General features: G+C 37.3%; 2 protein-coding genes across 5 annotated transcripts; one reads left to right on the top strand and one right to left on the bottom strand.

The window, feature by feature from the left end:
* Positions 1–106,299: 106,299 nt before the first annotated feature.
* On the bottom strand, positions 106,300–229,164 carry GAK (cyclin G associated kinase). Of its 2 annotated transcripts, XM_051966106.1 has the most exons (29): positions 229,005–229,164; positions 210,932–210,993; positions 209,577–209,636; positions 207,844–207,958; positions 199,649–199,791; positions 196,558–196,683; positions 192,772–192,861; positions 190,447–190,582; positions 185,612–185,724; positions 183,041–183,085; positions 175,909–176,020; positions 168,958–169,081; positions 161,323–161,372; positions 159,384–159,532; positions 156,291–156,413; positions 154,333–154,466; positions 147,881–148,075; positions 146,831–146,948; positions 142,892–142,971; positions 138,150–138,343; positions 136,253–136,405; positions 133,998–134,486; positions 130,958–131,131; positions 128,039–128,179; positions 127,519–127,638; positions 122,191–122,415; positions 120,526–120,674; positions 114,876–115,052; positions 106,300–113,152 (listed from the first exon to the last, which is right to left on the bottom strand). In XM_051966106.1, the coding sequence occupies exons 1-29, from the start codon at positions 229,147–229,149 to the stop codon at positions 113,051–113,053; spliced, it is 4,044 nt and encodes a 1,347-aa protein (XP_051822066.1). In that variant the 5' UTR covers positions 229,150–229,164; the 3' UTR covers positions 106,300–113,050. The 2 variants fall into 2 exon arrangements, with proteins under 2 accessions (XP_051822066.1, XP_051822067.1); XM_051966107.1 differs by lacking the exon at positions 183,041–183,085.
* Positions 229,165–229,448: 284 nt separating this feature from the next.
* On the top strand, positions 229,449–268,170 carry TMEM175 (transmembrane protein 175). Of its 3 annotated transcripts, none has more exons than XM_051966108.1 (11): positions 229,449–229,553; positions 235,443–235,711; positions 235,896–235,934; positions 240,025–240,122; positions 243,893–243,944; positions 245,722–245,757; positions 247,917–248,000; positions 252,890–253,054; positions 263,920–263,998; positions 265,607–265,745; positions 266,698–268,170. In XM_051966108.1, the coding sequence occupies exons 2-11, from the start codon at positions 235,559–235,561 to the stop codon at positions 267,359–267,361; spliced, it is 1,509 nt and encodes a 502-aa protein (XP_051822068.1). In that variant the 5' UTR covers positions 229,449–229,553; positions 235,443–235,558; the 3' UTR covers positions 267,362–268,170. The 3 variants fall into 3 exon arrangements, with proteins under 3 accessions (XP_051822068.1, XP_051822069.1, XP_051822070.1); XM_051966109.1 differs by having other exon boundaries at positions 229,461–229,553; positions 235,347–235,711; XM_051966110.1 differs by lacking the exons at positions 229,449–229,553; positions 235,443–235,711; positions 240,025–240,122 and having other exon boundaries at positions 235,899–235,934.
* The last annotated feature ends 20,188 nt before the right edge of the window (positions 268,171–288,358 follow it).

The raw sequence follows: 288,358 nt of genomic DNA, 5'->3' as shown, positions 1-288,358 counted from the left end.
GAAGCATGGCTGCTCTCCCCGCCTCCCTCCCTCCATCCTTTCCTGCTCTCTCCCTCCCTTCTTTCCTCCCTCCCTCTCTGGGTGACTCAGCTCCTCGGAGCTTCAGAACTGGCCCCTTCTGTTTGTTCTTAACCAGCCTATGTTTGTCAAACAGCAGTTGGGGAAGGAGCCCAGGCTGGGTCTACCCAGAGCCCCTGACTCACTGTTTTGCTGTTAAATGTCTTTGGCTCCCTCCTTGTTGATGAAAAGGATGTTTCCAGGGGGGTAAAGGAATGATTTGTAGCATCCAAGCCCAGAGCGAATTTACTGCTTCAGGTCTGAATGGAGCCTGGGGCCATATCCACTAAGGTCTGTCTCCCTTTTAGCTCTTCAGACTAATTCACTCTGGGGGCGTTAATTAATAACTGTGTTCCTCCTCTCAGGGGAATTTTCATTTCACCAGAGGAAACCTTAGCCTAAAGGAATTGCTTTAATCTTAAAGTTTCTGGTACTGTCATGTTTTGAGATGAAGAGGGAAGGTGAGGGGTTTTTTATGTTTTTAAAAAAATATATCATTGTCACTTCCCAGCAATTCCCCCTCCAGGAGAATACTCCTTTATAACAAATTAAGTGCAGTGAAGAAAAATAAATCAACACATTGACCCTGTCTAAAAACATGCCTCATTTTGCACCTCCAACCCACCTACTCTTTGCCAATAGGTGGGAGGAGAGCTTTTCCATGTTTTCTGAGATCATGGCTAGTCACTGCATGGATGAGACTTCTGCAGTCTTTCAATGTTGTTTTTTCCTTAATTTCCTTTGTCATTTCATTTGTCACCTGTCTTCTCAGTTCTGCTCACTTCACTCTGCACTGGTTCAATATGATTTTTGTTGGGGACCTTTCCAGGGCTCTTCAGATCACACATCACATCAGTCAGCACCAATGGATAGGACCAACTTTGAGCACAGCCTGTAAATTTGGCTAAAATTTTGGCACCTAATAGGCTGTGTATTCACTGACCTTTCAGGCTTCAGACAGGATTCGCGTCAGAAAAAACCAAGGCCTACAAACTTAGGGACTCAGGGTCATAGTGAGGTTGCTGTAGTGACTACATTTATTAAGCACCAGTTCCACAAGAGTGCTTCTTACTGGGACAAAACTTCCTTGGGGCCTCAGAAGAAATTCATTAAACAAGTAATAATTAAGCTCTTTCTGTGTTGAAATAACAGTATGATAGAGTAGGAACACTATTCACTTTGGAGTCAAAGGACTTGGATTCAAATCCTACCTTGGTTGTTTACCACACTGGGCAAACTCTGGTCTCCATTTCTCTATCCGTAATACAAGGAGGTTGAAGTGGGCACTCTCTAGATTTATGATCTTATGTGCAGGCCCTGGAGTTCATTTGTCCTGTGGATGATGCACAAAATGAAGGCCATTGTCAACGAACTCCAGGTCCTTCCAATCTATTGAGGGAGATGAGGCATGGAATTATGTAGAAATCAAGACAGGATGTGTCATAAAAGATACAAAAAAAGGGTAGTGAGGTTCAAAAGAAAATGAGTTCATGTCAGGAAAGGATTCACAGCTGTGATGAGACTTTGATTCTGAATTTTATCTTCTGGACCAGGGCTTTCAAACCTGGGATCCATGAATTTTAAATACACACACATACACATTATGTGTATATATGTATATGTATATATTTATATGAATAATTGTATTTCAATAGTTACTTTTTTTTAATAATCCTGTTTTTTGTTGTATGCATTGAAAAACATGTTTCAGAGACAAGGTTCAAAGGGCTTGCAAAGGTCTATGACTTACAAAAAGGTAAGGACCTTACAAAAAGGACCACTTGGTCCTGCCCATTTCAGTTTTTGGGTAGAGGAGTGATATTTAGAACTTTGCATCAAAGAAGTCTGACAGCCTGTGCAGCACAAATCAGAGGCAGAGAGCCTGGTTAGAAGACTGCTGAAAAAGTTCTTTAGAAGGGGTCAGGTAGATGGAGTAATGGATGGGACATCCATTCTGAAGTCAGGAGGCCCTGAGTTGAAATCCAGTCTCTGACATTTAATACTTACTATGTGACAGTGGGTAAGTCACTTAACCCCAATTGCGGAAGGAAGAAAGAAGGAAGGAAGGAAGGAAGGAAGGAAGGAAGGAAGGAAGGAAGGAAGGAAGGAAGGAAGGAAGGAAGGAAGGGAAGAGAAGGGAAGGGAAAGGAAAGGAGGGAGGGAGAAAAGGGAAGGGAAGGGAAAGGAAAGGAAAGAAGGAAAAGAGGGAGGGAGAAAAGGGAAGGAAAGGGAAGGGAAAGGAAGGGAAGGAAGAAAAAAATTCAGAGAAGAAAGGTGATGAGGGCCCAAATGAAGAAAGGATCCCTCGGGCTGGGTACCAGGGGATGAATGGTGAATACATTCACTGTTGGGTGTTCTAGAATGGAAAGTCTCAGCTCATGAACCCAGTGGAATGAAGTTCCAATGTAAGAATTACAGGTGTTGAGGTCAGTGAATAAGGTTCTTGGTATTTCCCACATATAGATATCCATCTATTTGGCCCATGTTGGGAAAACTCCCATTTCTATTTCTATTGACAAGTGGGTATCTTTTCAGCAGAGGTGTAAAGCGCTTGACTACTTTATATCTCTCTGTTGAAGAGTCACCTGGAGGAAGAATGGAAAGATCTGCATGCTATTAACAGGTTCTCCTGGACACTGTTGATCTGCCATTCAGTGGCGCGATCGATGATGTCTCTTATGTATGTGTGAACACTTTACATGGCATTTTTTCCACATCCTTTCAACACTGCAATGAAATAAATACATGGGTTTGTTTTTTGCCTTTTTTTTTTTAACAGAAGAAGAAATAGAGATTCAGAGAGGATTAGGGTCTTGGGATCACTACATAATAGAGCACAAAAGGACCCCAGAAATTATCCAGTTTAATTGAGACTCAGAGAGAAAACAACAGAGCCAGATATAGAACCCCGATTTCTGCTTCAGTCCTCCCTGGGCTACACTGCCCTTGACAACAATGATGGGAACGTGTCCTGCAGCACTCAGCCTGGGGTTCCTGGACGCTGGGGATTTAGATCTTTGGGATTGCTCAGTCCCCTGTGTCTTTCCCTCCACCCCCACCCCATACGGGAGAAAAATTCACCCAGAAAACCTTTTCATCACCAGGATAAGTAAATGATTTTAGTATGCACATCTTAATTACGCACTGCCTGCAGCAAACACAAAAATGATAATAAAAACGAAAAGCGTCCTGAGCAGCAGTGAGCAGGCACCGCCTCCCAACACAGAAATGTGTAATTAATGAATAAGCTTAAATGTCAGCTTCCCCCGACAGCAGCTCAGAGCAGCAACAAGCCAGAGCCCAAGCAGGAGCTGGCCGGATTGTCTAAAGTGAGCCTCTTACACTCACCCACCCCTCCTCCCAGAACCACAGAACTGTGGGTGCTCAGACTCAGGAGTATCTAAGAGACTATCTCTGCCTGTGCCTTCATTGTACAGGTAGGGAAACTGAGGTTCCGAGAAGGGAGCTGGCCCTCCCATGGTCACGCCATGAAACAGGGACAGAACTTAAAGAAGTGAGTCTCCTGGATCTGTGGCTCCTCTCACTTCCTGCTGATCAAGTTAATTAGTCTAAGACAGTTTGGAAAATCCCCCAATATCTGCAGAGTCTTCCCTAGTTACCCAAGCATTTTAACTTTGGCAATCTGGGAGAAATTCAGGCTCTGGTCAATCAATGTCCCCTCACCTGGGGAATGTTGCCCTCTGTTCTGGTACCCAGCTCCCTGAGGTACCACATATATTGAGGATTCAGGGGTCCAGACTCATCCTAATATATAATCCAGTTCTTTTTATGGGATGCAACTGTCTCTCTTGATCCATTGCCCAGGTGCCCAGATCCCTGGGGACACGATGGTGGTGGTGGTGATGGCAGGGATGTCCCAAGGCTGAGAAAAAGCTCCTGGCAATAGACTTTGCCATCAAAGTTTGGGCGTCAGGATGGGAATTAAAAGGATAGTAAGAATCAAGACAGGAGAAAGCCTGGGAAGAATCCATGAAAGTTGAGTCCTACTTAGAACGCTGTTCCAGGGGACTAGATTTAGAGGGCTCCTAGTCAGCAGCAAAGAAACTATCATTCTTGATACCAAATCAGCAAGAATAATTGGTTAAAATAGGGATCTAGCAGTTGAGGTTCTGGGATGAGCTTACCCCTACTGCCTTGTTCTCCTACTGCACAGGAGCCTTCCAGGAAGGCTGTTTTCCTTTCATGGAAACCAAGGACATGTTTCAAACTGCTTGCCCTAAGTGAAATTTGTGAGGGTTGCCTCAGCCTCCAAGATTCCCAATTATGACGTTACATGGAGAACAGCATTGCTCACATCAGCAGGAAGGGAGGTGAATGAAAAATTCTGGAGTGGCAGGGTCACTCTTAGGCTCATGTGGTCAAGAAAAAGGATGGGGTAACAAGATGGGCTGCATTAAGCCCTTCTATTATCACTTAGTCAGTTAGGAGGGAGAGTGGGAGAAGAAGAAATCTATCCTATTCTTGCTAACAGAAATTAAAGGGAAGAGAGAACCCATAGGGCTGCTAGAGCTGTTTGCAAAGAGGCAGAACCTAGAATTAGCCACAATTCTGTCCCAGATGCGCTGTTTGACCTTTGACTGCATGTGGCAAGATGAGAGTCTTGGGAACGGGCACTAAAGAGAATCTTCTGCTTATATGTCAGAGGGACCCTGATGAGCCCCTAGAACTAGAGGCTTGGTTATAGCACTGTTTATATTATGTATCACCCTCTCCTGCTGCTTAATTAATAAAGCAATGTCCTGCCTTTCTCTAGGCTTATAGAAGGCAACACACTCTCCTCTGCACACTGCATAGTGCCTCTAGTGTCGGATAGGATGCCCACTAAGTGTACATACAGTTTACATATGTGTCAAACTATATTACTCTAAAATTTACAAACTATTTTACTTGGATAAAACCTAACATTGTATAAATATTAACAATATTAATAGCAAAGTGCTTTTCACATGTTATCTCATTTGCTTCTCATAACAATCCTGTAAGGTAGACACTATTATTATCACCTCCATTTTACAAAGGAAGAAGCCTGAGAGTGAAGGAAAAAGTCTGAGGGAATATTTGAACTCAGGTCTTCCAGATTCCACCTCCAACACTCTATCCACTGTGCAACCGAGCTGTCCTCCTCATTCATATTTTCATTTTAAATCAGCAGCATGGTAAAAGAGCTAGCCTCAGAGCCAGGAAAACCTAAATACAAGTTCCCATTTTTGACATACACTAACTGCATGATCCTGAGTAAGGCAGTTTCCCTGTCAATTTTGCTAAGACTCATAGTTGCAAAACGGTTTGAAACCTGTATTGGTAGAAGGACTTTCCTAAATCAGGAATTTCCTATATTCAAGAAATCACCAATCCAAATCAAAAGCAAGTGAAGAAGAAGGAGGAAGAGGAAGAGGAGGAGGAAGAAGAAGAAAGAAGAGAGAAAAAGGAGGAGGAAGAAGAGGAGAGAGAAGGAAGAGAAGGCGGAGGAGGAGGATGAAGGGGAGAAGGAGGAAGATGAAGGGGAGGAGGAAGAGGAAGAGGAGGAGGAGGAAGAGGAGAAGGAAAAAGAAAGAGAAAGAGAAAGAAAGAATGAATGAAAGAAAGAAAGAGAGAAAGAAAAAAAGAAAAAGAAAGAGAGAGAGAGAGAGAGAGAGGAGAGAGAGAGAGAGAGAGAGAGAGAGAGAGAGAGAGAGAGAGAGAAACCCTCTTCACTTTACAAATGAGGGAACTGGAGATTTGTCAAAATTAAATGATTTGCTTCGGATCACATAAATAGCAAATGTCCAAACCAGGGCTGCATTCTGTCCCTGAGGCACATCGCCTCTCTGTTCGCCAGGAGAGATCGACCCGAGCCCATCCACTCTGGATGACCTGTAACATTTCTTTAATTGTATTTTTCCTCTGTGACTGGCACGTACAGATGGGACCTCTCCTGGCAGCTTGTAGCCGGAGGGGAGAGGGGGAGCTGGGGAGAGAAGGAAAGAGGGGCTGTTTGGTAGGAAGGGGCATCTCCAGGCTGGGGTAGGGACGAGAACTCGGGGCAAAGACCAAAGATCAGCAGCCTCCAGACTGAACGCGGGGATTTGGATGACTCAGCCGCACTGAGCTGGGGATTCAGGTATTTAAAGATTATGGAGATTAGACGGAGGAAAGCACTTTGGAGATTTTAAAGGCTACAGAAATGGGAGCTGAGCCGAGAAACCGCTCGAGTCGGTCCCTGCGGAAGGAGCATGTGTGGTTAAGACCCTGGGGCTGCTAAGCCCCGGAGACAGCCGGGGATTCTGAGCCACTGGAGGTTGTTGAGTGGGGGAAGGGAAAGGCTCAGATTCAGGCATTAGGAAGATGACAGGATCTGCAGGACCGGTGAGTGTGGGGGCGGGGCGGAGGCTGGCTAGTAAATCTAACTTCGCCTCCCTCCCTCCCCTGTCTGTCCATCCCCAGCCGGAATAACTCAATTCTGAGACACGATGGCTGGCTCTGCGGAGCTCCTGGGGCCCGAGTATCCTCTCTCTCTCCTCCCCAGCCCCCCTTTAAGGGAGAATGGAGGAAGCAATCCTTAACCTGAGAGAGGGAAGCTTCCCAATGCACAACCTGACACTACGTGGGCCGCGGGCTAATGCCGCAGGGATTTCGGAGAAAGGAGCCTTCCACTTTTTCCTGGAAGAACTCGTGAGGATCTTATAGTCCAGCCTTGATATTTGACAGGAGAGGAAACTGAGACCTGGAGAGGGGAGGGGACTCAATGAAGCTCCAAATTAGGGCATAGAAGTGAAACCAGCCTTTTTGAAACTCAGGTCCCTGGTCCTCCGGGGTGCTTTGCCCTTCTCTCTCATAGCTCCCTAGCCCCCATCTCTCCCTCCCTTCTGCACCCCTCCCTCCCCAATCTCCACACACTGATATCCTTCCCCCTCTTGGGATGCAAGAATAACAAGAATAATCAAGATTCATATCAGAGAACAGGAGTGAGATCCCAGGAGAGGTCAAGGGACTCAGCCTCTGCCAGGGACACAATGGGTTTTACACTTTAATTGGGGGAATCTGATCTAGGCTGAGCGCCGATCATTAGCATTGGGGCCAGGCCCCTTTCACAGTAATGCCCTGCTCTCTGGTGATAAAGCCTGAGCTTTGTGGGGTGAGTTATTCTCCTCAATTCTTTCCCAGGGGCACCTCCAACAGGCAGGCTCCCACTCCGCCAGGGCCATTGTCCCAGCTGTCTCCATGCTAACCCTCCTCCAAGCCACCATCTGAAAAAGTATGAAAAGGACTAGCTGGTGGGGCAGAGATTTCTGGGACCCTGAAATTCAGAGGTAGCATCTCTCCCTCATGAGACCACCGATCTTGAGAGCTAACCTGCATGACGGGGATCACAACCCCCCTGTCTTTGACAGATAAAGAAACTTGGTCCCAGAGAGGGCAGGTGGATCAATGAAAGCTACACAGCAAGGAAATATGAGAGCCCACCAGCCAGCACAATGGAGAGAGCACCTGGCTTGGATTCAGGAAAAACTGAATTCAAATTTTACCTGTGTGACCCCGGGATAAGTCAATTGAACTGTTTGCCTCAATTTCCCCCAAAATAGCTGCTTTTCAGCCATTTCCAACCCTTCATGACCCAAGGTGGGATTTTCTTGGCAAAGATGCTGGAGTAATTTGCCTTTCCTTCTCCAGCTTATTTTACAGATCAAGAAACTGAGGCAAATGGAGTAAAGTGACTGGTAAATGCTGAGGTAGGATTTAAACTTAGTTCTTCCTGACTCTAAGTCTGGCACTTTATCCATTGTGTCACCTCAATACACCAGATAAATATCAGTTAGTCTTATTATTATAACTTGAGCCCAGATCTCCTGATTGTGTGACTTGGTTTAGAGGGAGGCATATTGAAACTGAAATCAGTAAAAGTGAGGTTCAGATCCAGCCCCAACTACTTACAATGGGTGTGACCCTGGACAAGGCACTTCTCTCACTTGGTTTCCATTTTGTCATCTGTAAAATGAGGGGATTGGTAGAAATGATGCAAAGTACCATCCGAATCCAGAGAGAGAGAACTATGGACCAAAATAAAGTATTTTCACTTTTTTGTTGTTGTTTGTTTGCTTGTTTTTTTTTCTTTTTTTGTGTGTTTTTTTCCTCTTTTGATCTGATTTTTTTGGCAGCTTCACAAATACAGAAATATGTTTATAAGAACTGCATGTGTTTAACCTATAGTAGATTACTTGCTGTCTAGGGAGTGGGGAGGAAAAGGAGAAAAATTTGGAACACAAGGTTTTGCAAAGATGAATGATGAAAATTATCTTTGCATGTATTTGGAAAAATAAAATACTACTAAAATAAAAAAAATAAGGGAATTGGAATTGATGACCTCTAAGGTCTCTCTACAAAGTCTAAATCTAGGACCTTATGAGATCTGAAGATAGAGGATCTGATTTTCAAACCCAATTTAGCTATTTATTGTCTATGTAACTCTTCCCAGGCTAGGCCAGAGAGGACATATTTCATATGTTTAGAAGACTTTAGGAAGGAACCTTTTAGATCATCAGTCTGACATCTTGTCATTTTAGAGATGATGAAACTGGAACACAGAAAGGGGAAGAAACAGAATCACACAGGCAGCAGGGGATGGGGACTAGAATCCAGCACCTGGGCTTCCAGTTGAATGTTCTCTCACCAAATCATGGTTCCACCTTCCATGACCAGGGCTGGGATCCACATAAAAATAACCCCTGAATAAAGAATAACTGAACATGCATATTGGACATAGGTGCTACTTGAAGCCATCTCTCCTTTTTACTGTGTGAAACAAACTGACAGCCCCCGTTTCATCTCGGTTTTATTCCTGTCTAAAATGATGATTTTGAAAAGAAGACATATTGCTTTTACTGATATCCCATATAAACTAAGCCTGCCCTGAGTCCCTTTTAAGGACACATGAGCAGTGCAGTCCATCTTCTTCCCATCCCCCAATCTGCAGAGTCTCCCCTGATCTTACTGCTGTCCTTTCAGGTTAGATTGCCTACCTTCTACCCCATGCTTTCCTTTTCCACAGGGAGCCAGGAGCTGCCCATGCTTCCAAGCAAAGATTTGTGGGATGAATCATGGCCTTAATTTTTATTGACAACAATCTGTCATGATGTTCTCATGAAAGATCTGGGGTACTCTGTTATCCGAGTGTATATGTGTGGAAACCATACTCATTTCAGGATCCACGGCTATGGCCACACAAATAACCCAAATGCCGTGTGATCAATAAGCTCCCTTCAGTCTGTGCATTTGCAAGTACCCTTCAGATTCAGCTGATCAATCTTTTGTGGACTATGTCTACACTAGAGAAAGAAATGATTATTTTTCTCCTATATTAATAACCAATTATCAAATTAAGATTAGGTTTTTCCCTCCCTAATTCAGAAACCAACCCCTGTAGGTTATTTAGCCAGTCTCTGAAGTACATTGCTGATGAATAAGACTACCCAAATCCTCAGGGTACATGCTTTTTGAAGATTTCACAAATAGAATCCAGTCTAGGCAAGATCTTTCCCTTAGGAAATAAGGAAATAGGAGGGAAAGAGAAGGGAAGGGAGAAGAGGGGAGGGGAAAGGGAAATCCAGCCTCAGACACTTACTAGTTTTGCGATCTAGGCAAATGACTTAACTCTTAGTTTTCTGTAAAATCTTATCTGTAAAATGAACTAGAGAAGGAAATGGCAAAGCATTGCAGTATCTTTGTCTAGCAAACCCGGGGACCTTCCATTAGATTTTACAATGATACAGTTTATGAAGGAGAAAACCAGTCAGAATAGTCTGAGTAAAGATAGATTTTTTTGTACAGATTTCTGGAGGTGATTAAATCTCAAGAATATGTCTCAGTGGGAGATGCTGAAGGCTTTTTGACCACCTCCTCATTAATGATTGTTACCAATCAGTGATTTCCAGCCTTAAAAAAGGCTTTTTAAACACTGAATGTTCTCTGAGGCATCTTTAGTTTAGGAAAGAAAGCCAATGACCATCATTTTATTAATTATTTGTAAGCCATAATTAATAAAATTGATTATTAATTGCCTAGACATTATGTTTCTCAGACTTTTCATTAATTACACTAGGGAAAGAGATGGAGAGCAGCTCCAAAACGTGCCCTCAAGATGCCTACAGTCTAAAAAAAAATCTTGACCATGTCTTCAGGTTACTAATCGAATAATACATGGGAGAAACAGACCAAACTGCCAAGATAATGGGCTCACATATTGAATATGAGATCGTACACTATCTCCCCAAGATGCTAAATTCCCTGAGGGCAGGGCCTGAGTTAATTTCTTCTATTGTCTCTGGCCCAGTCTAGGACAGAATATACTACTGGTAATTAAACTGAACTGTTTGAAAATCCTACCTGAGAGTTATCATCATGTCAGGTTAAAAGCATTGGACTTTGAGTCAGATGCCTAAGTTTGAATCCTATCCTTATTGAAATGCAAAATCACTTAATCTTTCCCAACCATAGTTTTCTTATTTTTAAAATACAGAATAAAAGGAAGTAGACTTGATGACTAATAAGAATTATCATGTTGTTATTCAGTTGTGTTCGACTCTCTGTGACCCCATTTGGATTTTGTGTTTGTGTTTTTTGTTTTTTGGGGGGTTTTTGGCAAAGGTATGGGAGTGATTTGCCATTTCCTTCTCCAGATCATTTTACAGGTGAGGAAACTGAGGCAAACAGAATGAAGTGACTTGTCTAGTGACTTCACATAGTATCTGAGGTCGAATTTGAAGTCCTTTTGACTCCAGGCCTGATGCTCTATCCACTGTGCCAGCTAGCTAAACCATTTATTATAAGAATAGCTAGCATTTTATAGTCCTTTAAAGTTTTCCATGTGCTTTACAAATATCAACATTTTATTAATAAAAAACCTAAGGCACACTTGCCCAGGTCATATAGCTGATCAGCATCTGAGACGGGATTTGAACTTCCAGCTTCCTCACTCCTGGTCCAATATTCTATTCACTGCACCATAAAATCCTTCTCAACTCTATATCTAAAATTCTATGATCCTATGATTAGGACTTGTATCCAGGCTCTGCTATTTATCAATTATATGATTTGGGATAAGTCCTTTCTCTAGGTCTGTTTGCTCCCCTTCAAACAAGAAAAAGGTTAGGCTAAAAAAATAATAACAGCTAGCATTTGCAAAGCTCTTTACATGTATTACTATCCCTAAGGGCTCATTCCAGCTCTAAATCTCATAATTTTTCCAGGGAGTGGGGAGACAGGGAGGAGGAGAGCATCACATGGAACACTGGGTTTAGGATGGATTCCTAAGTTAACTGGGGGCTGGAAGCATCCTTAGCCATTGCTGAGCCCTTCTGCACTGCCTTTCATTTCCTCTGATCAGGCTGATTACTGAGGCAGAAACAGAAACATCTGCATCCTTTGCAATCAAGTTAAGGCTCTTTGTACAGTCAACAAGCATGTATTAAATAACTGTCAGGTGTCAGGCGCTATGCTAAGGTTACAAAGATAGACACAGACCAACAAAAAAACAAGGACCCCAAAAGACTCCTCCTCCAAATAACAAGCAAAGCTCTCTGAGTGTTGCTGTAAAGTGATGGTGTTGAATTCAATAACCTTCGAGATTCCATCCAAATCTATGATTCTGTGGATAAACTTTTTTTTTGCAAGGCAATTTGCCCAAGGTCACATAGTAAGTCTTGAAGGCTAAATTTGAACTCAGGTCCTGTGCTCTATCCACTGTGCTATCTGGCTTCCTCTTGTGAATAGACTTTCCAAAGTCAGGCTACAGAAATCTATTTTTATTTTTTTTAATAATAGTTTTTTATTTTCAAAATATATAAAAGATAGTTTTCAATATTCATCCTTGCAAACGTGCAATTCTTCTATACATATTTCCACAATTATTGTGTTGCACACACACAAAAAAAATAAGATCAAAAAAGGGAAAAATGAGAAAGAAAACAAAAATCAAGCAAACAACAAAAATGGTGAAAATACTATGTCATGATCCAGATTCAGTCCCCACAGTTTTTCCTCTGGGTACAAATGGCTCTCTCCATCATGTCTATAGGAATTGTACTGAATCACTTCATTGTTGAAAAGAGCCACATCCATCAGAATTGATTGTCGTATAATCTTATTATTGCTGTGTATAATGTTCTCTTGGTTCTGCTCATTTCACTCAGCATCAATTCATGTCAGTCTCTCCAGGCTTCTCTGAAATCATCCTGTTGATCATTTCTTAGAGAATAATAATATTTCATAACTTTCATATACCATAACTTATTCATACATTTTCCAATTCATGGACATTCATTCAGTTTCCAGTTCCTTGCTACTACAAAAAGGGCTGCCACAAATATTTTTGACATGTCAGTCTTTTTTTCCTTCCTTTATGATCTCTTTGGAGTACAGGTCCAATAGAGATACTGTTGGATCAAAGGCTATGCACAGTTTGGGCATAGTTCTAAATTGCTCTTCAGAATGGCTGAATCAGTTCACAACTCCACCAATAATGTATCAGTGTCCTACTTCTCCTGCTTCCCCTCCAACATTCATCATTATCTCTTCCTGTCATCTTAGCCAATCTGAGAAGTGTGCAGTAGTACCTCAGAGTTGTCTTAATTTGCATTTCTCTGATCAATACTGATTTAGAGCATTTTTTCATATAATTAGAAATAATTTTAATTTATTCATCTGAAAATAGAAGTCTATTTTTCAAGTCCAGAATATTATTGAAACTATTTATGATTGGATCATAGATTAAGGGGACCTTACAGATCAATCAGTCTAATCCCTCCATGTTACAGATGAGGAAACTTGTCCAGGGAGGCTGTGACTATTCCATGATCACACACAACTAGTGTCTGAGACAAAACTCAAAATCACATCTTCCCTAATCCAGCCCTAGTGCCCTAGCCACTATACCACACTGCTGTTCAAGCCCCCCATTGGCAATCTCAGAGGTGAGATTTAAACTTCAGGCTCTTGATTCCCTGTGGAAACGAGAGAGATTGCTGTCAATGACACGAGGTCTGAGGCATGGATCCTGCCTTAATCTCTGTAACAGATCTATTTGTCACAGTTTATAGGGTTCCTGCCACTGCTCTTTGCAAACACGAACCCAGCCTGTGTACTCCCTTTCCTCTGCCCAGCCACAATCAGAATCCTCACTGCACTGGATGTCAGGTGCTGTCCTATGGGGCATTTCTGTGCTCATTTGTCACCTGCACTCCACATGTGGTTTTGCACTGCATCTGGCTTTCATTTTGACAGGACCTTTTTGACACTGAGCAATGCACAACTCAAGCCCTACAGCTCTTGCTTATGTAGATTGTTAGCTATGGATTAAAGAGCCACTAATTGGCTGAACTTGGGTCTTTGTTTCAAAATAACATTCAGGGCTTTATTAACATCTCTGCTACAGTTTTGATATTTTTTTCTACAATCTGCATGAGCCCAGAAATAAGCCTTGTAAGAAAAGCTAAGCTATCAGGGAATATAGAAGTGGCTATAGGGGGAAAAAAAGAAGGAAAAGCTTTTTTTGTGTGTGACAAAACTGATAACAATGAGTGAGAAACAAACTTAGACTGGTTAGGTTTTAGAAGAATAAACAGTGATGAGCTGGAACAAATCTTTGCTTTGCCAGGAACATCACAGCCAAGCAGCCTTTCAGATCTAACAGCTGAAGAAAAATGGAGAAATAAAGATGTTTTTTGAAACTGACATTTCTGATTTTCAAGCTGAAATCCAAGAGTGACCTAATCGGGGGTTGCAAAAGGGAGAAAGATTTCTTTCACCATGTCCAGGGACCAGCCTCAGATGCCCAAAGCATCAGTTCCAAACACGTTTCCTCACTGAAAAGTAAATGGGGAATGAAGTCAGTAGACTGAATGTCTATCATCTGAGGACCAGTCTCCATGACAGCAGTACTTGAGAAGCATCTACAAAGGCATGGAGAGGTTACTCTCTGCATTGGTACAAAGAATAACCCCATTGAAGAACTCATGGATATTTTGAAGCTTTGATTTAAGTGCTTTCAAAAAAGCAATTTGTCAAGAATGCTCAGGGTTTTGTGTTGGTTTTTTTTTTTTTGGACTCTTCCTCTGATCGTGACTGGGGACTCTGGGGATAATGAAGAAGCAATGCAAGAGTCCTAGGTTATTTGATTTGGGAAGCCATGTTGGAAACTATGGTGTCGGATAATCCCAAATATTAGAGCTTCCTGATCCCAATCCAGATTACTTCATATACATTTTGTATTTATTTGTCTGTTTTTTTCCCATTATAAAATGTGAACTCATTGAAGACAAGGATTATTTTCATTAACTTTGTACACATTGTCTTAGGCACAGTGCCCAGATTTTGAATCTAACTAAATTTTTTTGGAAATTATTGATGTTTCATAAGGGAATCTCCTGGAATTTGGGGAAGGGAATTTGAGAGTGGGGGGGAAGGATTATGTTTGACATGGTGGATTACATGGAAAAGAAAAGAAATTCTACATTTTCTTGCCAAACATCCAAGTTTCTTGGAGGATCTCTAATGGAGTTTCAGATTATTGGCTATTTTCTGGGCAGTTTTTATCCCAATGCATTTAAGCTTCTCAGCTTTCAGCAAGACCCTTTCATTCTAGGGTTCCTGGACTCTATATCCTAGAAGAAATGTATAGGAACCCAAATTTGGATTAAAATTCATGCCTTCTTTGGATATATTCCAGAGTCCAATCACTCTCCTCTCACTGTATCCTCATTTTTAGTGTCTTCATCAGTTCCCATGGGTTCAATTATTTCCTCTGGCAGATAGCTCCCAGATCTATACATCCAGCCTCTATGTCTCCCTGAATCTGATTGCATATTGGTCTTTCAAACTGAATGTCCCATTTGTTATTGTTGAATCTTTTCAGTCACGGATGACTTTCTGCGGCCCCTTTTAGGGGTTTTCTTGGAAAAGATACTAGAGTAGTTCACCATTTCTTTCTGCAGCTAGAAAGGAAGAAAGAAGAAAGGCAATCAGCATTTATATAGCACCTGCTAAATGCTGCACTTAGAGCTTTTTTACAAATATTATCTCATTGGATCCTTACAACAACCCTTTGAGAGATGTGCCCAGACCAGAACCACAGTTCCCTAATAATTCCTCCCACCTTTATTTTTCCCACCCAATTTATCCTTTTATATTTTTGCCAGAATAACCTTAATTATCCACAGATCTGACCATGTCATTGCATTGTTCAAAAGGAGCAGATCATCAGTGGCTTTGCCATTCTTATCACATAAAGTTCAAACTTCTTTTTCCTTGTAGGAGGTTATAAGCTGATATGATTCTATTTTCCCAGACTTAACTTCTTATTCTGCTCCCCTACGAACTCTATACCACAGTTCACCTTGATTATTTCTTGCCCTCTCCCTCAGGCAAAGTTCCATGCATTGGATCACTATGGGTTTCCCCAAAAGAATTAATAAAAATTTTTTTCTAGAAAAGTAACTCAATGCATATATCAAGTATAGGATAAATATATTTTTTATTAAAGCCTTTTATTTTCAAAACATATGCATGGATAATTTTTCAACATTGACCCTTGCAAAACCTTGTGTTCCAATTTTCCCTCCCCTCCCCTTCACCCCCTCCCCTAAATGGCATGTAATCCAATATATGGATAACTATTTCTTACGTCACAAAAATGTTTAAAACACAAAAGAACATTTGGGCAAATATTTAAAACATGAAACAGAAACCTGTCACAAAGACTTCACAAGAGCCTAGAAACAGAAACAGAAATGACACTCAAAGGACTCAGAAGAGTCCATCACCCCTTTAAAATTATCAGAAGTCTCCCACTGCTCCAAAGATATGTGGGACTACACAATCCATTTTACTTTGGTCTCAGTCTCAGCTGTACTATCCAGATAGCCAAACAGAACCTTACTCAACATCCAGCTCTGCTAGTCATCTAGATGGGAGCATAACTTATCTTCTTAATGGATCATCTTCTTCAAGAAAGATGTGGTTTTTAGAAGCATCTCTCATTGAGCAATCAGCACCCAGACCTCTCAAGCTCACAAGCAAGATTCCAGGATGAGAAGGATCCATCTTGGGATTGTTCTTTGATCACCCACACTCAAGGAAAGGAAAAGAGAAGCAGTGAGGGACTCAAGATTTTATCTTAGGCACATCCAGGCAAGCATATGATTCTCACAGCCACTGAAGCTATTGATGGGAAGGGAAGAAGAGAAGGAAAAAAATCTTTCCCTGCCTTTCTAGAAGTCCAAGCTAGCAAAGACCCAAGTCCCAAATCCAAAGAGGAGAAGAGAGCTAGAGTAGAAGTTATTTCTCCTTTTAAGTTTACTTGATGATAGTTCTTTCTGCTCAGTTACCCATTATCTTCATATAGCATCCACCATCCAGTGATGGGAATCATGAAGAACAAATAGGCTCTCTTTCATATAATTTAACAAGGGATACACTTGAAAAGAGATAATTCATGGGATGGCCCTTATTATCCCCATTCCAGTAGATTTGGAGAGATGCCTCTGATTACCCTTATTATATTATGTTGTATTATGTTATATTACATTATATTATATTATAAATTATAGGTGTATATTTATGTCTCACCCTCATAAAAGCTCCATGAGAGCAAGGAGGCTTATCATGGCTAAACTTTGCATCTCTCCCAGTGCTGAACAGTGTTCTGCACATGGTGGGTGCTTATTAAATTGGTTGAATTGAATTCCTGTTATGGTACCTATTTATTGCCTTTATGTTTAATAGCAGAAATTGCATTTGCAAATTTCTAATGAAACAATATTTCTTGGCAAAGCAGGTGTGAAGAAATGGATGTATTTCCCAGCATGAAGTAGCTGCAGAGTGTGGAGTGAGGGTGGGGGGAAGGATGGAGGGAGACAGGGATGCCACAGAGAGAAATCCAAGAAACAGAGCTTTACACCTGATTAGCTCCTGCCTCCGCTGTGGCTCATGGGGAGTCACCGGCTTTGCTAATGAGTGATCTTGTTGTTGATGGATTTAGAAAGGTTTCTTCCTTTCCAGAATAAACCTAGAAATGATGCCTGAGCAATCACCATTCAGCTGTTGTTTGAAGAGTGTGATCTCAGTCCCACTTAGAGGACAGCTACTCTAAAAGCCTCCTCCCAGACCTTCCTGCCTCCACTCTTCACTCATCCAATCCACCCTGCGTGGGCAGCCAGATTCATCTTCTTAATGAATTGCTCTGACAATTCCCCTTCCTCCCTCCCAATTCATTTTGTGATACTATTAAATATGTGTGGAAATATTCATACTGGCAATCAAGCTTGCCATAATCTGATGTTATCTGACTTATCCCCACATCTTCTATATGAACCTTCTAAATCAGCAGGTTTTATCTTTTTGTTTCTGGGTCATGGATACCTATCCAATCTAATGGATTGGGAGCTCTTTGAGGGTAGGGACTGGCTTTTGTCTTTGTTGGTATTCCCAGCACAGAGCCTGACACATAGTAGGTACTTTATAAATGATTATTGACTAACGAAACCTGAGCCCTTTCTCAGACCTATGTTTTTAAGTAATGAAAGAAATGATCATTTCTATTAGAAATGAGTTACAATCAAGATACGATTTTTTCCCCTACAGAATTTCAGGAACTACCTGAAATCTATCCATGGACCCATTGGACATCCACGGACTATAGGCGAAGATTATCTGGTTTAGAGTCAAGTTTTTCTCTGCACTGTCCCTGGACCACAACAGATGGCTTTGGTTGTTCAGATGTTCATCCAGAACATACTTCCTCTTTTGCCCTGCTCTGCCACCAACCTATATTTTAAATTTTCAATCAAATTCAACCTATTTCCAGGAAGCTTTTCCCAATTAATCAGTCAATTAGCATTTATTATATACCAAGTACCTACTAAGTGTGAGGAACACACACACACACACACCCAAAAAAGGCAGCAAACAATATCTAGTCTCAAAGAGCTCATGACTTAATGGGGGAAACAAAATGCAAACAGTATACAAATAAGAGAGTTATTGGATAAATTTAAGGTAATCTCAGAAAGTAGACAATAGATTAGGAAGACTAAGAAAGGCTTCTAGCACAAGGTGGGACTTTAGGGGGGACTTGGAGGAAGCCAGGGAAACCAGGAGGTGAAGATAAGGAGAAAGAGAGCTTCAGGCATGGGGGATAGTCTGTGAAAGTGCATGAAGATAGGAGATGGAATGTCCTGAACAAGGAACAACAAAGAGAACAGTATCACTGACTCCCAGAGTACAAAAGGAATAAAATAGAGAAAAAGGCAGAAAGGGGGAGAAGAGGCAGGTTATGAAGAGCTTTAAAAGCCAATGAGAGAGTTTTATATTTTATCCTGGAAGTAAGATAATAGTAACTATTGGAGTTGATTGAATGGAAAGGGGAGGAGTGTGACAGGGTCTGAACTGTACTTTAAGAAGATTAATTTGACAGCTGGGTGGAGGTTGAAACAGAGTGAGAAGAGATTTGAGGTCCCAGAGAGTGGTGGGGAGCTAGAAAGAGATGTAAAGGAGCCCAAGTCAAAATTGGAGCAAGTCAAAGTTACTATGAAAATCAGCAATAGAATTAGCCTATGAATGGCTATTGTACTGTCAAACTAGTCAGTTTAAGGAGACTTGGTCTTAACCAAATATTAATAAAGAAGATGAAGATGAAGATGAAGAAAGGAAGAAAAAGAAAGAGATGAAAGAAAAAGAAAATAAAACAGGAAGGAAGGAAAGAAAGATAGATAGGAAGAGAAATAAAGAGATGAAAGAGAAAGAATGAAAAGAAAACAAGGGGTAAAGAAAGAAAGAAAAGGAGGAAAGAAGGAAGAGAAACAAAGAGATGAAAGAGAAAAGAAGAAAAGAAAACAGAAAGGAAAGAAAGAAAGATGAAAGGAAGGAAGAGAAGAAGGGAGAGAGGGAGGAGAGAGGGAGGAAGGGAGAAAGGGAGGGAGAGAAGGAGGGAGGAAAGGAGGAAAGAAGGAAGGGAGGGAGGGAGGAAGGAAGAGAGGAAGGAAGAGAGTGAGGAGGGATGGAAGAAGAGAGGGAGGAGGGAGGGAGCAAGGGAGGAAGGAAAGAAGAAGAAAAGAAGAAAGGAAAGAAAGAAGGAGGGAAAGAAGAGAAAGACAGAGATGGAAAAGAAAGGAAGAAAAGAAAACAAAGGAAGGAAAGAAGAAAAATAAGGAAAGAAAAAAGGAAGGGAAGAAGGAAGGAGAAAAAAGGAAAGAAAAGCAATTATTCTTAGTACTTTCTTAGTTGACCAGAGTCCCTGCTCTAGGGTCACTTTTCTCCCTTCTCTTCTTGACCTGTTCAATAGCTTTGTCCATTTCCCTAAAATCCCTTGTTGACCCCTAAAATCCTCCTATCATCTGCCTCCCCTTCTCCTACTTATAACCTTCTCAATGGAGCTTGAAGAAGTCATGCGACCAAACCAACTGGGTCACTACAAATTTTCGAATTGGTAGAATTCAGAATGCGTTGGTCCCTCAATGCTACACGGCAATGCTTTTATTCTTCCATATCCATGTCCCTCCCCCACAGACTCTCAGTTTTCTCCCAGTTCTACTCCTACAAGTCTAATTACTTCTGACCCTATTTGCCCCAAAGTTCTTTCCTGGGTCCCTTTCCCTCTATATTATCTCATTTGGTGATTTCATCATCTCTCACAGGTTTAATTAGCTTCTCTATATCAATGTCTCAGGCAGCTAAATGGCACCATAGTGCATAGAGCTGAGCCTATACTTGGGTAGACTCATCTTCCTAAGTTCAAATATGATCTCAGGCATTCACTAGCTGTGACCCTTGGCAAGTCACTTTACCTTATTTGCCTTATTTCCTGTCTGTAAAATGAGCTGGAGAAGAAAACGGCAAACCACTCCTGTATTTTTGCCAAGAAAACACCAAATGTGTCACAAAGAGTCAGACATGGCTGAAAAATAACTGATCAACATAGATGTCTCGAAAATCTGTATATCCAACCCCTTCTTTCTCCTGAGTTGTACATGCAGTCACACAAGTAGAACTGCCTATTAGACATGTCCCATAAGTTTATCAAATTAAATATATCTATTTAAAACTTAATTCAATATCTTTATCTTTAAACTTTCCTATTTTTTCAATTTTGTCTGTTTCAACAAAGACACTTAGCACAGTCATGGAACAAAGCAAGCACTTAATAAATGCTTTATCAAGGGTACCTCCATCTGTTCATCTATTCATGCAGTTGCCCAGTCTTACTGATTGTGCCTCCATGACATCTCTTGTATCTGTGCCTATTTTTCCAATCATATGGCAATCACTTTCATTCAGACCTTCATTACCTCTTACCTAGTCTATTCCTTTAGCCTCCAAATTGATCTTCTTATTTTAAATCTCTTCCTTCTCTGATCAGTTCCTCTATCCAGCTATAAAAAGAATTTTCCCAAAGTGCAGATCTGACCATATCATATTCCTGCTCAACAAGCCCTAAGGGCTCCCTAGTGAACCAAGGATAAAATAGAAACTTTTCTTGTTTAGCATTTAAAATCCTTCACAATCTGACCCCAATCTAGAGTATATGTACACTATGGTCTGGAAAAACTGGACTCTCCATTCTGCCAAGGCTCCCAACACTCTATCTTTCATTCTATGTCTTGGGATGCCAGAAATGCATTCTTCTCATCTCCACCTTTTAGAAACTTGTTTTCTTCAAAACTCAGCCCAAATACTAGCTTTATGTGGACCCTTTCCTGATCTCTCCCCTGCTGGTGCCCTCCTTCCCAAATTACCTTATATTTATTTCACATCTGATTTGTACAAGTATATTTATACGTATATGTGTTTCCACACAAACACATGTTGTTTCTCTCAGTGAAATGCAAGATCCATGAGGAAAGAAACTTTCATTGCTTTTCATTATATTCCTAGCACAGAACACAGGAGCTGTTCATAGTAGCCACTGAAGGAATGCTTATTCACTGGTTAATCAATCTTATTAGATTTGTTTCACTGTTGGGTCAATGGAGACCTTTTTGTCTTCTGACTTAGCCATCCAGTGTGTTAACTAACTAACCTATCTAGCTCTGAGTCACTTGCAAATGTGCCATCTCTGTCTTCTACGAAGTTATTGGTAGAAATATTGAACAACACCAAGACCAAGGACACATCCTGAGGCAGAAAATCTCCCTCTACATCAATATAGATGCATTAATTATTAGTCTTTAGTTTAAATCATTTTTACCAGTTTTTATTCATGTCAGTAGACAACAATTTAATCCATGTCTTCTATCTTGCCCACAAGATTGTTCAATGCCTAACTACAATCTATTTTTGCTTTGTATTTGCAAAATAGAAATAATAATGCTTGCATTAATTCTCTCATAGAGTTATTGTTATAAATAAGGCATTTTGCAAACCTTAAAGGGCTATACAAATGGGGGGTCATTACTCTGTAAAGGTGTTCATTAGTGTTGTGAGTGTTTTGATTTAACCAGATTTTCTAGCCAAACTGTCAGCCCACCCTATAGCAATGAATCAGGTTTATTTGAGAGAGAGAGACTTCTGAATGCAGTATTGGAGGACCAAGGGTATAATCCTAGCCTTCCCATTTACTATCAAGTCTCTGACTTCAGGGAAGTCACTTCTCATTTGGGAGACTGCAGTGTCCTTGTCAGTGAAATAAGAAATTATTTCTTGCTCAAAGATTGCATTTTGTATGACAAATGAAGACTTTAAGCTAAACCTTGTTTTAGATAATTTTGAATATTATCCCTCAAAATTTATTTGAAAATGCTCATTCAGAAAATGCCCTTTTCTGCAGGTTGATTCTGCACTTTGGTCTATTCTTTTTAGCTCTCCACAAATCAGAGGTGTCAAACTGAAAAAGAAATGGGGATGCTAAAGCCTAATTTCAAAAAATCCCTGTGCAAGTACATATTGACTTAGAAAATCATATGTTAACATTATTGATGTTTTATTGTATTTTTATTAATTTTGTTAAACATTTCTCATATACACTACAGGCTTGGTAAGGAAGAACCCAGGAGAGTTCTGAGCTAGTGTTTTTAGGTGTTTGATACTTCTGACAGTATATACAAGACACATACCTTTCCTTCAAAAGGGAAGGTAATCTCAAAGGTGAAAGTGCTAGAAGTTGGAGGAAGGAGGAAAGATTCCTGTAGCAAATTTTAACTGAATCTTGAAAGAAGTCAGGGAAATGAAGAGACAAAGGGGAGAAACAAGAGCATCCAGCACAGCCAATGCAGAAACAGAGCAGAGACAAGAAAAGGAGCACCATGCATAAGGAACAACAGCAAGTACTCCAGTGATATTAGACTGTAGGATACATGGAAGGGAGTAAAGTATAAGAAGACTGAAAAGCAGGAAGGAATCGGGGCATTAAAAGCTTCAAAAAGAGGACTTTGTGTTTGATCTTAGAGATAATAAGGAACTATTGAACAAGAAGATTATTGTAGTCAAACTTGTACTTAAGTAGATTCACTTGGCACCTGAGAGGAGGATGGATAACAGTGAAAAGAGTCTCAAAGCAGGGAGAATGATAAGGACTGAATTAGGGTAATGGTCATACAAGTGCAGAGAAAGGGATGCATAGGAGAGATATTCAAGATACGCTGAACAATGTATGTTCATTCTCTAAGAGGTATTGTGGTTTGGTGGGAAGTGTTTTAGATTGGGAACCAGGAGATGAGTGCCTGTATCTTGCCTGGTTCTGATACCACCTACTTATATGGTTGTTATTGTTTATCCTTCATTTTTGAAGAGGATGAATAATATCACAGGATATCTTTTTTAAAATAATAGCTTTTTATCTTCAAAATATATGCAAAGATAATTTTCAACATTCACCCTTACAAAATCTTGTGTTCCAAATTGTTCTCTTTCTTCCCTCCATCCTTCCCCTAGAAGCAAGTAAGCCAATATAATTTAAACATGCACAATTCTTCTAAATATATTTCCACATTTATCATGCTACATAAGAAAAATCATATCAAAAAAGGGGAAAATAAGAAAGAAAAAAAAAGCAAGCAAGCAAACAACAACAACAAAAAAAGAAAATACTACGTTGTGATCCAAACTCAGCCCTCTCTCTGGATGCAGATGGCTCTCCCCACCAAGACTATTGGAACTGGCCTGAATCACTTCATTGTTGAAAAGAGCCACGTCCATCACAGTTGATCATCACATTATCTTGTTGTTGCCGTGTACAATATTCTCTTGGTTCTACTCATTTCATTCAGCATTAGTTCATGGATGTCTTTCTAGACTTTTCTGAAATCACCCTACTATTCATTTCTTACAGAATAATAATATTCCATTACATTCACATATCATAACTTATTCAGCCATTCCCCAGCTGATGGGCATCCACTCAGGTTCCAGTTTCTAGCCAGGACAAAAAGAGCCGCTACAAACTTTTTTGCACATGTGGGTCATTTCACAGGATGATATCTTGACTTGTAAGGTGAGATGGATTTAAATGAGACAATTGTACAAAGTTGTCAGCCTTATTCTCTCTTCAGAGTTTTCAAAGTCCAGTGGCAAGACAAAAGTCAAGATGAGTGACGATGGCCCAGGATACAATGGATGATGACCTTGGTATCTTCCATGTTTGACCAAGCTCTAAGTTCTTCACAGCACTGGCTTCAGCCACAATGGCCATTGAAACAAACCGTTCTCATCTGATTATATAACTCCTCTCTCAGGCTCAGTTTCTTTATCCCTAAAATAGGGATGATCCCATTGTGCTACCTTCCTCAGGGACCCAGTAAAAAGAAAATATCACCACAGTGAGAAGGTAGAACAATTGATCTGTGAAGCAGGAAGCAACCCTGAGGCAGGTATGACCTTTCTCCCCTTCTAAGGCTGCTTGCAACCAATCTAAAAAAGGAGACAACATGAGTGTCCAGGACGGTATTTTTAACCGGTCCCTCCTAATAAATGCCTCCGTGTGTTGTGCTATCATGAAAGACAGTAAACGTGGCAGAATTGTGACCCTTTGGTTTTTCCTGTTTTGTTGTATTTGTGTTCCTTCCTCTGTGTGGGGCATTTGGCTGTACTATAAATTGCCTGAGCCTTTAAGGCACAGGAAAAAATCACAGAAGTGAGTAAAGATCATCCTGTGTCATAAGGTCATCAGCAACTGAATCATTAACAGCACCTTTCTTGCCCTTCTATATTTCCTTTTGGCAATCTTTGTCAGAGATTGCTAGACCCTGATAAGAGACTATTATATGGACTTTGAAGTGCTACAGAAATGTAGGCTTATTGTCTCTCTTCACAGAAGATCCCAGGGTCAACTTTTTCCTCTTTTTTTCTGGAAAAGGCACTAAGTATGAGTCTTCTCTCTGGTCATAGCTTTAAAAGATTCCCTCGTTAAGTCAATAGGTGGGATAGGTAGGTGATGCAATGGATAGAGTTCCAGCTGTGGAGTGAGGAGAATCTGAGTTCAAAACTGGTCCCAGACACTTGCTAACTATATGACCCTAGGCAAATCACTTAACTCCAATTGCCTCCCCCAAGTGAGTCAACAGTAAGAAAAACCCTTAAATCCAGGGTAACATTAGTAGTACGTGGACTGAATTTGTATATTCATTGTTTTGTCATTTTAATATGATGTTGTGACTAATCGAGCCAGCTTTAGAGCCACAAAAACCTGGGCTCAAGTTCTGCTTTTGACACATAATAGCTATGGGCAAAAGACCTTCAACTTCCAAAACTACAGACTTTGAAAAAGGTGGAGCAGACCCATATTAATAGGGGGACTTTTCTGGGAGTTTATCCCTTTAGTGAAATCACAGCTCTAGTCCTTTTAACTAATTTTAATATTGACTTTCTTGAAACAGAACAGTAGTTAAGGAAAGAAGAGAAAAATCTATAAATAATGATTACCTTTTGCAAATAGTTGCTAAAGGCTGGCCTGATTGGGCTGATGAGAACTTAAAAGTGAAAGATGTTAAGTGCTCCTGGAATGTCCTTCCCACTTGAGTGTGTGTGTGTTTGGGTGGGCTCTGCTTCCCTTCAGGGACAGTGAATGAGATCTGGTTACTACCTCCCCTACACACACACACACACACACACACACACACACACACACACACACACACACAAGCTGCTTTGTCAGCTAGCTTTGTTTTGCTATATTTATAGACAAATTTATCAGGAATTTGAAATTTCATTCTGACACTCTACTCAGCTGTGGGTTTACTCATTTAATCATCCTCCAGCATCCATTAAAAATAAAGTACTTTAATAATCTATTTTTATTAGGGAAAAAAAATCCAACCCTCTCCTTCTCCCCTCCTCTGAGTGGAACAGCGGTTTGGTACACAAGAGATTTGTATGGATCGGGGAGAATTTCTGGATTTGTTATTATTAGAATCTGTGCAGTGAAGAATGAAATGGATTTATACTGACTGGAAAGCAAGGAGAGACCAATCCAGTGTAAAATTCAGACTGAGGGATGTCTCTGACTTCTGTCTTCCTCCATAGAACCTCATCTCATCTTCTCAGATTTTTGTCTCTTTCCCCCAGGATGCCCTATATTTCTTTCCCCTCCTGCTCTTCACCTGCCCCTTGCCAAAAAACCTTTGATCAGAAGTGGGGGGAGGGGGTACTCTTCAACAACAAATTCTTTTCACTGGGGCAGGTGATTTGTTTCTCAACCCCAGGTGCCTCAATGGCTCAGCAGAAGGTTGAGCTATCAGCAGTTGTCCAGGCTTGGACCAAGCATCTTATATCCCAAAACTATACCTTTCTCATAAGCGTTTATTAAGTGCTATGGCCAGGCTCTGAGTATTAAGCTATGGAAATACAAAGAAAGGCGAACAAACAAACAAAAAACAGTCCCTGTTCTCTAGGAGATCACAGTCTGGTGGAGGAAAGCACATGTAAATAACCAGAACAAACAAGATACAGACAGGACAAATTGGGGACAGTCTCAGAAAGAATCTCTAAGATTAAGGAGTACTGGGGAAAGCTTCTTGGGGGAAGATAGGACTTTAGCTGTCAGATGAAGGAAGCCATAGAAGAGAGAGTTGAAGACAGACAGAATTTCCAGACATGGGAAAAGCCAGTAAAGAGGCACAAAGTCAGGAATGGAGCATCTTTTTGGGGAACAGAAAAGAAACCAGTATCATTAGATCCCAGAATATGTGGAAAAAATTAAGATGTAAAAAAGTCCGGGAAGGTAGGAAAGAATCAGGTTATAAAAGGTTTTAAAAAACCAAAAGGAGGATTTTGCTGTTCATCCTGGAGGTGATAGGGAACCACTGGAGTTTATCTAATAGAGAAGTGACATGGTCAGATCACACTTTAGGAAGATTGATTTGACAGCTGAATGAAGGATGAACAAGAGACAAGGAAGAGAGGGAGAGAGGCGCAGAGACCAAGCAGCATATTATTTCAAGAGTGCCAGAGCACTTGTTTTGGGGGCAGTTAGGAGATACAGGGGTTAGAGTGCCAGGTCTGGTGTCAGGAAGATCTGAGTTCAAATTCAGTCATAGATATTTACTATGTGACCCATGAGCAAATGACTTAACCCTGTTTGCCTCAGTTTCCTTATCTGTAAAATGACTTGGAGAAGAAAATGGTAAAACACTCTAGTATCTTTGCCAAGAAAATCCCAAATGGGGCCATGAAATAATTCACCAACAAAAAATAGGAGTGAAATGATGAGACTCTGGACCAGGATGATGGCAAGGTCAGAGAAGAGAAAGAAGGTATATGAGAGAGACCTTATGAAGAGAGAAATGAGTAGAAGTGGCAGTATATTGGCTATGGAGGGATGTGAGACAGGGGAGAATGAAGGATGCCCCTTAGGTTGGGAGCAGGGATCATTGGCTTCCTTGACATAACAGGAAAGTTAGAAAGAAGGAATGGCTTCGCGGAAAAGATGGCAAGTTCAGTTTTGAAGATATTGAATTTAAGATACCTAAGAGACATCCAGCATGAGACATCCAATAATTGGCAATTGGTGATAAGGGATAAGGCAGGAAAGACATTCAGGGCCAGATTTTTGGAGGACCTTGAATGCCAAGAATAGCCTGTACTTTAACCTATAGATAAAAGGCAAAACTTATAGACTATAGGCATTTGAGAAATATGCCTGAATATGACCCCAACAAATGGACTAAAGCTTTTTATTTTCAAAACACATGCATGGATAATTCTTCAACACTGATCCCTGCAAATCCTTGCGTTCCAAATTTTTCCCTCCTTCCCCCCCACCCCTTCCCCTAGATGGCAAGTAATCCAATATATGTTAAACATGTTTCAATATATGTTAAATCCAATATATGGATACACATTTTTACAATTATCTTGCTGCACAAGAAAAATAGGATCGAGAAGGAAAAAAAAAACTGAGAAAGAAAACAAAATGCAAGCAAACAACAATAAAAAGATGGAAATACTATGTTGTGATCCACACTCAGTTCCCACAGCCCTCTCTCTGGGTATAGAAGTCTCTCTCCATCACAAGATCATTGGAACTGGTCTGAATCATCTCATTGTTGGAAAGAGTCACGAAATGGACTACCTTTTGGTAGAGGAATGCATCAGCCTGAGGAATTTCGTTCTTTGGAAACCCAACAGGGGAGGTCTGGAGAAGCAAAGCAATAAATGTTAACTAAGACATGAACAAACACTGATTCTTTTGAGTTGCCCACTCTGCCTGTGTGCAAACCCAAACCCACATGCCTCTGAAGTATTCATGTTCAAACCTAAGCCGCCAGCCGGGGGCTGAAGTCTTAATTGCCAGAATGAATACATGTTACCTTTTTTATCTCTGAGCTGCAAAAACTTAACTAAACCCCCGAAAATCCTCGGTTTTTTTTTTCATGCTGAGTAAGACTTTGGTTGTTAAAAAACAAAAGCTTATAACAAAAAGTCCCAAAGGCGGAGAAGGAGGAAGGGGATATTTAAGAACGTGACTCACTTTCTATCATTGTAGAAGAGGAAAAATATTAGACCAGGCAGCCCTAGACACCTAACTAGGGACCCGGAAAGGCCTGAAAAGCCTCAGGCGGCAAAGGGGCTTTCTGCATAAAAATCTGACTGTGACTAATTGGGCTCAGTGAGAGTAACTGGAGAAACCAGACAGAGAAACAGAAAAACCAAAAAAGCAGCCTTTCACACAGATTTTAAAATTTCCAAGGGTGTGTGTGTGTGTGTGTCTGTGTGTGCGCTGGAGTGCAGGTGCTGTTGGTTTTGGTCTATCATAATGATTTGTATTGGCTTTGGAAGAATTTTCTATAAGGAAACTCCCTTTACAGATACAGATTTACACCTCATCTGTCGCCTGAGAGTCTTAAAATTTCCCAGAACAAGAGGTTAAGTGACTGTCACACAAATAATAATATTAATAGTTATCGTTAATAGCAATAGTAATTAATTAATTAATAATAGTAAATAGTAATAATTCATCAGAGACAGCACTTGAAGCCAGGTTTTCTGGACTCCAAGGCCAGCTCTCTAGCCACTGAGTCATGCTGCCTCTTACGATTAGGTGCTTAATGAATGATTTAAATTGATTTAAGCTGATTTAAGTTGGCTTCTAATGTTGCCACTTTCAGGCCAATGAGTTCTGGCTTGGAGACAAGACAGAAGGACGTCACATTCACCATTCAGTTTGCCCTCCTTTGGGCACATTCCACTTTATCTAGGATGTTGTTTATTTATTTTTCAGTCATTTTTAATTCTTTTTTAATTTTTGGCAAAAATACTAAAGTAGTTTACCATTTCCTTCTCCAGCTCATTTTACAGTTGAGGAAACTGAGGCAAATAGGATTAAATGACTTGAGTCATATAGCTAATAAGTGACTGAAGTCAGATTTGAACTTCACTACTTGATCCTTTCTTATACTTTATTCTTCTCCACATTCTCTGTATTCTATCCCTGTTGATGTCAGCCTTTAGTAGAAGGCTCTATTCTCTTAGAATGAAAGGGACCCCCTTAAGAAAGTTCCATTCCTGCAAAATAGAAGGGGCCCAATAGAAGGTCCATTCCTTTAGGTGATTGCAATAGTTGAGATAAGAGGTGATGAGAGTCTACATTAAGATAGAAGTTTTGTGAGTGGAGAGAAGAGGATGTATAAAAAAGATGTTGCAAAGGAAAAAAAAGTGGCAAGATCTGGCAACAGAGATTAGATGAGTGAAATGAGAATGAGGAATCAAGGATGATACTGAGGTTTCTAGACTGAGTGACTTGGGGGTTGATGTTGCCCTGAGAAGTAATAAGAAAGTTTGGAAGAAAGATGATAATTAGAAATTAATAACTGGAAGGAAATTTAGGGGTCATTTAACCCAAGCACATCATTCTAAGGTGAGAAAACTGAAGCCCAGAAAGGTTATATTAAACATGGCTAATACAATGATATCCAAATTCTTGGTAGAAGCAACAATTTTGACACGATTTCATTTTGTGAAAGTGATGGCCAGTCAAGTCCTGTGGGAATTTACTGGTACTATATTTACAAGTTCAAGACAGCTAAGTATTAAATTTGACCAAGTATATCTTTGAAATCAGCAAAGGGTAAAAATTGGAGTTTAATTCATTATTTTCTTGATGTAAGAAAATAATGAAAGATATGATAATAATACAGCTTAAGCTTAAAAGTGTCCTGCTTATGTTTTTTGGGGAAGAGAAGAGGTGATTATTAAGTATTTTCCACTACATCCTTGCATTCGGGATAATCTATATCCCTTCTGTGAGCTCCAGTTTCCTTTTCTGTTAAATTAAAGAGTTTGATTAAAGAAGCCATTTTTGTGTGTCCAACTCTTCATGACTCCATTTGGGTTTTGTTTTTGTTTTGTTTTGTGGCAAAGATATTGGAATGCTTTTCCATTTCTTTCTTCAACTCATTTCACATACCAGGCAACTAAAATAAACAGGATGAAGTGACTTGTCCAGACTCAGAACTAATAAGTGTCCTAGGGTGGATTTGAACTCAGGAAAATGAATTTTTTTAACTTCAGGCTCAGTACTCGACCCACTTTGCCACCTAGTGGCCAAATGATGCATGGTATAGTAGAAAGAAAACTTGGGACTTATAGAACCAGAAGAGCACATTCAAATTTTAGCTCTGCCACACTTATAATGATGTGCTAATTTGATTAACTAGGGCAAAATAAAATGATTAAATTTATTGACAATAAATTTTACAACTTTTTACATCTTAAAGAAACTTTTAATATGCAAAAATCTAATTTTTCTGCAATTATTTATTGAATACAATTGGCATGGAGTTCATAAGGTTTTGACATATCTTTTATTCTTCTCATGAAGTCACACTTTGATCATATTAACCATTCTTCTCCAAGCTGCCCCGATGACTAATTTCCACAGGATTTTGTCTATTAAATTATTTTGTCTGTCATACCTCTTCATCACCCTGGAAACTCACTCCATTCATAGACTTCTCAAATTTGAAGTAAATTCCCCACCTGCAGCTTCTCTGGGTACTTGGCTGGTTCCTCTCAAAACCTCCATCTTAAAGCCGAGACCCAGACCGCCATGAATTCATTCCTCTGCTAGGCTACTACTAACTCATCTTCCCCAGACTTTCTCTACAACATTCCTACAGACTAATATCTTCCCTTCTCTTTCCTTCTTTTCTTTTCCTATTTATGTGTTGTCTTTCCTTCTCAGAATGTAAGTTCCTTGAGGGTAAGAATTCTTTTCCTGCTTGTATTTGTAATTCAAGTTTAGCGCAGTGCCCAACACATAATATGAACTTAATAAATGCCTGTTGACTTAAGTTTCACCTACATTAGAAATATTTTTCCATCAAATCCTGTTTTGTAGTATTTGCCAATTTCTGAGTTGTGAAAACTCACATTGAAAATTTAACAATCAGCTAAATGAACTGGCTGTGGAGACCTGTCTGAGTTGGCTCAGCCCATGGCTGCCAGATGTGATCACTGCTCTCAGAAAGCAAAACCATATCAAAATCTCTGCTTCTCCCAAATAACTTGTGCACCTCTATCTTCATTATGTGATTCTATTTAAGTTGCATAACCTTCCTGGGCTTCAATTTTCTCATTTATAGGAAGAGATTATTGAACCAAATGACCCCTAAGGTTCCTTCCAACCTGTGATCTTGTAGCCAGCTATGGTCTCCCCGCCAACTCCTAAACACTTTGGCTTATGCTGTTTGAAACACACAATTTCTCCCACCTTCTCAACTACTCTCATAGCCTGATTTTGAGCTGAGAGAAGTCTCAAGTCTTGGTCTCTTCCGTCTCTCTCCAGCCTCCCCCAATGCCAGCCTAGGGGGAAAACTTTCCTAATTGAGGTTTCTGGACCAGCCCCAGAACCCCCAAACTCATCTAGATCCTTGTCTAACAAATGATTCTCTGAGGTTTTTCAAAATTTCCTTGGGGGCCCCCAGTGATGAATATGGCCATTCACAATGGGCAATGAGCATGGTGCTGCTCACTACAGTGAGCAATAGTTCTAATCAAGGCCAGGCTGCCCCGAGAGATGCCTACGGCACAGCTCAAGTGAAGTCATTTCTCTAGCACAGCTTTGAACATTTGTTTGGCAAACCCTCAGTTTCAAAGATCATCAGTTCAGAGCATTTGAATCTAAAGGACCCTTAGAGACCATCTGGTGCATCTAAATATACAGAGGGGGAAACTGAGATTCAGAGGGGGAAGAGATTGAGGATTAAAAAATCATAAGTTGGATTTTTTAGTCTTGTCTATTAAATTATTTTGTCTGTCATACCTCTTCATCACCCTGAAAACTCACTCCATCCATAGACTTCTCAAATTTGAAGTCTAATCTTTAATTAAGTAACTTTGTTATTAAGTTTTTTTTTTCACCCCTTCCTTCCCACTTTCACTCTTCTTAGGGTATTTATTGTTCAGTTGGCAGTCAAGTTCATGGACTCTTTTTTCACAACATGCAAAATTATCTTCTGACCACTTCCTGCTGGTCACTGTGACTCAGGGATTTGAGCTGTGTGACAGTAAAGCCTTTCATTCAGCTGCTAAGCTGGAGTTCTGTGGCTATACTAAAAGGGCTAAAACACCCATCAGTGTTCCTCTTGTTTCTGGATTTGAAATGTGAGAAAGAGTCTGGGTTGTCTGGAGAAGACTGTCTGATTTCCCACTCACCCACCTAACTCCAAGCTGTAAGCACCTGTTAATGTACCTACTAGGATGGGCTACTTCCCCCTTGTGTCTTTCCCTTCCCAAAAAGCAGCTGGCATCTAAGTCTTACTGTACATCAACAGTAGTGGACTGCCACTAGAATGTCAGCTACTAAAGCAATTATGGTGGTCAGGAAAAGACCAGAAAAGACACCAGGATATCACTCTCATCTGTTTGATGGGACAATGCCAGGGCAATTGTGACACGGTGAATTTAGCCTCGTGAATGTCATGTTTCAAGACTGTTTAAGGATTGATTTCTTAGCTTGTATTTGTAGAAATAGCACGTGTTACAGAATTCCGTTCTAATCATCTGTAATGAGTGCTGTGGTCTCTATGGCTATTTCGTTTCTAGAGGAGAAAGAAAGGGTTTGCTTTATGTCCCACCCATGTTTATATTGGATACTTTGTTTAATGCAGAAAGAGACAGAAAGAAACAGAGAAGCAAGGAGAGAGAGACAGAGAGACAGCAACAAAGAAGCAAATTTAAAGGACAAGGAGAGAGAGAGAGACAAAGAGAAACAGAGAGACAAGGAAAGAGACAGAGAGACAGCAACAAAGAGGCAAAGACAGAAGACAAAGAGAGAGAGACAGAGAGACAGAAACAGAGGAGTCAGAGAGACAGACACAGCAATAAAGAGGCAAAGAGAGGGGACAAGAGGAGAGAGACAGAGACACAGATACACACAGACAGACAAAAAGACAGAGAAGAAGAGAGAAACAGAGAGATAAGGATAGAGACAGAAAGAGAAACAGAGAGACAGCAACAAAGAGGTAAAGACAAGAGGACAAGGGGAGAGAGACAAAGACAGAGAGAAACAGAGAGACAAGGAAAGAGACAGAGATACAGCAACAAAGCGGCAAAGACAGAAGACAAGAGGAGAGAGACAGAGAGACAGCAACAAAGAGGCAGACAAAGACAGAGAGACAAGAAGAGAGACAGAGAAACATAGCAACAAAGAAGCAAAGACAAAGGACAAGGAGAGAGACAGAGACAGAGACAAAGAGACGGAGACAGAGAAAGAGAGAGACAGAGAGAGAGTGAGAGAGAGAGAGAAAGAGAGAGAGAGGAGAGAGAGAGAGAGAGAGAGAGAGAGAGAGAGAGAGAGAGAGAGAGAAGGAAAGAGTCAGAGAGACAGCAACAAAGCGGCAAAGACAGAAGACACGGGGAGAGAGACAGAGAGACAAGGAGAGACAGAAACAGAGAAGGAGTCAGAGAGACAAACAGTAACAAAAAGTCAAAGACACAGGACAAGAGGAAAGAGACAGAGACAGAGATACACAGAGACAGACGAAGAGAGAGAGAAGAAGAGAAAAACAGTGAGATAAAGACATAGAGAAAAATTCAAGGTAGGGGCAGAATGAGGCATTGAAGAGCCTAATTCCCCTATTAAGAAGTCAAGCAACCCCAGAGTAAGAAACCCAGGCAAACCACAGTGGCAGGTGAAGGTTCACCAGGTCCTGTGGCCTCAGCCATGCTTTATCTAGCTGGCTGCTATCTTAGATTTATCTCTTGGCTATCAGCCAAATTCACCTTATGGGCTTTTAAAGAGAAATGTCAGGTTCTAAATGACAAATGAGCAGAAATCTTTGGATAACTGAGGCTAATTCTCCAGCCCAAATTGGAGTGACTTCTCGGTCATCCTCCCTGTGTCTGAAATGGATGCTCAAAGGTCTTCAAAAATCTGTGTCCTGCTTCTATTTCCTAAATACCATAGTGGTATTTAGCCACTCCCCTTCACTTTACATTCCAGCCCAAATGAATTCCATTCTGTGGTCTCCTGTTAGCATCCTTTGCTGTCCCTGCACCTGGAATACTCTGCATCCTTATGTTGACTTCTTGAATTTCCCAGCTCCATGTACCACTTCCTATATAAGACCTTTCCAGATCTCCAAGCTCTCCCTACCTCAGGAACTGATGCTGAAGTGAGCAGAACCAAGAGAACATTGTACATAGCAGCAACAAGATTACATGATGATCAACTGTGATGGATGTTTCTAATGAAATGATTCAAAATAGTTCCAATAGAGTTTCAACTTAGAGCTACTCCTCCTGCTTCCAGCTCTAGAGAGACTTAGTGTTTAGGACTTGACAGGATATGGAATGCCCTTAATGGTTCCTTTATCCTCCTTACACCGGGTCACTACATTACTGGAATTGTTTTTCCAAATTCCCACGTGGTTGACAGGAAGGATAACTTCAGGCCCTTCATGAGACAGTCTCCATGACACTAAGCATCTCCAGTTCCTTAAACAGATCTCTTTGACTTAGTTACTAGTCCACCATCTTGGATGATCTTCTCTGAATATGCTACCCCTCATCAATGTCCTTTTTAAAATGCATTGCTCAGGACTGAACATAGTCCTCCATTTGTGGCCAATTCAACTAGCCTGACCTACTCACCATCCCTCTCCTGCTCCACCAAGGCCCTAAACTTCTCACTTAAGTTAATTTGAGTCCAGGACTTCTTAACCTTTTGTAATGTGGGCCCCCTTGACAATCTGAAACATGGATCTCTTCTCAGAATAATGGATTTTTTTTCATTTTTAACAGTATTTTAATTTTTCAAATACATGCAAAGATAGTTTTCAACATATATCTTTGTAAAATCTTATATTCCAAATTTTTCTGTCTCTTTCCCCTCCCCAAGACATCAAGCAATCCAATATAGATTAAACATGTACAATTCTTTTAAACATATTGCCATAATCATCATGCTGCACAGGAAAAATCAAATGAAAAAGGAAAAAACAAACTAACCAACAAAAAAGGTGAAAAAAACTATGTTTTTTTTAAAATTTTATTTTATTTAATAATAACTTTATGTTGACAGAATCCATGCCAGGGTAATTTTTTACAACATTATCCCTTGCACTCGCTTCTGAAAAAAACTATGTTTTGATCCACATTCAGTCTCCATAGTTCTCTCTGAATGCAGATGGCACTTCCATCACACCTCTATTGTAATTGCCTTGGATCACCTCATTGTTGAGAAAAGCCAAATCCATCCAGTTGATCATCACATAATCTTCTTGTTAGTGTGTGCAATATTCTCTTGCTTCTGCTCACTTCACTCAGCATCAGTTCATGTCTTTTCTGAAATCAACCTGCTCATCATTTCTTAGAGAACCATATTTCAGAATAATGTTTTTAAATACACAAAATAAAATACATAGGATTACTAAGGAAATCATTATATTGAAATAAAGATATAATATTTCTTTCACATCCAAGTTTAAATCGGTAGTCCATCTATAGTGCATAGGTTTCAGGTTAAGAACTCATGTTCTAGATGTACTTTATATACAAGGCAAAACCGATCAAGTCTGTCCTTGGTGCTCCCTCTTCAGAGAAACAATCAACCAAGACTAAGCTCAGGTAGATGGGACTCAGTCTGCATCCTGAACCTTTTTCCCATCAAGTCCCAAAGCACCTATTAGCCGATGGGAAAGAAACCTAAAGATGGCCAATCTCCAAGTCACTTCCTGCAAGGTGCACAGATGGGACCTCTTGCCAGAGAAATGAGGGAAGGGACAGTTAGAGCAAACAGTGGATAGAGCACTGGCCTGGTGTCAGGAGAACCTGAGTTCAAATCTAATCTCAGACACTTAACACTTACTAGCTTTGTAATCCGGAGCAGGTGACTTAACCCCAATAAAACAGACAAATAAATAAAGATCAGAGAAGTGAAAGAAGTTACCCACTAGGATCTATAGATGGGAGTCTACATGAGAGAAAAATGGAAGCTGCATCAAACATCTCCGACAGAGCTAGATCAAAGAAAAATCTACTGATGGGGGTGGGAGGGAAGTTCCTACCAGTGAGAAAGGGGCTCTTCTCCCACTGGGAGGCATTAGATTTTGTGTCTGTTACTAGAAAGGGCTTTGGAAGACATCTAGTTTGGCTTCCTTCTTTTATAGATGAGGGAACTGAGAGTTATAGAAGTTAAGTGACAGCTAGTAAATATGAAAAGGGAGTTTGAACCCAACATTTTCAGACTCGAGTCTAGAAGATAGAGTAGATGGAGAGAGATTTAGTATGTCTAACCTAGAGAGACAAAATGTTGAAGTGGAAAGAATAAGGTCTTAAGGTCAAAACCCCCCAAAACCTGGGTTCAAGTTCTGAAGTTGTACAATGCTGAGTAAACTCCCTTTCTGTTTCTGAGTCTTGTTTCTACATCTGTAAAAATGAGAATAACAAATACATTTCCCACTTCCCCTCACTGTTGTGAGGGAGGTGTTTGGTAAACTTCTAAGTGGGACCTGCTTTCTTCTCTGTTCCCACTTCCTTTGGGGTATAGATTAAAACAACCTACAAGTTGCCCAAGTTTTCTCAACTTTACGAATTGGGTTTAAATTATAGAGTGCTAAACACAAGTCTGTGCTTTCTAAAGGCTCCTGTAACAAAGCACTGCTAGTGTGAGCTTTCTGGGGTGATGAGGGAGTCGTCTATAAATACTGAGAGCCAGCAAAAGCCCTAATTAGAGAGAGACTTTGGACAGATGTGGTGGGAGCAGGATGATTTATAGCTAACTCATCACCAGGTTAAGTCTCAGAATGTCTGCAATCCATGGCCCATTCACTCCTACGGAGAATGAAGGCATCCTCCCTTAAGGGACACCAAAGCATGTTTGTACTTAGTCTGAAGGCAGCAGCTGGAACAGAGCCTGGGGCAAATGGAAGGAAAATGGGAGGGAAAGAGTGATGGGACAGTTAGTCCCATCTGAGGCAAGCCAAAGGATGGTATCCACCTGCATTCTGGAGAACTGTGAAATAATGGCTAGAGGCTGTAGTTGACATAGAGAATAAAGTGCCCCCCTATCTCGGATTGTTAGCACCCTGGGGCAAAGCCCTTTTCATGTCTTGCAATAGAGAAAATTGATTCGGTCAAGAAGTCTTTTAAGGAATTAGCCTGGCAGCTGTGCAAAGGATGGATTGATGGAACAGAGATGGGAATCAAGGAGACCAGTCAAGAGACTCTTACAATAGTCTAGGAGAAAGAAGGTAAGGATCTGAACCAGGGTGGAAGTAGAATGTAAACTCCTTAAGGATGGGATTGTCTCATTTTTGTGTTTCCATCCCCAATGTCTAGCACAGTGCTTGGTACAGAGTACGGATTCAGTAAATGTTTGGTGAGAAGCCACAGGAGTAAGAGAAGAGGACTGAAGTAAGTACGGGACTTGGTTAGGAGGAAGGGGAAGAAGATGGAAAAAAATCAGAAAAGACATCAAGGTTTTAACCATGTGGCCCAGTGGTTCCTTCAATGGAGAGACGAAGGAGTAGGAATTGGAATAAACTGATTTCAGAGAGAAAGTGATATGATTGAACTGGCTAGAGCAAGGTATATCTTGGTAGAGAGAAAACAATCAATAAACATTTTAAGCATCTACTGTGTGCCAGATACTGTGCTAAGCATTCAGAATACAAAAAGAGAAGCTTCGAGGGGTCAGTGGGTATCTGACCTTGAATTCCAGATTAAGGAGTTCCAATTTATAATCCTAATAGTTAAATTATGAGTTCAATGAGAGGTAGACAGCTTAGAACTGTCTTGACCAGCACCTTTTAGATTCTAAGCTTAGGACTCTTAGGGAATCCTGATGTGGGAGAAAGCCATCCCTCCCTATTCTACAGGAAGAAAACACAGCTGTTCTGTCTCTGCAGATGGTATTTAAAGGTCCAGGAAACCCCACCCCCTCACAAGGATGTGGGCCCAGAGGAACATAGACTCAGATCCAGTCTTTCCCTTCCCCCCACCCGCAGTTATATATTTAATCTTTGATTTACTTTGAACAAACCCTTCAAAAAGCTGTCATGTAGGAAAAAATTACACATTCTCCTTGGTCCCAGAAGGAAGAACTGGGAATAAGGGGGAAGTATGTGTGGTTTGGGGGGATGAGAGTATTTGGAGTGGGAACTGAAGAGAAGCTTATTTCAATTTAATGGAAGTGTAATGGGAATAGTAAAAATTATTTTCTTCTAGGAGAGCACTAGGTTTCCCATACCTCTACTCTGTAGTTTAAAGGAAGCAGATAATTTAATTAATCCAAACCATTTAGCCTCCAATGAATGGATAACCAAAAGGTATATGGGGCAAGGACTGGAGAATCTACTGAATCTTTAGATCCAAGGGATAGAGTTTCCCCGGGCATAAGGGAGATGTATCACCATGAGGACCTCAGACTGTGATTTTCACCCCGACCTAGTCTACTATTGGGAATCGTGAACTACTCAGAAAATAAAGAGCATGTCCTTGATCACTGAGAATACTTCTGAAGAGTCAGAAGTGGGCAAGGGAGAAATCCAGCCCTTACTTGGTAATGGGAGCTAAAATCTATTTGTAAGGAGTTTGATTCTTTCCTGCTAAGGTAAGAAAGTTTGGGGATGTCTGCCCTCCCCCAGCCTCATCCAGCTTTGGGACTGGCCTCTGACTAGAAAAACTCCAACAAAAAGTTGCAAAAGAGGCTGACCTCATCTGCTGGAGAATCCGGGGCAAAGTGATGCAGCGGAGGACAACAGAGGAAAAAAGGGAGCAAGTGGGCAGCGACAGAGCCCACCACCTCCGGGAGCTACAGAGGATTACAGGCAGAGCTATAAGCTGTGCCCCACAGAACACCAATGAGAAATGACCACAAAAGCTTTGGTAGAAGACAAGCTTGAAGGGCAGCCTCCCCTGGGTTCACTGCTGGCCCCTTAACCAGGGCGTGATTATAAGTGACTGAAGCTATACAGTCACTGAGAATTCCTCATAAGTAAGTCTGGTCATTTGCCAGAAGAACTATCTGAGCCCTATCCATTTTCATGGATTTTATTTCATTTCATTCTTTGAACCTTGTGAACTATACGCTTGCAAGGGGACTTGGTGGCAATGTTTAATCAGATGGTTCCAACTTGTCATTTCTCCTTTCTGTCCATGCTCGTAGTCTTCCTCTCATTCCAGTTCCTGCTTTTGTATATACACAGTCTTCTGCCTTTGCATTTCCTGATGTCCCTTAGATCTCCTACTTCCTTAATATCTTCAAACACAGTGAACTCCATTCCATTTTGCCATCTATTTCAGCTACTCCGAGTGATAGAAATACTTTTGATTTTACCATCACCCATAATTGTTATCTCTATGATCTTAAACATATCCTCTTAAAATCTTAAAATTCCTTTTACTGATCATAGTCTCACGTCCACTCCTAAACCCATCCTTTGTCTTTATTGCAGCCCCACTATTCCTCTTTCTTCTTTCCCATTTGACTTCCTCAGTCTGATCTTACTTTCCTCTGTTCACAATCCAGCACATCAGTCAATCAGTTCAACTATTCTAATCTTGAATCTCTTCCCTCTTTATTCTATTGCTTCACATACTTTCCCAAGCCCCAGCCTTAGGCTACCCAAGACAATATTTAATTTTTTCTGTATTCAAGCCTTCCACACCCAATTAACTGCTCATTAAATTTCCCCACCTGGAAGTTGCATCACTACCTCAAACTCATCACAGTCCCAAAAGAAATCATCATTTCTTCCCCAGAATCATTCCCTGTTTCAAATATGTTTCTACTGAAGGCACTATCATCCTTCTAGTGAATGCACCTCACCTCCCATACCCAATCAGTTACCAATCCTATTCATGTGTAGCAGACTACAGCTGCTTAACAATTGGGCCAAATGAGTCCTCTATAAACTTATATTAACTTATGTTTCTATGTGTATATATATGTAAATATAAACTTATGTATATGTATCTATATCTCCAACTGACTAGATAATATAAGTTTATATATATTAAGTTTATGTGTATATATGTGTGTGTATATATATATATATGTATATATATATATATATACACTCATTCACATACATATCTATATATATGTAAATAAAATCAATTGGAAATTCATATTCTTATACAGGACTTGGAGATAGAAATCCCAACTGATCCTTCTTCCCTGTGTAACAATTGATCCTTCTTAGCTATGCAACCATAAACACCCCACTTTTTTTCTTTCTGAGCCTCAAGCAATTCTCTAAAACTCTAAGTTATAGAAACGTTGCAATTTGTAGTTAGAGGGAGCTCCCACACAAATGAAACCACAGGTCCATAACCTAAGCTCAGCTGGGTCCCCGCTACTGCACAGCAATCCTTTTATTCTCCATTTATTGATTTTCTGCCGTGTTGCCTGCAGCAACTGTTCCAAATCTTCTCCTCTCTCCTCAAGGCTTATGTCACCTTCTACCCCCTCCCTCTCAGCAGGGGAACTCAAAGACAGCTAAGACAATTTGCCATGAATTCTCTTTTCTCCCCTACTCCATACCTCAAAACCCTTCTATATTCTTGCCCATTCTCTCCTTCCTTGTTTCAATCTCCAGAGAAGAGGCAAAACTATCTCCTCTATTTTTACTCTTCATCTTCTTCCCTCCCTTCTCCTCCAGGACTTTGCCCCTTCATTTCGGTCCCTTTCTGTCTCTCATCTTCTCACTCTCTTTATCTACTGACTCCTTCCTACTGCCTACAAACACATTTGGGCCTCTCTCATTCTTTAAAAAAGTTTTCACTTGATTTTCAAGTTACTATCCTATACAACTGAACACACACACGTGTGTGTGTGTGTGTGTGTGTGTGTGTGTGTGTGAGAGAGAGAGAGAGAGAGAGAGAGAGAGAGAGAGAGAGAGAGAGAGTGTGTGTGTGTGTGTGTGTGTGTGTGTGTGTATTTCTCAGACTAACTTTTAGGAAAATTATCTCTACTCATCATCTCCCCTTCCTCACCTCATATTCTCTTCTCAATCTCTTGTCATTTGACTTGAGATACCATCACCTGACTGAAATTATTTTATTCAAAGTTGTCAATGATCTCTTTTAAATCATATGCTTTCCCAATCTTCATCCTCCATGACTTCACAGTAGATTTGTGCACTCTACCATCCCCTTTATCAAGAACATGTTCTCCTTCCTTGGCTTTCATGACACTGTACTATGCTGGATCTTCCAACAGTCTCTTGAATTAGATGCACATCCATCTGCTGCCTTCCATTCTCTGTGCCCTCCAAGCCTTTATCCTGGGACTTCTTTCTCTCCGCTTTCTTTCTCTTGGTGATAACATTTGCTGTCATGGGTTCAATTATCATTTTTCTACATATTTCTCTTAAATCTATGTATCTAGCCCTAATCTTTTTTCCCCTGAATTCAAGTCTATGATAGCCAACTAATTGACCATCAAATTTCTCTATCTGCTTCACACTCAATCTCAAATCCTACAAATCCCCCAAAGAACTTAGCATTTCCCCTCTAAGTACAATCCCTCCTTCAAATATTAGTTTTCATTGAGGATACCACCACTCTTCTAATCATCCAGGTTTGCAACCTCAGAGTTGTCTTGGACTCTTCTGCTTTCATTACCCTCTACATCCAATTACTAAGTCTTATTCTACTTTCACATATCTTAGATTTGTCACTTTCTCTTTATTCTCATCCACCAACTTAATTCAGTCCCTCAATGCCTCTTATTTTATAGAAATAATCTCATAATTCTTCTGCTTATTTCTTTCTACCCCCTCCAAACCATCCTCTACATAGTCATCAGAATAATCTGCCTAACACTGAGATCTGATCATATTATTGCCTTGCTGAAAAATGTTCAATAGCTCCTTACTCCATCGAGGATAAAATATAAACTTCTAAGCATGGCATCTATAACTCTCTGCAATATGACCCTGACCAACTGTTTCAAATTTATTTCATGGTTTTTTCCTACAAACCTTTTATATTCCTACCAAAATGACCTATTGCTATTCCCTCAACTTTGTACTCCATCTTTTTTTCACATAGCAAACACTCAATAAAAATACTAGCTGAAAACTGGCAAAAATGACAAAGGTGAGAAAAGCTGCCATGGGAGGGACTTTGGAAGGACAGGCACACTAATATGCTGTTAGTAGAACCATGAATTGGTCTGACCATTTCAGAAAGCAATTTGGAGTTGTTTGAATAAAGTGTCTAAAATGTTCATACCTTTTGATCTAGATAATCTTCTGTTAAGTATAGTTATATCTCAAAAATAACAAAGAAACAAAGGTCCTATGTATACCAAGACATCCACAATAGTAAAGAACAGGAGATAAAGTAGATACCCATCAATTGAAGAAAGGCTAAACAAATTGTGGTGATTAAGGTAATTGAATACTAGTCAATCAATCAATCAACAGGCATTTATTAAGCACTTACTATTTTCCCTCAGCATTGAACTAAGTACTAGAAGTACAAAGAAAAGCAAAAACAAAATCCCTTCTGTCAGAGATTTTCATTCTAATGGGGAAAGACAACATGCAAATAACTATGCACATACAAGAGACATAGAATATAAATAGAAGATGCTCTCATAGGGATGCACTAGCAGATGAAAGCAAATTTGTTAATTAGGAAGCAGATATTTTGGCAACCTCAAAGGGAGGGGTGAGTAGATATGGAGTGGGACATATAGTGGGGGAAATGGAGTTGAGGGGGATAGGAGTAAGGGGTTGAGCATTTGGGAATGGGGAAGAGTTTTATAAGTGGAGGAAGGATGAGAATTACTGGGATGAAGAAAGTGTGAAGCAGTGGGAATATGTTAATCATTGAGGAATGAGTCTAGACAGAGTTTCAGTGTTTGGAGAAAGATCTGCTGAGGCAGGCAGGTGATTAGACTGTTTAAGGTCCTCCCTTAAGGTCCAACTTTGTGGCAGGTAATGATATCTGGTAGAGTCCAGGAGGTTTGCCTCAGAGCAGGCAGGAACAGGCAAAAACAAGGCTTGATGGAGGAGTTCCATCAGGGAGGAAGATGCAGTGGGAGATGTGTTTCCTCAAGGGGTGGTCTCCTGGTAACTGTGCTAGAAAAAGGTCCCAGGTCAAAGACAGTGGAAGGAAAGAATGAAGCCCTGAGTTAGAGGCAGGTGGAAGGGCAGGATCTGAGAGCAGGATTCTCTCAGAAAGCCTAAAACAAGGTCAGAAGGTTACTTGGATGGGAGTATGGAGGTAGAAAGTGAAGTGGGATGAGGTAGGGCTCACTGGGGCAAAAGTAAAGCCAGAAAGTGAGTGGCAGGAGGGGGAGAGAAAAGGATGGATCCAGAAAAGCTTCTTGAAGAAAGCATTTGATTTCTGGTTTTAAAGATGGCTAGAATTTCAATAGGCATCTAAGCCTATCAGAGTTCTCTGATCTAAGAGCACTCCTGAATCCAGCTTCTCCTGCTCCTGGCCTGCCTGACCTGATGCTACTCAAATCCCAAGTGACACATTCATGCCAGAAACATATATCCTGTGTTCTGCATCATCATTATCTGCCAAAGAACAAAACAAGCATGAAGTCAGTTCCTCTGGGAAATAATGATTGGATTGGAGCATTGATCGTTACTGCCAGAAATCAGCTGGGCTCATGACATTGTCCATCTTTGTGATGACTTACAGATTTCCTATAAAAGCAAATTACAGAAATGCTCCCATACCGAGTAACAGAGATGGTCCCAATGAGAGCTCTTCTGAGGAACTCACATATTCCCATGCAACTGGGGAATGAAAATGTTTTCTTTGGTTTGCAGCTCTTTCCTAATTTTCTGTGCCTTTCTTCATAGATGGCCAAACTTGTGCTAATGAGAATATTTGGGTTGGTTATGGGCTAGAGACACAGGCAGATATCACTGATTTTCCCCATCTCCATACTATTTTTGGGCTCTGTTTGCATTCCTAGAGCTTAGCCCATTGCCTAACACATAGTAGCCACTTAGTGAATGCTCGTGTGATTGCGAGACTAGCCTCATGCTGGGATGGTAGTCTTATTGTCAGCCATCATCCAAGGACTGTTGGTATTTTCCTCCCCAGCATCAACCTCTTCAAGTAATAGAATGCTTGAAAGGCCTCTTGATCTGGTTTCATTCATCCATCAACTCATTTCCTTTTCCCTCCAATCCATTAACAGATAAACTCAACCTTTTACAAAGCAATACAAGGACCTCATGTCCCAGAGACTCAGGGAAAGGCTATTTACACACTTACCCATTGCTTTCTCCATAACATACATGTAATTTAGATCTGGGATGCTCTTAGAGATAGCTACTTTATTGGGGATTGGGAGGAGAGCACCTGAACCCTTCTGAAAGTCAGGGAGAGACAGAGGGAAGGCAGGAGAAACTCAGAAACTAGCTGAGCCCCATGATTCAAGTGCTATCAAAGCAATCCAATTAGACGAGGTTTCACACTATAGGACCTACAAGCAAAAGAATCCTCAGATACATTACAGAGGAAAAAATTGAGGTTCAGATAACACATGCAAGATCACCCAGATAGTGATAAGTGGTAGAGATGGGAGCTGAAACCTGAATCCAAATCCATTATCCCTCCCAATATGGCACAGCTATAAAGAAACACTATTAACCCCAACATCAGCTCTAAGGAAAAAGCCGGGATCCTAATGGCTTACTACTTTTCTCTTGAGGGTGGAGTTGGTCATAATGGGTCAAGGAGACCTGAGGGTGTGTGTGTGTGTGTGTGTGTGTGTGTGTGTGTGTGTGTGTGTGTTGAGGTAGCCCTTCTAGGAGAAGATGTATAAATCACACTTAACACAGGCTGAATGAAGGGGAGGGGGAGCAGCTCTCCCCGTAGAGGGAAAAATCACTAGAGGAGTCATGAGTTTGAATCTTGGCTTTTTCTTTGGCCCTGAATAAGACACTCTCTCCCTGGACCTTAGTTTCTCTGATTGTGAAGGGAGTGGAGCAGAGAGAATCAAAGATTCCTTCTCATCTCTAACATTCTGTCCAAAAAAGTCAGGATAATTCAGGTCAAAGCTTTTCTCATTCCTCAGTAGTGGGTTGTTTTAGTCATGGTTATGCAGATAATTATGACTGTAAATCAGGTCTTTAAATCTGCAGGAATAGGTATTTTAGACCCTCCTATTCCCTGTGCATTTTATTAGATGTAGCAATCACTGTTAATAGTCCACCCACTCACGTGAGCTCTTTGGAAGGAGAGGGAGAAAGAGAGGAGGAGGGGGAAGAGGGAGTGGGAGAGAGAGACAGAGGAGAAGGGGACACAAAGAAGAGGGTGAGAAAAAGAAAAAGTGGGAAAGAGGGGCAGAGGAAAAGAGGAAGAGATGAGAGGGAAAAAGGACAGGAGAAGAGAAGGAAAGGGCAAGAGAGGACAGGAGAGGAGAGGGGGGTTGGAAAGGGGAGGATAAAGAAATAGAAGAAGGAGGAGGAAAGGAGAAGAGAAGGAATAAAGTGGGAGAGGAGAGGTAGGTAGAAGAAGAGGAGAGGAGAGATGAGAAGAGGAAGAGAGGCAAGGACAGGGAGCTGGAAGAGGAGAGGACAGGACTGGAGAGGACAGGGGAGGAGCAGGGATCTCAGAGATAAACTCTTCTGCAAAAGCACAGTACTGCGTGGGCTGGAAAACAAAAAGACCTTCAGCAGATTGCTTTGTGGAGCATTTAGGAGATGTTTGGAAATACCAGCCCAGCACTTCCGCCATGCCCCAGAAAGTTGAAATCCTCCCAATCTCCTCCTTTGGCAGTGGGCAGGAAAGGAGGGCATCCCTGCCTGCCCCCAAATCTAGGAAGCCCTCTGAGACGAGCCCCCTACTCCTCCTGTCTCAAGTTTGAACTGTCACTCTAACTAACAGAGCCTTTCTGGTTTCTGGGGTTAAATATGTAGTTAAGAATCATCCACATGTAAGAGACTATGCAATGTATGTAGAGGAAGCATAGAATAATGGGAGAGAGGGTCAGTCTGGAAGCCTTGAGTTCAGATAGTGATTAGGACACAAACTGGCAGTGCTATCAGATGTCACAGAATAATTGTCCTTCTGTGTCAGGAGATGGGATTTCCTCATCAGTGAAACTAGAGATCCAGGTCAAAAAGCAAATGTGATCTCTGAGTAAATAATCATGGGATCTATCTATAAATGACAGGCTCCATGGCTAGTATTCTCTGTCTGACCCACACTATCTCTGTAAATATCTTACATGTATAAATACTTTGCATTTTTCTAGATCCACCTTCAAGGACTGATCTTATCTTTCCCCACCTTATACATTCCAGGTTCCAGTCAAGCAGATCTTGCTGTTCCTTGTTGGGGAGATTCTAGTTCCCATCTCCATGTCCCCAGTTTGGAAGGCCCTCCCTTCTAACTTTCATCTCTTGGAATCCCTTGTTATTGTTATAACCCGCTATGGGGTTTTTCTTGGCAAAGCTATTGGAGTGGTTTGTCATTTCCTTCTCCGGCTATTTTACAGATAAGGAAACTGAAGCAAACAAGGTTAAGTAAATTGCCCAGGGTGGAAAAGCTAATAAGGGTGTGTAGCAAGATTTTAATTTTGGTCTTCCTGAATCTTTTAAGAATCCAGTGTGCCATCTTGGATCCTCCAAAGTTCAGAGACGCTTTCCTAATTCCCAATGAAAAATTACTTTCTTTATTCTGTATGCTCTTCATATATATGTCCATAGTTGTATGTATAATTTACTCCAGGGGAGTAAAAACTGTGCCGTAAAAAGTCAGATGAGGAAGATGAAATGGAGTATTGAGAGATTGGCAGAGATATTGGAGCGATTTACCATTTCCTTCTCCAGCTTATTTTACAGATGAAGAAATGGAGGCAAACAGGGTTATGTGACTTGCCTAGGAGCATACAATTAAGTGTCTAAAGCAGATTTGAACTTACAAAAATGAGTTTTCTTGAGTTCAGACTCAGTGCTCTGTGCACTATGGCATCCCCTAGTGGTCTAGATTGCACAATAATTCCCTCCATTCAGTCTATGATGAATGTGAACATCTCTAGAGGGGCAAGTACCATGATTGGAAATGCTCTTCTGCCTCACTCCTGACTCTTGTAGTCTCTGGTTTCCTTCAAGATTCAATGCAATTGTCACTTTCTATAGAAGGCCTTCTCTGGTTCATCCCTGATGTTATTGCTTCTTCCCCAAGGTTATCTTGTATCCATTTTGCATATATATGTCTTGCTATAAATATTCACATTATTTCCCCCTTTAGGATTTAAGTTCTAAGGGCAGGACACATAATAAATGCTTGTTAATTGGTTGATTAACTGATGTACAATTTAGTTAAATCATCTGGGTTGGGGACATGGAAGAAAAATTTAGATTGCTTGAGTTACCTGATTTCTTAGATTCCAGATTTATAAGGAATAACAACATAGGTTCCTATCTTCAGCCCTCAGAAAAGTTATCCCTACTGAATGTGGATCACAACATAGCATTTTCATTCTTTTTGTTTTTGTTTGCTTTCATTTTGTTTTCTTTACCATTTTTTTCCTTTTTGAGCTGACTTTTCTTGTGCAGCATGATATTTGTGGAAATATGTATAGAAGAATTGCACATGTTTTAACATATATTGGATTACTTGCTATGGGGGAGTAGGAGGAAAAAAATTAGAATACAAGATTTTGAAAGGGTGAATGTTGAAAATTATCCATGTATATATTTTGAAAATAAAAAGCTTTAATTAAAAAAAAGAAAAATTATCCCAGGTTCAAGGCACTGTGTGAGTCAGCACTCATCCCAAACCAAAGCTCAGGAGTTCCCACCATTAGATATTATTTATTTATTTATTTATTCATTTATTTATGCTGACGAAATTAGAGTTAAGTGACTTGCCTAGCGTCACACAGCTAGGAAGTATTAAGTGTCTGAGATCTGATTTGAACTCTGATCCTCCTGACTTCAGGCTGGTACTCTATCCACTGTGCCACCTAGCTGCCCCAAACTTTAGATATTATTACCTATCAGTCATAGGATACATTTGTTTAAATAAAAGACATTTAATCAAATAACATAAAAAATAAAATAACAAAGATCCTCCCAGGAAAATGAAATGTACACTTTTCCATGTTATCCCATGAAGCAGAGAAATTCAGAGCACAAAGGTGACCAAGAAATATATTTGAAGAGTAAACATATAGAGAAGACATGTGGCCAGGGAAAATGAATAAGGTCACATAAAAGGAACTCAAGCAGAAAGAGCTATGTTCAGGGACTCTGTGGGACCAAGGTACATGCAGAGATGGAACATGAATCAGCAATCCAAGAGCCCAGGACAAACATATAACTGGGGCAATGCATCCTGAACTCTGCAGAGCTGCCAGCACTTAGAGGCAGTTAGTGGATCAGTAGTGTTGGAAGTGGAGTAAGGAACATCTGAGTTCCAATTTAGCCTCAAAGACTTTCTAAACCGTGTGATCCCATTTGCCTCAGTTTCCTCAACTGTAAAATAGATTATAATTGCCTAACCATTTTCCAGAATTGTTATGAGGATCAAATGAGTTAATATTTGTAAAGTGCTTAGCACAATGCCTACTAAATAAATAGTAGATATTTAATAAATGTTTGCATACTTCCCTTCCCCCCTTCTGATGATCATTTCACTGTTGTCTTTTGATCCCACATTATCTCTGCCGGTCTCAAAGTCACTAAGCTTCCTCCTGCTATCATCACCTGGGTTCAGCTCTTCAGGGCCACCTGCTATTCTCTGCTCTCAACTTCTATGATGAAATAGAGAAAGGCTATCTTGGTCTGGAGCCCATGCCATCCCTTATTGTGTTTATCTGTCCTGTTCTCAAAAGAATTCCCACCAACAGGTATTCTGGGTTATCTAGTCCAGTGATGATTCTCCCTCAGATTCCTGTTTTCTTTCTCTCTTTCGCTCTCTCTGTTATAGGAAGAAAAAGACAGATGAGAAAGATGACGTAGGGTATTGAGAGGTTTTATAGTGCTAACTATTCTTTTCACTTCTGTATTCTCCACAACCCTGTAGGGCTAGTGAAGAGTCAGAAGCAGAGGCACAAGTGAGTTCCTGGTTTAGAGGAAAAAATGTGAGATGTCCTTGCTCATAGGAGACAATCACATGATTATTTGCAAAATGGCAAAGCCCCAAAGAAAGAGAGAACATCAGAGGGGTTTATTAACTATTCACTTGGATTTATCTAGAATTCAGATATTGGATCACAGAATGAAAACCCACCCAGCCCTCTTAGATTAGAGGCAACCACATGTCTCAGCTCCATGGTATTCTGGATTGACAAGCCAGATCTTCCATCTCTCTCTCTCTCTCTCTCTCTCTCTCTCTCTCTCCCTCTCCTTCTCTCCCTCTCCCTCTCTCTCCTCCCAAGCCCCAGGACTACCTATAATTACAGAAATTGCTGAGCTTTCTGTAATTGCCATGATTACAGGCATTGAAAGGTGCAGAATATGCCCACTTAAGGTAGCCTGATGGATTTGTTATTTTAGCAGAGGTTCACAGGACCATTAGGACTAGGAAGCTTTTAGGGATCATTCCACTGAATCCCCTAATCTTACAAAAGAGGGAACTGGGGTCTCAGACATGGCTAGGAGACAGAGAACAGATAGCCAAGGTAATCAGGCAAGAATCAGAATCCAACTGTTATGAATCCCAGTTTGTGTTCTTTCTGCACCAAACTCTTTCACACAGTCTGACTTGGGTCATTTGCTTTGCTCTTATGATATAGTTCCTTAAACCAGCCTCCTATAGTGCTATGACTAAGATCCCAATATCACAGTAAGAAATTCTCCCTAGGTTCACCTCCTACCACTGGTCCCATGACAGCATGGTGTAATAGAGAGTTAAAAGAAAGAAGGTCTGAGCTCAAGCTCTGTCTCTGGAACAAAGTGGTTGTGTGACCCTAGGCAAACAATATTATCCGGGCCCAAGGTACCTCTCAGGGCTCAAAGATGATAAACTGAAGACCATGTACTGACTTGCATAGTCAGAGGGAATTTCTCAAATGAGAGTTCTCTACAAAAATGAATCAGCATTTAATGAGCACTTAATTATAAACCAAGTTCTAAGTGCTGAAGGTACAACATACAAAAGCAAACACAGCCCATGGTCTCAAGGAGCTTATATTCTAATAGAGCGAGACAACATACACAGGGAGTAATGTCTGAGGAGAGGGACTTTGATGTGAAAAATTACAGTGATGGTGAATGGAGCTCTGGAGAGCAACTTGACATATCTCATCCAGGAACAATGACAAAGTTGATATGATCATGGTTCCAGAACTGGATGGGGATGGGATATGAATGGATGTAGAGTAAATATCTGTAGTGGCTTCTAGTGAATCTGTTGAGAAGATGGTTAGATATGTTTAACATATATTGGATTACTTGCCATCTAGGGGAAGGGGGGAGGAAATTTGAAACACAAGGTTTTGCAAGGGTTAATGTTGAAAACTTATCCATGCATATGTTTTGAAAATAAAAGGCTTTAATTAAAAAAAAAAAAGAAATAGGGATTAAAAAAGAAACGATGGTTAGAGAGTTGGGAGTGAAGTGAAGAATGACTGGAGTCTACCTAAAGTAGCAGTGCAAGTCAGGAAGTCACCATTAAGGATAGTGAACAAAAAGTTAAAACCACAAGAGCTTCACAGCCTGATTTCTAGCCTGATGGTGAGACAAATCAATGAAATCATAGACAAAACCATCACAGATTACATTTCTCTAGTATTTCTCTCACAAAGCAATTTCCTTGACCTGGCTCTGTAAAGGAGACATTGTTGCTCTGTCATTTTTCAGTCATATGATTCTCTGTGATCTCCATTTGAGGTTTTCATGGAAAAGATACTAAAGTGGATTTTCATTTGTTCCTCCAGCTCATTTTACAGATGAGAAAACTGAGGCAAATAGAATTCAGTGACTTGCCCAAGGTCACACAGCTAGTAAGTTTCTGAAGCCAGATTTGACATCAGGAAGATGAGTCTTCCTGACTCCACTCCCAGTGCTCCATATCCACTGCGACACAGAGCTATCCTTCCTCATTTCCATAAGATCAAACAATCAAAGAACTTCAGAAATGGAAAGGACCTTGGACAGCGCTTGGTGCAGCCAGCCGCAGGGCAGGAATACTCTGGATAACATCCCAACAAATAGTCTGGCAGCATCTGCTTGAAGACCTCCCTTCCAAGGCCGGCCACTCCATTCGGGACAGTTCTAATTGTCAGAAAGCTTTAAATAAGACAAAGCAGACTCAGAGATGGAGAGCCACGCACAGAGTCACACAACACACAGTTAAGGAAGTGCCCGAGTCAGGATTTGAACTGCGGTCTCCTGATTCCAACGCCAGCTTTCTCTCCAATGCATGAAGAAGAAAACCTATAGTTTAACTATAAATAACAGAATTGGGGGCTGGTAGTCAGAAGATGCCTAGCAATTATCACTGCCTTTGGAAGGTTAACTGACTGATTGCCTATAATTGCTCATCTATAAATAAGGATTTTACAAGTCAGGTTGAGCTCACTTGGAATCAATATACATGTGTATATGTGCACATATATATGCATACACATATTTGTGTATGTATATATACATATAGAGAGAGACAGAGACAGATGGAGATAGAGAGATAGAAAAAAGAGACAGAAAGGGGGAGGGGAAAGAGAGAGAGAGAGAGAGAGAGAGAGAGAGAGAAAGAGAGAGAGAGAGAGAGAGAGAGAGAAAGAGAGAGAGAGAGGAGAAGCAGAGGAGAGGCAGAGACACAAAGACAGAAAGAGAGAGAGTGAGAAAGAGAAGGAGGGAGGGAGGGAGGGAGGAAGAAAGAATGAGTGGGGGAGGGAGAGGGAGAGGAGATAAGAGACAGAAAAGAGACAAAAAAGAGAAAAAAGATAGACAGAGACAGTCAGAAATAGAGACAGAACGGGGGAGGGAGGAAGAGAGAGACAGAGAAATAGAGGGAGAGGAGAGAGGAGAGGCAGAGAAAGAGAGGGAGAAGAGAGAGGAGAGGCAGAGAAAAAGAGACAGAGAGACACACAGAGACATACAGAGAGACAGAAAGACAGAAACAGAGACAGAGAATCTCTTTTATTTTATCTCTTCTTTCCTTGAGTTCCTGGGGACTCATTATATTGCCAGACTTAGGGAAGATGCCCAATTGACTTTAGCTTTACTGTACGGTTCCTGAATTCCAGCAGTCTACCAATTTTAATCTCTCTGTAACAGGGGCTACATGTGTCAACATGCCCAGTTCACTTGGAATCCATCTTGAAATGCCTCTTTCCCCTTCATTTCTTGCCCAGGAAGGTTGCAGTTCTTTGCTTGGGCAAAGATCTTTCTCCCTAATTCCTTCTCCCACTTATCTGGACGATGGCCAACTCTGGAGACCTGAAGATCAGGAAGTAAACTTCCATCCAGTGAAGTCTAATAGCAAGGTCTAAGTGACTTGAGAGAAGTCAGGGCACAAAGGGCCTCTTGATTGAAGCATATTTCTAAGAATTTTCAAAGAATTTATAGTGAGAAAGTCACCTTAGAGTTTATATTAAAATTTAAAGATGGGAAAATTGAGGGCCAGAAAGGAGATAACATCCTTTACCACAAAGCCAACAAGGAGGTTGAATAGGAGGTGAAATGATACATTGCAAAGAACATAGTCTCTGAAGTCAGAGAACTTGCATTCAGACCCTGACTCTGAGGCTTACTTACTACTCATCGGACTTTGGTCTTTTCCTGGACCTCATTTTCCTTATTCATAAAATTAGGAGCTCTCTGAGGTCTCTTTCAGCTCCATCTCTTTGGTCTGTAATTGGAGCCCAGGTCCTCCAACCCCGTACTCCTTGCTCTGGTGAGACTGGGGGTCTGTAGAGACGCTGTCCTTTGGACATTCTCTCCTGGTTGAAGAGCCAGCATCGGGATCTTCAGAAACATGTGGAAGGATGTGTAAATCCCCCTCTCAGCATCACAGAGCCCCAGCCAGGACTTGCCTGAATTTGCTGGGAGCCCAATTGCCTTTCAACAGAGACCCGAGATCACTATGGCAACACAGTCCACACAGCCCTGGTGAATTTGACATTCTTAGCTGTGACCACTAGCCCAGCCTCAGCATTACCCTGCATTACCATTTGAGTCATTTTGATTGAAGTTTTCGCTTTGTTTTCTTTGACAGTTTAGGGCTTGCAGTACCAAGAAGGTAAAAGTAAAGGTTAGCACTCCAAAGGGATTGGCCACGGTCAGTTGAAAGCCCTTGGTTCCCCACATTTAAGAGGAGAGGTAGGGCACTAAGATAGGAAATGGCCGCTGTTAGAGTCCCTCCTGTTGGTTTTACTTAATCATTTTACTTTGTGGTACAAGGGAGGGTTCAGCGAGGAGACTATTGGAGGCACTGGATAGAATGTAAAAAGAGAAGATCAATAATACAAAGGAAAAAAGGATTTATACTGAGAGAGTCACCTTAGAATTTATATTCATTTGCATATGTTTAGCCTATTTAGTATATTGTCTTCCAAAGGGAGAAGGTGGTGTGGGGGAGAAAAAATTGGAACATAGCATTTTGCAGGAGTGAATGTTGAAAACTATCTTTGCATGTATTTTGAAAAATAAAAAGCTATCCTTATTTTTTATTATTATAACTTTTTATTGACAGAACATATGCATGGGTAATTGTTTTACAACATTATCCCTTGCATTCACTTCTGTTCCGACTTTTCCCTTCCCTCTCTACCCCCCCTCCCCTAGATGGCAAGCAGTCTTATACATGTTAAATATGTCACAGTATATCCTAGATGCAATATATGTGTGCAGAACCGAACAGTTCTCTTGTTGCACAGGAAAAACTGGACTCAGAAGGTAAAAATAACCTGGGAAGAAAAACAAAAATACAAACAGTTCACACTCATTTCCCAGTGTTCCTTCTCCAGGTGTAGCTGGTTCTGTCCATCATTGATCAATTTATCCTTATTTTTTAAGTTTAAAACTTTTACATGTAACTGGGAAAAAAATAAGATTTTTTTAAAGAAGAAAAGAATTTATATTAATATTTTAAAGATGGGAAAATTGAGGGTCAGAGAAAGAAAGTAATATCCTTTACCACACAATCAATAAGGAGGTTGAAAATGAGGTGGTTTGGATACCAGGTGAATTTTCAAAAACGAAAAGAAAAAAAAACCAGGAGAAGGGAGAGAGGGAAGAAAAGGAAAGAAAGACAAGGGGAGAGGAACAAAGAAAAGCAAAAAGCCACATAAAAATGGAGTCAGAGAAAGAAAGATAGGTATATGGGAGGTGGGGAGGGAACAAGCATGTATTAAGCATTTACTATATCTACTTCAGACATTCTGCTAAATCCTTTATAAATATCTCATTTAGTACTATTTTTTATTTTGTTTTCTACTATTGTGAAGTATATATTATATAATAGTATTATATACTATGCTATCCATTTTATACTATTGTTTATTATATACAGTTATTTTATAATTGAGAAAGCTGAGGCAGAATTTGAGTGATTTGCCCTCCAAGTGTCTAATGCTGAATTTTAGCCCAGTTTTTCATGGCTCCAGGCCCAATAATTTACCCACTAGTGCACTATGTGATGCACAGAAAGACAGAAAAAGAAACACAGAGACAAAATACAGAAAGAGACTAACTAGTAAGGAGGAAGGGAAGATGAATATAATAAAAGCACCTACTCTACAAACTTGCTGAATTTCAAATGCGATTACACATATAAAGGATTTTGCAAACCTTAAAGCATTATATAAATACTAGCTTTTACCAAGAAGGGGGGAATGCCTTCTGGAGAGGGTTAAGGTCGGCGGCCGGCCAGGATGTTGGGCTTCTGTTTCAGCAGCCAGAGCAGTAGGCTGAGTGGGCTCTCTGGAGGAGGAGGCGGTGACTGAGGGTCAGAATATTACCAGGATCTGGGCCAGGAGCACTAGGTGCCACTGCCCACACACTGGGAATGGACGTCCTCCGCCAGCATCTCCTCAATTGTCTAAAATTATAGCTTTCAGATTCAGCTACAAAGGAAGCCGGAGTTGCCAAGAGATAGGCTCGGGATTTGTTTTTCTGAAGGTTTTTTTTTTCCATTAAAAAAATTGTTCTGCTCTTAAAAGCTTGTACTGGATGCACTTTCTGCTCTGGCTTTGGAAACAACTTTGATTCATGGACTCTACAAAAACCACAGCACAGGCCTTTAACTTATTCTCTTCCTTCAGTGGATACACACCATTTGTGCCCATGGAAAGGTCACTGTATTCTGGGAAAAATAGCATTTCACTCTTACTCAGAAGACATGGGTTCAAGTCCTAGTGCTAACACTTACTAGCTGCGTGAAATTGTGCAGATTGTTTCCCTTCCAAGCTTCAGTTTCTTTACTGAAAAAATGTGAATGTAAAATGCTTGTACTATTTATCTTACTGGATTGTCGTAGGGAAGATGATTTAAAAGCCTTAAAGTGTTATTGCTGTTTTAGACTGAATTTCCCTGAATTAGCAGATATCTCTTCTGTTTTGCTCAAAATAGAACCCAAAGAGAAGGTTCTCTGACATACTTGAAGGACCTTCCTGGATCCCATAACTTTATTTTGTTAAGAATCTGGCAATGAATCCACACAATGCTTGTAAGTCTATTCACACTGCACTCTTCTACCCTGCGTAGTACATTCTATATTGCTGCTATAATCTATATTATACTATATTCTATAATGCTGCCATTGCTTGAGATCTCAAGGTCAGATTATGGAGGGCCTCCAATGTCAGGGGGAAGAATTAGGACTCAACCTTTTGTGAACATCTGGGAGCTACTGTAGGGTCTTGAGCAAAGGAGTGGCAAGATAAAAAGCAGTTTTTAGATTCTAGGTTGTACAGGAAAAAATTTTTGCACAGTCTCATGAAGTCCCCAACAACTTTTGGTCATAGATACACTTCACTGTCTGGATCTTGGATCTTGTAAGAGAGGACATCCCTATTGATATTCCCAGGTGGCTGTTGTTGGTGAGGGGTAGACCATTCCCCACTCAAGCATTACCAATCAAAAATGAGAGTCTGAAAATGAGTCAAAGTGATGGGATTGTTGCCCAAATATCTCCTTTGAAAGGATCCTTCAGGATGGCACCATGAAATCCAACTGGCCTTGTGAAATCCTTGAAGAAAAGTTCATGGAAAAGTCAATTATTACAGTAATTGCCAGTGAGGTGATTTGGGACTCTTTTCCTTTTAGAAACAGAAGTGGAAAGAAACTTCACGCTTCATAGAACAATGATGTTAATTAGAACATCCTTGGCTGGCCCATCATGGTCATCAAGTGTGGCTTCTCTGCTGAGCAAAATTGAAGGAGGTCAGTCCCTCCTCTACTAAATTTCAACTACCAAAGGAAAGGCTCTCTCTGGTGAAAATACCCTCCGGGTAACATCTCCTCTCAAATCATTGTTTTGATGCTTCTAATGTATGGTGTCAAGAATCTTTCATGGAGAGATAGGAGAGAGCTGTATTCAAATCCTGCTTCTGGCATTTATCAGTTACACATAATCATGGCCAGGTCACTTAGAATTTATATATCTGTTTCTTCATCTATAAATCTATAATAATATAATAATCTATAATACACAAACCAATCAGGGTTGTGGGGAAGATCAAATGACTTAAAATATATAAAACAGCCTGTCAACCTTGAAGCGCCATATGTCAGCAAAATAAGAGTGTTCATCAACAGAATCCCCAAGGAAAATCTTACATAGCATAAACTATAGGCAAGAGACTTTCCATTCCAGGGTCTCATTTTTTGCATCTGCAAAATGGAGATTTATTCATGCATGCATTAATTTAGCAAACATTGATTAAAGAATTTAAAATTATTTCTAATAATAAAACATTTATGTAGTGCCTAAAGGTTTTTAAAGTGTTTTGCATATGTTATCTAATTTGAGATCCCATGCTAGGTGCAAGGAAAGATGCTGAATGTATATGAGACCATTTCAGTCCTTGTGGACTTGATAATCTATGAGGTAGATGCAATATTGCATAATAAATATAACATTTTATTTCAGCAGATCCAGAATCTTATCCCTTCATCTCTATATAATACAACCTAAGCCTGACTTCTTGAGTTATTTTGGTCCATGCTTTTCTATAGATGCTCCACTAAGGTTCTACTGAGCATGCTGAAGGGCTTCCTGTGGATCATAACCTTTTTTGAATCATGGATTTTCCTGACAGTCTGGTGAACCCTGTGGACCCCTTTTTTTAAAATGCATAAAATTAAAGCTATTGTCTCCTATTCTCACAAAATCACCAATTTGCCCTGCCACAGGAGAGATTATGTGCCTCCTGAATGTCATCTACTGGATGTTGTTTTTTGCATGTAGGTCACCAGTGGAAATTTTTAGAGTCTATTTGAAGCCACCATATGCCTCTGTCTTGCCCATTAAGGTAATCAGAACTCTTATGTTTCAATAATTGCATTCTTCCAACATCACCAAGAATATATTGATGTTCTAAAGGTGGGTTTTTGGTGGTTGGGGAGAGCTTGAGATAATTAAAAGTAGTTCAATTCAACTTAATTCTGTAAGCTTTTTGTTTTTAAAACTATCTTAAAAATTCATTATTTATTTATAACATTTTTAAAATGTAGAGTTCCAAATTCTTGCCTTCCCTCCCAATCCTCCACTACCCACTGAGAAGGCAAGCAATATGATATTAATTATACATGCGAAATCATGCAAAAATACTTCCACATTAGCTATATTTCAAGAAAAAGCAAAGAAAATGAGAAAATTATATCTCATTTTGTACTCAGAATTCATCAGTTCTCTCTCTTGAGATAAATAGGATATTTTCATCATGAGTCCTTTGGATTGTCTCATTTTATTGATTAGAGTAGCTAAGTCTTTCACAATTGTTCATCATTGCAACATTGCTATTACTTTGCACAATGATCTCCCAGTTCTCACTTCACTTTGCATCAAATCATATAGATTTTGCCATGTTTTTCTGAAATCACTCCCCTCATCATTTCCCATAAGCACAATATACCTTTGGACCTTGTTCCAAATTGCTCTCCAGAATAGTTAGACCTGTTCACAAATCTACCAACGGTTCATTAGTGTATCTATTTTTCCTTCATCCCCTCCAGCATTTTTCATATCTCATAGATATAAGGGGATGCCTCAGAGTTGTATTAAATTGTCTTTTTCTAATCAATAGGCATTTAGAATATTTTTTATGTGACTACAAATAGTTTTGATTTCTTTTTCTGAAAACTTCCTGTTTATATAGCCTTTGAGCATTTATAGTTGGGGAATGGCTCTTATTTTTTATAAAAGTGACCCAGTTGTATACTCAGTATATATTTAAGAAATGTGGACTTTATCAGAGAGACTTGTCCTTAAAACTTTTTAATGTTGCTTCATTTTCCATGGTACCCTTTTGCAAAATGTAGTTTCTCTGATTATCCCTTTTTTATTTATTTTATTTAAAAAAATAGAATTAGAAAAAAGAAAACTAGAAAAGGAATACAAAGCAAAAAAAAAAAAAAAAAGCATTATCATGTGTCCAGCAGAACATTAGAGAAGATTCAAAATATATAACAACAAATTACCAGATCAAGAATGCATAAATATTAAGAGAAGAAATTATATTCATGTGTCCATCTTTTCTTTTCTTCCTTGTAAATTGTTCTTTTGTTCTCTGCTGCTGGCCTACTTTACTTTATTCTTTTTTCCCCTTTTATTCCCTCTACCACCTCCAAGCAGGCTATAGTTAAGAAAGGACATATTTATGTATATATACATATATACATACACCTACATAGACATATACACGTTGCCTCCCCCACATATACACACACATATCTTTCCTATCCCTGCTGACTCTTTGCTTTAACTCTGCTCCTAACTTGCCTTTCTATTACTTAACTCACATATTATTATTATAATTATAACATTATTTATTTATTATTGTTATAATTATAGCAATAATTATTGCTAACACCCGTTGCTATGACTTAACTTGTCTGCTTCCTACACTCTTTGCTTCTTAGTCCTCCTATCCCTCCCCCCTAATTTTTTAATAGATTTTGGAGGTGGTATATATATGTAGTGTTACCTATTTAACCCATTCCCAATTTGAGTAGCTTTTTTGGAACTACGAGGTCTCCTTCCTCTCTCATGCCTCTGTGTCTATTCTTCCTCTCTTCCTCATATTTTTTTTGAGCTGCCCTATTGTTGATGTCAATCTTAAACATATGCTATTTATTTCCCATTAAAAAAGACATAATTTGTTCATGTTGAGTTCTTTGAAATTGATCTTTGATATTGGCTCTTATAGTTAAATTTTCTATTAAGTTTGAGTTTGTTTAATAGAAAAGTCCTAAAAATCTGCAAGTTCATTTATTGTCCATTTTTTATTTTTGGCCTTTCATAGCTTTACTGGCTTCCTCTTCCCCAATTCTAATTTTCAAAGAGTTATTTTCACCTTTGAAACTCTATATCTCCTTTTCTAGCTGATTAACTTTTTTTCATAATCTGGTTTTCTTAGATAGTCATTTGTTTTTTAGTTTTTCCTCAATGTCTCTTATTTGATTTTTAAATTCTTTTTTTGAGTTCTTCTATAAATTCTCTCTAAACAGGGAGCCATTTCATGTTACTCTTTGAGGTAGAAGCTTTTTTTACTTCAGTGTACTTCTCTGAAGATGAACCCCGGTCTTTCCTGTTCCCATAGTATGTTTCTATGGTGAGGTTATTCTTTGATGTTCTTTTTTTTTTTTTTTTTTTTTTTTTTAAATAAGAGGTATTAGAGTAAGCACCTCTAATCATGGAGCACCATGGGGCATGGTGCTTCTAGCTTCACTTGAGCTCTCCCTTCTGACTTGGAACTGCTGCCCTCTCCAGCAAGTGCCAGCAGCCAGCAGTGTCCCTTCACCACTGCTGCATTGCACTCCTGGTATTCTGCTTCCTTCTCGCTCAGTACCATGTCTCTGCAGCACAGCTGGGCCTGGCATTCCTAATCAGCCAAGGTCTTCCCGCACTCAGACCCCCGATTCCACAAACAACCCAAGAAATGAAAGTTTCTGTGGTTTCTGCTGAGACTCCAGCCCAATCCGACTAACCCTAGGGCTCCCCACTTGGTATTTCTGTGGAGCTAACTTGGGGTTATTTGTTTGCACTTCACATGAATTAATCCCTAGTCCTGAGTTTTTAAGTTCAGATCATCTTGGGCTACACCAGAAGGACCCCTATTCTGCCCCAAGTCTTCTTGATTTTTCACCAATCTATGTTCTCCTGAGGCATAAATTTGTACTATCTGTAGGGAAATCTGGAGAGCTTGAAAGTTACCAACTTACTTCACCATCTTTCCAGAATCCAGAATTAGGTCTTTTTGAGATCATAATTGCTATATCTACCTTTTTTTTCTTTAGTTTAGATGAAGCATATTAGATTCTGCTCCAGCCCTTTATTTATTTATTTGTTTGTTTGTTTGTTTATTTTTTGGCTGAGGCAATTGGGGTTAAGTGACTTGTCCAGGGTCACACAGCTAGGAAGTATTACGTGTCTGAGACCAGATTTGAACTCAGGTTCTCCTGATTTCAGGGCTGATGCTCTATCCACTGTACCACCTAGCTGCCCCTCAGCCCTTTATTTTAACTGTGTGTGTTTTTCTGTTTCAAGGGTCTCTCTTGCAAACAACATATTTTTGTAATTTAGTTTCTAATCTCATTCTGCTCTCTGCTTCCAATTTTATAGATGAGCTCATCCCATTCACAGTCATAATTATGATTATTAACTATATATTTCCTTCCATCCTATGTTCTTCTGTTTCTTCTTCTCTTTTTTTATTGTGACCCACTTCAAAAAACTCAAAGTTTTTTGAAGAAAAATTTCTAACTACGGTCTCCTTTAATCTGTCCTCTCCTTTATCATTTTTATCTTCTCTTTTCTTCTTTCTCTCCTTGTCCTCTTGAGTAAGTTTCATTTCTATCTAACAGCTGAGTGTGTGAATGTGTGTCTGTGTGTATTCTTCCTTCTTTGAATCAATTCTCCATTTTCCTCTCTGTTGTAAAAACTCTTCCTTAACACACCTCTTTTATATGAGCAACTTTTCCCCATTCTACTTTTTCCAGTGCATCCCTCTTTCTACATCCTTCATTATTTTTGGAGATAATTTCAACAGAGTTGGCCTATACCCATGCCTTCTGTCTATGCAAACTCCTTTTAACTGACCTAATAATGATGAATTATATGTATCATCTTCCTATAAAGGCATGTAAATAGTTTAATTTTGAGTCCCTTAATGTTTATTCTTTAATGTTTACCTTTTTATACTTCTTTTGAGTCTTGTTTTTGAATATCAAAATTTTTATTCACCTCTAGTCTTGTCATCAAGAACACTTGAAAATCCTCTTTTCATTACATGTTAATTTTTTCTTCCAGAAGGGTTATACTCATTTTTGCTGATTCTTGGTTGTAATCTTGTCTCTTTTGCCTTCCTAGAATATCACATTCCAAGCCCTCTTCTCTTTTCACATGGAAAGTGCTAAATCTTGTGTGATCCTGACTGTGACTACATATTTGTTTGCACTATGTGTTTCTGGCTGCTTGAATTATTTTCCCTTTGACCTATGAGTTCTATAATTTTTCATTTGGGAATCTCTTTCAGGAGGTGATTAGTGTTTTCTTTCAATTTCTATTTTACCCTCTGGATCTAAGGTATTGAGACTGTTTTGTTCCATCATTTCTTGAAATATAACTAGGTTCTTTGTTTGATTATGGCTTTCAGGTAGCTTAATAATTTTAAAATTCTCTTTCCTTGATCTATTGTATAAGTCAGTTGTTTTTCCAGTGAGAGAGTTCACGTTTTCTTCTATTTTTAAAAAAATTCTTTCAATTGTATTTCCTGACATAGAAGCCAGTCTATACAAAGGCATTGAAAAGGCAGAGAAAATGCCCTGTGCACAGAAATCAAATAGACTCGTTTGGCCAAAATGTAAGGTGTCTGAGGGAGACAATGGGAAGATAGGTTGAAGTCACACTGGTGAAGGATTCCAAGTATTGAACAAAAGAATTTTTATTTTAACCTAAAGGCAAAAGCATTGCATGTTTTCCCAATTGCCACGGAGCCCACTTTTTCAACAATTCCCCTTTCCCCCCTTTTCAGCTCTCTTTTATATGCTATCTTCCATCATTAGGATTTAAATTCCCTAAAAATAATGCTATCTTTTTACTTCTATTTTGTATTCTCATAACATTTAGAATGAGCTGGGCACATAGTAAGCATTTAACAGATGTTTCTGGATTTGACTACTCAGTTACGGGTCCATTTTCAGTACCTGTCCGTGTATGTGCATAATTACACAAATACATGTGTACATGTGTATGAATATATCTAGAGGCAGCTAGATGACTCAGTAGATAGAGCCCTGATCTTGAAGTTAGGAAAACCTGAGTTCACTAATTAGACACTAAACCTGGGCAAGTCACCTAACCCCGTTTGTCTCAGTTTTCTCATTTGTAAAATAAACTGAAAAAGCAATGGCAAAAACAAACAATATCGGTCTGCTCCAGGAGGTGACAAACAGTTGGACACAGCCGAACAGCAACTTCAAATATATATATATATGTCTGAATATATTTACTTCAAAAAGCACAATCACAAATATACAAACCTATGCCCCAACTCATAGGAGATTTAACTACCCCTCTCCCTTCAACAAACTTCATACTCTGGGGAGGCGAAGAGAATTAGGTCCCTATAGAACACATCCTTTAACTTGAGTTCCAAGTTGAACGTTGGCTTCTCAGGGCTTTTCAGCTGGGTTGGCTAATTGCAACATCCCGTCTGCAATGATGGATCACCAAGACTTGAACTCCCAGAACTGGTGGGGCTCACTGAGAAAGTGAGAAGGACAAACAACACAGAACAGAAATAGAAACTCCCCCAGATTTAGAGAAATTTCAGAGGCTAAAGGTAAGAGGAAGAGCAGGGGGAGGAGGTTCTTCCTTCTTGGTTCATGACACCCAGGTTTTGGACCAGTTGTGATCTTCACCCTCTGGATTCGGCAGGAAAGAGTGTTTCAGACTGACAGTCTCAAAGACACAGCTTCTTCCAGCACTATAGACAGACAAAGGGGGCTATTTGGACCTACATAGAATGAAAATGCAGAATGCCTCCATGTTAAGTGCACAATCTGAGCCCACACTAGGTAAGCCTCTTACATTTCTTTTTCTTCTTTTTTTTTTTGTAATCAATAAAAAATAAACCTTATGAAATCTGGTATTCTCTGATCCTTTTAGTTAATCAGGAGACTATGAAGATATAGTCTTTTTTGATTGGGGATACTTCCTAGTTCCCTTCATATATTTTCATCAAAGATACCCTTGTTACACAGCAATCACTCTCATAAGAATTTTATAAAGATGAGAAAGTTTATATATAGGTAAGTAGTTATTGATAGCAGTCAAATTGCCTTTTAGGAGGTAGCTTTATCATCCATGATTTTTTCCCCAGGTTTTTTGTTATTCTCCCCTTCCCTGAGTTAATTAATAAAATGTTTCCTCAACACTTTTAGACTGAATCACCTCCAAAGCAGATTTCTTTTTCTGTATCTAGCTCTGTTTTCCTCAGATACATTCCAATAGCATTAAGTGTCCATATGTAGTAGCTCCACTGTCATTGATAATGAAAATATTTATCATCATCAAAGGCAATAAATAGCATTACATGGTCCTGCTCCCTGTCTCACACTGACCTCAGGCTATGGTGAGCCTTCAATGGGATAATGAAGACACTTCCAAACTATTGCACGTGGGTGAGGGATTACTCTTATTAAATGGGGACAGGCAGAGTAAAATGTATATCCTCCCTGGGGAAAATTCAGTCTGACTGGTCTCAAAGTCTAAAATTATTGACATAAAGATGGGCTTTACATGATCAAATGTTTGTTTTTTTTTTCTCAATGGGCCTCACTGTTCATCATTGGTTAAAATTTCTTTGTACCAAATCTTTCATACATCAGCACACTGATGTGGTCGGACTCTAGGGCTTGGGAACATCATTTATAACTATAGTCAGGGACAATTAAAAAAAAAAAAAGATTTTCAACTTTGTCCCTATCAGGATACACACACACACACACACACACACACACACACACACACATATATATTTTTTCCCTATAAAAACACATAATTTGAGTTGAAAAGGATTTCAGAAACCATCTCATTAAAGCTGTATTAAAACAAGAAAAAACTCTGCAATGGTCAATCAACAAGCATTTATTAAACACTTACTACATGCCAGTCAATGTGCTAAAACACTGGGAATGTAGAAATACAAACAAAAAGTTATTACCCTTGAAGAGCTTCCATTCTAATGGATATAGATAATACAAAAAAGAAAACTGGAAAGGGCTGAGAGAAGGCAGATACAGGCAGAGAAATAATGGAAAAACTAAGATTGCAATCTGGTGAGAAATGAAGAGATGATTGCTCTGGATTCCTTCCATCAATGGAGGTCCTGAGAGGACTCATTAAATCAAAGGAAGAGAAAACAATATAGCCAAAGCATGAAATACAGGACTAAAGTAATCTTCCAAGCCTGGTGGAGGAGTCTATATTGTAGCTTGAAAAGAAAACACCCCCTACAAGTGATCAGCCTCCACTTGCATATTCTAGTGATAGGGAACTCCCTAGCTTGAGATAATCCATTCCATTTTTAGATAATCTAATCATTTGGAGGTTTTTTTCTCTACATTGAGCCAAAATCTGCCTTCCTATAACCTCATTCCTAGTTCTACTTTCTGGGGCCAAGAAGAAAAAAAATTCATAACAATTCTTCGAATGCTTGAAGACAGTAATGATGTCCACCCGATATCTCCTCAAATCTTATCTTCTCTACCCCAAGTCTGTCTTCTACACCTCCATTTGGGATCATAGATTTGAACCTGAAAGGGACATCAACAACTGGCCCAATTCCTTAATTTCACTAAAAAGGAAATTGAAGAGAGCTAGGCTAAGTGACTTGACCAACACTATAGAATTGTAGACTTAGAGCTGGAAAAGACCTTATTGATTATGTAGTCAAGATGTCTTATTTTACAAATGAAGAAACTGAGGTCTCAGATATGTTAAGTGACTTGTCCCATGACAAATAGGCAGTAACAAAGACAGAACTTCAATCCAGATCTTCTGACTTCAAAGCCAGTGATCTTCACATTGCACCATATTGTTTCTCAAGAGTTTGGGACCCCCTAGGACAAATGCTTCATTCAGCATCTCCTGGTTTTTAAGGGCACTGGGACATACATTTCCTAAATAAGGTCCCTGAGGGCAAGCAAGGATTGTCTAACTTTCATGTTGTCCCCTAGAATTAGAACAGAACCTGGCATATAAAAGGTGCTTTAAAAATGTTTAATGGTTGATTGATTGATATGTTTGCTTTGATTAAACACTAGAGACATGTTAATATCAAAAAGAATTATAAGCTGAGTAGAAACAAGAAACTGAAGTGTCTCGTGATTGCAACAGCCATGGAATATTGCACAATCATAAAATATACACGGTAGATATCAAACCTAAATTGGATTCTTTCTCTCCATTATTCCTAGGTCCTTTACTCTGGGACCCAGTTGAACAACTCTAATCCCTCTCCCACATGATAAATGTAATAATACTTGCTAATACCCATCATTCCCCACCCCTGTCTTCATTCAAGTTTCTTCTCCAAATTAAACTGATTCCTGCAAGATCCTCTGAGACTCCTCACCATCTGGTTTACTGTTCCAGCTTTTCATTATTCTTAAAATGTGGCATCTAGAACTGAACACAGTACTTCAGCCGTAGCTTGATCCGGTTTGGAGAATGTCAAGATTCTCACTATTCTCATGGTGGACAATGGACCTCCATTAATACAGCCAGGGTTGTGCTGATTTGGTTGGTTCACATGTCACTGTCAACTTTCTCACTAAAACTACCAGATCTTTTTCTTTCTTGCTGAGACAGTTGGAGTTAAGTGACTTGCCCAGGGTCACACAGCTAAACCAGATCGTTTTCGCCAAAAAATTTTGTCTAGAAATATGTGTCCCACAATGATACTGGTGTAGTATACTCTTTTGAATCCAAATATAGGACTTATCTCTATATGAAATATTTATTAAAAATATACTTTGTGGGGGGATATTCTTAGTCTTTCAAACATCAACAAATGTTTGCATCTCTTTATTAAGGAGAAGGATAAACTTCATTATCAGTTTTCTGGACTCATGGATGATCATTACACTGATCAAAATTCTAAAATCTTCAAAAGTTGTTTTTCTTCCCAATGTTGTAATTATTGTATAAATTATTCTTCTGGTTCTGTTCACTTCCCTCTGCAGAAATTCACATAAGTTCTCAGAATTCTCTGAATTCATCCTTTTCACCATTTCTTATGGCACAATAATAATTCATTACAAGCAAATGTCATAATTATGGTCATTCTCCAATTGATGGTTCCCTCATTTGCTTCTAATTCTTTGTATAATAAAAAGTGTTGCTGCAAAATATATTTAGACACATCAGTTCTTTTCTTCTTTCTTTGATCTCTTTGAAGTGTAAACTTAATAGTGATACTTTGAAGTGTAAACTTAATAGTGATATAAGGCGGTCAGAGGGATATACAATTTAGTGAGTTTGGGGGGCATAGTTTTAACTTGTTTTCCAGAATGATCAGACCAATTTACAGCTTTAAGAACAATATATTAAGGTTCTTATTCAGATTCATCCTGTTAGATTTTGATAATCATTTTAACCTGCTAAGATCTTCTTTGGATTCTGACTAGTGTCCAAAATCTTAGTTAATCCTTTGAAGCTTTGTTTCCTCTGCAAATTCAAAAAAACATGCCATTTGTCTCTTACCCCAAGAAATTGTTTAAAATGTTGGTTGACTAGCACAAAACCAGAGATAGGACCCCTATCCGTATTGTTACAGGATGTCTGTGACAAAAGTATTTCCTACTTGTATCTGCCAGGGAAATTTGTACTATCTTAACATATTCACAAGAGGCATAATATAGCTTTGTTTCTTTACAATTTCTACCCATTACTCTTAGTTCCTTCCTTTTGGACAAAGCAGAACAAGTTTGCCCTTTTCAATGGCACTCAAAAGATCCTTAATAGCTGGGTAGATTATAAAGAGGGACACTAACAAAAGAGGGCCTGAATTACTACTCCCCGAGGCAACAAGATGATTAATTGAGATTATCTCTTTAAATGGACCTTTTGTTATACTAAGCAGGCCTTTATTACACTAGACCCTAGTTGGATTCTTTGTCAAATCCATTGACAAAATTATCATGACCCCATTGTATCCAATCAGAAAGCCAAGTGATGATGTCAACCACCTAGGTTATTTTTCTCCTATAAAAGAACCTACTAGTACCCCATTTCTTCACTAATTCCTTTTAGGGTTAGTCTGTTTGTTAAGCATCATAATGGCTAACTCTCTTTAGGGTTAGCCCATTTAGAAAGCATCACAGTGGCTAACTTCTTTAGGAATTTAGCCCACCTTATGGCAAGCCTACCTTATGTCTTCCCTCTTGTTATGTTGTCTTCCCCCTTATTAATCACTAAATCTCCTTTTTGGAAATTAGCTTGCTGATGGTAGCAAAATAAAATCTTTGCCTCTTGATTTGAAGATGGTCTAGTGTTCAAATTCTTTTGAGATATTTCATGATACCAACCCCAAACCTAATATATTTTGAGGGTTCAGCCCTTCTGTACTCCTGTACCTCAACCCTACCACTCAGTAACTATCTGCCTTTGAAACAAACCTGAATGAGTCATTTCTGTAATGACAGAACTCCTCAGAACAGTAAGAGTCTAAAAGAGTAAACTGCCAGGAACATCTGGGAGGAAGTCTGGCAGGGGCTTGTTGCCTGGGGCAGGAAGGAGGCTGGTACCTTGGGATGAAGCTGGGCACAGAGAGACACTGAGATGTCCATGGGAAGCAACACTATCCAGGTGGGAAGGAGAAAAAAATAGATTTTTGTTCATTAATACACACACACACACACACACACACACACACACACACACACAAAATTAACTTTTTTTTTTTAAACTGACATGATGTGATCTCCTTATTTACCATTAAGGAAATAGCAGCTCAGAAAAACAAATAAACAAAAAAAATCAAGTATTCTAGAACACCCAGACAAGTAAGTGGGTTAGCCAGAATTTGAACCAAGGTGTCCAGCTTCCAAATCTAGGACTCTTACCCTGCAGCATGCTGCTCTTTGCCGATGGTAAAATAAAAGTACTGAATGTACAGAAGCCCAGATGTCTACCCCAGGGGGAACCTGGGAGGGATAGACTCGGGGAGATATTTCCTTCCTACACTTGGTGAACAGCTGTGTGTGTTCAAGGAGTGTGAATAGCAGCTTTCACATTGTTTGTATATTTCAATTATTTTTTCCCTCCTACAGATGAAGTCCCTCAGGGTTCTTATTTCTCTGACCCAGCAGATGACTTCGAAACTACTGTATTACCAGGAAGCACAGCAGCTCACAATGTAGTCTGGCTAGCATCACTTTCCTGACATCCAAATGAATATTTTGTCTCTGTTTCCCTGGGGCTTGGAACTCTTGAAATAACTGTAGAAATATGCCTCGGGCTTCTCTCAGAACTCCGTGGATTCTATTGAGGGCTCTCTAGGTTCATCCAGCACAGCTAACCAAGACCAGCTTTGCCTGGCTCCCAGACCAGGCCAAAATTCTGGGAAATTTTAGGTCTTCTGGGAGATCCTGGGTCTTCAGGGGTAGCCAGTTACCACAAGATCAACCTCTTTGGATCACTGATTTAAATCTGGAAGGAACCTTTGAGATCCTCTAATCCAACCCCCTCACTTTGCAGAAGAGGAAATTTAATTCTTTATTTTTTCTTTTATAGTTATTTTATTTTTCCAAGTACAAAGATAGTTTTTAACAGTGATCTCTACAAAACTTTGTGTTCCAAATTTTTCTCCTTCTCTTCCTTCTTTCTTCCCCCCACAAGACAGCAAGCAATCTGATATAGGGCAAATATGTGCAATCCTTCTAAACATATTTCCAAATTCATCATGCTGCACAAGAAAAATCAGATAAAAAAAGAAAAAACCATGATAGAAAAAAGCAAATAAACAAACAATAACAACAGTTTCCATAGTTCTCTTTCAGGATGTGATGGCTCTTTCCATCACAAATCTATTGGAAATGCCTTGAATCACCTCATTGTTGAAAAGAACCAAGTCCATCACAGTTGATCATCACATAATCTTATTGTTATTGTATACAATATTCTCTTGATTCTGCTCACTTCACTTAGAATTAGTTTATGTAAGCCTTTCCAGGCTTCTCTGAAATTTCTCATCATTTCTTACAGAACAATGATATTCCATTATATTCATATACCATAACTTATTCAGCCATTCTCCAACTGATGAAACTGAATTCAAGAGGAAACTGAATTCTAAGGAGGTGAATGACTAGTCCAGGGTCACATAGCTAATAAGTGGAAGAGGTAGGATTTATTTTTTTTATTTTTTTTAAATTATAACTTTTTATTGACAGAACCCATGCCTGGGTTCTAAAACCCTGGGTTTTAAAACATTATCCCTTGCACTCACTTCTGTTCTGATTTTTCCCTTCCTTCTCTCCACCTCCTCCCCTAGATGTCAAGCAAATTCATCCAAATTCATCATGCTGCACAAGAAAAATCAGATCAAAAGGGAAAAAATCATGATAGAAAAAAGCAAGCAAACAACAATAACAACAATTTCCATAATTCTCTTTCAGGATGTAATGGCTCTTTCCATCACAAGTCTTGGAAATATGTCACAGTATATCCTAGACACAATATATGTGTGCAGAACCGAACAGTTGTCTTGATGCACAGGGAGAATTGGATTCAGAAGGTAAAAATAACCCGGGAAGAAAAAGAAAAATGCAAGCAGTTTATATTCATTTCCCAGTGTTCTTTCTTTGGGTGTAGCTGCTCCTGTCCATCATTGATCAATTGAAACTGAGTTAGATCTTCAAAGAGGTAAGATTTAAACTCAAGTCTTCCTGACTCAAAGTCTATCACTATCAATCCCATCCAATAAACACTGATTAAGCACCTAACGTCAGACACTGTATTAAACACGGGGAATAGAAGTGAAAAAAAGAAAAACAGTTTCAGTCTTCCAGGAGCTTAATATCTAAAGGAGGAAGACAACATACAAAAGGATACTGGAAAGGAGAAGAAGCATTTCATGGAATTAGGCTCATAGGATTCTAGATTTAAAGCTAGAAAGGGCCTTCACTGTTTCCTAGTTCAATTCATTCATTTTATACATGGGAGATTGGCGGCTCAGGGACATTAAAGGACTTTTCCATGATCACATTGCAGAGCCTGGGATTTGAACCCAAATCCTCAACCCCAAATCCAACAGTCTTTAAATTGCATTACCCTAATGTAGCCTGAATTGTATAAAATCACAGCATCTAGAGCTGGGATCGAGCCCAGAGATCACATAGCTTCTCATTCTACAGGAAAGTAATCTTAGACATAAAGAAACAAAATGATTTGCCCAGAGTTACTCAAGATAGATAGAACCAGAGCTGGGATTCCAGCTCATGCTCTTTCTACTATTTCACAGCAGCTCTCACACAGCCATTGCAATCTGGTGAAAGAGAAAGGTGCCTGGGAATCAAGAGGTCTATTTTCTAGTTCTGGTCTGCCACCAACTCAGTGTATGGTATGTTAACAATTACTTCTGCTTTTCATAAAAAGAGGAAGTTTCATCAATAAAATTTAAAGCTTAAGAAAATAAATGAAATAAATAAAATTTAGAGGCTGAACTATAATGGTCTGTAAGGTCCCTACCAGCTCTGACATTCTGTAGAATACATGCTACTTAAAGGCAGGAACTATTTCATTTTTGTTTTCTGGTACTTGCCACATAGTTGGTGCTTGATAAATATTTGTTAAATTAAATTCAACTCCAGGACTCACTGGCTTTGTCCTGGACTTGGACTGGGAAGTCAAGCAAAGTAACCCATTTCTAGACTCTTCTCTCAAGATGCTACAGGAGTAGCAGACAGATACCTCTTCCCTGATCCCACCAGATACTCCAGGAAGGTACAGTTGCATAAAACTAAACCATTAGTTGACTTCGTTGCAGAAACAGGACTGAGGCTCTTTCTGGAGCAGTACTAGGGATCTTTTAGAACAAAATGGGGAATTTCAGACTTGGAAAGGAGCCATCTAAACTAACTCAGATCATATACCCCTTACACAAGTCAAGTCAATGAACATTTATTTATTCACGGCTTCCATAAGAGGTCATTCATTTTGCATTCGAAGTTCTATAGCCAGAGAGAAACTACTCTTTCCAAAAGCAAGTTATTTTGCTTTGGGGCAGTTTTAGTTTTCCTTCCAATGAGCTGAAATATTCCTCCCTGCACATCATATATCTCAGCTTGGCTGCAGAGGACACAACCAGGACCCTAGTTGGAATATGCAAAGAGGCAGCCGAGACTTTAAGATGTTTATGTTTGCTACTCAGAATTTCCCAATCCCTAGCAATGTATCCTAAGTTACTTTTTATAGTATCATTTTTTCTTCATATATCATCAGAAGTAGTTAGTGGTCTTCAGGTCTGATAAGTCTTAGAAAACTCCATCAAGGCCCAGGAAGATAGCAAATGTCTCTATTTTTAATGTCAGATTGACAAATAGTTTCTTCCATATCCCTTTGTAGATAATCACCAATCACTGCTCTTCATCTTCTCTGCCGATTCCTACTGCATGATGTGCCTCTGCCACCATCTGCATTTCCATGTCATTGTTTCTTGCAGTACAATCAGGAGCTTTCTCCTCTGAGATCCTATCCTGTCATCTATGGAGAAAGACATCAAAGCATTATTAGGCTTGAGTGTTCATTGGTCCTTTATTTTTCTCTATCTTTTGGCATCAGAAATTTCCAACTTCTTGACACAGTTCAGGATTTCCTTTTTCCTCTTCATTTCTTTTTTCTTCTTTGTTTTTATCTTTAAGGTCTTTTCCCATTTCTTTCAAGGAGCACATGCTTCTCTATGATAACGTGAAGGATGATGGAGTGTTCCACTAGCCTTTTGATTTTTCTTCTAGAAGGAGACCAAACTGCCCTTCATGGTGGTAGTTGTTGTGATAGTGGATTTTGAGAGTGGGTCTTCTTATCTTGCCCAAGCTGGAAGTACAGTCTTTCTTGGTCTCAAACCCAATATTGATCAGCCCCAAACTTTAATGTATTTTCATTTTCCCAACCTGGGCTCCTCCTTAGTCAACCATCCTTGTGTTAATAATTGATATATTATCCCTACCCCAGCCCAACAATCTCAAATTCAAGCAATCTATCACAGCCTCAACCTCCCAGGATAAGGGATGATAGTTAAACACCACTACTCCTGCCAATTTTGTTTACAAATAACAGTTCCCTGTAAGACAGTGAGTGGATCTGGAGTCAGAAAGACCTAGATTTAAATCTCACCTCAGATACTTATTATTCCTTGTTCATAAAATGGCTATAACCATTCCTATGGTGCTTATCTCAAAGAATAGTGGTAATGATCAAATGATGTTTTACAAATCTTAAGCCCTATAGCTATGATGATGATGTAAAGCACCATATAAATATCAGTTATAATTATTGCTATTTGGTTAAGGCAAAAAAATGTACATTATTTTCAAATAATTGTTCTTGTCCTTCATACTTGCTGTAAATGAGAGCTTTATTCATTAGTTGTCAATACTTCAGTGATTCTTGTTAGTTTTTATGCCCAACTCTGACAAATAGACATTTTGAACCTTTTTTTCTCTCATTCTTTCTCTATGACCAGATCTTACAAGCCTCCTTTTATGTGCCAATTTCCTTACGTCTCAACTGTTCCCATAAATTGAAACATGGTACAGTAGAAAGAGCACTGTGGAGCAAGGATGTGCTAGTAAAATGTTTAACAGGTGGAGCAGAGGCTGTATATCTGATACATTTTTTCAACTTAATTTTCATTATTGACATTTTCTTCATTACTTTCTTAAATTTAGACAATCAAGAAAGTACTAAACTAAGTCTTGATTTGTAGTATTTGATGATTTCTGAGGTATAAATGTACACACTGAAAATTGAACAATCTGCTTTAGGGAGCCATTATGGACCGGCTCCAGCATACTCCTGATGTGTTATCAGTGGGTTAAAATCCTGAATCTATCACTTATTACTATCTGCCTATTTGAGAAAGTAGCTCGTCCTTCCTGGATCTTAGCATTTTCATATATAAAATTAAGGGACTACACTAAGTGACCCCTTAACATCCATTCCAGCTCTGAACTGCTGATCCATTGATCCAGGTATGAGGCAATCAAAAATAAGATGAACATTAAACAGCCTGGCAAAATGGGAAAACGCCACCAGATGATTCAATCTTCTATCATACAAATATTTGGAAAAATCTGGATGACTGATTTTTTTTTCACTTTCCATTCCAAAGTAGAGTGTGAACACAGCTGGAATCTAACAGTCCACAATCAATCTGGAGATGTGTGCTTTCCAGCAGTAGTAAAGACGAAAATAATGAGACTGAGGATACAGACTTGGAACAGAAGCATTTTAATGATTGGCAGGACTCAATATGACAGCCAACAAGTATCTATTGTGTGGATCCTACTTGTGCACAGCAGGATGTCACTACAAAGCACAAAACATTGCTACTGCCCAGAACTTTCTCATCTTGCTGGGGAATCAAGACCTTTCACCTCAACTACTGTAATAATATCTTAATTGGATACCCTGCTTCCAGTTTCTCCCCTCTCCAATTCCTTCTTTGTCATTGTTGAGTCATTTCAGTCGTGTCCCGACTCTCCATGACCTCATTTGGGGTTTTCTTGGCAGAGAGACTGGAATGGTTTTGCCATTTCCTTCACCAGTTCATTTGACAGATGAGGAAACTGAGGCAAGTAAGAATAAGTGATTTGCCCAGGGTGACACACCTAGTGTTCTGATCATGTTTTACACACACACACACACACACACACACACACACACACACACACACACACACCATGCTCAAAAACCTGCCATGATTCCCTACAAGCTTTAAGGGAAAAAAAGGAGCCATGTTTGCCTCATCTCAGAAATATCCAAATTCAACCAGAGATGTTGTTCACCCCAAGAGTTCACAAAGACACCCCTCTCTTTATAGGACTATGGATTCCTCTAATTTCATTACTCAGAAATAAATGTCGATCTAGAGCTAGAAGAGAGGTTAGATATTATTGGGTCTAAATCCCTCATTTTACAGATGAGAAAATCAAGACCTGGAGAAACTAATTGATTTGTCCATTATCACAAAGGAAGTGATTACTGAGCTAGAATTCAAATCAACACTTACACCAAATTCAGGACTCTTTTCTGCTGCATTATATTAACTAATTTTTTAAACTTTGTTTTCACCTCATAAGAGGGAAATCAGGAGATTCAGTCAGTCACTCATACTACCATTTCTGCCTTAGGAGCTAAATATGTATCTGGACAATTAGGAGCCCAGAATCAGTGACCTGCCTTGCCTCACTATCCATAATGGCTAAGGCAAAGGAAACACTATCTATTCAGAGAAAGTCCAAGATGTCAGAATTCAGTGAAACTAGAGCCTTCTGCTCAGGTTTTTAACTATAGGAATGGGTTCTTTGGAGGAGAGACTCACAAAAGAAGCATGGTAATGGCTATGAAACTTTCTTGCTATCTATGGAAAGAATTCTGAAGTGGAAGAGAGGCTTTGGTCAAGTGGCAAAAAAGGGATTAATGTGGATGAACTTGGAATGGGACCCCAAATCCAGGAGTTCCAGCAGAACTCTGATGCCAGATATGAAAATTACTGACTCAATAAAACATCAACAAATCTCTATTCTGACTATCCAAACAAGTGTTTCTAATTGTTATTACTATTTTTTTCTTTTTCACATTACCTTCATTTATGAATATCCTTCCCCTTTCTCTGACCAAAAAGTAATTCCTGTAATGAAGGACTTTAAAGTGGAAAAATAGGATAAAATAAGTAGTTTGGAAAATCTAATAAACATATCAATCAAATCTGACAATATATGAAGCAATCGATACCAAAGTCCTCTCACTTTTGCAAGGGAGGTACATTTTCTTGTCTTTTTTCCTGTGGATAAGCATGGGATTATATTTAGTTTCTAATTTCATTTTTGTTTTGTTGTTCATTTACATTGTTGCACTCATTGTGTATATTTTTTCTTGGTTCTGTTCATTTCATTTGAATCTTCACAGATATTTTCTCTGAATTCTTTATATTCACCATTTATTATTATGGGGTAATAATAGTTCATTACCTTCACGTACCACAATTTGTTTAGAACTTTCTCGATCAATGAGTATAAACATTGAAACAACTGACTTTTCTTTTCCCAGAATAGATTGTTTATACATATTCCCATCTGAGACTCCTGGTTGCTGTTTCCTCACTAACACCCATCTGTGTACAGGGAGGGAGCTGAGGTGGACAATTTTATTACTGGTCTGTGAATCGGTTTGCAACGTCTAAATCTTATAGTAACCTCATTAACTGCCTATTTGATAGATATTCATGTCTTGACTTCTGGTTTTCTGATTAGGTTTGGATTTCCCAAGAATTAGATTCTCTGAATTCATGGCTTTTCCTTCAGATATTGGGTGTACATTCACACACACACACACACACACACACACACACACACACACACACCCCACAGATCTGCCCCTCTCTCTCTCTCTCTCTCTCTCTCTCTCTCTCTCTCTCTCTCTCTCTCTCTTTCTCTCTCTCTCTCTCTCCCCTTCTCTCCTTCTCTCTCTCTGTCTCTCTCTCTCATCTCTCTCTGTGTGTCTCTCTGTCTCTCTATCTCTCCCTCTTCCTCTCTGTTTCCCTCCCTCCCTCTATCTATAATAGTTCCCTTAACTACTAATCTCCCCCCCACACACACACACAGCCTTTGCAGATGTCTTATTCAATCCCAGATAGAATATTTCATCTTGAAATAGTTATAAATTTCTGGTCTCAGCCATAGACTCAACTATACCCAGACATTCTATCCTTAGTGGAAAAATACCCAGCTGTCAGTACTTTTTCATCTAGCCCCTGAAGAGGATCAAACCTCAACCATGAAAGGTAATAGGCCAGTGATTCCCTAAGGGGCTAGAAGTGGTGATAGTTATTGACTTTGCTTGATCTCCATTGTTTATTGATGGGGACTGCCATTTCCTCAATTCTCAGGAACCCGTAGTTCAGGTGATCCAGGGTCCTTTGGGCTGCTAGTTAAAGGCCTGCAGTGAACTGCACTGGTTGACAAATGTTCCTATGTATTTCTGCAATAAACTTTACTTTATGACCATAATCACTCCTGTGTAACCATTTCTAGCACTTGGTAATTTAAACCCAGGCATCAAATGGCTTGTCCATCTGACCTACAAAGGAACTAAGAAATGATTCTGTTGCCTGCTTATTTTCCTGTATTTTCCTATTTAATTTTTAGTTCCTGCACAATCTGTGAACAGGGAATATGCACCAGAATGAGGACTCAAGCTGTATCTGCAAATTATTATTATTATCCCAAACACCATATTGAACATGACTTATCAAAAAATCTTATTTTTACGGAGAATCCATATTACACCTGAGAGAAGAGTGCAGCTATGAAACACTGACAAGGAGTAGGAGTGGGTGAGAAGGGAAAGTGAGAGCTCTGTCTAGAAATTGCCCCCAATGGTAGGAAGTGAAAGTGGTCCAAAAGTGCCTGTGCAATATGGAGGTCACAGCAGACAATGGGCACATTGTGACAAGGAAAGCACTCACAGTAACACATTCTGAATCTTCTGAAAGTAATGAAAGAGTTCATTACTGAGCAAATAGATTTCATAATTTGTTGACTGAATGGATGACTCTATATTATATATAGTATAATGACTATGTAGTATATATTCATATATATGGATGTCTCATGTATATTCATATATAGACCCATATACATGCTCACACACACACACTCCTCTCTTCCCCATTCCCAACAAGTGGATACCCAACCACTGTTTGAAGACCTCCATCGTTTTATTTATTTTTTTTATTTTAAATTTTTAATTTTTAAAAATTTTTATTATAATAACTTTTTATTGAGAGAACCCAGGCCAGTGTAATTTTTTACAACATTATCCCTTGCACTCACTTCTGTTCTGATTTTTCCCCTCTCTCCTTCTACCCCCTCTCCTAGATGTCAAGCAGTCCTATATATGTTAAATATGGGAGACCTCCATTGTTTAGGAGCTCATTCTCTTTTTTTTTTTAAATAGTATTTTATTCTTTTCCAATATATGTAAAGATAGCTTTCAACATTACTTTTTAAATAAAATTATGAGTCCCCAAATTTCTTCTCCTTTCTTCTCTTCTACCTTCCTCCCCTAAACAGCAAGCAATCTGACATAGGTTATACATGTGCAATCACATAAACATACTTCCACATTATTTATGTTGTAAAAGAAGAAATATTACAAAAGGGAAAAGCCTTAAAAACAAACAAAAAATTAAAAATAGTATGCTTTGATCTGCATTCAGATTTTAAAGTTCCTTTTTGGATATGGATAGCATTTTCCATCATAAGTCTTTTGAAATTGTTTTGGATCATTGTATTGCTGAGAAGAGCTAAGTCAATCATAGTTGTTCATTGCATAATATTGCTGTTATTGTGTACAATATTCTCGTCATTCTGCTCACTTCACTCAGCATCCATTCATGGAAGTTTTTCCAGATTTTTCTGAAATCTGCCTGCTCATCATTTCCTATAGTGCAAGAGTATTCCAGTACATTTCTATACCACAACTTATTCAGCCATTCCCCAATTGATGGGCATCCCCTCAATTTCCATTTTTTGTCAGCACATAAAGAGCTGCTATAAATATTTTTGTACATGTAGGTCCCTTTCCCTTTTTTATGATATCTTTGGGATACAGACCCAGTAGAGGTATTGCTGGATCAGAGGATATGCACAGTTTGATTGCCCTTTGGGTATAGGAACTTACTGTCTTAAAAGACAGTCTGTTCCACTTTTGAACAGTTTTAATCATTTTGTACCTGCATGGTAGAAAGGAAACCCAGCAAATATCCCATGATGCTTTCCAGATGGAACTGCCATCCCCACTTTCAAGAGGAAAAGCTCATTTCTCTTCCTAAGATACTTATCCAGACACCATTAGGAAGAGAGTTCCATATGTCAGAAACATTTATTCTAATTGACAAGATCATTCCAGGGGGTAGGGAGCTTTCATAGGGCAGCTGTGCATGCTGGGAAAGGGTGAAGGGAACAACATAAGAAGGGGGTGAGGAGGAAGGCAAGCAGGCAAATTCTAGCATAGAGTCAATTATAGATGAGAAGAGGATAGGCTGAAATAACTTGGGGAAGAGGAGATTCAGGGTAGACACTATTGATGTTGGGGTTTTTTTTTCAGGTATCTGAAGGTCTGTCAAAAAAGAAAAGGAATTAATCTTGTTCTGCTTAGCTCCAGAAAGCAGAGACAGAAACAAAAATTGGGTATTACAGAGAAGCATATTGGTACTTGCTGTATTGTCCCTTTAAGGTGCTGCTTTTCACATGAAACAGTTTATTGAAGAAAGGGACAGAAAATGCATTTTTGTCTAAAGAGAAAGAGCTAAATTAGCTCTGAGTTAATGCTTGAAATAAACAGGAAAACTGGTTAAATAAAAGCTGCTAAAATGGGTATGAAGAAATACACTTCTGAGATGAGATTTGAGCAGTTGGGAGAGAAAATGAACAATAGTATAAATATAAAAGCTTAAATCACCATATAAAAGATATAAGGTGGTGCGTTGTTTGACCTAAATAAGTATAGAAAAACCCAAATCTCCTGACTTTTAAATTTGGTGTTTTTTCTATTCTATCATAACTTCAGACAGTAGTGAGTTCCCAATTATTAAAGGTTTTCAAGTAGAGGTTCAAACATCAGTTAAGGAGATTATAGAGAAGGGATTCCAGTTCAGAAAAAAACCCAAACTTTTTATCCAAAGTGGAAGAGATTTTCTTTTTAGAAGAATCAATATTCCTCACTGGAGACTTTCAAGCATAGACAAGATGGCTACTTGATTTTGTAGAGAAGGTTTTTCTTTTTTCTTTTTTTTTTTTTTAAATAACTTTTAATTGATAGAACCCATGCCAGGGTAATTTTTTACAACATTATTCCTTGAACTCACTTCTATTCTGATTTTTCCCCTCCCTCCCTCCACCCCCTCCCCCAGATGGCAAGCAGTCCTATATATGTTAAATATGTCGCAGTATATCCTAGATAAAACATATGTGTGCAGAACTGAACTTGTTGCACAGGAAGAATTGGATTTAGAAGGTAGAAATAACCCAGGAAGAAAAACAAAAATGCAAACAGTTTACATTCATTTCCCAGTGTTCTGTCTTTGGGTGTAGCTGTTTCTGTCCAACATTGATCAGTTGGAACTGAGTTAGATCTCTATATCAAAGGAATCCACTTCCATCAGAATACATCCTCATACAGTATTGTTGTCGATGTATATAATGTATATGGTCCTGCTCATTTCACTAAGCATCAGTTCATGTAAGTCTCTCCAAGCCTCTCTGTATTCATCCTGCTGCTCATTTCTTACAGAACAATAATATTCCATAACATTCATATACCACAATTTACCCAGCCATTCTCCAATTGATGGGCATCCATTCAATTTCCAGTTTCTAGCCACTACAAACAGGGCTGCCACAAACGTTTTGGCACATACAGGTCCCTTTCCCTTCTTTAGTATCTCTTTGCGGTATAAGCCCAGTAGTAGTACTGCTGGATCAAAGGGTATGCACAGTTTGATAACTTTTTGGGCATAATTCCAGATTGCTCTCCAGAATGATTGGATTTGTTCACAACTCCACCAACAATGCATCAGTGTCCCAGTTTTCCCGCATACCCTCCAACATTCATCATTATTATTTTTTCCTGTCATCTTAGCCAATCTGACAGGTGTGTAGTGGTATCTCAGAGTTGTCTTAATTTGCATTTCTCTGATCAATAGTGATTTGGAACACTTTCATATGAGTGGTAATAGTTTCAATTTCATCATCTGAAAATTGTCTTTTCATATCCTTTGACCATTTATCAATTAGAGAATGGCTTGATTTCTTATAAATTAGTCAATTCTCTATATATTTTGGAAATGAGGCCTTTATCAGAATCTTTAACTGTAAAAATGTTTTCCCAGTTTGTTGCTTCCCTTCTAATCTTGTTTGCATTAGTTTTGATTGTACAAAGACTTTTTAATTTGATGTAATCAAAATTTTCTATTTTGTGATCAGTAATGGTCTCTAATTCATCTCTGGTCACAAATTTCTTCCTCCTCCACAAATCTGAGAGATAACCTATCCTATGTTCCTCTAATTTATTTATAATCTTGTTCTTTATGCCTAGGTCATGGACCCATTTTGATCTTATCTTGGTATATGGTGTTAAGTGTGGGTCCTTGCCTAATTTCTGCCATACTAATTTCCAGTTATCCCAGCAGTTTTTGTCAAATAATGAACTCTTATCCCAAAAGTTAGGATCTTTGGGTTTGTCAAACACTAGATTGCTATAGTTGACTATTTTGTCTTGTGAACTTAACCTATTCCACTGATCAACTAATCTATTTCTTAGCCAATACCAAATGGTTTTGGTGACTGCTGCTCTATAATATAGTTTTAGATCAGGTACAGCTAGGCCACCTTCATTTGATTTTTTTTTTTCATTAATTCCCTTGAGATACTCGATCTTTTGTTCTTTTGTTCTTCCATATGAATTTTGTTGTTATTTTTTCTAGATCATTAAAATATTTCTTGGAAGTCTGATTGGTATAGCACTAAATAAATAGATTAGTTTAGGAAGTATTGTCAACTTTATTATATTCGCTCGGCCTATCCAAGAGCACTTAATATTTTTCCAATTATTTAAGTCTGATTTTATTTGTGTGGAAAGTTTTTTGTAATTTTGCTCATATAATTCCTGACTTTCCTTTGGTAGATAGATCCCCAAATATTTTATGCTGTTGACAACTATTTTGAACGGAATTTTTGCTATCTCTTGCTATTGGATTTTGTTGGTGATGTATAAAAATGCTGAGGATTTATGGGGATTTATTTTGTATCCTGCAACTTTGCTAAAGTTATGAATTATTTCTAATAGCTTTTTAGTAGCATCTCTGGGGTTCTCTAAGTATACCATCATATCATCTGCAAAGAGTGATAGTTTGGTTTCCTCATTGCCTACTCTAATTCCTTTAATCTCTTTCTCGACTCTTATTGCTGAGGCTAGCGTTTCTAATACAATATTGAATAACAATGGTGATAGTGGGCAACCTTGCTTCACTCTGGATCTTACTGGGAAAGGTTCCAGTTTTTCTCCATTGAATATGATGCTTACTGATGGTTTTAAATATATGCTCCTGACTATTTAAAGGAAATGTCCATTTATTCCTATCCTCTCAAGAGTTTTTATTAGGAATGGATGTTGGATTTTATCAGATGCTTTTTCTGCATCTATTGAGATGATCATATGTTTTTTGTTTGTTTGATTATTGATATAGTCAATTATGCTAATAGTTTTCCTAATATTGAACCAGCCCTGCATTCCTGGTATAAATCCTACTTGGTCATAGTGTATTATCCTGGGGATGATTTTCTGTAATCTTTTTGCTAATATTTTATTTAAGATTTTAGCATCAATATTCACTAGAGAGATTGGTCTATAATTTTCTTTCTCTGTTTTCAGCCTACCTGGGTTAGGTATCAGTACCATGTCTGTGTCACAAAAGGAGTTTGGCAGGATTCCTTCAATCCCTATGTTTTTTGAAAAAATAGGGATATTGATCAGCACCAGTGAAGATTTCCTCATTGGAAACTCCTATAGTAATAGAATCACAGGCTTGAACCTGATTATGCTGCTCAATTATATTTCCATAGCATTTTACAGTTTACAAAATCAACGTACATGTATCAATATGGTAAAAATAGAAGCAAACAACTTTAAAATAATGCCAAAAAATCAAATTTTTGAAGTGAGAGAGCCAATAAAAGGTCAAGATGAGACATTTTTATAACTCAAGAAAGCAGTATAGTGGCAGGAAAAGTTTATGATACTTAAGTGGAAGCCCATCTGAAGCTCACACATGTGGTGGCAACAACAGTGGCCACAATAGCAATAGAAGTAGATGTCAGCCTAGAGAGAGTAAGGAGATCAGTCTGAAAGATTACAGCAGACCCTTTGCTAGGATTGGATATAGGTGACACTAATTAGCAGTTCTATTGCCTATAAGCAGTCCTGAGTCTGGTTCCAGAGCAGAGGGGAGTGATGGGGGTTGGTTACAAGGAAGTAGGGACCCCAGTTCCAAGGGAAAGAAAGCCCTGGCAACTTGTGGTTGCAGAGGAGCAGGGACCCTTCCTGGGTAAAGACCAGATTGAAGACCAGGAGAGCAGTGACCATACTTCTCTCAGACTCACACCACTTTCAAAGCACCAAAAACTTTTAGATACCTCCAGAAAGCCTCAAGCTTGGGATAGTGCCTCACCATCACCAACTTTAAACATAAAGTTCAAAGTCAAGAAAGAGGCTGAAAAAATGAGCAAACAACAATAAGAAAAAAAAGAACTTGACCATAAAAAGCTACCAAGATATAAAATCAGAAGAAAAACATAAAAACAGCTGCAAATAAAGCCTCAAACAAAAATAATTGTACCCAAATCCAATAAGAATGTCAAGAAAAGTTAAAGAAATAAATAAAATTGTTGGAAGGAAATTGGGAAAAGAAATGAAAGTGATGAAAAAAATTATGAAAAGAAAATTAACAAAAAAATTTTTTAATGTTATTATTTTTATTTTATAATAACTTTTTTATTGACAGAACCCATGCCAGGGTAATTTTTTACAACATTATCCCCTGTACTCACAACAAAAAAAATTTTTAAGAGAATTAATAGTTTGGTAAAAAGAGGCACAAAAATACTGATAACATACATCTTAAAAAACAGAACTGGCCGAATGGAAAATCTCACTGAAGAAAATAACTTCTTGAAAATCAGAATAGGATAAGTGAAAGCTAATGACTTCATGACACATTAAGAAATAATAAGACACAGCCAAAAGAATGAAAAAATAGAAGAAAATGTGAACTATCTCATTGGAAAAACAGGTCACCTATACAAACTCTATACAACAGATCAAGGAGAAATAACTGAAAAATTATTGAAATACCTGAAAACTATAATAAAAAAAGAGCCTAGGTATCATATTTTAAGAAGTTATCCAAGAAAACTGTCTCCAATATTTTAGATCCAGAGGTAAAATAGAAATGGAAAGAATGCACTAATCATCTTTTGAAAAAGATCCCATCCCAGATCAAAATGAAAATAATTCAAGCAGCCAGAAACTAACATTTTTAATATTGTAGAGTCATAGTCAAGCTCATGCAAGATTTAATAGCTTCCATGTTAAAGGAAAAGAAGGCTTGGAATATGATATTCTGGAAGGAAAAAAAGATAGGATTACAACCAAGAATCACATACCCAGAAAAACTGAATATAGCCTGTCTGGGGGGAATATGAACATTTAATGAAACAGATGAAAAGACTAGAGCTGAATAGAAAATTTGACATTCAAACACAAGACTCAAGAGAAACATAAAAAGGTGAACATGAAAGAGTTGTCATAAAAGCCTCAATAAAGTTAAACTATTTACATTCTTATATGGGAAATGATGCATGTAACCCTTAAGAATTTTATCATTATTGGGGTAATTAAAAGGAATATACATAGACAAAGAGAATGGCTATGATTTGACTGTGTTGGAATGATCTCCCAAAATAAGTATCACTCTAGCCATCAGCTCTGAAGTCAGGAGGACCTGAGTTCAGATCTGATCTCAGACATGTAACACTTCCTAGCTGTGTGATCCTAGGCAAGTCACTAAACCCCAATTGCCTCAGCCAAAAAAACTCACTATTGCTTACAAAAAGACAAATTAATGCAATTCTGAGGCATCTCTTCATATCTATGAGAAAATAACAAATACTAGAGAGAATGAGGGAATAATGGACACACAAATAAACTGACGAGGGACTAGTGAACTGGTCTAACTATTCTGGAGAACAATTTGGAACTAGGTCCAAAGGTCTATAAAACTGTGCACCCCTTTTAATTCAGCAATATCACTACTAGGTCTATATCCCAAAGAGAACAAAGAAAAATATTTATAGCAGCACTTTTTGTGGTGGCAAAGAATTGAAATTTGAAAGGTGGTCCATCAGTTGGAGAATGGCTGCATGAGTTGTGGTGCATGAGTGTGATGGAGTACTAATATGCTGTCAGAACTGATGAAGTGGGGGATTCAGAAAAACATGGCAAGTCCTATATGATTTGATGCCTTAAAGTGAAGTGAGAAGAAGTGGGAGATCATTGTGCATAGTAACAGCAATATTATAATGATGATCAACCAGAAAAACTTGGCTACTCTGATATATACCATGATCCAAGACAATTCTAAAGGACTCATGATGAAAAAATGCTGTCTGCCTCCAGAGAGAAAACTGATGAATTCTGAGTACAAATTGAAGTATAATTTTCTCATTTTCTTTATTTTTCTTGCTTTTTCTTGAAATATGGCTAATATGGAAATATGTTTTGCATGACTTTACATGTATAATTGATATCATATTGCTTGCTTTCTCAGTAGGTAGTAGAGAGGTGGGAGGGTAAGAATTTAGAACTCCAAATTAAAGAAAAAATGCTATAAATAATGAATTTTTAAATATATGTGCATACCTACACACACATAAAATATGCAAACATAAATATATATATATATAAATATATATGTATATAAACATTGTACCAAGAGACCCTGTGAGGTAAACAGTATGAATATCTCTATATCATCTCTAGATAACAGATGGTAAAACTGTAGGTTAAAGGGAGGAAGTGCCTTGCTCAGGTTCCCACAGTTGCAGAGATGGGGCTTGAACTCAGGTCTTTTGACCTTTTATTCCATCATGCTGTCTCTCCCACACAAACCTTGTTGACCTTGGTGGAAAGGATCCAAGGTCTCAGGAATGTGCTCTGTGGAACCTGCCCAGCTGGGAAGTAGTCTCACCATATTCCTATTACTACTCGTGCCCAGATGCCAAATTCCTCATGGCTTTGCTGCCTCATTTCTCCAGGCAGAGACAAAGGCAGTACCTGAAAGTTGACTCCACTTTCCCCCCAGAGATGTAGGCAGAGCTCTGGCTTTGTGACTGAAGGATGAGGTGTCCCCAGCCTCCTTTTAGCCTCACACACTCTGGTGCAGATTCAATCTCACTCTCTTAACACGACAGAGGCTTTTTTTTTTCAATTAAGTCATAAATCCACAAGTGCAGGGCTCCTTCTTTCAGAGCCATAGGCTGACAACAGCTCCTCCTGCTGTCCCTGGAACTGAAGCCTTCAACTGGAGACTCTCAATAGCACCTGGGCTGTGTCTGGGCTGTGGGCGCTGCTAGTGAAGGGAGGGGGGGGTCCGGTCCAGCTGCACAGTTACAGTCAACAAACACAGGCAGAAGGAAGCCGTCAGATTTACTCCCTCCACAGCTGGGCTTGCTTTCTTGCCGAGGTTCAAGTCAACAAGCATTTACTACACAAGCACCTACTATGTGCCAGATATTATGTTACATGGTGAAGATACATAGAAAAGCAAAAATAGTCCCTAGTCTCAAGAAGTTTACAACCTAAAGGGGAAGGGACTCTCTGTGGCCTCAGACCAATATTTCCTTTCTCTGGACTTCAGTTTCCTCATCTGTAAAATGAGGGAATTAGATGAAAGGATCTCTCACTTGGCTCTTAGGCACTCTTCCTCTTAAAGCCCCATCAGGGAAGCATGCCTTCAATCCCCCTGCTCTTGACTCTCACTGCTTTCTATATTTCCAGAGCCCTGAGTCAGCTCAGAAATCAGCAACCCAGGATCCCAAATTACTTTTATTCTTTCCCTGCTAGTGACAAATGGTTTCTTAGGGCCAGGATCCATCACTTGTTTCCTTTTCCCCTTCTCCCCCATCTCTAAATATCCTAGATCCAGAGGATACATTTTCTAGGGTTTCTTCACATTGAAAAAAGAAATATACAACTTTAGAAACTATATACCAGGGAGCAGTTCATAAGCTCCTAGATGTAAGAGCTGGAAAGGACCTCAGAAGGTATTTAGTACAACCCCACCATTTTACAGATGAGGAAACAGGTTTATTGAATAGGAGAGACAGGATGACAATGGAAAGAGACAAGATTTGGAGTCTGAGATCCTGAACTCCAAATTTTGACTTTGTCACACTCCACTTACGTAATCTTGGACAAGTTCTTTTCCAAATCTGGGTCTATAGCCAGAAAACATTGTTAAGCACCTCCTCTGTCCCAGGCATTGTGATAAGTGCTAGCGACAGAAAGAAAGGCATAAAACAGTCCCTGCCCTCAAAGAGATTACAATCTAATGGGAGAAGACAACACAGAAGAAGAAACTGAAAAGCCAGGATCAGGAGGTGGGGAGAGTCCTATAGCTAGGGTGAGAAGTGATCTGAGGAAGTGTGAGTTACAGGGTTGATTTTACTCTGCAGAATGATGAGCTTCTGGAGATTGTGAAATCCAGGTGGTCAGCCATTTGGAAAATGAGGTGAATTCTCTGCTTGCTCTCCTTAAATAGTAGAGTATTAGGGAGGAGCTCTCCAAGGTCCTACCTATACCCTCTCTAATTAGAGGAAATTGTTGTCTGTCCTTTGTTCTTGAAGAGGACCGTGACATTAGGGAGATGATGCCATGACATGCAAGTGAATTGGATTTAAGGGAGGAAAACCTGTGCAAGGTCACCTGCCTCACTTTTCCCTCCAGAGTTATCTGGGTTCATTGGCCAAGTATAGATCGAGACAACTAGAGATGGCCCTAGATGAATTAGAAGGAGGGGGCCCTGAGGGAAGGATGTGAGCTTCAGAGTTGATTTCATCTTGCATCTAGATTCTGAAAAGTGAAGGGCTGGATCAGGTAATCTCTCTTAGAAATCTAAATGGGGAAGGGAGGAAGGGAGAGAATCTGGAACTCAAAGTTTTAAAAACAAATGTTAATTGTTTTACAAGTAACTGAGAAAAATAAAATATTAAATAAACAAAAAATCTAAGATGCATGCCAGATTATGTCAAACTAACTTTCTTATCCTTATTATAAATTCTAAAAGAGAATGAAAATCCTCCTTACCTCCCACCCCACTGAATCCCCACCTAGCATCCTATCATAATAATCTAGCAACCAGTTCTTCCTTGAGTGAAGGGGTTATTTGACATGTCTATATATCTTAGGTGCTAATACAATGATGGCATATACTTGGGCATGTAATATGTATCTGTTGTATGATTGATTTGCACAAGGTAAGAATCTGATCAAGAGCAAATATTTATTTCGTTGGTTTCTTCAGCTCCTGAATGATGAAATTCTCATCAAGGCAAGTCAAGAAATTATTAGCTGCTTTGCTTCAAGAAGAGAGGGAATGTATGGCCTTTGGAGCTAGGATTATAATCTGTTGCCTCTTTTGGTTCAGTATACACTAATCTGTTTCTACTTTGGTAGATCTTCACCTAAAATCTCTTTACCATATTTCTCCCCTCTAATTCCTGGATGTTCTCACATCAGCATATCTTCTTAATATATGGTGCTATTTCATCCCTAATGGTCTATTTTTAAAATAAATTATAACTTTCCATCACCATATTCCATCACCATATAAGTACCATTCCACCAGGGGCCAACTATGAGGTCCAGTTTGTTTCCACTTCGAATTAGGCTTTCTAGTCCCCTTTGTTAATTTGCCCTATGTTGTTCATGTTTTCATCGTCACATGAGTCTGCAGGTTTTATTACTGGATCCCCTTTTGCATTATTGTATATGTCTATTATTTTTTATTATATGATATTTGTCACTTCTTAAGATATTGAGTTTTGGTAGAGACATATGTAAGTTTTCTCCTTTTTCCTTTTTCAAATTAAAACTTTCTTAATCAGATTTGCAAGACTCCAGACAATCATATTCAACCCCCTTAGGCTACTGATTCAGGAACCAATTACTGCCTTTTTAAAGGGTCAGTTGTTTGAGAATACCAACAAGGGTTGAACCCAATTAAACTATTTAACACAAAACTATGTATTAAACACAAATACATTTCTAATAAACCCAATTAGGCTGCCCTCTAAAAGACACAGCTCAACTAAAATAGTTCTGCCAATTCAATTCAATATTCATTAAGTGCTTGCTATGTGCTGAGTTTTTGAGCTCAAAGATGAAAAAAAGGTCTTTGACCTTAAGGAACAAATAGCCTAGTACAGGAGATTAGTGTGAATAATGAATCCCCTTGAAGTGGTAGCATCAATAGAATTTGCACTGCACATTTCCTTTGTGTTGGAACCAATGTCCATATTTTACATAATTATAACTTCAAGTAGTATGAATTTGAATACAGAATACTTTAGTAGATTTACAATTCACAGTAAATCAGCACCCAAGGATACCCAAAAAAGGTGTGGCCTAAGATGGAAATAAAGTGATGAGATCAAAGAGAAATCCAAAGAGTTATGAGAAATTTGAGGAAGAGGTGGTCTATTTCAACTGTGAGAATAAAATTTCAGGGAGGAAGTGGTCCCTGAGTTGACCCTTAAAGAAAGAAAGGAGGACTTCAGCAGTTACAGATGGGGAGAAATTATTTAAACAATGGGGGTTCAATCATATTAGTAAAGAAGATAGGTTTGACTGGAATAGCATCTATAAAGGGGAAAGGGTTAGATAAGACTGGAAAGGTAGAATGAATATAGAATGAATGGCAGAGTCAAGGGTTTATATTTTATTCAATTAGCAACAGAGAGTCATTTAAGGTTTTTAAGAAAGACAGTGATGTAAATTTAGAGACCCATTGATTACTCAAGCACCTTGTGCAAGATGGATTTGAGAAGAGAGAGGCTGTGACAGAAAGAGCAGGTAGAAACCTACTGAAATAGTTAAGGAGAGAAGAATTGAAGGTTGGTACTAGGATAGTGGCAACACAAGTGAAGGAATGAATTATTGCCCTTGGCATTTGATTGGCTTGCCAGAGAGGAGGGGTTGGTCGCCCATGTTCTGCCAAATGAGAATTCTGTACCACTGAGTGATGCTGCAGCTGATGGAGAAGTCCCACAGAAAATACAGATAGAAGGAAGAGAAGTTCAGCAGACTGTGGAGTCACATGAATTATTAAAGAGTGACTGGCTCCCGCAGGAAGCCCAAAGGGACTCACTACCAAGGGGAAGCATCCAGAAGCTGCAGCAGCCCAAGTCTAGAGCCTGAAGCATTTAGCCCCATGCTGAAAGAGCCTACTTTGCTCAAGGCTTTTAAGGCATGAAGGAGTCTTCTCCAGGGTCTCCAAGGTTTGAATCCAGGACAGCTTCTAAATGGCCATTCTTCAGTCCGTGCTGGGTCCTCATTATTTTTTAAAAAGTGCTCAGTTCTATAAATAGCAAAGTAAAAAATGGGAAGCTGCTCTTTTCTGAAAAATACCCCCCTTATTCATCCTGCCAGGAATAATGGGAGCCGTGAAATGAAGATCATGTATTATTCAGGTATTCTAATATAACACAATCTTTTTTTAGACAACTGTAGGAAAGAGACAGGTGGGGTTTTAAACTTTTAATTCTGTCTTTAAAGAATGCTTTTTCAAAATCTAATTTTAGAATGTACTTAGATTCACAGAGCTTGGAAAGAGTTTTCACATATCTTTCAGCCTCACCACCACAATGTGCAGAGAAGGAAACTGAGGCTCAAAAAAAGGAAACTGACCAAGGTCATGCTGCTAGTCAATACAGAATTCAAGCTTCCTGAATCCCAAGCCCAGAGCTTTCCCCTCTATCTTTCTATTTCTCCTGAGCTACACCTACCTGCCTGCTGGACAGCTCCAATCTGCTGGACAGCTCCAATCTGCTGGACAGCTCCTTCTGACTCAATAATGCAGTAAATATTTATTAACCTCCTCCTATATGCCAGGCATTTTGCTAGGTGCTGAAAATAAAATAATAAAAACGAATGAGTCTGCTTTCAATGAGCTTACAGTCTATCTGGGATTCCTCATATCCAATATGTGCAAACAGAAATTTCCTCTTAAATTCATGTCTTCTAATGTTTTAATATTTTCAGTCAAGAATACCACTGTTCTTTCAGCTACCCAGGTTTATAACCTAGAACTCATTTCATAGCCTCCATATTCAACTAGATGACAAGTTTTGTCAGGTTTATCTATCTCTTCAGTATGTTTCACATTCTTCCTATTTTTCTCTACACCACAATCATCCCGCTTCTGGGTCTCCTCTGGACGGCTGCAACAACAGCTCCCTAATTGGCATTCTTGCATCCAGTCTCTTCGAACTCTAATCCATCATCCACCTAGCTGCCAAAATCTTATTACTAAAGTAGAGGTCTGATCATGTCATTCATCTGTTAAAGAAGATTCGATGTCTCCTCATTATCTTTAGATTAAAATACAAATTCCTCTCCTATTTGGCATTTAAAACCCAGCAAAAACTGGTTCTAATATATCTTTTTTTCAGGATGATTGATTATGCATTGTTTCCCATCATATATTCCATGGTCCTAATAAAGTGGCCTATTCTGTTACACATAAATGACCTTCAATCACTAGTCTCCACGTTGCATAGGTAGTATCCTCCATGAACAAAATGCCACCTTAAGTCTGCTTCTTAAAGCCATTAGCTCTCTTAAAGGCTCAGCTCAAATGTCAGCTTCCTCAAGCCACCGTGTCTGTTTCACCTAATTGTTATTGCCTCCCACAAAAAAAAAAAAAAAAGAAAAAAAATCATGGTGTATTTTGAATATAACTTGTATCTATCTTAAGAAGCAGTGAGGTAGCACAATGGATGGAGCATTGGGTTTTGAATCAGGAAGACCTGAGTGCAAATCCAACCTCAGACACAAGTTGTATAATGCTGGGGAAGTCACTTCATCTCTGCCTCAGTTTCCCCAATTGTTAAGTAGAATTAATAATACTTTTTATCTCCCAGGATTGATGTGAGGATTGAGTGAGATATTTGTAAGCTTCTTAGTACAGAATCTGATGCATAATAGGAACTTAATGCTTGTCCCCTTTCCATTGCTATGCCCCATCTATGGATATGTTGTATTCCCACAGTAAAATACAAACTCCATGAAGGACAGGACTGTCTTGCTTTTGAACTTGTCTCTTCATCACCTAGAACTGTGCCTTGCAGGTAGTAGGCATTTAATAAACCTGTGCTAATGGATTGAATGAATTCCCTTTTAATATCTTATCCAGTGTCAATGACAAAGCAATTTCCTATGAAAATTACACCAATACAAAGGTATCCTATTATTGTTCTAGTTCTGTTCAGCATCTTCCCAGGATATAATTAAGCCAGCATCAGGGCAGACACCCTAGAGTTATTTCTTCCCACCACACAGCCTATGCACATGACCTTTTTGGGACTCAATGACCTCTTTGGGATTCAATGAGCTCATGTTTAAAATCAGGAGGTTGGACTAGATGCCTTTCAGTCCTAAATCTGATTTATCCATAATGCACTCATAATACACAATGCCTGACATTCTATCATTACAGTTTTGTCCTTTTGTATTAAGTATTGGTTTCTCCCACCTGCTCCATTAAAATACAAACTAGAAAGGAGTTTTTCCCAAGACACTTTCTTTTTCTTCCTTAGAAGTATGGTCCTTTATATGTCTCCTACCAGAGGGGCTGATTGTATGAATGCATTAGCATTGACCCTCAGGATGGGTAGAATTAACCTGATCTTTAAGACAAGGGAAACCTTGTTTGCTTATTGGAGGCAAAGTTAGAATCTTAGAATCATAAATTTAGAGCTATATGAAATTTTGGAAATCCTAGCCACTCCCATTTTACAGATGAGAAAATTGAGGCATGAAGCCATTAAATTATTTGCTGAGGATTCTAAAACAAGTATCTATTGCAGCATTTCTACCCAGAACTTCCTGAAAGCCAGTGCTCTATTTGCTTTACTAGACTGTTTTTTTCTCAAGGCAAGGATTAGATCAGATGCAGGTGGAAGAATTCCCATATCTACCAGGGTATGAGGAGGCTTCTCTCAAATTCCCTGAGTTTAGGGATTTTTTTTGTTTGTATTTATATTTTTCAGTACTTAGCACAGTGCCTGGCGTGTAACAAATATTTAATAAATGCTTGTTGACTTGACTACTAATGTTCCTTGATAATTCTCAGCCAAGATGCCCATCTTGGAAAATCCCAAATCAGCTTGGGCAAGGAAAGATTTTCTGGGCAGGGGGAGATAGAATAGCATTTGGTGAACTTAGAATCAAAGAATTAAGAGATTAGAAGTTTCCATCTCTCTCATTTTACAGTTAAGGAAACTGAGGCAGAAATTGTTTTGTCCAAAATAGCATAAGCTGTTAGTAGAAGCACTAGAATTTGAATTCAAGGCTTCTGATTTCAAATCTGGTGCTCCCATTGTACCTTGAAAGATCCCAAAACTCTACTCTAGAAAGTTTTGGGGAACAAAAGACTGAAGAGAATAGCTTAGTATAACTACAATTTTGGCCACACCCAACACGTGACTAAAGGAACTTGGAATCTGGGCAGTTTATTCTTTTTTTTCTAAGTTTCTGCCCATTATGGGGGTAGAACAAGAGAGCTGGGCCACCCAACCCAATCACCTAGGGATTTGGTAGCAGAGTTAGGATTTGGATCCAAAGTCTTCTGTCTAGTCTAAGGCTTGACTGCAAGCTGGAGATTAAGCTACTACCTAATTCATCTTCGAAGACACTAACTCCTCTCTTCTTAACCAAGTCAGGATTGGGAGCAGCAGATGATATCTAAGCTCAAGAAGCCATATCTATTCAGGGTCCAAGACAGTATAGAAGGATAGGGGAGGAAGAGGGTCTCAAAATTAGTATAGAAGGTTCAGAAAGAAGAGAAAGGTGAAGGTCCCCTGAATTGGATATAAGAGGAAGAGATGGTGACCTAAGATGTTGATTGAAACCAGAGAAACCCAAGATCCAGCAGAGGAATATGGAAACATAACCTATACTTGGAATCAGAAGATAAGATATCATCTAATCTAGCCCTGGCTCTGTTATGCTCATTCTAAAATTCAACAACTGAAACATTTTATGATTCCATGCAGGGGTAAAGAGTGGCAAAGTAAATAATAATAGAGCAAAGTCAATAATAATAATTGGCATTTGTATAATGTATAATGCTTTAAGGTTTAAGGTTTGCAAAGAGCTTTGTAAAAAAGTATCTTATTTTATCCTCACGACCGCCCCAGCAAGTTGGTGCTATTATAATTATTCCCATTTTACAAGTGATTAAATTGAGGTATACAGAGATTCAGTGACTTATACAGGATCACCTATCTAGTAAGTATCTGAAGCTAGACTTACTGTCAGTCCTTCCTGACTTCAGATCTAATTCTCTCTCTACTGTGTTACTTCTTTGCCTCTAAAATTATGCAAACTCTATGCCAGCAATTCTCCAAGGGGGCAGGAAAAAAAGTGCTGAAATCAATGTCTTAATTATTTTATTAATTTATTAAGCACCTACGATCTGCCAGGCACTGTGCTAAGTGCGGGGAATAAAGACAAAAACGAAATTTTAGACTTCAGCGTCAAGGATCTCACATGTGACAGAGGGAGACAATATGTACATCTCCAGGCATATGGAAGTTATATACAGAATAAATGTTAAGGTTTAAAAAAATCGAGTGGGGAAGGGAAAGGAAAATACTAGTAGTTTGGGGGGGAATCTGGTAAAATCTTATGTAGAAGGCAGCATTTGAGCTGAGCTTTCATGAAAACTAGGGATTCTGATGTGTATTTCTTGCAAGGAGAAGGGGAAAAAAAGCCAGTGCATGCTATTGAGAGGAGGTCAGCAAGGAGGTCAGTTTATGTGAAATGCAAAGATCACTAGATCAGGTTCTGATTATATACTTAGGATGCAGTGGTGTTAGTCTTTTAGTTCCTGAAATTCTATGAGAAAATTTGAACCCACTGAGACTTCAGAACAATGGACACATTGGCTTACTGGGGAAAATAACTTTTGGATTCCATCTCCCAGTGGAGACCCTTCTACCTATGGTTTGCTTGGATTTGGTTTTCTGAGGATACCAACAAGGGAGAAGAGGTAGGGCAAAGATATTCTGCCCCTCCCAGAATTCACCGTGCCTTGCAGGTTCTACCACTGCCTTCTCCCCATTTTAGGCAAAGAAACTCTCCTTTGTATTAGAGTTCACTCATAGACCCACATGAAATAGTCCAGACTACAGTCAAATTAGTTTAAGGGATGTCAAATCACATTCACATCAAAGTTTTTCACAAGGGCTAATGTTTGGTCATGCCTTCCCTATCACCATTTGTAGAGTTGAGTTATTAAATTCAAAGGATGATTTATTTACGATTTAATAGAGATTTGTCCCTATTACATTTAACCTTATTGGCTCATGGGGCTGCTCTGTCAAGACATTTGGATCTTAATTCTATTGTGCAATACAGTAATTATCCTTCCAAGCTTTGTTTCATCCCCAAATTTTATAAGCATACCATCAGTCTTCATCTGAAAATTATATCATGATGAACTTCCTTACCTGCTAACTCTAGACTCTACAAACCCTGAAGCACTTCCTAAGAACTAATTTGAGTAAAAAACTCCCCAAGTTGTACAAGGCAGTGAATGCTTAAATAGAAATCCTCCTCCTCCACCACCTTCTCTACACTCACCCTTACCTTATTATTCTCACATATTAGAGTCTTTTTAGTACCCAGCTTGCTTCTCACCCATTCATTTACATACTCCTTTCTGTTAGGGGCTATTTTTTCCCCTTCATCAATTGGCCCAATCACTACTGAGGGTCCTGTTAATGGTTTTTGTCTCAAGGGGCAATCATTTCGCAGATTGAGCTGAAAAGACAGTTTCACTTTCAGACTGAAAAAGGATTGATGAAGGCAATGTCCCTACTAAAAGATGCATGACTGGAAAATTAAACACATTTACATTCGCGCTTCCAGGCACTATAAAGGCCCTAATCAAGGTAGGAGTGCCTCGTTCAGACTAAAGCTCATAATAAATTTACATTTCTTTAGGGCTTTAAATTTTACGAAGTATTTTCCTCACAAGAAATCTGTGAGGTTCACAGTGTATCAGTTTGTTTTGCCACTGAAGGGATATGTTCAAATACACACTAGTAAAAGTCAAGGGCTAGTATTTGAACTTAGTTCTCCTAATTCCAAACTCTTTCTGATGCTGTCCTTTATTAACAATACGTGTGGAAACCTAATAAGTAATTCCTTCTTCTCTGCAAGAGACCCAATCCTTAGTGTGACCTCGGACAAGTGATTTCTTATGATTCGGTTTCCTCATTTACGGAATAAGAGAATTGGACTAAAAAAAATCACTAATCTCCCCTCCAGTTCTAAATCCTTTTATCATATGAAGTAATTCCCATAATTGTCAGCAAATTAGTCAACTAAACTCGTGGCCATATTTTGGCTGTCAAATAAATGGATAATTTAACTGACGGCTGCTGTCATCCTTAAGGAAGCCGCAAACTGAAAGGAGGACTGAAGAACACTAGGTTTTGTGGATAAAATGGAATACTGTATAAAAACAGTTTATCACTTTATGGGTCTCAAGCTATGAGATTTTGAAGTGCTAAATGATGATAAAAGTTCTAATAATTTAAGAAAATCAGTTAAGCACAAAAGGACATTAATGATAGTGAATTTCAGTGAATATCCAGATGTAGCCAGAGAGATCAAAGAATCACTAAATCTCATTAAGGAGCAGTATGGTCTTGTGAATAGAGCACTAATCTTAGCACTAGGAAGATTTGGTTCTGACATACACTAGCTGATTGATTTGGGGACAAACTATTTAAGGTCCCCCAAAACTCAAGGCAATTCTGCAATATAGAGAGAATTTCCAGAGAGAGTATATTGAACTGCATAGGTAGAAGGAATTGTTTACCAAGTCCACTCTTTATACCTTACCCCAAATTTTTCAGAGCATTGTCCCATGCATCTTTGGGGAAATTGATAGGTCACAGCTCCACCTTGTGGTCAATAGTTTCCTAATTTCAATTTTTTTTTTCTCTGTGATCCCCATCTTTTTATTATGAATTTCCTGATTTTCTCCAGATTACAAGACTAAAGAAAACAGGTCCAACTTAAGTAACTGTCCATGGTAGTGGTGATACTTGTGACCCTCTACTACCAAACATCAGGCTAAACGTATGTATATAAAAGAAAAGCAACAGTAACAGTGGATTTAATACAATTTGGTATATAGATCTTGGCTTTGCAATTTCCTATTTCTTTGACCCTATACAATAACATTCCCAGACCTCAATTTCCTCATCTATCAAATGAGAGAATTTGAGGAGGCAACCTTTAAGGGTTCTTAATTCTAAAAAAGCTCACTTCTTTAAAGTGCTTTAAAGTTTATAAAGCTTGGGAATGGCTGCATAAGTTATGGTATCTGAATGTAATGGAATATTATTATTCTATAAAAATTGAGAAGCAGGTTGATTTCAGAAAAGCCTTCACACAAACTGTGAAGTGAGTAGAACCAAGGGAACATTGTACATAGGAACAACAAAATTATGATGATCAACTGTGATGAACCTGGCTCTTTACAACAATGAGATAATTCAAGATAATTTCAATAGACCTGTGATGGAGAGAGCCATCCACATCAGAGAGAGAGCTAGGGACACTGAATGTGGATCAAAGCATAGTAGTTTCGCCTTTGTTGTTTTTTTATGTGTTTTTTTCTCTTTTGAACAGATTTTTCTTGTGCAACATGACAAATATGGAAATATGTTTGAAAGAACATATTTAAGCATATATTTAGCCTATATTGGATTGCTTGCTGTCTTGGGGAGGAGGAAGGGAAAGAGAGGGGAAAAATTTGGAATATAAGGTTTGAAGAGGTAAATGTTGAAGATAATCTTTGTATGTATTTGGAAAAAATATTTTTAAAAATTAAAATAGAAAAAAAAAATACCATCTCCTACCTTGCCCACCTAAAAGGTGGGCAGAGGAAGTAGTACTATGAAGTTATTTTTGCAGTGGATACAGTGTCAGGCCTAGAGTCTGGAAGATTCATCTTCTAGAGTTCAAATTTGGCCTCAGACACTTCCTAGCTGTGTGACCTTGGGCAAACCACTTCACCCTGTTTGCCTCAGTTTCCTCTTCTGTAAAATGAGCTGGAGAAATGGCAACCACTTTAGCATCTTTACCAAGAAAAACCTCAAAGGAGATCATGAAGAGTTGGATGTGACTGAATAACTGAATCAAGTTAATAAATGTAGGATTCAAACTCAGATCTATTGACTGCAGGTCTATGGTTCTTTATACAATAGCATCTTGTGTCTGAATATATGAAAGGATGAAAAATGTATTCTAAGTAGACTAATAGCATCAACTCCGTGTGGTTCCCCTTTTCTCCATTTTCCCCATGCCTTTCCTACAATCTATTTCTCAGTTAACCCTATTTTCTTGCTCTCAGATCTGTTATTTTATCCATATTCACTCCCATACCTTGCTCAACCCTTTGGTCTTATTTTTGTCATTTTTCACGTGTGACTTTGAAGGTCTTCATAGTCTGGCTTCAAATTAACCTTTACCTTCATCACTCTGCTCCAGACTGGCCTTTTCACCAGTAGCTTCAAACAAGATGCCTCCAGACCTTATGGAACGGTGAACAATTAACAATAACAACAATAATTGACCAGAATTGTTGTGGCCAAAAAATTCCCTCTACTGTTGTTCGATCTGATGATGAGCCTCTCCACATTTAACTAGACTGACCTCATGTAACAAACAATATTTGTAAAGTGCTTTAAAAATCTGCAAAGCACTTTATAAATATTATCTCATTTGATCTTCACAACAACTTTACAAGGGGTGATTATTATGCCATTTTACAATTGAGGAAACTGAGGCTCGGGGAAGTTACATGATTTGCCCAAAATCATCTAGTATTTGAAATCAAATTTGAATACAGCTCTGCCTGACTCCAATACCTAAAATCTCAGAGCCTAGATTTGGAGTCAGGAAGAGTTGAGTCCTAATCTCACTTTGCAAGCTAAGTAACTCAGCCTCAGTTTACTCATCTGTAAAATGAGAAGATTGAGTTTATAGACTTCTAAAGTCCCTCTTAATTTCCAAATCAGTGATCGTTTGTTCAGGTTCTTCTGCTCAGGATTCCTCTACCTGAAATACTTTTCCTTTCACCTCTCTCCCAACCCCCACCCCCACATTCAAGGCATGGTTCAAGTGCCCCCTTTCCCAACTACTGGCCTGGAGATGCTGGGCAGGAGATGAGAGATCTTGAGATCATAGGCAGTTTTCTTCCCAACTCCCATTTGGAAGTAGGGTGCTGAGAGAAAGATTTCTATAGTGAGTTTCAATTATGACATTAGTGGCTTCCACGGGCAGCTAGAGTACCAGGCATGAAGTCAGGAAGCATCATCTTCATTAGTTCAAATTTGGGCTTAGATGCTAACCCTGAGCAAGTCCCTTAACTGTTTCCTCTGTAAAATGAGCTGGAGAAGGAAACGGCCAACCACTCCAGTAGTTTTGCCAAGAAAGAACTGAACAATAACCTATAAACTATGACTGCAGAACTTTTTTTTTTGTATAGGGAATTCCCACGAGAGGAAATTCCCTCTATCTATGCAGATCCCCACCTTCTCTGCTGTTATAATCTTAAACGAATTGCTCAAAGGAATTAAAAATTTAAGTGATTTGTTTCTATATACAACCAGTACATGTCAGAGCTAAGATTTGAACCCGTTTTCATAAGTCCTGTAATGAACTATGCCCAGTTGCTTTTCTCTAAAACACTTAGAATTTACAAAGAATTATAAGGAGCTTTCTTCACAACAAGGCTAGGAAGTAGGTAGGGCAATTATCTCCATTTTACTGGTAAAAAAAAACCCCAAGTAGCAAAAAGAAATTTGCTCAGGATCACAAAGGAAATTGACTCAAAACTAGAAACCAAACGCGGGCAGTTCCAAGAAAAGCCCTCTCTCTACTGCACCTCCACATGGTCACATATGATCTGTATTACACTATTTCTTTTCCTGAACAGCAAACATTTTTATCAGTGGCTTGGAGTGATGGTACAGAAGGCAGTCAGTGACAAAACTGGGAGTGATGTCTAATACCCAGGCCGATGGGATAAGGAACTAAAGAGATCTCAGCAAACTAAAAGAATGGATCAAAATTTAAAAGAAATTTAATAGGAATAGAAGGTGAATGTCATGCTCACTAGCTGGGAACTGTAGCCCCCTTAAGGACTCTCATTGTTTTGACAGGGCAGAGGAGTGTCAATCCCAGTGTAGAAGTGACTGGGGGGCTTCCCTCCCCAGCTTCTCAATGATCCTACAGCAGCCCCTGTGGTTGTCCATAGGCAAGATGTTGTAATAATGCCAGTGTACTGAGAAGGCACATCTCTCTTCTGCTTGAAAGGGAGAAATAATTTCAATTATTTCAACAGGAAGAGTGTTACTCTGGCTCTGAGCTGCAATTTAAACTTCTCTAGCGTGACAAGACATTAAAGCATTATCCTGTTAGTACTGAAAACAGATACTCCAAGAGTGTACTTTCCAGTCCCAAAATAGGGACTTATTTTTAATCACCACTGACTTCTCTAAAATAGCATTTCCAACGTGAATTCTGCTGCTTTATGGGATCAATGAACAGAATTTACTAATATACTTCAGGACCAGCCTTGGTGCTGTGGGGGGAAATATAAAAATAAGAGATTGGATTCTAGCCTCAGGAGCTCATTATCTCAGGGAGCCAGAGCTATATGCAAGCATATGCGATCATCTCTGTTCCTCACTCACAATGCTTCATTTCCTATCTCCAAGTCTTTGTATTGGAATGTACAACTTTGACTCCAAAAGTCCTTCTCTTCAAGATGTAGTTCAAAGGCACCATCTAGTACCTTTTTTAATCCTCCCAATTGCTAGTGTTCCTGCACTTATTATATGATATGGATCACATGTGATATATTGATATATAATATTATATAGTCTGTAATTAATTATATAACATATATTACATAACACATTTTATATGTATTGTATGTACACATTGAAATTTGCATGTAATATTGACTCCCCAATTAGAATATGAGTTTATTATAGGTGGGATTTTATTTTTTTTATCCTATATCCTTGATACCAAACACATATTTAACACATCTCTTTTCTATCTATTGAGAAAAAACAAACTTTATTCTGATGAAATCATTCCAGAAGCAGAATTACAGAGCCTTCAGAGGTTGTTCCTCCTCCCTAGGAGTCTCTAAGAGGAAGCCAGACCTATTCTCTGGAGCACTGCAGAAAGGATTCAGACTAAATGTCCTCTAAGGTCTCCTCCAGTGCTGAGATGCTAAGTTCCTGTGGTCCTGCAAGTCACTGGTTTCGTCACTTCCACCTCCATGGGAAGGTTAGGAGTGAATGGAATTTCCATTGTCAATACAACTACAGGAAATCTGGCATTGTCAACAGCTTCCCATAAACTCCTGCTGTGTTTACAATTAAAGCTGTAAGAAAAATATCAATTATAATAATTAGGAAGTTTATGAGGCAGGGCAGGGATTTGGGCAAATCACTTGGGACCTAGTCATCTTAAATGTAAAATGAGGGGCTTGGATATGATGTTCTCCATGGTCTCTTTTCTCTCTAAATTTATGATCTTCTGTGTGTGTGTGTGTGTTTGTGTGTGTGTGTATCTATTAAATATATCCTTGCTTAACTATTCTAGCCTGCTTTGGGGAGGTATATGTATGGGGGAAGGGGAGGTAGATGAAAGAGGAAAAAAATAAAGTAAAAGCATGCAACAGACAACAAAAGACCAATCTATAAGGAAGCAAAAAAAAAAAAAAATGGACACTCGTGAACATAATTTCTTCTACTATTATATATCCTTTCTTGAACTAGAAATTTATTCTTATATATTTTGAATTCTCCCTGGCATTCTGCTGGGCACATGGGAAGGCTCTGTTTTACTTTCTTTTTCTTTTTCTTTCTTTTTTTTTCTATTAAAAAAAAATAAACAGAAAACTAAAAATAAAAATAAAAAGGAAAAAAAACCTCTAATCCTAATAGGGAAGGTACTGGACTTGTAATTTCATTGGTATATGGAAGACCCAGACAAGATAATTAATCTATGAAAGTCAGCATCTTGTCTACAACTTAAGTCTTTTAAAGACTAAAACTGGGGGGAGAGGGGAAAGCTATAAAACTAGAGTTTTCTAGGGCATGAAATAGAATAAATCACTAATTATCAGAGACCCAATTTAATCTGGGTCTTACGCCAGAGTCAGCTCTCTATCATCAGCCTCAGAATGATCCTATTATTCTCATTTAACATATGGAGAAACTGAGCCTAAGAGGAGGTGATGAGAAGTTAGGGCCAGAGATAATGAACACGTCTCCAAGTTCTCGTCTGCCCTCATGTCACCTTTCAGAGGAAGACTTCAGAGACTGTCATCTTGTAACTCACCTCTTTTCCATGGACTCCTTACCTAAAAGCCAGGATTATGTATCACCTGACCACAATCACTAGGAAGCACTGGTCAATGCCTTAGGCCCAAGATCTACCCACACGCACTCTTTACATGCTCTTTCCATACCTCTTTCTTCGTCCCCAGCGTGGAGAAGTGATGCTGAAGGGACATAAAGTCCAACTAGCTTCATATTGTGGGAAATTGGTTCGTTTGGTGGTATTACAGGTTTGTGAATTTCACACCAGGAAGGAAGATCATGGCCTCCCCCCCCAAACTGTACTTTGGGGTCCCTGTCAGAGATAAAATCCTGGTCCAAGGTGAGCAGAGAGGGAAGGGGAAGGAAGTATACTTTCACATATGACGTTCTCATGCTTTTTATCTGGTCTTGAAGGTATACAAGGGCAGCAAGGTGGGCTAGGGCTCAGGAAATGTGAACATGAGTTTCTATTTTGTCACTGACTCAACTGAATTATTTCAGGCCAATCATTTTTCCTTTCTGGGAAAAAGTTTTACTTTTTAAAATAAAGTTGCATCAACAAACTGGGAAAACATCTTCAGTTAAAGGTTATGATAAAGGCCTCATTTCCAAAATATATAGAGAACTGACCCTAATTTATAAGAAATCAAGCCATTCTCTAATTGATAAATGGTCAAAGGATATGAACAGACAATTTTCAGATGATGAAATTGAAACTATTACCACTCATATGAGTGTCCCAAATCATTATTGATCAGAGAAATGCAAATTAAGACAACTCTGAGATACCACTACACACCTGTCAGATTGGCTAAGATGACAGGAAAAAATAATGATGAATGTTGGAGGGGATGCGGGAAAACTGGGACACTGATGCATTGTTGGTGGAATTGTGAACGAATCCAACCATTCTGGAGAGCAATCTGGAATTATGCCCAAAAAGTTATCAAACTGTGCATACCTTTTGATCCAGCAGTGTTTCTATTGGGCTTATACCCCAAAGAGATACTAAAGAAGGGAAAGGGACCTCTATGCGCCAAAATGTTTGTGGCAACCCTGTTTGTAGTAGCTAGAAGCTGGAAAATGAATGGATGCCCATCAATTGGAGAATGGCTGGGTAAATTGTGGTTTATGAATGTTATGGAATATTATTGTTCTGTAAGAAATGACCAGCAGGATGAATAAAGAGAGGCCTGGAGAGACCTACATAAACTGATGCTGAATGAAATGAGCAGAACCAGGAGATCATTATACACTTCAACAACAATACTGTATGAGGATGTATTCTGATGGAGGTGGATTTCTTTGACAAAAAGACCTGAGTTTCAATTGATAAATGACAGAAGCAGCTGCACCCAAAGAAAGAACACTGGGAAACGAATGTGAACTATTTGCATCTTTGTTTTTCTTCCCGGGTTATTTTTACCTTCTGAATCCAATTCTCCCTGTGCAACAAGAGAACTGTTCAGTTCTGCAAATATGTATTGTATCTAGGATATACTGCAACATATCTAACATATATAGGACTGCTTGCCATCTAGGGGAGGGGGTAGAGGGAGGAAGGGGAAAAATCAGAACAGAAACAAGTGCAAGGGATAATGTTGTAAAAAAATTACCCTGGCATGGATTCTGTCAATATAAAGTTATTATTAAATAAAATTTTTTTAAAAAGTTGCATCAAATTAAAATTGTAAGGATTTAGGTCATTTCATCTTTCTGGGCCTTAATAGCCTGGTCTGATATAAAGAACACTGGGTATGAAACCAGAAGAAACTCACATTTCCCATAGGGTGATCCACTTGACAAGTCACTTCCCCTCTTTATCCCAGCTTCTTTCTATATAAAATGGGGCTAACCCCATCTGCTACATGGGGCTGTTTTTTTTTTTTTTTTTCTGTAAGTCTCCTCCAAACTACTATAACTGACTATGCACCCACACACACCCACACACACACACACACACACACACACATCTGTCCCTTTGATCTTCCTTGACCCTTTTGGTTGGTAAAGGTCTTTTGCACAACATCATGTTGCACAACACGATGCATCATGGCTGTGTTTGTGTCTTTCCACTTTAGTAGAGCTCCATGAAAATAGGGGATTGTATCTTATTTATTGCTGCTGACACCTCCAGGGCCAGCATCATAGGATCCTCAGCAACATCAGAGAGGAGAAAGGTGAGGACCCAGAAAAGGTCATGAGAACTAGTCAGTAAGAGATCATTGTAACTCTGGGGAGGGAAGCTGTGGTTGAATAAGAAGGAATAGAAGGCTGATGGCCTTCTCAAGAAGTTTAGCCACAGCCCTCTTTGTAGTGGCCAAAAACTGGAAACTGAGTGGATGCCCATCAATTGGAGAATGGCTGAATAAATTGTGGTATATGAGTGTAATGGAATATTATTGTTCTGTAAGAAATGACCAGCAGGATGAATAGAGAGAGGCCTGGAGAGACTTACATGAACTGATGCTGAGTGGAATAAGCAGGACCAGGAGATCATTATATACTTCAACAATGATACTGTATGATGACCAATTCTGATGGACGTGGCCCTCTTCAACAATGAGATGAACCAAATCCGTTCCAATAGAGCAGTAATGAATTTTACCAGCTACACCCAGTGAAAGAATTCTGGGAGATGACTATGAACCATTACATAGAATTCCCAATCTCTCTATTTTTATCCGTCTTCATTTTTTATTTCCTTCTCAGGCTAATTGTACACTATTTCAAAGTCCAATTCTTCTTGTGCAGCAAAATAACTGTATGGACATGTAACATATATTGTATTTAACTTATACTTTGACATATTTAACATGTATTGGTCAACCTGCCATCTTGGGGAGGAGGGGGGGGGAAGGAGGGGAAAAATTGGAACAAAAGGTTTTGCAATTGTGAGTGCTGAAAAATTACCCATGCATATATCTTGTAAATAATAAAAAGCTATAATAATAAAAAAAGAAGAAAAAGAAGTTTAGCCAAGAGGAGGAGGAGAGATGATGATAGCTAGTGTAAATGAAGTGAGGTTTGGTTTTTAAAGGCCAGGAGAAACATGGGTCTGTGTATAGGTACTAGGGAAAGCAGCCAGCAGAGACTGAAGTAAAAGTGGCAATGGTTACAGGGGACCATCCTCTGGAGAAGGTAGGATGGAATGGGATCACTGATGCATGCTGAGGGGAGTTTTGTTTTGGCAAAGTGAAGGGCAAGGGTAGAGACGTGGCAGCAGGGAAGAGAGATGAGGAGAAGACCGAGTTTTTGGTGAAGGAAAGGGGAGGAGGAACACAAGGGAGTTTGGAGATGAAAAGTGTAAAAATGCTTGTGGTGAACGGGATAGTGAGTCACCTAGGAATTGCCTTGCCACGATGAGGACTTGGATGAGATTATGTAACAAATTCATAGCAGACCCCCAGTTCCATGTCTCTCTCCAGCTTTGTGCAGCAGCACGTAGCTAATGTTGGGTGAAATCCAAGGTTGAAGCTTGGCAAGTCAGATAATTTCGACAGATGTAATATAATGAACGAGACCCAAGACCCTTGGTTTTTTCATCTATAAAATGATGCTAATACTCCTTTCACAATCTATCTCACCAGGGGGTTGTAAAACCATGAACATCTTTAAAATAAATTTTTTTCTCCCAAAGCTGAAAGGCTGGCACACTTGGAATTAGTTACCCCACAAAGAACCACGAGAGGCAATATGGTAAAAGAGGTTGAGAGCCAGCAAAATCTGGGTTCACTTCTCACTTCTGACATACTGAAGTTTAGTCATGTTGTTAGCACTTTTCTGGAGTGGTTTAAGATCCAGTTCCAATTGTTCAGCAATAAAGAAAGCCATCTACACCCAGAGAGAGGCCTATGGGAACTGAGTGGACCACAACACAGCATTTTCAGGCTTTCTGTTGATGTTTGCTTGCATTTTTCTTTTCCTTCTTGGGTTTTTGTTTTTCTTTCTAGATCCAATTTTTCTTGGGTAGCAAGATAACTGTATAAATATGTCGGATTTAACATATATTTTAACATATTTAACATGTATTGGACTACCTGCCATTTAGGAGAGGGAAAAATTTGGAACCTAAAAGTTTTGCAAGGTTCAATGTTGAAAAATCACCCGTGCATATGTTTTGTAAATAAAAAACTTTAATAAAAGAAAAAATAAAAGTGGTTTAAGATGTTGCTAAAACAGGAAAACTTACTATAAATTCTCTTGGGGATGGCCATAAACCATGCTTTAAAAAAAAAAATCATTCATCAACAGTAGGTATATTTTGATGACCTTTCTTCTCCTTAGCAGTCTGAGATTTGTTTGATTCTCAGTATTTACCCTCCCCCATCACCAACTCAGCCTTCCTTCTCCATCCCAGGGCAACCACTGCCTCAGTGCTAACTTCTTCCTGATGTCCTCCCACCCTATCCTCTCCCCTTGACTGAGAAAGGCTTTGGTTTCAAGGTCAAACATCCCCATTATTGTCACCGGATGACACAGAGTATTTCCTAGTGGGAGGTTACACTTACCTAAAAAGCACTTTCGGTGGGTGGACATTTTTCAAGTGCTGCAGAGAAGTAAATTAAAGGTGGTAAAGAGAGATCGGAAGTTAGGGTTCTCCAAAAGTCCAGTTATTTTTCAGGAAAGTTTTAGAACTAAGTGTTTCAATTGATCAATCTGAAGACACTTCAAAGCAAAGTCTTTTATTTAAGGACATTTTATGCCAAGAATCCTAATAGACTGATTTATCTTTTGTTCATGTTTTTCATTTTTATATACACATACATATTTATACTTTTTTTTTGACAATAGCAAATTTAGTACAGAGCAATTCCTGATGAAAGATGATCAGACTATGAGACAAGCCCCCATCTTAATATCCACCCACCAAAAAAGTCACAGCTAGAGAAACTGGCCACCACATGAAACCATTATCACATTAATATTTCAACAGCATCAGCCCATACTCACTTACATAGACTGAGGTGTAACTATACATTCAATTGAATGTAAGTTTATCCAAAATGTCCATAATGCCTCTGGCTCCCATTTGAGATCACATTTAATATAAATAACTCACATTTTGAATAAAGAATGTATGTAAATTCCTTGACATTTTAAGAAGCTTATACACAAAAGCTATCTTTCATTACCCAAACACTGACTAACTGGCAGTGCTGGTTTTTAACAATAGGGACCTGGAAAGGCATATACTGGGTAGGACCTCTGTCCAAAACAGTGGTTTGGACCTATCAGCCCTGGTTGGAAGGTGGTTTGCAAAAGTATCAGGAAACACTGGAATGAACTTTGGATCTTTAAGACAGCATATGCCCATTAATCAATTTGGAATCACTAATTCAAGTAACTAATAATGGAAACTTAGCAGTAACACACTGGCCTGATTCATTCAGAAGAAATCACAGACAACAGAAGCAGCAGTCAGTATTTAGATTACAAGGTTCAAGACTCCTTGACTGGTTAGAACCAACTTCCTAGGAATGGTCACAAGTGGTTCCTAGAAAAATAAGTAAATGTTGATGCAGCAAAACCCTGAGCTGAAGTTAGTGAAATTGGCTGGAAAAGTATGGATTAAGCACAAAGACCAATATATCCCTCCCTTTCCCTTCAGTGGGAGGGAGTAAAGAAAATGCCCTTCTGCTTTGAATTTACATAACCACTTACAATTCTTAAAATTCAAGTATGTCTGAGCCAAGTTTCAGCTTCCTCAGGACTTCCCACCTGTTCCTTCAGTAAAACAAACACTATTCTTTGACCTCATCCCACAAGATGCTGCTCCTAATCCCAAGTCAATTCATACTCAAATCATTAATTGAGCAGTTCCAAAAGAGAGATAGGCATACAATAGCATCAAGCAGGATGCTCAGGGGACATATCAGTCCCATCCCCAACTTCTGGTTTGGGATATGAACTAGTCTATGTCTCAGAGGCCATTCCCTACCATACAAGTGACTTGGTGTCAACCCCCCCCCACCACCACCATTCCTGATTCTGATGACCAAGTCCCTTCCCCCTGCAACTGAAACATCTTCCTAGACTCCCATGGCCAGTGAAATCGGGGTTATCTACAGAACAGACAAATAAGTATATTTATTCTCCCTAACCCTGACCTGACCCAACTTAGCCCAACTCTTACCCTTGGAACATGGCTAGAGAAATGGGATATACTCTGCCCCATTGTTAACAAAAGCATAAAGGTAACTCTAGATCACTAAAATAAAAGACCAGGGTACCAAATTACCCTCACCATCACAGGGTACAAGCAGCTTCAGATTCTCTCACAAGGAAGGTAGTACTTTCTATGATTAACTTAATACTAGGAACATGACACATGCACATTATTCTGCCCCTTCCCTCCTGCCCCCCCCAAAAAAATTCACCTTCTTTTGGTCCTTAATAACAGGAATGGTTCTGAGACATATCTAGGAACATTTCTGAGATTTGTAAACATTTACCCTTGAAATCCTAAACAAACATAAATGTATGGATACTGAGGTATTTATGCTGAGCATGGAGTTCCCCTGGAAGAAGATCAACTTTTATGATTTGTCTCAGGCAGAATACACCAATTTCAACCTATGTTTCAAAAACAAATCTAGAAATAATGACAAAAGGCACTGTTCAAAATATAACTTTTTGTTGTTCTTAATGTATATAACATTCTTTTATTCAGACTTCTGTGGAAATCTGAATAAGCTTTTCCCATGCTTAGGATACAAAAACCAACACACCTTTAAAAAGGGACAGGCAAGAAAATCAGATGTAAAAAGGAATATGTACTCAACCATCTGAAATCCTGACTAGCATTTTGGTAACCAAATCCCCAATTCCAAGATTTATAACCAGAGTGGCCAGAAATAATGGGGCCCCCTTCCCTTACTGAGAGACTCAAGTGGGCTCCAGCTTTCAATTCTGTTACCAACCAATTTGCCTGTAGACAAGTAACTTCCTTTTCAGGCTTCAACTTTCTCTACACCCCACCTTCATCACATAGGTGTTCTCTAAAGCACTTAATGGAAAGGCATGATGTCATTCAAGTAGTTATTAATGAACAATACTAATCATTTTTAATATTAAGTTAACTGTTTTAGCTTTTCACATGGTAACAACATGTTTCAACACAGCATGGTGAATCATGTTAAAAACTGAGAAAAATAACTGTCCTAAAATCCCAATCTAAGTAAGATTTGTTGAACAGTTCATCAATTAACAGGCTTGTCAAAATGGCTGTGTGCCCAATGACACACCTGGTTGCCATGCAGAAAAGATTCTGCTCTCTAAATTGGAGACAAAGATGAGGATACAGCATAGATGGTGGGCATTTTTATGACTAACTTCATCATGTAAATTCCAATATTTGTTCTTCTTTGGGCTACTCTGCTACTAGCTCAAAAAAAAAAAAATTTACTAGTCACTTTAAATGCTCCTTTCCCAGTATCTGATAGCACTTTGAGAAATGTATTGGTGACTCAATTTCACCAGCTCTGGAACCTTTCCTCATTCAGAGTCTGGTTTTTACAGCTGTAAGTTATGAAGACTACATATTTCTCCATGATTCAAAGGATCTGTTCAATCAATGTACCTAATGCCTAAGATACCCATCTTCCACAGACTAGTGAATGATTCTCACTTGTGAATTAAAGATAACCAAAGTGGGAGAAGAGACAATCTCCTCTAGATTTTTTCTAGATCTCCAGGAGCTCAGAATATTTTCTCAGATTTTCCTTCAAATCCTTTTTCATACTTTGTTAAGAAAACTTTTGGCTCTGAAGTTTAAAATTTCCTCTGGGCTGAAATTCATTAATTCCCTAATATTTCTTCTTCATCTGTCTATGAATTGTCATCTGTCTACTGATTACCAGGGTCGTGCTATCCCTTTTCCAGTTAGTGATCTTAAATATGTATTCACTTGCTTAAAGATAAAAATTAGGTTTCAAAGCTTTTCAGCCCAACATAGGAATAATTTTGTTTCTATTTTCTGATCTCTCTCCAGAGTATTTACTTCTCTGCTATGAAAATAGAAAACAAGATGGGCTTCAGAATATTTCCTCTGCCTATCATTTCTCCCCCATTCAACAATGATTCATTCTCTCTTAGCTCCACCCCACCCCTATTTCTGTGATCACCCCTGTAGAAACCTATTCTCCTATGGTTGGGATAAATCATTACAATCTCTGATAAAATACTTATTTAAAGAAATCAAATGAAATCATCTACAATGATTTGGGCATTTCTGACAATTTAGTAAAACAAAATTCCCCTCTCATTCATTTACTTTTCAAAAATTCAATTCATTATTTAGCTTTTAAGTCCACTCAACAATACTGAAAGAAACCTCACCCCACTCCAGCCCCTGAAAAATCTGCTAGGGTCCACCATCCTGTGTCTTCCTGTAACTGAATCTTGCTGACCATGAATCTTGCTACCATGAACATATCAGTGTCCCTATATCACTTGGATCAAAAAAGACTCTCATTTCCTAATAAATAATAACTGATGGCAACAGGCCTTTTTATTTCAATTTTTTATAAAAAGTCTCTGTTTATTCTCCCATACCAATTTTATAACAACCTCACCCTCTCCTTCCAAATTCCTGTGTTGCCCTTTCCTGGAAGCCAAACATTGTGTCTTGGGGTGGGGAGAGGACTGGATCCAGGTGACTTCACCTAGCACCACAGAGTTTCAGACACTTTTGCCTTCTGCAGGCTCCACGAGACACCTCCTGGCAGCATTGACCTCCCTGAAGCAGAGAAAGCCCCAGATTAGAGACTTTCCTGTGGTGGATGGAGAAGGGACTAGACATTTTTTGCTGTGGCCCAATTAAAAAAAGTATTCTCCTCAGACCTAGATTAAATGCTGGTAAAATAAGCAGAAACATCCTATCTGCCCACCTGGGGATGACTTTTAGGCACTAGGGCAGGAAGGGAAATTTCCCTTCCTTGCACTGCAATGTTACCCCAACACAGGGATCAGTTACTGAGCAGGAAGAACTCAGAAACAGCACCAATGAATGACCACTGAATCATGATACCTACATGATTACAATTTCAGCCTACTTAGATTCATTCGCTCACTATTTTTATCACTAATTTTACTAAAACAAGTTAATGTTCTTTCTTTTTTTAAAAGAGAAGTCTTCTATCTACTTTTCAACAACTCTCCGCTATTTCCCAAAGTCCAAGTTCTTTGCGGAAATAAGTGCTAACAGTCCAAAAGTCACTGGTAACATTTTGAACAGTCCGCATTGAACATTTCAGCCTACCTCCTGCTTTGCATGGATAGAAAGCCAGCCCGTTCCCCTCCTACAAGGTGCCAGTGCAGCCTCCTTTTTGCTTTGTTCCCTTTGTTCTTTTCATTTAGCATCTATCCTGGCAGACTCCAAATGGCCTACTCAAGTATTCCTACACGCTGATCATTGTATTCCAGCTCCCTTACTGAGTATAGCTCTTAGAGCTCAGTGCCAGCTTCTTTCTAATATATTAGACTGCTTTGCTCGACCAGATTATGACACACTGAAGCCTCCCAACTTTGTAACTAAATTTGATGGATACTGTTCCTGAATACTATACTGGGGGTTCTTGTGGAGCTAAAAAAGGCTACATATATCCAGTAGAAAAAAATCTGACTTTTTCAAATGGGCTCTAGTGTGAAAAACAAGAGATTATCAAGGAGTCAAATCAGATTAGTATTCTGGGAAGATGAAGCAATTGTAATGTACTTGTCAGACTGCCCCACTTGACCACCCCCACCTCCATAATTGACAAATCAAAAATGTTTTCTTAACCATGCTTTTCTTCTCATGCTCCTGCTACTAATAGCAAGAGCCACTCTAGACAGGAACTAGCTTATATATGCCATTTGAGAGAAGAAAGTTAAAGGTCCCCCCCCCCTTTTTATTCAGGTGTTTAATTCTAGAATCTCTCACCCCAGACACAGCTAGCTACTGATATAGCTAGAATTGGCACTAATATCTCAAGCTGGAGGAGGTAGGGAATTGCAAGACTTCTCAAGAGGAAATCACTTCGGGTCATGCTATTCTGAAAAGGGTCACTATCCATTGCTTCTCTCTTTTTGCCCCGTTTTTCCTTTCTGCCATGTTTTCCTCCCCTCCTTTTTTTCAAAAAGAATGGAATATGTATGTGAAAATTCTCAACCAAACTCAGTAGCAACCCAGATTGTAAGGAATTCTTTGTCATTGTTAAAGTACCTCTTTGTTATGAAAGGACATGAATCTGGTCCTTGTACTTAAGATAGTGAATTACTTCTTATGTCTAAGGTGTGTGTACTCAAAGCCAACAGCCATTGCCTAGGTATATTATTAAGACATTCTGACAATAAAATGTATGGATCAGTCAATACAGTCAAGAGCTGACCAGACATACAATAAAAGAACAGTAAATTTTTCCAATAACAAATTGCAAATGAGATCACATTTGCTGACTTCAAAACAGAAATAAGCATGGTAAACAATACTGAGCTCACACTTCAAGATCAGATTCAGAAATAAGTAGAACAATCTTTTTTTTCTATCAGCATATTTATAAAACCAATGGAATGCACACTATTCCATTGGAGAGGACATGAGGAAGAGTGGAGAATCAGAAGTTACAGATGCCATGAGCTGGGAAAATAAACCCTGGCAATACAGTTTAATGTCCAAAAAGTTCTTCATAAATAACACAAAAGATTTTTAACATGCAATCACTTATATTAAAAATGCCAGTGTTTCTCCGTGTGACAAACAATCACTGTCCAGAATCATGAAATGTGATTTGCAAACAACTTGGTTCATTGCTTCCCATAACCAAGAATGCTGGCTTAGCGGCTGCCAATTCATTATAAGGAATGCAGGTTATCATCAGAAAACAGTTTAATTATATACAAAAGTGATTATCAGGATGATTACACAAAATACAGATGTAAATGTACACCTTCTATAGATTCAGGTAACAATGCTGTGCTTAGCAAATTCACTGTTTCTCATTGCACTAAAGAGCTTGGACTGAGGTGAGAGGCACTAAACATCAAACTCCAATCACAAACTAAGGAAACATAACAGAAGCACAAGTCAGAGTGGTCTTCCTTTTGGGCAAAAACCAACCAATATCAGTGGCTTTGGGATGAATGGCTCATTCTTCTTACCACTGCACCCCAAACGAGGACGTCATTACACTTATGTGTGTTTCATAATCAAGATGAGTGGGAAAACAGGTTCGTTCTGGGCTATGATTGTGACATGGCGAGAGGCCTTTGCTGATTTGCATCTTACAATACACCCCATCTACAAGAGTAGAATTTCAAACTTGAGGATGAGTTCATGAAACTCTCTCTCAGATTCTAGGAACGTTAAGTCCAACAAACAACACCTTCAGACGCCATTCTGCTGCCAATGCATTTTGAAAATCCCCAAAACTGAGGTTTTAAAAAAGGGATTTGGATCCCTGATTTTCAAACTCTGACCAGGCATCATTTAACTCCATGAAGATCATTTTGGCATACTGCTCATATGGCTGCCCGGCGGCCTGGGAAGAAAGAATAGACAGACATCAGAAACTGGCAGCCTCCTCTCCAGAGACTCAAGCAAGTCTTACCTGGCCTTCCCCCATCACCCCCACCCCCAAACTCCTACAGCATAACCAGAGCCACATGGCAAAAATTAGGAGTGGTCTGATGGTGGCCAAGTACCCCAGGCCATTTACAAAATGCCCACAAAGCCCAGCAAGAATTATAGCCAGGAGCTCATCTGGGCAAGAAGAGCTACAACCGGGTAGATATATAGATCATAGAAGCTTTGCCATCACTGACAAAGTAGCTCTGAATAGTCTATTCTTTTACCTCTTTCCCAAATCTCAGTTGATAAAAAATATCCCATCTGATTTTTCTGGAGGTGAATGGGCTTTCACAATGGCAAAGCTGAACCCTGGTTTGGGATTGTCAAGTTGAACATCAGAGTTAAATAGGTTCTTCAGGCACCTAAGTCAACTCTCAATCCTCCTACAGTTCAAAGGGCAGATAGTAAACTCAGCAGTACAGTTCACCAAGGCAAAGGCCCCGTAACACCTGCCAAGGTCCACAGGTGTGATTTAAATAAGAGTACCCCAGAGCTGTGGCTTCCCATCCTCAGCTCCAATAAGATGCGATTCTCTCATCAGATCCTCACAACAGCCCTGGGGAGCCAGTCCCTGAGACAGCATTCTGCCCCATCTGTCTTCAATAAACCTTTGGCTAAAGATCAAGCCTTTGCTTCATATAGCCTCATAACCTTAGAAGAGCTAACAGATTTCCAGTCTGCTCTGCAGTTAGATCACAAGAAAGGCTCTCTTCTCCCTACTCATTCAGCATAGGGACCTTCTCCTGACCGCAAACTTGAACAATACAAGAATGAGATAAACAACAAAAACAATAAGGATAATGACTGAACAATTAGTCTTGGCCAGTTATCTTTAAAAAAAAAAGGTATTAACAAACCCATATAAGGGCAACACATAAAAGTTTTCTTCATTATTTTCCCTTCCTTCCCCCACCCTTCCCCCCTCCCCCCATCCTGGTTACCCCAAAGACATCCAGACAGGAAATGTGTGTCCAACATCAAACACAACAGCAAGAAAGCATATATGAAAGTGAATGTTAAAAACTATTTTTACAGGTGCTTGGAAAAAATAAAATGAGGAGGGCGAAGTATACATGATTCTACATAACCAACTAGCAACGCTCTCTTTCCTCCCATCCATAGTTCTTCATTAATAACAGTGACATATCCAGGAAGTAACAGCAATCTTTTAAATTCAACTTCCTCCACTAGCACATGACAATTTGCTTGTAGATTAGAGCACACAAGAGGCTAAGACTTAAATCTTTCAACTAAATGATAATGTTGCACAGTAATACTGCATCTGATATAGTGCAATATCTAGTTACTAAGAAACCTTAAAAGAAAATGTAAGTTGTTCATCAGAGTTCAAGAATCCAAAATTAGATATTTTAAAATATTGAAAAAAAAGTTTATACTTTAATGTTGATAAAAATCAAAATTATTCAGCTTAGTGCTTGCAGTAGAGTCATCCACTTGTAGTTCAAAAATAAAAGTTGGGGGAGGTAGAGAAGAGGAAGTGAGGAACAGAAAGGGAAAGAGGAGGGAAAGAAATGAAATGAGAGGAAAGGAGAAAGGGAGAGGGAGATTGAGAATCAGGGAAGGGAGAGAAGAAAAGGGAGAGGCAAATCCCACAGGTATCCTGAACAGCTCACCTTGTCTGGATGAACCACCAGCACAGCTTTTCGATAGTATTTCTTCACCTGTTCAGGAGTCACCAGGTCTGCCATGCCAACTGGCTTCCACCTGCTTTCTCCTTCCCAGAGTACCATGTGCAGTGTGGAAATTAGTGCCCTTATATTTCTCTCTTTTCCTTCAATCCAATCAAGAAGCTGAAACGGTATGGAAAAAGAAACTTAATCTGTAAATTTGCAGATTCTAAAATTTTAGTTCATTCACAAAACACTCTATATGTCTTTCAGGAATGTCAGCTGTGGAAAAAAACTTTCCATCAATGAGAACACATTCCTCTTTTGTGACTTAGTCTTACATAAGACTTCTATCCATAATGCCATGTGCTGTTTTTCTTTTTAAAGAGAAAATAAAACATTAATTCCACTCACTGATCTAGATTTTAGAATTAGCTAAAATAAACAGGATTTACCATATTAATAAAATAAACAAGAGTTCCAGTTTCAATTCAAGTAATATTAAAGTTTTGTGAAAATAAAGATAATTTATATACAATTGATGATATAACTACTTTCTGAACATTAAAAGTAATGTTTTAAAAATATCAGACAATACTTGTTAGTTTGTTTGTATTAAAATATATCGGAATTCAGAATTTCCACTTACTCCAACTTACCTCCAGAAATGAATCAGTTCTAGGTTAGTGAGAATTTGACATTCCTTAAAGCCAAGAAGTAGCACTCTTCAAAATAAAGGACTCTAACATGAATATGGTTGAATTACAAAATATTGGAGCTAGCAGACTTGTAAAATCTCACACACACACACACACACACACACACACACACACACACACACACACCCCTTTTAATCAGATCATATTAACAAGTAGCACTAATTCTAGAATTCACGATCACAAAAGGTTGCTGAACCAAAAACTGTCCTTAGTTACCAACTGATCCTGAGAACAGTTATAGATTAAAATTAATAATCTTTTACAAGGGGTCAAAAACTCTAAATAAAACGGCCTGTCGGTTACCAGAAGTAGCATCTGCTCCTTTCTTCAAAACTCTTATGACCCTGTTCTGCTGACATTGCCCCTATCCTGAATCACAAAATGAGATGCTCAAGGGACCTAGAAGTTCAATAACAAATGATTGGGCTTTGTTTTATCACCAAGAAGTATCCACTCAGTGTTATTTAAATACAGCTAGTGATGGGGGATGTACTAACATCCATCATCTTTTTTATTTTATTAGAGCTTTTCACTTTCAAAACATATATGGATAATTTTTCAACACTGACCCTTACAAAACCCTGTGTTCCAAATTTTCCTCTTCCCCTCACCCCAACCCCTCTCCCCTAAATGGCAAGTAATCCAATATATGTTAAACATGGTAAAATATATGTTAAATCCAATATATGTATACAAATACAAGAATCTTGCTGCACAAGAAAAATCAGATGAAAAAAGAAAAAAATTGAGAAAGAAAACAAAATGCAAGGAAACAACAACAAAAAGAGTGAAAATATTATGTTGTGATCTACTCTCAGTTCTCACAATCCTCTCTTCATCACAAGATTATGGGAACTGATCTGAATCACCTCATTGTTGAGAAGAGCCAGATCCATCAGAATTGATCATCGTATAATCTTGTTGCCCTGTATGATGATCTCCTGGTTCTGCTCATGTCACTTAACATCAGTTTATGTCAGTCTCTCCAGGCCTTTCTGAAATCATCCTGCTGGTCATTTCTTACAGAACAATAATATTCCATAACATTCATATACCATAACTTATTTAGCCTTTCTCCAACTGATGGGCATCCACCAGTTTCCAGCTTCTTGACATTACAAAAAGGGCCACCACAAACATTTTTGCACATGTGGGTCCCTTTCCCTCTTTTAATATCTCGTTGGGATATAAGCCCAGCAGAAACACTGCTGGGTCAAAGGATATGCACAGTTTGATAACTTTTTGAGCATAATTCCAAACTGCTCTCTAGAATGATTGGATCTGTTCACAGTTCCACCAACAATGTATCAGTGTTCCCGTTTTCCCACATCCCCTCCAACATTTGTCATAATCTTTTCCTGTCATCTTAGCCAATCTGAGAGATGTGTAGTGGTATCTCAGAGTTAACATCCATCATCTTGACAAAGGAGTCCAGTCCATTTCTGGACCACTTAACTATTGAGGAAGGTTTTGTTCATACTGATCTGGATAAACTGCCTCTTGACAATTTGCACCCACTGTAGTCTGAGTTCTCCAATCCAGGACCAAATACAACAAATTTAAACTCTCTTCTACAAAGCAAATCATTAAACAGTGAAAGGAAAAAAAGGAAACTATTATGTTCCCACATATACCCAGTCTTTTTTTCCTCCAGGAGAAATAAACATTCTCAATTTATTCACTATAATCCTCGTATAGCATGGCTTCAGACATTTTCACTATCTGCATTATCATCCTTTGGATATACCTCAGTGTTTAATGATCCTTTTTAAAAAATGATATCCCAAATTTTAGATAACACTCCAGATGGAGTCTGAGAAATCTAGAGGCCAAAAGGACTATTGAATTCCTTCTCTGGACACCACACTTCTATTGATGCATCCCAATATCAAATTATTATTAGAGATTGTAGTCATACAATGTTAACTCATACCAAGTTTGCAGTTTCGTAAAATGTTCAGATTTTCCTCACATGAACTATTGGCTAGCCATACTTGCTCCATTTTGGTATTTATACAACTGACTTTTATTTTAAAATTGTTTCCCCTTTTTTACTATGAATTAAACACCAAATAAAGTATTTCCATAAACCAGAGTAGAAAAGATTATATATGATACTGCAAATCCCTTTCTATATAAAAGTGTACTTTTGTTTTAAAGTATATACTAAATTCAATGTGTTAACTTTCAGAGCTGCCTTACTTGTCTGTGGTTCCTTTTGGCCTTCAGTTCTCTTCTGTGCATTTAAAAAAAGTGCTTCAATGACCCTCTTTTCTTTTGGCAACTGTACTCCCAGTCCCTGAAAGGGAGGGAGGGAAAGAAGATCTTTGTAACAAATAATCAAGCAAAGGATTTCATCTGCACCTATTAAATTTGGATCTCTCCTTTGTCTTCTTTTCATAAAATGTCATTTATATTCCACCCCTCTTTATTTCAGACTTACTAACAAATTTAAGAAAAAGTAAGACTAAAATCCCCCACCCATAAGGAGCTTACATTCCAATGCAGGTAGCATCAGGTCAGAAGTGAGCATGGCTGACTTGGATACTTTCTGAAATGGAGATTTCAGGAAGGAAATCAATCAGAATAGGGGTTTATAGAGTTTTCCAGAGAGATGAAGTGGAGATAAAAAAAAAGTCCAGAGTCAAGGTAAGTGCTAAAAAAGAAGCAATCATGGCTTGCCTGGACAATTCTTTACATGGAATCTTTTAGACAGGAAAATCTATCTCCTGCCGACTTTGGCCTAGCTTTTCTTCCAAGTTCTTCACTCTCTGTCCCCCTCTCCTGTTCTACAGCACAGGGTGTGCTTCTTATTCAGTCTATCTCCTGGAATCTGCCGCTTCCTCCAAGGTTTCAGTCCAAAATCGAACTCTCTCTCGAGGCCTGCCTCTCTCCATCCTCTTAGTTGGTGTTCTCTCCTTCCCCAAAGTATTATGTATTCAGTAACAAAGTTAAATCGAATCCTCCCTCAGTGTAATGTAAACTTCTTGAAGGCAGGAACCATTTTCACTTTGGTTTTGGAAACTGGCAGAATTTCTACCCATACTAGATACTTAATAAAAAGTTACTGAACTCAAAGGAGGTAGTCAGTGGAAAAACTTCTTCCTAAAAACTCTGTCTCGTGCTCAATATCTAAACAGAAAACTCCTATGTAAAGTGACGTTGGCAAATCTGAAGAAGAATCATTTTATTAAAGAAGGAACCTTAGAAGGAAATAATATTCAGTAGGATAAAGGAATAAGACAAATCAGATCACATTTTAATAAGATGTAATATAATTGGTGCAGAAAAAAATCCTTTGATTATGTTACAAAGAAAGTTCCAGATAATTTACTGAGAATCCTTATTTTATAGAGCACGTCGTTGAGGGTTTGGTTCTCCATGACACCTCTGCATGATACCTCTCAATACCTACCCTCCTGTGGTCTCGGCACATTGTGCTTCTGTAGTTCCTGTCGCTTCCTAATCATTTCTCGGTCTGTTAGTACTCAGTAAAAATGGGTGTTAGTCTAACTCCTTTCCTAAACCATTTTTCTTTTCCTCTACATTCTTTTTAACTCTACCTTCTTTCCCTTAATGGTACCATTTACTCCTACCATTACCAAATCTATATTTCTATCCAATAACTTTTCAGAATTCTAGCCTAGTCACTAGACTTCATATCTGGGACCTGAGGTTCACCTCAATTTAATATAGCTAAAATAGTCACTGAAAATTCTGAGTATAAGAAACTTTGGTGGGACTTAGTCTTATTTCCCATTTGAAGCAAAAATCCAATCCTGGATTCCTTCCCCTTCCCCCCCAAAAAAAAGAAAAGAAAAAGAAAAGCAAGGGGAGAAAAAGGTTATCTCTGACAGATCAGCATTTATTTTCTACTTGACAGATACTTCCTGATAAGGCAGCATCTTCCACTGTGGGACTGCTTGGTCTAGTATATCTGAACTGAAACTTTCTTCTCTATATATCTTCAATCTATTAGGAGCTATTCTTTCCTCTTTTGCTCCCTCTCCATAGGGCAGAGATTGTCCTTTTTCATCTTTGTATGAACATCACTAGGTACAAGGCCTTGAATAAATACTGGATAGTTAATAACTATTTATTGAACTAAATTTTCCCCTTGTTCTTCTCCTGACTAAACATTCCCATCACCCTCAATCGTACCTAAAACGATGATTTCATTTTTCCCCTCACCATCCTAGTTTGACAGTTCCTTTCCACAAGTCTATAAGCATGGTCTGACCATGGCAGCAGATAATAAGGATAAATGATAATTAAGGGATTTTTCAACATCCCTACCATATTGGCATTTATTAGGTTCCAGGTAAAAGGCCTCACAGGATCTCTTCCCTCCATTTCCAATGCAAATGGCTATCTAAAACACTTGATTCTAAACTTACCACTCCCCAACACCCAAATAAAAACCACCATCAAGTAAGTTAAACATAAAGCTTTTTTCCCCGTTACACTTCATCACTTCTACCTGTTAAAATCTTGAGCCCATTTTCCAGCCATCTCAGCATCAAATTAACTACAGACCCATTACTGTAGACCCCTTCCAAGCCACAGCTAAAATAACCAATTTATTTTACCAATCACAAGACTTTAAAAACTATGACCAAGTTGTTCTTAGAAGATGCTGCTAGCTCCTGCAAATTTGGGTGGTCATCAATGCTTACATACTCTCCCAACGGAGCACTGTCTTTTTTTGGCCTCTGCAAGGTTCTGCCTAAGAAGAGCATCAGTTTTACCCTTTATGATAGCTACATGAGAAAAGCCATTCTGGCTTTTCATCCAGAAATAAAATCCTTTAAAAGCAATCTCATTATCTTACATATCTTACAGCATAGGGGCACCACTATAACAGAAATATCAAACACTTTTAAATACCATGCCCCTCCCCTTCTTTCACAGCCAACAATGGATTTAAATGATCAAACCTTTAGCCTGAGAGGATCCATATCTTTAGACATCTCTTGCTTCCTCATCTCGGCAATTGTCTTTGGTCCTTTTTTATCAGATTTCGATGAAAATCCCTGATTGGGTAACAGATCTTCAAAATCATTTTCTGAAACTTTTGGCTTTTGAGCTAGGACAAAAGATAATTTTAAAAATTTTTTGAAGCTGATCATAAGTAGCCTTTCATAAAACTATATTTTCCCCCATGTGAAAAATTACCTTTTTTTCAAAGAAACACATTACAAAAAGCAGCATATGTGGAGGGAAGGAATAGAAAAGTGGAGGAAGAGAGAAAGAAGGAGAAGGGTAGGAGGGGAAAAAAGAAAAGAAGCTCAAAGCAGTTACTTCTTAAACTCTGTGACAGTCAGCTATTTTTAAAGAATTTTGGAGTCAAAACGAAAATCATACACTGGTTTTGAAAAACAAGGTCCTTAAGAATGGGAAACTAGCTTAATCTGATGAAGTATATATTTATACTAAAGAAATGTGGCCCTAAACAATATGTTTGTTGCTCAGTAGTTCAACTGTGTCCAACTCTATGTGACAAGTCTGCCTTTTTCTTCTCTAGGCTATACCCATTTTACAGATAAGGAACTGAGGTAAATAAGGGTTAAATGACTTGCCTTCTAGCTAGTAAAATGTCTGCGGCTGGATTTTAATTTTCCTGATTCCAGGCCTGGTGCTGTATCCACTGCACCACCTAGATGTCCCTGAACAAGACACTAATAAGATATATAATTCTAATAAACATAACAATACTTAGCTTTTCCTAGTTGATATGGTTTAAGACTTAATCAAAAGTGCATGTAGCCACTATTCCAGTATAACAAGAAGACTTTCTAGCATCAATTTTTTTTCCAATGACTAAATATTTCCATTTGCGAAGTAGCATTATTCAACAGTATCCACACAGAGAGTTCATTATATGCCATTTAATCATTTAACATTTTAACTTTATTCAGCTTGTGCCCTCCTTTACCTCCCATGGATTCAGTAATGATTTCCAGCTCAATGATCCTTTAGGAATAATGGAATAAAAAAATCTGCCAATATGGCCTATTCAAAACCCCTACCTGTTACTCCAGGAAATGAACATACTTACCTGTCTCTCAGAATTAGAGAAAATATTAGAATACAAGACTAATTTTAATATCTAGCTTCTTAAAAATTATTTCCCAACCTTCCAGCTCCAATAACAAGCCCAAAGGATTTCCCTTCCATCCATAATGCAACAATACTATGCATCTGCCATTTGCTATCTAAGAAACAGCCAAGGGAAAAAAAGTAGCATTTGAGTTGGGAAATAATGCAGGCTACATACCTCGAGTCTCCCAGATCTATAACTCAGATTAGATTTTATTGACATATTGCAAATAAAAGACAATTTAGGGAACTATAGGCTTCCCTATCAATACATTAGCTCAGCAATCATGGCTGAATTCTGGGTTCCCAAGAAAAAATTCTAAGAGTATCTCCCTTACTGGAAAAAAGAACTACCACAAATAACTTTTGATTGAAAGTAGATCCTATGGCTAATTTGGATTTGTTTGCCCTCTAAATTCACACATAAATTGATCAAAATGGGAATCAAGTCACAAAACACAGATTTATCCAAAAATCATATACTAAAGACACCTACAACTTACCAAAACTGGGAGCTCTAATGCCCCTCTCTTCTCGTCCTCCAATAACACTGAAGTTCACAGAATAATTAGGTTTCGTCTGTGGACTCGATTTGGTTTGTTGTGATTTTGCCTGGGAAGGCCACGATGGACCATAGTTTGGAGGCTTTGTCTGCCATGGGCTTCCACTTTTTGAAGACTGAGTTGCTTTGGAGACAAATCCCCCAGGAGAAAAGCCACAAGAAGAACCTGAAAGAAATGAAAATTTTCATGGAAACAGATCATTTTCCAAAACTGCTCAAAACACTATCTTCTAACCTTATTAGTCTTCAAAATCATTGAAAACAATGGCGCAGCAATGAGAGGCTTAGAAAAATATTTTTTTCAGAATGAAAATCTATTTGGCTTTCAATATTCAATATACTCTGGATACAGAAAACAGAAATAACAGAACTCAAGAAGTCAAGAAGTCAAAAGACTTCAGCAGTCTCCATTCTTCCTTCAATCAGTCTTTTTTTTCCCCCTGAGGCAAGTGGAGTTAAGTGACTGGCCCAGGGTCACACAGCTAGGAAGTGTTAAATGTCTGAGGTCACATTTGAACTCAGATCCTCCTGACTTCAGGGCTGGTGCTCTATCCACTGCACCACCTAGCTGCCACCTAGCTGTCCCCTCCAATCAGTCTTTTAAAGAATTCCTAGAATTAAAGAATTCTTAGAAAACATGCTGTGTTAGTATTCAACAAAGATACTTATATTTGTAGGAAAATCAAAACTCTACTTGCCCACTCATTTTTAAGGGCTTCATATCCCCCTCTCCCCCATGATAATGAAAAAAGAATAAATCAAGTTCCCTATCCTTCCTCCTTCCCCCCAATCCTTTACTCTCTGTGAATTTACTTATCTTAGGCACAAAAATCACCAGCTATAATACCAAGTTTGAGCTCTGGATCATGAATAAATTCCTCTTTAGGAAATCAATGTTTAAGATCATGATTATACAAATGCATTTATGTCAAGATGAAAAAGAGGCAAAGCCCTCCTTTGAAACGTTTGTTGTGTGATTACATTACATTAGAATTCCCTCTTCTGGCCTAATTGGGCCAACAAGACTAGTGCTGGCCTCTATTTTCTCCTCTGTAAAGTGGAAATGATACCTCCCAGGATCATAATGAAAAAAAAAATGCTTAGCAATTCTTCAAGCACAAAAAATTAAGAATTATTATGTAATCAAGAATACAATGGCCAGCACTATTTTCCTGCAGAAGCAGTGTCAAGTACTAAAAAGTTTTAAAGTACTAGATATGCTACATTTATGAAACAGAAGATTACAAATATCTGTGCACTTCATTTTTATTTAAGTGGGGATTTCTTTTGCCTCACTTTTCTCATCTGTAAAATGGACTAGATGATTTCTGGGATCTTTTCTAGTTCTAAATTTATGAAAGTACACTGACTAAACTGATAAGTACAGAGAAGAAAAAGGTATAAAGGGTTTTAACTGTACCAGTGTTAAAATAAACCATATCCCAACATGCCTTCACCCAAGTCACTAATGAAAATGTTGAACACAGAAACTTTGGTTCTACAAGAGAGATATCTTGAAACTTACACTGATGCATCAGTCCTCAAATTCTGGATCCAGCCAATCAAATCAACTCACTTAACTGCTACTACCACCACTGCCTGTGTCTATCTAATCCACAAAGAGCTCATCAAAGACTTGTCAAATGACAAAGTAAAATCGATATACTCAGTATCCACTTAAAAATCTCCTGATCTAGTTTCTAGCAACTATGTCAAAAAACAAATTGGAGTTAATCTGGTATAATCTGTTGGTAATGAACCTAACTTGTCCCTACAGAGATAGCCACCTCTCTAAGCATAACCATTTCTATCCATCAGTCCTAAATCTGCCCCCTGGGGTCAAGCAGGACAACTTTAATCCCTATCCTATGGGGCAATCATTATTTTTCATCTCTCTCTTTCGGTTTCTCATTGTACAACAGAATTTATTAGTTTCTTCTTTCTTTTTCCATAAGTACTACAATGAAAATTAAAATGACAATTAAGGATGGAAAAGTAAGGAAGTTTAAAGGAAGAAGAGATCACATCAAACTATATAAAGTCTAGTTACCTAAGGCTACAATCTTTTCTCAAGGTTCATCCTTGATCTTCCCGCATCAGAGTGAGTATCAACTGGGAAATGCAACGCATTGTTTTTCAGCCTAAGTAGGCATAAAGAGACACGTAAGGAGACTAGGTATTGGATCTAGCCAAAAACAACCATACGGAATATTCCAAAACTGGGAAATATTTTGCAAGAGGGTAGGGATGCCAAAAATAGTATAGAGGAGGTAAAAATTTGTGACGAGTGAAGAACAGCAGCTCACTAAGCAGTTCTTTGTCAGAGATCCAGGGCAGACTCCAAAAGACACTGTGCCTGGAGTAATGCTTCAGTGAAGAATTGTCCAAGGCCCTTGGCTGAGTACTAAGCAAGGAACAAGTTCAGAAGCCAGCAGTGGCTGCCTGGCATTGATCCAAGGAGCAGATCTCAGTTCTAGCTTCTAGCCTTTCCTGAAGCCCCCATAAGAATAATCAGTTCAGGTTTAAAGGATCCAAGGGGAGCCTACAGTTCTGCTCTCTAAATTAGGAGAGTTTCCTAGTTAGCTGAAAGAAGCTCAGTCCAGCAGCATCTAATGTTACTCAGACCCAAACAAAGGTAAGGAACTTAAGAGAGCTCAGATGACAGGAGCAACTATCAGATTTTGCCCCAAACCAAATTACTCAAAACAATGAAAGACTGTAGTTCTCCAAGTCTGAGAATCTGAAATAACACAACATTCAATATTAAAAAAAAAAAAAAAAAAAAAGGCAGCTCCCCTAACTTTAATAACAAGTTAAAAGCCAGGAAGTAAGCTGAAGAATGAGCCTTCCAAAAAAAAAAATCCCAACATAGACCTATTAGGGCAAAAGGATGCTCAAGACAAATCCAGAAGAGAATGACTCCAAAACATCTACAAGCAAAACCTCAAAGAAAAAAACAGCTTGACTATAAGCTTTAGTATCCCTGGAAGAGATGAAGGAATTCAGGGGGGAAAAAGGTTTTTTATGAGTGGAATGGGAACACTAGAGTAAGAAAAGTAGAAAAGGAATGAGAGCTGTCTAAGAAAATATTGGAATGAAAATTAACAGCTTGTCATAAGAGGTTAAAAAAACCATGTTAAGCAACAAACTCCTTGAAATGCTAATTGAAAGTCAATAAATATTTATTAAGTGGCTAATATGTGCCAGGTACATAAGTGCTACAAGGGATATAAAAAAAGGCAAAAGACCCCAAAAGAACTTTTAATGATAAAGAATATTTCCAAAAATTCCTGATGAAAAGGCCAGTCACACAGAAATTTAAAGTGCAAACGCACAAGCCAAGAGAAATATAAAAGGTAAACATGAGTGAATAATTATAAGCGACTAAAATAATATACTGTTTATATTCTAATATAAAGTTTATTCATGTGCTCCCAGAGAACCATCATTTAAGGAATATAATTAGACAAGAGGGCATGGGAATAGTTGTTATGTTTTGATGAGCTTAAAAGAAGAATGGAAAAGAAAGCAAAGAGGAATACAAAGAGGGAAAGGGATAGAAGATGGATGAAGAAAATAATCTCATATAATCATGGTGCAAGTCTATATAAAGAAAGAAATGACAGCTGAAACTTGAATCTCAGTATCATTTGAACTGATCAAAGGAGGGGGAAAACACACACACACACACACACAAAATTAGGTACAGAAAAACATTCTAAACAAGAAAACAGGAGAGGAATAAATAATAAAATAAAGAGACATTCTTAATTAAGCAAAACAATCTCTAACTAAGGAGGCATGAAAATATCAGCTCTTTTTGTGATGGTAAAGAACTGGGAACTGAGGAGGTAGCCATCAATTAGGGGAAATTAGAACAAGTTATTACAGATGTGAATATGATGAAATTCCATTATGCTGTAAGAAATAATAAATGGAATGGTTTCAGAAGAGGGCAGAATTAAAAGAACAGTTTATAGATTAACAACAATATTGTAAAGACATACAACTTGGAAAGGCTTAGAAATTCTGATTAATGCAATCACTGTTTCAGAGGAATCAGGATGAACCATACTAACCACGTTCCTAATGAATGCATAATGCAAAATGAGACATACTTCTTTGGATATAATCAATCTAGGAATTTGTTTTGCTTAGACAGATGTCTGTAGCAGTTTTCTCCTTTCAAAACTGGTAGAATAGGGAGGGAGAGAAGGCAGATTATTATTGTTTGGGGGAAAAAAGGGGGGAGGGTAGTAACTCAAACACACCCAAAAATGCATGAATACAGAGGCAGAAAAAGGACAAAGCAACTTGAAAATAGGAAAAGAGAAGAAAGCCAAACAAGGAAGACAGAGGAAAAAAGAAAACAGTACATTTGACAAATTCCTATTTTCAGAATAAGAAATGTCCAAACCACAGAACATATACATAGTATGTCAGAAATCTACATAGTAGATTTCTCCCACATAGTAAATGCACAATTAATATCTTAAAATGATCAGAACACCAAAATTTAAAATAAGGCATTCTCATGAAAAGAACCATAAAGTATTATAGGGAATAAGAAATTAATTTTACATCCGAGCAGGGGGGGAAAAAAAACTAGCAGCTTAAGAAGTACACTAAGAAAAATGCAGCTCTGAACCAGATAAAAGATTACTACTCAAACATGTCATCGATATCAGAGTTTAGGACAAACAGATCCTAACCTAGAATTTTTTCCATATCAGATGTGGTCTCTGCTTAAAATCTGAGCCCTAAAAAATCATTAACAGTGGTTCAGCCTTTTTTTCAAATTCTGGAAACTTTCTGCTTCAAATTCAATTCTCTCAATTCTCTACCTGACTCTTTCAAGTGCAAGAAAAGTTCCTTTCTACACAATGCAGTCAGTGAAGAATTGCAAAGATGTCCAGGTACTGCCCCAACTCATCAGCTAAGTTTTAACCAAAGTTCCCAATGAAGTGGTGTATCAATTTTCATATATGCTGCTACTGAAGGAGATTCTAAGATCCACTAGAAAATTTATAGGAGTTTCAATTTTCAGAATGCCTGGATTTATTAGTCCATCAATGGCTAGAATAGAAAGGTTTTTTTGTTTTTTTTGTTTTTTAAACACAATAGTAATGAAAACACTTGGATTCATACATACTTAAATTAAATTTTATAAGCTTTTATAATCTAACACTTTGAAAAAGAAATCATTTCCATAAATACTAACATTTTAAACACAAATTTCTGTTTTATTGTTATAAATTTCACTCATTACCTTGAATACTTGAACTGAGGTTAGCAAGGTCAGCAAAGGGATCAAAGCTCTGAGGTTTAGCTTGGCTGACAGATGAGCCAGAGGTAACACCTGACTGGCTTCCTGAAGAAAAGGTTGAGCCTATGGAATGGAGAAAATATTTCATATTCAATAAAAAAAAGTCAACGGGTATTTAGTAAATGTCTTCTAGGAAGGAAGGAAAACAAGCATTTATTAAGTGCCCATTTTTGGCAGGGACTATACTAAGCTCTAGAAATTTAAAGAAATGCCAAAAGACAAATCCCTCTCCCCCTATTCCCCCAAACACATACATCCCTCCTAAATCTCTGTTCACGAAGTAGCTCACAATGTCATGGAAGAGACAACACACAAACCACTATATATAACTACTCAAAAGGAAATTAAACTGTCAACCTCTCAGTTCCTGGATGTAACTATACAATTATCCTCAAATAAATGCTGCCACACAAGAACTGCCTTCACTCTCTTCAGTAGTAGGATATCTGTTAATACTTTCTACCTTCACATGCAGGTTTGGCAGGCTGCGGTGATGGTATATTGCCAATCCCAGAGGAATCAGCCCAGGAGTCCCATCCTCCCAAGAGATCAGGGTGACTGGCAGAAGTTGTCATTTTGGTAGGCTGCTCTGTTGGCAAATTTCCTGGAAGAAAGTTCCAATGACAGAGGCTTATTATTTAAAGCAAGCATGATACATGAAGCACAAGCCTCTCTGGGCATGGTCACATGTAGGTACAGAATTATTAGACCTAATTTGGGTTTCTTCTCTTAGTACTTTTTCTATTCTCTGAGGATACTAGTTCCAGTCAGCTTCACTCTAGCATCCAATTCAGGGACCAAAGAGCTCTGATTTATCTCAATGTTCTGATATTTCAACAAAGAATAACTCATTTCTCAGCCCTTTCCTCTCAAACATCTCTGGCCTGAGAAGTCCTCTTAAGGGTCTTGCTCCTAGCCAAGTGTGACAAGCAGCTCTGTGGTTCCATTCTAGAGAATCTGTCTCTCGTTATGTTCTCAAAATCACTTCTGTCAACCAACGCCTTATGTTTAAACAAACAAGAATCTGTCTCTTTCTTGGTGAGAGCAATTGCCTCGCAATACTTTTTGGAACCTTTATCTACTGATGCAAAATTCCACATTAACCCATTATCTCATTAAATGGAAGATTAAAAAAAAAAGTGAGTCGAACAATATCAAAGAAATTTTCCTATTTTTTTAGGCCATAAACTTTACAAAGCACTCTTCTTATAACCCTGAGAGGAAGTTGTTTTTTATTATTATTTTTTATTTTTATTATTATTATTATTATCATTATTCCCTTTCTAAAGATAAGGACATTAAGAGTTGAAATGATCTACCCAGATCATTCATCTATTAATAACATGAAAAAGAGGCCCCACCTAGGCCTCCTCATCCAAGTCTAGTCCTCTTTCCATTGTACAGACAGAGTATGTTGACTGTGGGTCACCATTCACTCTTACCTTTCAACCTAACCTAAAAAGCCACCTTCTCCCTCAAACACAGAAACCAATCTACAGCACTGCAGGCCAAGCCCAACAAGCTGAGGTTCAAGGATAGAGATGGCTACTAGGAGATGATAGTAACAAAATGGCAAAACTCTGAAGAAGGAAATATTTAACAATTTTCCATAATTCTCTTACTAAAAGATATAGAACTTAAATCATCTGTCTCTTATACACATTAATGATAATATCCTATTTTGCACTGCAATTATTTTTGTTTATTTCCTCTCCCCAGATAGTATATTCCATAATGGGGAGAGCCATCTTTGCATCTCTAGGACCAAGTATAAGTAGGTTGCATATATCGGACAATTAATAAGTGTTTGTTTACTTGTGAGGACAAGGAGAAGCAATGTAGTCGCAGAACTTTTAGGGGGTCTGACAACCAGAAACAAAGCGATGGTCAGTAAGTCAAATATTTGTAGTATAGTCCTGATCATCATTTACTAGAACCAAGATTGTAAAAAGCTTTAAATACTAAATAGAACAGTTTGCATTTGATCTTAAAGGTAATAAGAATCTAATGGAGTTTATGCAAAGGAGTGATAGTCAAACTATCCTAAGCTCAAGGAATATCACTTTGGAAACTATGTGGAGGATGGACTGGAAAAGGAAGAGACCTAAGGTGCAGGGACTAGTGACTCAAGTGCAGCAGTTTAGGCAGGAGGTAATCACAATTGAATATACAGATTGGGAGTCATCTCCCAAATGTAGAAATGACCACATCACCAAATGCAGAGAAATGAAAGGACCTAGGACAGCACCATGGTGATATCACCACCAGGGGAAAAAGACGTATCATGATCTAGCAGAACAGAACAAGCAGCAATCAAGGAGTTAGGAGAATCAAGAGAGCAATTATAAAAGTTATTTAGGAAGGTCACAGTTTCAAATGAGAGAAAGAAAAGAAGAATAATGAAGTTTAATAAAGGTCCTTATGATCTAGCAATGAGATAACTGTGCATTTTGAACACTGAAATTTCAGACGAATGAAGAAGTGTGGAGCTAAAATACTTCAGGGCAAGAAGTTTTTTGGAGGAAAAAAAAAAAGATGAATGAGAATACCTGTTTCTTTTTGGCTCCTGAGCTCTTTAATAGGCACCAATAAAAAGAATTTGCAGTGGCAAGTTTCAGGTCAAGATAAGAACTTTCTAAAAGGGTTAAGTGGTAATAATAGAAGAAAAGAGTTGCAGTCAAGACAGCTGGTTCCTATCTGTAACAATTATTACCCACATGGCTATGAGCAAGGAATATAAACTATAATGTGGAGTGCCTATTCCATAGGCTGTTGTAAGAATCAAATAAAAAGTGTATGTCAAATGCTTTTTAAATTTTAAAATGTTATATAAATGTCAGTTTTTTCAAATAATCATCCTCAAAGAATCATGCTATAAAACTAGAGAATTGTATATATTAGATTGATTACCTATCAGGGATATTGTAGAAGAGATTCATGCTTCAAGTAAAAAAAGACAAGATGACTTCTAAGGTTTTTTCCAATGATAGCATATTGTGCTGCCTTAGAGGGGAGAAAGGAAGGAAGAAGCACCACTCTCCTGGATTAGGATAAAATGCAGTATTACTCTTAAGACTTAGGAACCTTTGAGCCAAAGGAGTTAATGAATAGACACTTTAAGACACCATTTTATTATTCTCAAAAAATTAGTAATACAAAATCTGTAGAGGTTGGTATACATTAAAGTTTTACAAATTATGGTAGTTTTCAGCAGACATTTTCACAAAAGATGTGCTTTCTATACCTACAATAGAGACTTCATTATAACAAATAGTACATGATAAGAAATTTAATCTAAATATCAGCTATATATCTTTTGATCAGTACACAACCTCCTACTACAGCAACATCAAAATTTACAAATTATCCATGGCTCACTTACCTAAATTTAAAAAGTCAGAGCTGGAAGAAGGAGGAGGTGCGCTATGTGTAGAAGGAAACACATTGGATGAGGCTGGTGCAGAACTGGGATTAAGAAAATCTTCAAACAGATCTGGATTGGAATGACTCTGAGTTTCTGAACTGGATGACATCGTGAATGGATCAAATGGATCAGCTAAACAAAACGGTAGTCAAAATAATGAGCTGTTAGAATTTACTAACAGGATAATTTTTACTTTAACCCACTCAATTAAAGGTAAAATGACATCTTATAAGAAATAATTTTAAGTATATGTCTCATCATTATGATAGTACTACTGACCTTCCTCCCAGAAGGCAAAGCTAAAAAAAGAAATTATTTCAAGTAATGATGAGGAATCTCAAAAAAAAAAAAAAAAAAAACCCACAATTATACGATTAAAAAAAAAATCTTTATTGACATCTACTTAATTCAAACTCATGTTTCTTTTCCCATGGAAACCACTTCCTTCATATTGATTCCCTGGCCACTTCATCCCTCTATTCTAGGGATCTTCCTAAGCCAGATTTGAGAAGCCTCAGAAATACTGTGTAGATTTTGCATATTGGTACAGGAAAATCTATATTCTAAAATTAATTAAATAAAATTAAGAGCATTGGTGTAGAGAGAAGACAAATGGCTTCTAGGAAGTTATAATTATAGCATTCAATTGTAAGTTAAACTACTACACCTAAGCATTTAGTCAGTTTATTTTGTAACTGCTGGGAACATCAGACTCTCTTATTTGATAGCAAATAAACAAGAGATAACTCTACACAGGTTATTCAGAACTCTTTCAATGTATTCAGTCAAGTCTACGTAATAATGGTGGTAAAATTAAAGCTCAGAAGATCGGAGATCTGAAAAATCTTAAAAGACTTATGTTCCATAAATTTACATGTCTGCAATATCAGGAATATCTTTTCATTAAGTTCTAGGATTGTATTAAATAAGAGAGTGAATCTTGGCATCCCTAAAAGTGAAACTACAAAAGTTTCTTGATATCGTCTATTTCCTGGATCTCTTCGATAAAGAGATCTAATTCAGTTTCAATTAATCAAGGATGGACAGAAGCAGCTACACCCAAAGAAAGAACACTGGGAAATGAATATAAACTGCTTGCATTTTTGTTTTTCTTCCCAGTTTATTTATACCTCCTGAATTCAATGCTCCCTGTGCAACAAGAGAATTGTTTGGTTCTGCACACATATATTGTATCTAAGATATACTGTAATCTATTTAACATGTATAGGACTGCTTGCCATCTGGGGGAGGAGGAGGAGAGAGGGAGGGGAAAAATCGGACCAGGAGTGAGTACAAGGGATAATGTTGTAAAAATTACCCTGGCATGGGTTCTATCAATAAAAAGTTATTTTAAAAAAAAATTAAAAACAAAAACAAAAACAAAAAGATATCATTTACTTCTCAATTTAAATTTACATATTTCCATAATTTCTATATTTTTATATCATCCCTTCATTTATAAATAAATGTAAAAATAATGATTTCAAAAGATAAAATTTCTATTTTAGTATTGTGGGGGAAAATCTACATATGCACGTCACTCACAATAAATGTCCTTGTTTTGAGGAAAATAATTTTATTTATTTCAATTAATGTGCAAAATTAGTTAAGTAGCATATTAAATCAATGGACAAAATGATGGCTCAAACATAAAGAATTTTTTGGTTAAGTATGTGTGTTAGATAACAATGCTTAAGTGTGATAATGTAGTCTTTAAGTGTTATTAGCTTTTGTAAACCTCTAGACAGAAAAAGGAGAGAGGTGAACAAAATTTTGCTGTGGAGGCTACAAATATGAAATTCAGACTGTTCCCCACACCTATGATTTCCTATTGCAGGGTATGGTGAAGCAATAACAGAGGGAAGAATGACATTGGCCAAGGAAAGATCATGATGTTGAGGAATGACAGAAACCATTTTAGCAAGCACACTTGAGATCTTAGCCAAAATTTAACATCTCAATTAAAGTTTTGAATTCAAATCTACTGGAGGATTCATTCCCTGAGGAAAAATTTCCTATACAATAAAAGTCCATAGGGGACAAAATTCATCTTATAGAAATTTACTTCCCAGCAAACTCTGCAATAGTGAAGATTCCACAAAATCAAGGCTAGCTCTCAGTCTGAAACTGCAATAGGATGTGATCAAGAAGTAGATTTCCAGAAAGGAGCATCTCAAATAGCACCAGTGATGTGGCTAATAACTTTTCAGATGAGGTCGATCAGATATCATTTCTCAAGTCTACCATATAGGACAACCTGAAAGTATGGCACAATCGGCCTCACCTCATTCGTCAATTAATCAGAAGCTAATTCTGAAACTTGCACGGATATTCAACCTCTATTCATCTCTTCCTTACCTTTCCAAAAAGGACTTTTCTTCTTTAGTGTCCTCTGGGACAGAAAGAAGGTGGAATACAAAACGATTTAGCTATTACAAGACACCTAGCTGCTGGTTGTCTCTAGGTGACTTGAGGTAACCTGCTTCACATTTCACCTAAAATAATTAGCATACTAGAACAGATGATTATTAGAACTCTTTAGCTCTATAGGATTCTAGAACTAAATGATCTATGAGATCCCTTGTAGTTCAGTAATTTTTCACCATATCATTCAAACCCTCAGATTTAACAGTTGTTTCTACCTCCAAGCTCTATTTCCTCCTCTCCTCTATTAATCTCCTAATCTTCCCGGCACAGATATCCTAGATTTCTTATCAAATCTTTCACATGTACATGATCAAAATCACTGACTTCCAGTAGAACTTCTTGAAACCTTCTCTATCAAATCTACAGTGAGAATATAATCCCATAATTATAAGATTCAGCCATCTACAAACCCTACTATTTCCTTCCTTTTTTCAAGTCTTAGATCCATGGACCCTTCGAAGCAGAAAGCAAAGCAGAGTAAGAAAAGCTAAAATTCACTTATCTTCTTCATATTTATTTTTTATCTTAATAAGAAATTCATAATTAGAATATTATTGGAAGAAGTACATACCAGCTGAAGAGTGTGCTACACTTTGTGAAGTACTCTGTGCATTATCTGAAGGAGGAGGAGGGTTGCTGAAAAAGAAATCTGTCCCTGCCCCAAGCAAGTCCCCAGTAGGTTCTTCTGAAATGGCTGCACTGGCAACAAACAGATTGCTTAACAGATCAGCATTACTAGAAGAGCTCTGAATTTCTTTGGTGGCATGGCTTTGCTCTGAACCATCTTCAGAGTCCAAACCTAGCAAATCAACACTGTCTTCTTGCTGTGACTCTTGCAGCTGGGCTGAGGATTCATAATCTGTATCGAAAAGTAAATTTTCATCTTCTACTTTTTCGGGGGCATTTGACGCTTCTTCTTCAACATTAATTACTTTGTTCTCACCAGGGAAAGTAGAAGGATCTTCATCAGACAACTCACTTCCATCCCTGTCTTCATTCAGGGCAAAATGGTTTTCTTTAAGAAAGTTATTTTCTACTCCAGATTCTGATACTTTTCCTTCTGAAAAATTAAGAGGGAGTAACAGGGGTGTGGAACAAGAGGGGGTGAGAGAAAACATAGATTCATAAACAAATTAAATTTCAAATGCTTAGAGAAATATTCTTCTAAGATTTTCATGATTAAAATAGGCTTTTTTTTTTGCACACACACATAGAGTCAATAAATAGATATTTATTGGGACAATATTACATGCTTGGCAAAAGTTACAATAGTAATGATCTTTGCTGTTACGAAGTTAGTGCTCTAGGTGGAAGAATAAGATTTGCCACCCATAATACAGCAAATATAAATGACACAAGAATTAACTGAAATACAATGAATAATGCTGACATGCACAGTGATAAAAGAAAAAAATTTTTTACAGAAACCTGGAAATCATAGTAAGGTTCATGAAGGAAAGGAAGCCTTGAAGAAATATATGTCAGAAGATGAAGCTATCTAGAGAACTGGAAGAAGGAAGGGATACATTCCAGGTGACAAAAATATTAGCCCGAGTACAGAAGTAAGAATGACTATGATTCAGCTCTAAGATAATGAAGAGATGAGCCTGATTTTCATACAGAAAGCAATGATACATGACCTTGACATAAAAATCACACCATAAACAAGTTAGGGGAACAAAGAAAAAATTACCTTTCAGATATACAAAAAGAAGAAAAATTCATGATCAAATAAGGGAAAGAGTGGATCAGAAAAGATAAAATGGACAATTTTTGATTATATAAAGTTAAAAGATTTTTACACAAACAAATCCAAATAAAACTAAGATTAGAAGGGAAATAGTTAACTGGGGGAAAAAATCTTTACAGCAAGTTTCACTGATAAATGTCTCATTTATAAGAATACATGCCATTCTTCAATTAGTAAAAGATATAAGCAGTCAATTCGGAAGGGAAGAAATTCCATTTTCTACAGCCATAAAAATGGTCCAAATCACTAATAATTAGAAAAATGCAAATTGAATCAATTCTGAGATTCCATTTCATATGCATTAGATTGGTTAAGTTGACAAAAGAGGAAAACTGCAAATTGTAAAAGGGCTGCACATAGTCACATTAATATATACTGCTGGTGACCTAATCTAGTTATTCTGGAAGCAATTTGGAACTAGGCTCCAGTAGTCACTGAACTGAACACCTTTTTTATCGAATGACACCACTACTAGGCTTAGACCACAAAGAGATCAGTGAAAGAGGAAAAGGTCCCATATGGAAAACATGCACAGCAGCTCTTGTTGTAATGGGAAAGAACTAGAAACTAAGGGGTTGCCCATCAACTGGAGGGTAAGTGGATAAATGATGGTGAGTGAAGGTGATGGCAAAATTGTGCTGAAAGAAATGAAGAAAGAAGGTTTCATAGAAACTTGAAAAGATTTGTGTGGATAAGAGAAGGGAGCAGAACTGCAATGTAAAAATGAGTTCTCAAGTACTTAAGAATTAGGATCAATACAATGATTAATCACGTGGGGACTGATGAAGTCCTACACATCTCCTACCCACAGAGAGGTGGTGCCATTTAATATGCAGCCAAATGAGGCACATTTTCAGACAAGGCCAACATGAAAATCTATTTTTGTTAGATGATGCTTCTAACAAGAAATCTATCTTGTTCCTCTAAGAGTTAGACAAAAACAAAAAGGGATACAATGCTTTAGTACCAGTGTCGGAGACAGACTGGTGATTTGACCAGGTATGTCAGTTATCAAAATTTTATAAAATCAGATCAGCCTAATGCATCCAAACTAAAGGTCTTCATCATTCCCATACCTTGCCAGTCCAATGTATGAAAAAAGTTGTTTGTGTCGGTGCTGTTACTCTGTGGAGAGTCTGACTCTGTAAGCACACTTTCAGGGGACTGCTGGGAAGCTTCTGCCTCATATTGGGCCGTGGATCCAGGCTGTCTAGGAAGTTCTGGTTTACCTATTATTTGTGAAATGGCAAACAAAGGCAAAGAGATAAATTAAGCTACATGTTCTCCAAAGATAGAGACTATTTATCATACTGTATGTATATGTATATCGTTTAGCAGAACCTATTTTGGCAGTATGTATCTATTATAGGCACCTAGGAAACAGCTTAGACTAACAAAATTTTATAGTTTTCATAAAACTTTCAATTCAACTAGGGTTCTCACAATAGGAAGCAACTGTTTTAAGTAAATCTAATAAATTAATATCTTATTTATTAGAAGAAATACATCAAGTGGCACTTTCTTTAAAATCAAATCAACCCTCTACTTTATAAACAAAATCATCACAGAATTCCTTTACCATAAGTTTCCTTTATGCATTTAAAATATGACTCAGTATAAAAACTTTTCAGGAATACCATTCCATAAAATAAGGAATCCTTTAGTTAAACATACACCTCTCTAAATAACATGTTACTTCACACAGTTATTGTTCATAAGAGAACTTTAAATACAGGTACCTTAATAAATGCTTACTGAATTGAAAAAAAAAATTTTTTATCAATATGGTTTAGTCAGAAAGCTCATTTAAATGCCTATTTTTTCCCTAATCTATCTGACAGTTGACTAATAACTTTTCTCCTTTAAAGGCTTTACACAAAGGAGATAACATTACCAATATTTTAACTTACTTCAATTAGCTTGAATGAACATAGCCACTCTCACTTTCTAGGAACTTGAGCAAGATTAATGCAAAATGGAAATAAAATCCAAATCACTTAGCACTGGAATGTTTTTGTAATAATTCAGAAGTAAATTCAAATAAAACAATGGAGGTCAACTGATCAGAAGCTGGAAAATTGCCTTCCTTTCCTTTTACTCTTTTCCCACATCCTAAGTCAACTCCCAACAAAGTGACCAATTTGAAAATAAGATAGAAATATTGATTTAATAACTGTTTTCTACTTATCTAAAACAAATGATGCCACTCTAGAGCTACATCAAAATATATATAAAAACATTATTTAATACTTATAATGTTCCAATTAGCTGGATATTATTTTCCCACTTTATTTACATCAAGACATAAGAGAATTTTTCTCAAACTAATCTTGAATATACCATGCATCTATTGTAAAAACAAAGGAGGGCCAATGGAACAAATGCACAAAAAGCTATTCATTCCTACCAGCCATAGTTATAGAAAAACCAGGCAGTGAAAAAAGTGGCAGCTCTAAACTCCATTGTGGCTGCTGCAGAGGAGGAGAGAATAAAATAGTCACACATAAAAGAGAATTCCTGACTATTTGCTGTCTTTTCTAGATCCAAGGCCTTGTAAGATGACTTGAGGACCTGTTCAGAAAATTGCTGGATTATTTAGAAACAGACTGCCAAGGGCCTATCCAGATTACTCCCAAAATGGCATAACATTCCCAAGATCCTTTGCTCTATATAGTATGTTGGCAGGTAGAGATTTGAGAGCCTAAATGGTCAACATTCCATAATATTTGCATGAGGTAAGCCAATAAGTGGAAGAGCGCAGTAAATTGATAAAGCCCAAATCACACTCAAGAAATTTTCTCATTAAAAATTTATAAAAATAAAAACCAATTGTTATGGAAAGTAGGATATTAATGTGCAAAGTTAACAAGCATGGTTACCTTTGTCAAGAAGATAAGCACTCAAAAATACAATTCCTTTGAGGATGTAAGAAAACAAAGTATGTGTTTCATCATTATAAATAATTAGTTTTACCAAATTTAGACAAAATGTCTTGCTGCTCCTCTCGGCTGGAGAACAGAATTTTTGGATTCAGTCCCTTCATATTTAAGTTATCCCATGGTGGCGTCTCAAGACTTGGCCTGTCTCTAGGTTCCACTTCTACTTCAAGATTCACTTGAAATAAATCAGGATATTTCTCTTGAATGTCACATGCATCCAGATCATACCTAAAGACATTAAGATAATAAGCATACAATCAGAATTTTTAACTTCAAGAAATTTACCAACCATCTTAGTATTACATTTACACTCAATAAATAATTTAAATCAAGAATGTGTGTTCTAAACAAGAGAGAAACACTTGTCCTGGCATCCCTTCTCTCCATTTAGATCAAGTATTCTTACCCTAGCTTTTATAAACTTAAAAAAAAAAACTGCAAGGTAAACCTACATATTTTATTTATGCATTCAAAAACATGACTCTGAGAAGGGATCTGTAGACAAAGGAGTAGAAGAGGTAATACATATTAAGAAATGAAAGTCATATAAAATCAAAATAAATCAATTAAAAAAATAATGGTGGTGATGACAACAATAACGTCATCCAAGTGTATATGGATCTAAAAGTGCTGGTTGCCTAAGTGTCTGATCAAGACTTCTCTTGTTTCCAATTATCAATGATAAGTTTGCACAAAGCTCAGGTTCCTGATACTTTTAAAATTCCTCAATGATCATGAATGTCTCATATCCAGGGGCTCTCCTTCCAGGAAGCTCTCCATCACCTAGAGGGTTGCAGAAAGAATCCCTATAAATCTGGGAACAAGGTCAGGGAATAAAGTTCATCCCTCAGAAAGTTGCCAGGGTGTCATGATACAGCCTCCTCCCTCAGAATGCAGTCTCAACTGCTCAGTCTCTCTGGCACTCTAAATTGCTGCACTTTTCTGGCTATAATTCCACTGAATTGCTTCAGTTATTTTTTTCTATTCGCTCCTATTTTTTCCTTCCTTCAGATGCTTTTCCTGCCTAATTCAAACATTCCCTAAGGAAATTTTAAGTTACTCTTAACAGGGGAGAACTCAAATCACTCACAGTATAGTATCTCCACAGCAGACATGTCTGGGAATATATGTGTATGTGTTTCAAAACCCCTACTGCTCTGGGTGAAGAGCATTAAAATAATAACAATGACTGACATTTATATGGTGCTTCATGTATTCTTATTTGATCCTCACAATATACCATGAAATTCATACTCCAACTATTATCACATGCATTTTACAAATATGGAAATTGAGGGCCTGACCTGCTTGTGGTTCTACCATGATGAACACAGCAAAGTCAGAATTCAAATGTGGATCTCCAGATTCCAAATCAAGTGCTCTGGAAGAACAATCTGAATATATTTGCAAGCCTGAACATTTCACCAACCACCTGGGGAGGATTTATCAATGTAACTAAAATGTCCTTTATTTTAGTTCTACAGTCCGCTTGTCAATTTCCAGGAACATGAGTAAGAGTACTACAAAACTGAAGTAACCCTCAATCACCTGACTTTGGAATGTTTTTATGAGAATTCAAAAGCTCAAACAAAACAAGGAAGATATCTAATAAACGTCTGAGCCAGGAAAATCTGGAAAGCCGCCCTACTGTTCCTTCTTCCCAGGCCTCCTGCTCAACTTTCCGTATGATGATGGAGCTAAAAGCATCGTCTCACTACCACAGCAAAGCACCTCTCTCATTTAAGAAGAGGTGTTCTCCCTCAATCTGCTGTCTGATTCCTACCTTCCCTGGAACAACAGAGCTACTTTAGTATGCTCATTTCAGAAGTCTCTCCTTCTAGCTCTTTCTGAGCAACATAACTTATGTGAAAGTGTGTTGGAAATTATGAAAATATAGGATATTATGTTAAAGGGTCAGAAATTGTAATTATGTCAATGAACTTGGGCAGAAACAGTGATAGGGACAACAGCAATTCCAAAGTGAGGATGCATATAAAATGTCAAAGCTAAAAGGGCCGGGGGGAAGCCCCTAACTTTCACCCTTCATTTTACACATGAAGAAATCAAGGTCCAAAAGTAGGTGATTCATAAGAGGAGAGTTGACAAATTTTCTGTATAAGGGTCAAAGACCCTATTATGAAATGCTTAAAGTTCATTTATAAATCTAGAGGAGAAGATAGATAGAAAAGGAAGAGAAAGAGACCAAACAAAAAGAGTGCAGGAAGGAAGAAAGTAGATTGACAGACAGATAGAAAGATACAGAAAGACAGACAGACACAAAATAAATAAGTCTGAAAATGGAGGGAGACTCAAATGAAATTAAAGAACCTCTGAATGTTGGGGTCCTGATGGACAAAGTTCCCAGGCAGCTCACTCAGCTGCAGCATGAAGGAAATCCCACATAAGTTCAGAGGCCAGTTCCAGAAGAAACTGGCATAAGACCTTCACCATCACTCATCCCAGGGGTGGAGACAGTCTTTCCCTTCCCTCCTACAGCCCCCATGAAGATTCCTTCCAGGACCAAGCCTCAGCCCCTGAACTGCAAAGCCTGTCCTAAACCCACAGAGATGATGAGGGAACAATGAAAGTCTTATGAGCAGGTTGTACTCATCAATGAGTCCCAACAGTACCCAGCACATTAACATATAACAATCCAGAGAGAGGTATTCACTCTTCCTTATATTCTGTCACTGACTGAAACAGAAATCAAAGCAGAGAATCAGGTATAGAATGGCAAAGCTAAAGGGACCTTTTAAATCACCAAGCCCAAATTCTTCATTTCACATGACAACCACAAAAACAACCACAAAGCTGTAACTACTATTAGCCAAGAGGCCGTATCCTGACAGCAGCAGCTTTTATCCCCCTGAGAATATTGTAATAAGATAAGGCAAAAGTTCAGTGTGTTGGAATCAAAATTACCCTAGCCTATGAGCATTGCCTTTTAAGGGGGGTGAGTACCTTTTGGAAGACAAGGATAGTGTATAGACAATACACAAGTCCTTAAATGAGCATTTGGCACAGAAACCCTCAATTGCAATTATACAAAATAAGAGCAAAAAACCTTAAGACAACTTAAGAGACATATTAGTTACAACAGAAAGGCGGCAAGTAGATCTTTATTAACTAAAGTAAATACATTCTCTACATAAATGATAACAGTGGTGGAAAAGAATAAACTTTACATCACTGTAAATGCCAGCCAAGCATCTTCTGAATTTAGGGCACAAAGGAAAGGTATTCAGCAACAAATAATAGAATGTTAAGTCCAACAGCAACCATGCATCGTGCTTATATACAGAACTTCATTTAAGTCTCCTAACTATATCAAGTAGATATCATAGCTATTATCTCCATTTTAGTAATGAGGAAAATGAGATCCAGAAGTTGTAACTTGTCCAAGATCACAGAGCTAGGAAGTGAGTGACGACTGGAATTCATGTCTTTGGGCGTCATGTCTGACAATCTTGCCACTCTAAATCCCAGTAGTTTAATTATTTTTAAAAACTTCGAATCCAAAGTATCTAGCACAAATTCTTGCACAAAGCAGATAATTAAAAACTTTATGAAATAACATAAAATAGAATTCACTAGCTAAAATTTTCACCTTAAGACACACATTTAAATATATACTATTGAATAAAAAGAATGATTTCTTTGGATTATAACTGTAATTTTATTGGTATGAGGTATTTCAAAATCCTTTAATCAATCAACTGATCCCTCCATCTCTTGCCTCAGTGGGCCCAGTACTTAGGCTAAAATCCAGTTTTGTCAGGCAGCTTTATTAATAGCAACTCAATTTTGTCATGTATGATTATTGCTTATTCCGGCTTACCAACTGCACAAATAAAAGAATATGTATAACCTGCTCTGTGTGCCTAAAAGTATTGGGGTCACTGTGAGCTATTATTAGTCTTTCTTTTGCTAAGGCTCCCTAACCTGTCTATCTAGGTTAGCCTGGACTCTATCACAATTACAGTCAGAGCAATTCTCTCCTCTGATTTCTGCACTCGAGAGTCAGGGAAGGTTTTGCAAGACTGAAGCCATTTAAGGCACCACTCTCACGATTCATAAGTCACCACGTAGCCACAACATGGAATCTGACATTGCAAATTATATATGCAGAGCAGGTTATTCATTTAAAAATGTAAAACAATAAAGTACAGAATGCCAATTGTCAAAGCAATAGAGATAACTTTAAAAAAGGAAAGGAGAAACTTTTTAAAGAGAAAAAGACCAGGGAAGTATCAGAATAAAAAAGGTGGAAAAGGTCCTGGGAAAAAAGAAGTGATAAAAATAGAAAATATTAAAGGTTGAAAAATCTAATGTAAAAAATTAATCAAAAACTAATTAAAGTTTATCTTGGTTATGCAACATCATATCTACTAGTAAGTAGAAGCAGTAAAGAATCTAAGTAGACTTGTAAAAGCCAAGGAAAGTATTGACATAAGAAGTTCTCAATTTTCAATAATGGGCAATGATAACAATTTTGCTTAGATTACAAAGCAGATTCCATCCATAGGAGCCTGGTTTTGTCAGTGACAACTAGAATTTCTTAAGCAGCCAATTATAAACCATACCTAACTAACCTGAACAATATGTGGTTCTTACAATGTTACTATTATTTTACATTGCAATGAAATGGTTCTTGGAATTTTTAATTTCATTCATGAAACATTTTCAAACATTTATTCCATCCTAATCTACATTGCCTACCTAACCTCACCCAGAACAAAGTCATCCCCAAATCCACAATGTCCAACATTAACCTACTTGGCAAACTTCACAGTTGTAGCATTTCGGGGCACAAAGCCTGTGTGGAACTGAATCTGAAACATCTTCATTGAAGCCATCTGGGAATGACAAACAAAAATTTTGTAAAACTAAAGGAAGTATCATATTTTCAGTCCAATAAGCCTCCATCGATTTGCTTCTGTGCTGTGAAAATATCCCAAGTAACAGATGTGCAAGCTAAAATATCTTATTTACACTATTTAAGTTTGAAAAATATAACTGTCACATGTTTTTCCAACACTCAATTAAAATTTACTTATAATCTTTAATCATGCATGTTTGAAAGGCAAAGGACCATGAAAAGACAAAGCAGAATCAAATAAGACAATTCCCATGCCATAAATTCATATGTGGCATTTGCTACTAGAAAAATTTGGCAAAAACCACAGGCAAAATTAGCACTCCAAATATGAGAATTGGTCACATAATCAGTGCCTATTAATTTGACCAAAGCTTCATTCACCATCCATTCTCTGAGGAATTCAAGAGTTCTCATTTAGGCCACACTCTTATCTCTCCTCTCCCCGATAATAGGATTACCCACTCTTGTGTTTTTAGGATCTATCTTTCTCTAAGTAAGTATCTTCCTCCAAACTGAAATGAAAAGTGACTTTCATACTGCAATCAATTTTAATAGAAAGTTAGTAGAAGTTTTTGAATTTAGTAGTAAAACAACAAGTTTATTCATGATTTTGGATTCTTCATAGCTCTGGTGGTTTTACTTCACTAGCACTGGAAAAAATTCCTATAAAAGTAAGTAAATTCTAAGTGAAATACTACTTGCTAACTCTAAATGATGTGTTGACATACACAAATGAAAATAAGTGATACTGACACGGCAGTTAAAAGTTTGCAAAAGATGTTAAAGAGATCTCCTTCGAGCATCAAAACCATCTTGTGAGGCAGCAACTACAAGTATTACTCTCATTTCAGAGATGAAACAACTAAGGTTCAGCAAGACTGAGCTGTCTTCGTCAGAGATAACTGTGAGAAGCTGAACTTGGATCTAAATCTGCTATCTACAGGTGTATCACTCTAGCCATCAGCCCTGAAGTCAGGAGGACCTGAGTTCAAATCTGGTCTCAGACACTTAACACTTCCTAACTGTGTGACTCTGGGAAAGTCACTTAATCCCAATCGCCCAAGCAAAAATAAATAAATAAGGTTTGAGACAATGATTAAAAAAATAAAACAGTACCCTCTGTGATCATGCATATTTGCTAACAAGGGTTTTTGTTCACTTAAAATATCAAATAAAAAACAAAAGATTATGCCCCAAGAAACAGGTGGATGAATTGAAGTGGTCTGCAAGGATGGGATGACCACCTCCATTGATGGTATCTCCAAGTAGCTACAAGATAAAGCATGGAAGAGAGAGGAGAGACTTGAGGTTGAAAAACCAATTAGGAAAGTAAGTGCAAAAGACCAAGCAAAAAGTGACAAGAGTCTAAATCTGGACAAGGGCTGAGTGAATGGCTAGAAGGGGGCATATATGAGACAGTAGAGATCAAAATGACACAACAAACTACGTGCGTTTGAATGAGGAGGGACCCTTGGCAGTTAAGGAGAAATTCCAAAGAGAGGAGAAGAGAGAGACAAAGAGAATGAGTTCTGCCATGGACACAGAATGAGAGATGTCTACAAAACACTGAAAATATCCATAAAGCAAATGGTGGCATGAATCTGTAACACAGGACACAAGAAAAAGACCAGGATTAGAAAGATCAATGTAGGAATTATCTACATAAGAACAATTATTAAACTTAGGGTAGCTCAGCAAGAGAGTACAGAACAGAAGTTCTTTTTTATGTCATGCTCTCTCTCTCTCTCCCTCACAAGTCTGGTAAAGCCTATGGACACCCTCTTAGAATAACACTTTTACTGCATAGGTTTACAAAACAAGCTAGTTTTACTAAAACAGCTACCAAATTTTTTTTCACTTAACAGACGAGTGAGGGAAGAGTAGGAGATGTCTAAATGGTGTGATATGCGCAAGAAGGGAGTGTGTGGCCTTGTAAGGCCAGATGCTCAAGCTGAAAGGATGAAGAGAGATGGTACCGGGGGGCCAGAGAAAAGGCCAAGAAATATGCCAGTGGGGAGTGGGGGAGCAACTCAGTTGGGGAAATAAAGAGTATCTGCCTTGTTGCCAATAGGACCCAGCTAAGGCTGGCTAACATTCGCAGGGCACCTTCCCAGGTCCCCACAGCAACACATGAAAAGAAGTGGAGGAAGCAGGTCTGGACAGAGGACATGAGGACAAGGTATTGGAGAGGGAGGGACTGTGCAGAGCAGATTTCATTATGTCTCCCCGGGAGTGCTCCATGAGCTCTCCTAAAGCCCTACATTAGGATGGTCCAACATTTAGTTATTCCAGCCTACAGGCCCATTCCTCTTTAGGACAGACCTTCAATACAGTACATGCCCAGAAACAGAGGGTAAATGAGCCAAAGAATATGGCATTTTGTACAATAGCTAGCATAGAAATCCTCCAGGGTGCCAAAATGCCCAAGAGAGCTGGATGTGGAGTCAGGAAGACCTGAATTCAGATTCAACCTTCAACATTTATTGGTAAGTGACTCTGGGAAAGTCACTTAAGCTGAGTGCCTCAGTTTCCTCATCTGTAAAAGGAAGCAATATAAGAGCCTGTCTCTCAAGAGTTTTTGGTGAGGATAAAATGTTTGTAAAGTTTGTAAAGTATTTTGCAAACTTTAAAGCACTATATATACATACTATTACTGATATTTCTATATGACTGTGACCCTCATTTGGGCTCCATAACCTTCTGTCTGTACTATTACAAAAACTTCTTAATTTGCTTTCCTGCCTGAAACCATTCTCTTCTTCAAACCATTTGTTTTATTAACGCCTGCCAAATTAATATTCTAAGAGATAAAAATGATCATGTCCCTTCCATATTTAAAACTTTTCAATAGCTGCCTATTGCATGTAGGATAAAATATAAACTCTTCACCCTGACTTTCAGAATTGTCCACAATCAGGCTGCCAAACCACCTTTGCAGACTGATTTTATATTTCAGCCTCTCTATAAACTCTATTTCTACATAGAATCTATGTAGTCTATTGCCTTATTTCTAAGGCAAAGCAGCCTTCTGCCCAGTCTCCAAAGGTTTTATCTTTCTGTATCTACAAAGGCCCTGGTGGCACTCCTTTCTCACCACAATTCTGAGGTTTTTTCAGGATTTAGAGCCTAAGTGAAGCCATTCCCAAACCAAATGCAAGCTACCTAGCCATCTCTTAACAATGAACTTTCCCAATCCGCCCCTTAGTGCATTCTCCTTCTTGTATTTACTAAGCTGCATGCAAGTGGTAAGCTCCATGAGGACACAGGTTCATTTTTATCCTTGTCTCCTGTCTTACACAATGCCTGGAATACTACTGAACAAAGATTTTTCAAGTTGAACTGAATTCTCAATGTTCTCAAATTACTTCATTTAGATATTTTTGATCTCCCCAACTCCATGTTGTGTTTCTTTTTATTTTGGTAATATGTCTGATGCAACAGATAGAATACTTGGTCTAGAGTCCAGAAAGACTCATAGTTTTGAATTTGAATTCTGGCCTTAGATACTTTCTAGCTGTGTGACTCTGGGCACGTCACTTAACCCTATTTGTCTCAGCTTCCTCTTCTGTAAAATGAAATGGGAAAGGAAATGGCAAACCTCTCCAGTATTTTTGCCAAGAAAACTCCAAATAGGGTCACATAGAGTCAGACATGACTGAAAACCAACTGACAGCAATGTCTAATTGCACAGGTATTCAGAACCCATATAATGATACAATTAAATGTAAATATTAAAAAAGATACTCTTAGAATAATTAGCCAATGCTAACAAATATGACAGAAGAAATGAATGATTAACATATAAGTTGTAGAAAAGATATTACCTAAGTTATTACCTTAGCTTGCAATCTTCCTCCTAGAGTTGATCTTGCATGATAAATTACAATGAGTACATCACCTTGGACTGTTATACCCAATGGAATGACTGCTTTTCCATCCTCAGTTTTAAAATCCCTAAACAACAGAATAACAGATGAATTGTTTCCTTAAGTTTATTTTATATACAGATAAATATTTTTCCATACTCAGGATCCCCATCTTGAAGCTAAACTTACAATCTAACCAAAAAAATCCTACTTAAAAGATATGAGAAATGCCTTTTTTAATTTAAGTATAGCAGCTTTTTGTGGTGGCAAAGAAATGGAAAATGAGTACAATGCCCATCAATTAGGGAATGGATGAGTAAGTTATGATATATGAAAGTAATGTTCTATAAAATTTTCTATTGTTCTATAAAAAATGATGAACAAGCTGATTTCAGAAAGACCTGGAAAGATTTATACAAACTGATGCTGAGCAAAACAATTAGAATCAGGAAAACATTGTACACAGTAACAAAATTGTACAAGATCAAAAAAGACTTGATTCTTCTTAAAAGTTCAATGATCCAAGGCAATCCTAATAAACTTTGGATAGAAGACACCATCTGCATCCACAAAGAAAACTATGAAGATTGAATGTAAAATAACAACACATGCTATGTTCATTTTTTTCTCCTTCTCTCATAGTTTTCCCTTTTACTCTGATTTTTTTCTCTCCCAACATGAGTCATAAAGAAATATTAAAAAAAAATAAATTTGTCAATAAAATTTGACTTTAGTCAATGTGGATGAATGACTATAAAAATAGCAATTGTTTGCAGACTCTGAATTTCTTAATCTGATTATTTAATTTATTTTACCTTATATAACTACACCTTATAGAACAAATCTCAAGGGATTTTGTTTATTCAAAAACAGTACACCTCCATCGGAATGGGTCTGTTCATCTTACAAATGTTTAATAAGTAAAGGACACAAAATTAATTCTAATAATAAATTAACACAAATTATCAACACAAAAATGCTAACAAAGGAAGTACAAGGGACATACTATTCTGAACTTACTTCATTTTATCATACTCCTGAGATGTAGTGGTTACTCGTTCATCTCCCACATAGACTTCACAAAAGGGTCTACAACCATTTCTCTGCTTGCTGAACAAGGGCACTGGTGTCATCACCACTGCTTTAATAAGGATTGGTTTACTATGAGGGATAATAGGCTCTTCCGCCATCATGTCACACATGTACTCTATATACCTAGAAAACCAAAGAGCAACAAACATGAAGTCAACTTTGTGGACCAGTTTACATAGTAAGGTGAATGCACACCACAACATAATCACTTAGCTCAAACTATATGCACAAAGATACATTAAATCAATTACTTTTAGAAAAAACTATAATAAAGTTCCAATGACATCATTTCAAACATTTAAAAGATATATATATGAGATCATTCTTGATTCAGAAACAAAGCTCGTAAGGCAACAGAACCAACTCCACTACTAGAATCAAATGTTAGTTGTAGATGGGCGATCATTGTCCTATGAAATGAGAGGTGAGTGGGAGAGATCTATGAACACAGATAGACACGGGGAAGAAAAAGAGAGATAAAAATTAAGAAAGAATGCTTTCACACTGGTATTTGCAGTCTAGAAATGTTTCTCAATCCTTAACTTGTAATAGTTAAGAGAAGTAAAACTTATTGACCATGCTGTGGTCATCAATTTACCAATATTTACTAAGGAGTTGCCATAGCCATGACAATATAGAGGGATGTAGTTAATATGGTACCTATCTTGAAGGAGCTCACAGTCTAGCTGGGAAGAACACAAATACATGTGAAGAATTACTTAATAATGAAAAGCCAGCATTCCCTAAATATAAAAAAAACAAAGATGATGAGTGCTACAAGAGTTCAGGAGAGAGACTCCTCTTAGCTCTATATATATATGAAATATTTTGTGAAGAATGAGGTTGTTGTCATTAGATTAAAGGAAAGTTAAGATAGTAATAATTCTGCTTTGACAACAATTTTCATTCAGTTTCAGATAACATTTTGATCAACTAACTTGGAGGCAGAAAGACATGGGCTTTGAAATCAGTCTGGGACACTAGCTGTATGACTTGACACATAACCTCTAAGTGTTGGTTTCTTCACCTATACCTACCACATAATATTTGTGATCAAATGAAAAAATTTATAGAAAGCCCTTGCCAACCTTAAAGTGCTATATAAATACTGATTATCATAATCAAAATCATCAACTACCACAAATGGGCAATGGAAAGGACCAGAGCTAATTAGGAAGAAAAAGGATAGAACATATGAAACCTGGGACAACAGCTCCTGATCCAAAACAGGGATAGTGACAACACCCCTGACTCAGTTGGTGTGAGGAGCTCCTGATGAAAAACATCTTCTATTAATGCAAATCAGAAACTTCTCTGCAACTTATAGTTTTTAAAAAGTGCCTAGGGCTCCCCAATTAATAAATGATCAAAGGATCAAAGGATATAAACAAACAATTTTTAAATGATGAAATTAAAGCCATTTATAGTGACATGAAAAAAATGCTCTACATCACTATTGATTAAAGAAATGCAAATTAAAACGATTCTGAGGTACCATTTTATGCCTCTCAGATTGGCTAAGGAAAAGATGATGATAAATGTTGGAGGGGATGTGGGGAAAACGGGTTCACTAATGTACTGTTGGTGAAATTATGAAATGATCCAACCATTCTGGAGAGCAATTTGGAATTATGCCCAAAGGGCTAACAAGCTGTGCATAACTTTTGATCTAATAGTGCCGTTACTGAGAATCTGTATCCCAAGGAAAGAAAACTACCCACATTTGCAAAAATGTTTGTAGCAGCTCTTTTTGTTGTGACAAAAAACTGGAAAATACATAGATGCCCATCAATTGGGGAATGAAGGTAATGGAATATTATTGTTCTATACAAAATGATGAACAAGCTGATGATAGAAAGACCTGGAAGGATTTACACAAACTGATGCTGAGCAAAACAAGCAGAATCAGGAAAACATTGTACACAATAATAGCAAGATTGTGCAATGATCAACTAAGATATAATTTTTCTTAGTGGTTCAATGATCCAAAGCAATCCCAATAAACTTTGGATAGAAAACGCCATCTGTATCCAGAGAGAGAGACTGAATGTAAATCAACACATATGTTCACTTTTTTTTTCCTTCTTTCATGGTTTTCCCTTTTATTCTGATTTTTTTCTCCTAATATGATTCATAAAGAAATGTGTACTGTCAGATTGGCTAAGATGGCAGGAAAAGATAATGATGAATGTTGGAGAGGATGTGGGAAAACTGGGACACTAATACATTGTTGGTGAAACTGTGAACAGATCCAACCATTCTGGAGAGCAGTTTGGAACTATGCTCAAAAAGTTATTCAACTGTGCACATACCCTTTGACCCAGCAGTGTTACTACTGGGCTTATATCCCAAAGAGATTTTTAAAGGAGGGAAAGGGACCCATATGTGCAAAAATGCTTGTAGCAGCCTTTTTCATAGTGGCAAGAAACCTGAAATTGAATGGATGTCCATCAGTTTGACAATGGTTGAGTAAATTATGGTATATGAACGTTATGGAATATTATTGTTCTGTAAGAAACGATCAGCAGGATGATTTCAGAGAAGCCTGGAGAGACCTACATGAACTGACGCTGAGTGAAATGAGCAGAACCAGATCATCATTATACACAGCAACAAGAAGACTATATAATGATCAATTCTAATGGATGTGACTCTCTTCCACAATGAGATGATTCAAATCAGTTCCAACTGTTCAATGATGAAGAAAGCCATCTACAACCCAGAGAGAGGACTGTGGGAACTGCATGTAGAACACAACACAACATTTTCACTCTTTCTGTTGATGTTTGCTTGCATTTTTTTTTCCTTCCCAGGTTTTTTTTTCTTTCTAAATCGATTTTTCTTGTGCAGCAAGGTAACTGTATAAATATGTATACATATATTGGATTTAACATATATTTTAACATATTTAACATGTATTGGACTACCTGCCATCTAGGGGAGGGGAGAAGGAGGAAAAAATTTGGAACAGAAAGTTTTGCAAGGGTCAATGTTGAAAAATTACTCATGCATATGCTTTGTAAATAAAAGGCTTTATATTTTTTTTAAAAAAAGGAAAAAATAAAGAAATGTATATTTTTTTTAAATTAATGTATATGTATAAGCAAATAAATAAATAGATAAAATTTTTGAGTGTCTAGGGCTTTGAGCCTTGGAATAACTTGGACAGGTCACCTAGGTCACCAGGACATGTCAGAGGCAGATCTATGATGCCATTTCTGAGGTCAGCTCTCTCTTTCCCTACTCTCCAATCTATGTAAATCTCTCCAACATCTACCTTCTTTCTCTCCTCTGACTTTCACAACCTTGGTTCAAGCTCTTTTCACCTCATACCCAGACTACGCTTAAGAGTCCCATGAGTTTGGCTGCCTCAGACTCTGCCCACACCAATCTGTCAGCCACCAAAGTGATTTTCTTAAAGTACAGGTGCATCCCCTCTGCAATAAGTTCCAGAGATTCTCTCTTACCTACAGAATCAAACATAAAATCTTCCTTAGTGTTCAAAGCCCTTCTTTACCCAGTCATACCTTCTTCCCCAATCTTTCTGGTCTTCTTAATTCTAATCTAGTCTTAATTTCCCCAACCTCACCCTGATATTCCAGCCTCAAGACTGTTCCATGAATAAGGCCCTATCTCTCAGCTCAAGGTATATTCTGTAGCTGTCCCCCATGCCTGGAATACCTTCCTTCCTCATCTCTATCTCTTGGCTTCCTTGATTACCTTCAAGTCCCAAGTAAAATCCCACATTTTACAGCCTTTCTTAATCTCTCTTAATTCCGGTATAATTTTCAGTTATATGATTCTTAGCCAGTAATTGATATACATACATTACAGCACATTTTAAATACCAAGGTGGCATGTCCCTAAACAAAAACAGAAAGGCAAAGAAAAACTGTATGTGGTTGGGGTAGAGGCAGGGTGTGGAAGTGAAGACAGCAGCAGCTATGCTCTCTAATTCAGTGACTATTCACATCAGAAATTCCAGGGTGCGCTATAAACCATAATGACAGGATGGATATAAATTGATAATCACCCTTTAATAATACTTAATGAGCATAACACTTTTAAAACTGGATTTTTAAAATGAAAATGATTTTAAAAAAAAAACCTTTTAGTTTTAAATTAATACTATGCTAAAATTCATGGTTGTTATCAATATTCTATCTCTAGCTCGTACCTTCTTCACGAGGTATCCCTGCACTTTCTTGATCTCCCTTTCCACACCTCCTGCCCAGACACATACATATATTTTCAGCTGGGAAAAGAGGGAGAGGAGTGGGGAGTGAAGAGGGAGAGAAGACAGAAGTCAAGTTTTTCCAACCACTGGCAAACAACTTTTTGGAATTAATCTGGATCTCACTTCCTCACTTATAAAACAGAAATATTCTTGTCTTACCTATTCTACAGGGTTGTTATATGGGACTAATCCCACTGTCCACATCCCTGTCTAGACAGACAGACAGACAGACACACAGACACACACACACACACACTCACTCACTCACACTCACATACACTCTCTCTCTCCTGTCTTTTTCTTCTTCCTCTCTTTCTCTTTTTCTTTCCTTCCCTCTCTCTTTCTTACTCAGTATATTCCTTCAAAACTGAGTTCAAATATCACTACCACTATAAAGTTTCCCTTAATACTATAATTTATAAGTGATACCTCTCTCCGAATCTCCCCAAACATTTATTTGGACCCTTCTCTAAGTTATGCCAGAATCCTATTTCAAGTATCTGTGTGCTTCCTTTTACCTATTCATTTTACACCCCTAGTCCCAAGCCATATACCCACAATACCATAAGTACTTAGCATTTTTTTGCTGAGTGAATTTGAATAGCATGGCAAAAAAGCTCTGATTATTATCATTTCTAATTATTCATATACTCAACTTAGAAGAGTGCTATAAATAATTCATAACAGCCTATTCGATATTTCTGGTACATTTTCTTATCCATGTTTTCAAATATTTAGAGTCTAGATCAATCCAAGGAAAAAGATTAGGCAAGACATAAGGACTGGATTTGGACTCAGAGGACTTTGGTCTGATCTCTGGATCTGTTTGTGGAATTTTGGAATTCTGAGCCAGTTTCCTCTTCTGGAAAATGAAGAGACTGGACTATATCAATCTGGATCATAGGCCCTATGGGGCCAACATATATAGCTAAATCAGACCAAAAGATAATTGGGAAATATTTACAAAAAACAGATTTGTGGTTTTCTAAGTGAATATGTGCTTTCAAAGATCTGTTTCTAATACTATTTTACATATACATATAAAAACTTTATTTCAGCTTTAAGTTTATAATCTTATGATATCTGGGAAAGAAATTGCAGAGATAGAAGCAGGAAATTTTGGTAATGGTAACAAGATATATATTAGGTGAAGAATGACTAAAAAAAAGTAATTCAGCATTATAAATATGGAAGATAGGGTAAAAATATTACCTTAAATAGAAACATTTTTTCTGGGAAAAGAGTAAGTTTAGGAGGAAAGATGACATGCTTGCCTTTAGACATGCTGAGCCTAATGTACCAGTAGAATATAATAGCAGATGTATTCTATGGGAAGGCAGAGATGAAGGTCTAATACTTAAAAATGTGACCAGGGCAACAAGAATAGATGTGATATAATGTCTTACTTATCCCAGGCACGGGAATTTATGACATACCAAACTTTTCACAATCCCAAATTTCAGAACTATTAGATAGAATGGATAATCCTTAGGTGAACACCCAAAAGGCTAGAAAGTCATCAACAAGCACTCTGTCCCACAAAGGTCAAGAGACTTTGCCGTTTAACATTTTCACCAGTGATCTTAAGAATCAAAGGCACTCTCAATAAATTCATAACCACTTCCAATCAAAGAGATTTGATCAAGATTGGTGACAAAAGCTATAGAAATGCAAATATAATAGATTCCAGGAATGAAGACAGATATAGAATAAAGAAAGGCTTAGGTTCCTATAAATTTTCTGATGGCTTGGTCACCACCATAACTACAAATTCCTATGTTATGGGACTACTTGTATAAACTACAAATCGAATACAAAATAGCCTCATATTATATAGCAAATGGAGCTTTCTTTAACTGGTTAGCTTAATGATTTCACAAGCAAGAAAGAATGAAACTCTGAAATAAAACAAGTCATAGACTTTTGGAACTCAATTCTCAAATTACCATTTTCTAGTTTTTAAATACACATTTAGAATACAGCACATTAAGGCCAAATCATCAATGGACTAATTACAATTAACTTCATCAGATAAAATCATTCATCTTGAAAACATGTTGCAACTAAGACCTAGAATTTAATGAGCATTTGTGCTACCCCAAGCACTGAAGCAACTAAACAATGAAGCAAAGTTGAATTGTACCTTTTATGAGATGGCCAGATGCCAGGCGGACAGCGCTTCATACTAAACATATAAACTGCAGCCTCAGCGGTGGTGAAAAGACGACAGAAACATAAAAAGGAGCAAACAACAACTGCTGATGCTGCTCTTCCATCCTAAAATAAATTATTAAGAATATTGTTTTTATACTGTCAACTAATCATTTACAGTCATGGTGGGAGATAATGTGACACAAATAATTCATCCTCATTTAAAAAAAAAAAGATTAAAATGAGCTAAAATAACTCTAAAGACAATTTCTTATGCCCTTTTATGGATTTCTATGACATATATTAATAAATAAATATAGCATTTCCTCAACCAATTCCAAATACCACTTAAGTTTATCCATTCATTACAGTACTCTATGAGCTCCCTGCCTTTGTCTAATAAAGGTCTACAAATATCTGAAAAACAGCTCTTTTCAATTTTTAGTCCTAAAAATGTAAAATTGATACGATTACCACTTTATTTTTTATTTCTTTTATCTTAACACAAATATTAAAAAGTAGCCAAAAATCTAATGATTCTGGCTTTATCTTACTCCATAAGCAGATACTTTAAAAGAGAGTTTAGTTATGCACCAGGAAGACCAAAAAGACAGTCTTTTGTTGACCACAAAATTATCAATTACTAACATACTATTTACAGAAGTGTCAAGAATTTGTTGGAATCTTTATAGCATAGTTCAATGTTATAAGAGTCTATAGAGACAATCTATAAGGCAGGAGACTAGATCCTGTAGTTCATCCATATTTAACATACTAAGTACATAGATAATGAGTCTGTATTCCGATGCAGACTTCTGAATGTATAAACCCAGATAACAAAGAAACTCTAACCTTCAGTGACTTTAAATTTAAGGCTTTCAGGGCTTTACCCTTCACTACTTAAAACACAGAGTTAAGTAGGATGTTTGTAAGTGTGTTTGTGAACACACACACAGGAATTGGGGTGGAGGAACAGAAAATAAGTGGGTGGAGGATAACAATCTACTATAGTCTTCTTTTCTTTAGTCATCACATTTGGGAAACTTTACTTCCTTGCTCCTAGGACTCTCTACTACCTTCCTATATACTCTGTTTTGTACTGCGCTGTATTTGTTCCTTCAGAATCAGATTCTTCTCTGCCTTCCAAAGTAAAAATTGACTGATCTGCTTTATACTAATGTGCTCATGAGAGAAGAGATAACAGTTGTTCTTTAGGATTTTCCTGTCAGTTCCTTAGCCACATGTTCACATGGAACAAGGGCTTTCTAAAGAAAATCATTTAGTTTTTCTACTGCAAAATAATAAATTAGATAAACTAATTAAAATGTAAACATATATAATACAATAAAAATATAGATGAAGTTGGCATAAAAATTGTAGTACCAATATACATGTGTGTGTATATATATGTGTGTATATATATATATGTATTCTTTGTTCTAAGTGGCCATATATTCTATTATCAGGGTTTAAGGGCCATAGTTTTCTTGTCCTACTGCCCATCATCTTTCCCAATTTGTAGAGCTGTATTTTAAAGTCATAAATTTACTGAACCTTTTCCAGGGAAAAATATAACACAAATGCTACTTTGGAGCAACTACTCCCAAATCATTTTCTGGGCTTTACCAAAAATAGGAAGCAGTGACTAAATATCCACCTCATGTAAATGGATAATAAAAACCTAAAAAGAATCATCACATTTCTGTAGTTACTAAAGATCTCTCATCAAGTATCGTATATCAATAAAGACAGCCACTTCTTCTTCACACTCAATCTTAAAACCAAGTTAAAACAGAGTCCACTTGTTCATCTACTACCTTTCCTAAAATCCCTCAAAGAAAAAGTCACTTGACCAATCTCTTATTGACTATATTCTGGATCATACTATCTATGTGCAATCAGAAATGGACTTGATGAAAAATTGAAAAATACAATTAAACTCTTACTTACAATGCAGTGCACAATGCAAACATTTTTGTGATCTTGTTTTAGCCATAAATGCATATTCTTACAGATATTATAAAGGTTTTGAAGGTTTGGTGCACGTCTTGCTGGCCAACCACATTCTGAAACCTAAAGGGGAAATGTTAGAGAATCACAAGTTTTTTCTTATCATCAAAGCATTTTTTGTCATTTTCAATTTTCCCTATTATCAAATTTTGCAAATATAAAAGCAATGTATACAGAAGAAAATCTGTATAGCTTGAAAAAAATTTTTTATTAAAGAGACAAAAGTAGAAAAGTAGGCAAGCTAATTCACTGTTAGCAAAGTTCCGAATTTGTTCAACTGTTTAGGGGGGAAATTTTGAATTATATATTGAAAGAGAAATATCCACATCCTCTGATTCAATAATCCCAGCTAAGGCTTATAATTTGAGGAGAATTCTTAATGATATTAGTGTGCCATGGATCTCTTTGATGTTTATGAAGTCTACAGCTAACTACTTTCTCAGAATTACATTTTTTAAATGTATAAAATGATTAAGATTACAAAGGAAACCATTAATATTGTAATATAGGTATCAAAATATTAAAAAAAAAAAACAGTCCACAGGCTTCAAGTTAAGAACCCCTGTCATAAGCAGAGGAAAAAGTCTATTGGTACAAAAATATTCATAGCAATAAGATGTGAAATGATTTAAAAAATTAATTATTAAACATCCATTATACACTAGGAAGCAGTTGGGTAGCTAAATGGATAGAGCACTAGACCTAGTGTCAGGAAGATCCAAGTTCAAATCAAAACTGGATTCAGACACTTTGTAGCTATGTGATCTTGGGCAAATCACTTTACTCTGTTTGCTTTGGAGGTAGTGAAATACCTGGGAATTAACAGATTCATCTTCCTGAATTCAAATCTGACCTCAGATACTTCTTCCTAGCTGGGTGATTATGGGTAGGTCAATTTACTCTGTTTGCCTCAGTTTCCTAATCTATAAAATGAGCTGGAGAAGAAAATGGCAAACCACTTCACTGTCTTTGCTAAGAAAATCCCAAATGGGGTCACCAAGAGTTGGCCACCACTGAAAACAACTGAATAACAACAAAAATTTACTAGGTATTGTACTAGACACAGACACAGACACACACATATATACACACACACAAACACACACACAACGATACCTATTTCAAAGATATTTACACTATAATGAGGATGGTAACAAGGACATACATGTTAATCAGAATAAATACAAAGTAGTCTGAGCATCAGAACACTTACCAGTTGAAGGAATAAGGAAAGATCTAATGTAAAAGTAATTCCTGAAATGCATCTTCAAGAAAGAATAGGATGAGGGGGCACAGTGGAGAGAGCCCCAGCCCTGAAGTCAGGAGGACCTGAGTTCAAATTTGACCTTAGACACTTAACACTTCCTACCTGTGTGACCCTGGACAAGTCATTTAACCCCAACTGTGAAAGAAAGGAAGGGAGGAAGGAAAGAAGGTTAGAGGGAAGGAGGGAGGGAGGGAGGGAAGGAAGGAGGAAAGAAGGGATTCTGAAGAGGAAATACATGGGAAGACCACTGGTGCGAAGAAACTGCATGTCACATATGAGAAACAGAGAGAAGTTTAGCTAGACTTGAAATAATAGGCAATACAGTTAGAAGGACAGCTTGAAGCACAATTATGAAATAGAGGATTTGATTCTAGAGGTCATAAGAAGTTGGCAGACTCTCCTGAGAGGAAAGTGACCTGGTGAGATCTGCATTTAAGGAAAATCACTTTGGTATCCATGTGAAGGACAGATGGTTGTAAGGCAAAGAAATGAGAGCCTAAAACAAGGCGGTATCTCTATCAGCAGAGAGAAGGCACTTGATGTGGGATGTCTCACTGGAAGTGGCAAGGGAGGCCATTAAATGCTACAGGAGTCCTGGGTAGAGCCAAGATTACCAACCTGGCAGATTCAAAGTATGGTGGTACTTCAGACAGAAATGTATGAAATCTTAGGGGGTGGGTTTGGGGATAGATTATTGTACCTATCAAGCCACAGATGTCCCCAGGACATGAGACTAAAGTTCTAGGGAGACAATGTCAAATGAGGTACATGGAAGTGGAGATCTTAAACATGATCACGAAGGATAAAGGTCACAAGCAGGAGGACTGGACTTAGCAAGGAAAAGGGGCATTTCACTGTTAGAAACTGGAGAAAGGGAACAGAGAATAGGAGAAAAGGAATAAATAGCTCACATCAGATGGCCTCAGTTTCCCCTCTTAAAGTTTGAGCAGAAAAGAGAGGGGCAAAAAATATGTGTCCAATAATTGAGAAATAGCTAACTAGCCATGATATAAAACCGTAACGGTAATACCGGTGCCTCGTAAAGAATGATAACTATTAGGGGAATTATATCCTGTTAGAAGATGGATCCAAAGAAAAAGAAAAATTTCAATACAAATCAGCTCTGTTCACTATAATTATATAATCCAAAATGAATTCTCTTAGTTGTCTGTAATTTTTATTGATAAAGAACAATCAAACCTATATACTGAAAATTCTTAAAAAAAAAAAAAAACAGAATGAATATGAAAAATAGAAAGAAAAAAAAGATATGAAATGGTGCAGTAAAAAAAGGGCAGTGAGAATGCTAGGTCTACTCAATAAATACTTGGTGAACTGACTTGAATTGAAATAAAGGAAGCAATATGGGAAAATATCAGAAGATAATAGATTTGAGAGAATAAGAGGAAAAGATGCCATTCTAGACCATGCAGAAGCCTTCTCTATGTCAAGTGATTCAGACACTTCTTTCCACTTCTAAGCCTGAGAAGGTGAAGCACCTGGGCACATGCCTTCTTTACTCCTGCCTTCCCATGTCACTCTTCCTGAACACTATTTTTCTTGTTTCATTTCAATCTTCTGCTGAATTTCAAAATTAAATTTAAGGTGAAAGATAACCTTTTCTGGTTGCAATGGGGAAAGCATACAGAAAATCGAGTAATATCGCTTTCAAAAAAGAAAAATATTCATTTACCATAAATTACACTGTATACTTAAACCTGAAATAGGGTAGAAATGAAAATAAAAATAAAAAATCTGTCACTTACCCGATTATGAAATCTAGAAGGCCTGTATGTTCTTGGGGAGAGATTGTAAACAGCATAATGCCCAGGATGCTTAGAGTCTAAAAACAATCTCACATCTTCTATGTTATTTTTGAGAGCTGATTCTACACCTTCTGCTGGGAATGACATCACTGAAACGAGAGGATTTTCACGTCAGGTATTCACACAATGATCAGATGCTGCTGACAAAAAAATATCTCCAAGGCCCAGTGGCAGAGCACAGAGTCAGCTAGAGAATGACAAAGCCCAAAAAAAACAAGCAAGCAGTGTGACATGGAGGGGGAGGCAGTCCATCCGCTGCCTGCTTTTCCTCAGTTTGAAAGACAAAAGCCCAAAGGGAAGATTTTGTGTTGGCAAAAGGGGCCTGGGGAAGTCACCCTTCAACTGGGCATCTCACAAACATTCAAGCCTGCTGCCTCTCTTCCTTCAATTTCCCAGCATAGGTGGTATGTCTGAGCTTATCAGCAGTGATATTAGAGGAAGTCAGAGAAAAGAGAAACACCAAACAGCCCATTCCACTGTATGTTCATATGGTCACTCCCTATGAGTAAAGTACGTGGCAGGGAAAAGATAAACATGAAAGTTGAAGCTACTGGGGGAAAAAATGAGGTTTTTGGATTATGGATTATAAATATTCTTATTTTCTAAGAGACTACACACTGTCTCAAGAGCATCTCTACTAGTGTCAAAAAATCTCCCATGACCCATCATTAATAGGACTGAGCTTCATGCTGTCCAATGTTGGCTGGCATGCTCCAGCACCTTCAGTCTGCACTATCGACTCCATTCTAGGACACACATGTATGTGTGTGCAAGACCCACAAATGGCACTCAATGCCAATGGCACTTCTGGCCCCCCTCTGCTGTCACATGTAGTCAGAAGCACAGTTGGGGATCCAAAGACTTATACTGAGAAGAGAGTTAACAGGAGGGACAAAACTATGTCCAGTTCTAACACTCCCCCAAGCCCTTCCCTTAACTCCTCCCTATATTTTGGGTGATTTTGAGCAGGTCACTGTCCATCTCACATAGGTTCTTCCTCTAAGAAAAGGGATTTGGACATATAATTTATAAATCTTTCAAGCTCTAAAAGCAGGCTATAAGTGGAAAGTAGAGGAAGCATTTTAACTTCAAATACTCTCATTGCAAAAGGCTTCATAAGACTGGTGGATTGGGATGAGGTGAAACTGTTTCTTATGCTCATCAGCTGAGAAAAGCATCACTGCTCTAGGGTGTTACAATGATGTTTTACAATGCATAAGAAGTTCCCAGGAAAAGGAAATGTGTTACTGATAATGGGAGACTCATAGAAAATATAAGAAAATTGAGAGTTTTGGCATAAACTTTTCTAAAATTTTTAATAGATTACACAAATTTTAAACACACCAAAAATGGTTTTCTGGAACCCAATTATGATAAACAATTAATCAATTATTTTTTCCTTATCTCACAGCCTCAACATTGTGGAAAGACTCCTACTGGTGACAGGGTTCTAGTATGGCTCCACCTATATCTGCTATCACATAAACCCAGCTGACATCAAAGACTAATGGAAGCAAGAAGCCAACTTCCTGAAGATTCACCTCATTCCATGTCTACTGTGACAAATCCCCAAAGAGAACAAGAAGCATCTTTCAGTTGACCAGATGCTCTATTTCTTGTAAGCTAGCTGCATTAAGTAAGGGATAGGAAAAGAGTACTCAAACCAAAAGTCTAGTCCTGTAAGCCAAGGACTCCCAAATTCTTCCCCTATCAAGTCCAGTATATAAGACTTAAATTCTACAAGTATTAATTGAGTACCTACTAAGTGAAGAGCATTAGAAGACATTTCACAAATATTTCAAAAAAAATTTGTTGATCAATATTTGGGAAGGGTAAAGGATGAGGGTGGTAATGCTGCTATAATCTTTGGCAAACATACCAGCAATTCTGGATGTGATGTATGAAATATCCAAATCTCCTTTAGCATAGCTGAAATTAAAGCAGAAAAGATTAATTACTTCATGAAATTTCATACTTACAGTAAGAATATAGCTTCAACGGAGTTTTCTCATACTGAGGATCTTAAGAGTAAATCATAACTTGTACACATTGGTATACTAATCTTTTTAAAAATCAAAAGCTAGCATAAGAGTAACTATAATTATCTCACCAACAGACATAAAGGAAATACTATGGAATCATGAATGAGGGGAGAAAAACTCCATGGTAACACAAAAGCCAGGAACATGTCTTCCCCAGGTAAATAGGGAAAGTTTAACTACATGAATGAAAACAAAGGGTTTGTATATGCCAGAATGGTACAATGGAGTTGTTTATCAGAGAGTGGGTTAACAAGAAAACGTCACAAAGTCAAGACTACTACAACAAAATGATAGATAAAATCTACCAAACGCTGGAAAGCAGAAGGCTGACAGCCACGGTTAAAGGGAATTGGAAGGAAAGTGGGTAAAGAGTGGAAAAATAAAAAGGAGACAACAACAAACAGCTTAGGGATATTTTAAAGCAAGGACAGAGTTAGAATGCAAGTTGGACCAATTCATTTAAGTCTTAGATAGTTATGAACATTCCTATCACTACTTTCCCTTGCTGGACTAGGTTTAGCCAGAACCAATCAGGACTAGGATGTATTCTATTCATTCTGAAACGAAGTTAGCTACTGTTGGTGCTAAAGCACCAAATCTAACCTAAAATATGAAAAGAATAGAATCTCAATGAAAAGAACAAGGACTATTTTTTACTGCATGGTGAGGTTGTGTCACCAAATGAGATGAGATTAGCTAAAAGTTACAAATGATCCCTATTTCATTTTTAAAAACTGGTATATCACTGAATCTCAGCATTTAGAGGAACCTCAGAGATCATATTGTCCATGATACATCTAACCAAGAACCCCTGCTACATTTGACAAGTAATGCCCCAAGTCCTTCAATGGAGGAAAACCCTTTACTTCCAGGGCAATCCATTTCACTTTGGGGTAGCCTGAATTATTAAGAAACTTCCTAACACCAAGCCTAAATTTGACACTTTGGAAATCCCATCTATTATTTCTGACTTCTGCCTCAGGGGTCAAGGAAAACAAATATAATTCCTCCCTCCCCCCCCCCCCACTTCCATGTGATAGTCTTTAAATAATACATAATTTTCCACCAGGCCTTTTTCTTCTCTAGACTAATCAGCCCCAGTTTCTTTAGCTAAATCCATATATGGCATGATCTTGAGGTCTTCTATATCTAAGCCACTCTCCTCTTATTAACATCCTTCCTCAAACACAGAACTGAACACAATAGCCCAAATATGTCTTGAACAGATCAGAATACAAAAGCACTGCCCTCTCTTGTATATTATCTCAACAAAGCTGACAATGAAATTGTCTTTGCTGGTGACTCCATGAAACCAAAATACACTAAAACCCCCAGATCTTTTTCAAACAAGCTGCAAATGAGTCATTTCTCCTCCAACTTTGTATATGTAAAGTGGATTTTTGGATCCCATTTATTACTATTAAGTTTTAGCTTATTCAATTTGGCAGCATTGCCAAACAATCATGACTTTTCTGGGGATCCTAATTCTGCTATACAGTGTATTAAATATCTTATCTGGCATTATCTCATCTACAAACGTAACAGACAAGACTGTGTACATCTTTATCCAAGTCATTGAGAGAAAAATGTCAAACAGAACAGGCCAAGAAAAAATACCTGAAACATTTCACTTAAGATCTTCTTGAATGCTTACATAGAATTACTAACAACTATCCTGTGAGTCCAGTCACTAAACCAGGTTTGAATTCACTTAACTGTATCAATATCTACCTCATATCTCTCCATTTTATCCACAAGAATAGCACTGGAGGCTTTGTCAAATGCCTTATTAAATCTGGTAAAAATATTTTTATAGCATTCCTTCCCCTGATCAGCCTTTCTAAGAACATTGTCTAAAAAGGAAATATGGTTAGACTTGGAGTCTCCAATAAACACTTCTGATCTCAGAGTACAGAAGCTTAAATGGGCTTCTGCAGTCGGCCAGCAACTGTCTCAAGGCTATGATATCTAGCAAAAACCAATACACACGTCAGCAACTACCCAGTGGCTATCTCTGAGCTATATCTAGCAAAGGGAACACACACACACACACACACACACACACACACACACCATGAGCCCACAACCACAGGAAATTTTGCGTCATAAGGCAGTTCAATATCACATAATTCTTGCCTTTAAAGATAACTGTGCATCAACCTCATCGATGTGGCTATAGCTGTCTGCCAAGTTAAGTTAATGAAAAGTTTAAAAACTGACCAATTGCCTCCCAAGCTCCAGAATGCTAGCTCAGAAAAGTAGAAGAGTGAGAGAATAAGGTCTGTGATCTTCCAAATGAGGTTATTTGAGATAAACAAGCAGCAGAGAAGATACATGAATAAATAAAGAAGACTTAATCATAAGCATAGGCTAAGTCTATTTGCAAAAAACAGGAAGAATACATTCTGACATTTATAAGAATTTTCAGATAAGTGCAACAGGTAGAATGCTGGATTTGTAGTCAGGAAGATGGATTCAAATCTTGTTAAGGCACTTCTATGTGATCCTGCAAAAGTCACTTAATATCTCTAAAATGAGAATAATAATAATAGCAACTTCCTCATAAGATTGTTGTGAAGATCACATGAGACAACATATGGGAAGCACTCAGAAATTCTTAAGGCTAGATGAATGAAAGCTATTGTTCCCAATATACACAATGCAGCACAGTTCCCTCAATCCAGGTGAAGAAACAAGAAGCAATAGTTTGAGCTAGTTTTATCTTGTGTTCCATTAGTTTGGCATTTATCCAATTACGGCATGTATGCCTAAGGTTAGAAACTACTATGTAGGAGAGGAAAAGCAAATATGGACTTGGGGAGAAAGAGAAGAAAGAGACAGAAGGATAACAGAAGGAAGACTAGGGAACAAAGCGATTACAAAGTAAAACAAGAGGGGAAGGACAGAAAACAGGAAAATATTCTTGTAACATTAAATTCTGACCCTGTGTCTGAACCTCGCCCAGAGGATCCCTTTGAGATGACAAAAAATGCCACATCATAAGTAGGATTATTCTGTCCCAACTCCATGGTATTTCCAGGTTTCATACATCCATGTACTCTAAATAACGATTTGACTCAAATGGCACCATAAGAACAAATTCATTCATAAATCTTATGACAGTTTTTCATTATCACTGGTAAGTCACAAGCAATTCGTGGTGAAGAATGTGCAATGAAAATATGTGTGTGTGTGTGTGTGTGTGTGTGTGTGTATACACACTTGAGAGCACATGCACACTTGTTTCTAAAATAATTATATACTAAATACACTTAATTCAAACCGGCTTGAGTACTGTTAAATGAAACCAAGACATCATTGGTTTAATCCAATTAACTTCAGAGAAAAACCAAAGTCTCCACCTACAAAGATTATACCACAAAAACATGCTGACAATCACAAGATAAAGGTTGACATGTATGAAATTTAAATTTAAAAAGTGTACTTATAATTAACCCCTTTCCATAATTAACTTTTCTTCACTCAAAACATAAAGGTTTTAGCCAATAAGTTTTAAACTAGTAAGGCAAACTATTTTATCATTTGTTTCTTTCATGAAGGTGATTAAATGTAAAATGTTAAAAAATGAGCAAATACTTTCAGAGAAAACTGTCATCCAATACCCAGAAACATTCTGGGAAAGCATTAAAGACACTTCCAAAAGACTCCAACTACAAAAAGATGGCATGCAGGCAAGTCTTTATAATTAAACTATAGGTCACTTAAGATTTCATGAAGAATTAAGTTTCTACTATTGGCTAAGCTTAGAAAAATAAAAGGAAAAAATGTATAAAGAACCGATTTGCATAAAGCACACACATCAGAAAAAAAACATGCATATTTTTACCTGGAGCTGTAAACAGGAGAGGTACAAAACAACAAAAAATGCACAAAAGAAAAAACAATGAAAATGAGACCAAAAAAATTTTTTTGAAGGATGACAGTTTCAACACGGAATGACTACAAAACTACAACCTGATTTTTTTTCACATCCTCTTTCTAGAATGACACATATAAGACCCGTCCCCCCCGCCCCACCCAGGCCACATAACCAATCCAATTCTTCCTCACCCTAACCCCTCCTCCCAACATACATCTTTACATAAACCAAATAACTACTGTTATTCCAATTACTCCTCAAAGCTACTAGAACCCATTCTGGAAAAGAAAAACTACAGGAAGTTGGAGCATATTTGTAAATGATGTCTTCAGGTGAAGAGTCTGACCAGAGATCACAGCTCAACCGGGTAAGGACTTTAGGAACAACAAGTGAAAATGAATCACTTCTATTACCCTTCTGTTCTCTGGGCCATAAATGGCAGTGTCACCTCCAAGACATGAGTACCAAGAAGGGGAATACCAAGCACCACCCTGCTTCATGGCAGTCATCAAGTCAACACTACCTCTTCTACCAACTGTACCGACTAATGAAATAATTAATACTTCAAAACAGCTTCTTTTCAAACCCTTTAGAAATATAAAAACCAAAACTTCATTCCTTTTCAAATAATCAAGTATTTGCAGAGGTGAGTCTTGACTGCAGAAATATTAATTTTACAATAATTTTACAAAGCATAGTAAAAACTCACTAATTTAAACTAATGTGGAGAAGGGCTAATCAAAATAAATAATTTTAGAGAATATGTTAAAAGAAATGCAATTTTATTTCTTTCTACTATTCACTTTATAGAATGGATAAGGATAATTTTTAATGATCACACTGATTATTCTGTATTACTATATGCTTAAGTATAGTTTGTTCTATCAAGACTTTCCACTTCTCTCTATAACCCTGTCCCAATATTAATTTGTCTAGTACAGGGTCTTTTCATAAGTAAATAAAAAGTAAATTATCATAATATTATTTTACAATAATAATGCACCCATACATTTTTTATGTAGGGGAAAGTGAGAAAGGCACAACCATGCCTGTTCCCAGGAGAGTTAGCAAAGAAAGAATATTGTTCTAACATATCACATTCTGGAGATAAAGCCTAGCTACTTAAATATATCCATACAGATACCTTTGTAAGGTTGTCAATGAAAAGGAACTTATTTCTGTCAACCCATGAATTTCTGACTTCTGAGTCTTCGCTCTTTTTCTGAAGCCAAAGGGCAGGGTAATAATTTCAGAAAGAAGTTTAAAGCAAGATATAGCTAAAAAAAAGTTTGCATCCAAAATTTTGATATGTGACATAAAAGCCACCAGGTTTGATTTCTTTCTTTCAATGAGTATGTTTTGCCATTTTTGAAAAACCATCTCTGAAATCATAATTGTTAAATGCCCCCAACAAAAAACAGTATTTTTCATAAATAAAGGGCAGCAAGCAACTACAATGAATAACATCAAAGTGATTCAGATTTATGTGCTCAGTAATTACTTCTAAGGTAGCATCTGAAAAAAAAACTAATACTAAGCAGTACTAAAATATAAAAATTAATGGAAAGCAAAAAATGTTCATGGACGCCAATTCCTATCTTTTTACATAGTGACTAGTGAGCAATGAAATAAATATTGCTTAAATACTTTCATATCACTAAAAACTGTTTTCATATGCCAAGATAACTACTTTTCTTCCATTCTATTTACATAAAAGTCATATTTCACTAGAAGAAGGTAACAGTCTGAAACCCTAAATGATGACATTTCTGAAGTTTTTTCCCTGCAAATTGCAAACAAAGCTCTTTTTCATTAACAATAGCATAACAAACCCTCTAACAAGCAGCAAAATGTGTGAAACGTTATGAGGTCAATAAGCCTCCACTTTTCCCCCAGGCACCCTGAAATTTGAGCACAAGACCAACCCAGAGACTAGAGAGACCAAGTAAGCTGGAACAATGCTGAGGGGAGGCCTAGTAAAAGGCTCCCCCAACAAATTCTTGGACTACTGACATGTGTGGACTCTCAGCTCAGGTTAGCCAATCCTCTTCCTTGATTCTGTTTCTAGAAGAAAGAGCACTACTCTTGAAGGAAGGAGACTTAAGTTTGAATTCTTGCTAGACACCTGGCCTCTTGTCCACTCTAAGCCTCTTTTAAAATGAGCAAACCATAAATTATCATACCGATTATACCATATGTCTACTGCACAAAAAGCTTAGTTCAAAGTAAAGTGCCTCATTAAACTTGACTTGTATTTACCATCGAGGTGTAGGAGAGCCAATAATAATTCCTATTTCTGTGGCATTATAAATTTATAAGAAGTTTTTTTTCACAACAACCCAGATATACTCATGATGTGAATACTATTAGCCTCATTTGACAAATTAAGAAATTGAAGTTCCAGGTTACAGAGTCCCTGAGTCTTGGGAGGCAGAAATCAGAAGTGGGCTTTGGGCCTCCCAGGCTTCAAGTTTCTCTACTCCATGAGCTGCTGCTCTAGCCATAGAATATTTGCTCCTTAGTGTATAAGTTCAAGAGAAGAAAGGAAAAACAAAAGGTAAGAAAAGTAAAGAAATAAGGAAGAAAGGAAGGGTAGCATATAAAGTTCTTAGCATTTACAAAATGTCCAGACTTTAGTTCTTCACAGCTCTTATTTTCCACTATTTCTCAAAACTCTTTCTGCTATCATATGCTTTCCTTCCCCCAAGAACCATGCTGATATTTGTCCCTATAAGTGCCAGAGATTAAAAGGATTAGTTTACAGTACAGATCCCATGTCAGAGGATTGGGATAAAGAAATGACATGGTCCTCATACATCCTCTAAAATCATTTATGGAAACCAGAAGTTGTGCTAAAGTAATAGAACTTGGTTGAGGAAAAAATAACATGTTTGTTTTCATTAAACACTAACTTTAGCAATTCCTTCAATTATCATTAAATTTTTTTAAACTTAATTCTAAAAAATCCTAAGAAAGGTTTCATCTGACAGAAGCAGCTACACCCAAAGAAAGAACACTGGGAAACGAATGTGAACTATCTGCATTTTTTGTTTTTCTTCCCGGGTTATTTATACCTTCTGAATCCAATTCTCCCTATGCAACAAGAGAACTGTTCGGTTCTGCAAACATATATTGTATCTAGGATATACTGCAACATATCCAACATATAAAGGATTGCTTGCCATCTAGGGGAGAGGGTGGAGGGAGGGAGGGGAAAAAAATTGTAACAGAAACGAGTGCAAAGGATAATGTTGTAAAAAAAAACATTACCCTGGCATGGATTCTGTCAATATAAAGTAATTATTAAATAAAATTTTTTTTTTAAAAAAATTACCCTGGTATGGGTTCTGTCAATAAAAAGATATTTAAAAAAAAAAAAAAAAAGGCTTCATCTATAGATTTCACTAGGCTGCCAAAAGGGAGTCCATGAAAGAAAATCCCTATCCTAGGAGGATAGACTAAAATTTTTTAAAAATGCAAATAAGCAAAGTCTCAGTATTTCAGAATTACTTTCATTATCATCATCATTTTAAAAATATTTAACAATTTAGCTTGATAACCTTTATTTCAGTGGTTTTACTAGCATACTTACTTAGCAACAGATTGAATAACTTTGGAAGAAGTATCTTTGATGTTAGTAAAAAATCTTTCTGTTCCTCCTCTAAGGATGTCAAAGAAACCGCTATAGGACTGATCACACTCTGCAACTGTCATGCCTAAAAGTAAAGAAAATAGTATGGTATATAATTATTAGAGGTACAATCTAATCCCAAATGACGATTATATTCCATCCTTCATACAGATGTACACATACTACATACACATACACATGCCCATAACCCAATTTGTCATGATATTTTGAGAAGTGTGGACCACTGAGGCTTCTCCCCTCCCTCCAACCATGAAAGGGGACCAATGGCCATCAGAATATTTATCTCACTCTATATAATCTAAAAAGTATTCCACTTGTACCCTTGCCTCTGCTCCTTTAAGACACTTAAGATTCCTGGAGCCTTCTTTTTAATCTACTCCCTTAAGGGTGGGAACTAGTGTCTGCTGCCTATTTCTCCATTTTTTTGTTTCCAGAAATTTTAAAAAATGAATGTCTACATTTAAATGTTTGGCATCAAGATTTAAATTCAAGTTTTTAAGCCTCACCTAAAAAAGACAGAAAGTAAAAAAATGATTGCTAATAGTTAATATTTTCTACTTACTTCTCAGCAAGGATATTAAATGAACAATAAATCTTCCTAAAAACTGCATTTTACTAGAAAAGTAATAGCAGATAGCTTTAACATCATTTTATCAACCAACTTAGTTAATAGTTTTAAACTGCTAACATTAGGCAGCTCTAAATGTGATTAGCACTTAATCTGAGTATGATAGCATTGTACCAGATTATATGTTTAGAGTTCAAGGTGCCTTTATATAAGGAAATGCTTTTTAACATCATTTAACTTCTTCAGAATTCTCACATGTAAAAATCACAGAATCTCAAAATTGGCTCATATGTTCATGGGCTTATCACTTCAAATGATATATCCATGACAAGTGAGAGCTCAGATAAGAGAGAACCCACCACCTCGCTTCTGAGGCCCATTCTAAATGGTTTAGCCTTAATAATGAGCAAAGTTTTCACTACAATCAAGTCTTACATCAATCACCTTGCACTATGGATTAAAAGGTATGACTGCTAAGTAATGCACAGGTTTATACAAGAAATGAAATTCAGACCTGAGTCTAAATTAGTAAGTCTGCAACTTACTATTTCTATAACTTTGGACAAGTCATTTTGTCTCTAAGAACCCCTTTTTCCTGATGTGTAAAACAAAGATTAGATGACCACTGTAAATCTTTGGTCCTAGTGACTTAATTTTGTGACTTTTATTCCACATTTCCATACTGTTCTCCAAAATGTTCAACTCAGCTTATTTGCATTTACCCATAATCTCGGTACTAGATTTTACCATTCTAATGAGTGAAAAGAGCTATCTTAAGGTATCTTGATTTGCATTTCTATAATTAAAAAGCTTGAACATCTTTTTTCATGGTTAACTATAAATCATGAGTTCATATAGTTGTTATTATTCTTATAGAAAAATAGCAACTCCTCATGGATTCTGAATATCAAAACCTTATTTAGTTTCTTTTCTTTTGAGATAATGCCTTTTGTTTTGTAGATTTTGTCTGTTATTCACTGATTTCATTGAACACTTTAACTTTTATCTCAACAGACACAAAAACATTTTTTTCCTTTTTTTTGTTTTTTTTTTAACGATTTAAAAAAAAACCCAGATCTCTGTTTCAGTTAGAATTTATTGTGGTCTTGAAGATAGTGTGAAATGGGGAATTAAATCCTTCTTTGCCATATAGAAATCAAATTTTCCCAACAATTCTTATTAAATAGGAATTCTACTTCCTAGTGTCCTTTGAATGTGGGTTGATCAAACACTAAATCTTCTGTATTTACTACTTCTATGAACAATAATTTCATCTTTCTTTCCCCCTTTTATTAACTTCTGACTAATATTAGTTTGATCACTTATCTGGTTTTCAAAAATCAAAAAAAAAAATTTATTTTTCAAAGAAAAGGCAATCTGCCAAAATGGAAGCAGTAATAGATTTTTAAAGAGTCAAGAAGATTTGACTTGAGCTAGGGAATTATACCAATACAGTATTGCTAATTTCAACAAGGTATATAACAAAATCCCTCAAAGTATTAGTTACAAAGTTGCATCAGATAATCTCTAAATCTTTTATCAATTCAAATTCTATTTCTTTACAGTCAATCACACTGTCAATGCAGACTAAATACCAAAAGTTTTTTAACAGGAGTCCTCAAACTACAGCCCACGGGCCACATGCAGCAGCTGAGGAAGTTTATCCCTCTCTACCCAGGGTTATGAAGTTTCTTTATTTAAAGGCCCACGAAACAAAGTTTTCATTTTTATCATAGTCTGGCCCTCCAATAGTCTGAGGGACAGTGAACTGGCCCTCTATTTAAAATGTTTGAGGACCCCTGGTTTATTATTTAGAAATTTAATAGTTAGGAAGACTTAAAATTGGCTGAAAACACTAGACCAAAATGGATATCATAGAGGAAGTTATATCAATACCAAGAGAATACTCAAGAAGATTTTTCCTTGGTCTTGCACTTTCTGTTATTTTATCACAGAAGTGATGCTATCAAATTTGGAAAAAACAAAAAACTGAGGAATTAAGTTAGATGGCAAAATCAAGATCTAAAAAATGTGAATATTCAAAACCACCCTCTTTATTAAAATAAAATGTGATCTAGAGAAAGGGACAATCACAAAGTAGTATTAAAGAAAATCAACTATACAAGAATAAGTGGGGTACTGACTACCTAATCAGTATGAAAAAGATTTAAGGATTTAGTGGACAACAAATACAATATGAATCAATTGCAGACTAAAAAGTTCAATACTAGACATCACTTTTTTAAAAGACATATTTAAGTTGAAGCTTAACCACAAGAGCAATCAGAATGCTAAAAGGGCTATATAAATCCCATGGGGTATATAAGAAATGACTGAAGTAACTGATGAAATCTAATCTGAAGAAGGCAATCTAAAGAGACATAGTAGTTATCTTTAAGTGAAGATCCGTTAGGTGAAATAGGATTTAGATTTGTTCCGTGGCCCTATAAAACAAAACTGAGAGAAATGAAAGGAAACTGAAAAGAGATACAAACTTGCTGTAAAGAAAAGCTAAATACCAATTTATAACTGTCCAAAAATGAAATAGGCTACCATACACAGTAGTAAATGGCGATATATTTTCAAGGTAAGATTAGATGACTGCTTATGAAATGTAAACTAAGGTTTCGTTTTAAAATTCTGCTATAAAGGACAAAACAAATGAATGTATAGTGCCAATATACTCGCTTAAAAAATTAGTGGCATTACTATCAATTCATCCCTATATCCTTATCTTCAAGAACAGCAACAGGTCAAACATAGTTTAGCCAAGTAGAAAGAATATAAAAAGGAAGAAAATTCAATAAAGGTCAATTTTCCATCTGTAATCCATATAACTACTCATAACAAAGTCATTTCGGTCCTCCATCAAAATTCTGAAGTTGGCAATAAAAGATCAGATTAAAATACTTTCTATTTATTACTTTGTACTCAAAGCATCTTCTATTTCATGCAAAGTGTCTTTCTGCAGCATTTATAAATAAATGTAAATAATAACAATAAATGATACTCCTAAATAGATGAATTAACCTCTGCAAAAATGTTCACACAGGGAGAAAAATACTTAGGTGGAAACTACCATATATGACACATGTATGGATCAACTGCTACAGCAACCAAAACAAATACTAATGATGACATTTTTCTTAGGGAAAAGGTGAGAAAAATAAATACATGTGGGTCACACTAAACTAAAAGTACTAAGAAGTTAAATGAATATAAGATTGCTGTAGTTAGGAACAAAGGTAATTAGTTAACTTTAATAGATTATCAGCTGCCTAATTCATCTAACAATGAATATTCGTGGTAACGACTCACACTATAAATAAAAATTGTTAAATTGCCCCATGATCACACAGGGAAAAACTGGGACATTGATGCATTATCTATAGAGTCGTGAACTGATCCAGTCATTCTTGAAAGCAATTTGAAACAATGTCCAAAGGGCTATCAAATAGTACATAACCTTCAAACCAGCCATGTCACTACTGAGTCTCTATCCCAAAAAGATTATGAGAGAAAGAAAAGGACCCACGTGTGCAAAAATGTTTGCAGCAACTCTTTTTGTGGTAACAAGGAACTGAAAATTGAAAGAATGCCCATCAACTGGGGAATGGCTGAGTAAGTTGTGATATATGAATGCAATGAAATACCATTATTCCATTGAAAGAAATGACGAGCAAATGATTTCAGAAAAACCTGGAAAAATCTACACAAACTGACGCTGAGTAAAATGAGTAGAACCAGAAGAACATTGTACACACTAAAAGCAAGACTGTGTGATGATCAATATGAAAAACTTAGATTTTCTCAACAATATAGTGATGCAAAACAACTCCAAGAGACTTGGGAAAGGAAATGTCATCCACATCCAAAGAAAAACTATGGAGACTGAAAGTATATTGAAGCATACCATTTTCACTTTTTTTTTCCTTTCTCATGGTTTGTTCCTTCTGTTCAGATTTTTTCTTCCACAATATGTATAATATGGAAATATATTTAAAAGTACAATCCATATCAGATTGCTTGCTATATTGGGGAAAGGGGAAGTAAAGGAGAGATGGAAAATTTAGAACTCAAAATCTTATAAAAATAAATGATTAAAACCATCTTTACATATAATAGGTGAAAAATACTATAAACTAAAGAAAGAAAGAAAGAAAGAAAGAAAGAGAGAAAGAAAGAAAGAAAGAAAGAGAGAAAGAAAGAAAGAAAGAAACCCAATCCAGCAAGGGGGATAGTAGTAACAAAAGAACATAGAGGTCTTGGGCTTAATCTGTGGAGCCTAGGCCCTGAAGATAAAAACAGATAAGGTATTGGGGAAAGGGGTGATTAATACCGCAACAGAAATGACTTTAAATTTAAAAAACAACATTTAAATGTGGAAAAAAAATCAATAAATAAATTGCCCCATTATCTTGCATCAAATGATGAGTGATACAAGATTAAAGTGTCATGGTCAGTCAACATTAAGTACCCAATATGTACTCATCATTGTATAAAGCAATGACATTACAAAAAAAAGGAAATGCACAGTCCTTGTTCTCAAGGGGCCAAGAGACTAATGGAGAGAGAACTTGCCAAGAATTATCTACATAAAAGTTATTTACACAGAACAAACTGGAAATGATAAGCAGAGGCAAAACACTAGAATTAAAAGGGGAATCATGAAAAGCTTCCTATTGAAGGAGAGATTTTAGCTAGACTTGAAGGAAACCAAGAAGCAGAGATGAGAACAGAAAGTACTCCAAGCATGTAATATAAACAATGAAAAATACAGGAGTCAGAAGAGTGTTTTGTATGGGGAATAGCAAGAAGTCCATTGTCTTTGGATGGGGGGCATTTGGAGGAGTGGGTATAGGGTGGGTGTGGGGTTGGGGTAGAGAGAGTGAGGTCAGTTCAGTTACAAGAAGACTGAAAAGTGATGCTGGGAGGAGGTGGGAGAAGGATCAAACAGAATTTACACTTGAACCTGGAGTATGTGATAATCACTAGAGTTTACTAAATATGGGAGGAACCTGGTTAGACCTGTTCTTCAGGAGAATCATGTTGAGAGCTAAGTAGAGGATGAAGTATAATGGGGATAGACTGGAGCAGGCTGAACATCCAGCAGGAATGTTTCAATAATACAGGTACAAGGTTATGAAGGCCAGAACCAAGGTGATGATTACGTCAGAGGAAAGACGACATATTCCAAAAATGTTATGAAGGTAGAAATAGCAGGCCTTGCCTGGCCTGAATCTGTTCTTACCAGTGAGACGGGGAATATTAATCCTTATTATATACTATAGGGAAGGTGAATTATGCACCCTAAATAAAATGATGAGTGAAGAGAGAGATAAGCAGGCTCTCTAAGAAGAGAAAATCTTGCAGGTCCTAACAAAGTGCAGGTGAATGTGAGCTTTAAATGGTCTTAACTCAGGATCATTCCAAGATGTAGATCAAGACAGGCTCTGATCCTAGTAATAAAGATTACAAGAACTTAGGCCTATTCCAGGAAGCTGGGTTTGATGCAATTAATGTGATTAAGACTACACTAGGTTATGACCTGCAATAAAAATTCTAGAGCAAGAAGATAATAATAGCACCTAGGTCTCTTGCAAAATATTTCGTGAGGATTTTGATCCTACATTCTTAATTCAGCTACTCATTCTTCAAACATCAACTGTGAGAATGTCATGCTCTTCATTCATTCATTCACCAGACATTTATAAAGTATCTACTATATGCAAAGCACAAAACTGCTAAGACAACCCCATTTTCATATTACTGAACAATATGAAAGCAGGTGATGCAGTGCTGGCCTCTGAAACTTAATAGCTGTCTGAACCTGAGCAAGTCATTTAAATAAGTCTAATTTGATTTCCTCAATTGTAAAATAGGGAAAATAACAGCACCTATCTCCCAGTATTTTTATGAGAATCAATTGAGATACTACTTATAAAGCATTAAACCCAGAGCCTGGCACATAGTAGGTACTATAAAAATATTATCTAGTATTATTAATTTATATTGTAAAAAAGGGATATGTTAAGCAAAGGTGTATTTTAGCACAGCTCTGTATCAAAGATTCCCATGTAAAACTGAGAGGATTTTTTACACCAAAATCATACTTTAGTGTAGAAATTCTGATATTAAACATAAGGAAAACTAACACCAAAATTGGAATGAGTGAATATTAAGCAAAGGAGTATTATCAAAATGTTAGCAAGTTTGGCTTAATAGAAAATTAAAATTCCCTGCTCACAAGATAACAACAACTATTTAGAACATGGTATGGATGAAAAGAAGATGGATTCAGGAGTTTTAATATGAATACATACCTCCACTGTACACATTGCTGAGCTGCCCCACGGCCTTAGTACTTTGTGGCACTAAATTGAGAGAACCTCTATGTTGCATGTTATTTCCATAACCGCCATTGTGTTCCAGAAGCTGTGAAGAGTCAATAGTCATATTTATTATCATCACACACTTTCTTTTCCCCCATCCCACTTAATAATATTTTTTTCCAATTACAAATAGTTTTCAAGATTCATTTTTGTAAGATTTCATGTTCCAAATTTTTTTTTCTCCCTCCATTTCTTCCTTCTCCCCTCCCCAAGATAACAAGCAATCTGATATGGATTATACATGTATAATCATTTTAAACATAACTGCAGAATCAGTCATTTTGTGAAAGAAGAATCAAACAGAAAAACCATGAGAAAGAAAAGAAAGTGAAAATAGTATGTGTTGGTCTTCATTCAGTCTCAAATGTTCTCTCTCTGAATGTGGATGGCATTTTCCATAACAAGTCTATTAGAATTATCTTGGAGTCCTTGTATTGAAGAGCTAAGTCCATCACAGGTGATCATCACCTAATCTTGCTGTTACTGTGTAAATGTTTTCCTAGTTCTGTTCAGTTCACTCAGTATCAGTTCATGTAAATCTCTCCAGGCCTCTCTGAAATCATCCTGCTGATCATTTCTTACAGAACAGTAATATTCCATTACATTTATATATCATAACTTATTCAGCCATTTTCCAACTGATGGGCATCCACTCAATTTTCAGTTCCTTGTCATTACAAAAAGGGCTGTCACAAACATTTTGCACATGAGGATCCTTTCCCCTCTTTTATGATCTTTTGGGATAAAAACCCAGTAATGAAACTGTTGGGTAAAAGAATATGTAATTTGATAGCTTTGGTACATAATTCTAAACTGCTCTTCAGAATGGTGGATCAGGTGACAACTTCAGTATTAGTGTCCCAGTTTTTCCATATCCCCTCCAACATAAATAAATATATATATATGTATACACACACACACACACACACACACACACACACACACACACATATATATATATTTTTTTTCCCTGTCAACTTTGCCACTTTGGCAGATGTGAAGTGGTACAGAGTTGCTTTCATTTGTATTCCTCTAATTAACAGCAATTTAGAGCATTTTTCAATATGACTTTGGATGACTTTAATTTCTGTACTTGAATATTGTCTGTTCATATGCTTTCATCATTTATCAATGGGAGAATGACTTGTGTTCTTATAAATTTGACTCAGTTCTCTATATATTTTAGAAATGAGACCTTTATTACAGACACTGGCTACAAAAACTGTCTTCCAGTTTTTTGCTTCCCTTCTAAACTTGGCTATGTTGGTCATTATATACTTTCAAGGGTTTTTTCTTTTTGCTTATTTTTTTAAAATGAATTTTGATGCATTAAAAAAAATCAGCCAACAAAATTTTCTTATGGTACATTTTCTTATACCGTAAGTTAGCTCCACTGAAATGGGAATGTTTACATCTTTAGCAAATATGACTATAAAGTTAATCTCTACAAGTGAATCCTATTTGCCCATTCATGTGCATTTTGTAGTCACAAATATAAATCCCATGGCAAATCAGGTCCCCCAAAAGAATGGGATAGCATTTCTAGCCAGCAATCAGCAAGTGCTAGGAACTAGGAATGCAACATCCCACCAGTGCAGTGCTAAGCCATGAGAGAGCTCAGGTTGAGTTTTCCTGTGGAGCCTGTTTCCATCAGATTTTATTACATTACCTGCTTGCCAGACTCACTGGAATATTACCCACTCTAGGGGAATATTACTACATAAAGCTTCCATAAAACTTCATTTCTGATCAACTGTGCTACTTGATTTCAATGCCACAATATTGTGGCACTTGTAAGATAAGCTCATTACCTGAAATCTCTGCATCTTGAGACTCATCAGCTATGAAACTCAATTCTATATCAGCACCTTCAGCTGACTCTCCCCTCTGATTGGAGGACTAGAGGGAAAAGCAAAAGATTTCCCCAGGTTCCTCTTTCATCTTCCTTTTGTGTGTTGTCTTCCCCATCAGACTGTAACCTACTTTGAGGGAAGGGGATGTCTTTCTTTTTCTTAATCACATTCCTGGTGTTTAGCACAGTGCCTGGCTATATAGGCATTTAATAAATGCTTACTGTTGATTGACTACCAAATTAAGTAATAATTGTTTACAATAAAAAATTAGGGTTTGAATGCAGCACCACATTTTCTAGATTTCACAATCTAATTCCTGCTATGTCTAGTCCAGCCTTAACCTTAAGATTTTAACTTAGGTATAACAAATAATTAACTGCCTATGAAGTCTGTGAATATGAAACATATACTATATTACTGTATAATAAAATCTACTTGGTGCTTAAAAGTGCTATAATGGAAGTAACAAGAGATGATCAAGCAGCTACTTTAAGGGGAAAAAAAACACCTTTCTTCAAGAAAAGCAGAACAGTTTTCTCAAGTGCCCAAACATGGAAGGAAGAGTTTTTGTGGACTGAAAATGATGAATAAGTAATTCAAAATCATTTCCTCTATAATGGAAATTTTCACCATTATTTTATATCAATACCCAGGTTTTCAATTAGCTATAGTTTTTTCAAAGGGTAAAAAGTTTTATGTCAAAAGGATATTAATAGGCAGTTTTCAGAAAAAGAAATCAAAGCTATCTCTATTCATATGAAAAAAAGCTCCAAATCACTATTAATTAAAGAAATGCAAATTAAAACAACTCTGTGCTACCACTTCATACCTGTCAGACACATGACAGAAGATGGACAGAAATGCCCATACTAACATTTGAAAGAATGTCAGAATATGACAGAAGAGGAAAATGACAAATGTTGGCGAGGATGTGAGAAAATTGAGACACTAATGTGCTGTTGCTGGAATTGTGAACTGATCCAACCATTCTGGAGACCAATTTGGAACTATGCCTGAAAGGCTGTTAAAAACTGTGCCTATACTTTGACCCAATAATACCACTACTAGGTCTATTTCCCAAAGAAATTTTTTTTAAAGATAAAAAACCTTTATGTACAAAAATATTTGTATGAGCTCATTTTCTGATGCCAAAAGAACTGGCAATTGAGAGGATGCTCATTTATTAGGAAATGGCTGAGCAAATTGTGGGAATACTATATACTAATATAAAAAATGATGAGCATCACACTACTTAATATATATTTTTTTCGTAAAATGATATGGATAAACATAGATTCTTACATAAGAGTTCAAAATATAAACTCCTCAACATCAAAATGGAAATGATATGCCTGGAAAGAGGTTCAGTCAAGAAAGCACTGGAGATTCTGGTCAACAGGAAATTCCATCTGAGCCAACAGCTTCACGTGAGTTAATACAAGATAATGTGACACAAGGATAAAACAAGAGAAGCTCAGCACCCAGTCCTGAGAAAATCAGTCCCACTCTTCTCAGTCCTAGTCAAACCCCATTTGCCATCTTGTATTCTGTTTTGGATACCACATTTTAGGAAGACTACTTATAAGCTCTATAATAAGAAGATTGGTGATGGGCATCAGGTGGCCAAAGGTGGATCGTATGAAGAAATTAGGGGGTATTTGGCAGAAATGAAATAAGTCTTTAAGGAAAGGTTTTAGTTTTGTTAAAATGTTTGAAATGGTGTTACATAGCAGACAGATTCCTTTTGTTTTGCTTGCCTCAGAGGCCAAAACTAGAAAAAAATGGATAAAAATTACAGAGAGGCAGAATTATACAGAAAAATCTTTTAAGTTGCCTCCAATCTTTTTTGAAAACAGATAGAATATCATGAATATATAACAGAAATACAGAAAACAAAACTTTCAGGAAATAAGCTGAAGTGAAAATCCAAAGATTTTCTTTAAATTTCACTCAGTTTTTGGTGGGGTGTCACCAAAACTTTTCAAACTCATCTCAAATCATTTTCTTCCACAAGTTAATTTTACCACATTTATATCAGAAGAATCAGAGATAGCTGTGAAATATATTTTACTGGGAGTACTAAATTATATTATACTTTCCTCATAACAGAGTAAACTACTAATTTAAAGCAAACAAATGTCTTACCAATGTACAAAGACTTGATTTTTGTCTTTTTAGTTATGGATATAAAGCTGCAAATATCCCATTTTCAATAACTAATGTCCAATACAGAAAAGAACATTAATCACATTCATAATTTATAGATTTAGCTACATTTCTTTATCAAATGTTTGGTTTATGTAAAAGATATCGATGACTAATCCTGTGTTTCAGATGTCTGAATTGCACAAATCTTATATTTCATCCCAGGAAAACAGACTTGTATGCCATAACATACCTCTGAATAATAAGACAAGATTTAAACAATTATACTTGTGAAAAGGGTGAGCAACTAATGAATCTGCTAATTGTTCTTACTCATGAAGTTTATCAAATTAATAACAAAGGCAAAAAAATACTTCTAGTTCATTCCAATACAAATCATAAAATAAAATCCTAATGCAGTTTTCTTTCTGGGAGGATTCTGGGAAGAAGGTGGAGTAGGTTAAATTTCAAGTTCTTCAAATTTCCCCCACTAACAACAAATCTGTGCCTCAAGGTGGAACATAGATTAGTGAAAAATCAGGATTTGGGACAGAACAGTGCTCTCCTACTTCAATCCAAGGAGATTTGAAAACAGACTCCGGGCCTAAATTAACCTGTGTGAAATGCTAACACTCTGAGGTAGCTCCACAAAAACACCCAGTGGGGAGCCCTGGGGTGAGCTGGGTTTGGCTGGAGCCTCAGCAGGAACTACAGGAACTTACATTTCCCAGGCTGCTTGAGGGTCCCAGGGTCTGAGATCAGGAAGACTAAGAAAACCTCGGCTAAAGTGGAACACCAGGCCCAGCTGTGGTGCAGAGACCAAGCTCTAAGTGGGAAGGAGTCAGCAAATCCAGTGAGTGCATGGGAGGGTGGGGGGAGGAGGGGGAGAGAGAATGGAGACATTGCTGACTGTGAGCATTTGTGGGCATTTGCAGGAAGGGCTAGTTCTTGGTTTGGGGGTTCCAAGTCAAAGGGGAAAGCTGAATTAAAGCTTACAGGGACTATCCCCCAACCTACAATTAGAAGAGCACATACTAATATTCATTAAAAAAAAAAAAAAAAACGAAGCAGCAAAGATCTCAACCATAGAAACGTCTTATGGGAATAAGGAAGTCAGTTCCCCTTCAAAAGATTTTTAGACAGTGAAGTAAAAAAAGTTTCTTCTACCCCAAAGAGTAACATTAAATGGCTCCCTGCCCAAGGAGAATTTCTAGAAGAACTCAAAAGGAATTTTAAAAATCAAATGAAAAAAGTAAGAAAGAAAGAAAGAAAAACCATCCAAGAAAAACATGATTATGGAAAAATAAAATTAACTAACCAGAAAAAAAGAGTCATAAAGACAAAAATAACTCTTTGAATTTAGAGTTGGGGAAGGGGAAGCAATGAAGCTAGAAGAAACAAGGAAATAACAAAATAGAATATAAAGAATGAAAAAATAGGACAGAATGTGCAATATCTTATAAGAAAGATAAAAGACCTGGAGAACAGATCAAGAAAATAAAATATAAGAATAACTGAACTGCCTCAAAGTTGTGACCAAAAAAAAATCTTGATATAATAATGCAAGAAATCCTACAAGAATACTGTCCTGGAATGATAAAACAGGAAGGGAAAGTAGAAACAGAAAAAATCCACTGATCACATCCCAAAGAGATCCTGTGAGGAAACCACATAAGTGTACTATTGCCAATTTTTAAAATCCCCAGATCAAAGAGAAAATTCTCAAGAAACAAGAAAAAAACAATTCAAATACATTGAAGTTACAATTAGAATTAAATCCAGGATTTATCAGCAGTCACTAAAAGACCACAGGTCCTAGAATCATATATATTGGAAATAAAGAACTAAGACTGGCCAAAAATATATCCAGCAAAATTATCCATAATATTGAATGAAAAAAAAAAAATGAACATTCAACAATTTGCAGATTTTCAGAGGTTTCTTTCAACTAAATCTAAATTCAATAGAAAAGTTAACATGTAAGAGCCAATATCAAATTTTAATTTCAAGGAACTTGCCATAGACAAATCATTTATGTTTTTACATAGAAATGTATACCATATGTTTAAGACTGACATAGGCAAATGGGCAGCTTAAAAAAAGGATTGGAGCAAAACTGAGTATAATCTGACTCTAAAAAGCAAAATCAACTAGAAAAAGGTAAAAATATAAATTGTTATAAAAATGAGGTACAGAGGAATAGACAGAGGCATTAGGAGGGCTTGTAGTACTGAAAATCCATTCACATCAGGAATGGGTTAAATAGAAAACACTACATATATACCATGAAGGATATAGCACCCTTCAAAATTTTTAAATAAATAAGAGGGGAAGGACAGGCTGAAGGGGAAGCAAAGGATGGGGGAAGAAGCTAAAGAGAAGGATCCATGGGAGGGAGGAGGTTAAGTAATAGCAAAGCAAGTTAGGGATCAGAATTAAAGCAGAAGAATTAGTAGGGATAGGAAAGAAGAGATATACACAAACACTACAATAAGAATCAGGAGAAGAATTCATTAGGGAAAAAAAGTATGACTAGTAATCTTGGACAAAGTCAAACTTAAAAGATTCAAACAAGAGAAATCTACATCAGTCATACTAATATTGTTTTAGATGCATGTTTACATATAAATATGTATGTATATGTATGTATGTGTCTGACTATATACAGATATATATGTAGGGGGGGGGGGTGTATATATATGTATTTAACTATAGCCTACTTAGGGAAGGTGGAGGATAAAGGAGGAAAAAAGAATAAAGTAAAAAAGGTGTGCAGCAGAGAACAAAAGAATAAAATACAAGGAAGCAAAGAAAAGATGGATACTTATAAATTTAATTTCTTCTACTACTGAATACCCTTTCATGACTGGCAATTTATTGTTATATTATTTTGATTCCTCCTTGATATTCTGCTGGGCACTTGACAATGTTCTGTTTTGTTTTTCTTTTCTGTTTTTCATTTTTTTCTATTTTTTTAATAAAATAATTTTTTTTTAAGTTTTCTTTCTGATGCTTTTTTTTAATCTTTATTTCTTTGGTTTTGTTTCTTAACGATTAAAAATTACCTGAGATGTTTTGAGATGTTTCAACACTATCAATCTTTCAGTGCTCTGGCAGAAAAAACACACAAGGCTTATAGTCAAAGATTTTTAAAATCATAATCCAGATGACCAAAATAACTAAAATACAAGAAAAATCTACAAATAACCCAAGAATCAAGAGAACATTGTACACAGCAACAAGAAGATTATGTAATGATCAATTCTGATGGACTTGGCTCTTTTCAACAATGAGATGATTCAGGCCATTTCCAATAAGCTTGTGATAGAGAGGAAAATCTGCATTCTGGACTATGAGAACTAAATATGGACCACAACATAGTATTTTTACCTGTTTTGTTGTTATTTGCTTGCTATATTTTTTTTTTTTTTCTCACTTTTTCCCCCTTTTGATCTTATTTTTCTTATATGGCATGAAAAATATGGAAATATATTTGGAAGATTTGCACATATTTAACCTATCCTGGATTGCCTGTCTAGGGAAGCGGGGAGGAAGGGATGGAAAGAGAAAATTTGCAAGGTTTTGCAAGGATAAATGTTGAAAACTATCTTTGTATGTATTTTGAAAATAAAAAGCTACTTTAAAAAAAAAAGTAGCAATACAGGCAGTAAAAGGCTAAAAACCAAAGATGGAGACCCAACTCAGATGCTTTAAAATCAGCAGAATTCACCTGCTGGGGCAGCATAAAGAGATGCAAAAAGAATCAGAACCTAGATGAAGACCCATAAATAACACACATATTAAGGGCTAAGGACAGTCATAAATCCCAGACTTGGGATCCAGGACTAGACCTGGGTGACCTTGACAGCAAAGAACAACCTTTCAGGGCTTCACATAACAGAAAGAACAGGGGCTTCAGAATCAAAAGCCAGGTGTTCAAACTTTGGCTCCATCATTGCTGTGCGACCATGGCCAAGTCTCTACACTCCTCTGGATCTGTTTTCTTGACTAAATGACCCCTGCCATCCCTTTGAGCTCTAAGTTTATGAACCACCAAATCCTGATTTAAAGGGATGGTATGTTATGGGATTCTCATGAGAAGGGACTCTGAAAAATACAAATACTATAAAAATTCATAAGGCTGTTAATCAGTATTTGCCTGATCAAATGCAGTTCCTCTATAATAGCTGAATGTGCTATTGACCCAAGGGATCCAACAAACTGGGCACCTCAGGAATATATTCTATCCACTGGTCTGTTGCTTCCAGTGTTTTCATAAAGGCAGTTCATATCCTTCACCAATAAATCTAACCAAAGCATAACCTATCATATGAGTACCAAGGAAAACTCTTAAGAAAAAAAGCAAAGACAAGACACCGGATCAAAAACATCAATTTCCAGAAACTGGCTGCCAAATCCACAGTTTAACAGGGATCCCCTACATCTGCTAGGATTATTGTCAAGGATAACAATAGGGGTTATCACAATTCCTTCTGATAAAACTCCAGTAATGATCTTTCCTAGACATATTACAGAGCGGGAGTACATCTCCAGTGAATTAGAAGACAGAGACTGGAAGGAAGAATGGAAGGGAGAGAATAGAGAAGAAAATAAGTATTTATATAGTATTTAATATGTGCCAGGGACTATGCTAAGCATTTTTACAAGTATCATCTCATTTGATTCTCACAACAACTCTGAAAGATAGATGCTCTCATTACCTCATTTTACAGTTGAAGAAAGTGAGGCAGAAAGAGGTGAAATGATTTGCCTAGAATTATAAAGTTAGTAAGTATCTGGGGCCAATCTGAACCCAGGTTTTCCTGTCTCTTGGCCCTTATTCACTGAGCCACAAGACCACTAGAAAGATTCAAGGCTTATCCACACAGAATGAACAAATCTCTTTGAATGAAGAAGAGGCTGGTCAGATGGAATAGCCCCCAAAGCCTTGTAAAGAATAAAAGAACAATCATGTTGTATCCTACACCCACTAGTCCTAATGACACAGACAAGGAAGGGAATTAAAGAGCTGGCTATCAATCTCTTCCAGCCTGGTCCTTCAAAGCTCAGCCTTGTTGGAGTCCTAAAACAGGGGCAGCTCAAGGCTATCACAGTCTTCCTGAGAGTCCCTCCTCAATGGAGAGGATACCAAAAGGACTTGCCTTAGTCCTCACTAACTCCATCACTACAGTTTACAGGTCAAGACCTGGCTTGCACCCTTGGTATCAGCACAACTAAATCAAACTCTTACAAAGGAACAAGAATCAGGTTTACCTGTACAGTTGCATTTGCAACATTTCAAAATTGTAAATCACAAAGAGAAAGAGGTAAATGGACAACTCCATCACGAAAAGGTACCTCAGGCCATCTATCTCATAGCACATCATCATTGCCCCAAACCATGTAACTGCCCTAACATCCCATCACTATTTCCACTCTACTAATTCTAAGCATACACACAGCAGCAACCAAGAATGTGAGAGGCTGACACTGTACAGGAGATGGGGTCGGTGAATTAATATGAAAGTCTTCTCATAGAAAGATGCATATATAAGTTTAAGCACTATGTTGAATTTCCATGGCCTTCTTAAGAGAAGCCACTCTAAATTAAATAGTCTAAAACCTCTTTCCCTTACCTCTGTGATAGGTGACTTTGGATTCACGTTTCTAGCAGCTGCTATCTCTTGTAGCTGATTCACAAGTTCTGTGATTGACAACCTTTCTTCTGGGTTCACCTTCAATGTGGAGCCTTAAAACAGAAGTATGTTTTAGTTACATCAGTCCTGAAAATGTAACAGAACAGGCAGAATAAAGCTAGCAATTATGAATCCAATAAAGCAACAGTATAAATTCTGAAGATACATCTAGAATGACAACAAGAGGAAAAACCTGTACCTGAATGTATATTCAAAAGAATATTCAAAAAAAGAACAGGATCTATACTCATTTAAAAACAATTTAGATTGATATAGGTAGAACAATGATAATGTGGATGTTATCAAGACAATAAAACCTGCTAAAGTGGAAAGCATTTCAGAAAATAATAGTAGCCTTTACAAAAACTTTTTTGTTACAAAGCCCTGTACATATTATCTCATTTTATCCTTATGACGACCAGGGAGACAGGTGCTGCTATTGTTCCTATTTTGCAAATGAGGAAACTAACAGTGAGAGTAAAGGTCATACTACTAGAAAATGAATGAAGCTCAATTTGAAATCAGGTCTTTCTGACTATCCATCCAGCTGCCTCATTCAATTTTTTAAAAGGATTAAACACTGAATTAAAAACAATACATGCAGGGTAGCTAGGTGGTGCAGTGGATAGAGTACCAGCCCTAAAGTCACGAGGACCTGAGTTCAGATTTGATCTCAGACACTTAACACTTACTGACTGTGTAAGCCTGGGCAAGTCACTTAATCCCAATTGCCTCAGCAATAATAATAATACATCCTTTCAAAAAAATCGAACCAGAGACCTAAAATAAGGAGTTATATCAGAAAATAAACATGTATGTATACTTTGTAGACATTTGTATGCCATTGGTTTGGGTTTGGGTTTTTTTCTGGGATGAAAGTAGAGGGAGAAAGAAGGTAGTGAAGACAATCCAAGCACATCATGTTGTTTTCCCTCCTAACCTTCCCTATAATTCTCCTCTAATACATGGTCTCCTCTCAATGTAATGTTTACAGAAAAGCTCTAAGAGAGGCTCATGCTATGTGAAACAACATAATTCCCAACAAAAAAACTCACTAAAAACTAGCAAATAAAGCTATCTACTCTACACAACAGAAATTATTTCCTAACAGACCTTCTTTATTAGTTCAACTGTAAAAATAAATTCCAAACCAGCAATTTCCTCCATCAGACCAGATAATCGAAGAGGTCAAGTCCATCCCCTTGCCTTCAGACTTAAACCATCCCAAAGTTGGAAATCTAAACTGTACCTAAATGAAGATGCCACAGCCTTCCTAGGTAATAATGCCCTCCTGCTAATTCATCCATATGGAGTCACAAAATAGAAAAGATAGCTTTCAACGTTTCTTCCCCATTTCTCTGCTCTAAAGGTTTTACAAGAAGCTGGCAAAAAGAGGACAATCAAGCAATAACAAGGCAGGAGCAAATAGTGTCAGCAGGAATTTCCAGCTTGCATGAACTGCATCCCTTACATCCCATACATGACCACAGACACAGAAGCTGGGACATCTAACTAGCGAGACAGGGAAGCCCCCACAATCCCTCCAATTAGGATAGTTAAGGTCAAATGATCAAGGAATGGCCCACTTACAGGCTGGTAAAGAAGGGCTCTGGATTAACATGCAAGAGTCTCCCCCCAAAAAACCATATGCAGATATACAAGTAGATGATTCTCCTCTCACCCATTAACATCCAAGTTAAGTTCTTCTTGGCTGTAGCTCGGTTGGCAAGCACAAATAAAAGGAAAGTGAGCTAGGCAGAGGAGAGAAGAAACAAACAAAGAAAGCGCTCCCTCAAATTCACAGGAAAAAAAAAGAGTTTAGCTTCACATTATCCACCATCATCATGAAGAAGAAAAGAATGTTTCAAAGTAAATATGAAGATCTGGCATTTATGTTGGCTGTAAAAATGACTCCTCACCTCGTGCTGCTCTAAAAAACTACAACTCATTCAGGGTGGAATCCTTTCTCCCTACCAACAGAGTATCATGTGATCATGCCCAGAATGAGCAGGCTGGATGCTTCAGATATTATGGAATCTGCACTAGCCTGATCAGCTGAAATGTTCCTTAAGGCTAGGTTAACTCCTTAGTGGAATCCCAGCTCATTTTTTATTGATGATACCTGAGGATTCCCATCCTCAAATTTCCTATACATGTTGATAATGCCACTATTATCCCAGAGAATCTTGAAGTTATTCATGACTCTACCTACTTCCTAATCCCCTTCTCCTCCCACCATATCCAGTCAGTTAACAGCAGTTTTCTCATACACCTAAAACTAGTTCGTATCTACCAATTCACCATTAAACATCTACTGTAGGCAGGATCCTGTGTTAAATATTAGGATAATGTGTAGTGGCAAGGAACTGGAAAGTGAGTGGATGGTCCATCAATTGGAGAATGGCTGAATAAGTTAGGGTACATGAATGTTATGGAATATTATTGTTCTGTAAGAAATGACCAGCAGATGATTTCAGAGAGGCCTGAAAGAGTTACATGAACTGATGCTGAGTGAAATGAGGAGAACCAGGAGATCATTGTATATGGCAACAAGATTATGTAATGATCAATTCTAAAGGATGTGGCTCTTTTCAACAATGGGGCGATTCAGGCCAGTTCCAATGGTCTTGTAATAGAGAGAACCATCTAAACCCAGAGGGAGGACCATGGAGACTGAATGTGGATCACAACATAGTGTTTTTACCTTTTTTTGTTGTTTGGTTTTTTTCCTCACTTCTTGTGCAGCATGATAAATGTGAAAATATGTTTAGAAGAATTGCACATATTAAATGTGTATCAGATTACCTGCTGGCTAGGTGAAAGGGGCAAGGCAGAGAGAATGAGAAAAATTTGGGAGAAAAATTTGGAACAAAAGGTTTTGTAAGACTGAATGTTGAGAAATATCTTTGTGTGTATTTTGAAAAATAAAAAGCTATTATAAAATAAGTATTACATAACAAAGAAAAATGTCTATAAGATCCTTGCCTACAAAGAATAAATCTCTTAGTAAGATAAAAAATATATATAAGTAGGATAAAAAGCATTGAGGCAAAGCATTTTAAGAAATCTAAAGAGGAAAAGGATACTGAATTGGGAGGAAAAGGAAAGGCTTCATGAGAATACTTAATCTTGAAGAGAAAAATTCCAGAGAGAAGATGTGGCATGAATATTTTTCAGGCATAGGAGAGGATCTGAACAAATGAATGGACTTTTCCTTACCCTCACAAAGTCATTCCACTAATTCAGGGCCTCTCTGCTTCTTCTGTAAAAACTGGTATCCCTGTCTCCAAGTCACTCCTCTTTCAAAGTCATCCCTCACACCACTGCTAACTAAACTTCATTTTACAAAGCCCAAATAAGTAACTTACCTACTGAAAAGCCTTCACTGATTTCCTCATCTTCCAAATAAAATTAAGCACATCCCTTGTCTCAGCACATCCTACATGTGCTTCAAGTATTTTTTTTCCCAATCTTATAGAATTATATGATTTAGAGGATTAGAACTGTAGCTAAATAACTTTGGAGAAACTATTTCAAATATCCAGTGCTAAACATCCATAAAACTAAATGGCAATTACCTAGAGTACTTGTGGCATTTCACATGGATTTTTAACTACATACCTAAATGAAGTCTTCCCCTACATTCCCTTCAAAAGTGAAATAAACATGCATCTTAATTTGGACATTGCTCTGCCTTTTAGTATTTAGTATTTTAAAGACAACACAAGAATGAAATTTTTCAAATATTTAAATATTGTTTAAAATATTATATACTTTTGATGATTTTGGTGTTAAACTCTATGTCATCAGTCCTGGATGTCTTTGTTTAGGAAGATTATTGACAAACTAAAGTATGTCCAAAGGAAGTAGATCAGAATGGGAAAAGGAGTTCAGAAAATAAAAATGTTTATTCTGGAAAATAGAAGACTTTAAGAGGAATACTATCCCATGCTATCATGGGAAAGATAGATAAGACTTGTTCAGCTTGGTCCCATAGGATAGCAAGACCCAGTAAGTGGAAGAAAATAAGGTTTATTCTTTAAACATCCAGATTTCAGCTCAAAAAAAAAAAAAAAAAAAAAAACAAAGATTAATGATTATACTTGTTCACCAGCAGAATAAACTACATGTGGAGATAAAGAGTTTCTAATCACTAGAGAATTTTAAATAGAAGACACAAGTGAAGGATACTGTAGAAGGAAATTCTTTACAACTGCTTCCAGACAGGCTACTCACCTATTCATAAAGTCATTCTGCCATGACACAAGGATGAATATTTACAACATCCATCCATGCCCTACTCTGCCCACCTCCTCCCCAATCTCTACCTACTGAAATCTTTCTCATCCTTTACAGAATGGCTCTAATCTTAGAACCTCTAATAGTTAGGTTCACACAATGAAATCATGAAGGACAACCTGATACACCCAGGAAAGGGCTGAAATGAACTATCACTATTAGTAACCAAGTAAAATTTTAAGGATTTCCCAACTGAAGTTGGTAATAGGAAGGCTTAAACTAGTTATTCTGTGCTTTCCATAACCTTGCTGCCTGACTTGTGGCTACTTCCTCTACTACGTCCTTCATTCCATAACATCTTTCATGCTAAAAGGCACAAAAAAAGCCCAAAGAGCAATAGGGTAACAAAGGCTCACAATTCCTTGACTGTTGCTTCATAAAACTTGTGGCTTCCAAGCAACACTTTCTGTCTTTGCTCTGGAGTCCATCCCAATTATTTAAAAATTGTCTATTGTAAATCCAGATTTTTAACTTACGAATGAGATCATGAAAAACTGTGTATCTTGTGTCATTTGGTGGAATTGAATATTTTCCATTAACTATCCGAAGTTTTGCTCCATCTTCAAAAGGATGCTGCCTGAAGCACAACAGGTATAGGATACAGCCCAAGGCCTATTCAAAAATTGGGGGAAACAAAGAGACAATCACTAGTGCACAGAAGCTAAGAATAGTTAGCAAACTTGACCTATTCAAATATCAGTCTAATAAAAAAAATGTGAACTATTAATTCACCATATTTTCTGACTGCATATATCAGTGTACCAGACAACTGCTCTCATCACCCATTACTTTTCAGGTAACCTTTCTAGACAGTAATCACCATTCAATAAAATTCTTTTGAGCTAGGGTCAAACATAACTAATTATAAACATAAATCTAATATGCCTACAAAAGTCCAGGGGCAGTTAGGAAAGTTGCTATTTGAACTAATGAAAAGTCTCAAGTCTGTCAAGCTTCTGTACTTCTCTGACAAGAGCCCAGAAGGGCAAAGATTGTCCTCACCTCACAGGGTAAGAAATAGACGCTCAGAAGTTTAACAACTTACCCATGCCCAAAGATCTAATGTCATACACATCTAAAATTCAAACCTGGGGCTTTCTGACTCCAGGCCCACTAGGATTTATTTTCATTCCATTACATCCTAGAGTTTTGACAAATGCAGGCAAATTATATGGGCTTCCTTCTGATAATAAAATACAGACCTCCTTTCTATTCAAGGGTTCTTAACTTTTAAAGTTGAAGCTAAATGAACTAGACATTTTCTGCTTGAAGACTATCTCTTGTCCATAATATAGATGGACTCTTACAGATAGCCCAAGGCTAAATAGGAAACAGAATGATGCTGGATTACATTCTGAAATATAAAAATTCTTGAAATGTAAAAATGACTTTTCTTGACTGACATGAATTGATTCTGAGTGAAGTGAGCAGAACTAAGAAAACACTGTACAAAGTATCAGCAAGACTGTGTGTTGATCAATTATGACAGACTTAGCTCTACTCAGCAATCTAATAATCCAAAACTATTCCAACAGACCTGGGATGGAAAACGCCATCTCATCTAGATGAAAAATTGAATGCAAACTGAAATATACATTTTCACTTTTTTCCTCCTGTTTTTTTTTCCCTTTTGCTTTGATTTTTTATTCACAACATGATTAATATGGAAATATTTTTTAAGTGATTACACATATATAACATCAGATTGCTTGCTATACTGGGGAGGGAGCAGGAAAAGAAGGCAGAGAGAAAAAAATTTGGAACTCAAAATCTATCTCACAAAAGCAAAATGTTAAAAAACTATCTTTACATGTATTAGAAAACACAAAATACTATTAAGTGAAAAAATGTTTTTAATGATTTTTCTATATTTCTGTCTTTAAGGTAAATGGTTATAGCTTTGGATAATTTAACATGATTCTCAAAGCCAAAGTCATTAAACAAAAAAAAGTCATCCCTACAAGGTAAGAGAGACTTCACAACACTGAACAGCATGTCTCTCTTCCACAAACTTTCACATGTACAAAACTGAGTATAAATAATTGAGGTCTTGACCTCAGTAAGTATATATACCAAAAAAAGTACCTCTAGAAAGAACACTTTCACTGAAAAGTTTAGTGAGTCCCCAAACTGGTAGAAGCTCTTGTCACAGAAGCTAACTGTAACTAAAGATTATCCCTAACTAACAATAAGGAATAGTAACCGTTTTTAAAAAACTGGAATTCAACCAGAACTATGCAAAATGATGAAAAAAAAAAAAAAAAAAGATCATTACAACTCTTCATCTTGATTCAGATGACTGGAGGAATGTTCTGTAATCTTCCCTTTCAATTGATTTTTTCATTAACATTCAACATTTAAAGAGTGTTTATGTATGCATATACATACACACATATGTGTATTGATACACTCAGAAAACACACAGAAATCAGAAATGAGGCCAAATTCCATTTCTGCTAATGATCACCTGGTATCCAAATTATTATTTGTGGAATATTACAATGTTCAAAACTTATGATGGCCTGATGGTGCTTTTAGACAAGTCTCAAATCCAACAATGGCCATAGGTAGGTGATGCTTTCCTACCAACAAGAGACAGCAGATCCTAGAGATGAAAGCCTCTAGAGCAGCAGGGTTTTAAGATAGAACTCTAAATCTCATTCTCATTTGCAGTCACATTGACAAAGGGAAATATGGAGCTACTTTATTGCAATTCAAATGTCATGGGAACTCAAACTTCAAAATTATTCCAGTGTGATCTTCCAGGCATCCGGTATTTACATAAAGGAACACATTCTTACCCAGATATCTTGCTTTTCACCAATTGGAAAGTTTGAGTATAAGTCTATTATTTCTGGTGTCCTGTACATCGGTGTTGTATTCCTTGTGATCTATGGACAAATTCAAACATTTCATTCTTTGTAGGAAAAATTACACATAAAATAACATCTTGAGTTCTAAAAAAATGAACCTAACACAATAAAGGAGTCTTTAGTCTAGGGAGTTTCTAATTTTCCAATTAATCCAGATCTTTTTTTATTCCTGTTCAGGCTTAGATTATTTTTCATTCACTATAGGATCCTCAATCTTTACAACCATTCACTTTATTTCTATTAAGCTTATAAGAAAAATAAACACCAAAGCTAACTAAACACATACTCAGGAACTATTGTTTGAATCTGCAACTATGAACTTCAGCCTAGACTGCTCCAAGTACATTTGGGTAACTTCCTGGTTAAAGGAATTCTCCAGTAAATTCTCCTGCAGAGTGAAGAATTCTTTTGTAAATGACAATTATTCATCTCCCAATGTATCTGCTATATTAAATTCTATTTCTTTTTTTTATATCAGGTTTACTTAAAGTAGGGGAGACCAACATATAATTTTTACCACATTATCTTAAGTAGCTCTGTTCACTAATTTAAAATTTTAGTATAATACATATTGACAATTTTTCCTTTTCTCAGAAATGAGGAGCTCATTATTTGATGTAAATATGCATTTACCTCAACAATAAACATAGCTCATATTTTTATACTGCTTGTCCTCTTAACAAGAAAGTAGTATAAATATTATCATCCTTTTATAAATTAAGAACCTGAAGCTTACAGAGATAGAGATAAAATACTTTGCCCAAGGTCATGAAGCTAACAGGTATCTGAGTCCAAACTTGAACATAAGCTCCTGCCTCCAAAATCAGCACTCTACTATAGTTATTGAAATAAGGGACAAGTAAAAATGTACAACTGCCAAATATTCAAAGGTAGTGCAAAAGACAACTTTCCACTGACCAAATCTGGATTTTACTTTATTATTGGGGTTAAGTTCATTTAAACAAGAAATATTTTAAGAATAAGTTACTGGTATGTAAGGGAAAAGAGAACAAATGAAGACTGCAAGCAAACCAAAAAGTATATTTTTTAGCAATTTATTTCAAGCTTCTAACTCACTTAAAATCAATATTTATTAAATAACTCCAAACAATTAGTAGTATAAAATCTGATTAACTTTAATGTCTCCAGAATAAGAAGAGGATTCAGGCTGCTATACAATATCTATGAAGAAAAGTTTCATAGCAATGGTGTTCTACTTTAAAATATGTAAAAGAATAATCTGTATTCAAATTTTTGTTGCTGAGTTGTTTCAATGGCATGTGACCTTTGTGACTTCATTTAGGGAATGAAGTAGAAGACAGAGATGGCTTTTGGGGACACTCAAATTCTCAAAGCCTGATTCTTTATCTAAAAACATTATGCTAATAAAGCTTGTACTACCTACCCTCCTAAGAATGTTGTGGAATCAACTGAGATTTTTTTATATATAGGACATTTAAAAATTAAAGAAATGTCAGCTTTTGTAGTTTGTGGTTACATGAAGAGCCAAGCCATGTTACATCACTGAAAGTGAATATATAACCCAATTATGTTTGTTCTTTTGTTTAGTAGTTCTGAAAAGCCAGACTAGAAAACTGAATGGAACAAAATAAAGCTTTCAATAATAATGATGACTTTAGTAAGTAAAATTTATTTTCATTATATGTACACCCTACAAGTTAGAGTGTTTCTCTCAGACCAGTTCTAGATCTCAGGCACAAGCATTACTAATCCAATTACAGGACAAATTAATCATACACCACCCCACTCCCAAATTTAGAAAACTTACTCCTTTCTCACTATCACCAGTAAGACCCCATCCTCTTTTAGTTCTAGAAAATGAAGTCACATCTGCAATCACAATCCAAAAATTGAACAATGGTTCTCAGCAAATGACAGACAATTTAGAGTAGCCTGAAACAATTGGAGCTTCAGGGACTTTATACCTACATAGACAAGAGAACAATAGTCTTTTATAAATTCGAATTTAGGGTAAACTTACTCCAGGTACCTGTCAATATATTAGTGACAAATAAGCAAAATGAGGATAAATGCAGATTTTGCAAGAGTCAAGCTGGACAGCATTTGCAATGTATAATCAGTACTTTGAGCTCCTACTACATGCCAGATACTGTGCCAAGTGTTTCAGATCCAAAGAAAGGCAAAATAAATGAGTAGCAGCTTTCAAAAAATTCACAATCTAACAAGAGAGCCAACATGTATATGTACAGCGTGTGCATATATGTTTGTATATATATAAATATATATATAAATGTAATAAACTGGAAAGAAACAGAAAGAAGATATTGAAAAGTATGATATTAGGCAATCTCAATAATACAAGGAGATTCCATATAATTTCAAAGGATACATGATGAAAAATGCCATCTAATTCTGAGCAAAGAACTAATAAAGTCCTTTTTTTTACTTTTTAAAATTTTTCTTGAGGTTGGATTTTTGGATTTTTTTGGGTCTCTTTTCTTCCACATTGTGACTAATGTGGAAATATGTTTTTAACTACCTATAATCTATATCAAATTGCTTGCCTTATCAATGGGAAAGGGGGGAAAAATTGGAACTCAAAAGTTTTTAAAATGAATGTTAAAAAAAATTTTACGTGTAATTAGGATAAACTTTTTTAATGTTAAAAAGAAATGATAGTATTCCACAATCACAGAAAATTTTAAATTACAAACAATCCAAAGAATAAGAAGATGCATGGTGAACATAAGTAAACCATGGTATGTTAACAAATAAAGACTAGTACAAGACAAATGCTACAGATCACATTATCAAAGACATATGTGATCAAAAAAAGTAATGGGGGTGGGGGAAGGATCATGCTGTATCACACAGCCTCATGCTGGACTTACAAAACAAGAAAACCTACAGACCTTACTCCAACCGCTTTCTAGTCTTACTTACTCCATTCTTCAATTTCTAAAGTCAAGTTTAAAGTTTTATATTTATCACTACTAAATTTTATTTGATTCATTTCAGTTTAATGGTCTAAACTGCCAAGATTTTTTTGAACCTTGATTCTATCATTGAACATTTTAACTGTCCCTCTTAGCTTTGAGTCATCTACAAATCTATCAGATAAATCACCTATCTCTATCACATATGCCTTTATCTCTATCATATATAAAAATATTTAACAACACAGAACCCAGCGAGATTGTAGGGGCAGTCTACTGGTCTTTCTCCCACATGAACATCAAATACGTAATGACTACTATTCAGTCAACTAATTCCAAATTCATCTAATTTTAATAATATGAAAAGATTATATCAAATGCTTTGCTAAAATGCAGGTAAACTATATTTTCAGCAATCTCCTTATCTACAAGTGACACCAGACTATTTTTGGTTTTTTTGGCTGAGGCAATTGGAATTAAGTGACTTGCCCAGGGTCACACCACTTGGAAGTGTTAAGTATCTGAGGCCAGATTTGAAGTCAGGTCCTCCTGACTTCAGAGCTGGTGCTTTATGCACTGTATCACCTAACTGCCTCTGTCGACCTATTCTTAATGAAGACAAGCTAACTTTCTGTGATTACTTTCCTTTTCTAGATATTTAAAATCATCTTTTAGAATTAAATGTCAACCCTATAATTTTGTAATCACATTTAGGTTAATTATTAATAATTTTTTACATGCAGTCTTTCTCTAATTATCGATGCATCAATATTTAAGTTAGATCATAATCTCTTACCTCTTCTTCAACCATTGCTCTCTTCTGAGCAGTCCAGTTGTAGTCAGGATAATGTGACACGGTTGTAGCACTGCCAAAATCACATAGTTTAATTGTTCCTTGGTTACTAATCAGCATATTTTCAACCTGCAAATTTTTATAAATATCTTAAGTACTTATAAAATTGTAACATAATAAATAATAATTTAGAAAATGCAAATCTTATCATCTTTTTAAATTAACTTTGCTATACTGCTGACATTTGTGAAGCTACCTTTGCCTCATTCCTCTCACAGAGTCCTACTTTAAGTCTAACTGCTGACCAAAAGCACATAAAAAGAAGAATAATAATAGTAACTTTTATAAAAAAAATTTGGAAACTCATTGAAAGAAAATGAGGTTTGAATCTGAAACAACTGCCAGCTCAAGATGGCATATATAAGCCAGGGAGAGGCCTGGCCATACAGAGCACTACTACAGGGACATGAAACTACTAAATTTTGCCATGGCAGAGAAAAGAGGCAAGAAGGAAAAGAAGGTAACAAGCTGGATTCCCGGAACTTTAACAAATTTCATTTCTTTCATCCGAGAGGAAACAAAAAAAGCTTGACTGAAATGTCAAATGGACTTTAGTTTTTGAAAACAAATAATCTAGAGCAACTCTTTATGATAACAGTAAAAATTTCTTCCCCAATTTAAGATAGTCTCTCCCCCAAAATAAATTTCCTCTCCTCCAGAGAATACCTTAAGTCAGAAAAAAAAAAATTCCAGCTCAATCCTGAACTCCTGGAAATTTCATCTTGATCTCTCTTCCATTGTGGGAGAGCAAGATAATGGACTGAGAAAGTAAGAGCATAAAACAGTCCTTGGGAGACACCAGGAAGAAAGGAGACCATCCCCCCAAACAATAGCCTCTAGAACCAAGCAATGGGGAAATGAAGGCTAGCTATGCTGAGTAAGAAGAAAGGAAAAAGAAGGGCAAATCTGATATTACTTCTTCCTGCTCGATAAGAGAAAAGAAAACAAAAGAAAAACTCCTTGCCAAGAGGAAAGTGAGACAATGTATAATTCTGTCTAAGCAGCCTTGAGGAAATGCTCTGGATGTAGGGAAGCAAGCCCAAATTGCTATAAGGGTCTCAGGAGATCTTGGAGATAGCCACACTTAATCACTACACAAAATACTGAGATTCAGAGGAATGTGAAATATAATTCAGTAAAATTAATCTAAAATCCCTCCAACACGGTTCTTTCTCAAATACTCTCAGTCCATTTTAAAGAGGTTAAAAAGCTTAAAGTGATAACAGTCAGTCATCAAAATTATTTGGAAAATATGGTCCATTTATTGCTGCCCGAGCCACTAATCACATCTATCATAAACTGTGAAGTGCTACACCAAAATATTAAACCAAAAATTAAACATACTTCAGGTATTAGCTAAAATGTACAAAAAATTTTTTCAATTAACTACCAATACCTGAATTTAAAGCCTTTTGTAACTTCCACACAACAAAAATGCTATCAGACTGAGAAATATAAAAACATAAGAGAAAAACAGTCACATTTTGTATACCCTAGGCCCATTTAAAGAAAAAATCTCTTTCACAGAGGATCCAGAATATAGGTCTTCATAAAGGCAAATGTCAGCAGATTTCCAGATTCCTCTCATGGAGTATGCAGCAATACTGCCCTGTTCTCTCTCAGTACCAAACAAGTTATATATACAGTATCACCTAAATAGTTAGCAGTTCTCTTAGGCAACTTATTAAAGTCCTCTCTACTAAGTAGAGACCCACCTATTTCCATTCTAAAATTAAGCATTTCTATTTAGAATTTGTCTAAAGTGACTGAGGGTCTGAGTATTTGTTTAAAAAGACCAAAAAAGCAGACAAAGTGGAGCATGAGTACTTGCTGTTAAATAGATAATTAAAATAAAGCATTAGCATGAAACAGCTAGAATGATGGCACAGAACAATTTAATGACTGAGATGATCCAGGACAATGGTGTTGGTATGGAATAGGCTGCATGTTCAATGGAAAGACTTTTTGGTCCTAAAACAATAAAAAGCTAAAAAGAGAATACACTACTACAAAGAAAGGCAGCCAGAGAAGCTAGAGAAAGTAAGACCAGGAAATTAGCTTCAATCCCAGCAGGAAGAAGAAAGGGAGAGAAGTCCAAAGAAACAAAAGGACCTCGAGGAGGCTGGCATCAAAAAAGAACTTCTCTGCAGATGGGAAAGAGTTTCAGAGAAAGCTAAGAAGAGCAGCTCAAAGAACAGACAGGAAACCAAAGCTTTTATGAGCATTTAAGCATTTAAGAGCTTTTTATGTCCCAGTCATTGGGCTAGGCTCTGGGGATATAAATATAAATGCTCCCAAGGAGCAAACAAAACATCAGGATGAACTGAGAAGCAGTCTTGGAAGCAGCAAGATAAGGGTTCAAGTCCCCTCACCCACTCTGACTGGCACTCTGGGCAAAACAGGGACACTTCACAAGGCAATAGTCAGCACTGAGAGAGGTTCCTCATCCAGGGAATTTTCACTACCCATGAAATCACAGGTACAGTCCCTAGCCCTATGAGTTTTAAATGTAGGGAAGGACTATTTAATACCGATACATAGAAAGATTTACTGCTTTATTAATACACAATGTAATTATAAAAGTTTATAAATTAGGAGCCAAAACAATCAAAAATAGCTTATATTAATGCGGAATATTTAACACGTATAGGACTGCTTGCCATCTGGGGGAGGGAGTGGAGGGAGAGAGGGGAAAAATCGGAACAGAAGTGAGTGCAAGGGATAATGTTGTAAAAAATTACCCTGGCATGGGTTCTGTCAATAAAAAGTTATTTTTAAAAAAAACAGCTTATATATTCAAAAGAGTCACTGAAGAATGAAATCAGGAAGCTTGTGATACATTTTAGAATTTTATTAAAATGTTTAAAAACCAAATTAATTTCAGACTATAAAAGGAAAAACTTCAGTTATCTGAAAATTTATTTCTGTGCAACCCTTCATTCTTCAATGCCTTTTTTCAAAAATCCAAAAAGAAAGAATATCTTAACCTTGATAACAATCTTTAGCATTTCTGATTTTTAAATTCTGTATGTACCTTGAGATCCCGATGGATTATAGGGGGCTTCTGTTTATGCATATGTTGTACTGCTCTGCATGTCTGATAAAATATCTTCAAAACCGTGTCACAGGAGAGAGGACCTTTGGATTCAACTTTCTTTAAGAATTCCACCAGCTGTCCTATTATAAAAGACAATCAATTTAATTTACATCACTCTGCACATGGGAATCCTATAAATTGTTTCCTGGAAAATAAAAAGGTCTGATATAATTTACTGGCTCCCTTTTTATCTTACAGTTCTACAAGCTCTATGTAATCACTTCTAATTTCAATATGTACTTAAGTGCTATCTGCAATAACAATGCTAAGTACTGGGAAAAATACAAAGATTTAATAAGATGTGGTCACTGCCTTCATGGAGCTCATAATCTAAGAGCGGAGAGTACTGTAAATGTGTGTGTGTGTGTGTGTGTGTGTGTGTGTGTGTCTGTGTGTGTATACACACACACACACACATTTATATGCATACACATGTATGTATATGTATTTATGTGTGTATACATATATGTATATGGGGTATGAGTGTACACTAATACAAAATCATCCTTAAGCATTGCAGAGTCACAAATCAAGTGTCATGTGAAGCATATGAAAGAAAGGAACAATAAAACCTGTAGGAGTCAGTAGAAGTGGTATTTAAGGTAACTTTTAAAGCCCAGGTATCTTTTAAACAGAAAAAAGGAAATATGCATAGAGAATAATATAAGCAAGATATGGACGTGAAATAGCACTGGACACACAGAATGGCAGAATTTGCCTCAGAATAATTTTTAAAAGGTAGCTGAACTACACATTCTAGCAATATATTGTTATCTATGTAGCTATATAATGTGTCTATATAAGCCACATGAGATCTATGCCTTATACCTAAGTCTACAGCTTTAGACACACAGCCTTACCTATTTTCAGAAAATGCTATCAATTCATTTATATAACAGATGCATTAGATTAATGCCCCATGGCTAAAATGTACAATCATGGGCAGGTGCTTCAGCTGCCTTATCTAAAAATGTAGTGACAGAACCAGTGAACCTCTACCCTTTTCAGTACTACCCTGGGTTTCAATTTCAACAAGGTTAGGATACATGTCAAGTGTAAGGTTCATTAAAATAGGTTTCAATTAGTGAATTTAAAAACCTCCATAATCAAACTGGCTAAAAATGCTTCCTGAATCTCATAGGAGTTTCCAGAAGGCTAAAAAGGACCTCTCATTGATACTTAATGAAAGCAAAAAGTCAGTTTTGCTTTTCTTAGTTGTACAGACCAAAGTAAATAAAAAGCAAGCAATTTCTTGAGGACCTGCTATGTGTAAATCCCACCAAGCTCAACACTTTGAGAAGTTACAAAATACATGACAAAGCTGGTTCACGAAGTTCAGCTTATAATCTATTTAGGACAAGACCTGAGTCTGAATCCCCAGTATTCTACTTCCAATTGTAAGCTACAATAATATCACACAATTGCACTGAATTTTAAACTACTATCTATAAAATGAAGAAAATATTACTTATACCACTTCCTCCATAGGGATAATGTGAAAAACAACCAAGATACTTAAATAAAAAACATTTTGTAACCAAAAATGCTACTGCTCCTAGTCATGAAGTCAGCAATCTAGACAACTAGCATTTTTTAACTTTATGAAAGTGTAGCTATTTTCTAGGCTGATGAAAAAATTACAGCTCTTAAAGGAAAAAAAAAAAAGAGGATCTAGAATAATACTGACATCACACTTCCTTTTCCTTTTCCTCCCCCCACACTCTAGGAGTCTAATAGTCAGCTAAACTTCTAACTTCACTTTTGTGTATCTCTCTCTCTAAACATTTTCAATGATGTAACTGATTTTAAAATGTCTATTTCTATGAAATTGGTTGTTAGAAAGTTCAGATAGTAGAAATACTACTGATGGAAACAGCTGAAGAAAGGTCTTTAATTAGTCTTTCATTCTGCCTTTAATAGGATCAAGCAATCAATAAACAATTATTAAGCACCATATGTATCAAGGATATAAAGATATGAAACAATACCCCTATCTTAACTTATATAATACTGAGGAAGAAAACATGTATACATATAAATAGACACAAAATATATAATACAAGGTAATGGAATGGAAAGGGAGACACTTAGAGCCCAGATCATTGGGAACAGCCTCATGTAGAAGGGGTTGTTTGATTTGAGCTTTGAAGAAAACTAGGAATTCCGAGGCACAAAGCTAAGAAGGGAGTTCATCCTGGCACAGAGGACAATTTATGCAAAGAAAGGGAATTGTGAGATGAAATGTCAGAAGTGAAGAACACCAAAATGGCCCTGTTGGCTGAATGAAGGAAAAGAAGTATGCAATAAGCCTGCAAAAAAAAAAAAAAAAAATCTGAGGCAAGATTGTGATGGGTCTTAAATGCCAGATACAGAAGTTTGTATCTTAGAGATAAAACGGAATCACTAGAACTCACTGAGCAGAGGAGTAACGTGTCAAAGCTATACTTTAGAATATCACTCAGGCAATCATATGGAGCACTGATTAGAGAAGGGAGGGCAAAAGGGAGGAAGCAAAGGGCAGTGGTAGGAAAAAAAGGAAAGAGCATTTACATAGTGTTAACTCCATGTCTAACACTGTGCTAAATACATCACAAATATTATCTCATTTGATCCTCACAACAACCCTGAGAAGTAGGTGCTATTATTGTCCCCTCAAAATAAGTGGCTTGCCCGGGATCATGTAGTTAGTATCAGAACATGGATTTGAATTCATGTCTCCCTGGCTGTACCCAGCATTTCAGAAAACTGCCCCATCAACTACCTCACAGAAGAGAAAAGGGAGAAGGGAAAGACTTGAGGCATGGAGATGAATTAGGAAGCTACTGAAATATCCCAGTAATTACAACCTGAACTAGACAGAGTGTCCACTAGTTGAATGGAGAGAAATGGATGGATTTGATTTCCATAAAAAGAATATAAACATTTCACTATGAAAATCAGATATAGTTATATAGCCAAATACCTGAGCTTAAATATACACGTACAGCAGAGACAGCACAGTATAGTGGTTAGAGTAGTCAAAGAACTACAATTCTAATACCATTTCTATTACTTAATAATGATAGGGGCAAGTTGTTAGACTCATTTTCCCCATCTACAAAATAGATATAATAACATTTTTACAAGTAACTTCACTTTGTAAGAAAGGGAATCATAAAAAAAAAAAAAAAAAAAAAAGGCTGTGATTATTAGCACCAAGATAGAAAGAGCTACAAGGGTAGCTTCAAGGGTATTTTTTTTTTTTTTTTGGATAGGCTGCCAGACCTGATGTCAGGGAGAATTCTCTTTGTTAAGTTCAAATCCAATCTCAGACATTTACTGGCTGTATGACCCTGGGCAAGTCATTGCAGCTTCAGTTTCTTCATTTGCAAAATGAGCTGGAGAAGGAAATGGCCAACCACTCCAATATCTTTGCCAAGAAAACCCCAAATGGGGTCACAAAGAGTCAAGACCTTTAAGCCCAAAGAATCAGATTTCAGATGGGAAAAGCTTGTTCTCCGTTCCATAAATTCATATGCCATCCTCCACCACTGATGCTTCTGTGTGACTTCAGAAAGCCATTTAACATCTTTGGACCTCAATTTCCAAATTCATAAAATAATGTTGGACTAGAGAATTTCACTCCAAATCTAAAACCTATGGTCCTATCAGATTTAATTTATATATTAGAAAATAACTGACAAAAATATTTTTATTCACATCATTTGTAATAATTCCATGACCACCTCACAAAATCAACTGAACAAAAATGGGCATAAGATCTGCATTTTCATCATTCCCCAAAACTGGACCAATTTCAGGGCTACTACTAAATTAGGCCATGAGTGAGAAAAGGCTAAAGACAAAATCTGTTTCTATAATCACTATACTTCATTAAGCTACAGTGACTTAACATTACATTTCTGGGCCATTCCTGACCAGTACCATTTAGGCAGGCAAACCACAGTGACATAGGTTTATTCTAATAAATTATAACGCTGGATGAATCATTCTACTACCCAGTTATTAAAAAGTATTTAAAGCTTTGAGCTTTATCTATAGCTTAGTGATTGAGACCTCTTTCAAAGAACAAGGCTCACCCAGAGAGGGAACTTTCCTGGGGCTCTGAATTCAGGACAAAGTTTAACAACAAAAAATATTTTGTCAATTATCTTATCACCACATTATAAGATAATGTATTTACAAAAATGTCACAAGTCCTAGTTCTGTACTTCTTTCCATTCATAAGGTCTACCCTGACTTCTGTGGAACTCAGGTATAAAACTATGACTTATTACTCTGGGTTGTTAAGGGAATGACTGATTAATTAATTTGTAGATTATTGATGGCTTTCATTTTTCCTATTTCTTCCCCCCACAGCCATCAATTATTCCTATAGGTTAGTAAAGAAAAACCAAAGCAAGTAAAGGCATGATATTGGGGAAGGTGGGGTCCAGGGAAGGAATGAGAATGACAAAGATGCCCAAAGACTTGGCTTTAAAGAAAGGTGAACAAACATGCAGAAGACATCAAACTTAGGGATGACTTATTGGAATGAGGGATTTAAATTAAAAATATGAAAAATGATAAAAGCCAAAAGAAAACAGTTTTTTTTTTTTTTTAAATACTAAATGGTATTAAGACTACTTAAGGCTTGGGACAAACATGTCTATGATTTGGGAATGGGCAAGATGGTAGCAGTGGGTATTTCCATAAGTAATTTGGAGGGGAAAATAGAAATAGAAATTTTTTTCAGTTCAAGGTATTCACAAAGGCCAACAATAGCCAAAAGAGGGCAACAAAGAACAAGAATTCAAGCTGTCTAATTAGGACAGAGCAGTGAAAGAACTGGGTTCTGATATCACCAGCAATTATAGAGACAATGGGATAGAAGGTTTTCCCTTGGATTTATGCCAGCCCCAGTGATTTTCAAGGCTGACAAAATCCAGATAGCACAGATAAGTAAATAGCACAGAGCCATGGATTTATTAAGTGTTCAGTAACTGCATAATTATTAAATGAAATACCAAAAATGTCCAAAAATCATAATAATAAGAGACACTATTCTAAAAGGATTCTATCTACACAGGAAAAAATTGAACTAGCAGCATGAAACCTCCAAAGAAGGTACTTGCATAACTCTAGACCCTGCGCAACTTTAGAAGAATATGAGAATCACATAATGGTACCAGGTACATAAGCATATTTTTTGGAGAGATACTACAATTCAAGAATTCTCACATATTTCCAGGCTATGATGTTCCCTCAGGCTTCCCAGAGAGTTGTCACCCTCTGTGCCCCATACAATACTCTAATAACTGTCTCACACACACACACACACACACACACACACACACACACACACACACACAAAAATTCCCACTAGCGGAAAAAAGAGTAAATAAAACTGCCTGAAAATCATTTTAAGAGAAAAGAGGTCAGAGCCACTTTTTCAACTTGTTTAGGTGAACATTTAGGTAAAAATGAACGTAATCATTCAGTACTTTTTAAGAAGTACTGATGTATAAATCATTCTAATTTTTTAAAAATTAAAAAATAAAATCTATCATCTTACTAAATTATATTAATTACATATGAGTTGAGAAAATTTCTGCAAACGATCCCCCATATTATCAAGAAAACTGATCCTAAATGCGCTGACCAATGATTCTAGGGGATGTTTTTACTAGCTATGACAAAGTTTGAATCATAGATGCTCTAGCTACCTTACTCACAACAGCAGTGCACTTCCAATAGCTAGAGGGGAAGAAGCTCAAACTTCAGATCTGTGTATTAATTAGCTATGTGATCACCCATGAGTCCCTTCCCTTCTCAAGAGTACCGATTTTTCTCTTGCATAAGATGAAATCCAAGGGACCTTCTAACTTTGAAAATAAAAGGCAAAATGAAATTTTATGCAAAAGAAAGCATTTCAAGAATAGTTAAGAAATAGAAGAATAAAATACATTGGAAAATGAATTAGGAAAAAAAAATGATACGAAATGTAGAGAAAGGTTTGCAATTTAAAAGGCATTTGAAAATGGAAAGAATCCTCTCCCAAAAAGAATCATAATGATACATTATTATAATTACCAAAAAGCTTAGGCCAAAAGAAGAGTAGAGAAAATGCACCCTCTTCTCTGCACAGATAAAAAAAGACTACTGCATACATTGCCAAATTCAGTTGATCTGCTAATTGGTTTTGCTGAAATGATTTTTTTTTCTTTTTTTTCCTCTTTAGAATAGCTTACTGGATAGGGAAAGAGGAAGGAAACATTTCAAAATAAAGATGATGAAAATACAAAAGAAAATAGCTGTAAAAAAAAAAAAGCATTTGTGATATTCTAATGTCATATACTGAGCTGGGCATAAGAAAATATCTGCATATCCACAGTTCACATCCACAGTTCACAATCAAAATGTGCCCATTTGGGAATATGAGAACAATTTTCACCATATATATACAAGCTCTTCCTGGAACCTGAGACAATGTCCCCTTTATCCTTAACATGCCTTTCAGGAAAGGGAAAAGATTTCTCTAATTGCAAGCTAAGCCAACCATCTAAGTCTTCAATAATGTTGCAGAAGAATTCCTACTCAAGTAGAAGTTGAGTTAGGTGGTATTTAATGTCTTTTCTAAATGTAAAATTCTATGAACTCTGTTACAAGGATTAACCATGAATACTTCACAAGTAGAAACATGTTCACTTTCTGTTCTTTTGTAAAATGTAGTAAGTCATATAAAATTCAATATATTAATTTTTCTAATTAATTCACTTTTTTTTCCCCTACTACTAATATGCATTCTATGTCTTAATCATTAACTAAGAATAACAATACTGGGACAAATTATGACTGTCTACTTCTCATTTATACCCATATTTTTTTTCTTTTTCAGAACACTTAAGGATAAATAAAATACAATTATATGGTAATTCTATAAAATATTTTATAAACTATCAACTTGTGTTTTTTAAAATTTAGAAATGATACAGCTATATATACCAGGGTTATAGGAACTCTTTAACATATATTTTCATTTCTTTTCTTCCAAATATTGTCTTATAAAATGATAAACATTTAGTGAATCAGAATCAAGATAAAATGAACATATCTCAAAAAATGAGATAAAAAAATGCTTTCCAGAGGATTTTTTGAAAATGGAATGGAACAAAAAAGAAAAAAAAAAAAAAGAAAAGGAAGCATGTAATTGAAAAACTGCTAAAAATTATGCCACTGACTATTCAGATCTTCATTTGCAGAATTCCTTTCAGAGGACCTCTAGATCTATGATCCTATGACCTATCTAGTGAATTTAGTTATTTGTGTTTAGGGAAGATTTCTGAGGGATTTCTGAATCCCTCAGATGATGATGATGAACACAAAGATGATGAGAAGGGGAAAAAAGTGTCAAAAAGAGTTTTAGTGGGGGTTCCACCTTCATTATCCCACTTTACTTAAATGTGGATATTTCAGTCTTCCACCAAGAGAATGTGCCCAAACCATTCTATACAACATCACTTTATAAACACTCTCAACTCTGGTCCATCCCAGATAAATCACATTCCTCAAGTACAAATCATCAAATGTTGACCATCAGGGTTACAGGAGAGTATTTACACAACCCCTGTTTGTATTACCTTTGCAACACAACCCATTAGTTTCCTAAGGTCAAGCATAAGACCTTAAAGACACAATATCTCACAATTCTGTTGACTTTTCAGCGTCACTTTTCTCATCCTCTGCTATCCCCTTGTACCTAATGAACAATATACTGCCTACTCAAGAAACATTTAATATTTATAGCATGATTTGTAGAAACATTTCACAAAAAGCAAATAATGAGTATTGACAAGTCAAGAGAAGAGCAAGCCAGTGGAAAGAGAGACTTGCTCTGTGGTTGGCAGGGTAGGTTCTCTTATTCCCTATAAAGTAAGCCTGGAAAGAGTCATATTTCCAATCACTCTCTGTAATAAATGCATATCAACAAAGAATATCTCTTCTGGCATTTGAGTCTAGATTCAAACCAGACTTAGCATTTTATAAGAGAAGCTGATGGGCACAGAAAATGTCCACATTTATTTTACAACTTAAAAAAAAAAAAAAGAAAGAAAAGCAATCACAAACAGTGATACCCAAAAGGAAAATCCTACCTCTGCAGAGTTCAGTGAGCAGAAGAAACTCAGCTTGTCCAGTATCAGATTCTTCTTTTCCTATTGATGCAGCAGAGCAGAACTGGACAATGTTAGGATGCCCAGAAAGTTTTTTCTGAAGTCAATTCGTTAAAGAGGAAACATGAAGACATCTCTACAAATCTACACATACCGTCTAATAAAGAGTAAATTTAAAATATATACTTCAATATAGATGTTAACCATGAGTGCTATTACTTTATAATTTTAACAGAAAGCGAAAAATGTAAAAAGGAAGCAGGAAGTCAAAGAGTCAGGAGACAGAAGGGTGAAAGCAGTAAGAGAGAAAAAAGATGAGCACTCACTTATCTGTAAAATAACCCTAGCCTGCACGTTAGGATGTAGTCAATCCCAAAAAGTGGATGAGGACATTCACTATGCAAAAAAAACCCTGCTGCTAGACAGCTTATAAAGCAGTCCACACACAAGAGTGAAATACAGAGACTTAATAAACAAAACACAAAACAAAGAAACAAAAAAGCTCCAGAAGATCAGGGTCTGTGTCTTTATCTAAATTTTATGTCTCTTTCAGAGCCCTGGGTAAGGAGTATTTTGCACAAAGTAAGCGGTTAACGAATATTTGTTTGGAGACTTAGGGCTGAAAGAACAATCCAACTCCCTCATTTTTAGAGGAGGAAAACAGGCTAGACATTCAGACATATCCAAAATGTCCAATTTTTCAAATGAACCTTTATTAGGCAACACAATCACAGGGTTGGGAATCCTGGGAAATGATCTAGTCCAACCCTCTCATTTTACAAAAGACAAAGGTAGAGATGGGATCTGAATTCAGTTCCTTTGATTCCAACTTCAGGGCTTTGTCAATTTACTACTTTGCCACTTACTATTGTGTGCAAAGCCCTGAGCACAGCACTAGGGATACAAAGACAAGAGGAAAACAAAATCTTATCCAGTTACTTAAGACTTCATGGAAAAGGTCTTTCAGAACTTCTTTAGAAGAAAGAGTAATAATGGCTTTTGGAAAATAAAGAAATCCACAGAAGATGGAAGATATCAAGCAAGCAGGCACAGCAAAACAAATAAACTAAATGTGAGAAGAGCCATGAGAAGAACACACACTGTATGCGAGGGGAGCTCCCCCTAACTTAACTACCTACAGCACAAGTCATTCAGAGAGCCACCTCACACGTAATGCTGCTTCAGAGCAATGCTTCTTCAAGAGAAAGCAACCAAGCCTTTGGTACAGTCTGATCTCTGACAGAACATAAGGTCATGGACACTCAGGAATTCTTAGTACTTAGTACTTAGGAATTCTTAAGGAGGAGGAAGAAGAGAAGACAAGATACTTAAATCTTGCTTGTAACTGGTAAGTATTAATCATTAAAATATTCAAAAAAGATGCCAAGAGGATAGCCAAAGTATAACAGCTGTAATAGCATAAACATATCAGTACAATAAATATATGCATATATATCTATACCTTTCTTTTTCTTTTAACAAAAAAGATTCTTTATAATGCTGCAAACTATCTTAATATGAATGGGGGGGGAGGGGGAGGGAGAAATATTCTTTTTCTATGGAACAAGCCTGTAAGTCAAGTAGCACATCTGTTTAATGTGAGTTGTCTGATAAAAAGTAGGCCTATTCTGATCTATAATTGTCATCTAACTTGAGTTTTATGTCTTTTAAAATATAAAGTGATTTTACATTTAAAGTCTTCAGAAAAAGGATACCATAAAACAAACTTCTTGAATGATTGCTTTGTTCTTTTCCTCTTCATTGGACAGCAGCCTCTTTATCACAAAAAGAAGGAATAGATTAAAATTTGATATTTGTTCTTTGAAGATGACATGTTTAACTTACAAGAACAAATATGTAAATATCTTAGTGAGGAATAAGCACAATTTATATTAAGAAAAAAGACTCAACTCTTTAGATTATATACCTTTTGTTCTAATTAGATAAACAGATATTTGAAAACAAACTTTTACTGATTATGGGCAACAAAGAAAACATATAAAACCAAGGGTAAGTGAATTGAAAAGAGAAGGGGGCACTTTGGGCTAGAATGTTATAAAAGGGACCAAAAACAATAAGGTGGTGCTTTCGGTGACTACAATTAAAATTGTTGTTCAGGGTTTTCTTTTGTTTTTTCAGTTTCTTATTTCCTTCTCTAGCTCATTTTACAGATGAGGAAATTGAGATAAATAGGGTTAAATGATTTGTCCAGGATAATATAGTCGGTAGTCTGAGACCAAATTTGAATTCATAAAGAGGAATCTTCCAGATAACATTTAACTTTGAAATAATTTAACCCTGTTTGCCTCAGTTTCCTCATTTACAAAATCAGTTAAAGAAGGAAACAGCAAACCTCATCAGTAACTGGGCCAAGAATGCCCCAATGGGATCAAGAAGAGTCAGACATGACTAACCAATAAGATGCCAAAACAAAATTTATTAAATGGACTAGCTCCCTTATCCAGTAAACCATAAAATATATAGATCTCCAACAAAGAGAAGGCTCTTCCCAAAGTAGAAAATGATTGGTTAATACACAGCACATCAAAAAACACTACAGTTAAAGTTAGGAGTACCTTAGAGATCAACTAGTCCAATTCTTTCTTCTTATAGTCAGAGAAACTATAGCTCAAAGAGTGGGAGTAAATGACTTTTCCCAAATCACCAAACTAATTCGGGCTAAAAATTAAGATTCTTAGTTTTTAAACAGACTTCCCTCTTCTATCCTAAGTCTACTGAAGTCTTTTAGGATGTTAGTGAGGAATTACAAATTCCCTTTTAGTGTCAAATTAATACATGAAGACTAGTACCAATAATCATTGAATAAGCTTGCCAAAGATGCTCCAAGTATACTTTAAAAGTGATTAGCTTTCAGAGTCCACTCCAAGGCTATGATGGCAACCACAGAAAAGGAAGGAAAAATTCAAGTATGACACATCAGGAAAAGGAGAAAAGAGAAATATCAGGTATTTTTTTATCTCCAATTTTGGACTTTTTTCATTTGGGGAAATGCTTTTAAATATTTCAAAATAGCTTTCGATTAAATATTTAATTTTCCAATAACTGTTACCTTTAAAGCATAATCTTTACCGCTTCCAAGATCTTGAGCTTCATATACAAAAGCAAACCCACCTGAAAAATTAAAACAGAAGTGAAATTAGATCTATGTTTTCAAATTGCTTATTAAGTTGTTAAAACTTCACTGTTTAAAATATCAGTAAAGACTGAACTTTTATTCAATCACATTTCTGCAACTAATGGATGAAACTGGTAACAAAATGAAATTGCACTAGCAGCTAGGGAATCACCAATACACTGAAGTATTATGCAGTATTTCAGGTACCTATCACACAGGAAATTTAAAGAAACCCATTGTGTAAATGTTGCTAGGACCATATTTACAATTTATAAATACATATAACATGAGATGAGATCTGATATATATGTTGCTTATTACCCTCTATCCTGATTGGAGAATGGAACCATATCCTCCAAAATCTCCTCTAAGATCAACCCAATTTATCATAATTAGATGAGTTGTCTTTCCCATTAGACCATAAGCTCCTTGAAAGCTAAAGACTATATGGTTTCATGTCTTTCTTTGTACTCAGTGTTTAGTAAAAGGTCTGGCACAAAGCAGGCACTTAATAAATGTTATTTGATTGACACAGAAATCAATAGTTATTTGAGGACAGATAGAATGAAAACCCATACTGAAGGGATTGGGGAGCTTGGGGAAAGAAAGAAAAATTATATACAAAAATTAAAATGTAATAAAAATCTGAATTTTTGGCTCCACTAGGGAACTTCATCTTCCTCAATAATAAAACCACTGACTGATATCAGATGCCCTACACAAATGCAATGGCTGCTACAAATTATTCATGAACAATCACTTTACTATTTTTCCCCAAATTTTCACTTTGGAATGAAATTCCATCAAAATTTCTTTTTATACATTATAAAATGCTTCCAGCAAAACTGACATATAATAAGAATTTGTTGATTGGCTAAAAAGGCATTTAGTCTTGTTATTAAGTAAACAGTATTTATTGATGGTGAATCAACAAGTGCATTCATATCATTTAGCTTTACAGAAGCAAAGTTTAGTTCTTTAACTTCTCCCTGAGTGATTACCTATTTCAAACCTTCTCTTCACTCAGGTCTTATGTCTCTTTCATCCTCTCTCCTTATCATTCCCTGGATTCTCCACTGAAACCCTCACTTCAGGAAGCCAGTCTTGTTGTGCTACCTACTTTATATATAATGTCATTTATTCAATTTACACTTATGCTGTTTTTATATACGGACTTCTTTTTCATTAGAACATAAAAGTCTTTGTGAGTACATACTGTTTCATTCTTGACATTTGTATTCCTAGCCCTTGGCATAATGCCTGACACATGAGAGCTTAATAAATGCTTCTTGATTGATTGATTAAACAGAGGTGGTAATTATGGGTAGAGAGATATTGTATATAAGAGATATTGTGGGGAGAGAAATGGCAAAATTTGACAATTACCTTAATGTGTGTAAAGAAAAGGAATGAGGGGATTCCATGACAATACCAAAATTACAAAGCAAGAGAATGAAAGGATGGTAAAAGCTTAAAAAAAAAAAAAAAAAAAAAAAAACACGGAAAACTAAGTCTGTAAGAACTCACAAACTTTTATTTGAGAGGTAGAGTCAAGATGGTAGAGTAAAGGCAGGAACTCACCCAATTTCTCCCCAAAAACACTAAACAAATTTTAGAGAATCAGAATACCCAGAAAGATGGAGGTGAGCAGGTTCCAGACAAAAGCAACTTAGAAGATCGGCACAAAAGGTCTGTGACACCAGGATAGAAGTCCAGTTTGGCCCTGACCCACATTAGTGGAGTAGTAGAATTTAGGGACCTCAGATTCAGCAGCAATACTGGCAGTTTCTAACCCTCTTAGCCCAGAGACACCAGGGAGGACTTAGAAAGAGAAGTCTGCAGAGAAGCAGAGAAGATCTGTGGAAGCAGGTGGGAGCCCAGTAGGCAATCCCAGAGTAAGAGCCCAGACACCAGCCCTGCCCCAGCCTCAGACAGTGAGGAGGGGATCCTTCTCATGGCTCCAGGGCAGAAGCGAGGTTCTGTGGTCATGAACCTAGGAAGATCTCTGAAAATAGCTGCACAGAACCTCTGAAACTGGGGATAGTGCATCCTCCATCCTGGAAACAGAACCCTACTTTAACAAAGAGTTAAAAGCAGAGTAATAGGCTAGGAAAATGAGCAAACAACAACAAAAAAAAAAGATTCTGATCACAGAAAGTTATTAAGGTGACAAAGAAAATCAAAACACACATTCAGGAAAAGATAATAAAGTCAAAGATCCTACTATATCCAAAGACTCCAAGAAAAATAAGAATTGGGGGCTTAGGCTATGGAAGAGTTCAAAAGATTTTGGAAATCAAGTAAAAGAGAAGAAAAATTAGGAAAAGAATTGAGAGTAATACAAAGGAAATGCAAAAAGCTAATGAAGAAAAGAATGCCTTAAAAAGCAAAATTGACTAAATGGGAAAGGAGATGCAAAAGCTCGCTGAGGAAAATAATTCCTTAATAATTAAAATTGAGCAAATAGAAGCTAATGACTATGAGAAATCAAGATACAACAAAACACAAAGCAAAAAAAAAAAAAAAGAGAGAGAGAGAGAGAGAGAGAGAGAGAAAAGAAAAAAACGTAAAATATTTCACTGAAAAACAACTGACCTGGAAAAAAGATTTAGGAGAAATAATTTTAAAATTATTGGTCTACCTGAAAGTCATGATCAAAGAGCCTAGACATCATCTTTCAAGAAATTATCAAGAAAAACTGTTCTGATATTCTAGATATCAAATATAAATTGAAAGAACCCACCAATCACCTCCTGAAAGAAATCCCAAAGTGAAAACTTCCAGGAATATTATAGTCAAATTCTGGAACTCCCAGGTCAAGAAAAAATTAGGGCAAGCATCCAGAAAGAAACAATTCAAGTATGGTGGAGCCACAGTCAGGATAACAGAAGATTTAGCAACTTCTACATTAAAGGACAGGAGGACTTTTATTCCATAGAGCAATGGAACTTGTATTACAACCAAGAATCATCTTACTCAGCATAACTTGAGTATAATGCTGAAGGAAAAAAGGTGGATATTCAATGAAATAGAAGATTTTCAAGTATGAATGATGGAAAGACCAGAGCTGAATGGAAAATTTTCAAATATATGACTCAGGAGAAGTATAAGGAACTAATCACAAAAGCGATATCATATTATAAGAAGGTTCATATTGCTACATGGGAGAATGATACTAGTAATTCATTAGAACTTTCTCATTATTATAGCAGTTTGAAGGAGTATACATAGAGGGCCCAGATGTGAGTTGAATATGAAGAGAGATTATCTTCTAGAAATAACGAAATTAAGGGGTGAGAAAGGAATGTATTGGGAAAAAGGGAAAGGGAGAAAAGTAGAATGGTATAAATTGTCGGCCATAAAAAAGAAGCAAGAAAAAAACATTTACAGAGGAGAAGGGGGAGGAAAGGGTGAACAAGTGAATCTTACTCTCATCAGAATTGGCTCAAAAAGGAAATAACATAGACACTTCTTATGAGTATAGAAATTTATCTTACCCAGCAAAAAAACAGGAGAAGAATGGATATAGGAAGGGAGGAGAGTGATAAAAGAGAGGGCCTATTGGGGGAGAGAATGGTCAGTAGCAAAACACTTTTGAGGACAGACAGGGTGAAAGAAGAAAAAGATTAGAATAAGTGGGGGGAAATAGCAATAGTAATTGTAAAAAAGAATTTTGAAGGAAGTTTCCCTGATAAGACCTTGTTTCTCAAACACAGAGAAAACTGAGTCAAATTTATAAAAAGAGCCGTGCCCCAAATGATAAATGATCAAAGGACATGATCCATGCCTAAGGAGCTATAAATTCATGCATATCCTTTGACCTAATACCACTACTAAACATGAATACCAAAAGATTTTTTTTTAAGGAAAAGAATCTATATGTTAAAAATGCATATATATAGTTAAGCAGCTCTCTTCTCAGGGCAAAAAACTGGAAATTGAGGGGATGCCCATCAATTAAGAAATGGATGAATAAATTCTGGTATGTAATTGTCATAGAATATTATTGTTCTATGGGAAATGATAAGTAGGATGCTCTCAGAAAAAAACCTAGAAAGTCCTCCATGAACAGAAGCAAAGTGAAATGTACTGTACACAAAATAATGTTCTAGGATGATCAGCTGTTAATGTTTTCCTATTTTCAGCAGTACAATGATTCATCGCTACTTTGAAGGACTTATGATAGAAAATCCTATCCATACCCAGAGAAGAAACTGATTGTATCTGAATACAGATTGAAGCATTCTCTCTCCCTACCTCCTTTCCCCCCTTCCCATCCTCCCCTTTCCTTTTATTTTTCTTGAGTTTTTTTTTTTTTAAAGAGTGGGAGATCTATGTTTTCTTTCACAACATGATTTTTATGAAAGTGTTTCTTATAACTTTACATGTGTTTTCTTAATGGGAAATGAATGGGGTGGGGATAAGGAAGAGAATTTACAACTCAAAAGTTTTAAAAAACAAATGTAAAAAGTTATTTTAAATGTAACTGGGGGAAAATACTAAATAATTTTTTTTCCAAAGAAAAGAAAGTGAGAAAGACACTAAATTCAATTTTGGGAAATCCAAACTGAAATGTATAAAGATACTTGGTGATGTGGGGCTGAGGCACAAAGACAGATGCTGGCCATATGGACCTAGGAGTCATCTGCATAGAAAAGGTGGTTTAACCTGTGAGAGCAGAATAGCAGAAAGAGACGAGAGAAAAAGAAAGACAGAGATACAGAACAACATATGGAATAGAACCTGGGGGTAACATCCACAGCTAGTAGGTAGAACCTAGGTAAGGAAGTGATTACAAAAACTAGGGAGAAAATAAGGAAGGGATCCAGGAAAAGAAAATAGTTAACATTGTCAGATGTAGTAAACCAATAGGGCAGGATAAGGACTAAGAAAAGATCATCTGCTTGAGCAGTAAAAATATAACTAACTTATAAGAGAAATTAGGTCGGAAGTCAAATTACAAAGGATTAGGATGATATAGGCTAGTAAAGGTTTAATAGATTGTAGCAGACTCGGACATATTTGAAGGCAATAAAGATAGAAGTAGTAGATAGGGAGAGGTTAAATATTAGAGAAAATTGGAGATCGCTGAGTGACCATGCTGACCTTGACAAAAAGGAAAGCTCCCTTTTGTCTTAGGGAAAGGAGAGGAGTATTAGAAATAATAATGTCAAGATTCTGTTGTTTTGGGTTTTTAGGGTGGTTGTTTTTTTGTTTTCTCTTCTATAGGCTAAATATCCCCAGTTTCTCCAATTCATTCTCATATGGCACAAATGCTATACCCTTTCAACATTTTGATCATTCTCTAAATCCTCTCCAGCTTAAACATGTCCTTCTTAAATTGTGGTTTCCAAAACAGAACACAGTATTACCGATGTACTCTAATCAAGATCGACTATAGAGAAACTATTAGGTCCTAGATGCTATCTTTCTTACTGCTACCCAAGTTGCCAATAATTGACTTTCTGGCTATCATGTGACATTACTGATTCATAAAAAACCTGCTGTTCACTAAAACACCAAAACCTTTTTTCAAACATTTTGCTAACCAAAACTCTCCATCCATAATTGTAGTCAATTTTTAAACTCAAATATGACTTTATTCCTATTAATTGCATCCTACTAGATTTAGCTCGTTGTATTAACCTAACAAGACCTTTCTGAATCACTATGTTGTCATCCTGTACAATTAACAATTTCTTTGTTTTAAAGGTCATCAGCAAATCTGATTAGGATACTACTTAGGTCTTCTTCAAATCATTGATAAAAATGATAAAATAGCAAAGGACTGATTACTGGAATTTCTAGAAGAAATCTTCTTCCAAGGTGACACTAACATATTAATGAGGACTGTGAGTTCATTCAACCATTTTCTAATCCATATAACTCTATTATTATGTAATCTACATTTCTCTATTACTCAAATATATTAAATAAACTGAAAAAATTTTGCAAAAAATAAAGGCAAATTATATCTATAGTTTTTCTTTAATCTGACAATTTGCTATTCTTCTGAAAGGGGGAAATAAAACTAAACTAGCATAGCCGGTTCTTGGTCAAACAATGATGGTTCTTTGTGATCACCCACTTCCTTTTCTACATGCTGACCAACAACCTCTTTATTAAGAAATTCTAGAATCTTACCAGGAATCAAAACCCAGCTCACTGGCCTATAATTTGTCGATTCTATGCTCTTCCTTTTTCTAGTTTCACAGCATTTCTCTATAGTTTTTCATGTATCACTTAGATAGTAGCTTAGCAAACACATCTACTAATTCTCTCACTGAGTTACTTAGGGATGTAATTCATCTAGCTCAAGTGATTAGCCATTTTTTCTTTCTATCCAAAGGTCATTTTTGCAGTAATTATCACTGATTCCAACAAAGTTCTAGACAGGAAATTCTTTCTCCTCTAAAATGCTATATACTGCAATGGGATCCCCAAACTCTGGATTGATAACATATTAGCAGATCTTGAAGATAAAGCTCTAGGGTAGCCACTGCCATCTGTTATGCAGTGGAAAGAACAATGGATTTGGAATCAAATTGATCTCTATAGCATCAACTAATTATAAATCCTTATACTATGACTCTATCTTCTTTTTCTCATTTATCAAGTTTTTCCCCTAAGAGATTAGGGAAAGGGGAACTCTCCATTCTATTCCCCTCTGGCAATTTCAGTGTCTCAAGAAAATGAAAAGTATATTATTCTCATAAAAGATTCCTTTGAAGACTCCTCAGAACATAGGCCAGTGTTTTACTTACATGGCTTCCATAAGACATCACACAACCTAATTCTCATTAAAACAGTAAAACCAAAAAAGAAATTTAAAACACCAATTATAATGTACACCTCACCAAAAAGGCTGCTCCTGGCTCACTGGGTTCCAGGTTCAGTTCTAAAGCAGACCACATGAGTACTGCCTATATTAGCTAGATTTTTCCTGAACCTCAGATTTCTCCTCTGTAAAATGAAAGAGTTGAATTAAAGGATTTCTAAGGCCCTATTTGGATCTAAATTTCTACAATTCAATGATCAAGATATTATACTGACAAGTCTAAATAAAAAGTTATCAGAATATAAAAATGTAATTGGTCTGGGAAGGGGAAAAAAATCAATGAAAAGTACTATTATGCTGCAATTCATAAACTTTTTCAAGGCAAAAATTTACAGTATACTTCAACCAATAATGCAATGTCTGAAAATTTTCTTTGTGGTTAAGATAGAGCTACCATTATAGAAAAGCAATAAAGCAGACAGCAAAATTATTATTGTTGCATGATGAACAATTCTGCACCTTTAACATCAGCAAAATTCCAAAGAGTCACCTCCAGATCTGACAAAACAAAATTTTGGACAAAGAACTGTAAAAAATTGATTCAACTCAATAATTCTTCAACCATTTATTTAGTATTTACAGAGAATCATACTGTTAACCACTGATGACACAATTTTAAAGTATCTGGTTTCAAGCAGCTTACAGAAAGGATCTAGCTTTTACAAACATTCAATTCAACAACAATATTAGTCATTTGCTATTAGTAATTGTGCTAAGAGCTTGGGATATAAAGACAAAAATGAAACACTCCTGACCCTAGGGTAACTTATTTTCTACTGGGAATAAATGACAGGTATACAAATAAGTAAATACAAAACACATATAAAATAAATACAATATAATTTCAGTGTGTAGAACACCAATGTTCTCTGGGTTCACAATGAACTCTGGGTTCAGATAGACCAAATCCAAATTTAGGAGCTGATCCAAAGAAAAGAACTATCTCTTTTGGTTCTATTCTAGAGGTTACTCTAATAAATTTCCAAATTTGTTCAGGTCCAGGTTTCTGCAAATGTGAGTAATAGGATCTTCGAGCTCTTGTATAACCACTACTGAGGTACTAAATGTATATCAAGTAGCAAACTGTTTTTATTTTAGTCTACAGAAAATACAGATTAAAAAAATTACAGAAGCCCATAAACAGAAAACATTTCCAGTAACTTATAAGCATCTCTTAAATGGGAACTTAACTCAACATTGCTCTTCTTGTGAATTCCCTTTTCTGCCAAGATTCTACAATAATAACTTCTTGACTCAAACTATCTCACTGTTTAGTAGTTTGGACTAGAAGCATCAAGCTAGTATTAAAGTGAGGCAGTTAATAATTTTTACTAACCACCTTGACTTGCTCAAGCACAATCTAGAGAAGGCCAGACTGACCTGGGAATTAGAACCAGCTAAACAAAAGACAAATTCAGCATTGCTTAAGCTGGGCACATCAGAAACTTCTTTAAGTATTTGCACATTAGCAATTCCTTGCAGTATTCACATGCTGAATCTGGAACTTCCCCTTGCTATGCCACAAAATCAAATGAGACTGGCTCATGTGGACCTACAGCCCAATGAACAAACCTGATACTTATGGCTTTTTGAAAAACAGCCCTGCCTGAAGATATCCTGCTAAGATCACTATGCAATTAGCCTGACCCCCAACTTGTGATTTTTGTCTTAATAACCTGATCAAGACACCATGTGACTACAAACCGGAGCTTTGTATTTTTTGTCTTTATAGTCTTTATAACCTGCTGCCTATATCTACCCTAAATTCAGTTGTGTTTCTGTGTAATTCTGTTTGCCTTTCCTAGATCAGATTCTAGAAAAAGTTGACATAGGTTAAAAAAAAAATTAACTGGGAAAGAGTTAATACACACACACACACACAAATAATTAGTACACCAACTAATTTGGAGACACTTTGGATATATTTTGTATATATCTTTCAGCACAAATATATGTGTAAGTTGTCAGCTCTACAGAATATATACTTTCATTCTTGTCTCTGTTGCTTAAAAAATGCTTGTTGAATGATTTAAGAGGAACAGGACTATTTGCTGTTTCCTGTACTGGATAGTGTTGCGCTCTGTGCCCTTGACTTGGTGGTGGAAGAAAAGAGAAAGTCTCAAGTAACCTCCATTACTAAGAAAACAGCTGTATTGTAAATGACTCTTTGGGGGGGAAGGGGGAGAGGTGGGGTAGGAACCCAGGCAGGGAGACACTACCTGTACCAGCAAGGATTCACTTAAAACGAAATATAATAGATAATTCAAAATCATTTACTGGCTCTGGATACTTGCTGTTTCTTTTGATCAGCCTAGCTAGCTAATTATTGTTTAACCTGAGCTTATATTAAAATGTAACAATATAACTCTGAAAGAGAAAAGGGCAGAATGGAATGTGGTCAGGAGGAAGGTGGAAATTATTCAAAGTCTGAGGCCCAGTCAGATTATACTTTAAGTAATCTTTGAGACTCTCTTTAACATCAACTCCATAGTACCAAAGGAAAAGAAGGCAAATCTAAAAGAAAAAAACTAATGACCTTCAGAACATTGAGACTTTCTGCCTTCCTCTGTAACCAAACCACACTGAGTTGTTTAAATAAGGACAATTAAAACTCATAGTTTAAATCCGAGAAAACAAAAACAATGGCTCAACATTCTTATAGTTTTATTACTATTTTCCTACCACAAAGGAACATTTCATTTCCTGCCCTCCAGGGAGACCTTCACACCCCTCTCCTACACCTGAAAAGACCAAATAAGGTCCCTTAGGACCATAGATGGAAGATTTGAAGAGAGCTTCAAGTTGGTCTAGGATTAGATTGTAGCATTAAAGGATTAATTGTCCAAGGTTATAGTAAGAGATAATTTTGTGATTTGAACCCAGGTCTTCTGATTCCAAATCAATCAGTGAACATTTATTAAGCACCTACAATGTCCCAAGTAGTGTGCTAAGGTACCACACCACACTGTCTCTCTTCTGGCTTAATGACTAGTCCTCTCCTCATACCACAGTCCTCATCACCTCTCACTTAAACGTCTTACAATAATTCTCATGTTTTCCTACATCCAGGCTATACTCTCTCCAATCTATCCTCACACAACTGCCACAAGTGATCAAGTTATTCTTCTGCTCAAGAAGTTTCTATAACTCTCTGTAAAGATACCTTAGATATACATAGATAGGTTAAAATAGAAACCCTTTTGTTTTGCATTTAAAGCCCTTTTCCAATCTTGTTCCAGCCTATTCCTTTGGTTTGATTTACACATTACCCCCCCACCCCACCAGCAGCAGCAGCTACAGTAGTCAGCTTTCAGCCCCATCCTGCCCCATCCTATCCCATCCCACCCCTTAAGCACCATTCTGTCTCCTGCCTTCCGCTTTTTTACAAGCTGTCCTAGAACTTAAATGCCTCCCTCTTCTCCAAGGCTCTACTTAAGTGCCACCTCCTTCAAAAGGACTTTCCTGTGTACCCTAATAAATCTCCTACAAAAACCATCATGTATTTATTTTGTACATATCCATTTGTACATATGTGAGAAAAGAAAACATACTCTCTCCGATAAAACATCAATTCATGGAGGACAATGACTGCCTTAGTTTTTGGTCTTTGTATTTCCAATATTTATCAAAGCAAATAGAGAAGGTGCTTAATACTTGCTTGCTAACTGATTTTTAGACTAAATCTATGATCTGTTTATATTCTCCCTGACAGTATAGAGAAGACATATGAATTGATACAACGTGAAAGCAAGTAGAACCAGGAAGAGTATACAATAAATGGAAAACCTGAATGGTGTGTAATCATAATGAACAAGTTTAGCCCTTCTAAAAGAGATTGAGAAAATGCCTCTTCTTCCTTTCATTGTAGAAGTCCAGGGCTAAGGACACAAAATAGTTATAAACTGATATGTAGGTTTGATTTTGATAAAATGTCCTGGCTTTTAAAAAATCTTTGTTGTACAAAAACATTATAAAAACAATTATTAAAGATCTTAGAACTTTAACATCTGGTCTCCATCTCCCAATAAGAGATGAGAACTTAATATGTATGAGACAGATTTTCAAACATAGCCAAATTTGTTTTGCTCAACAATGCATATTTGTTACAAAGGTTTTTTTCTTTTTTCTTCTGGAGGGAAGGAAAGAAAATAGATGCAAAATTTAATTCAAAAAAATTTTTGTAATAGGGGTAGGTTTGATTGGCAGATGAAGGGTATATTCAGAAATCTTATGATGAGAAAACAAAAGGCATCAAAGCTTTGTTTTAAAAGATGACATATAGTTTTATTTCTCCTTTTTGGAGGAAATGAGGCAGATGTCATCTTTATGCTATAGAGAATCTAGTTTGCACATGTTCAATTAACATTATTTGGAGTCATCCTTCAAATGACATACCATCCATTAAATCTTTCTAATTATTGTAGTCCATATTGATCCCGCCCTCTTTGAACTCCTATTGAGTATTCTGACTACATCACAATTTAGTGTCAACTGATCAACTGATATTTACTAATATGTACTATCTATAAGGGCTACAAAGAAATTTAAGACTGCAATCATGGACTTCACAAACCTTACTACAAATTTCAGCTAGTTAATTCCAGTCAGGCAGAAAGGCCTTTTAGAATTCATTTAGGCCAGGAGTTCTTAACCTCAAGTCTTGGACATTCCCCTTCCCTCAAAGATATATGGATTGAGGATCCAGGAACACAGATTAAAATAAAAATACATACTTATTTTTGCTAACCTTTGGTTTATTTTATGTATCTACATATTTATGTTATGCATTTAAAAATATTTTGAGAAAGGGTTTATGAGCTTCAATGGACATGACACAAAAAAGTTAAAAATTGCTGCTTGAATTGAAATTTAACATTTCCTTCTGTTATGAGTGAAGAAAATAAAACATTCAGAGAAGAGGTCTTAAATCTTCACCAGGTTGCCAAAGGGATACATGATACACAAAATATTAAAGATCTAATTTAGTACAATCTAATTTTATAAATAAGGAAACAATGGCCCATAGAGATGAAACAACTTAACCAAGAAAAAAGCTTTGAACTTAGGTTCCCCTAAAGGGTTCTCCAGATCCAGTGTTACTTCCACTGTCATAATCTCTTCTTAAGGAGACTAGACAAATATATGAAAATTTTAGTAAGTGGAGGGTTAAATGAAGGATTAATGAGATGCAATAAAGAAGTTCCATGATGTGGGAAAACAAGGACACTGATACATTGTTGGTGGAATTGTGAACGAATCCAATCATTCTGGAGAGCAATTTGGAACGATGCTCAAAAAGTTATCAAACTGTGTATACCCTTTGATCCAGCTGTGTTTCTACCGGGCTTATACCCCAAAGAGATACTAAAGAAGGGAAAGGGACCTGTATGTGCCAAAATGTTTGTGGCAGCCCTGTTTGTAGTGGCCAGAAGCTGGAAAATGAATGGATGCCCATCAATTGGACAATGGTTAAGTAAATTGTGGTATATGAATGTTATGGAATATTATTGTTCTGTAAGAAATGACCAGCAGGATGAATACAGAGAGGACTGGCGAGACTCACATGAACTGATGCTAAGTGAAATGAGCAGAACCAGGAGATCATTATATACCTCAACAAGGATTTTTTTTTTCATATATTTCTCAGGTATCACTCTGAATTAGTTATTTGTGTACATATAATACTGTAAACTCCTATGAGAGCAGAGTCTATGCTTTATCTAAACTCTGTAGCTCTCTCAGCCTAGCATAATTGTCTAGATATAAGAGATGCTTAATAAATATGTTGGCTAAATGAAATGGACAAAACTATTAAAGGCCAAGTCTTTCCTGCTCAATTTCCCTATTTCATGGTGGGAACTTATAACATTTGAATACAGCATAGCAGCCCCTGTTCCTTTAATGACTGTTCTTTTACATAATAAATTCAACATGACACATATGTACTAGGGATCTAAGATGTACACAGCACACTCTACCCTTACCATGGAAGCAATGACAGTGAAGTCTTATTAATAACATCTCTACAAGCTTTTCCTCTCATTTCACTCACATGCTCACCACTCTAAGTCAGATCCTATTCATCTCTTTACTGAACTGTTTTTCCTTCTCCAATCCAATAGGATTCAAGTCTAATAATTGTACTCCCTGCTTAAAAACCTTTTCTGAAACAACCCTTGTGTCTTTAGTATAATAAACAAACTCTTTAGCTTAGCATCTAAGGTCTCCTCCAGTCTAGTTCCAACTACCTTTATATCCTTCTCTATTTCATTCTTATTTCCCCTTTACACTTCTTACTTTCCAAACAAATCAACATATTAGCCTTTATTGCTTGTACATTCCATGTCTCACTTAACCATACATTTTCAGAAGTCATCCCCCTTGCCGGAATGCACTCCCTTCTAAGCCTCTGCCTCTCAGAATTCTTAGGTTCCTTCAAGACTCTACCAAGGTTTTTAGTGTCCCCTGATCTCCACAAGTGAATTTTCTCTCTCCTTTTCAACAATTTAATATTCTCGTAATGTTTCTCTTTCCCTTCTTTCCATAGTTACTCATCTATGTAAACTGCTGTAAACCATGTCCACCCACCCCAACTCCTACATTCCCTAACACCCTGTTCAATGTCTTACACAAAATAAAAGTTTCCACATTAAACTGATGAGGATGAGAAGCTAGATATTCCATATTTTCTGCAAAATTACCTTCCTATTAGCAGAATGAGACTGTTCAAGCAGCAGTGTTTGGCGCAGACTCCAAAGAACAGACTATAGGCTGCCAGCTAAGTTAACCAGAGGTTAAAATAAAGCTTAAAAATGTATCTTAGGTAACTGAGTTGACATTTTGTATCCTGAATTGTCTACAGAAATAGAAAGCATGTGTTCTTGTTACATGATTGTCCTACATTTAATTTGTTCATCTCTAGAGATGCTTTTACAAAGCTTCATTCATAATGGTGACTTGATAATATTTGAACATTAAATTTTGTCACCATACCCAATACAAGTTAAGAGGGAAAATATCAGTAACATAAAACAGCATCTCTAGAAATATATCATACCCTCTTGAGGATCCTAAAACAAAAGCTGTCACATAAAGCTCTTGGCAGTTCTATTCTTATTACATACTCACACCTCCCTGACTTCTCAACTGTTTATGGCACAGCTAATCACACCCTCCTCCCCAAGTCCAAGCAATACTACACAATTTGAATTTCCCCCCCAATCCTCCCACCTGCTGCTTCTCAGCATCCCTTCAATGTCTTTTCCTACTCCTTACTGTGCCTAATCTTTGCCATGGCACCTCTTCATTTTTTCTTTTCTCTCTACACTTTCCTCCACTACAAACAAATGCATTTCTATAGCTTAAACTACCACCTCTATGTAGCTGTCTCTCAAATCTATCTTATTTTCACACTAGATTGCTTTCTCATTTGAGTTTCAGACCTTTTTCTCCAAGCTGCCTTGCCTCCAAGGTACCTTTTACCTGGATATCCCATAGCCACCTGACCTGAGGTCCACGATTCAGCTGTCATATATTAGACACATGACACTGGGCAAATTGTTGAATAGCTCTGATCCTTGGATTCCTCATTTTACAAGATTTTGGATTAGAACATTTCTAAAATCCCCTTCAACTTCAAAAATATAAAATCCTATTAACTATTTAACCAAAATTAATTTTTTATCTTTATATTTAAACCTATTCCTCTCTCCAATTTCATTATTTTTACTAGAAAGACCCTTTACTTAATTTCCCATGTTCATAAACCTTATCCAGTCACCACATACTATTTCATCTTCACATCATCTCTTACATCTGATCTTTCCAATATATTCCCAAAATCACCACTGTAGTACACACAGAAACACTACCAGTCCCCAAAGCATCCTTCATCCTGGTGCTAGATTATCTTCAATGCACAGATATGGTCAAGTCATTCCTCTGCTCAAAGATCTTCAATGACTTCCAATTGTCTGTGAAGTAAAATTCACTTTCACTTTTTATTCAGGCCAAAATCTTACACAGCTAATCTTCCCTGTCTTATCTCCTATTACTTCCCTCTACATACCATTCTTTATTTTAGTCAAATTGGCTATCTGATCTCAACATTCCCAGAATTTTCCAGCTTCAATGCTTTTTGCTCATCATGCTCTTCATTTATGACTAGGATGGCCTTTCTCTTCTTCTTATCTCTCCAGTTTTTAAAAGCCCAGTTCATATGCTATTTCCTCCATGAAGACTTCCCTACTGTGTGGGTCAGAAACCATTTAATAAAAAAAGACTTGGAGAGATCTCTAGAAGCAAAGCAAAGTTTATTATCCATTCTCAGAGAATTGGGCGCTCCCCCATCCAGCAGACAATTGAAGGGAGGAAGCATTGTAGAAGGCAGGGAGAATGCTTTTAATTCCTAAGGCAAATTCCCCCTCCCACCACTGACCCTCATCCTTATTGGCTGAGGATCTTACATTCTAAATGCAGGAACTACCCAAGAAATTGAACTTGACCAATAAGTACATAGTTGGCCATATTTGACTGAAATAGGAAGGATAACAAGAAGGGGACTTAAGTATGCCCTTAGGAGGATAGCAGGGAGGAGACACTTTAAATATGCCCTCGACTTAATGCTTAAAGTCCTTCAGGCCTACTCAAACTTTGAAATAGATGAAGCCTTACTCGATTTTCACAACTGTCTGGAAAGATCTCACCTCATCTTGTTCACTACCCATCTTTCTCCACTCCTCCCCCAACAATAACAAAATTGCTCTTCAGATGTCAAGTAACATTCTATTTCACAACTCTCTCCATTTATCATACAATATCATACAGTACAGTTCTCTGTATGTGGCTCACTCCCACTTTGGATCACTACCATAAAGAGCTGGAAAGGACCTTAGAATCCATCAGGTCCAACTTTGTTTTATAGATAAGAAAATTGAGGACCAGGGAAATGACTTGTCCAAGGCCACACTGACAATCAGGAGAGAGGCTTGTATTCCTTCTCCCCACTGGGTACTTTTCCTAGAGCTGTTATATAGATGGGCTCCTTAAGTAAAGAACAGATCACCACTCCCAAGGCTTGAACCATCACATTCATGCAAATCAACAAATATCTGACTTAGCATTACCCACATGACACCAACCCGGGCTATCTCTTCCCGTCCCAAATCTTTTCACAACTCCACCTGCTCCTTCTCACTGTAGTGATTTTCCCCTAATTACAAATATCCTCTTCTCAAAATTTTATCTTACTTTGTAATTATTTGTCATGTTCTGCATACATGTTTTTCCCCAAAACAGAATGTAAGTTCCTGGAAGGCAGGAACTGTTTCACTTTGTCTCTGGGTTCCAAGTACACTTAATATTTGCTGAATGAATGTCTCACAACTTGACCTAAGTTTTAGGTGTAACAGGAAATTTTCTCATGACTATCTTGAATTAATATATCTAGAAAGCTCTCAATATCCCCTTAAGAGCTAAGACATCTCTGAGTTTCAAGAGCTATCTTAAAAATTCTAAATCATCAAATTACTTTCAGTGAACTAAAATCTCTTCCTTCCAGGAGTTCTACAGGAAGAAATTAACGTAGATACTTCCTGGACTGAACCTTACCCTAACATTCCTCCATAAATGCCTATTACAATGTCTAGAACTGATTAAGCAGGCAGCCCATATCCTTTCCCACCTCCCACTCCCAATCAAACACAAGAGTAGCAAATTTTCATGTTTGCTTTGAGATTATAGGTAAAACAAAGGCCAGAGTCTACTATTCTATCTAATTATATTCTAAGCTTGCTAGAGTTCCTTGACATTTATTCCATTGTTGTTAATTCTCCATGCTATGTGCTCCAGATTCAAATTGCATTCACTTCCTACGAGTTCAATGTCACAGAAATGCTTCAGTTAATAATAAAAATGATACCAACACTGAAATGTTGCAAGGTATGAAAAAAACATTTTTAAACGTTTAATGTTCTTTTTTTAAAAATTGCTCATAGTGACAGGGAAAGAGTACAAAGACTGCAAAGTAAATGATCAGGTAATGTCAGAAAAGTGCTTTACAGAATACAAGTTTACAAACTTGTAGGACTAGCTTAGAGAACATTTAGTATAGGTCCAACAATCCAGTTCTATATAGTTCTATTCTACTATTTACTTTGCTGCCTGTGACTCAACATAGAATCACCGCAAAAACAAATAACTGTGCCCTATCTCTCAAAAGATATCTGGAAAGCTTCTAAACATGAAGCATTTGATCTTTATGGGCAACAACTTAAAGTATAATGCTTTAGGACAGTGTAAATTTCCTAGTATCACTAAAACATGAAAAATTCTCCCACTAAAACTTCACCTACAAACATTACCCTCTCTATTAATCAGAGCCCCTAATTAACCAAATATACTATGTGGAAAAGAACTGAACCCGAAGGTCCGGCTTACTTTACAGCTGAGGAACTGGGCAAATGGGGTTAAGTGCTTTGTTTAAAGATTCAGTCGCAATTCTCAAAATTAATGTTATTTCAGAAAATACAATAGCGTGCTATAAAGGAAACAGGCTTTCGACTTTCCCACTTTTTTCCTGCCAAAAACAAAGACTTCATCAACACCAAACTCCAGCTCCCCACCACTCCTTTCAATATACAACGGGGACTCATTTAGGTATCAGAAATAATTAGCCAAATCCCCCAGGATTCCCGGTCTCCAGACTACGATTTGCCCTCTCCTCAGTTGTCATTCATGTGACCTGTCTTTTCTCAGCTTCCACTCCAGATGTGCCCCACTTTCCTCGACTTACCTGCCTCAATTCCCCCCTCCAGATGTGATCTCATCCCCCCGCCAGCTCCCTCTTTGACAAATGGTCAGCTCTCTCTCCTGTCTTTCCCCTTCAAGAGTTCCCTCCTTCTAGCTATAACACGTCCTCCTCCGATTCTTGCCTCCAGATGGGGCCCGCCTCCCACCCGTGTCTCCCCAGCTACGGCCTGTTCTGTGCTTTGTCTTCCCCAGACGTGGCCCGCCTCCCCCCATGTCCCCTCAGATACGTCCCGTTCTCTGCTTCTCACTCCCAGACGCCACTGGCCCTCCCTCCCCCGGAGGCCCCCCAACAGTGCCCGGCCGAGCCCTTCCGACCAGCGGCAGGTGCGTGCTCGCTTGGCCCAGCCGCGGGCCCCTCACCCTCGGCGATGACCCTCTTGATCCGCAGCCTCAGGTCACCCAGCTCCACTGTCTGCCCCACGAAGTCGGTGTGGTCGCGGCTGGCGGCCCCACCCAGGGACCCCGGACCGGCCAGGAAGTCCAGCGCCGACTGCAGCAGGGACATGGCGGCGGCGGCGCCGGCGGCCGGACCGGCCCCGGCCGGGGGCTCCGCCGGCCGACGGGGGAGTGCGGGGAGGAGGCCGGGAGGCCGGCCGCGAGCCTGAGGCACCTCCCGCGCGACCCACTCCGCGGCACCTCTGCCGTGGATCAACAGTCAACCGCCCACCGGACCGCCATCTTCCGCCCCTGCGCGCCGACGTCGGCGCGAACGTAACGCGTCACGACGAGTCACGGCGCCGGCCACTCCATTGTACGCCACGCGCCCCAATCGTGCGACCTTCCTCTCCGCCCGGCCTCTGCATTTTTGCGTCCCTCTCGGCCCCGGAAGACGGCGCATGCGCAGTGACCTCAAGAGCGCGGCGTTTCGGGCGGCAGCGTCTAGCTAATGTCTCCGGCGCCTACTCTGAGGTAATTTCTCTTTAGTTTTCCTGACTCTAGTACCGGGCCGGGAGAGAGAAAGCTGCCCCAAGCGTCAGCCCTGAAGTGGGCGGGAAGAGGGCGGGTCCTGAGGGAGACCCTGGTTAACTGGTAGCCAGAGCTTGTCTAGACGGCACCCGAGCTCTTGCCGGGGGCGGAATCTGAACCCTGGGTTTTCCACCCCGGCTCTACACTTCTTCCGCCCTCGCCTGCCCGGGGGCTGGGGGAGAGCAGCTCGCATAGAATCTTGGAGTTGTAAAGCACCGCAAATGGCCGCCTGATAGCGTCCCAGATGAGGGGTGAGCCAGCTCTGCCTGAGATAGGCAGGGTGATGGGGAACTCACTACCTGTTATGGAGCAGCTGGGAGGCGCAGTGGACAGCGCTGAGACCTCTCACAGTTTGACCCTTAGAGAATCATTTACCTAATTAACCTTATTTAAAAGTAAAATGGGGAAGATAAAAACAGCCACTTTCGAGAATTATAAGGAAAAAATGAGATTTTTGCAAAGCTCTACAAAAGCGCTATATAGAGAATCCGTCATGGAGCGTTTGTTGTGGTTGTTCCTTCGTGACCCCATTTGGGGTTTTCTTGGCAAAGATCCTGGAATGGCTTGCCATTTCCTTCTCCAGCTCAATTTACAGATGAGGAAACTCAGGCAAATAGGGGTAAATGACTTGTCCTGGGTCACACAGCTAATCAGTTCAGCCGGATTTGAATCCAGAACTTACTGACTTCCAGCGCTTTATCCACTTCAGCCTCCAACTGCTGGAGCTGCCCATTAAGCATTTACCAAGTGCCTTCTATATGCCTGGCACCACTACGCTGGGGATACAGAGAAAAGCAGAAGACAATTCCTGTCCTCGAGGAGCTTAAAATCTAATGGTGAAGAGCAAACCAATATGTTGCAAAGCGGGCTCTGTACGGGAAAAGTAGGAAATTAACTGAGGGAAGGCTTCCTGCAGGAGATGGAATTTCACTGGATTAAGTCCCCAATTAGAAAATTAGGATTAGAAAAAATATATAGGGAGTCCCTTAGGTGGAGCAGAAGAGGGAGAGGTGTAGAAAATGTCTATAGCAGAAATGCAACAGCTGTTATTGAGGCAGTCTCTACACTTTTAAAAGATATAATTGCTAGGGCCACCAGCCCAGTCAGGAGGACCTGAGGTCAAATCTAGTCTGACACTTAACACTTCCTAGCTGTGACCCTGGGCAAGTCACTTAACCCCAATTGCCTCAGGAAAAATTAAAATACTTAATTTCTGAGAACTGTTTCCTTACCCTCTGTGAAATCTGACTCTCCACCGTTTGCCCCCATTGCTACCAGCACAGTTTTCTAGTGTTACATAAAGTCTAATTCTTCCATATGACCACCTTTGACATCTTAAAAACAAGTCATGCTGCCTTCTCTTTGCCATCCACCCTGCTGCATTTTCCTTCAGACTGTAGAACTTATCTTGCAACTGCAGCCTCCTGTGTATATTGTCTCCTAATCTAGAATGTAAATAAACTTGCCTGCTTCAGCCTAGTTTTTGTATTTATATCCCTAGTGCTTTGCTAGGGAGTAAATAAGTAGTTTATTTTCTCATTCATTCCAAATAAATGAGTTCCTTAAATTTGCCATCTAATGTCTTGGTTTCCATGCTTCTGAGTACCTTTTTTCTGCTAGATGAAATTGGATAAAATTTCCCACAAATTTTGGTTCCCTGGTCACAATTTTGTATATAGTGAATGATGAAAGGCTTTCAGTGATCCTGTGTCTGATTATATAAAACTAGAGGTGCAGACTGGGACATGTTTTCAGATATGGCTAACTTGTGGATTTTTTTCACTTCACTTATTATAGGGAAGGGATGAGGAGAGGGGAAGAAGGCTAATGATAAGTACTATTACCCACCCACACACCCCCTTTCACTGGGGAAAATATAAAAAAAATGCATACAAGAAATCAGAAGAAGGTTTCTAAACTACAGACAAGGGGGATATCTTTGGAGATAATGTGTTAAATTAAGTGTTCTATGTACATGTCATATACTTTTAAATTGTACATAATAAAATTTGTGGTTTCATAAGCATATTCTAGCTATTTAGGTTCAGAGCAAACATTTTAAAAATCAAAATCAAAAATTGCAACAACAAAGCATTGGAAGCTCGAATGGAGGGGAATTCTTTTAGTGAAAAGCTTTTGATCAGATCGTAGTGGTTAAAATACATCAAAAGATTCATTAATGGGAGTTACATTATTTTAACAATTTTGAGCTGTTTTTCAAATTTTGAGCTTAACACCAGGAAAAAAAAATCCAGAGACAAAGAAGTAAAGATATCATGGGTTAATCTTGGAATATTCTAAAGGAATATTGTAAATCCTTGAGGACACAAAACAGTCAGGAATCTACTCTCTTATCTTGCTAATTTATAAGAGATTGAGACAGAACAGTTAAGGAAACTGAGACAAGGGAAACTTTTACAGGGAAACTGAGTCAGGACAGTTAAAGAGAACTGTGGCATAACAGTTCCTACTTGAATAAAACTAAGCATTTTGTAACTGGGTTTTTTTCGGACAACTTGCAATTTTGTGACAGTCTCTTGAATATAGGGCTTGAGGCCTCTCCCTCTAAAACATGCTTTGTAGCATTGAGCCCACTAATTGCTAAATCTGACGGCCTTTTTTCAGTCCTCATGCTTCTTGACTTGGCATTATTAGATGCAATCAAGAACCCCCTCTCCTTACACACTCTTCCTTAGCTTATGTGACCACTTTCTTCCAACCACCTTCTCCCAATCCTTTTCTTCATACAGCTTTCAAAAGAACAGGGGCTTAAGCATGTTAACTCCTCTGCTTAGAAATCTTCAAATTCTGGAATGCTAAACATGAATCCTGTATTTACATAGAATGCCTTTCCAAACCTGTGTTCCCTGTTTCCCTGATATCATTGCTTCAAGATTTACAAGGGAACAGTATATGGAAGCACAGGCAGGGTCACAGTGCCACCTGTTGACTACCTTTAGAAACTGCACAATATTAGTCTGAGCATCCGGATGCATTACTGTGCTACTTTTTCCTCCCCAAAACACTCTGAAGTACATCTCCAGTGACTAAGTCTCTAAAGTTAAAAAATATGCATGAGGCTTATAGTTGGTGAAGGTATTAAGAGGTTGAAGATCAATTATTCATTTTGTTGATGAACATCAGTTATTCATTATTATTTATCAATTATTCACTTTTATTACTCAAGGAGTAACTAATTTTCATGAAAAAGATGTAAGAAGCAGTAGAAAGTAAATTAGTATCAGGTGGAAAAAAAGGTTCTTGACAGCAATTTCCTTGTTCTTTCTTCATGGATATAAGTATATCCTTGGAATTTGAGGTATCATCTAGCCACCAATTTTGAACTAGCCTATTTGTTTGCTGCTGACCTGGCTCGAAGAACTAGATGATTGTCTAGAAGAGAAAAAACATCAGAAAGCCTAGTTCACATCTTGATGCCATTATCTGTCTCCTGAGATAGAACAGCACATTTTTCCAGGAACCTTGAAAGGTTGCAGTTTAAAGATCAGAAAATGAATTACCAAGTCATTGATAGTAGAAAGACTTGTCTTTTGTTCACAAGAAAATAAGAGGCAGTCAGTTAAATTTTCAATCTCTAAACTAATCCTTAGAGAAGGAAGTTAATTGCTTTTCTTATTCTACCGAGCAGAAAGATCTGGAGGGTTTTTTTTTTTTTTTTACTCCTGATCCTTATCTTACTGTAAACTGAAAAGTATCCTAGTATGTGATTTAATCTGGTCTGTTATCCTCAAAATGGTTTCTAAACTTGTGCTGGTTAACCCTCCCTAAATGTCAGCTTGCAACAGACTTGTCACTAACATAGAAGGAAGAAAAAGAATTGTATCTATAGCAGGTGAAGCAAAGCTGCTATCTAGCACTTTAAATTGATCTACAAATGAATGGTGTGACAACTTTTAATAAAATCATAGAATTCGGAAAGACTGTGTTTAATGGGATTTTTTGACTTGGATCAAGTCTAGATTTGGAATTGCAAAACCCTTGGTGCCTGCAGCACCTTATTTCCCCTTCTATTTGATAAGATAACTGTAGAAGAAATGTCAAAGCTGATCCTAATTCAGCTGTTTATCAGTTAAGTGGGACTGATTCCTGACCTGATTCTGAGCAACAGAATCACTTTCAGTTGTGCTATGAATCCCAAATCAAAGCTCTGCTCAAAACACCTAATATTTTGCAAAAAGGATCAGGAAAGCTCTGACTCCTAATCCTTAAATGATAAGGAATTCAAAATGTATCTACTTACAACACAATTCTCTATGGTTATAGTGCTGATAACGCCCCTAACCCTTGCCAAAGAATGTAGAGACTCGTTTCATAATATATTCTCCCTAATATCTGCCAAGGAAACTAAAGTTAATCACTTGAAGGACAATAGTTATCCTAGTATACAGTTTCAAATGTTATTAGAAATGAAAGTGATCTTAGCCAATCCAGCCTTTTTATTTTGAAAGAGGACAAGACTCAGATGAAATGATATCCAAGGTCATGCAGAGCTAATCATACAGCTAGACTTAGAACCCAAGTTTCTTAACTCCCAATCTAGCCTTTCTTGAATTCCAGATAATACATTCTGCACTGACTACTAGACATAATAATACCTTACACTGAAAATCTTCAAAATTGTACTCATCTTCTCCCAAAAAACTCATCCCTCTCCCTAATTTCCCTGTTTAGTTGAAGATTCCATCAATTTCCAAGTCACACAGACTCATCATCTTTTGGGAGTCCTCTCTGATATTTCACTTTGTTTTATCTTTTATAATGACCTATTTGCTTCCATTTCTGCAATATGTCTTCTAAATTGCTCTAACCACTCTAGAAAATAATTTGAATTGATTTGAGAAAACTTCCTGAACTGTTCCTACCCTTTGACACAACAATCCCACTAAAAGATTCAGAGATACAAATATGTATAATAGGTGATGTGTTATAAAAAAGGACAAATGAATTCAGAGAAAAGACTTTGAAACTGATAAAGCAATCTGATCTGCCCCGTGTGAACAAGATACACAAAGACTACAGTAACATTAACAAAATCAACACTTCGAATGAGGTATAAACTGCACACATGATTGCAGTATCAGCTTTACTCACCTGATTTACTTTGTGACAAGGGAAGGCTGGGGTGGGGGTGCTGTTTTAAGGAACAGACTTCAAAGGAAAAGATTGGTATAAAAATCATCAATGAAATGTTTATACACAAATGCACCAATCACATTCATTCCCTTCTCTTCACTGGCACCCGAACAGATCCCTTATTACAGCCTACCTGATTATTCCACACCTTAATTTGGCTGTCCCCAGGCTCCTCTGATTCATCTTTACACTACTGAGAATAATCTTCCATATACAAGGTTGGGATTGTGACACTTCTACATATCCCCACTGCCTACCACATAAAGCATAAACTGTATTCTGGCGCTGAAGTCTCCCCACACTCTGACTCCAGCCTATCTTTCCAGTCTAATTTCATTTCCTTTGGTTTCAGATGAAGTCTTTACTTCTTTATAAGGGCCAAGTCAGGTACCCATTTCTCCATGAAAGCTTTTCTCACACACTCGTAAAATTAATCTCCTGGAAATTTCTTACTAGATTTTTTACTCAGGTACTTATTTGTCTCTTTTCCTATTAGATTATAAACTCTCTTCAGAGCAGTCCTTAGCATGTAGTAGCTATTTACTAAAGGTGGATTGTTTGCTAAAAGGTATACCTTTGCAGGTGGCTATGGGTGAGGAGAGGGAAATTGACGGAAGTGCTTCTCCTTTGTGACCCCTTCTCCCTCCACCCCCACGCCTCTCGGGCTTTCCTTCTCAGAGATTCATAAAACCTGGAGAAGTGGAATCTGGACTCCCAAGTTCCTTTTGCTCTGGGCATGCTCACCAGCTGCCAGACGAGGGTGGTTTCCTGGTAAATAGGAAGCTCCTGGCCCCATGGCTGGAACAGAGACCCCCGAGGAAGATGCCGAAGTACAGATGGAGCTTGCAGCAGAGTCGGGAGATGGGAATGCCTGCGACAATACCCAGTCATCCCACCGAATGCTCAGCTTCAGTGATGCCCTGCTGTCCATCATCGCCACTGTTATGGTGTGTATGTCCAACCGGTCTACCCCTTCCCTCAGCACCTCACATCCCTCCCTGACCCCATGCCCCAACCAAATGCTCCTTCCTCAGGCTTCAGACCAAATGTGTGCTATTTGAGAGGAGAAACAAGTGGTTCTCAGCTCAAGTATTCTGCTACTCATCGTGTTTTGTTTCTTTCCTGTTGCAGATCCTGCCTGTGGCCCACACGAAAATCTACCCCGACCAGGTATTCTACACAATTACTTGCACAATTAGGGCTTCAGGGACTGTCTCCTTGCTACTGCTACCACCACCAACCTTAAGCCTTTCATTAAGAAAGCAGTCGACTCTTTATTAGGGCTTAATTAGAAAATATACTGTTGTCTTCCTTAAGACTTAGCAAATACTGCTTGACGTATGTCCTGGCAGAATCATTTGGTTAGTGAACTGTTCTGGTTAATCAGATCTATTCATTCACCACAGCCACAGCTGGAGACTCAGTCCCATGGGGGCTAGAGATGTATAAGACAATTCAAGGAAAGGAGAAGAGCTAACATATGTAAAACAACAAATGCCAGAGTACTGGGTGGACCCTTTAAGTGCAGTAGAAGTTTAAAGGAAAGTGTCAAGTGTGACTTGGAGAGGTTTTTCAAAGGAATATGACAAAGACCTTGAAGATAGTACTCCTATACACAGAGAGAAACAACCCCAAGGCAGGAATGGCTGCATACAACTCTTCAGAGCACAGCAAATAAGGCCAGCATGGGGGAAAATGAGGTAGCTTCAAAAAATATTATGTTTAATTTTTTAACAGAACTCCAAAGTGACACATCCAAATGAAAGTATCCTTCTTTGGAGGTTTTTGTGATGATGCTTGCTGCCAGTGATCAAAATATTTTTAAACTCCACTTTTTAAAATTTCCTTTAGAGCCTGATTGGCCCTCAAGGGTAAATTTAATTTTTGGAAACATCTAAAAATCTCATTCAGACCTAGAGTTAAAACCAGTAGATAAAATAGGTAACATCAGCTTGGGTTTTTGATGTTTTTTGAAGTGACCATAAAATAAGATGTCATCTCGTGCTGTTGGCTCTGAAAGAAGTCCCAGAGAAGAGTACTATACTATACTATGAACAATAGCAACATCCATGGAATAAGTGTATTACCTCGTAGGCACCTGAAAAGATAACAATTCATTTGAATGTATATGCTCCAGTCTGTTCATTGCTTTGCAGCCATAACCCATTTTATGATTTGGAGAAGCCTCCTATATAGAATTCAATTGAGCAAACATTAAGGTCCTATTGTATGTAGAGGACTATGAGAGATTTAAAGTTTCATTTCATTTGCTATAAAAATATTGCTTTAAATCACCAGAAAGCATTTGATGCCTTAAATTTAAGATTTAAAATCATAATAACCTTTCAATACTAATTTTTTAATATAATTTTGTATTTCCATATGTTATCTGAGACAGTAGTATCGCGGCACATCAATAAAACAATCAATAAAACTGAAATTACTGACCCATTTAGACTGGATGCATCCATGTTGATTGCTTAGTAATAAAATTTAGCTCCAGACCTCTTTTTGGAGGCAATCCTCAGATGATCCCTTTGATTTACTACTGATAAACTCTAAGTTTATAATAACCTTGCTTCCACCAACATTTATTAATCTATTTAGGGCTACTAACCATCTCACAGTTGCATATTGGAACAAAAATAGAATAAAAGCTATGATTCTTGGTGCTTTTATTTAAAGGGGCATCATTCTAGTCAATCTAGGAATTACTGTTCTGATAAAGGACTCAACCACAAGGAACTCCTGTTCAAACTGAACATTTGTTCAGAGAGAGTTCTAAAAAAAAAACCCAGCATTTTGCAATTATTTTTCCCCCCAAGTGTTTCTGAAGTGAAATGAAAATCATTTTAGAGGCTATATTTACTTAGCATCAATAATATACCTACTTCTTTAAAAATTACAGTACAGAAAGTATTCTAAGACATACTCACCTTGTCCAGAATATGTTACTTGGGTTTTTATGAGAATAATATGGCAATTCTCCACTGAAAGCCTACTCAGAATTTTTTTAAAATTATACTTTAGTTGCTCATCACGATATGAAAGATAACCCTGTATTCTCAAGCTATACCTGCAGAGTGCCAACTTTGGCAGATCTTACTTGGCTAAATAAAGATGCTTCAAATAATTGGCTATGTGCCTGTTGTCTGGGACTGGAGAGTTCATCACCAGAGTAGGTTCAGAACGATAAATTTTTAGGCCGCAGCTACCCTAAAAGACCAGCTACTAAGATATAAAAGGGTTATGAACTGTTCTGTGGAGGAACTTTCCACCCACAAGGACAAATTACAAGTATCTGAAGTATTCAAATAAGCAGTGTTACTCTAAGAGTATGTCACTGAAATGAAAGGATGGTCCTTTATAGCTTAAGATGTATGATGAGGAGATAATAGTTCCAGTTAATCTAATTATAGGCATGCAGATTCTACCTGATTCTAACACCCAAGATGTTGATTTCTATAAAAATTGGGTCAAAAAATCAAAATTGAAAGTGATTCAGGCCATCCTTGCAACTCTCAAGAAAGACTATAACCACACTAAGACAAGTTGGATAAAAGAAATGCCTATGATCATTTTGTTATCTAGGTAATTATCTCTATATGTAGATGGAATTTAGAATTTGGAAAAACATTCACAGAAATGCAACTACTAGATTCTATTTTTGAAGCTTAGGTAATAAGATTTAAAACACTAATAATCTAAGAGTATTTTTTATGTATTTTAGATTTATAGATTTAAATGTGGACTTAAATTTACATTATTTGTAATATAATTATTGATATTTATCATATAAATTTATTTTTGTAGTGGCAAAAAATTGGAAACAAAGGAGATGACCATTAATTGAGGAATAGCTAAAGAAATTTTGGTCCATGAATGTAATAGATTATTACTGTGCTGAAAGAAATGACAAATATGATGCCTACTAAGTATGGAAAGACTTGAACTAATAATGAATTAAGTATTTACCAAAAACCCAATATACACAATGACTACAATGCAAATAGAAAGAACCACAAAAGAAGTAAAAGGGAATGTTGCAAAATTACAAAGCATGGTCTCTAAGAAGAGACTAGAGGAAATATTCCCCACTTCTCTCCTTTGCTGAACTAGGAGGTCCAAGGATCTGGGCTTTTCAGATTTTTTTTTTTTTTTTAAGATTAATCAGTCTTGTTTATCTACTCTTCCCTTTTCTGTTTAAAAAAAAAATGTTACCTAAAGTGCCTCTCTGGGATGGGTGAGGGATGCTAGGAAAAAAATGCATTTTATTTCTCCATTCTTAGATACATAGAGTAAAAAATGCCACTTAATAAAGTTTGGTTCAATTTAACTCATTTCAGGTCCTTAGCAATAGGATTTATTTTCTAAGCAAAGATAAATCATCATTTAACTGAATTAGTCTAATCTGGTTCAATACACATGGTTGCCTAATAATGTAATTTGTTGACCCCAAGTATCTTAAATAGAACTCTTTTTATGTTATTCTCAGTTATGCTGTCATCTTTCAAGTTTCCCATGCAGTAATGACATTTACTGTTTTGAACAGATCTTTCTTCCTCTCCTATTCTGTGCTCCAAATTTGAGGTCATTTCACTACCTATTTATACTTCAGAGAAAGGGCTGGGGAAATGAATTAAGCCCACTAGTTGTGATTTTCCTCAAGTTTGCTGAAAGAGAAAGATGCAACTATTGGATGAAGTTAAAATTTAGAGATTAACAACAGTTAGCTGCTAGCTTACAATTATTCTTCTCTTCCCAGCCTCTTTTATAGCTGAGTATCCAGCTACCTGCTTTTTGAAGATAAAACAGCCTCTCCAGCAACTTGCGAATTCAATTTAACTCAATTCTGCTTACTGAGAACCTACTGTCTGCTGCCTAGAACTAGTATCAGGAAAAAAGTAATTTAAAACTACAAATGTATGCATTTTAGTGTAGTGGGGTTTTGTGTAGCCATAAGTTAATTTTGGAGAAGAAAGCGTTGAGTGTTTTATCTATTATCTCCCTGTTCTTTGGAAAAAATGCAGATGAGCTGGGACCTGGCCATAGCGTAGGAAATAAACGGGAAACCAAAGGGTTAAGGTTAATATAGAGATAGAATAAAATGCATCTTCAGTCAGGTGTGCTGCTACCCTAAATCTTAGAAAATGGATTGTGTTGCCATTCTTGTATGATTGAAGAGTTGTATCATTTGTAGATTAGTAAATACCAGATGCATGCCAGATTCTTCTACTGATAATACTGTCTTTCATTTCAGCGGTTTGACAAAAGTATACAAAAACTTCTAGCAACTAAAATTGCAGTTTACCTGATGACATTTTTAATAGTAACTGTGGCTTGGGCAGCACACATAAGGTATGCAAAATGGCAAGTGTTTTTTTAAATGTCCAAAATCTAAAAGAACAAGCAGATTTTGCTAACTTGCTACAATAAGTCATTTCTTTGCAGCAACAATGGAAGTTAAGTTAATAAGTACATATTGGGATTCTTCTGTGTAAGAATTCAAGTATAATCTGACAGGTTATCATATACCCTTTTCTACATCATAGAGGGAACAAATTAGCAAATAACTTATAATAAACTTATAAAGAAGACATCTACTAACATTCCACAGCTTCACAGCAGTAACAATAACTTGCCCCCATCCTACACAGTGCATATTGTTGTAAGCATTTATTAAGCACTTACTACATGCCAAGCATTATGCTAAGCCTCGTCATTTTCAATGACCATTGCACAATGACCCCAGTATTCTGGCATAGATCCAGAAGAACAAGTCATAGTGAAACATGACAACCACTTCCATATTCCCAGTTATAAAGGGAGAAATGAAACTGAGTATTTTGCCTTGCTTAATAAATTACCAAAGAGTATCTTAGTTATTTGCATAAGTACCAAGGAAACATCCTCACAAGGGAAATTGTTAACACACAAGAAAACATATGTAGTGGCTAAAACAAAAATAGCTTTTTTCTTTTTTTTCCTTCTAGAGATGTTTTAAAAATCATTTTATTTGTTCATACAAAATTTTCTACAATGGCCACAATGATTTTCCTTTTTTTTTCCCCTAGTGGTTTTCTTAAATTCTGAAAAATTTCAGAGAACTACAGAATTTCAGAGGTAAAAGGACCTTAGGAACCATGTAGACCAACCCAAACCTTCTACAAAATAACCAAATAGTTCTCCAGCCTCTGCTTGAAAACCTCCAAGGAGAATGGAGCCTACTGTCTCTCAAGAAATCCCGTTCCACTCTTAATAAGGTTTTTCTAACCACAAGCCCAAAATTAATCTAATTATAATTTCTGTCAGTTGTTCCTAGTTTTACCCTCTGGGACCAGATACTATAAATCTAATTTCCCCTTCGAGATGACAGCCTTTTAGATACTTCAAAAGGAAGACTATCTCCATCTCCATTTCTTGCTACTAATCCTTATATGGCATAGACTTAAAAACCTTCACCATCCTAGTTGGCTTCTAAATGCTTTCCAATTTATCATTGTTCTTCAGAAATCTGACTCATACTACATTTGTGGTCTAACCAGGACAGAGAGAACAGTGGGAACCATCATCACCTTTAAGCTGTGTCTCTCTTTATGATGCCTAAGATCATATTTGCTCAGTGGCTCCCATTAATATAACATTAATTCATTAAATTTGCAGTCCACTGAAAACCCCTTTTCGACAAACTAATATCTAGCCCCATCTCCCTAATTCTGTACTTTTGAAGTTAATTTTTAAAAATTTAAGTATGGAATTTCACATTTATTTGATCTTCTTAATTTAAGATCAACATTCTACCCTATCAGGATCTTTTTTTGTCCAGATTTTGTCATCTAATACATTAGTTGTAGACTGAATGAAACCATTGTTTATCAACTCACCTTTCCTCACTCCCACAAAAAGCCTAATTTTTTAAGAGTCATCATACTTTATCACCAGTTCCTAGTATGGCAGATTAAAAACAGCATTTAATTTATGAAATATTAATGTTTTGGTTATCAATATTATTTGTATAGCATTTATAGTCGTATAAGCTTATAAATAGGATTTAAGCATGTTGACTTCCTTCTTAACTATGTTCTTAAAGGAATGCTTTGGGCCTATATTTTTAATAAAGACACCTCTGAAAGGATAATGGAATTTCAATATGAAAATAGGACTCTACTTCAGAAAGCATCCGATTTTTATGCATTTTCTAAGATTTCTGTAATGATCTAAAAATGTCATTTATAATGTGAACCACAACATAGCATTTACACTCTTTCTGTTGTTTGCTTACATTCTTGTTTTTATTCCCAGGTTATTTTTACAACTTCTTTCTAAATCTGATTTTTCTTGTGTAACAAGATAACTGTATAAATACGCACACATATATTGTATTTAACATATACTTTAACATATTTAACATGTATGGGACTACCTGCCATCTAGGGGAAGGGGTAGAGAAGGAGGGGGAAAGTTGGAACAGGAGGTTTTGCAAGGGTCAGTGTTGAAAAATTACCCATGCATATGTTTGGTCAATAAAAAGCTATAATAATAAAAAAAATTATATATCATTTATAAATCAAAGTTTTCATCTGCAAATCTGAATTCCTTAGAATTAGAGTCAATCTCAGAGCATCTGAGCAACAGACAAAGATGAGATTCCCAGGGATTAATCTTAGCCACTCTGGCCAAATGGGCTCCAGGATTTCTATGTATGGCTTTTTTTTTACTATCTCACCCAAGGTCATGTTTCTGTGGTCAGTTACAAAGGCCAGTTTAGTTACAACTTAGTTCTGGAGACAAGAGATCAGACCCGGTTTGAGGGGCTGCTAATCTTAGGTTCCAGAGCTATCTGAGTTACGATGGCACTTTTTAGAAAATCCTAGGAGTATTATTACCTTTTAGACCAGCTTGCTTCGGATGATCCTGGGAGCCAGATCTAACAGTTTCCAGGTTGGCTCTTAGAAACAACTGCACCATCTAAATGGGCTTTGACCAGGACCCCGCTGCCTCTTCCCCCAGTTGGCTCCCCTTTATCTCTGGCTTCTCCACCATGTTTCTAGTCTTTCCCTAGCTTGCCTTTCACCTCTTAGAACCCCATTCTTTTCCCACTTTCCTCACCCTCTCAGTCTCTCTGCTCCCCTTCATACGCCAATGAGATTCCTCTTCCTCCTTCCCTTCCCTACATTGCTCATCCCCTCTCCAGCTTGGTTCTACAAGCCCTGGATTTTCTATCTTTTCTCCTTCAGTCTGTGTAGTATAGTGGAAAGAATGCTGGGTCAGAGGACCTGAGCTCAAATCATAATTCTTTAGCTTACTGCCTTGTATGCCTAACGGTGAGTAACTGCTCGGTACCTCAGTTTCTTCATCTGTAAAATAGGAAATTGACCTAGATCTGAGACCCTTCCAAGCCAAGATATATGGTACTGTGACCTAGCCACTGAGATGCCCACCCTACAGTCCCGGGGCTCCTTGACCTGCTGCCTTTCTCAGATGAGGAGACCCTTCAGAGCCCTGCTATAAACAATGTGGTCTGCCTCAGAGAGAGTCCTTAGGCAGGGCTGCCAGTGCCCAGAAATCTGGAGAGCAGCGCACAAGGTGCTTGGAAAGAAACCATCCTGGGGAAAAAGACCACCGGCCAGGGAACTTGACTCTAGAAATAGCTTTGAGTTTTGTTTTTGAGTTGCTACAAACTCCAGAAGTGTTGGTGTGGCAGCTCTTTCTGACTATGTCTGTCACCATTATCTGGTCTCTAGGAAGTCAAATCAGATGGCCAGGTTCTCCTTCTGGCTGCCATTGATACATTTTTTGACAAGGCATTAAACCTCTGGACTTTTATTTCCTCATCTGTAAAATGGTCATATTGACACCTATACTACCTCACAGGATTGTCAGGTTTTATTATTAGCAACAAGTAAATATCATCTCACTAATACTCTGAAAAAGACAAGATTAAAAAATACCTTAAGTGTGTTGAGAAGTTAGAGAATCAGAAGGGAGATTTTTTTTTTTAAGTTTTCTAAATAATCTCTGATATTTGTTAACAAATGTTGCTGAGTTGTTATAAAATTAAATATGAGAATACATTGTTAACTAATTTTCTTTGGTTTCATCTTTTTTTAATTGCATTTTTTTTCTAGACTATTCCAGGTGATTGGAATGATAGATGATACTTTGGCTTTGCTAAACCTGGTGAGTTTTCTTTTCCTTCTTTTTAGAAATAATTTGAGGAGCAGCTAGTTAGTGTAGTAGATAGAGCACCAGCCCTGAAGTCAGGAGGACCTGAGTTCAAATCTGGCCTTAGACAATCAATACGTTCTGGCTGTGTGACCCTGAACAAGTCACTTTAACCCCAATTGCCTCAGCAAAAAGAAAAAGAAATAATTTAAACTTAAATTTTGATTCTTACAAAAGTGAAGTTGAGATGAATAATTCCTCTCCTCATGTCCCAGGGTAATTAACCTAATTATCTTGATCCTAATCTAACATAACAGAAATTTATTTTGTTATAGAGAACTCTTTATTTCTACCTTTTTTTTAAATAACTGGCTCTGTTAGCTCCACACAAGTCAGACCATGCTGAGGAACTATCAAAAGATGAAGTTTGATGTAAGAAAGCCAAGAAGATAAATTCTATAATTGCAATTAAGTTAAGTCAGTATGAGCTGTAAATTATGTAGGTCTCTAGCATGCCAAGCTCTATAATTTCTTTTAAGTCAAACTTGAAATAAAGGGGAGATGTAGTAGAGTGATTCCCCCCAAATAAAATTTGACATTCTTTCCATGCTCTCATCTATCTCTTTTCACTTTCTACTTATCACTCCTAGGTCATACAAAATGTGTCTCATCTTTCTTCCACATTATATGCCTTCAAGTACTTTAGATAGCTATTATGTATCCCCCGGGTCTTCTCTTCTAAATGTAAAGCATCCCTTTACTTCAGTTAATTCTCACAAGACACGATTTGCCTTCCTCCTCATTGCTCTCCTTTAATTATTCTTGTGCTTCCAAAATTGTGGTGGCCCTAACTGTGCTCCACTTATAGCCCAACCAGGGCACAGGTCAGTGGAGTTATCACATCTCCGTGTCTCTTTCTCTCTCTCTCTCTCTCTCTCTCTCTTTTTCTCTCTCTTTCTCTCTCTCTCTCTCTCTCTCTTTCTCTCTCTCTCTCTCTTTCTCTCTTTCTCTCTCTTTTTCTCTCTCTTTCTCTCTCTCTCTCTCTCTCTCTCTCTCTCTCTCTCTCTCTCTCTCTCTTTTTTTTTTTTTTTTGCTGAGGCAATTGGAATTAAGTGACTTGCCCAGGGTCACACACAGCCAGGAAGTGTTAAGTGTCTGAGATCAGATTTGAATTCAGGTCCTCCTGACTTCAAGGCTGGTGTTCTAACCACTGCTCCACCTAGCTGCCCCTCCATGTTTCTCTTAATGCAAAAAATATATGAGCTTTTTATGATATGATATGATTAATTGATGGAATTAATCTTCTACTAAAACCCTATCTAGCAATACCTTCCCCATCTTCTACTTTAGGAAGTTTATTTTTTTAACTCAACTATAAGCTAACCTTTTTTTTTTTTTAATCAAACTTTCTCTTGTTAGCTCAGCATATTAACCTGTTAAGATATTTTTGGATCCTGATTCTTCTATTTAACATGGAAATATCTTTCATAATTTAATTTCATCTAAAAATAATAGGTCCTCTGTATCTTAATCCAGATGATTGATAAAATTACTGAGGGCCAAGACAGAGTTCTATGACTTTGAGAAGAAAGGAGAATTCCTTGTGTACTTTAAAAAAAATAGGATCCAAGATGGTTTTTCTCTGCCCTGCCTTCACCCCAAAACAGGCTTGTGGGGTCACTGATCTTCCATTATTCTTACATATACTATAGCTGGAAAGAGAAACACTAATGGGGATGTACCAGAATATCTCTTTGATCCAACATGGTTAATGACATGTTTTCTTTTACAGGCTTGCATGATGATTATTACTTTTTTGCCATACACGGTAAGTTAACTTCAGATGCCTCTTATACCAAACATAGATCATCAAATGTCTCCTAATTTTACTGTGCTTAATTTGACTTGCCTTTTCCCTGCTGTGGAGGCTAAGGAAAAGTAGACCCAGGCTCTGCCCTCTGGCAGTCTGAAACAAATCTCACACACCTGGGATAACTAAGTGTTAAACTATTAAACACCAACAAACTCTGGAGTTTTACATAAAGAGAAAAGTTTGGAAGGCTGGAAGATGGGGAAGAAAATGTATATTGAAGATCATTCCTCTGAAAAAGGGATTAAATGTGTTTTATTTGTCCCCAAAGTAGAAAACTAGGACTGACTAGGTTTGTATTACCAGGAGGCAGCTTTCAGCTCAGTATTACAAAGAACTTTCTCACAATTGAAACTCATCCCATTCTGGTTTGTGTTGACTCAAAAAGTAGTGAGCTCACTTATTGTAACTGTACAAACAGAGGTTAGATAAACACTTGTCAGTGATATTGTAGATTGTAGACTCTGTAGGTTAGATTAAGTGGCTTCTAAAGTCTCTTCCAATTCTAAAAATCTGTGATCTGCAACCCAATAGAGATCCCTATTACCTGCCTCACTACAATGTTAAAGCATTGTTAGATAAATAAAGATCTAAAATGAACTTTTAAGTTCTTAGGGTACCATGTAATATGTATATAAGTATGCAGGAATAATGTGGTGAATTTTTAAATGTCATATTTTGAATTATTTCAACATATAGATATTTACATGAAAAAAATTTTAAGTAATTTATTTTAAATTACCTTAGTAGCTAAGAATACAAAAATAAGTTTTACTTTTCAATTGTTAATCGTACATTCATGGATAAATCTCTAACCTGAACTAAAACTTCAAATGCCTATTGTAAAACACATCCTCATATTTCTAAACCTTCCCAAAGACTTTTTTTTCTCAATAGTATTTTCCAAATACATATAAAGATTTCAGTGTTTGTAGAGGACTGAAACTCTTGAGTTAATGCATTGAGGTCAGTTCAAGCACTTAGGGCTAATTACTGATTGGACAATACTCTATGGGCATATGCTTGGAAAATGGTCCTTCCCACTATCCCATGCTGGCTCAATGATTGGTGTATACAGAGGATTGTGGAAGGAACTAGGGGATGGAGTAAGATGAGCCAAGGTCACTTTAGCAGTAGATGAGGAAGAAGGTGGTTGTGGAGATTCTGCTTCCATCCTGTTCACTTCTATCCCTAAAAACCAAGAGTAAAGACTAAGGACTTTTGCTTATCCTGACTCTGGCTGATTCTGGAGTGTCCTGGGTGCTAGCGTAGTCATCACAGATGTTCATTTTGTAAGATTTTGTATTCCAGTTTTTTCCCTCCCTTTCTTGCCTCCCTTTTCCTCAACATGCAATCTGATACAAATTATACAAGTACAGTCCTTTTAAACATATTTCCACATTTGTCACATTGTGCAAGAAAAACAGACCAAAAGGGGAAAACAAATAAGAAAAAAAACAAGCAAACAAACACTAATAAAAAAAGGTGAAAATGCTATCTTTCAATCCACATTCAATTTCTATAGTTCTCTTTCTGGATGCTAATGGCACTTTCCATCTAAGTCAATTGGAATTATCTTTTTCCCAAAGATTTTTAAAGATGGATACTTATCAGTTTGAAATAAATCCTCCCTGGAATAAAAGGATCAGCTAGCTATATCATGGCAGGCAATCATGCTCTTGGGACCCTGAAAGCTAATGATAGTCTTTTGCTCATCTTTTTCCACCAGACTTTTTCCTTCCTCTTCCCCCCCCCCCCAATTTTGATCTCTTCTCCCTTCCCCCCTTTTTTCTTCCTTCCCATTGTCTCCTTTTACTTTCTTCTATCTCTTCCCCTCCTCTCAATTTCCTTTTCCTTCCTTCCTGCCTTTCTTCCTTTCTCAGATATATATACTTTAGGCCTGTACTAATGAACATCAGTTTTGCCCCATGCTTAGGAGTCCAAAGGCATTTCACTTTGGAAATTGATATTCTTCAATGTTCCCTTCTATTTTTGCATTTTATTGTAGAGGAATTTAAAGTTCAAGGTGGGAGAGCATTGTTAATTTCTAATTTCATAACTTTTCTTAACAAAGGGTGTCTCAGTGAAGTGCTTAACATTTGAATTTTCCTTTGTAGTTTTCCTTAATGGCTTCCTTTCCTGATGTGCCTCTGGGCATTTTCCTGTTTTGTATTTGTGTCATCGCCATTGGCCTCAGTCAGGTACAGTTAATTCAAATGACTTTTTTTTTAAGTTTTGTTGGTAATTTTCTTTTTTTTACATCTCTCTTTCCAGCTGGAAACCTCACTACCACCATCAATATAGAACCTTTCTTGTAAAAGTCAGATGTTATGCTACTGAGGGCCTAAATATTCATTGAAAGAGACCAAACAGAAGACAAAGAGAGAATGGGTGTATGGTGTAATATGCTTGTTTAAACCTAATTTTTGCCAATTTATTTTCCAATTTTCTCAGTGATTAATCAAATAATAAATCTTTCTCCAACTAGTACATATTCTCAGACTTACCAACGCTAGGATTCTTTACTCGTTTGCTACAATGTCTTGCTTATCTAGATTATTTTCCTCACCTTCTTCATCTTGCCTCCACTTTTGTTTCTAACTTCTTAACAATCAGACCTGACATAAAGTTGAACCAACAGCTTCAGGAAGTAGTGAGTTCCATGCTCCTAATCGTTAGTAGAGAGCAGATGAGCCATGTGTCAGTGACATTGTGGAGGAGATTCTTGCTTTTAGAATGAGATGGACAAGGTCCTATCTAAAATTACTTTAAGCTCTGAGATTCTAGAATTCTATGCCTAGCAAACAGGACTATATTATTGCTGCATTATCTTTAGCTTGTATGCATTATCCCTCAGTCCACTAAAGGAAGATAATTCCAATATGGTGTTAGTTATTAAAGCAAAAGATAACAAATGAATACCTGGGGCCTAGATAAATTCAGGGTGGAACCAAGAAAGGGTCCCTGAGATTCAGGGTCCCAATAAGGGTATACCTGGCATGATTTCCACATATCAGTAACTCCCAAAACCTCATTTGGTAAAGTAGGGAAGATTAAAATTAAATTAGAGCAGCTAGGTGGTACAGTGGATAGAGCACCAGCACTGAAGTCAGGGGAACCTAAATTCAAATAGGGTCTCAGACACTTCACATTTACTGGCTGTGTGATCCTGAGCAAGTCATTTAATCCCAATTGCCAAACATAAATAAATGAATAAATTAGAGATCAGATAAAAATAAATATTATTTTTAATACAAAAAGATAAGGACCCCCTCACTATCTATTTACTCATAAAAAGTTATTTTACACAAAAGAAAAACGTTAGTAACAAAAAATTTTCAATTCTTATCCACTTGCAATAAATATCAAGAAAACATAAAAACCCACTTATAATAACAAAAAAATTTTAAAAACTGGCATATTTACCCACATAGAAAAGGAACATTTACACACATAGGGAAAGGAAATGACAATCCCATAGGTAATATTTCTCTGTCTATACTTGAAAGTGGGTTAAACCTCGGGGAAATATATGAATTAAAGTTTAAAAACAGAAATATAAAATGTTTTATTTATTAGTTTGACTAATTGAAATAGTTATAGAAGACTAAGATAGATTTTGCTACCTCAGGGCAACAATAACAAGAATAAAATAATGGAAAGCAAAGTTATTATTTGTAAAAAATAAATGTGAGTCCATTATTAAAATAGTTACAGAACTGATTAATAAACAAGATGAATAAATATATTGTTCACAGAAAATATTTGTGCAAAAAATTATATTAACAAAAAAGGAACAAAATGGTCAAAGGAAAGTTTCAAAAATTAAGAGCAGAAATAAATTAGAAAATGAAAGAATATTTGAATTGATAAATAATAAACTAGAAAATTTAAAGAAAATAGATGATTTTTAAAATATGTATAAATTTGCCATACTGTTTGACAAGAAATATTCTTAATAAAAGCTAATGTTAATTCATGATTTTAAAGAGTAGTTATAAAGGAATCTTTCTTCAACTGAATCAAGAGTATCGACCTTAAATCAACACAATGCAGTATACATTAGAGAAACATTCACAATTAAATACAGGTATGGTCTAAGGGTGGCCACTTTTACTAGTATTGTAATAAGATGGGATAGGGAGAGGGAATATTAATAACATTAAAAAGAAGAGGTAAAAATATCATTTTTACTGAGAGTTTATCTAGAATATTCAACTATCTCAACCTGTAAATTAATGGAGACAATAAATGAATTCTACAAAATTAGAGAGTACAAAATCAACACAACAAAAGTTTTCAGTTTTTATCTACTAGCAATAAAGATCAAGAAAACAAAACCTACTTCGGAAAAATGTCAAATATTGGGATATTTACCCACACAGAAATAAATGCATAAGCCTCCTTGTCTAAAGACAATTATTAAATCATGATGACCGGAATAAAAGGTGACCTAAATAATTGCAGATTGTTAGTATTTGTGAATAAACTGGATTAATTTAGTGAAAGTGACAATACTACCAAAATTACCTTCTTTATTTGAGAAGAGATCCCAAGACATCTGATTGTCTCCTACTTTAATTATTCTTATTAAGTACACTCTAATTCAATTGTTTTTATGTGATGTTGGATTAGGCTACTTGTCATTTGGGATGCTACTCACTGTGGGTAGCCTGCATTGGCTTGTGTACTGCCTTCTTTAAACTTATAGGAAGGTAAGCTATGTATATTTACCAAGTAAGAAAGTGTAATATTTAATTTGTCCACCAAGTGGCACTAAAACCATCAGTAAAGTGATTTTTACCATAGCCTATGACACAAAAAGAAAAGCTTTCCAGCATCAAATGGCCTGATGGTCACAAAGCCACCCTGGTCAGATTCTAAATATGATTAGGGGATGATGAAATGTGGTCCAAATTATTGGAAGTTTATAGAAAAATATCTGGCTCACTATTTCCATATTCTCTCTACATCTAGAATTTTACCTTCTTGGTCAGTAACCCTCTATATTTATAATCAGTAAACTTTCTCTAGCCAAGCAGTATATTTAACATAGCAAAGATGCAAGACAGAGGTCTTCAGTGTTGCTATGTGAATATTCCAACCTATCTGTAGCCAGAGCCCCTCATATGCAGAGAACATGGGAGAGGGATGAGGACAACGGTTATTAATGTCTAGAATCCAATTCCAAGTTTCAGATCAGAACAGCAAAAATCACCAAAAAAAAAACCAGGAATACCAGAAGACAGATCCATTTCCCAGACTTCTCTAGCTAGTAACATTTTTAGAAGCTGCCTGTTTGGGCCCTGACCCAGATTTTGCTTCTCTGTAGTAGTTCCCATTCCCTTCTGAGACTGATGTGTCCTTGCACACAAGCCCCTGAGGCTGCCATTTTGGCCTCAGTCCTCATGCTAATATTCCAAGGTCAGACCATATGGCTGCCAGTTGTATGTTCTCCCAACTCCCAGAAGCTCTCAGTCTCAAAGTCATGACAAAGTGTAAAAGGAGCAAAAGGCATACCTGTGTCTCAGATAGTGTTTGTCCTGTGTTGAGTACGTGTTGGCCACATCCTGGTATTTTCCTAATGAGAGAAGAGTATAATGATCATTAGAAGCTCCATATTATTTCTCCTCTTCTTCACTCTACCCCAGACTTTAGGGCAAAATATGATTTGTGGGAGATAACAGAGGAGTATGAATTCTGGCTGAAGGAACAGAAATACTGAAATTACCTTTAAATTTCAAGTCCCAGGCAAAACCTAAGTTATCCCATCCATGAAGTTGTCATAATTAAAAATCAGTGAAACTCAGTACTATTGGAGTTGGGGGTAAGGGGTTATTTAGATAGGTAAACCTATTCAATTCTTGTGGCATTGCAAACTTTGCTGCATCTCTTTTCAATAAAGAGTGGGAAAAGTAATCATGTTCTTTGAACCAATAATTCTGTTAAGAAATCACCTTGAAATCCTGGCCTTCAAGTGAAGTTGACCCTGAAAGTATTTTTTTTTTTAAAGATATCCTCTCAAAAGTTTTCTAGGCAACATTATTTCTATTTACAAGAAATTTGAAACAATTCAAATGTCCTACAGGAGAATGGTTCAATTGTTGGCACAATAATGTAATTGAACATTATAGTGCAATTAGGACTTACAAATGTAAGAAATATAAAGAATTGGGACAGGGGGCAGTTTGATAGCATGGCCCCAAAGTCGGGAGGACCCAAATTCAGACACTTAACACATCCTAGCTGTGTGACCCTGGGAAGAATTTATTTAGAATTAATGCTAAGTCTAGAGAGAGAGAGAGAAAGAGAGAGAGAGGAAGGAGAAGAGGGAGAACTGAGTATTCAGAGTAACCATACAAGAAGAAAAGTGAATGGGAATCAATAGAGGAAGAAACTGGTGGAGACTTAAATTAGTATCTAAATTAAATTAATTAAACATGACAGTTACAAGGCAAATTTAATTAGTTCTGTTGGACTATATGGCCTATTTGTATGCATGCTTGCCTATTGTCTTCTTTAGTAAACTGAGCTCCTTGAGTTTAACACAGTTACTGGCACATAGTAGGTAAATGATGTTCAATATTAAGCTTATAATAAATTCAAAAATAAAAATCCTATTTGTTTCTTAAACATTCCCATTTTCTTCAGTACTTTAAAAGATTATCAGTGTGAGTGGGCATTCCTTCCACTGCCATAGATTATAATCCAGTTTTCTGTAGTTTAGCTCAAGACTTCATGAATTGATATGGCCAAAAAAAATCTTATCATCTGGAGGCCAGCATTCTGATGATGAACCTTTCCAAACTTGGCTGGGCTGGTTTTAAAACAAAAAACATTCCATTGCTGAATAGCCTGAATTCATAGCTTTCATAACTTAGTAGTGACTACAGAACTAAAACATCAAGATCCACATCCAGGTCACCTTCCTATCAGTCACTCCAACAGTGACTTTCAGAAGACAATATTTTTCCCTAACAGCTTCATGTTCAAGGAACTAGTGCAGCCCATATTTCTTTTTCGCATTTTGTGTGTATCAGACTGTTCATGCTGGTTACCTATGCTAACACTGATTTCTTCTCCCTCATAGGCAGCAATTGTGACCTATGGGTTCCATTACCCATACTTACTGAATCGCCAGATCCAACAGTCAGACAACAAGGCCTTCTACAAGCAGCATATTTTAAATATTATACTCAGAGGACCAGCTCTGTGCTTTTTTGCTGCCATCTTCTCCTTTTTCTTTTTCCCTGTGGTAAGTTCCTTACCTTCTATTAAAATCACAGTGTAAAGGCCCCTGAGTTCTCAAAACTTTTTGCAAGTGGAGCACAAGCTCAAGCAAGTTCTACCAATATGGAAAGGTTTCAGAAATGGGCCTAGCAACAGACTATACCATCTAAAGAAGAGCTTAGGTAAGTGTAAGGAGACTTATCATTAGCTTGGCTGCAAAGGGTTGAATTCTTAAACCACAGAAACTCCCAAAGACTGCCTCCTAAGTCATAGCAACATTGCAGACTATATCACTGAGACTAACCACATCCATGAAATCAGAAGTCATTCACATTAAATCCTAATGATGCTATTCCCTTAATGATGGCTTTTCACCAGACAAGATTTGGAAATGTGTCTCTCAAAAGAAGAGATATTTAATAATATGGAAACAAAAATATAAAAAACAATAAAAAGTATAAGCATGTCTAATATAAAATGTAAACCCCCTAATAAGTGATTTGGGCTTTTTAGCTGGATTTTCCCTGAATTTATCACTTACAGAATTAGATAAAGATGTTATTCTTTCATAGAATCACTGAGTCAGTGAGTTGGAAAGGGTCTCAGTAGTCACATAATTTTACCTTTACCCAACCAAGAATCTCTTTTATGACATTCCTGACAACCAATAATCCACACAATGAAGACCTCTTGTTAAAGGGAATCCACTATTTATCAACACAGTCCATTACCCTTTTGGGTCAAATTAATTTCACTTCCACAAACATCTACGAATTGCCTTCTATGTGCAAGGTTCTGTGCTAATTACCACGGAAACAGAGATAAAAACAAAAACCCTTACCTTCAAGTAGCTTACATTTTAATGATTGTTATTTTCTTCATATTAAGCCTAAATCAGCCTCTTCATAATTTCTACCAAATTGCTCTTACAGTTCAGGCAGAACAAATAAACCTTTATAATTCATAGAGATTCCTGTTATGCTCTCCCTCTCCCACCCCAAGTTTTGTTCTCTAGGCTAAGCATCCTCATTGTTCTAACTGCTCCTGATGTGGTATGTTCTCTAGTCTTCTCCCAGTCCTAATCACACTTTTTTGGATCCATAGTAATGGAAAGTTTCAGAAAGACAAATGCAGACTTGTTGTCAGAAAAAACTTCCTATGAGTTTTATTCCAAATAGAATGGGCTGCCTCTGGGAAGTGATGGGTTTATCCTCACTTGACATCTTTAAGCAGAGATTAAATGACATTCAGCAGACATGATAGAAGTAATGATTTTTCATGCACAAGTTGAACTAGATTGTCCCAAGATCTCCTCCAGCTTAAGGATTCCATGATTCTGTGATTTCTTCTTTAAATACAATGCCCAGAACTGAGCATAGTGCTCCAGATTTGGTCAGGATACCAAAAAACCTGAAATTCCTCACTCCAATTCTAGTTCCTCTCTCAGTGGAGTCTCAAATGACACTTGATTTTTTAACCACTAAATCACGCTGTGGACATATTAATAATAATAATAATGAGCTAGCTTTTAGAGAACACTTTAAGATTGATAGAATTAGATAAAGATGTTATTCTTTCATATCACTGAGTCAGCGAGTTAACATACATTATTTTATTTGATACTAAGTTAGCAATCTGCTAAAAAATCCCAATCTTTTTCATATGAATTCTTATCTAACAATGACTCCGCTTGTCTTGTGAGGTTGATTTGATAAGTGAAGTTGATAAGAACCCATAATAAAACTTGACATGTATAACTTTTAAATTTCTTCTTATTCCATTTAGTGACATGTTGTAATATAAATGGAAATAGTCCTGAATATATAATCAGGACCTGAGTTCAAGTCTCAGACACTTACTGTGTAACCATTGGCAAATCACTTAACCTCTCAAAATCTGTTTCTTCATTGTAAAGTAAAAGTGATAATAATACTTGTACTACCTATCTCGCAAAGTAAAAAATTCTTTGCAAATAATACTGTATAAATATGAATTGTCATTACTGTTCAGTCCTATATTTTACTATGTCACGATCTTTTTTGGATCCTGATAATATTATAAAACATATTAGCTATCCCTCCCCCATAGTATGGGTTATCTACAAATCTGGTAATGTTTCCACTTCTGGTGCAGTGGAAAGAGCACTGAATAGGGAGTCAAAGGAAGTAATTATAATCCCAGCTCTACCATTTATTACTTATGTGATCTTGATCAAGTTAACTTTACCTCTGTGAGCCTCAGTTTCCTCATCTGTAAAATGAGGAGTTGAACCAGATGAGCTTTAGAGACCCTTCTAGCTTTAAAGCTCTATGTGATATTTCTTCAGACACCCTAAACATATTTACTAGCACAGGAGGAGGACACATCCCTTGGCCATTAAAATAGAGAACTTGACCCCCTTATTCTTTGTTCAATTACCCACTTCCTCTCCTATTTTCTAGTCCATATCTTTTGTTTATAGTATAACATGATTTTGTCAAATTTTCCTTACAGCATTCTTTGTCAAAAATAATTAGGTTAATCCAGCCTAACTTGTTCATGACAAAATCATATTAACTTTGTCTATGAAAAATTATCATCTTTTATTTTTATGTTAATGTGATTTCCCAACATATACTTCCTTTTATGTGCTAATTTTAGTAATTCTTGCTTACTTCTTAGTATTCACAAACCTTTCCTTTGTTCTAAATTTTTGCCTTAAAGTAGACTAAGCAATAGTTTCTACATTTGACAATATTCATTTTTTTCTGAAAATTAAGACATTTCCTTTCTTCCAAGGCATATTTCTTATTCTTGAAGATTTTTTTAAAGATCACCACTCATGGCATTGCCAGTTTCAGTGCAATAGAATGTACTTTGGAGAAGTAGATTTGCATAGGAGAAACAGTAGTGGATCTGGAATTAGAAAGAACTGAATCCATATCTTGCTTCAAACATATGCGCACTGTGCCTTAGTTTCCTCAGCTATAAAATGAACATAATAATAGCATCTATCTTTAAGAATCAAATGAGGGGACACATGTAAATGCTTTGAAAACTTTAGAGCTTTTTATAAATATTAGCTCCTATTACTTCCATCTTGGTCTAGTGTCTTGAACTTATTGATAACAGTTGGCTGTAGTCTTACATCTCTTAACTTCTCTCTGGTTTTCCTTTCTTACCAATCATTTTTAATCCATTTTTATTCCCCATCCAAAGATCATTCTTTCTGAAAGAGAAAATAGAAGAAAAGTGTTAAACAAATAAATCACCTTACTATTGGCCATTATCATAATCCAGTTTGCCCCAAATCAGTAGTGATCCAACCTCTTTTTTCATTGCTCTTTTTGATCCCATTGTAGCCTTTAAAAGATAATTTCTTTCCTTCCTTTGCTTTCACCAGTCTCAGCTCAATCTGAACTTTAATGCTCCTGACTCCATTCTTATAGGACCATGTCACTATTCTTTTGTATTTATCCTCATTTACCTGTTCTCATTTGTATTTTTCATGTATGTCTTTTAAAAATCTGAAATGATTGATGAGTTCCCCGTGTAGCCATTTTTCTCTTTAAATATTGCTCTTTTTCCTCCTCATAATAATATCTGCTTAAGTCTTCAAAATTTTATTCTTAAAAACTTCCCATCAGTCTTGGGACACCTTCCTTGGAAGAATATTATCCATTCAATCTCATCCATCCATCCATTCTCTGGACTCTTTAAAATCTATACCTCTGAAAAAAATCCAAATCCAAAAATTCTACTTCTGTGAACTCCTTAAAGTTTGCTTTCTTTGCTGGTCAGCACTAGGAATTTTTTAATGTCTTTGTTAATCAGACCCATAACCCCATCCAAAATATAATTGCCTTTCTATGAGATTTCTCACTTGAGGTCTCAACCTGTAATGCCTTATTCCTAATTGAATTAGAATAATTGAATTCTCTTCTCCTTTTCCCTACATCAGATTACAGTTATAGCAACTCCTCCATGGTCAGCACCTTTCACTGAATCCTGTAGAAGCTGGGAAAAAAATATCATGTTTTTCCATTTCCTTTTCTAACTACTATTCTTCTCCCCATCCTGTAGCTCAGAGAAACCTGCAGCAAACAAAACAAAACATTAGAAAAGTCAGAGGAAGAAAGGAAGAATTGACTCCCATCAATATGATTCTCATTCCCATAAATTCAGTCCTTCAATAAATCTATAATTTTGTTCATATAGATATTCCATTAGTCTGTCATTGTAGGATAGAGAAAGAAAAAGATCTACCTCATATACTAAAACCTCCTATTTCTTTTAGCAATGCATGAACACCAAGGGGCATATAGCTGTCCATCCATTATTCCTTATTGTTATTACATATCCAGCCCATTTTTGTTCTACTCATATATTTCTCTGGTAACATCATTTTCACTGATGCTCCTATTCAATTATTAATTTATACTGTGTTGTAACGTAATTATATACACAATGCAGCTCTCCATTACTCTTTAAGTGATTAATCCTCAGTTTCATTTCTTTAAAGACAAGTCTTTCCATGACTTATAGCCATAGATTATTACTAACAGTGTTAAAAAAAAAAAAAAAAGAAAGAAAGAAAGAAAAAAAAAAAAGATGGGCCTTTATTTCAGAAAGAAGTTTGTGGTCATTAAAATAGCTGCACAGTTTACCAAAAGAAATCCATTATCCTCTCTTCCTTCTATTTATTTCTGAGTCCAATTCATTGTTCGTTTGAAGTGTCTGATCCATAACATAGCCATCCAAAATGTATGTTATAATATGGACAATAGCAGTTTTTTTATCCACTTAGAACTCTTCTTGAATGATTATGGATATTATTTAAGAGAATCTGTAGTATTCTGGGGCTTAATGCAATCAGCCACAATGTCATCCACAAACAGAACATCTGTAAGATCTCACTATCCATGAGAAATCTTTCTTCATTTTGGACTGTCTGCTGGATATCTTTTATGGCAGTGGCAAATACACTTGGTGAGCAAAAATTTTTGTGTTTTAAGCTTCACTTGATATTAATGCTAAGAAGGATTTTAAGAAGTTTTTTCTGTTGTGTTTTTTCAAGTAATTTTGTACAATTTTGATGTTTATCAAAGATACCTTGGTGGAAGGCCTTTAAAAGGTAGTGTTTTGTACTGTGGAATAAAATCTACTATAAACTGTCTTGTGAAAGCCTTTTTGCATATCTTCATCAATAATGTACATGATGTATGAATAGAGTATTTTTATGAAAACTTTGGAAAGATGAAAGGATAGGAAGATGAATAAGTAGGGTTTTGTTGTTGACTTTTTTTGTAAAAATAAAATTTTTCCATGTCTCTGGATTTCTCTCTTTTTTTCTCTTCTCTTGAGAATCAACTTATCAGCATCCTCAGAACTATGTTATCTCCTGCAGAAAGAAATGGTCTTCCAATAGACATCTATTCTTTCTTTTTTTTCTTCAGTGGTCTTTTAACTTCCACATGCAGTATATCCGGGTCTGTAATATGAAGGCCAAATGTGATCCTTGATAATGAAAAAAAATGCTTTGAAAATCTTCACAGATATTTTCTATTTTTCATGTTTGATGTAACCATTCTAGTTTCACTCTGCAGTGTATCTGAATCTTGGATTTCCAAGCTTTCTTTAAATTTGTTTTCTGCTGATTATTAGTTTTATAAGATAATCCTACTCATAATTTTCTACCATCCTTTCTGATTTAACAAAGGTTTATTACCTTTTGCTACCTTATCTCTCTTTCTTTAGCAATTTGAAATATTTCAGTGCTTAACATTTTTAATTATTGAAATAGATTTATATCAGTTAATTTTTTTAAAGAAATGGTTATACTTTGTTTTAAAAACCTATTCACCTATTTCTCATTTTCCATTTTCAGTGATTTTAAATAGATCAGTTTTAATTATGTCATATTATTTCATCATTTTCATTCTTCTAAGTTTTGCATTAATTTTGATCTTGACCCTAATCAATAATCTGCCTGTATACAAATTAGGCACGGCTCCCATACCTGGAACATGTCATTTTTACTAAAATGTAAAAAATTCCAATTTTTGTTTCATTGTTTAGTGTCCACTATAAAAAAAAAAAAAAGTATTCTTCTTGATAAAAGTATTCATGATATATAGACATGCAGTTTCTGTATTGTCTTTTGAGTTTGGGGCCTCTCCTGTTTCTTCCTCCTTGACTTATTTTTCCAATTTATTTTTTACTGCCCTTCCCTTTACTTGCCTTTGCATTGAAGTGACCAAGTATCAAAGTATACACTGATTTAATTTGAAAGATTGCATTGAATTCTTTATAGAATTTCTCTACCTTCTCATCTTCCAAAACAGATGTTGGTCCATAAACTGCAGCTATATCCATGATATTTTTATGCATGCTTTTCATGAGTACTACAACATAAGATATAATGCAAATATGCAAATATCTCCATCAATAATGTTTCCTAACACCTCTGAGCACATGATTAGACCCACGCTGACAAAGCCTTTATTTTTTCTCCAAAGAGAAATTATGAGCTCTTTACCCATTTAGCTATGACTTCTTATTATGGTTATCAATAGCAAGAATAACAAGATTAATACAATTTAGTTCCTTTAGTAATAAGCCTCGTCACAGGACACCAGACAAGGACTTCATGTAGAGAGAACCAATAATGAAGTCTTTGTTATGAATGGTCAAAAAGGATGTGATTCTTAGCACGCTGTGCTTTCTTTTCCAGTGCTATCCCTGTAGAAGCAAAGGGGACCACATAGGCTATACAGGTTGCCAAGGCAACTGTTTTAACACACCAATCTGTTGAAGATGAGCCTCTCTGCAGGTAGCTAGACTGATCCTTAGAAAGCGTGGTAGAAGCAGTTCTAGAGCATGTACTCTCCTGTGTGGCCTTTAAGAACTCTAAAACAGAAGATAGGAGAGTTGGACTTTGTGGAGGCTGACAGGTACACCAGGTACCAGTGAACAGTCTATGGGAACACATCATGCCTACAGGGTCATCTTGTATATGATATATATTATAGATAGCAGAACTACATGCAGATTATGTGAAATACAATGGCCATAGGCAAATTCATGTTATATTACTGCTATTCAGCAGTCCAATAACTAAGCAGTGATAATAACTAATTTTTTTTTCATTTCCTTTTAAAAACTTTATTATGTATTTACTTTGGCACTTTTTTTACTTTTTGAATTCTGAATTCTTTCCTTCTTGCCTATCCCTCACCCATTGAGAAAGCAAGAAATGTGTGGTATCTGTTATACCTGTGAAATCATATGAAACATTTATATATTATGACTATTAAATTTCAAACATAGAATATGTATAACTTTTTGCTTTCTGGGCTTTAACCTATATAGTTGCTCAAATGAATGCTGTCATAACTCAGCTAGAGCAAAAAACCTAGACCCCAAAATATCAAAGATTCAAGAAAAAACCCCAAAACATGAACTATGAATTATTTAGGTGTCTAGCCTGACAGATCAGATAGGACTTTGAAGGCTTTCCCCAAAATATCCAATATGACTATGACTTATACTTTACCCATCCAGAAAGAAATTTTGAATATGGCATTTTTCTGCCTCTCTCTAAGAATAAATAAACATATTGTTGTTGAATTTTTAAAATAAACTTCTCAAATATAAGATGATGAAGGAAGGACTGGGTGATATGTCTGGAAAGATTTGAGGGCTATTAGGAGTGTCAGAGAGCAGCCAATAACACTAATGCAATATTGAGCAGCGTTTTAAGAGAAACATAATGTCCAGAACTAGCAAGATAACAACTGTGCTGTCCTCTACCTTGGTCAAATTGTATCTGGAGTATTGTATTCATTTCTGGATATAACATTTTAGAAAACACATGGCAATCAAAAAATGATGTCCTTGCTTTCATGTGCCAGAGACTGTTTGGTGTTAGGGATACAAAGAGATAAAATAAACAGTATCTGCCTTTAAGTAGCTTATATTTTATCATGCACTGGTGCACACGCACGCGCACATACATACACCCCTACCTTTTTTTCATACATATATTTTAATTCCTTTTTTTTTCTTTTTCTTTTTTTTTTGGCAAAGTATTTGGGGTTAAGTGACTTGCCAGGTTCACACAACTAGGAAGTGTTAAAGAAAAAAGACTTCACATAGAAGATGGCATTTGAATTTAACTTTGAAGGAAAGTAGAAAGCCCAGGAGAACCACTGGAGTTTATTGAGTAGAGAAATGATAGGCATGTGCTTTAGAAATGTTACTGGCAGGCACGTGAAATATGGATTGAATAGGAGAAAGACATGGAACAGGGAGATAAATCAAGAAGTATTGCAGTAGTCCAGGCAAGAAATAATGAATTCAACTGGGGTCATAGTCATATGAGATCTTATACAAGGTCATACAAGAGATGGGATATAGATATTTTGTTTAAAAAAGGGCAGTGTGGATGGTGAACCTCTTAAATTGACAACTTATGAGGATCAGATGAAGAGATAGCTGTCTTTAAGTATGTCATATGGGAAAGAGAATAGAATTATTCCACTTAGTTATAGAGGACAGAATTGGGATCAAATGGATAGAAGTGGCAAAGAGACATAATCAGACTTGGTGTAAAGAAAGATTTCCTAACAATGAGAGCCATCCAAAAGTAGAATGAGTTTCCTCAGGAATTAGTGGGTTAAGTTTCATGAAATGTCTTTATGATGAATGATCTCTTGTTGGGTATGTTGTAGAGGGATTTTTCATACTTTTTCAAGTATGCTTTGAATTAAATCTAAAATTTTATAATCTACATATGTAACCCTAATTCTCTTCTACACTTCTTTTTGCCATATAAGCTCCCTACTGGGTTTCTCTACTTAGACAGGCATCTCAAACTGAAGATATTCAAAATAAGATACCTTATCTTTCCCTTCAAAACCACACTCCTTATCTTTTCTTCAAATCTACTCCATTTCCATACTTTTATTTCTGTTGAGAATACTGCCATCTTTCCATTTATATAGATTCACAACCTGAATCTTTTTTTAACTTTTCTTTTTCCCTTATCTCCTTCAACCAGTCATTTACCAAGACTTTTTCATTGTATCTTCTTTCTGCTTTTCTACATTTGAAATGTACTCATCGGGTTAGCCAGACTGGTTTTTCAGCTCTTCCTTGAACATTCTATCACCCATTTCTTTGCTTTTGCAACAAATAGGCTTTCCCCCTTTCCTGAAACATCATACTTCTTCATTTCCACTTTCTTAAATTTCTAGCTTCCTTCAAGATTCAATTCAATCCCCAGTTTCCATGAAAACCTTTTCTTAATCCCCCCAACACTTTAAACAGTAATCTCTCCCCAGTAGAATGTAAATTCTCTGAGGGCAGGAGCTGTTTAATTTGTGTCCTTGCATTCCCTTTGCTCAGCAGTATCTTAAAGATAGGCATTTAGCAAATGTTTATTGAATGGAACATTATTATGTCTGAAATTGAAGAGAAAGACCTTAAAAACCAACTTTTTGAAAAATAGTATTTTATTTTTCCAAATACATACAAAGATAATTTTCTATTAAATATAACACCAATACTATTATGCTAATTAATAGTATAATGATCTCCTTGTTCTGCTCATTTCATTCAGCATCAGTTCATGTAAGTCTCTCCAGGCCTCTCTGAAATCCTCCTGCTAGTCATATCTTACAGAACAATAATATTCCATAACATTCATATACCACAATTTACTCAACCATTCTCCAATTGATGGGCATCCACTCAGTTTCCACTTTCTAGCCACTACAAACAGGGCTGCCACAAATATTTTTGCACATGTGGGCCCTTTTCCCTTTTTTATGATCTCTTTGAATGTAAGCCCAGTAGGAACACTGCTGGATCAAAGGTTATGCACAGTTTGATAGTCCTTTGAGCAGAGTTCCATGTTGCTCTCCAGAATGGTGTGGTCAGCTCACAACTTCACCAACAATGCATTAGTGAAACCAACTTTCTTTTGACAGAAAAAACTTGAGGCCTAGAAGAGCAAAGTGCCTTATCCAATGTCACTCAGAAAGTTAGTGGCAAAACCACTATTGAGATCTAGGACTTATTAAGGATTAGAACTCAATAAGATCTTCCTTCTCTTTTTAAGACAAGCAAAATTTTCTTCAGTGATCTATTTAAAACTTCTTCAACATAATCCATTAGAGTATTTCTACCCCAATAATATCTTAATTTTTATTTGCATTAGATTAAGAATGTATAAATGCTTTTTATTCACTGAGACCAAGAGCCAGTCTAGTGTACTTTCACCATTCAAAGATGCCCTACCCAGCGTTAAGTAGGGGAGTATGACACTCCAGCCTCAGGCCACCACAGTGCTTCACCAGATCAGTAATGGTAGCTCACCTCTGATAGAAAAGGCCACTTTCCTCCAAAGACAGTTTAAATAAAGATAGCAACACAGTGTATTGAAAGAATATTGACATTAAAGGTTAAGAAACCGGGGTTCTCATCCTAGTTCTGCCACTGACTATGGCAAGTTTCTTTGGGCCTGTGTTTCTACATCGATTAATAGAAAAGGATTTGGACTCGATAGGCTCGAAGGCCCCCTCAAATCCTGACATTCCATGGTTCTAGGAAATCCTATGTGAAAAATATGGAGGATCCCCTCCAACTTGGCCCACTTTGTACCCATCCAAGCACCTAAAGAATCAACCTGAGTCCTAAAGAATCAACCTGAGTAGCATGATTCCTCTAGATCCACTGGATCCTACCCAAAGAATCCCCAAACAAAACGTATTTGTACTTCATTGAATGCTTTAAATTCTGTGCTTTAGATACTATGTTTGGCCACTAGAAGCTTGAATGAAGGGACAAATACTATGTTAAACATCAGAAATGAAAACATGCAGCTAATGTATTTTTTTACTCTTCCAGTCTTACCTTCTCCTTGGTCTCGTCATCTTCCTCCCCTACATCAATAAATTCATCATGTGGTGCAGAGACAAACTTGTTGGTAGGTAACCCATGTTTCAGTGTAACTGATACCAGGTAACCCCTGCCTCTGTGTGTTCTTGTCAGCCACACCTTTGTTTCTGACTAAGGCAAGGTGCTCCTGTGGAAATAAAATTCTATTGGTGATAACAATTGATGTTTATGTAGCACTGCACAGTTTACAAAATGCTTTTTACAAGTTATTTCATTGGACTATTTGAGCAGCACTGGAAAGGAGAGAGGCAGGGATTATCACTCCCATTTCACAGACCAGGAAATTGAGTTGGGCTATAATGGACTTGGGACTCAAACTCAATCGTCTTACTATGTTTCCATTGCTCTTCTCAATTGCCCGGCTCTTAGTTTTACATAACACTTTGCCATTTCAAGGGCTTCCCATGCCTCATCTAATTTGATCCTTATAACAACTTTTTGAGCAGGATTAAAAGCTCAGGTCTTTTCACCCATAGTGCAGTGTTGTCTACCCCTCACTGTGTTCCAGAAGAACCCTGTGCTGAGCCCTGAGCTTGGGGAGTGAAAACTGGAACAACTAATGACTTCCTAGTGACCTCATTCCTCTGTGCCCCATTTGTCCCCTCTCTATGGAATCATTCACATTCCTTTAATCATTTGATATTACAGAATACTTTAGGTTTCAGATTTTTGTGAAATGTTACTCATCCCCTCTGCCCTCTGTGGCAGTTTGAAAGCAGATGGGTTGGGACTGAGTTATTCTGAAGGCTCTACCATTCTGATGCACAAGATTCACAAAGATTGCTATAAATTCTGATATGATAAAGATTGTTCTCGACTATTTGGCGTGGAACTGAGTGTTATTAGATTGCCATGAAGGGAATTTTGGACCTGTTTAACAAGCACAGCTCAGGATCTCAAGTGGAAAACAGAGTCACCAGGGCCTCACCTGAGCGCCTCCAGGCCCTCTCTCTAGGCCCCATACTGCACCGTTACTGAGATGTATCCTAAGTGGACACACAAAGAGGAGTGAGGTACCCTTTGACATCACTCTCATGAAAATGTGCACTCTTATGAAAATATCCCAAGGATAGCCAAGGATGTGCTAGACCAGCACTAACCAGTCTCAAAAGAATATATAGTTCAGTTTTTATTTATAATAATAATATAATAATTCCCCACCAATGGAGGGCACCTATCAATTTTTTAAAAGACAAAGTCTTACTTAGATAACAGAGCAAAAAAGAAAAAGCACTGAGCACAGACAGGCCTTGTTTCAAATTCTAATTCCAACAGTGCAACCATCAGCTAGCAAATTAGCCTCTCTGAGTGTGAATTTCTTTACTTGTAAACTAGGAATTATATTTTACTACATACTCCAGAGGATTGTTGTGAGAAAAACACATTGTTATCCTTAAAATGTTATATTAAAGTAAGTTATTTTTCTTCCTGAGTTGAGAGTAACCTGAGCCTCAGGATTTTTATTCTGTATCTGCACATTGGAAGGCAGACAGACAAAAACTACAAAGCCGTCTGGGGTGGGGTGAGGTGGGGTGGGAAAGAACCTGTTTGGCTGTGAGCTAGTACACTGGGATGGGGGTCAAGCTCAGCTTGGACTCATCCCTGTTGCTTAGCCCTCTGCTTTGTGCACTGACAGGTACCAAATCAGAAGAGCAACCTCAGAGCTTAGAGTTTTTTACTTTTAACATCCATGAACCCCTAAGTAAGGAGCGAGTCGAAGCCTTCAGTGACGGTGTGTATGCCATTGTAGCAACCCTCCTCATCCTGGACATTTGGTAAGGTTTTCTCCTGCCCGACCAAATCCTTGAAAGTTCTGTAAATACAGTGATATTTATATTTTTTACACACGGTAGCCAGGTTGTAATCGAAGCTAAGATGGGAGCCTTAGTTACCCTGATAATGTGGTTTGGAATTAACCTTGTGCTTTAGTTGTAACTTGAGTGTAGGATAATATCAGTGATCTTGGTATCCAAATATAAAAAGCAAAACTAGTAAAGTATACACGTTCTTGTGAAACCCAGACAGACTGCATAGGTCGGTAATTACTGATGGCCTATCATTAAACCTCACCTAAATAAACACCGTTAATGAATCTGTTCATCTTTAGTTTCTTGATACGCCCTTGGGAAGGCCAGGATTGTTGTATAACATCAGATCCACAGAATCTCAGAGGCAGCAAACTTCAGAGCTCGTCTAGCCTGGCCTCTGCCCAGCCTGGGAATCTTCATCCCAGTCTTCTGGAGAGAATGGGCATTTTCCTAAGATAAGCAGTGAAATGTGGCAGGGTTTTCTGGCTTGCAAAAGGGAGCTTTGAAGCAGAGGGCTTGCAGTTAGTCAGATGGGCTTTGGGTCTCTGGCAAGAACATAGAAAGATATCTGGCTTAACATTTCATTTGGGATCTCTAATAAGAAGCAAGTAGCAAGTTTCAAATTCAGTGTGTCACAAGACACTGGAGGATAGAAAGGAGGTCACTAGTGGCCAGCAACAAAGAGCCAGTCTACCCAGTGAGAGCAGGGCTGAGGGAACACTTGGATGCAGACAGGACCCTAGGCCAGTGACGCCGGTAACCAGAGCAAGAGAGGGGCTAAATACGCCTGTGACCCAGTGGTCCTGGATCAGTAACATTCCCCTTGGGAGGCTTTGGATCCTGTCACTCAGGCTGCTTCTAGGCCAGTTTTAGGAGACTCTGGTAGAAAAATGACCATCTTATTTTTAAATGTCAACAGTGAGGACAATGTCCCTGATGCCAAAGAAGTTAAGGAAAAATTTCATGGCAACCTTGTTGAAGCTCTGAGAGAATACGGACCAAACTTTCTGGCCTATTTCGGCTCCTTTGTAACAATTGGTCTCCTTTGGTTTGTCCACCACTCCCTCTTCCTCCATGTCAGAAAGACCACCCAGTTCATGGGCCTGCTGAACACGTTTTCCTTGGCCTTCATTGGTGGGCTCCCACTTGCCTATCAGCAGACCACAGAGTTTGCGCAGCAGTCCCATAGTGAAATCGAGAGCATCCGTGTCAGCTGCGTCATCACCTTTTTTGCTGGCATCTTCCAGTTTGCTATCTGGAGCACAGCCTTACTGAATGAGCAGGAGACCCTGCACCCCTTTGCCAGGTATGGGGGGAAGGAACATGCCTTCATGTTTGCCAAACTCGCCCTCTACCCCTGTGTCAGCCTGGTGGCCTTCTCTTCCACCTGCTTCCTGAGCGAATTCAGTACGACCATCTTCCACCTCATGCAGATCATCGTTCCTTTTGCTTTCCTCCTCCTCCGTATTCTTGTCCGGATTGCACTGGCCATCTTAAGGTCGGTGATCACTCTGACCAGGCCTGAGGAGACCCTGTTACAAGATGAGGAGACGAGACTGTGTGCAGCTGAAATACTGTCGTAAGCCAGCCTCTGCTGGAGGCTGGCCACGTGGGGCTTCTGAGAGCTCTGGTATCTTCAGAAACAAGGAGGAACGGCAACAATCTGCTCCAAAGTCAGTCGTTTGTTATTAGTTCTTTCTTTGTGGTCTTGTTTCTGTGAATTGTCACACTTTTGCTCTTTGCAAGATTCAGAGATTGGCACTTGTGGGAAGGTCAGAAGTTTTCCTTAGTGACCGTTTAAGCTAGTGCTTCTCCCAGCAGGATGAAATGGAATGGTGGGCCTACTAGTGGAGGAACCCCACTTATGAGCAGCTGCAGGAGGTTACGTGGACCAGCCATTTCTAGCTCTCCCTTCTCCTAGGTGAAGGACACGGTGCAGCTTGAGATCTACCTGAATTCTCCTTCATCTTTAAGCAACATGCTGAGTACCGCCCCCAAGCTTCCCAGAGTATGCAGAGGTACCCCAGGCCGTCTCCTGCTCTCTGACAGAGTGACAGCTTCCCACTGCATCACTCTAAGTGTGAAGTTTGCAGGACCTGCAACCTTGGTTCCAAGCTTTCCACAGAACTTATGTTCAACAGATGGGAAAGAGACGTGCTTACGAGTAATAGGTTCGATTGTGTGCAGGCTGCCTTTCTTCCTATGTCATATGCAATTGTGAAATTGCTGAAATGAAAGCCCTTAGCCGTGCTTTGAAAATCCTTAGGTTTTGTAAGTCTCTGTAAAGAAGACAGTGCCTCATTTCATATCACAGTTCACCATCGTAAGCATTGTCTTTGCTCTTTGTGTCACATCAGACTTTGTTGAAAAATAAAGTTAAATTCAATGGTAACATATCCTTGATCTTTATTACTTACTATTTCTTGATAACAAGAAAGCATATTTCTTCCAAGAACTTAGAACCTAACCAAGTCTGACTTTTTCACATTTCCTTTGCATAAATATAGCTCATTTCCAGCATTCTCACATCAAGCATTTTCATGATTGTTTAGCTCAGAAGACATTGAATTTTACTTTGTGCATGGAATATTCAAAGTTGGGGGTCCTACTGTGGAACTGTGGAAATGGATAGACCATGCAAATAAAGGAAGCATTCAGGACAAAGCAGAAGATGCTGTGTGCAATGGGGATGAGAGCGGACAGGGAGAAATAATGCCATGGATAGCTCAGGTTATCTCCCAGGACTAACCAAGAACTGTGCAAGGTTCAGAGGGATTTCGCTAGCCCTCGGCGCAGCTTCCCTGGCAAATGATTAACCCACCTTGCTGACCTCTAGGAAGCCCAGGGGTCCCACTCTACAGAGTGCTTCTCACCTCTAACATCTCTACTCCCTGGAGCTGCCCACTTCCTCCAGGACTGGCAGGGTTGTTTTTTTAAAGGCCCCATAAGCCTAGTCAAGTCTTCAGCCAGCCAGGGTCAAAATACAGAGAAAGAGATGATAGATGGAGCAATCATCAAACTCTGACTAAGCTCTGGGAATACCAATACAAACAAAAAGACAAACGGCCCCTGCCTCTGAGTAGTTTATGTTGTAATGGTGGGCAGGGGGGACACAAAAAGGGAAGCTAAAGATGGAAGAGAGAGGGAATACCCTCATGGGTGCAAGGTGAGATCATCCAGCCAGTCATGAGCTAAAGCTGATCTAAAGTGCAGCTACTTCCTCAAAGACCGTTTGAGGGAAGAAGCCCAGCATTATGGTGGGGGAGTCAGGGGCAGGCAGGCTGAAGTGAAGTCCCAGATGTCATTTTTCTTCACTCTGAGGCTTGGAGCTGGACACGTTTGGGTCTCATTAAAAAACTAACACCTTAACTCTTAGCTGCCCCTTATTTTCTGCGATCTCACCAATGCAGCGAAGAAACCCTCTATATGTGTTACATAATTATCATCATATCTAATGATCCAGTGTTCTTTGTGACCAAAACCTTCCTAGGTAAGACCTAGCAAAGATGTGGAATACATTCAAAAGAGGGTCAACAGATCCACTAGGACACAGGAAAAGGCATTCCTAGTGCACCATCACAATTCTGCTCCATAAGGTCCTCTTTCTCCCTCCTTTACCATTCTGCAGCTCGTAGAGGGAGCGCACCCTGCTTCTGTTCTATGCTTTCATTGGCTTCTTGGATAGAACCCTCCTACAAGCAGTTCCTGCCTTCCTTGCTTGAGACAGCAGACTAGATAGAGCACTGGGCGGGGAATCAGGAAATCCTTAGTTCAAACCTGACCTTAAACAATTACTAGCTGTGGGACTCTGGGCAAGTCAATTAACCTTCCTGTCTGTCTCAATTTCAACTACAAAATGGAGATGATAATAGAATCTATCTCCCAGGGTAGTTTTGAAGGTCAAATAACATGCTTAATTAGCATAGTATCTTAACACATGATATTAATTAGCGAATGCTAAATTAGTGCATAGGAGGAGATTAATAAATGCATGGTTCCTTCCCCTTCACCACCACCATCCCCCATAGCCTTATTTTCTTGTAAATTCATAGGGTGGCTCTTCTCTTCCCCCAGTGGGGAAAAGCTAAAAGGAGAAATGAGCCATTTTGCCCTATAGAAAGGAAACTTATTAGCACTAACAAAGGCATAATGCCATCCCATTTCTAAAGCCACATCCACCATGAGTTTATCTCTACCATACAGAACAGTAGTTCTGACCAACTGAAAGTCTTGATGACATGTCCCAGAGTTTCTGTAGGAAATGCTGCTCCTGACAGCTTATGGAGTTATGAATCACAGGGAGATGATTAATAGACATTTCCAGCCTCTTCTTTGTCCTATTCCCTGCTTCTACCAAAAGAGATTTTAGTTCCTACCAGTAAGCAGGTCCTAACTCTGCTCTCCTCAGAAGGAAGTGTAGGCACCAAGCTAGAATTATATCTATCTGCTCCCTTGAATATTATTTTGCCTAGAGGATGTAGTTTCCAGATCCTAGCTAAACTGGTCACTCTTAATTAATGAGAAAAAGAGAACCCCAAACTTTATATCTAAAGCTTGACTGCCTTCCCACCAAATACCAGTTCTATAATGAACAAATATAGCAAATTTATCAGAGAAAAGTATATATAGGAATATATGTATGTATCATTTTCACTCTTTTTGTTGTTTGCTTGCATTTTGTTTACTTTCTAATTTTTTTCCTTTTTGATATAATTTTTCTTATGCAGCAAGATAGTTGTATAAATCTATGTACATATATTGGATTTAACATATATTTTAACATGTTTAACATATATTGGATTAATTGCCATCTAGAATTCCATCTGGGGGAAAGGAGGGAAAAATTTGGGTCGCAAGATTTTGCAAGCATCAGTGTTGAAAAATTATCCATACATATGTTCTGATAACAAAAAGCTTTAACTAAAAAAAGGAATATATGTATGAAATAATACAGAGCGAAGGAGCACTCCCATTGGAAAGGTGGTATCTCAGCTCGATCAAGAGAGAGAGTCTGAAGTCTTACCAAGGGCAAGAATTCCCCAAGACTTCTAGTGTAGCAAGCTGGGAAAGGGGACATGATGGAGACTGCCAGCTCTGCTCATGTTGCCTTCTCTCCAGAGTTCTTTTCTCCCTCTGGCCTGAAGAGAATGTGAGGCATGTTTTCTCTCTCAGAGCTAGAATCTAGAGACTAAAGAACCTAAAAAGAGAAGACATTCAAATCTCTCTTCTCTCCATCTCTCACACTTCAAGGATGTTGACTCCAGATTTCATATAGGTCTTGGTAGCTTTCCCTAACGTGACTGATTTGGGGTTTCAGCTTGGAGTTTGGGGCCATAACTCTGGGCATAGATAATTGGTGGAAATACATTGACCTGAACTTAGATTCAGGAATCATACCCCTTATAATACAAGACCCGATGACTTGTCAGTAGAGTAGAGAGAAAAGGGCCTACTAGTTGACAAGATTACAATTGGTACCTTTCCGAGTATTCAGGAAATGATCCCTCTGGGATACTCCCACAGCACATGAACTAGGGAGTGGATGAACTGAGGGAAAGCAGCAAGGATTTCACTGGAGTAGTTTGGGATCATAGGCATGGGATGAATCAGGTTAGTTCCCTTTGGGGAGAACCCAAGTGTGAAAGCCACTAAATCTGAGTGGAACATTAGGAGTGTTACCTTTCACACCCACAGTGTGAGGCTGGGACTTTTACTCTGGTTTGTAACAGGACTTTCATAACACCATACTATACTCAGCTTCATTGTAAGAGAGAGGAAATAAATTGTCAGCCCAGGCCCCCAGCCACGGCAGATTCAATTCATCACCAGACAAATCACTATGAATCATTTCACTGAATCATGCTAACAAAACACAACTAACAGAAAAATCCTGCAATAAACCCTTTATAACCTTTTATAAAACAATAATCCATCCTTCCCTCAGTCCTCCACCAGTGGACAATAAGATGACAGATCTCTGGGGGGAAAGGGAAAGGAAATTTATGCTCCAAAGACAATGGAGAGAAGACTCCCTCAAGTTACTGCTTGATCTGTACCATCAAAAATAGTTCTATACTTCAGGAAGCAGTTTTCTTGAGCTTCTCTTAGAAACTTTCCAGGCAGTTCCTCTCTGCTTCAGCGGTCACTGAGAGAGGGTCTGCTTTTGCCACAGTTCACGAGAGCCAACACTACCCAATTTCAGTTGCGTTCGCTTCACTTCTATCTGCACAGCTGTAATTCCAGCCAAAAACCCCTCTGCTGTCCATCATCGCTTCAGCCGCTCTCATTCCACCTTCATGATTTCATGCCAAAGTCACTTCTCTGCATCCCATCCCTAAAGTTCTGCCTCCACAACCCCACTTCACCCCAGGTTGCCCACGGTTCCACTTCATGCCTTAAAATTATTTCTTCAGAGAAACATTCTTTTTAGATTCCGTCATCCTAGTCTATATGCCCAGGAACTAGTAGTAATGCGCCTTTAAAAACATTTCTTTCAGAGACTGCCCATAAGTAGGGATTTATTCACCACATTCTTTAGTCTGTATTTCTTTATATTTAATCAATGCTTTTATAAATGTAAATGTAAATTTGTAACTTTACATTCATTTCCAAATATATCCTTCCCTGCTCTCCTATCCAAGCCATACTTAGAAACCAAGTAAGAGGGGAAAAAAACCATGGTTGACAGTGTATGTAATAGTCCACATACATTGTCCCCCACCTACACTAAGAAGGAAGGAAGATGCATTTTTCAACTTTCTTACAAGATCAAAATGGATCATCATAATTTCATGTCATTCAGTTTCAAGTTATTGTCCTATTACTTTGTTATGCTCATGTACTTTTTCATGGTTCCGCTTATTTTACTTTGCATCAATTAATATGTCTTTATGATTCTCTGAATTTATATTCATATTTTCTGGGGGAATAATAATCCATTGCATTCATTTTATACTCCATTTTGTTCAGTCATTCTTCCTAATTTAGCATTCTTTGCTATCATATACACAAAAAAGTACTTCTCTCATTTTTTTAGCTTACCAGGGGATTTTCTTTGTTGTTTTTTAATCTCATTGAGGTATGCGTCTAGCAGTGGACTCACTAGGTCTTGCTTCACTGCTCTACTTGTCCAAAAGAACCTCTCAGGAAATTGCTATGAGATATTTCCTCATGTTTCCAACTCTGACTCCTCTCTGGATTAGAGTGAGTAATTTCCTTTTACCTCTTCCTGCTTTCCCACATTATTTTAATCTCCAATTGCATTTTTTTCTAATGCAACTTTTTTTGTCCTTTCAATTCCCATGATGTTATGCAATACAAATAATTTTCTTGAACTTTTAATAAGTCTTAAAAATGGCCTGTACTAGTGAGCCTTCTACCCCTATTCTGGTTATTCCAACAAAGCCCTTTTCTACTTCACACGTATTTTGTTATATCATTTTTTCTCTGAGTGCCTCTGTTGATCTGAGGTTGAGATTCACATTTTTCCAAGATCCACATACAACTTCCACCAAAATTAATTCAAAAAATAAATTATGTCAACATCATACCCAGCCTAGATCTATCTGTGCTATCAACCAAACTTACTTCTGCTCCTCATCCCTGTAGAAGTGGTACCTTGCTGTGGACATCAGGATAGAACAGTCGCCAGCGCTGCCATACTGGAAACAGGTACCCTGGAAAGTCTGTAATTATCAAGTCCGGTTCTTGAATATTCTTAGGGCACATGCACCACATAACTGCATCCCATTTCTAGAATCAAGATCCAAACAATGTTAGCAACTCTGCCTGAGAAGCTATTTCCTCATAAAAGACCATAATTAGTTACATCTTACCAATAATAAAGACTACCCCATGCTAAATCTTCTGAAACCTAATCCTTCTTCTTACAGGAAGTGAAATTCCCATGGAAAAAACTGTAAAGAAATGGAGACTGAATGTAAATCAACACATGCTATGTTCGCTTTTTTTTTCTTTTTCTTGTCTTTTTTTCTCTTGTGGTTTTTCCCTTTTGTTTCAATTTTCTCTCCCAACGTAATTCATAAATGTGTAATAAAAATTAATGTACCTATATAGCCAGAAAAAAAAAACAATAAAAATTTTTAAAAGAAAGAACTATGTAGAAAAAGAAGAAAGTACCTCCCACAATCTGTGTGACCGTTCCCAAGTTCTATTCCTGAGTACTTAGGAAGAGAGACACAAGGATTCCTATACTTCCAGCTCCTTTAGTTGCTTTGGGTTCTTGCACCAAAACTTGCAAAAGGCACAGATCGACCAGCACAAGGGGTAGTTTTCTATTTTGGGGGGAAGTTAACTGACTTGCCAGGATCACATAGCTAGTAAGTGTCTGAGGCCAGATTTAAACTCATATGTCCTTACTCCAGGTCCGTACCCTATACATTGCACCACCCAGCTGCCCCCTGGTTTTCCATTCTTGAAAGCCCACAAGGGACCCCAAAGTTAAAACCAGTTATACTTGACAAAATACAATAGAGATAAGGGAGCTGGTTTTGATTCCCAGCACAAATACTAGCTATGTGATACTGACCTGACTCTTGCTCTTAGGAACCAGCTTAAAACAGGTCTAACGCGATTCACAGTTGGAAAGGAAGAGAGATGGAGGGACAAGTTACTATCGGTTCTTCTAATCTGTAGTCCCTAAGAGAGCATCAGGCCCTTTCACCTTGAGTCCCACAGGCCTGAAAGGTGATATAGAACCAGAAGTACCAACTCTGAGCAAACGCCATGGGAGGGCCAGGGGAGACCAGTCACCCGAAAGCATAAGGCCTTGTTCTTGTGCTGAGTGGTCTCTTCCCTAGTTGGCCAGTTCAGTCTTTGCTGGGTGATTATCCATTTCCCAATCTTCCCCCTGCTCTCACTTGGTAGCCTCATGAGCTGCCATGGGTTTAATTTTCATCTCGGGGGCAGATGACACCCCCCCCCCAATTTGTTTCTACAATCCCGGCTTCTCTCCCAAGCTCCAGTCACAGATTTCAAGCTGGGTGTCCTAAACACATCCCAAACTCAGCATATTCTTTTCCCAAAACCCCACTAGGCTCATCACCTTTGGGTCATCCTTGACTCACCCTACATACCTAATCCATTGCCAAATCTTGTTTCTCCTTCCACAGCATTTCTCCTCGATGTCCTCCCCTCTCTCTGCTCATACAGCTGCCACTCTGAAAGGGCAACCATCACTTCTCATCTGGAATATTGCCATAGCCCTCTAATTAGAGGGCCTAGTGTCTGTCGCGCTCTGATCCATCCCTTCATAGAGCACAAGTCTGAACACATCATAAAGACCAAAGGCTCTCTTTTGCCTTTAGGATTAAATATAAACCCCCCAGGCCCTTCACAACAGAGTAACTTTTCCAAACTTGTTACCCACTATTCCCTTCCCATATTCTAGGCCTGTATTATCTATCTATAGCTCTATGTATAGATATATATATATACCCATATATACAATACACATATGAATATAGACATTGATATGTCTATATATCTTGTGTACATATATACATACACATTGTTTTAGTGCCCCATATTACTATAATATGCCCCTTCTCTTCACCTTCTTAAAACCTCTTATTTTCTTTAAAACTCAATTTGTTGATAAAGTTCGCAATAAAAATGTTAAAGGCAAAACAAAACTCAACAACTACCTTCTACATAAAGTCTACCTCATATTCTTAGCCACTTGGAGGAAAGAAGGGACTTCTGCTCCCCCTTTCCTCCACCCCATAATTATATTCTATTGTACATATTTTTCTATATACTTATCTATTATTGTTATGGTTATATTAGTTGTAGTTGCTGGGTGGGTAAGGGGTTGATCACTCCCTCTCCCTGGCCCCCACCCTTATGTAAGTAGGTACTAGTCACTCCCTTAAAGTTCTCCCTCAGGCTTATGCTCTGGCCCCTCCCTTAGCTCTGTACCTCTAATGCAAGGATTTTTTGTGTGTGTCAAGGACCCCTAGTGAGGGCTATAAGCCCCTTCTCAGAATAATGTTTTCATTATTTATATTAGTTCATAAAACACTTGGAACTAAAAAGAAAATCAATTGATTTATATTGATATATTGATTATACAGAGATATAGTTATAAAAATATTTTTAAAGTTCACAAAACCCAAGTTCTTATTTCTGTTTTCTTTTTCAAACCAGTCAAGGGAAGACAATGAAAAGAGGAAATGAACAAAGTACTACCTAGCCACAGTCTCCCCTCCCCAAAACTACTGACTTGTATTCCCCGGAAAGATCTGCATCCATATTTCTCTCTGTAAAGGGTGTTCAGGCAGGTTCCTGGGTCTGTTGAGTCCTGAGGTTCTATGCACCCAGTGATCTTAGTTATAAAAAGATAATCTGACAGCAGGAAAGGTTGTCTGAAATCTTTTTCCTGAGCTTCAACTGCTTGCAAATAGTTTCAGTTCCTAACTCAGTGATGCGAAAAAGCTGAATTTTGTATCCTTTTAATTTGTTTTTAAACTTCAGTTGTTACAGTAACTTTAATTGGATATCATATTTCACAAGCACCTATTGCATTTTTTAAAGCAAAAAAAAAAATTGAATCTGGATTAAACTCACGATATTCTCTTTGCTTTGAGAAGTAATAAAAAATGAATAAATAATCTCCTCTTCTTTACCTCTGAGTCCCCAGACAGTAAAATTGCTCTGGCAAATATATATTGCAGTTATGAACTCTCTCTCTCTCTCTCTCTCTTTCTCTGTCTTTGTAATTATTTTTCAAAATACAGACAAAGATACTTTTCAACATTCATCCCTGCAATATCCTGTGTTCCAAATTTTTCTCCCTCCCTTCCCCCCCTCCACAGAAAGCAATCCAATATAAATTAGACATGTGCAATTCTATTAAAAATATTTCCACATTTATCATACTGCACAAGAAAAATCAGATCAAAAAGGGAGGAAAAACAAGAATCTCTTTCTCTTTCTTCCAAGCTGTCTTTTTCTCTGCTATATTTAGATAATGAGACAATAATCAACAATGCAATGATTAGCCACATTTCTCTTAGAAAAACCAACTCAAAAAATTTAACAACCATTTTTTAAGCATTCACTATGTACGCAGTGCTTTGCTAGGTACTGGAGTTGTAAAAGAAAAAAAGAAAGAGAAGTAAATTTCGGGAGCAGACAAATTTTCCAGAATGGGAGAGTCAGAAAAAGTTGAGATAGGAGTGAAGAAAGAATAGCAGTCTTTGATCTTGGATCTGGCCACTCTGAATGAAATCAGAAAAAGAGAATTTGCCCAGATTATATCCAATGATCTTCTAGATTCTTGCCGTCCTCCTAAACAATGCTCCTCATCAGAAATGCTTCATGACTTTCCCCTTAGGATAAAAGACTAGCTTGTCAGTCAAAGCCTGACCCTTTCAGTCCCCCAGTCCCTGAGAGTTGAGGAGGGAGAAAGCTCTGTCCTGGCCATCCACCTGAACCAGCAAACATTCCTTTCCAGTGTTTCTATCTCCTTGGCAACTCTAACCCAACACTACTCTTATATACTCTCTTGTTGTCTCCTTGGATAGAATGTAAGTTACTGTGATCACAAAGAACCATTTCATTTGTCTTTATAGCCCATGGTATTCAACAAAAAACTTCTGTTTTTCCTTGTGTCAACACACTGAGAATTGGGTCTCGTTCTTCCTTAGGTCAAGTGAGATCGTGCATGTGGAGCAGTGTGTAATCCTCAAGCACTTTATATAAATGTGAAATATTATTATTAGCTTTCTATTCCTCCCTCTCATTTGACTCCTTTCCTTTCCTGCTCTAATGAATTACTCCTGTCCTAGTCTTATAGCTTTCTTTGAAGTCAAAGTGGAAAGAGCTCTGGATTAAGAATCAGGGGACCTGGATTTATATTCTAGTTATCTGGTTAGCATGCCTTGGACCTCAGTCTTTTCATTAGCAGAATGACAATATTAGCTGTGATGATCTCTTAGTTCCTCTTCTTCTTCCACATCAAAATCCTATAATCCTATGATTTCTTAGACTATGTGTCCTGAAAGTTCCATTTCTCCATAGCAGGAAACAGAGTTCCATTTCTTTCTGGACTAAACTTTTTCACCAAATTTAATTTTCTTAGGATTGGTGGGATTGGGGGTGGGCAGGGATGGAGGGGTGAAGGTGCTCAAAGGGAGGTAGAAAAAGAGAAATTATATTGTAAGGGGAATTTTAAAGATATATCTATGATTTTTGGTTTTATGTTGTTGTGCCACAGTTTTCTTTTAATGTCCTGACCCAGTTTCCCTAATTATCTTATTCAGTTACTCTGCCTCAGGTTATAACCATTCCCTCTTAATGTTAGGATAAAGGTCTTATATCTTAGACATTAGGCTATAATCATTCCCTCATAATGTTTGATGGGATAAAGGCCTTTATCCATTTTAGACATCATTAGAATATCAGGAGCCTCTCCAGTACTTGCCATTAGGTCATCTCCATCTAGGTACTGTGACAATCGCACTAGCACCCCAGATACCCCAGAATCAGCCAGAGTCAGGATAAGCAAAAGTCCTTAGTCTTTATTCTTGGTCTTAGACGCAGGATTGAACAGGATGGAAGCAGAATAGAGTGACCCTGGCCAGTCTTACTCCACCCCCTAGTCCCTCCTCCAATCCTCTGCATACACTAATCATTGAGCCAGCACAGGATAGTGGGAAGCACCATTTTCCAAGCACATGCCCATAGAGTATTGTCCAATCAGTAATTAGCCCTAAGTGTTTCAGCCCTCTACAAGGTACCTTCCCCATTATGTCATTGTTCTTGTTACCCTATAAAAGAATCTTGTATCGAACATTCACAGCTGGATTCTTGGAGATGATAGTCTCATTCAGTCCTGGGACCAAACATGGATCCATTTGGTCCCAATAAATCTCTCCCTTTTAAATAAATTATTAAATTGTTCTCTAATCTCTATCTTGCTCAGTTTCTCCATCATTACATTTTGGAGGCTCCCCAGCGAGATGTTAGAAAATGAGCAGGATTAAGGATGAGACTTTTGGGTCTCTGCCTTGCGCCTCAGGGTGGCTGCGGATCTGAATTCTTGGCCTGGAGGGCTGGGCCACCCTGGATTTTTTTCCCAGAACCTCCGGGAAAGAGAGCAGTTTCCAGCCACAACAGCCTGATAATAGACACCCCCATTTTGCCGCAGGAGAGTAAGTCTGTCTGGGTACTTTTTGGGGTACCATCTGGTTAAGGCTTAAGACCTGTTCTGTTCTTTCTGTATGTTAGCATCTGGATTCCCAGATTTATGAAATGCTGATGAGCATAAATTCTGGGAGTAGGGTTTTCTGGACACAGGGGACCCTACCTGGGTGTGTAAGACACATCTGTGTGCCAGTTAGCACAACTCTGGGCATTCGAGAGTATAAATCTGGTTGTCTTTTTAAGACACCATCTGGCTAAAAAAAAAAAAAAAAAAAAAAAAAAAAAAGGCTCCATTGGATTATGGGAGGGAAGACTGGAGCTGACAACTTCCCTCAGGGCTATTCTTTCCAGATAGCCCCTGGTCTGTGTTAAATGTTTTGACTGCACAGTCTATGTGTGTTCTATGTTCTGTGTGATTTGTTTGTATGTTTTGTTATTTTAAGAGTTCTGTTAAATTTAAGAACAATGATCAAATTTGTGAACTGGTTATTTCAATACTGAACTCCATCTGGAGAAAACATTTGATTAGGAATTTTAGGATGATTTTAAATTTGGGAAATAATTTTACTATTGCCTTTGCATGCCAGATTTGTTCTGAATATTCTTTTGGGCAGTTTTAAAATTGTGGGAAATAATTTTACTGTTGCCTATGCAGACTAGATTTAGTGATGTTTAAGTATAACATCTTAAAAGAACAATAGCTTGTTAAAGAAGTTCTGTTAACTTGTCTAAACGGGGTCATGTGTCTCTAATTAGGTAAAGTATGTAGCAAAAAGGATCTGACTTTTCTGAAGGCTTCAACTCTGGCCAAGTTGGAGCTTAGGAGGAGTCCATTGGGAATAATGGCCACATGGGGCCACAGGGAGAGAAAGAAACTATGCTGTCTCATTATTTGAAATTTCATAGGAAAAGCAGTTTTATATTATTGGGAATTTAAAGTTGTATTTTGATTCAGAGTTTGTTACCTGTATTATAACATTGTAGGGTTTTATGGAATCTTCCCCTTCTCCCCATTTCTGCTACTTTAAAGGTTGGGTGGGGTAGGGTAAAGATTTAAACTAGCCTCAATGTGCTTTCTGCTACTTCAGGTATGGAACATTTAGTTAGCCTGGGTTGCAGTTTAGTTCACCTTCCCTCCCCTCTGCCTCTTTGGAGATGGAGTAGGGAGGAAGGGCAGCCACTCGGAATCCTCTCCTTCCCCCTGTCCCTCTAAAATGTTCCAGCCATTTTCTATCAAGTTGAAGCTACCTGGTTCTTGGCTAAAAGGAGCAAACTGATTTGTATAAATAAATATCTGTTTAGGATTTATCCCAAACTTTAGTTAATGGGATTTGTTATTGGAGGTAAAATTTCTTGGGTCTGTAGTTAATATGTCCCTGCATTTTTGATTCTTGTAACTGATTTCTATAATCAGAGCAATGGTTGATAAGAAACTGTTAATGCCATTCAATTATGTCATATCTTGCTGTTTTCAGTCTGGTTATCTGTAATCATTATACCCTAAATACTTGAGCAAATTAGTATTTAGTCTGGTCATCTATCAGTTACTAGATATTGTGTCTGGATATTCAATTTTTTTTTAAGGTTTATAACTAATGAGAAGCCACAACTTGTAGCAGTCCTTGTGGACCAGTCTTTCTATCTTAGACTGTTCTAACTTTTCTTTGTTAGATTTCTTTTTGTTTCTAGATTTGGTCAAATTACAAATATATTAACTTGCTTCTGAGACCTAGATCAGCTTTGATTGTCAGCATGCCAGACCACACCCATCCCCCTCCCTGGACTGAGCATCTCCGCCCATCTCAGCAGGAAGCAGCTTTTGAGAAAACCATCACCCCTTCTCCTGATGTAATTTGGACTTATATGGGGGAGTGGGAAAGTGGTTGAATTGTTAAAATTTTAACTGTATTGTTGTGTTTAAGACTTGGGATGGAAATTGTAAAACTTGTGTAACTATTGCTGTTATGTTTGAGGGATTTTTAGTCTGTTATGTGTATGTATAGGAATTTTGATTCACTCTTGGGATTTGTATATGGGATGGTTATTTGATAATTCCTTTCCGTGAGAAAAAAAGGGAGGAAGACATAGGAAACTGGGGAAACTGGTGTATTTTCTTAGGTACTTCTGCCCCACCCCATATCTTACTAGTTCAGATTTAATTGGAAGTCTTTTTAACAGTCCTTTTCATTTTTTTACTCCTTGCTTAAATTTACTGGACTATAATTTGCTGCTCATGCTTTAACCTTGGAACCCCTTCTTCTGTTGGAATTGCCCTGGCTCAGTTTGGGGGTTTATTTTTTAGAAACAACCAGAAATCGGATACCTGGGACTTGGACAGATCTCTCTGATCTATTTCTCCACTCCTCTTACACCAGGTCCTTAATTAGTATTTCAGTATACTTAAAAGGATCTTGCAGTTTGGTGTCAGACCTCTAAAAGATTGGGGTTTGCCTGCCTTGGTCTGACTACATAATCTGCTCAGAAATCTGATCCTTTCTGCAGCCCTGTCTGTTCCTTTGGGCAAGAACAGGTGAAGCTACTCCAAGCCTCACCCTTCTCCCCTGGAGCGGGCTGCCCCTCTGAATGGACAGCACAACTGTCTTGGGCCCTGCTGCTCTGTAAGCAGAGGCTGAGCCAAATGCACAAATGACCACAGACCTAACTCACCGTGAACTGCCCACATGCTTCCCAACTGCAGAGGACCTGACATGATTGAAATAGGAAGCTTTGTGTATTGCTGATTAACTCTGGGTTTATCAGGGAGAGACTTGCCCTTGCCGTTTTGGTTTTTATTTGGTTTATTTACTTCACATAAGGTTGGTCAAAATTAAGACCCTCTAGAGGAAGGTAATTCAAAGATTTGAATAGTTGGAAGAGAAAGAGTGTGGAATGTTGTGCCACAGTTCTCTTTTAATGGCCTGACTCAGTTTCCCTAATTGTCCTATTCAGTTACTCTGCCTCAGATTATAATAATTCCCTCATAATGTTTGATGGGATAAAGATTTTTATCCATTTTAGACATCATTAGACTATCAGGAGCTTCTCCAGTACCCCCCATTATGTCATCCTAGGTGCTTTCCTTCATTAGGTCATTATCCTAATCCAGGTACCTCCCCCCCGCATTATGTCATTGTTTTTGTTACCCTATAAAAGACTCTTGTATTGGACATTCAATGCTGGATTCTTGGAGCCGGTAGTCTTGTTCAGCCCTGGGACCAAACATGGATCCATTTGGTCCTAGTAAATCTCTCCCTTTTAAATAAATTATTAATTTGTTCTCTAATTGCTATCTTGCTCAGTTTCTCCGTAATTACAATATCATGTTCATTTCTAATCCAGTGAATCTACCCTTGTAACAAAGATTTTTAAAAAGGAAGAGTTCTGCAAACACCAACTAATTCATTAACAGCTGAGTCAGACATGATATATACAACATTCCATATCCTTAAGCTGCCACTTTGTTAATTGAAAAGAGGGAAATAACTTATCTAACTTTTTCTCTGGGGGGGACCAACCTTGATCCTTATAATTGCAAAGGATTCAGTGTTGCATTTTTGTAGAGCTTAATATTTTAAGTGTATCAGATAGGCTTTTAAACAAAGACAGAATTTCCCCATAAAGATGTATATTAAGAATTTGAAATATGTGTGTATATGCTATCAGCAGGAGTATGCTGGAGCCAGTTCCAAGAGAGAACTGATTGTTAAATTTTCATTGTGAGCATTTGCACCTTAAAAATCAGCCAATACTGCAAATTGGGACTTGATTTTTGTTTTATTTTGTTTGATTATGTATCTAGACAAGAATTTGATGTAGGAAATGTTAATAAAGCAGATTAAACTTAAAAGTATGTTCTTTGTACAATTTTTTTTTTCAGATATGTACATATATATCCATCCCAAAAGAACATTGAACTTGGAATTAGAAGGACTGAGTTCAAGTTCTGACCACTACTAAGCTATGTGATCATGAGCAAGTAATTTTTCCTTTATAGTATTCAGTTTCCCTACCTGTAAAACAGGGGTGGATGACATAATTTCTAAGGTCCATTTCAGCTCAGGCATTCTTTGAATCATTTGTTTGAGGTGCCCAATAGGGGAATACCTTTTGTTCAAGACCAGGGTTATTAAAGGATGTTTCCTCAAGACTAAAAAGTTGGGCAAAGAATAATGTTTAAATTAGAGTCTATTGCCTCAGAAAACCATAATTGAGGTAAAAGTAAAGGATAAAAAAGAAATCAGAGGGAATTCTGCCTGGAATGTACTGGTGGGGAGGGAGAGGCTCCATTGAGGAAGGGAAGAATTAAAAGATAGATAAGAGGTGGTGGTAGGCGTTCTGAAAATAAGAAAGATTAAGCAAAAATCTTTTTTCTCCTGAGGATGGAGCAAATGCTTAGATCTTGGTGATGGGGTACAGGGAATGAATTCCTGAAATATTGGCATTCTCAGCAGTATCAAGAAGTATCTCAAAAGAATTTTTAGGCTTAAACCAGCTTCAAATCAAGAAACAACAATTTTTTATCATTATGCCATTGCCGGTGGGCTAAATTCCAAAAAGGAGTTAGATCTAACAAGAAAAAAGGTGGGCTAAGTTCCCTAGCAAAATTCACAATTAACATGGGGGGATACCCCAGAACAAGGGAGAAGACACAACAAAGTGGGTTAAGTTTCTCATAATGCTTAGTCTATTACAGGGTTAGGTTGCCTTGACAGCCAGTAAGGTGGAAGTCATCAAATAGAGACATGTTAAGCAAGAGTCCCTGTGATTCCTTGGATAGATTATTGTATGCTTAAGAAAAAGAGATTAAAGGAATTAGAATAGGTCATGAGGAAACAAAATTATCACTCTTTGCAGATGATATGATGATATACTTAGAAAACCCTGGAGAATCAACTAAAAAGCTACTAGAAACAATTTGTAACTTTACTAAAGTTGCAAGATACAAAATAAATCCACAGAAATCATCAGCATTTTTATATATTACCAACAAAATTCCAGGAGCAAGAGATACAAAAAGAAATTCCATTCAAAATAACTGTCGATAGTATAAAATATTTGGGAATCTGTCTGCCAAGGGAAAGTCAGGAACTATATAAATACAAATACAAAACACTTTCCACACAAAGTCAGAGCTAATCATTTGGGAAAATATTAAGTGGATAGGCCGAGCAAATATAATAAAAATGAAATACTATCTAAATTAATTTACTTATTTAGTGCCATATCAAATTCCCAAAAAATTATCTTACAGATCTAGAAAAAATAGTAAAAAAAAGCTTATCTAGAAGAACAATCAAGGGAATTAATGAAAAAAAAAAAAAAACTGCTAATGAAGGTGGCCTACCTGTGCCAAACCTAAAACTATTATAAAGCAGTAGTCATCAAAACCATTTGGTACTGGCTAAGAAATAGAGAAGTTGATCAGTGGAATAGGTTAGATTCACAGGACAAAATAGTGTTTGACAAACCCAAAGATCCCAGCTTTTGGGATAAGAACTCACTGTTTGACAAAAACTGCTGAGAAAATTGGAAACTGATATGGAAGAAATTGGGACTCAACCCACCCCTAACACCACATACCAAGACAAGATTTAAATGGGTTCATGATTTATACATAAAGAGTGATATTATAAACAAATTAGAAGAACATACCTCTCAGATCTGTGGAGAAGGAAGGAATTTGTGTCCAAAGAACTGAAACTCATAATTGAACACCAGAGATAATTTTGATTATATTAAGTTAAAAAGCTTTTATACAAACAAAATTAATGCAGGTAAAGCAGGGAAGCATAAATTGGGAAATCATTTTTACATTTGAAGGTTCTGATAAAGGCCTCATTAAAATATATAAAGAATTGACTCAAATTTATAAAAATTCAAGCCATTCTCCAACTGATAAATGGTCAAAGGGTATGAACAGACAATTTTCAGATGAAGAATTAAAACTATTTCTAATCATATGAGAAAGTACTCTAAATCACTGTTGGTCAGAGAAATGCAAATTAAGGTAGCTCTGAGATACCACTACACACCTCTCAGATTGGCTAAGATGACAGGAAAATACAAGGACAAATGTTGGAGGGGATGCGGGAAAACTGGGACACTGATACATTGTTGGTGGAGTTGTGAACGGATCCAGCCATTCTGGAAAGCAAGTTGGAACTATGCCCAAAAAGTTATCAAACTGTGCATACCCTTTGATCCATTAATGTTACTACTGGGCTTATATCCCAAAAAGATATTCAAGAAGGGAAAGGGACCCACATGTGCAAAAATATTTGTGGCAGCCCTGTTTTTAGTGGCAAGAAACTGGAAACTGTGGGTCCATCAATTGGAGAATGGCTGAATAAGTTATGATATATGAATACTATGGAATATTATTGTTCTACAAGAAATGACCAACAGGATGATTTCAGAGAGTCCTGGAGAGACTTAGATGAACTGATGCTGAGTGAAATCAGTAGAATAAATCATCGTATACAGCAACATCGATATTATATGACAATCAATTCTGATGAACATGACTCTTTTCAACAATGAAATGATTGGTGCCAGTTCCAATGATCTTGTGATGAAAAGAGGCATCTACACCCAGAGAGGGGACTGTGGGAACTGAGTCTGGACCACTCTTTTTGTTGTTATTTGCTTGCATTTTGTTTTCTTACTCATTTACTTTCTTTTTTTGATCTGATTTTTCTTGTGCAGCATGATAATTGTGTAAATGTGTTTACACATATTGGATTTAACATGTTTAACATATACTGAATTGCCTGCCATCAAGGGAAGGGGATGGGGGGAAGGAAGAGAAAATCTGAAACACAAAGCTATGCAAGGGTCAATGTTGTACATATGTTTTGAAAATAAAAAGCTTTATTAAAAAAATAAATTATTGGACTCTTGCTGAGACTAGGGAGAAATTTTTCCCAAAGTTCTCTTTCTTAGCTATCACCTCCCCTTTTCCTTATGCCCATCCTTGTCAACACTATAACTATTATATCCTATCCCACTCCAAATTACTCTTCACAGTGTGTTATGGAATCTATATTTTACTATTAATAAGCTGCCCTCCAGATTACGCACATACTCTTTCATTAGAAATTATATATATAGTTACATAACTATATATTTGTATAATTTATAAATGTATAAATGTATACATAACATAAACATACACACAGCTTTGTCTGCTCCTGAAGCTCACTCACACACATTTATACATTATATGGGTATATGTGAATAAAATTTTATTTATATTGATTTCCCCCAGTAGATTGTAAGCTCCTTGAGAACAAGAACTATTTTTTTTATCTTTTGTATTAGCTTGTTAGATTGAAATAAATTGAACTTCAAGATATGGCAGCATCATAGGACACAGAGTAGGATACAATAGAACACTAAAAAAACTACATCCATATTAGATGTACTCTATCCCTGGAAATTACACACACACACACACACATTTTTTAATTTAATTTTCTGTGTATGTTGTTTTCCCCCAATAGAACATAAGGTCCTTGAAGATACAAACTGTTGTTTTTTAATTTTTAAGTAGAAACTCAATGTTTATTAAATTGAACTAAAAAGTAAAAATAAAGATAATCCACCAGTCACCTTATGAAAGAAAACCAAAAATGGAAACACCTAAGAATATCATAGTCGAAATCCAAAGGATATCCACTTTAAAGAAAAAGAAGAGCCACCAGGGGCAGAGTCAAGATAGCAGAATAGACAAGATTTTGATTGAGCTCTTCCTGGCTTCCCTCAGAATCAACATTAGTTTAACCTCTGAACAGATTTTGGACTGACAGAATCCACAAATACTTGAAATGTAACAAATTGCCAGTAGAAGATATCTTGGAAGGACTTCAGGAAAGATCTATTTCAATTGGGCAGAAGTGTCCTAGGATAGACATGGCACAGGGAGGTCCAGGGAACAGAGACCCCATGTGGGGAATATAGTGGGAGGCTCACTTCCAAAAGATAGCAGCCTTGGCTACTCTGTTCTGGCTCAGAAAGCGCATAGATCAGCTAACTAGCTGTGACACCTCCAATGTTTAACTACAGAAGGCAAATAGTGAGGGCCTGAACCTCAGCATAACAGGTGGGACTTGCCCAGCCCACCCGCAATATTAGCCTTAGCACAGTGTGTAGCCCCTGTCACCCTGTAAAGGAAGCTCAGGGTGCCTTTCACTGGGGGGGGAGGGAGGGGAGAAGGGGAGGGAGGAGGGAATGGTGCATATAGAGGGTACCATAATGTAGCGTGTAGCGCAGGGGATCACCTTCACTACAGTAGCATCTCAATAGGGCTTATTTTCGGGGGAGGGCTTATTTTCGGGATAGGCCTTATTATCAGGGAAACACAGTATGTGTAACTCTTGAGAACTGTATCTTTGTTAGGGGTATACTTAGAGTGTGTAGGTATAAGATGACTTTAATATGATGATATAAAAAAGAAACTAAGAGAGGAAAAGGGATTGTACTAGAAGAAGAGGAAAGGGGAGGGAAAATGGGGTAAATTACATTACCTGAAGAGGCAAAAAGATCTAGTACAGTTGACAGAAAGAAAGGACAGGGATGAGCATTGTTTAAACCTTAATCTCATCAGATTTGGCTCAAAGATGGAATGTCATACATATTTAGTTTGGTATAGAAACTTATCTCACCCTATAGGGAAGTTGGAGGAGAAAGGGGAAAGAAAAGGAGGGGGCTAATAAAAGGGAGGGCAAAAGTAGAAGGGAAAAGGGAGAAGAAAGGGAAGCAAAAAAAAAAAAAAAGGGCAGATTGAAGGAGGTGGTGGTCAGAAGCAAAACACTGGTGAGGAAAAGGGAAAAAGGAGAGGAAAAAATATAACTTGGGAAAAATAGGATAGTGGGAACTGGTAATTTTAACTGTGAATGTTAATGGAATGAACTCTCCCATAAAACAAAAATGGATAGCAGAGTAGATTAAAAGCCAGAGTCCTACAATATGTTGTTTACAAAAAACCCATCTGTAGCAGAAAGATACATACAGAGTAAAGAAAAATAACCACAAGTAGCCAAAAGTAAAGAATTCAAGTACTAAAAAACCATAATCACAATCACACAATACCGTGTTTCCCCGATAATAAGCCGTCCCCCAAAAATAAGCCCTATTGAGATTGCTACTGTAGTGAAGGTGATCCCCTGCGCTACACGCTACATTACGGTACCCTCTGTATGCACTGTCCCCCACCATGAAACGCACGCTGCTCTCCGAGCTGCATCTAATCAGAGCTGCAGCAGTGAGCGCATCATCTTGTTCTTCCCCAGTGATTTGCTTGCTGGCGCCATTGAGAGCAGTGCCATGGAGGAGAGCTGAGGCAGGACAACATAAATATAAGCAGGTTACCTGGACAAGACATGTTCATTTAAAGAGAGCTCTATTGCTGGACA

Source organism: Antechinus flavipes, chromosome 6 (genome assembly GCF_016432865.1).
Source record: "Antechinus flavipes isolate AdamAnt ecotype Samford, QLD, Australia chromosome 6, AdamAnt_v2, whole genome shotgun sequence".
NCBI classification, from domain to species: Eukaryota; Metazoa; Chordata; class Mammalia; order Dasyuromorphia; family Dasyuridae; genus Antechinus; species Antechinus flavipes.
Note: the sequence above shows the minus strand (reverse complement) of the source record. Positions and strands in the feature narration are given on the sequence as shown.

What these genes read in the sequence shown, in the direction of transcription:
- GAK (XM_051966106.1), bottom strand. Translation starts at nt 229,149, where the DNA reads ATGTCCCTGCTGCAGTCGGCGCTGGACTTCCTGGCCGGTCCGGGGTCC. An exon ending in GAGCAATGGTTGAAGAAGAG is followed by an intron (nt 192,862 to 196,557) that starts GTAAGAGATTAT and finishes ATTTGTCCATAG; the next exon opens with ATCACAAGGAATACAACACC. An exon ending in CCTCAGTTCAAGTATTCAAG is followed by an intron (nt 122,416 to 127,518) that starts GTAATGAGTGAA and finishes CATTTCTTTCAG; the next exon opens with GTTCTTCTTGTGGCTTTTCT.
- TMEM175 (XM_051966108.1), top strand. Translation starts at nt 235,559, where the DNA reads ATGGCTGGAACAGAGACCCCCGAGGAAGATGCCGAAGTACAGATGGAG. An exon ending in CCTTTTTCTTTTTCCCTGTG is followed by an intron (nt 253,055 to 263,919) that starts GTAAGTTCCTTA and finishes TTACTCTTCCAG; the next exon opens with TCTTACCTTCTCCTTGGTCT. An exon ending in GTGCAGAGACAAACTTGTTG is followed by an intron (nt 263,999 to 265,606) that starts GTAGGTAACCCA and finishes GTGCACTGACAG; the next exon opens with GTACCAAATCAGAAGAGCAA.